The 288,358-nt window shown below is 38.5% G+C and overlaps 5 protein-coding genes and 1 long non-coding RNA gene across 12 annotated transcripts in view; 3 read left to right on the plus strand and 3 right to left on the minus strand.

The window, feature by feature from the left end:
* The first annotated feature begins 1,190 nt into the window (after window positions 1–1,190).
* On the plus strand, window positions 1,191–48,888 carry LOC127527720 (collagen alpha-1(XII) chain-like). The gene is made up of 15 exons (XM_051927370.1): window positions 1,191–2,054; window positions 5,175–5,273; window positions 8,699–8,965; window positions 9,157–9,348; window positions 9,521–9,619; window positions 9,704–9,964; window positions 11,014–11,141; window positions 12,752–12,938; window positions 20,609–20,776; window positions 24,617–24,839; window positions 34,982–35,083; window positions 35,964–36,043; window positions 38,615–38,753; window positions 40,747–40,929; window positions 48,846–48,888. The coding sequence occupies exons 2-15, from the start codon at window positions 5,207–5,209 to the stop codon at window positions 48,886–48,888; spliced, it is 2,139 nt and encodes a 712-aa protein (XP_051783330.1). The 5' UTR covers window positions 1,191–2,054; window positions 5,175–5,206.
* Window positions 48,889–53,213: 4,325 nt separating this feature from the next.
* svopl (SVOP-like) lies at window positions 53,214–107,965 on the minus strand. 6 transcript variants are annotated; one of them, XM_051931787.1, is made up of 15 exons: window positions 107,893–107,965; window positions 94,053–94,194; window positions 79,185–79,276; window positions 78,431–78,529; window positions 69,194–69,265; window positions 68,051–68,175; window positions 67,214–67,277; window positions 63,345–63,470; window positions 62,339–62,467; window positions 60,868–60,941; window positions 59,593–59,786; window positions 57,899–58,010; window positions 55,459–55,540; window positions 54,297–54,893; window positions 53,214–53,533 (listed from the first exon to the last, which is right to left on the minus strand). In XM_051931787.1, exons 2-14 carry the CDS (start codon window positions 94,141–94,143, stop codon window positions 54,789–54,791), a joined length of 1,365 nt encoding a protein of 454 aa, XP_051787747.1. In that variant the 5' UTR covers window positions 94,144–94,194; window positions 107,893–107,965; the 3' UTR covers window positions 53,214–53,533; window positions 54,297–54,788. The 6 variants fall into 6 exon arrangements, with proteins under 6 accessions (XP_051787747.1, XP_051790807.1, XP_051784655.1 ...); XM_051934847.1 differs by lacking the exon at window positions 107,893–107,965 and adding an exon at window positions 107,801–107,848; XM_051928695.1 differs by lacking the exon at window positions 107,893–107,965 and adding an exon at window positions 107,335–107,474.
* Window positions 107,966–109,230: 1,265 nt separating this feature from the next.
* On the plus strand, window positions 109,231–111,940 carry LOC127527305 (uncharacterized). Its single transcript, XR_007934649.1, has 3 exons — window positions 109,231–109,347; window positions 110,738–111,557; window positions 111,676–111,940. It is a non-coding gene; the product is annotated as an uncharacterized LOC127527305 (long non-coding RNA).
* Window positions 111,941–123,970: 12,030 nt separating this feature from the next.
* LOC114658215 (V-type proton ATPase 116 kDa subunit a 4-like) lies at window positions 123,971–186,511 on the minus strand. The gene is made up of 21 exons (XM_028810342.2): window positions 186,421–186,511; window positions 178,753–178,932; window positions 176,951–177,029; window positions 168,130–168,230; window positions 167,430–167,555; window positions 166,346–166,443; window positions 165,390–165,510; window positions 164,653–164,735; window positions 163,319–163,412; window positions 160,412–160,624; window positions 158,924–159,074; window positions 157,304–157,443; window positions 156,148–156,305; window positions 155,436–155,529; window positions 153,499–153,617; window positions 151,671–151,887; window positions 144,450–144,557; window positions 142,906–143,010; window positions 139,353–139,470; window positions 138,874–139,045; window positions 123,971–124,442 (listed from the first exon to the last, which is right to left on the minus strand). Exons 2-21 carry the CDS (start codon window positions 178,873–178,875, stop codon window positions 124,352–124,354), a joined length of 2,511 nt encoding a protein of 836 aa, XP_028666175.1. The 5' UTR covers window positions 178,876–178,932; window positions 186,421–186,511; the 3' UTR covers window positions 123,971–124,351.
* An 8,964-nt stretch (window positions 186,512–195,475) lies between these two features.
* LOC114658255 (transmembrane protein 213-like) lies at window positions 195,476–202,222 on the plus strand. Its single transcript, XM_028810412.2, has 3 exons — window positions 195,476–195,775; window positions 198,375–198,425; window positions 198,881–202,222. The coding sequence occupies exons 1-3, from the start codon at window positions 195,688–195,690 to the stop codon at window positions 199,060–199,062; spliced, it is 321 nt and encodes a 106-aa protein (XP_028666245.1). The 5' UTR covers window positions 195,476–195,687; the 3' UTR covers window positions 199,063–202,222.
* Window positions 202,223–207,072: 4,850 nt separating this feature from the next.
* The window catches only part of LOC114658262 (UPF0606 protein KIAA1549-like), a 244,856-nt gene continuing 163,570 nt past the window's right edge, over window positions 207,073–288,358 (minus strand). The window contains exons 9-20 of one of the 2 annotated variants that reach the window (XM_051935299.1): window positions 283,126–283,303; window positions 277,262–277,446; window positions 249,525–249,727; window positions 244,491–244,618; window positions 241,654–241,739; window positions 235,600–235,823; window positions 231,535–231,679; window positions 227,875–228,201; window positions 225,880–225,932; window positions 219,901–220,043; window positions 216,121–216,281; window positions 207,073–212,398 (exon numbers count right to left, since the gene is read on the minus strand). In XM_051935299.1, coding sequence (XP_051791259.1) covers window positions 212,159–212,398; window positions 216,121–216,281; window positions 219,901–220,043; window positions 225,880–225,932; window positions 227,875–228,201; window positions 231,535–231,679; window positions 235,600–235,823; window positions 241,654–241,739; window positions 244,491–244,618; window positions 249,525–249,727; window positions 277,262–277,446; window positions 283,126–283,303 — 2,073 coding nt within the window. In that variant the 3' untranslated portion in view covers window positions 207,073–212,158. Of the gene's footprint in view, window positions 212,399–216,120; window positions 216,282–219,900; window positions 220,044–225,879; window positions 225,933–227,874; window positions 228,202–231,534; window positions 231,680–235,599; window positions 235,824–241,533; window positions 241,740–244,490; window positions 244,619–249,524; window positions 249,728–277,261; window positions 277,447–283,125; window positions 283,304–288,358 lie in introns of both variants that reach the window. The other variant, XM_028810434.2, reaches the window with a different exon arrangement.

The raw sequence follows: 288,358 nt of genomic DNA on the forward strand, positions 1-288,358 counted from the left end.
TGTGATCTGATAGGTCTTTGATCTGGTGTGATGTCTGGATTGAAATTAATGGAAGGAGACACAACCAGCTGTTGACAAACCCAATATATATGCCAGCCTCATTCTTCTGTACTGTATACATTACATCAATAGGGAGTCATAGTTTAGAGGCCAACTCTTTTCTCATGCGTATTCCTCATGCCATTGAAGCAATCCTGGCTTTGTGTGACCTGTGCTCTCAAACCTTCTACCCTTTAGTGTTCTTACATGGTCCAGGGGCCAGTGCAAAACATGTCTTTCATCTTTGTAGACATAAAACCAATGATGACTAGACTTTCATGAGACCTCAAGTTCCATGTTTTGCTGGTTCTGACCTGTTAAGTAGTAAGCAAAGCAAATAAGTAAGTTCTTAATATAGATTAGCTGAAAAGTTGCAAAGAATTTTTTTTTCTCTAGTATATACTTTATCACTACAAGGATGCCAGTAAAATAACCTACAACATGAAAGCTGATACACCAATCAGTTGCTTAAAGGTTCAAACGTCCATCCTCATTACACTCAGCTCAGCTAATTAAAAAAGAACAATTAGACAAATTCCAATGTTAAAAATAGATCTCTAAAAGTGATAAGAACATTCAATAATTAAAGAAAGCTCTGATATGATGAAACCCATGCACTACAACCTGTGGCATAAGGTCTGCTCTAGGTGACTCGTAATTTGAGTAATGTACTGTCAATGACACCTGAGGGTATGAAGGCTGGTCAGGTGGACCATTAAATAAACTTCGACAGAACGCTTGAGAAATGGCAGGCTGATGAAGACAGAGGTGATCTCTATATCATGCTCAAGCAGATCTCATTGCACATGTTCATTCACATAGTTTGTGAGCCTTGCGTTTCTGAACTATTTACAGAAAATGGCATTTTTCATGCTGTTTTCAAACTAGTAATGCTTCCCATACTGGCACTGTTTTGATGATTATTTTTCTTTAATGATGTAGTTTACACCATGATTAGACCTAATGACGTGTTCTCACCTGACACTTTCTGGAGATTTAGTGAAAGCCTGCGATTTTACATAGATGGAGACAAGTCTAGTTAAACTAGCAATTTGTGTTCATGAGAAATCTTAAGGTTTTGTCTTTGAAAAGGAGTTTCATCTTGAACAGTTTAAATGAGATGGTGAGCATAAGACAATTTAATCTGTCTATAAGCTATCAGTATACCATCAAGAATGACAGACCTCTCAGACCTTCTTGATCAAATTCAGGGTCACAAGAACCTATATAACCCAAAAGGCAACAATCCCAGACGATGCTCAAATCTTCACAGAACATATACAGATACAAAGCACACCAGATCTGCCCACCTATAGCCTCCCCACTGGCCTCTGCAGTGCACAGTACATTTAAGTCAGTTAAACAACATTAATGGCAACTTCTTGTGATGTGGCCACTTCTTAATCCAACAAATTATTAACGCATTTTCCATCACCTTATTCAAATGTAAAAACACACCCTAACAAAAAAATAGAAGCTATATTTGGTCCTAACTCGCGATAGAACACCACTGAGGATCCACTGGCGATGGAGGCTGAGGCACACTGTTTTACTTACTTTATGTGATGACCTGTACAGAAGGCCTACCATTTTGCAGTTTATCTCTAGGGCTTCCAAAATTTCTTCCCATATCCCTTTACAGGTCAAGAATCACTTTTGAAAAATTAGTAAAATAGTCCTGGAAAGCCTAACATTCCCATCACCCATGCCACCTATGTCTGTTCTGAAAAGCTTCAAAGATTTTTATGATTTAAGACTGCAGTCAACATTTTGAAAAGATATTGAATGAATGGTACAATAAGAAAAAAGTTGTCAACAAATAAAAAAACTCTCATTTTAGTTTTATTTGCGTTAAGCTGTCTCCAACAGGACTGATTCCAACCTGACGGTCGAGCATAGTGTGAACGTATTGCCGTCAACTGTTGAGTCTGCAAAGAGGATTCCTGGCTATCAAGTTGTCTGTAATCCTGGAAACATCACAAAAGACTCTTCAGAATTCACCTGCGTCTGGACAGGTAAACATGAGAACATTTCAGTTGTCCCTGCTTATTGAATTTTTAAAAATAATTTCTGATATGCCAAATTATAAATAAAAAGATAACTATTTTCATACTGTGCCATTATGCAGCAGTTAGTGTTAGTGTGTCCTTTCTGTGTAGGCAAAATAATAAATGACTAAGTCCTCATTATTCCATTTTAGATTTCATACTTTCAGTGTACGTAGTCAGTTCACTTATGCATATATCCATCCATCCATTATCCAATCCACTATATCCTAACTACAAGGTCACGGGGGTCTGCTGGAACCAATCCCAGCCAACACAGGGCGCAAGGCAAGAAGCTAACCCCGGGCAGGGTGCCAGCCCACCGCAGGGCACACACATACACACACACCAAGCACACACTAGGAACAATTTAGGATTGCCAATGCACCTAACCAGCATGTCTTTGGACTGTGGGAGGAAATCAGAGCACCCGTAGGAAACCCATGCAGACACGGGGAGAACATGCAAACTCCACGCAGGGAGGACCCGGGAAGCGAAACCAGGTCTCCTTATTGCGAGACAGCAGCACTACCACTGCGCCACCGTGCCAATTCCTGAATACTATTATATTAAATAAAAACCCAAAACCCATCCATCCATCCATTATCCACCGCTTATCCGAGGTCGGGTCGTGGGGGCAGCTGCCTAAGCAGGGAAGCCCAGACCTCCCTCTCCCCGGCCACCTCCTCTGGGAGGACCCCGAGGTGTTCCAAGGCCAGCTGGGAGATATAATGCATCCAGTGTGTCCTGGGTCTGCCCTGTGGCCTTCTCCAAGTGGGACATGCCCGGAACACCCCCCCCCCAGGGAGGCGTCCAGGGGCCATCCTAACCAGATGCCCGAACCACCTCAACTGACTCCTCTCAATGCGGAGGAGTTGCGACTCTACTCCGAGTCTCTCCCAGATAACTGAACTCCTCACCCTATCTCTAAGGGAAAGTCCAGCCACTCTGCGGAGAAAACTAATTTTGGCCGCTTGTATCCACGATCTCGACTCTTTCGGTCACTACCCAAAGCTCGTGGCCATAGGTGAGGGTAGGAACGTAGATCGACTGGTAAATCGGCAGCCTCGCCTTTTGGCTCAGCTCTCTCTTCACCACAACGGACCGCTGCAGAGCCCGCATTACTGTGGATGCCTCACCGATCCGTCTGTCAACCTCCCGCTCCATTGTTCCCTCACTCGTGAACAAGACCCCGAGATACTTGAACTCCTCCACTTGAGGTAGTAATGTGTTCCCAACCCGGAAAGAGCATTCCACCCTTTTCCGGCTGAGAACCATGGCCTCGGATTTAGAGGTGCTGACTCTCATCCCCGCTGCTTCACAATCAGCTGAAAACCACTCCAGTGAGAGCTGGAGGTCACTGTCTGATGAAGCCAACAGAACCACGTCATCCGCAAATAGCAGAGATGAAAACCCAAACCCAAAACGCATTTCAATAATCTTTTGTTTGCATAAAGATTTTCTGTCTTACTCACCCATCACATATCTTTATAATTTTATTCTTAAGTTGTTCTCCTTGAAAGAATATGATGAAGGCATTCTTCTTTGCTTATTCATTCTAAAACAAATGTATATGTACACATACTTAGTATATTAAGAGGTCATAAAATTGCTGTGCTTTTAGTTTAGGGTAAGAATTTTAGGTTTACTAACTCTGACTCATGCCAATTTCACTTAACAACTAAGAGTGACCTATTACTTCATAACTACTACTAATGTAATATAATGTAATGTAATACTAATCATCACCATATTATAAATATTATTTATCAGACAGTCCTTGGCTATAATGTATGCCAGGCCTTGATCATGTTCTGTGTGACCTTAAACCATTTGTGAACATTTCCAAAAGTATTATTGGTGCCTGTTCTGTGCAACATTTTTACAGTGTTACTTTTACAGCGCATTCATTCACTCATTCAAAACTTTTTATTTCCAAACTACTCTAGTTTAAGTTTGCAGGAAGCTGGAACCTATCCTGGCATCCTTAGGCTCAAAACAGAAACCAACCATCAACCAAGTGCCAGTTCATCACAGGGGACACTCACACCAGTCCAGTTTTAAGTCTGCATCCGAGCTAACCTGCACCTCGAAACCAGTGAACCTTTGAAAAAACTCATGGGCACTGGGAGTATGCAGAAGCTCTTCACAGAGGGCGACTGGGCAGGCAATGCCACCCTTATTCCCTTGCTAAATATTACCAGTTGTAATTCTCAGATTTACACAATTTGCATATTCAAAGTATATTTCCTAAGCCAACACTGACAGATTGCAAAGTCCACACAACGCCTGAAGTGTAAAGCAAGCCCAGTGGCGTTGGTCCTAAGGATGTCAGCCTGCAAACTAGGACTGCGTATGCGGTATTGGCATCTCATCAAAGCCAGGCTCTTATAAAGATAACAAACACAACCATTTCACAGTGCTGCTTTGTATCGGAGGGCAAAGGGTGCAGCACACAAATCATTATGTCTCACTGCTGCCCACTTCTGATACACATCAGCTCAAAGTGGAGCAGCCAAAAACGTGTTTTCCCATTTTGCTTTTCCACTCCTGTTTTGTGCATTCTACTGTGTCTGCACACTGCACAGACGACCTTTGCTGAATGCAGAGTCAAGATACAACAGTCAAAAACCTTTTGTAATCTCAGCTTAACATTGCACTAGAATTTCCATGCGTTTATTTTGATTTTCCTGAATGCGGCCATTTTAATAAGAGCCTTGGCTAAAGGTTGTTATTATCTACAATACTGCCAGCACAGTGCAGTACTGGAGTTCTGGATGATTCCTTTTGTTATGTAACTAATATACTCACTCCTTCCATGCCCTTATACAGTGCTGACGATTGCAGTGTGGCGTAGTGGCTAAGGCCCCCAACTCTCAACAATATGGCAGCCAGCACAACTGCCAACTGTGTGACCCTCTGAGAAAGTCACTTAAATTGCCCATTCTCATATTGTACTGTACAAATGTATGGAAAAATGTACCAATAATATAAAGTGCATAAGAGCACTGTGAAAAGGAGCTATACAACAACAATGTTGTGTGTGTGTTGAAACGGCTTGTCAATGACTTCAGTGTTGCTTATTTTCAGGTCTGAATCAGACTACAGCTCATTTACCATCCATGTCTGGTCCTCTGTATCTGGGAACTACAGAAGTGAAGAATGAGACCCACATTATTAGGGAAAGCTGTGAGTTGCAAAAATCTTGAGTGTTGCCCCATATTTGTGATAATCAGAATTTCATTGAAAGTACTGTATGTGTGTGTTGATATACAGCAAAATAAATTTGAATTCTTCTTATGCTTTAGCTTTACTGTTGCTGCTATTTCATTCCTTGATACATTTTGTCAAATCTTCACCTAATGGTGACAACATTTCATTAATAAATGATGTTTCATCTTTTCCAGACAAAGTATGAGATTGAAGATCTTTGACAAAAAATAAATTTAATTAAAATATCCAGTCATCTATTTACAGTCCTCACAGGTGGCACAGTGGTAGTGCTGCTGCTTTGCAGTAAGGAGACTGTGGAAGATTGTGGGTTCGCTTCCCAGTTCCTCCCTGTGTGGATAGCGCTTTGAGTACTGAGAAAAGCGCTATATGAATGTAATGAATTATTATTATTAGAACCCTTTTCCTTCATTACAGGCTTTCAGGGTGTAGGAGCATATCTCAATAGCATGAGGCACAAAGAAGGAGCCAACCATGGTGGAGTACACTTACTCTGCCATCTCCACATTTATCAATTTCATGGTCAAAGAGGTCATAGTGTCTCTTTAAATTAAAGGTGCCAGAGTGGTTCTTCAGAGTGATGCCGTAGGGGAGCCATTTTTGGTTCCCTAAAGACCTATCCATGTGAAGGTTTCAGAAAGAACTTCTATTTATTTAGATCTGTAACAGACTCCATACAGTAAATGGTAACAGATTTGTGAAATACCAGTGAGTCTTGCTGCATAAGTCCAGTATCATAGGCTAAGTCCAGACCTTCTTAATCTGTTAGTGTCCTGCAGCCCACCAAAAAAAATAAAGATTTTTTTTTTTTTTTTACAACATATTAGGAAGTTTTTCGAAGCACAGAGAACCAGCTTCATATGCAAAGAACCCGTTCCAGAATGAAATAGTGCTTGGTTAAGCAATGGAGCTACGAGGAACCAAGCAGCATTGTAAAGAACCATATACTGCCACTGAAGAACCATTGTTTTTAATAGTGTAGGAACATGGCACAACCCAAACCACACTGGGTGGCCAGTCCATCTCAGGACTTACCTGCTCATGCTCATTCAGTGAAGGGTTGCCTTTAAACTGACCTGCATGTCTTTGGGATGTGGGAGGAAGCACTTTGAGAATGACCTGCATGGACACAATGGGAATCTGCAAAATATCTCACTAACAGTGAAAATAGGTAATGTTGTTGAGTACCGGTGTTAACCATTGGCCACCATGACATAAGAACATAAGAAAGTTGACAAACGAGAGGAGACCATTCAGTCCATCAAGCCCATTTGTTTAGCTAATAGCTAAGCTGCCCTTAATATCTCATCCAGATTCTTCTTAAAGGTTGTCAAGGTTTCTGCTTCAACTCCAAGTCTGTGTTGTTTGTTCCAGAATCCCACAACTCTTTGCATAAAGAAGTGCTTCCTAGCTTCAGGTTTAAATGTATTTCCCCTTAATTTCCACCAATGTCCTTGAGTATGTGATTCATCTTTAAGCTGAATGACAGACAGACAGACACACAGCGTGTTTCGGTTATGTGTAGCACAGCATCACCGCCTCACTGCACTGGTGTCACAGATTTGACTCCGGACTGGAGTGTATCCATGTGCGGACAGCCTCCTGTGATGAGGTGACTCTAAACAGTGGCCATCTTTTAGTAGATGGGCATCTTGTTGCTGATAGTTTTAAGTGTGTGTCCATTTTGGTCAGAGTAAGCACTGAACCCATCAATTTGTGTTAGCCAGGTACAGATACTGGTAGCTCTGGAACTGATAGGTTTAACACTTTTGATTTCAAAATCCACACACTTAGAGTCAAACTTTGCTTATCCTGTGTGGACTAAGCCCTGGGACACAGACAGGTGGACATGTTGTAAATCACCACCACACGTTTATTTGCAGTCTACTATTTACAAGTTAAATGCCACACAACCCCAAACTCCCCCAAAGCCCAGGCCTCACACTCTATTGCCTTGTCTCTTCAGGCCGCCTCCACTCCTCGCCTTCCAGCTTCGTCCTTCTTCCACCCGATTCAAGCCCTGAATGAAGGGAGGCGGCCCCTTTTATAATCACCCAGATGTGCTCCAGGTGATTCCCGGCAATCTTTCACCGACATGCCCCAGTGTGGCGGAAGTGCCGGCTGTATCCCCGGAAGCACTCTGGGTGTCCCTGCTCCTCTTCCCCCCAGCACTTCCAGGTGTGGTGGAAGTGCTGAGGTCCAGGGCCCCCAAGGCACTGGGGCGCCACCTGGCGGTGACCATGGGCCCCTACAGGGTTGAGCTTCAAAGCGCTGTACCTGTGGTCCCCATAGCAACCAGGGTGGTCGCCCCCACGTTGTCTGAGGTGGGCGTAAGCCCTCTTCCGGTCCTCCTGGGCATCCCAGCCGGGTCGCCCCCTCAGCCACCTGTGACACCTACTAGCACTGACATTGCACTAGCACAGACAGATCAAGTAAAGTGAGTATTGTGCTCAAAACGTGGACCTGTGTGTGTGCAGACAATTCATCATTAAAACATAAAGCACAACTCTTTGGATTTATCATTTCATTGTGAGTCTGGTAATGTTGAGGTATACTGGTTAACACTCATTGCCTCTCACTTCAAGAGTTAATCATTTTGAATCTGTTTTTCTCCAGGTATTATTCCAGTTTTGCCCTCACATCCTGAAGACATTTAAGTTGTTTGATGATGCTGCTCTAGATTCATAACTACTGTAAAGAGAGACAAGAACAAATTTTAAGGGTCTGGGGCACCCATAGGCAAACTCAGTCTGTTAAAGGTGTTAGGCGCACAGAAACTAATCCCGCTGAAATCGGACAGTCCTCCTCAAGATGATGGTACTTCAGGTTAAATTGAATTCTAGGAGGAAGAGGCGGGCACAGGTGTAACAGGTTCCGGAGGTTATGTCATAGGAGTCAGCATGCCAATCATTCTTTCTGCAGGAGGGAAAGATGGAGCGATACAGTTACTGCTTAGCGCCCTCAGCTGGCCCGGAGTAGTATTGCCTAATATCTAGGCCTTTAAGTTGTTACCCAAGCGCACATGTGTGACACTACATTCAAATGTATGCTTAGCATTATTTAGAAAGATCAACTGACATAACAGCCTCTTTTAGGACTGGGAAAGTCAAGTAACCTTACAAACTTTATGTATTTGGAAGCCTGAGAATTGGATCCCAGGACCCAGCACTCAGAGTGCACATTATGACTTGCTACAGTGCCGAGGGCTTCACAGTTCAACTGAATGTCTTCTGCTTGAACCAGCTAGCAATGCGCTGTGCTGATTTTGTATTATGCCACTCAGACTTGAAACAAGCTCACTGGAGTTCTGGTTTCTTATACTTACCTCTACATTTTTATCTTAGATACTAAGTCACAAACTGTTTCCATCCTTTGTTTTCTAGTTTCATTCACAATCGAAGCTACTGCAAGAAGTCCTACCAGCATTTTTGTGTACTGGACCAGTCTGACATCAACTTCCATGACAGTCTTTGGTTATGAAATCCAGTATATGAGAGTAGGGGACAATAGTTCTGTTGTGATAAGAACAAATAACACGCAACATTTGCTTCAAGATCTCCTACCGAGCACCACCTACAGCATCAGTGTTACGCCCTTATACAACAACGCTAGAGGAATCCCAGGATCTTTAACCATTACTACTCCAAACAGTAGGAATATTTAACATTTATATCATTTCCTTCCATGAATTGCCACCTGCAAATTTTAAAATTATTTTAAAGTAATTGGTAGAAAATTGAAATAGGTCATGGAAAGGTTAATTTTGTAATATTATTTTAACATAAAGCCTGTTGTATCTTACTTTTTCAGAATTTTTCATTTTTCCTCTTTTTACTTTAAGTTACTTCCAGCTATTTCATTAATATATTTGTGCATAACAAGACAGCAACATCTGCAGAATTAAGCTGGCAAGTGCCTGCGCAAATTGCATCAAACATCATGATGTATCGATTGTGCTATGGTCTTCTGAACAGTTCAGCCCTCATCAGAAATATGACCCTGGCGTCTTCAGTGCTCAGTTATCACTTGACAGGTAGGAAATATTATTTTGATTTAAACAAACTCCAATTTGTAAAAAGGAATCTTGTATTTCAAAGCTTAAAATACTTATTTAATTTAAGTGACTCTTTTCTTATCCAAATCCCGGATGAGAAATATTATATTTTTCATGCAGACTCCAGTTAAGTAGCCACCTCTCTTTGTAGGCTTGAAAAACAGCACCGTGTACTTCGCACTCATTTCCGCAGTATTGAGCCCCTCACTGGGTGAGATGAGCTCCATTGTCTACTTTCTCACAGGAGAGTGTGAGTCTCAACTTACAAACAATACTTTTGAGTTAATGTTAACACCTGATTTTTTTATTGATTGTTCTTCATTGATATCTCCAGCATCCCTATTGGTCAGTGCTATGACCAGCAGTCCAACCAGTGCTCATGTGAACTGGACCCGTCCAAGTTTGCAAATGGTCTCCAGTTATGAAGTCCAATACATCAGAGTGGAGGATAATGTTGGCAACATCTCCATTACCAGCAACACGTCGATCCTGCTTAGAGATCTTCTCCCCAATTCCACATATTGTATCACTGTAACCCCGCTAATCAATGGCACCAGAGGAAATCCAGGATTCACAGCGATCAGCATGCCACATGGTCAGTTCTGTATTTTGAAGATAGTTGTACCAGGAGGGGTGACTTTCATTTCAATGGAAAAGATTCTTGATGGTTTACAAATTTGTTTGAGTTCAAGCATTTCAATGTGCTGTAGCACTACATTAACATCTGTAAATGTTTTGGCTGTGAAGCCTTTATCAGAAAATAACTTTTACCTGTTTTATTAGTTATCTTTATTTATTTATGGAGTATTTCTTTTGAAGTGAAAAAATGTGCTAGCAAGTTTGGGCTATCTTCTAGGGGCCACACACAAGCAAGCACTGTAACCCTATAGTCCCAGAATCCTACATTCAAATCTCTGCCTTGTTGCTGGCTGTGTGCAGTTTGTGTGATTTCTTTCAGAGTATCCCCTTCTTCTTTCACATCTGAGATAAATACAAGTTAAGGTGATTGGCCACTCTAAACCAGTCCAGTGTGAGAAACTATGGGTGTGTATGGGAGTGCACTTTGTGCTGGACTAGCACCCCACGGGGGTTTGATTCTTGCATTAGAGTTAATGTTACACATACAGAAAGCGAAAATTTAGGTTATGCTGTTAAAGTTGTTAATTAACAATAAAGGGGGAAATTATATGCTAGGGACAGTATATTGTATGAAGTGCTGGTAGTGTGATATATTGGACTTTAAATTGCATAGCTGTTGGTTCAGTTGACACATTCGGCTCCATTTGTGACCCTGAACAAACCACTTAACCTGTTCCACTTTTATCTTTTAATGTAAAAAAATATTCATAAACATATCCTGGTCTTTCCTAAAGTTCTCCACCAAATTTTGCTGGAGTGTCCCAGAAAATCGGAAGACCTTTTACCAAGGTTTCCCTCCCAGTGTATTTGAAACCCAGTAACACACAGAGCAGACCCATCAACCTTAACATAAGCGGAGTGATCCAATGCGAACAGTCTAATGAAATTCGAAAGACACAGACTATTATATAAGTGCTGCTCCACATTATATCACTCCTTACGTTATAATATTTTACATGTGTTAATGAAAAAAAGAATCTAATTGGACCTTTTTCTGTTTTCCAGAAGTTAGTGCTAAGGCAACCCCATCACCACTGCATTTGACGGTGTCAGAAATTGGACAAGGAGTGGGCTTGTTTTTAGTGACCTGGCAGCCTCCTGAAGTACCCGTTGGGACCATCTTGCACTACAATGTAATTCTGAGGATATTCAACTTACATATTAATTGCTTTTAATTGTTGATCTTTTAGTCCACAGCCATGACTTTGATTTAACCTTGTCATCACCTACTGGATTGAGTCAAGTATGTTACAGGAAGGTTGTAAACCTAACAAGAAAAAAATAAATAAATAAAAAGTTGAGTCAACTACTGTTTAAAATTTAAAAGGTAAATGCAATAGGTGTACCGAAACTTAATTAAAAGTAGACTTTGAGAAAAGAGATCTGATAGTTAGCATTTAGTTAGCCATTATTTTATTTCAATACATGAGCAGATCATGGAGAAGGACTATGGTTGGTGCTGCCTCTTCAAATTTGAGCCTGTCAATGTCCAAGTGAGGTTTGCCATGTTTCCTGGTGCATGCCTCACATCCTAAAGATGTGCGGGTTAATTCTAAATTGACCCAGTCGTGTACTGTACATGGCACAGAATGTACATGAACGAGTATATAACAAAATGGCATTCCAGCAGAGCAGTGCTCACCACTACTGGTCCTGTGTTCAGATCCCTTGTCTGTCAGGAGTCTACACATTCTGCCTGTGTCTGTGAGAATCTTTCTTTCACATTCTAAAGACATGTATGTTGTGTTTGTCGGTGACACTAAACTGGAAACCAGGGTGTGAAGTGGTGTGTGCCATGTGGTGGTCTGGTGCCTAACAACCACTGCTGCCATCAAAGGCTGCAGCCTCCTGTGACTTGGAACTGGATCATGAAAACTGAAAATGTACTTTATGTGAGTAGATAATTATGATACTCAGTAACCAGTTACCTTTTATTAATTGGCAATTTATATCATTGAAGAAAGAATTGCTGCATTTATAACTGTAAAACATCCATTTTCGTATTCCTCTTTGTGGAAACAAAAGCTCTTTCAAGGCCGGAGTCATCCATGGATGGAACACCAGCCCATTGTAGGCACCTTCATGCACACACTTACACAGATTTATGTCAGGCCATTTTTGATTCTCCAGTCTGCTTAATATGCTTTTTTTTTTACAATTTTCACTGAAGTGTCCACTCGGCCACCTAACTAAGTACCAATATAAGTCTTTATTTCAGAAAATGTACAGAGAAACATGGCATGAAACACTTGCCAGGATAAGGACAGTGGAGAGGCTCAGAGTTCTTAGTAATGAATTGAAAATGAAGCTTCAGTACATCTAATGGCACCTCGCAATGCATTGCTCTGGTCATTCATCAACCTCTTTTTTTATGAAATTAAGATTGTGAAATGTAATTAAATTTAGCGAAATGAAGAAAGATGAATTTTTATTAAAGACTGGGTTGAAGACTTCTCTGCAGGCAGCTCCTACAGCTAAACTTAGCTGTTTATCTGAGATTTATTCTCTTTATTTGCATAAAGCCTGCAGTTGTTTCAAATCTTTCAAACTTTTTTATCTCTAGTACAGAGTGGATGATTTTGTATTTTCCTAAAATCCACAATTCAGTATCACCTCTGTACAGTGGCCCCAAAAAGCATAAACAGTTTTGATGTTCCTTGCATTACTCTTGACTACGTATTGATTAAAATGTATAAGCCTAACGCTTGTGGTATATGAAATTACAAGTGTTCACTTCCTGTAGGTGTCTGTACAGGCCAATGGCTCTTCAACTGCTTGGTACTACACGGACAATCCCTATCTCTACCTTCAAGATTTCCTACCGAACACTGTTTACAACATCAGCGTCACAGCCGTCGGAGAGAATGGCGAGAGTCTCCAAAGCGACACAGCTATGGTCCAACTTCAACCTGCAATTGCGTCCAGTTCTGGTACAAGTGCTTTTGGCATTTTTATTTCTTGATTTTTTTTCATTTGGTTATATAAATTATAGTCCAATAAATGAGTTGTGAGTTAATCAGATTTTCAGTAATGGTCTTATTGGCAACATCTCTGACATCTCCTTTGCTTCTCATTTAGAGAACAACAAATCAGAACATTTAGTGTGAGATGATCGTTCACAGATATTGAGGCATGCTAAAGGCTAGCAGAGGTTCAGCAAAGTAATAAAGGGCAACACTAAGAATAATGAAGTTTATGAACAGCTCATCTTAATGTTGTTGTTTTCAAATTTTAAGTGAAATAGCACTTAATAAAAGTGGTGTTTGGGATTATTCCAGTTCAGTAGACTAAGGCGACATTCTTGAAGCTTGGTGTAAGTAACCACAACTAGCTGTAACACAAATAGCTGTAACGTCCGATCAGATGTTACCCTAAACAGTGCTGCTCGAGGTTTAGGAATTGCAAAGCATCCAATACTATCTAGAAGATAAGCGAAAATGTTATTATAGTAAGGTCTAAGCTTGAGACATTCCTAGAAATATGACCTAGTGAGGCAGGTGATTGATGACTGAGTTTACATCTGGTTGCACATTTTGGACAATCTGAGTTAAGAGAAATGAATAGTAATGTATGCATTTATTCAGAGCAAGTTCGTGCAGATCAATGAGCTGTTCATTATATCAATAGCTGACCGGCAGCACTGGGGCTCACAGCTACAAACAGCCTGAACAGCAGGAGATGGCAGAATGGAAGATGAGACTTTATTTTACTAGACTACTGCATGCACACTCTTTACTCTTTATAAACATGCCACAATCAAACAGAAAAACAGCCCAATCACAACTGAGCATTTCTGCTAAAGAAATGGCTTCCTGACAGTCATGAAAAGTACATTTGCATGATCAGCAATATCAATTCATAATACATTTTGGTATCTGTGTCCCAACATCGCACCTTCATTATTTGAAACTCTCATTCACATTGTTTCCTCAAATTATCTAGTGGTGATTTGTTTAAAATAAATTGGTAATATCTGAGTCCTGCGGTGGGTTGGCACCCTGCCCAGGATTGGTTCCCTGCCTTGTGCCCTGTGTTGGCTGGGATTGGCTCCAGCAGACCCCCGTGACCCTGTGTTCGGATCCAGCGGGTTAGAAAATGGATGGATGGATGGATGGTAATATCTGATGTTCCGACTTATGCATTGTTTGCTGCTAGACAATATAATTTCCACTGGAGATATTAAGGAAAATATTTAAGAAAGGTTTCTTTTAGTCTCTAAATTCCATATTGTTGCAGAAATGTGTCGATGAAAAGGTTATGCATGGGGCACAGTTGTTGAAAGGATGCAAAGATATAATCAATATACAAATCTAAAACCTTCAATACCAAGCACTTTCCATGTGTTAAATACTGTATACATGTATGCAAAGCTCAACAACATTTTAAGCCTTAAACAGTCTTCTCCATTGATATCAGACACTGAGTGAGTGCTGACCCATCTGGTTACTGTTTAGGCCATGGAAAATGATGGTGACTTGTACACAAAGCTTACAGAAAAGAAATAAAGCAGGATTTCCTCTCCATGCCCAACCACAACAATTTCCTTTCTTTCTGATTTTTTTTACACAGTCTCGTTGCACATATATTCTCAACTCCACAGAAGAGTGACCAATGAAGTAACACCATGTCCTCCATGCTTTAGATCTTTGAAGAGTTGGATTTTGTTTGTCTCATTTTGATTAAAATGTGAGAAATGAGAAATGAACACTGATCCAGAAAACCTGAACCAATGCAGCAATAATGTGCACAAGGACTGTGCACACAGTAGGCTTTCATTTGTCCAGCATGTTTTAACTGGTAGCAATATGCTCACTGTAGTTAGATTTTCTTTTTAAACACTGTAAACAGAGACACCCCCTCCATCACTGTGAAATCAAAAATAAGCATGCCAGTGTTATTCATCATAATAAACAGATTGTAGTGGGGCCACATAAGTGTTGTTGTTTAGTGTGTTTGTACTCTGTCATGTTTCGTCACATCACCCTGTTTAAACTACAGTAGTATGTGTTTGTTTAAATGTTGTCCCTATAAGAACAAACGGGGAAGGCTGTTGTGGGGAGGCAGCGACCCCCTGGAAACGTCAGAACCGGAGGTTTTTCCATTACATCTGGCTCATTATTATTTAAATGGAAAGGTGGGGGAGAGAGGAGAGAGAAGGAGATTCACCTAACCGCAACTGATCATCAATTTCTACCTTCATTCACATCGCAACATTTTTCCAGTTTGTTATTTTGTGTGCAGGGACAAGAGAAGTTTTATTATTGTATACATATATATTGCCATTCACGTTGGTGGTCTGGTGGAGGGATATATATATATTATGCTGGGGTTTTGTATTATTATATTTTTCATTTTATTTCATCTAATATATTACTGCACTTGATTTACATTTGGATATTGTTTGCTTGTGTTTAACCATCGATTAGGGGAAAATATTATTTGTCAGAAGTATGGCTTAGTAGATTTAGGTTTACCTCAGTAATTTATCCAGGCCATGGGACCTGGTAGTGTGGCTGCTGGCCGGGTAAGGGGTCGGCCATTACATAAGTGGTGCCCTCTCTGAGGAACTAGATTATCGATCTGACTAAGCTGTCTGCCCTTAATATTTTCCTTGATTACCACCATGTCTTTTATGCGTGCCAAGCAGGACGACACCATTGCCCCGCCACGGTGTGAGTAAGGAGTAGCTGGGGCTTGGCACATCACGGTCAGAGCACATTCAGTGGTGCAGGAGGGAGTGAATTCTTTACAGTCGCTGTACCTTGAAGATCACCATGGACCTGAAGAGGATGGCCAGGAAGATGCTTTGCCTCTGTGGGAAGATCTGGCACAGCAACTCACGCGATTGAATGAGAGAGTCAGTGAAGTAGCCGAAAGTGCATTAGAACGCGAGGATGCTTTATGGGCCTGCATCAGCAGCTCCCAGGAGGATATGAAAGAATATATAAATGAACAACTTAAACTCCTGAGGCAAGAGATCGTGCTATGCCTCCAGAGGCGAGATTGACGCTGGCAAGAATCTCTTCAGGGGAAATTCATCAGGAGTCTATAGACATACCGTCAGTCACCTATCCACTCTATGCCTCAGGGTTCTCAAGGTGCTATATATGTTAACCAGCCCGCCACCCCTGGGGTACGCCTGGCCTTTCCCAAGTTGGGAGCTCAATATACTACCGATGATGTCCTCAATTTTGTGGAAGAAGGGGAGGCATATTTGGTTGTCACTCCTTTGACAGCTAAAGAACTTTTGGGAGTGATAGGGGCCTCCCTTTCGGGGCCAGTGAGCAGCTGGTGGCTGACCGCAAAGAAAAACATCAGGGACTGGAGATCCTTTCGACAAGCTTTCCTCGCAGCTTTTCTTCCTGAGGATTACAAGACCGAACTTGAAGACAAGCTGTGATCCATGGTACAACTTCCAGCACAATCCATCTGGGACTTTGCCTATGAATGTAAGGCTTTATGTTTAAAGTGGCAGCCAGCCATGTCCGAAGAAGAAGTGGTCCGCTGCATCCTGAATGCCTGCAACCCGGGGCTAGCTGGGTGTCTCAGGGGGGTTGTGGGATCAGTGGAAGATCTGGTTAAGGTTGGCTCACAAGTGGAACGGGATTGAGTTAACTACTCCATTTTACTATGGAGTAAAATACAGTCCAGTACGAGGGAAACCCAGTCCCTAAAATCCCAACGAGCCAAACCTGGCCAGTCGGAAGCCGATCTCACGATTATGCAGGTTAGTGTGTCCCTCCTGGTCACCCCAGTGACGCTGCGAGGGTGGCTGGTGGATGCGGTAATTGACACAGGGAGCCATCACACCCTCATACAACATAACGTTTGGAGGAAGATTTGCCCACCGTCAGACAAAATAACACCTGCCCCATCTATCTGATTTCTGTTGGCGGATGGGAGTGAACACAAGGCTTTGGGCAGAGTCCCCCTGAGGAACAGCTTAATGTCCACCACCTGGGAAATGGAGACCTATGTCCTGGATGATCAGCACCTGTCCGTCCCATTACTCCTTGGGCTGGATTCTTTAACAGCCATGAAGATGTCTATTCACCTATGTCCCAGGGGGTATACGGTGCCAGGGGAAGGGGTATGCAATTTTATACATAAGCCAAGAGCAGATCTAAGTCTGAAGCACATCAATTTTCATGCAGCAGTGAGAAGTGAAATCCAAACCTCAGCTACTGCCCCAGTGGAGGAAGAACCCAAAGAGGTCAGGCTGATGTTGAAGAAGTGGTCGGGGTTATGGACAGATCAACTAGGAGTCGCCCGTGGGGTTACCTACGTGATCCATATCTCCGACGAAGTCCCTGCTTGACACTGGGCATATTGCATTTCTCCACTGAAGAGGGACATTATTAATCGACATATTGATCAAATACTTGCCAAGGGAATAATTGAACCATCTTCCTCCTTCCGGGCGTCCCCTGTAGTCCTAGTGAAGAAAACAGATGCCACCTATCATTTCTGTGTCGACTACAGGGGCGTGAACGCGAAGACAAACCTGGACGTATATCCCATGCCCCTGGTTCATGAAATACTCGAGTCACTGCATGGAGCGGCGGTTTTTAGTACATTGGACCTTCGCAGTGGCTATTGGCAGGTACCGATGAACGAGGGGAGTAAAAAGAAGACTGCTGTAATTACCCCGAGGGCTTGTTCCAATTTAAACTAGTGCTATTTGGCTTAAAGAACGCTGGTGCCACTTTCCAATGGCTTATGGAACAAGTACAAAGGGGGTTAGTTAGAAAGACCTGCTTCGTATACATCCATCCATCCATCCATTTCCCAACCCGCTGAATCCGAACACAGGGTCACGGGGGTCTGCTGGAGCCAATCCCAGCCAACACAGGGCACAAGGCAGGAAACAATCCTGGGCAGGGTGCCAACCCACCGCAGGACACATACAAACACACCCACACCCCAAGCACACACTAGGGCCAATTTAGAATCGTCAATCCACCTAACCTGCATGTCTTTGGACTGTGGGAGGAAACCGGAGCGCCCGGAGGAAACCCACGCAGACACGAGGAGAACATGCAAACTCCACGCAGGGAGGACCCGGGAATCGAACCCAGGTCCCCAGATCTCCCAACTGCGAGGCAGCAGCGCTACCCACTGCGCCACCGTGCCGCCCCTTCGTATACATTGATGATGTTATTATTTACTCCCCTTCAATAGAACAGCATCTCCAGGACCTGGATACCATCTTTCATCATCTCCAGCAAGCACACCTCACCCTGAACACAAAAAAGTGTGCATTCATTCAACCCCAAATCCACTTCCTCTGGCATGTCGTGTCTGCAGAGGGGGTCGCTGTAGACCCAGAAAAGATCTTGGCCATCCGGGACTACCCCACGCCCACGAACTTAATATCTTTACAGCGTTTCTTGGGGTGGTACCATAAATACATCCCTCGGATGGCTGACATAGCGGTTCCCTTAAACCAATTAAGGAAGAAGGATGTCCCATGGGAGTGGACTAAAGAATGCCAGTACGCCGTTGAGCAACTGAAAGAACATCTACAGAAGCCACCCGTCCTGGCCCAGCCCGATTCACATCTCACTTTTCAAAGACAAACAGATGCCAGCTACCTGGGGCTTGGTGCCGTGCTCATCCAAAAAAAGAACATGGAAGAGCGTGTCATCACATATGCCTTGCGAGAGCTGCACGGCGCTGAGCTCAATTATTCAACGGCAGAAAAGGAGTGTTTGGCTGTAGCATGGGCCATAGAAAAATGGAAGCATTTTCTTGAGGGGGTTGAATTTGAAGTGTACATGGACTATCATGCTCTGACCTGGGTGTTCAATCACCCAAAGACATCTTTTCGTCTGACCAGGTGGGTGCTGCGCCTCCAGAATTTCACCTTCAAGGTGAAGTACTGGAAGGACTGTGGCAACATCATGCCTGATGCTCTGTCTACGGCATCAGAGCCCTCGGGGATGGTGTACTTGGCGGAAGCGAAAAAGGTAATTCCATCTCTACCCAGTAATCTCTATGACCTGGCCCAAGCACAAGCTGCCAGCCCTTTCTGCCAAAATATTCGTAATGGGCTAGTTAACCAGCGCACTGACCGGGTACACTTTGTGGACCTCCAAGGAGTTCTTTACAGATCTATTCCATCGTCCCTTGGTAGCCGACAGCAACAACTTGTAGTCCCAGAGGTGCTCATCCACGAGTTTTTGAATTATTATCACGATAGCCCTTTAGGTGGTCACCTCGGTTAGATGAAAACCCTCTTGAAGATTCTGGTGGTGGCCATCTGTCCAGAAAGATGTATGCCACCATGTGAAGAACTGCCACACCTGCCAACAGTTGAAGAACCCACTTGGTAAGCCATCAGGGATGTTACAATCGACAATTGCAGATGGTCCGGGGGAAACTTTGGGTGTCGATCTGATGGGGCCATTTCCAATGACCAGCTCACGGAAGACCATCCTGATGGTGGTAGTGGATTATTTCTCTTAAGTAAATGGAGCTATTTGCACTGACAGACTCCCGATCCAGCAATGTTAGTTCCACCCTGAAGAATGAAATATTCACCCGCTGGGGGATCCCGAAGAACATCATTTCCGACAGGGGTCCCCAGTTCACGAGTTCAGTCCTTGATGAGCTCTACACAACCTGGGGAGTGAAGAAAAATCTTACTACAGCATACCATCCCCAGGCTAACATGACTGAATGAGTGAACTGGAGCGGGGCCAGTGTAGTGTAGTATGTAGTGTGTTGGCACTCTGTCGTGTCTCTTCACATCACCCCGTTTAAACTAGTATGTGTTTGTTTAAATGCCGTCCCCATAAGAACAAACGGGGAAAGCTGTTGCGGGGAGGCAGGGACCCCCTGGAAATGTCAGAACCGGAGGTTTTTCCATTACATCCGGCTTATTATTATTTAAACGGAAAGCATGGAAAGAAGAGGGATAGAGGAGAGAGAAGGAGATTCACCTAACCACAACTGATGTCAATTTCTGCATTCATTCACATCACAACATTTTTCCAGTTTGCTTCTCACTCGGCAGAATTACTGCAAAGCATTCATTGCCAGAAACCCTGGGGATGGACATTATTTTCCACCATCGCCAAGGAATCACAGTGAGATTGTTCCGGTATTTCATTTGAGAGTATCAAACACAAACATTTTGGGACAGTTATCAGTAATTTGTACAGTAATTTACCTGGACTTATTTTCATGTTCATTATCATTTCAGTAATCATTCGTTGTCATTATTTGTATTGTGTTTTGTTATTCGTGTGCAGGAACAAGGCAGGATTTTTTTATTGTATATATATTGCCTTTCACGTTGCGCCAGGGTTTTGTATTATTGTATTTTTCATTGTATTTCATCTAATACAGTATATTACTGCACTTGATTTACATTTGCATATTGTTTGCTTGTGTTTGACTGTCGATTGGGGGAAAATATTATTTGTCAGAGGTACGGCTTGGTAGATTTAGGTTTACCTCAGTAATTTATCCAGGCCACGGAACCTGGTAGTGTGGCTGTCAGCTGAGTAAGGGGTCGGCGATTACAAGATGTCTGGCAACATATTGTCCATACAGTATGCTAAATTTGACTTCAGCTCTCTTCATCCCTTTTCAGTCTCCAGTTTTAAACCCCAGCTCCTGAGCACTGAAGAGCTGTCCATACGATCATCCAGCATACTGCTCAAACTGCCTGAATGTGGGGTGTTTGAGAAGGCGGCCAGGCAGCTACCGAGTCTTAGTGGCCAGAACTTGTCAGTGTCCTTGGTGGTGGCAGAAAGCAAAGGTACGATAAGACTGAATGTACTCTTCGTGGACTTTTATTTAACTCTTTGTTTTGTAGTAATGGGATCATGAACAAGAGAGTGCCAGACTATAGTATAAAACTGCAAGCTCTTTATTCAGAACATAAGAATGAGGAAGAAATTCATGAAAGCAATAAAATAAGCCCCTTCTTTATAGCACATGTAGACCTTCTCCTTTTTGGTAGGTGCAGTGGTGTAGTGTATCCCAAAATGCAGCCTGCCCAGAATGTCTTCGCAAGTCACTTCACCTCCATGTGCTCCAATTAAAAAAAGAAATATAAACAGTTGCATCTCAAATGTTGTAAATTGTCTTGAGTAAAGGTGTCAACCAAATTATAATAACACTAGCTGTTCTAATGGTCTAGGACTGATTGAACTCAAAGTAATCAACGTAGACCTCAGCATTAATGTTAGTTGTGCATCATGCAATGCATATATCTCTGTTTTAAGTCATTAGGTATGGAATTAATAAAAGCTGTGTTAATGTTTGTATGTGTCATCTGTGGGAATGAAAAATGCAATGCAACTTAATACTAAAAAGATTTGTGATGCACCATCTGTTTTAATGACAAGTGCAATGCATATCCCTCTGTTGTATGGTGTTTGGTATGGAATTCATAAAAGCCATGTTAATATTTGTGATGTGCCATCTATTCAAATGACAAATGCAACTAATCTTTTTAGTAAAAATGTTTGTTTTTTGTTATTTTGGACAATTTAGGTAGATAGATAGATAGATAGATAGATAGATAGATAGATAGATAGATAGATAGATAGATAGATAGATAGATAGATAGATAGATAGATAGATAGATAGATAGATAGATAGATAGATAGATAGATAGATACTTTATTAATCCCAAGGGGAAATTCACAGAATGAACAAGCTTCTTGCGGTAAAAGGCCTGTTGTCATAATTTTTCTAAAATGTTTTCTGAGTTAAGTGAGTGTTCGTGTTTCCATCCAACCCCACCTTTTCCTAAATATGCATAATCTAGTTCAGCCAGAGCTTTCCTGCCGGACTTGTTCACAAAACACAAACCACTGAACAGTCTCATATTTTATTGGCCAGTGCCACTTGGCGGCACTGCCTAACAAGTTTATTGGAGGTAACATAATGCAAATATAAAATTTTCAAATTCTCACCCTTCTAGGGATTATGACCCAGTGTGTTGCTTATGTGCCTCAAAGACCTTTAGAACTTTATTATCAGGAGAGAAGTGTTCATGACAGGGTTGCCTGTAGCAAATTGGTCAAAGGCCAAGCAAAGAAAAATCCATTGATGACCTTCATAAGTCTTGATTAAATCAGAGAGAGTTCGCTTAAAATGGGTACTGGGATTCCTGGAGCCAGAAACATGATTGGTGGTTATCAGTGTCCAGCGGCCATATAACTCACATAGCCCAGTTGACCTCAGTTTGAAAAATCGGGGGGCTCATGTCGGCATACCACTAATAACATAAACCATTAGAGTTTAGATGCAATTCCGGGTAGGCAGCAGGCAAAATAGGAAGGGATCCAAATTTACTTGACCTTGGCAATGGAAGATGGCTGTTAGGAGAGGAAAGTTACTTTTCTGGTGGGGCTGGACCTGAAGGAAAACTACCAGCTAGATGTAGTTAACCGTATTGCTTTGCACTGTCTCTGGAACCAGACTTCTTAATCTAGGGTGGTGTCTCTCACTTTCTCTTCTACCTTGAAGCTGTCCTATTGAAGAAGGGGATACTCACAAGCCCCCGAATGAGTGCCATACTGTTGGTATTTATTAAGGTGTATAAGGGGTTTGCTTCAATACGACTTTGAGTTGCAGAGTGGAAAATTTTGTCTGTTGCTTGAATGTGCTGTAAGCACAATTGCTCAGAACTGGATAATTTTCCAAGTACCTGGCACCATGACTGACTTTACATTTGTGTCAACTGCTCTGAAGCTGTATATTCTGGGTAAAGACATGTGAGCTGTCAATTGATCACCATTTGGTGGTGTGCTGCCTCAAAACAAAAGCAGACATGGAAGACCCAAATGGGCATTAAGGGTTTGCTGGGAATGACTAATGGCTGCCTCTGTTCAGGATGAGTTCAACTGTCCCTTCCTAAATAGTTTTTCCAGTACCTCAGGGAAGGCCAAGGACGTAGAATCTGAGGAGACAGTGTTCAAGACCTCAGTAATGGAGGACTGTACACCCAAGACCCATTGATGAACACTAGTAGTAAGTGTATCAATTAAGTCAAAGAAAGCATTGTGGGAGCATGCCTCTTCAACATTGAGTGAAAAGTGGGGGCAACATTTTGAGAAGGGCAAATTGAAATGGTAGTCTCCATTGTTAAAAAAGAGATGCAATAAAATGAGGGAACACGTTCCTCCCCCTGTGTGGGCATGCTGGAGTTGGAGATTCAGTCCAATAGTTGAAACTCCAATCCAGGAGAAAGAATACATATTCTGTTCTAGCCATGGAAAAATGGAACAGCTGTCTTTACTTACTTATCTTGATAGCTCTGTTTGTAAATCCGAAAAATGCTTATGATCTTGTACGTGGAAATATCTTGCAGCAGGCACTTCAAAAGTGGGGGCTGCTACTGTGGACCGTTCAATCCCTGTATTAGTGGAACAAGAATTATGCTCACATAGCATAAAGTCAAGTCTGCTCAATATGGGTGACGGACTCTGTCAAGGTTTCATCATGTTTGTTCTCCTGCTCATAATTGACAGGGTGCCAAGGTTCAGCCAAAGATAAGAGAGTATCCAGTTTGGGGTGAGAGTGTCCAGTTTGCAGAAGATGCTGTCCTCTTAACATCATTAGATTGTGATGTTAAGCTGCAGACTGTTTAAAAATGAACATGTTAAGGTTTTGATGAGAATCAGTACCTCCTGTCTTAGATAACTCTTTAAATAAGAGGTGAGCAGCTTCCCCAAGTGGAGAACATCAAAGTTCCTCAAGGTCTTGGTCTCTGGTGAGGAAAACAGACTATTGTTAGATTGACCAACGAATTGGTACAGCAGCATCAGTTTTATAGATGTCGCAATAGACTGTGGTGAAGTGAGTGCCAAATCCTTGGTTTAATTTTTTCATTTACCTGTCAGTCTACAACCTGATTATCATGTATGCTCATAAGTAGTAACTGAAAGTATAAGAATGTGAGAGATTAAGACACTAAAATAGGCTTCCTGTGCAGCGTAGCTGTGCTCATTCTCTGTGAAAGGGTGAGAAGCTCAGCAATACAATAAGAGAGTCAGAGTTGCCTTTCCACAGCAAGAGGAACACCCGTTTGTTGACTCCTCCCAACAGGATGTGTGCAGAGCATGACCCAATAAGAGAAGGTTTAGGGGTAGACCCAGGACATTCTGGAGGGACTTTAAGTCTCTCATGAGTCAAGGAATATTTGGGATCTCTCTCTAATAAGAGTTAGAAAAATCTACTAAGGATGGACTAACTCGGCCCACCCACCTCAGTGGGTTGCTACTGCAATCTTCATCAGGATAAGCAAAGAGAAAATGATGATGATGATAAATATCACCTAGCATTGTGCAGTAATAAACAGCACATCAGGAGCATCAAACAGTCATAGGTTTAAAAGTGGCCCAGGCCTGCCCTTTTTGATTGCTATGGCTTTATGCTCAAATCCATAAAAGAGACAGAATAATGTAATATGATTAACTCATGAGTTGACAGCAGGATTACATTACATCACTGCATCTTCCTCATAGCTGTTTTTAGAGTTCCTTTTTTGAAGTTGCTCACCAGATTTATTCTCCATTCTCAAACATACTGTATTTGCCTTGTAAATCTGTTCTAAAAAGGTGTTCTTGTCTTATGTCTGTTGTAGCAGTTAACGAAGACTTCAAACTGGCATCCTCTACTCTGACTAATTTAACTTACAAGGACACAAATATTGGCAGCACTGGGCCTTATGTGTCCATCCATTATCTCTCGGCGTATGACTGCTACAGCGTGACAACCAACAGCCGGATCATTCAGAGGGACACTGAAAGCCTTTGTGGTCCTTCTACTGGAGGGTGTGAGGAGAAATTCATTAGGGCCAGAAGAAGGTAAGTGTCGTTATCTGTTGGTTAGAAAAATGCATTTTAATAAGAATATTTTAAGTAAATTAAAACATGACAAAACAAGTAAATTGTGGCAATGTCTATTATTTAATCTATCCATCCAACCTGTCATGCTTCTTACGCCATGTCTGTGACAAATGGAGCTGCATGCACTTCAGAATAGATAATCCATATGAGGCTAAGCATGTTTGTGCCTGGCTAGTACTTGAATGGAAAACCATCTAAGAAGAGCCAGCGGGGCACTTACCCTTTGGCCTGTGTGTGGATCCCAATACCCTAGTGCAGTAACGGGGACACTGTGCTGTAAAAATTAGCATCATCTCTTGAATGAGATGTAAAGCCAAGGTTCTGACTCCATGTGGTCATAAAAGATCCCTTGGAATCTTTGGAAAAGAGTAGGGTGTACCCCAATATCCTGAATAAACCGCCCACCACAACTAAGTTTATTTTGGCCTCCTAATGATCCCCTGTCTTTTATTGACTCTCTCTCTCAACCCATCTATCATCCATCCATTATCCATCGCTTATCCGAGGCCGGGCAGCAGCCTAAGCAGGGTAGCCCAGGCCTCCCTCTCCCCAACCACCTCCTCCAGCTCCTCTGGGAGGACCCCGAGGCGTTCAAAGGCCAGCCAGGAGATATAATCCCTCCAGCGTGTCCTGGGTCTGCCCCGTGGCCTTCTCCCAGTGGGGCATGCCCAGAACACCCCCCCAGGGAGGCGTCCAGGGGGCATCCTAACCAGATGCCCGAACCACCTCAACTGACTGCTCTCAATGCAGAGGAGCAGCGACTCTACTCCGAGTCTCTCCCAGATAACTGAACTCCTCACCCTATCTCTAAGGGAAAGTCCAGCCACCCTGCGGCGAAAACTCATTTCGGCCGCTTGTATCCGCGATCTTGCTTTTTCGGTCACTACCCAAAGCTCGTGGCCAAAGGTGACGGTAGGAACGTAGATCAACTGGTTAATCAACAGCCTCGCCTTTTGGCTCAGCTCTCTCTTCACCACGACGGACCGTTGCAGAGCCCGCATTACTGTGGATGCTGCACCGATCCGTCTGTCAACCTCCCGCTCCATTCTTCCCTCACTCGTGAATAAGACCCCGAGATACCTTAACTCCTCCACTTGAGGCAGCACTGTGTTCCCAACCCGGAGAGAGCATTTCACCCTTTTCCGGGTGAGAACCATTGCCTCGGATTTAGAGGTGCTGACTCTCATCCCCGCTGCTTCGCACTCGGCTGCGAACCGCTCCAGTGAGAATAGGAAGTCACTGTCCGATGAAGCCAACAGAACCACGTTATCCGCAAATAGCAGAGACAAGATTCTAAGGTCACCGAACAAGACCCCCTCCACTCCTTGGCTGCGCCTAGAAATTCTGTCCATATAACTTATGAACAGAATCGGTGACAAAGGGCAGCCCTGGCAGAGTCCAACCTCAACAGGAAACGAGTCCGACTTATTACCGGCAATGTGGACCAAGCTCCTGCTCCTCCTGTACAGGGACTGGATGGCTCGTAACAACGAGCCTTGTACCCCATACTCTTGGAGCACACCCCACAGGATGCTTCGAGGGACACGGTCGAATGCCTTCTCCAAATCCACAAAACACATGTGGACTGGTTGGGCAAACTCCCATGCCCCCTCCAGGATCCTGTTCAGGGTGTAGAGCTGGTCCAGTGTTCCACGGCCAGGACGGAATCCGCATTGTTCCTCTTGAATCCGAGATTCAACCATCGACCAAACTCTCTTCTCCAGCACCCCTGAATAGACCTTACCGGGGAGGCTGAGTAGTGTGACCCCCCTATAGTTGGAGCACATCCTCCGGTCACCCTTCTTAAAAAGGGGAACCACCACCCCGGTTTGCCAATCCAGAGGGACTGCCCCCGATGTCCATGCAATGTTGCAGAGACATGTCAACCAGGACAGCCCCACAGCATTCAGAGCCTTGAGGAACCCAGGGTGAACCTCGTCCACCCCAGGGGCCCTGCCACCTCGGAGCTTTTTTACTACCTTGACGACCTCAGCCTCTGTTATGGACGTGCAACAACCCCCACCAAACTCTAATTCCCCCCTCCCCCTCCCCCCGCCCCCGGAGTCCTCCAGCTCTGCTTCCTGTAAGGAAGACATGCTGATGGGATTGAGAAGATCCTCGAAGTATTCCTTCCACCGGTCAATAACATCTGCATTGAAGTCAGCAGGGCCCCATCTCCACTGTACACAGTGTTGGTGGTGCACCGCTTTCCCCTCCTGAGGCACCTGACAGTTTGCCAGAACCTTCTAGGTGTTGACTGAAAGTCGTTTTCCATGGCTTCCCCAAACTCCACCCGTGCCCGAGTTTTTGCCTCTGCAACAGCCAATGTCGCCACATGCTTGGCCCGCCGGTACCCCTCAGCTGCCTCTGGAGTCCCACTGGTCAACCAGACCCAATAGGACTCTTTCTTCAGCTTGACAGCCTCTCGAACCTTAGGTGTCCACCACCGGGTTTGTGGATTGTCGCCACGAGAGGCACCGACAACATTACGGCCACAGCTCTGTTCTGCTGCTACAACAATGGAGGCTCCGAACATGGCCCATTCAGACTCAATGTCCTTCGCCTCCCTCGGAATGAGGTTGAAGTTCTGCCGGAGGTGGCAGTTAAAGATCTTTCTGACCGGTTCCTCCGCCAGACATTCCCAGCAGACCCTCATTATTTGTTTGGGTCTGCCTGGTCTGTCCAGCAGCCTCTCCCGCCATCTGATCCAACTTACCACCAGGTGGTGATGAGTTGACAGCTCAGCCCCTCTCTTCACCCGAGTGTCCAAGACATAAGGTTGCAGATCTGATGACACGATTACAAAGTCGATCATCGAGCTGCGATCTTGGGCATCCTGGTGCCAAGTGCACTTATGGACACCCTTATGCTCAAACATGGTGTGCGTTATGGACAATCCATGGCCAGCACAGAAGTCCAACAACTGAACACTACTCAAGTTTAGATCAGGGAGGCTGTTCCTCCCAATCACACCTCTCCAGGTTTCACTGTCGTTGTCAACGTGAGCGTTTAAGTCTCCCAGTAGGATGATAGAGTCCCCAGGAGCTGCGCCTCGCAGTGCCTCTTCCAGGGACTCCAAGAAGGCTGGGTACTCTGAACAGCTGTTCGGCGCATAAGCGCAAACAACAGTCAGAGTCGTTCCCCCAACTCGAAGGCGTAGGGAAACAACCCTCTCATCCAGCGGGGAGAACCCCAATGTACAGGCTTTGGGGAGAACCCCAACGTACAGGCTTCGAGCCGGGGGGCCATAAGCAAGCCCACCACTGCCCAACACCTCTCACCCACAGCAACTCCAGAGTGGAACAAAGTCCAGCCTCTCTCAAGAGGAATAGTTCCAGAGCCCAGGCCATGCATAAAGGTGAGCCCGACTATATCTAGCCGGTACCTCTCAACCTCTCACACCAGTTCAGGCTCCTTCCCCGCCAGAGAGGTAACATTCCATGTCCCAAAAGCCAGTTTCAGGGTCGGAACACCAGAGTTCCCGCCTTCGGCTACCACCCATATCATATTGCACCCGACCCCTATGGCCTCTCTTGCAGGCGGTGGGCCCACAGGAGAGCGGAACCATGTTGCTCCTTTGGGCAGAGCCCGGCTGGGCCCCGTAGTCAAAGGTCTAGCCACCAGGCACTCGCCAGCGAGCCCCTGCCCCGGGCCTGGCTCCAGGGTATGGCCCCAGGTACCCTTTCCCAGGCAAGGGAAACGCCGATCCTCAATTTAACTCCATATGGGGTCTCAGGATCGAGTTAGTCTGGATCTTCACCTCAGACCTCAGACCTCTCAACCCTTCACACCTAAAAGCTAAAGTGTGATGAGTGTACTGGTGCAAGAATGGACTCCATCGCATCATCCATGTGGGTGCTACACATTGCAACTGGTTGAAGTGGTTCTCCACTGTCTATGTACAGTGCTTTGAGTAGTTTAGAAAAGCTCAATACAATGTAATTGATTATTTATTATTATTAATAAACAACTATCGGTGGATCACACTCCTCAGCCTCCCTGAAAAAGCTTACGCCAGGGTAATAGAAAGGAGACTCCACCCAGTCGTGGAACCTCAGATCCAGGAGGAGCAATGTGGATTCTGTTCAGGCCGTAGAATGGTGGACCTGCTGTTTACCCTCATGAGGATTCTGGAGGGTGCTTAGGAGTAAGTCCAATCAGTCTGCATATTTTTTGAGGACTTAAAGAAAGCGTATGACTGGACTTCTTGAGAGATTCTGTGGGATGCTGGGAGAGTACAGAGTTCTGGGCCCCTAATAAGGGCTATTTGGTCTCTGTATAATCACAGTGAGAGCTGTATCTGCATGCTCAGTAAAACACCAGCACCATTTCCAGTGGGTGTGGGACTCTGCCAGGGCTGTCCAGTTTGGTGGACTTAGAATCACATCACTGCTTTTTGCAGATAACATGGTCCAATTCATGGTCCTCGGACCGTGAATTCCAAAATGCATTAGAATGGTTTGTGTGAAGTGGCAGGGATGATGATCAGCACATCCAAATCTGAGGCCATGGTCATCAGTAGGAAAAAGGTAGACTGTTTCCTCTGAGTGACTCAAGTGAAAGAGTTTGAGTACCTCAGGGTTCTTGTTCACAAGTGAGGGGAAAAGGGGTGGTGAGATCAATAGCTGGATTGAAGAGGCGTGAGCAGTTCAATGGTTGCTATACCAATCCATGCTGGTGAAGAATGAGCTGAGTCAGAAGGCAAAGCTCTCAATTTACCAGTAGATATACGTCCCTACCCACACCTTTGGTCATGACCTTTGGGTAATAACTGAAAGAAAGAGATTATGGGTACAAGTAGCTGAAATGAGCTTTTTCTGAAGGCTGCCTGGGCTCTCCCTTAAAGATAGGGTGAGAAGCACAGACATCAGGGAGAGGCTTGAAGTAGAACCGCTGACCCTCCACATTTAGAGGAGCCAATTGAGGTGGCTCAGGAATCTGATATGGATGTCTCCTGGACACCTTCCTATGGAGGTTTTACAGGCACGTCCAGTTTGGAGGAGACCCCTGCGAAGAACATGGGCTCAGAGGAACATGGCCTGGGACCACCTTCATATCCCACAAGATATAAGATGGCAAGTGCAAGTTGGGGAAAAGGATGTATGGGCCTCACTGCTAAGGCAGTTGCCCCAATGACCTGGCTTTCGGATAAGTGTTAGAAAATGAATGAATATATTAATAAATGATCTACCAACCAATTAATACAGAGGATATTGATCAAGATCAGTCCTAATGTGTCTTCGTCTCTTGTCTTTCACTCTTATGTGTCACTCATGACATCAGTCAGTTTTATTGGCTAACATCGTTGCCAGGTTTCAGGGGTCTTACCAAGTAACTTGGCTGTTTTTAAACCTTGAGAGAGATGCCACCATACATAACAGCCATTTTCATGATAACAATTTTTCAATACTAGAATGTAATATATCGTTCCAATTTCAAGTTAAATAAATTTTTTAAAGGAATGCCTCTTTTGCTGACCACATGCAGTATTATTAGCATGAAGTAATACTAATTTGTATAAGACACTGCTGATGTTTAGTGTTATATAAAGCCACTTTCTTCTTGAATGCTGAAGGGTTTGTGTGATTTTTTTTGTATTTTCTACTCTGACAGTCCTATTTGCTGATTCTGTAATCATCATATAGTTTTGAGTTTGTGTGTGTTTTGACAGAGTGTCATAAATGACTGCCCAAATGCAGCCAATCTTCTAGTAGTCCCTTGCAATGGTACATTAAAACCTGATGACAGTAACAGAACATGGATGTACCATTTCTAAAATTCTGAAGCTCTGTGAACCTAAAAGTAACTGAGTAAAACAATTAAATGTGCACATCAAGTGACTTAAAAGAATGTGTTGGCACCGCAATCCACCCGGCAGAACAGCTTCAATCCACCTTGGCATATGTTCTAGAAGGGCCTGAAATTACTGTATGCTATAGTCTATAGATTTCAGCACTGCCATTTTGGAAGACTTAGCTAAAATTAGTAGAAGTAGTAATAGTGATTTGCTACTCTTGTGCTACCTGCATGTCTATCCAACACGTGACACATCACCAGTCTAGTGACAAAACATCAGTAAAGCAGCTTGAGGTAATTAAAATAATGCTGTAAATTGTTGTTGGTGGCTATCATAATATGTGCTCATTATGTTGTTGCTATTTGGAGAAGTACGCCTAACCTCTGCTCTATAATGCACTTCAAATGTCCAGTATCTGCTTGCCATGATTTGAATTACTGCTGCAGCACACACTCCACCTCTTCATCAAACGCCTGACATAATTTGTAGTTAAATTTGTTTTGTTTTAATAGTCATTTCCTGCCTCAGAAATTCATTATCTGTTTTGAAGCAGGAATTCAGTGGTCATACTTATTTTTTGTTAGAATGCGTTTATGACAACATTGAATACGCTCTTTCCTGATGCCATCTGATTTAGATTATGGATGTTTGATGCCCAGGTTGGCCGCAGCTGGCACAGTCATCCTTGAACCTAGGACACTAATAATCATAAACTGAGACAGATTAGGAATAACAAGGATAAACACAAACTCACAGCAAGAACTGCTGCAAAACCATACACATATTGCTTTTTAATTATTACAAAAAGTGTACAAAGTGCAGTGCAAGATTCATAAATAAAGAAATATTCCAATAAAATCAGTGTACAGTGGAACCTCGATTCACGACCATAATTCGTTCCAAACCTCTGGTCGTAAACTGAATTGGTCGTGAACCGAAGCAATTTCCCCCATAGGATTGTATGTAAATACAATTAATCCGTTTCAGACCATACGAACTGTATGTAAATATATTTTTTTAAAGATTTTTAAGCACAAATATAGTTAATTACTCCATAGAATGCACAGTGTAATAGTAAACTAATGTAAAAACATTGAATAACACTGACACAAACACCCACGCTCCCTGCTCAGCTGCACGAGCACTCTCGCTCACTCTCAGCTGCATGCGCCGTCTCTCTCTCTCTCTCAGCAGCACGCGAGCCCGCTCTCTCTCTCTCTCTCTAACATTGCAGCAGTTTGCGCTATTGCCTTGCAACCGATCGCTGTATAAACACTTTCTTTTAACGAGTTTTAAGCACAGGGGGAAAAAAGGAACATTTGAACAAATCTAAACTTTATTTAAAAACCAACCACTAGCAACCAAGAAAGTAACATTTACAGGAGTTTGCGCTATAACCTTGCAACCGATCGCTGTATAAACACTTTCTTTTAATGAGTTTTAAGCACAGGGGGGAAAAAAAGGAACATTTGAAAAATTTGTAATACAAAAACTAACCATAAACCACCAAGAAAACTAACCTTGCATGAGTCGAGGTCTGGCATGAAGTGAGGAGAAAATGGGTGGACAGGAGGTTACAGTTTTGAGGGAGATGGAGGAATGTTTTCTCTCTTGTGATTTCTTGGGTTTCTGGTGTTTTTAGCTGTTTAGCTGGTGGGAGCGAAAGCCTCGTGCAGCCATTCCAAAAACAAAGTCCGTGTGACCCAACCCTTCGTTTTTGCCCTCCACATCACTGGCAGTCTGGCTTTGTTTACATTGTGCTGTTTGAAAGCACGAGGGTTCTCAAATTGGTAAATGAGTAAACTGGTAAACAGTTTTTTCACCTCTTCCAGCACTTGAGGTCTCTGCCTGGTTAACACTGTAACTCCTTTATCAACATCAGCTGCTTTAATAGATTCTTTCTGCTTTAGAATACAGTGATCCCTCGCTATATCGCGCTTCGCCTTTCGCGGCTTCACTCCATCGCGGATTTTATATGTAAGCATATTTAAATATATATTGCAGATTTTTTGCTGGTTTGTGGATTTCTGCGGACAATGGGTCTTTTAATTTCTGGTACATGCTTCCTCAGTTGGTTTGCCCAGTTGATTTCATACAAGGGACGCTATTGGCAGATGGCTGAGAAGCTAGATTGCTTACTTTTCTCTCTCTCTTGCGCTGACTTTCTCTGATCCTGACGTATGGGGATTGAGCAGGGGGGCTGTTCGCACACCTAGACGATACGGACGCTCGTCTAAAAATGCTGAAAGATTATCTTCACGTTGCTATCTTTTGTGTAGCTGCTTCCTGAAACGACATGCTGCACGGTGCTTCGCATACTTAAAAGCTCGAAGGGCACGTATTGATTTTTGACTGAAAAACAAACTCTGTCTCTCTCTCTCTCTCTCTCTTTGTCTGCTCCTGACGGAGAGGGTGTGAGCTGCCGCCTTCAACAGCTTTGTGCCGCGGTGCTTCGCATACTTAAAAGCCAAACAGCCCTATTGATTTGTTTGCTAGAGATTGTTTTCTCTATCTATGTGACATTCTGTGCTCCTGACACGCACTCCTTTGAAGAGGAAGATATGTTTGCATTCTTTTAATTGTGAGACAGAACTGTCATCTCTGTCTTGTCATGGAGCACAGTTTAAACTTTTGAAAAAGAGACAAATGTTTGTTTGCAGTGTTTTAATAACGTTCCTGTCTCTCTACATCCTCCTGTGTTTCTGCGCAAATCTGTGACCCAAGCATGACAATATAAAAATAACCATATAAACATATGGTTTCTTCTTCGCAGATTTTCTTATTTCGCGGGTGGCTCTGGAACGCAACCCCCGCGATGGAGGAGGGATTACTGTAGTCGAAATCATAGGTTTTGACTTCTTGTACTCGGCGGCAAGATCAGTAACACGAACGCCACGCTCATACTTTTCAATAATTTCTTTCTTTACTTCGATTTCAATTTTCTGCAAAACTTTCTTCTCACCACTCTTCACTTGCTTAGAAACCATGGTTAACTGCAAAAGTACACGAAATACTGTAGAGCACAAAGAGTTCACAGGTAAAGCACGCACGTCTGACTGAGAACAATGAACAGGGAGAGGCTGAACACGTGCTTAAATACAGTAATCGGCGCGTACGAACCAGAAGGGAAATGAAATAGAGCACAAAGAATTCACAGCGAAAGCACGCATGCAGGCACTTGCAAGCACGCACGTCTGACCGAGAACAATGCAACACGTGCGGAAATCATCGGCGCGCACAAACCGAAACGGAAACTGGCTTGTTCATATACCGAGTGTGTGGTCGTGAACCGAGGCAAAAGTTTGGCGAACTTTTTGGTCGTAAACCGAGTTGTACGTGTACCGAGGCGTTCGTGAACCGAGGTTCCACTGTATTTGTGAGGATAAAAACCAACAATAAATAAGGTAAAATATAAAATGGTCAAGACATTGGATTCCTAACCTCCTGGACTTTCAGCATTGTCTTCCCAGCTCAACCTTCTCAGGTATTTTAGCTGAAACACCAGCAGGCTGAGGACCCTCTCTTTGACTTGATTGTTCCGCACTCCTCTGAAAATACTCAGGTGTAACCCACCCCTAGACCACCATTCCTCTCGCTCCCTCACGGGGCCAACAAGCGCTCTGCTTCCCTTCCACTATGCTGACTCGCTCTTCCCAATTCTGTCCTCTCTTAATCTCCAGCCACATATTTTTTTTCAAGAGGAATTTGAAAGTAATTAGTACTTTTATTGACTTTCAAACAAAGGTCCTAGGGTACTAAAATTAAGCGAGATCTGAAAACAGACTTACTGAAGTGACTAACAGACTACACTTAACATTAATAAATGGCTTTCAAACATTATATACCCCATCTGTCTATCCATCCATCCATCATTTACATCTTTTGTGTTCACTTCATTCTTGTGGAGAGACGGAGCCTATCAATGGCAATACTGAGAACAAGGCAGGAGCCAATACTGAAGAAAAGACAATTCGTCACAGGGCACATGCCCACCCATTCCCAAACCATTCCAGTGTCGCACATTCATCCAACAATGCTGAGATGGGCTGTGGGAGGAAACTGGGAATCCCAGCATGAACAGTAGAAGAATTAGTCCTTCATGTCATTTTGGATCTCAGCTTGATGTTATTTTGGAGAACCTCCGTGAATTGGACAGGCGTGCTTGTGAAAGGCCTCCTCTCATCACAGTTGTCCTAAATGCTCTAATGTCTCTCATAAATAAAATAAATAAATGAAGTCCCCACCAAAATATGTTACTGTTTGAATTACATACATCATTATAAATTGTGTTTTTATGTTACAGCAGTACTTTCAGTATAAGACCTGTAATTGTGGGGGCCACTGAATACTGCAACTCATCAATTCAAGTGTGCAATGGACCTCTTCGATCAAATACAGGCTACAGGTACTTTGATTTATTATTATTAAATACTGGTAAACTTTACATCCGATTCTTTGTTTGCATTATATGGAGAGCTTGAACTTTATACTATTTTTAAACTAAGTACAGGTCTTTAATAACTCTTCTAAATAATCCATCTCACCTTAAGAATGAGTGCAGCAAAATGAAAGCCAACATCATTTATTAAATAATTGACTCTGAACTGGAATTGCCTTGTGAACAAGTAACCCCGTTATTAAAGCTCTGTATGATTTACACATGGTGGTTGGCACTCTTAGCCTCCCAGAAGGACCTTTCAGGCCTGATCAAGGTCTGCATGAAGTTTAGATGTTCTCCCCTATTTGGGTGGGTTCTCCTCCAGATACTCAAGGTTTGTGCCCATTAGGCTAATTTAAATGAACTAACTGTTTGTGTTGACAGTATACTAGGCCCCACAGCCATGTTAAACTATCTCTAGAATAAGAGCTGCGATCCTGACATGAATAAGTGGATTAGAAAAATTATGTATTAATAATTGAAATGCAGTCATATATCCTAATTGCTATAATTTTAAACAATAGAGTTTTAGAGCTGAATGCTCCTTCTCTAATTTGAAAGTTTTTTTCCACTAAAAAAGAAAATACAGGAGGCAGCTAGAAACTTATGTAGACATGAGGAGAACATATAAACTCCTCACAGATTGTGGTGACTGAGCCAAAACTAGAATCTGTGTCCCATGAGGCAGTGCTGCTACCAACACCACAGTTGATAAAAAGAAAAATATTTAAAAAAAAAAAAAACTGATGTGAGCTTCGTAGCATTCTTCAGAAACGTCTGCACATTGACAGGAGCAACACATTTAGTGGATTAACAGACAAATGGCCTTATTCTGTTTCTTTCCCAGGACAAAATATATACTAGTAGACGGATCTGGAAATGAGGTGATGAGTAGCTATTGGTCTGACACCTTCAAAACAAAGTCTGGTTAGTATTCTTTCTTTTACATGTGAAGAAAAATATTTAAAAATGGATTATGTGTTGCTTTTTTCAAGATTCTGCAATGTTTCTTCTTCTAACTGATAAAGTCAGATTAGGGAAAAAATGACCAATAAAAATTAGTCTGGCCTGGGCTCACATACTACAGAAAAAAAAGAATTTTTTAGCATTTCTTCATAATTGAAGAAAAACAGATAGATAACCCTAAATCTGATTCAAACCCTGTGGTGCTGTTGTTTTTAACACAGAAATGTAATGACTTTCATGTTTCAATCTCTGCTTTTTGTTCCATCAAACATCCTTATATTATTTCACTTGTGTACGTCCGTGCTCGATGTAAACAATGGTTGCCACAACTACTATAATCCTAAACAACAATAGCGAGTATTCTGTGTTCCTGGCAGAGTTTTCTTCTTAGGCTTATCTTCAAGTCTTCAACATCATTGACTATGGTATTTGACTGTTTATTCGGTGCATACTTTGTTACTAACTGAAACTGCATTATGACACTACCATTTTACACATCCTCTTTCCTTCACTTCAAGGTAAGCCTCCTGGTAAATGAAAAGGCACATACATGTGCTTGTAAAGGCCTATATGCCTAGCTGCGACCAACAGAAACGGTCTTGCGGGCCTAAGTACTCACACCAACGCACAGAAGCAGAAACATTTACATCATGCCAGACCAACCAGCCAAGGCAAGAACAACAAAGACAAAGTAAGACAAACCACAGAGTGACATTATCTGAAGATCAGCAGCAGCAACTCTTGCAATTAGACAGTGAACGAAAAACGAATTATACACACAACCTTTCTGAAGAGTAGTGGGAACAGACAACAGACAACAAGAAACATTACAGCGGAAAACTACAGGGATTCCATAACACTGACAACTCAAAACAAGTTATTCCCTTTATATTATGGCATAGGCAATTCCCTGTTCGTTTAGCATATTGTATGACTATCACCAAGTCACAACGACAAACGTTTAATAACGTTGGAGTTTATTTGCCAGGCCCTGCTTTTAACCATGGCCAGTTGTACACTATATTTTATAGAGTTACATCGAAACCGGGGTTAAACGTACAGGTACTTGCTAGTTACACACAGCGGAATATTTTCTCTGACAATAACATTTAACGTTTCCCTCCGTCACCCTGTATCTCTTTCCTGTGTTTGTTCTGAACTTCCTTCCTTAGTACGGCTACCAGTCTTTAAAGCCAAATCTATCGTTTCCTCCAATGAATTTCCCACAACCATATTAGCAAATTTATCTTTTATTTCAGGGGACAGCCCTTTTCCTGTGCGTGCGTGCGTGTGTGTGTGTGTGTATGCCCTTTCCAGTGCACATCAGTTGCCATACTTACTATTGTCTAAAGTCTTAAAAGTCTGGTGACTGCTATCTCAGATCTGACTGATAAATGAGACATTTTCAAAAACATCGACTGAATTGCAGTTCAGTATTTGTTATCATAAGAAGATGACGCCCATTCCATGTGCTTATCAGCCAGTAATGAAGTTATAAATGCCACCTTAGCTCTGTCTGTGGAATAAGTTTGTGGCTGAAGATCACAAAGTAAGCAACACTGCTTTAAAACCCTGTGTGCTTTCTTTTCACCTGAAAAACCAAGATGGATAAAGAATCTGAGGCTCTTTGGCTAACTTTACCCCTTGAGGCAGTCTTAGTTTGCTTTGTCATTTTCATTAATCTATTAAAATCAAAATAAGACTAATTAACAAATGTAGAAGGTTAGAAGCTTCTTAAGTGGGAAAGAAGAATGACCTTGGAAATACCTCAGCAAGCGTTCTCTTGCCATCATGGGTCTCTACCACATTTCATGGACCAAATTCCAGGGATCTTCAATTGACATTGTTTGCTGGTGGACTGATCCTCTTCAGAGTGCTGCTGAGCTGGCATAGCAGAAGTATGAACTTAAAACTTTTATGTATATATGTATATTTTGGTATATATTGCCTGATGTTTCTCTATGCATGTTTCATGTGCTTATGTTGCCTGTCTTTTGTGTAAATTGATTTATTATTAGGGCAGAGTGTGCTGGGCTCATAAGTGGAAGAAGAAATAAGAAACAGTAGAACTGATAGTACAAAGGGAGGATTGTCTGAGTGTTACATCAAAAGTAGTATTAACCCTTAACAAAATTTTTATTTCTGAAAAAAAGAACTACTGTACTGTAATAGTATACTAGACATGTATGAAAATACATAAAAAGAAATGACAGCCCTTTTTTATTATTGTCTATGACATAGATAGATAGATAGATAGCTAGATAGATCTATCTATCTATCTATCTATCTATCTATCTATCTATCTATCTATCTATCTATCTATCTATCTATCTATCTATCTATCTATCTATCTATCTATGATATAGTGCTTTTCATAGTTAACAATCCATCAAATATATTAATTTATCCATCTCCCTATCATTTAATATCCTTTCTGTCTATCTACTGTATCTTTTATTACAATATACAACAAAAACATTTGAAATGTAAACTGACGTTAAGCCTGATGATCATAATCTCTTTTCTTCCTAGGACCAATCCCATATGAAGCCATTGAGCTCCGGGACAGAGCTACCACAGCCGGAGTGGTCATTCTTGCTGTCCTCCTTCTGTTCCTCTTTCTGCTGCTGCTGCTGCTGTGCTTTCTTTGCCTGGGGGGTAGCAAACGCAGGTAGGAAATGGCAATTTTCTGTCAGAAATAAGCTCAGCCAGTGACTGTGGTGATTTTAAATAAGCTTGAAAATGCTGTCAAGCAATGAAAGACATGACAGATATAACTGCAACCAGGTTTTTAATATGAAAACAAATCCTTACAATAATATCCCAGCTACTTGATATTATTAATAAGGCCATGTCATCCTTTTGAGAGAATTGAAGTATTTAACCCAGCATATTATATTTTAAACGTTTAATAAATATATAGTTCTCTGCCCCTTAACAGTTTCATTGTATACATAATTTGCGAAAAGTACATTGCCTATGTTTATATCACCGGACCACTTGTTACTTAGTAAAAGTGTCCATACACCACTGGCATCTTGCGCTCCTCATAACACAGATTGCTAACACACCATATACAATATTAATATCCATTCATTCATCTACACTTTTAATGATCCTCCTTATTCTAGTTTCTTAGTCTCATGGAGACTAATTTATAAAAATAAAACAACATGACATTCTTGAACAAGCTCACTCTATTTCCAAACTGCCACCACTGACCTGCTGTACCCTGGGACTTCTGAATTGCTGCCCTCCATAATCTTCTAGCCTCCAAATCTCTGCACACTCTGACAGCACCAGGACAAGACAATGGCCAGGGCATCAAGATGACCTCAGCTAACAGATTAAGAGAGAGGAAGCAGGGGGAGAGCAAGTCTGCTGCATTTATCCTACTGAATTCTAAATGGAATTTTCCTGGCAGAGCCTGACATGAATTTTATGTTGAATGATTCTCCAATACAAGCTAAGAAGAACTGAACCTATTCCAGCAGCATCAAACAGAGGCCTAGACAGGCTGCTAGTCCATGACAGGGTCCACTCACTCACACACCAAGGCCAGTCTGGAATCACCAACTAACTTGACCTGCATGTTTTTGGAGGATGTGCGAGGAAAACTGGATTACGGGGAAGAATACCCACACTAACACTGGGACAAAGTGTAAACTCCACAAGGACAATGAGGAGGTGCAGGATTTGAACACGGAATGCTGGATCTTTAGGTTAGTAGTTCTACCCTGCGGGCCACCACATGTAAAAATATCCTGCCCTGATCCATCCATCCATGTATCATTTTTCTGACCACTACTTGGTTTCAAATGCAACAAACAGCCTAACCCTGCAACATCACATGTAAGGCAGAAATTACCACTGGATGGGATGCCATGTCATTAGGACACATTTTCAGCAATCCCTCTATTAAAATTTAAACATTTACCCTTTTGGTTATACAAGAGAATGACCCCTGCTAACAGTCCACGAATTGAACATGTGACCCCTGATCTAACCAGTTCGCCAAAGTGCTGCTACTGACTAGCTACAGATACTGTAATTGTACACATGACTACAAAAACCACATAGACAAGACTGACACAAAGGCTTACGAGAAAGTGGGCACAGTAGCCTAGTGGAGCAGGCGTTGACGTCTCTGTAGGTGTCCTCATCTTGATATTTATGCCCCCTGTGCTTACAATCTATGCCTCTGCTCTACTAGGGTGTCTGGACAATCTCAGTCCCCACCTTTTGTGTCACCTAACCTGTGGGAACTCCAAAGTATACAAATATAAGAACTGTGTTACTTTATTATTATTTTTTTTATTGTTACTGTTATTATTTTATCTGTTCACTGTCATTGTTACTTTATTTGTCAGTTCCACAAGTAATTACAGAAAAGTCATTTTCTTCCATAAACCTTTCATACATTTAAAATATTAATTATTAGTAAATTAAATTAATTAAATAAATATGGATTATTAATATTAATCTGTCTAAGCTGTCACACACTGTTATCTGAGAATCTACATTTTGTAAGACCCAAGCATATCCCTGAATCCATAATGTCCCACAATGCTCTGTTTGATTCTAATTAAACTGCTCTAGGAGTTCAAAATAGATATTGCTATATAAAATAATGACCACATCTTTTATTGCTTTACTGTAAACAGAAACAGGAAGATGTACAAGCAAGCCACACCATATGATACACATCACACCAAAGACATAGTGATGAAGAACAGCATGGCTTCTGAGCATGACGTCCGGGAGCCAAAGATTCTTGAACAGATGAACGGACCATTTGTAATTCAGAGCCGAGAGCAGTATGTATTTTCGGGCTGGGGAGCTTCCAGGTAAGGCCTAACATGTAAGGTAGTCACTCATACGTCAGTTAATCCCGTGGCATACTTGAGCAATATACATGCACATGCTAAAGACAGGCAGGATGGATGAATTGGTGTTGCTAAATTGGATCCTGATGTATATGTATGTGTGTGTGTTCGCCCTGAGATGGCCTTGCACCCAGTGATTGCTGGGATAGACTCCAGCTGCTCTGTGCCCTTGCCTTGGATAAACACATTTAGGAGATGGATGGATGGATGGATACTCAAGTGAGTGGCTCCGTCCACTGCCTCATTGCTTTTCTCCAACTTTGTTAAAAGCTCTTTTGACTTCTAGTAGCACAAGCAGAGTCAATTGTGTGCGCTACTGTGACTGCATATCCACCATTCAAACACACAAGGGTCTCGTCCTCTTTCTATGAAATGAATAGCAGTGAATGCCTGGCTGTTCCGCACTATCTCTGCTTGTCACTCCAAGCTAATAAAATCAGTCCTTGACTATTTAATGATCAGGTCCATCTTTACAATGTTTTCGTTAGATTATCTTCAGTTAATGCATCAATTTAGACGTGTTAAGCTTGCTTCTCACTTGTCAAAAATGGTTAGACTAGATCAGAGAAACGAGCACACTGATCCCAAAAAGGGGTGATGGAGAATTCCTGCTGAAATAGCATTAATAGAAATTTCCAACACATCGTGCCTCTCAACAGCCAGCTTTATTTACGAGTTTTCACTTTTTAAAAGCTATGAATATTCCCATTTTTTTAGACATCATTTCATGTGGGCAGGCTGTTATGGGAGTAGGGTGACACGTTGGGGCCTTCAGATAAATCCTGTGGTACCAAAGGACTTTCACAATAACGTTACTGCCTTACAAAACTTGGGCTCAGATTTTTCTCCATTCTGAAGTATCTGGCCACATTCTGTTAGGCCATCCAGTCAATTGCCTAGGTCAGCGTATTTGGGAAGGGGAGCACTGATTGTTATGGCCAGCAAACCTTCCCTGTATATTTAAGCCTCTCAGGTCAGCATGATGTAGTGGTTAGGGCAGTGGACTTGAAATGCAAAGACTGGCAGTTCAGCTGTTTCTTCAATGTTACTGCGAGACCATGAGCAAGTCACTTAACTTCTCCAGGCTCCTATTGGAGGGAAAAATACTTCCTTGCACTTGTAAAGCACCTTGAAATAGAGAAAAAAATGCTAGAAAGCATGAAGGCCATTAGATTTCATGCCAGCATGTGACCTTTTGCTGATACAGTGGTGTGAAAAACTATTTGCCCCCTTCCTGATTTCTTATTCTTTTGCATGTTTGTCACACAAAATGTTTCTGATCATCAAACACATTTAACCATTAGTCAAATATAACACAAGTAAACACAAAATGCAGTTTTTAAATGATGGTGTTTATTATTTAGGGAGAAAAAAAATCCAAACCTACATGGCCCTGTGTGAAAAAGTAATTGCCCCCTTGTTAAAAAATAACCTAACTGTGGTGTATCACACCTGAGTTCAATTTCCGTAGCCACCCCCAGGCCTGATTACTGCCACACCTGTTTCAATCAAGAAATCACATAAATAGGAGCTGCCTGACACAGAGAAGTAGACCAAAAGCACCTCAAAAGCTAGACATCATGCCAAGATCCAAAGAAATTCAGGAACAAATGAGAACAGAAGTAATTGAGATCTATCAGTCTGGTAAAGGTTATAAAGCCATTTCTAAAGCTTTGGGACTCCAGCGAACCACAGTGAGAGCCATTATCCACAAATGGCAAAAACATGGAACAGTGGTGAACCTTCCCAGGAGTGGCCGGCTGACCAAAATTACCCCAGGAGCGCAGAGACGATTCATCCGAGAGGTCAGAAAAGACCCCAGGACAACGTCTAAAGAACTGCAGGCCTCACTTGCCTCAATTAAGGTCAGTATTCACGACTCCACCATAAGAAAGAGACTGGGCAAAAACAGCCTGCATGGCAGATTTCCAAGACGCAAACCACTGTTAAGCAAAAAGAACATTAGGGCTCGTCTCAATTTTGCTAAGAAACATCTCAATGATTGCCAAGACTTTTGGGAAAATACCTTGTGGACTGATGAGACAAAAGTTGAACTTTTTGGAAGGCAAATGTCCCGTTACATCTGGCGTAAAAGGAACACAGCATTTCAGAAAAAGAACATCATACCAACAGTAAAATATGGTGGTGGTAGTGTGATGGTCTGGGGTTGTTTTGCTGCTTCAGGACCTGGAAGGCTTGCTGTGATAGATGGAACCATGAATTCTACTGTCTACCAAAAAATCCTGAAGGAGAATGTCCGGCCATCTGTTCGTCAACTCAAGCTGAAGCGATCTTGGGTGCTGCAACAGGACAATGACCCAAAACACACCAGCAAATCCACCTCTGAATGGCTGAAGAAAAACAAAATGAAGACTTTGGAGTGGCCTAGTCAAAGTCCTGACCTGAATCCAATTGAGATGCTATGGCATGACCTTAAAAAAGGCGGTTCATGCTAGAAAACCCTCAAATAAAGCTGAATTACAACAATTTTGCAAAGATGAGTGGGCCAAAATTCCTCCAGAGCGCTGTAAAAGACTCATTGCAAGTTATCGCAAACGCTTGATTGCAGTTATTGCTGCTAAGGGTGGCCCAACCAGTTATTAGGTTCAGGGGGCAATTACTTTTTCACATAGGGCCATGTAGGTTTGGATTTTTTTTTCTCCCTAAATAATAAAAACCACCATTTACAAACTGCATTTTGTGTTTACTTGTGTTATATTTGACTAATGGTTAAATGTGTTTGATGATCAGAAACATTTTGTGTGACAAACATGCAAAAGAATAAGAAATCAGGAAGGGGGCAAATAGTTTTTCACACCACTGTATATCTGCTTCTCTCTTACATAAATGGCATTACATTTAATTATGCAAATGAACTTCAACCTTAAAACCAACTTATTTTGGTACCACACATGCCAGAAAAGTTTGTTCTTTAGGGTCAATTAATGACTAGCACACATACACACACACAATAACAACTTGACTCAGATAACATAGTGGATGTTTTTTTTTTTTCATAGAGCTCACTACAGATCTGTGTACAGTATTATTACAGGAAACAACACCAGTCACAGTATTTGGTAACATTATTATGATGATTCAATGCTGATTCGTTCAATTTTGATTTATAATTGCTACAAATAATGACACTGTATTGGCATCAATAAGCCTAATACTATAAATACCTCATTACAAAATGAATTAGAACGAACATCTACTGTCAAAGATAAAGTCACGGGGCCGATTCAGGATGGTGAGAAGCCTTTATTATCATGCATGTGGATACATCTGCAGTGCAGTGAAGGTGATGACTAACTGACAGTTGTTGATTACACTTCTTACATTCACAGTTACTTTCAGGAGTACATAATTAGTGGGCATTTCTCATGTCCTTGCAAGTTCCTGATAAACGCACCCTTGGAGTCCAAATGTCTCCTATTCATGCTTGTGCCAGGTCTTCTCAATGCTGTACCAGCACAGCTTAGAGCAAGGCAGGACTGTCTCACTTACAAAATGCTTTACTAAAATGTATCCTAAGAGTACTAAGGGTAAAAGCTAACAGTAAAAAGAATATAACAATAAGTAAAAATCATTTTCCATGGTGCCAACAAGAACACCATATTCAGAAGTTAACTATTCTGAACAGGAACAACTGTATGTGCTAAAAAACATCTATCATTCTGTTTTGTTGTGTCTATTGCAGCTAGTAAGGATATGCAGGCATACAGCAGTGCTGGTGTTTCATCAGTGTAAGGCTTTGCCTTAATAAAACTGCAGTGTTGTCAATTCTGTTTAATTCAAAGTTGCTGTCACACGTACGCAGCACAATGACATTCCTGTCTGCACGCTTTGACCAACATGCACCATGCCAGCACTGTCCTTGTCCGGTACCAAAAATTTCACGCTGAAGGTTATGTAAAATATAACATCACAAGAGTGACAGGCGAAATAACCGATTTTCTTCTCACATACAGTTTGGCGAAATTGATGTTAAAATTGGTGATTTCACAATTTTGAAAATTACTAAAAAGAGTTTTTGTTTTTTTTTTCATTATTCCCTATGGTTTTGGCACCATTGTATACCATTTCCGGTCCCATTAATTTTTCAGAAATGTGTCCAGGTGAAAATAAATGGGAGAAGTGCGTCTTTTAGAAATTCAACAAGGATAAATACAACCCACGATGAGACAAAAAAATCCAGCAAGGCGAAAAAACTCTTCTTTGAATTATCTGAGAAGATAATGGTGCAGATGTGGATTTCTTTGTTACAATTTAAACTTTGAATGCACTCATTCCAAGCTCAATAAGAATTGTAGTCCACATGTCGGCACTGCCACAAGATTCTAGATGACATGAAAATGAGATGGAAATCTAATGGGTAGACACAGACGCTAAACACAGTTTCACACTTGTTGCTAGGCTTCACTGCAAATTCTGCTTCGCTCGAATCGTCACTAATAATAGACTACAAGTAGCTTGGGCCCGGGGTCCAACTAACCCCCAAGTTTCATGGTTTATGATCAGAAGTGACTTTAAAAATTGGATTTTAACTTGGTTAATTAGATGAAAACAAAGATGACAGACAAAAGACAATTCTGCTTGCAGCGAAGTTCCTCAGTGATCTGCATATAATTTACACTAATGACACAGACTCTGATACAGTCAGTACGCTTATGAAGTTAGTAGATGAGAACAAAAAGCAATAAAAAACTTGAATTACTGTCAACTGTGAAAACACACAGAAACTGCAGTTTGATGTACTATAAATAAGAAAAAAGTGTCAGGAAACAGAGCATTAATGACAAAGACAAGATGGGAAACACTGACGTACAGGAAGTGACCTCTGAAAAAGAGTTGTGGTTTATTAAACTAATAAAAAGGTTATTCAAATGGTAGGTGACATTGTAAAATTGCTGTCTGTTCTGCTCGGACTGTATAATGGGCTGGTGGGACTACATCACTCTACGGAAAAGACATGCAAGCTTTAGAAAATGTGCAGAGGGGAGCAACTGTTGGTATCCCAATGTTAAAGGGTGGAAACCCCCATCACATTGTATGACTTCTCCAGCGTTTTTCAGTTGCAGACTTCATTTGTGTGATCTTAAAGAGTCAGGGGTGCAGTTGCAGTGCGCTCCTATGATATTCAGTCATGTAGTCTGACATCCCCGGAGACTCTGTGACTCAACTCAACAGAATAAACAGGTTTGATTTTTGACTTATCTTGTAGGTGTGGGCTTGTGTGCATGACACCTGACAACCAATGAGCCCCACACAAATGTACATTGCAAATAATGCAATAACGAGAAAGAAGCAATGCTGGTGTTTTGGACCTTGAAAACCAAAAAGAAGCTTGTCTGTCCGATGTCTTGTGTTTGCTGTGCCATGAAAGAATGGAAAGAAAAAAAAAATCAGAGATTGTGGCTGAGCTCACTATGCCTGGAAAGCCCTCATATAGTACTGGTCTTGTCAGACGGCACGCAGTGAGCTCCTGATACTTTCCACATTTGAAACTAGCAGTGTTAGCAGACACTAACTAATCTCTTTGTTCAGATGTCTGATTTCTTCTGTTGTTCCTAATTAGTCCTACATCTGCAGGTAAGGGAATGACAAGTGATGTGGACGGCCTTGAGACAGACTGTGTCATCTTCGGGTCTAAATGAAGAACAGCTTCGCTGCTGTATAAGAGGCTTAGGCAACATGGAGGTCACCAAGCATGGTGCACTATTCTGAATTATTCAGAGAATGTTGTTGCCAATTGTTGCTTTTCCACCCACATAACAGATAGATAAAACTTTTATTTGTCCACGGAGGAAATTTGGCTTTTTACAGAAGCTCTTTAAATAAACATACATAAATAGGTAGATACTGTAAGTAAATACAGACGTATTGCTATTGGCATAAAGAAGCCCCAGTAGCATTTCTTGACACTTCTGCTGAATAGCTGATCGGAAAACATCTTGGACACTTTCCCTAACGCTCAGTGCAAATGATACATTTGCCATTTAAAAACTATCTGAATTAAATCTTTAAAATAAAGACTTTTTAACAAACAGACCTGTATAATTTGTCAGATAGTTAGGAATTGTATCCTCACTTCCCATCATTCATCCTTTGCTACCAAGTTGGACACATGCTGCTTGTAACCCTGAGCTGGACAACATCTGTCCCTGCAGTGCCAGGTCCTGCTTCTGCCATGCTGTCTCTTTGACTGCTCTGACTTATGGACATGTTAGCCTTTAATTGTAACATGCACAGTGGTTCAAAGCTCCTGTATTTACTATCCATCCATCCATCCATTTGCCAACCCGTTGAATCCGAACACAGGGTCACGGGGGTCTGCTGGAGCCAATCCCAGCCAACACAGGGCACAAGGCAGGAACCAATCCCGGGCAGGGTGCCAGCCCACCGCAGCCTGTATTTACTACTTACCATGAAATGTTTTATGTACAGTATAAATCATCTTTGGATGAATGGCTTTATAAAAAGTACAAGGTGACCACCTGATTGATTAAAAGACAATTCTATACAAGTGCCCCTCTTAATGGAAGGTGTATCTTCTGTTTATACCCGTTTTTCCTAAACTCGGTCCTGTGGTCCCACTGTGGCTGCAGGTTTTTGTTCCAACCAGATTCCTAATCCGTGACAACACCTGATAACACTGATCTCATTTAATTAGCTGTTATTTTTCTTCTTTTATTTTACATTCAGAAAAGCACAGCAGCATGATTTTTACATTTATAAGACATTTAAAAATATTTCTGCTTTTGCTATAGATTTAAATGCTTAATTCTCTTTTGTTGATTTCATTATATTGTGCCCTTTCTCTGTCCAGTTTTGCCCTTAGTTGTATCTTATTAATGACAATTAAAAATGAGCAGAGCAGACACGCTGGCAAACAACACTGAATAATCAAAGGCTGCAAGTACTTTAGCATCAGACCCACTAATTACTAAATAATGGATTAATTAAACAATTAGAACACCTAGAAAAGTAGAATGAAAATCAAGATGAAAATATTGTTAAAAAGAAAAAAATGCATTATTCCCATATAACTGCTTGGTACATTTTAATATTATATATATATTTACCAAACTTAGTTTTGTAATTTCTATATTGTTCTCAAAACACAGAACTTGGGAAATAACACATCACTTAATTAGCCCAGGAGTCCAATTAAAAACAGAAGCTGGTTGGAACAAAAAACTGCAGTGACAGGGGGGCCACAGGACCGAGGTTGGGAAACACTGGTTTAAACTATTTGATAAATATGAGAGTGTCTCAGGTGACAAGTAATGTTTTTCCTCTTGTGTAATTTATCAAATGCTGTATTGAATACTTGATATATATTTTAAGGTCACTAGTTGTGCTACCTGTGTAAGATGGGTTCAGATTTAAGTAATTAACATGGACCTCAGCATTAATGTTTGCAATGCAGCACCTACTTGTAATGCAATGAAAATAAAATTACTACATTCCAACAGATGGCACATCACAAACATCCATAGTAATAAACTACATTTCTACAAATGTTTGTGATGCACCATCTGTTAGAATGACACTAACATAGAAGCCGGATGGACACACAGACAGACACACAGGCATTTGTACTGTTATTAAGGTGAATGATTGTCATGAGTACAGTGAAATTCTAACATGGATATGCCAATCGACATGCAACATGTCACTGGCACCATGATTAGTGAGTAGGACTACCTTACCAGACCTGATGTGACACTTGTACCCAGACACATGCAGTGTCTTTTCTAGAACATTCTGTGTACCCATCCAATTTCTAAATCAGCCTTATCCATTTACCTGATATGCTTGGCAGTTTTTGACTAATTTACCTCCATTGTTTTCCTTATTTTAAAACGCAGCTCTGATTTCTCAGAAAAGCAACAAGAATCCCATACAAGGTGATTTTATTTTGTGCTATTCAGATATTACATGATGGCCTTATACATTTGTATTAAATGAATATTTTTATGGTTTGCCTTTCCTATAGATCGGTAACCTTAACAACAGTCATTGACACTGGCAGGTATGTGTTTTAAAAGAAAGTATTTCATTTTTCTTGTTTAAAAAAAACAATAATATGAAGTAAATATTAATTTACATGAATTTAGTTTACATTTATTTAATCAACATATGTCTCATAAAGAAAAATTAAGTTGTTCTAACTTCATACAAAACTATTCCAAATGACCTGTGCTGCGTCCTGACAGCTAACACACTGGGCAGTTAACCATGAAGCCTGATGCCATAGCCAGTCTGATCAGCTGCATGACAAAACCCTATGCAGTTTTATGTATTCTGATTGGTGGATGAGAAACATGCTAGCAATTCTCCTGCTCTATTACATTGTTGCCATTTCGTATTTCTTTGATTCTTTTGCCAAAGACAAAGAATGCAGATACATTTAAAACCAATGGAGACAGAAACAAGTGCAAAATGAAAAGTTGAAGAACTGGCAGATTGCAGGACTTAGCTGCAGGCAGTGCAAATATAAGATAGCAAGTTAGCAAGCAATATGAGCTCTGTACGTCAAAGTCAGGTGGCATTCCTGTCTGCTTTTGGACACCCAAAAGGGTAGAAGTTTAGAACATTTCGAATTCAGTTGACTTGGAGCAAAGTTTTTTAGTGTGTTTTGATGGAGGATTCACAATTAGCAGGCAAAGCAAGAACAGTGCAGTAATCTGTATAATGGAATTATGATCACAGCAGCAATGACAAACCACTAGAGACAGTAGTGCAGCTGTAAGGGACGTAGAGATGGAATGACTAAAAGTAGCAGGCAGCAGCAGAAGTCTGGTTGGGAGCGGTCAAGTAGCCATTGCAAGGCCACCCAGCCTTTAATGTGTTGCTATTGTTGCTAAGGAAAATGATGCTGGAGAAGAACTGCCAGTTCAAGCTGCATTCATCAGGGTCTGTAAGAAGTGCGTTTGCTCACAGGCCCTGGCGGACTCCCTGAAGCACACACACAATCACAACTGATACATCTGCATAGTGCACAGGCCAGGCCAAGAAATTAATGCTTTTTATTTTGTTAATATGTCTGTAAATATTCTTTGTAACATCATGAGGTATCTTTTTTTGCAAAAGTGTCAATCATGTGTAGATACTGTATTCTGCCTCAAACAGGGAAAAAATAAAATGCAAATGAAACTCATTAACAAAATCCCACAGTAGATTTTTATGTTTGGACATAAGTCACAGTAAATGCAGTATCAACCAGTTTTAAATCTAGAATTGGAAAGATCACTAGATATAGGTATTGTGATTGATTTCATTTTGTCAATAGACTAATACTAATGTTTTGATTTTATGAAATATTGAGTGTTTCATTTTTATAGCTTTTAAGTGCAATGATGTGAAACAAACTGGACAATATTGTGTTAATTGTAATGATTATTTCTTCAGGTAGCATTGTGTGATCCATTCTAAAAGAAACTTGCTGCATATGCAGATTAAACACTAAAAACCTGAGATCAGCATAACATGGGCAAAATGCCCCAATATTTCAAAACTGGCTCAGTCTTAAAATAACTGGCCGCCATGATGTTAAACATTACACTGTCCACACGACATCATCGCAACTGGCTTACAAAATGAGTCCGACTGTGATAACTGCAGTAAAATGAGCAAAAAGAACATAAATGATCAATATTTTGGAAAAATCTGAAAGTATTAAATTCTTTGAAATTATCATACTCCTAAAACAGCAGGGGTATTCACGTTAACTCTGGCAGTAAAAATAAATCTTAATTTGCTATTTTGTAACATGTCATTTGAGTATCCTGTACTATGCATGCATATATGACTGGAATTAAGTACACGTACGAAGGAAACAATTCATGTGTCTGCATTTTTAAAAGGAGGCATGAATTACATTTTTGGTGGGTACTTTTACTTTCATGGTCTTTATCCTTATTGATTACATGTTTCCCTAATTCTCTCTAGAATTTCATCTGCGCCAGTGGAGTACAACTGAGAACAAGAAGACTCATCACCTGCTCATATGGAGCTGCACACTGCTGTGTGTACAATTGATACGACATACACGCTTCAGATTCCTTCAGTTGTAGTTATGTATTTATTTTTTCCATCTGTGTGTTTACCAATAATTTTGACTCAAGGAAGATTAGTCCTCTACGGTCAATTAATGCATTTCAGTAACTGTGGGAAGAACCAGACTTGTTTATGGATGTATTTCCCCTTTCCACTTTTTAGATTTTCTAAATAAGAATCTTTTTCATATTATGCAAAACACATCAAATTAAGATGCATCTCTACACATTTTAAATATTGACTCATTTTTTTTCAATGTTATAGCAGATAGACTCATTTGAAATTGTATTGTTATTTAAGAACTTTTTGTGAATAAAAACATAACTTTGCGGCAGCATATGATGAACTATTCCCATCTTTTTCATTCTTTAGTTTTCCTGTAATAGTGTGAATAAAATGTTTGGTCATAATTTAGAATTTATGAATAAAGCAATGTCTGTAGTACTAGGGTGTTGTACCGTGTTAGCCATTATTCATACTGAATAAAGCAAAGAATCAGCTTTCAACAAATGGCTATTTCATCAAAGGAAGAGATGCATGCTACATTCAGAAGCGGCTATTTTCATATTAACTCGGTCTAATTCAGGGTCATGGAGGCCAGTGCCTATCCTGCCAGCGTCAGACACAACATGGGATTTTGGCTGGGCTCTGTCACGGGCACATATTAGCCAATTTAGAAGCAAAGTCTAGCCCTAAGTGGAGTACCAGGGGGCACACAAAAAACACATCCAGCGGTCCCAGGAACTACAATTTTTCCATCACAAAATTTCTAAATATAAAAGTACTTTCAAAGTATTAATTAATGGTGTTCTTTCACTATATACTAAAGATTTTAGTGTCATAATCTGTAAACTGTATTGGCTGTTTTACAAAGGAACATTTTATAGGATTTTACCTACACATTATTTTTATTTTGTAAAATTCCTTCTACTTTGTCATAAAAAGTACATTTTATCTTAAAATGAGCAGAAAACCGATTTTCTATTTTTAACTGACTTTAAGGAAAGGATTTTTATATCTTAAAATATATATATTCTTATAAAGAACTATTCATTGTTTATTTGAATTGGGCTAACAGTTTCAATTACATTATTTACAAATTAATGATATTTAAATACTTTTAAGATGCTATTACAGTGAAGTTTGCTTACATGTACAGTAATGTTATTGCCTTACAGACCCAGCACCTCAGGTTCAAATCCCAAGCACAGTTGTGTCCATATAGAGTGTGCTTGTTCTCCCCATGTCTGTGTGGGTGTCATTGCTCTATTTAGAGTTAGTTGTTTCCCCTTAGAGTTATACGGGTAAGCCACCCATTTGAGTGTCACTGGCAGATTTTCCTCAATCTCCTCAGTGCATAACATGGATGTTAGGTAGCCCCTCTCAACACCTTCACATTTCTATGACTGGCCCTTCTCTTTACAAAATTTTCCAAGTCGTCCCCCAATGCCCCCCCCCCCCCCCATTACTAATATGGGTAAGGCCCCCAAAATGTGTGTGTCAAGTGAATTGGCAGACCAAAGTGTAGGTGTGTGCCGTGTGATGAACTGGCACAGTGACCAGGAGGTTGTCAGGAAAGGCATCCCAAGACCCAGAACTTGACTAACTTGTTTTCAAACCTACTCTGTTTATTTAAAATGACCGTGTCTGACTACTATTATAGATTTATAAAGAATACAAGCTTCACATCACTTCAGACGTGTTCATTTTTAAAATTTGTAAGCATACTGCTCATGTATAACGTCATTTTGTCTTAACAGTACTGTAAAGAGAACTGGTTAGGGTCTGTGACCCCAGGTACTTCTGGCTTAAAGTGACCCCTTGGTCTCTCTCGTGTGGGTTGCCCTCAGTTTAAATTTTATATCAGACATATACGTGGACTTTTAGTTTTATATATTAAACTCAACATCTTTATTTAACAGAGAATATTTACACAAATTTTCTACTGAGAATGGATGGGTGGAAAAAAGTATGTCAGAGGTATGTGAAGATGCTGAAAAGGCAGTGTCAGTTCATTGATACAGCCCCACACCAATTACTCCATGTTGCGATACGGTTAAAGACTTACTGTAAAATGGACTGAAAATACTGAATTACACCCTAAAAATAATATGCATGTTTTTGTACTGCACTACTAAAACTACATAACCTAAATAAATGTGATATTCAAGTATATATACAGGCTAGCTGCCAAATAAATATTTTATTTGTATACAGAATAATATGAACAAGATTTTTCATTTTATTTGTTTAGAAGTTAACAAAAATCAACATTTACACTTTCTGTAATAAAAACACAACTAATCCAGCAGTTGTCCATATCATCTGGTTTTGAGACACTTCAAATTCAAATTTATTCAAATTCCTGAAAATTCTTTAAAATATGGTAAAATCTGCATAGTCAATAAGAATGGATACCTTCATAAAAAAACAAAAAAAAACAAACAGTATACAGTAACTCTGATTTTTATTAAAAGGCACCAGGTCAGGATGTTTGCTGGAAAAGAAAAAAAAAAAGAACAAAATTACTAAGTAAGTAAGACTGAAAATTTCTAAATGCAACTACCTTATTCACTTAATACATAGTCACTGCCTGGATTCTCGAAAGATTGAATTCTATTCCAATATATGTAAAATGGGAAAAATCTATGTTTTTTTTGGCTACACAGGAAAAATAAACAAACAAAAAGAGAAATTAAATTCTGATTTCTGCCCTGAAATAGTTTTCTACATAGTGGGCTGCAAGAAAGAGAATCAAACTACCCAGTAACTGTCATGAGCCAGCTCTGCATAAAGTGTTAGTGAGTCGATATCTGTAAACCTTTCTAAGCTGGCCACATGTTCCACACATATATACACCACACAGGGGCCATGGGAGACTATCTCAATGTATTTTTTACTCCACTCTTTGCTGTATTTCTGTAATATACAGATGAAAGCAGATGCTCTTCTGTACTTTCCATTCAATGTATTTGCTTCCTTAGCTTTCCTGTTACCCACACTTCAGCTATACGTAAGGTTTACTATTGTAGACACATTGGAGCTGTGGTGTCGTGGAGCTGTTAATGTCATCTCTGGCTATAAATAGAAAGTTACAGTTTTCAATTATGTGATGTTAAATGACAGTTGGTTTACACATAAACACTTGCAACCTGAAATTTCATAAGGTGAGAAGTGAAGTAAATGGATTCTAGCGTCATCTTGATATTGCTACGTTTCTCACAAAATTTCAGTCAGAGCTTTTTAAAGGTTCTGCATACCTGAAGAGCACGGTTTTTGGTCTCAATGGGTAAAAATAAGGCAGCAGCCACACAGGCAAGACAAGCAATGGCAAATGGACACAAAGCTGTTATTACAGACTTAGATATTAGAACCTGCAAAACATCACAGAAAATGGTGTTATTTATCAGGTAAAATTAATGGAAATTGCACCTGAATTACTCTGTTCATGAAGTAGACGTCTCATTTAACACTACTCTGTAACAGTATCGCAGAATTCATGTTATTAATAATCTGTCATAATCTGTTCTAGGATTGTGGGGAGATGTGGCCTATTAGGATGGAAACGGCATGGATGCATGTCGCTGAACCCCAGATGCACATATTTTCTTTTAACCATTGGAGTAATACATTATATAACACGACATCCAAATTACTGCTTGTTGAAAAACACTAAACACTACTTTTACTAAGAGCTGGTTACAAACGTTGCCACTTTTGATCTTAATTAGAGCTTATTTTGTCAGAAGAAGTCATACACCACTTGCCTGTGCTATAAAGGGTGCTATCATCCCTCCTAAACGACTGCATGCAGTGCAGGCCCCCATTCCTACAGAACGGATTGAAGTTGGATAGACCTGGAAAGAAGAATACAAATGTCTGCAGTTAACAGCACTACAGAGTAGTCATTACTTTGCATAATAGGAAATCTGTGATGTCAACATTACACTAAGTAGTCAGTGTCGAGATCTGATCCAAAACTCAAAGAACAAAATGTTAATATTAGCAAAAAATCTCCTGAAAAACTGTGCTGTCAATCTCCATTTATTTCTTTGCTTGCATAACTGCTGATCTAAGGAAAACCATCATGAAGGGCCATGTTTTTTATATTTGTGGAGATAAAAGTTTTTCTGCAAGCACACCTTACAGTTCTACAAATTCATGAATTTACCACTACATACCGTGATGCAGTTATCCTGAATGAATACCTACCACCTAGAGTTATTACATTAAAATGTTGTATTGAATATTAAACATGCTATGATAACCTGAAACACATCCGAAGGTTAAATTCACCACAGTTTTGACTTCTTGGTAAAAATCTAAAATATTCCATAGTTAACTATTTAGGAAAGCAATAGCAAGTAAAAGTATATAATTAACATTCAAGATAACATTACAGATGCAATATGGGGTACTCACCTCTGCAGTATATATGTAAACAGTGTTAAAATTGGCAGACACCAGGGAACGGAGAATAAAAAGCAAAGCAGTAAATCCTGCACTGAAAAACAGGAAAAGTCATCATGTATATAAATGTCATTATCTATTGTGAGGGATGGCCGGCAAAAACAGGAAAAGTCATCATATATATATATATATATAAATGTCATTATCTATTGTGAGGGATGGCCGGCAGTTTATCCTGGCCAACACCCCCAGGCCGCTAGAGGGAGTCCTCCCTACAACATGGAGGTGCCCTGAATTCCCACAGGGCATTATGGACAATGGAGTTCAGCTGCACAGCCCTGCTGGATACCGTGGGGGCCGCCAGGGGACGCTGCAGGGAGGCACGAGTGTTTCTATTATAGCCCAGAAGTACTACCTCATCACGGGGACGGAAGAAATGAAGTACTTCCAGGCTGAAGAATAAGAAGAGTTTTCATCTGACCCGGAAGTGCTATGGCATCACATGGACTGAAGAACAGAAGCACTTCCGGGTCGGCGACTACAAAAAGGATTGTGGGAAAACCAGCAGGCTGATAGGAGGGAGTGTGACAGAGCTGCTGAGTAAAGAGGAGGATTAATTATTGTTTATTGTTGATTTATTGGGTATTGTGGAGGTGCTTTGTGCACATTTTTGTTATAATAAATTCATTATTGGGAATTTTACCTGGTGTTTGGACGTATTGTCTGCGGGTTTGGAGGTGTGACAGCGCCCCCTACTGTCACACTATATAAATAAAAGCTTGTTACCACATTGTGCAAAACAGCTAGACAAAGTTTGTAAAATTTAGAAGGTATAAAGAACCCAACTCAGAACACTGGCTACTGTTGATGGCCATTCCAAGATAAAATTGTGGCTATAAATTCACAAATTCACAAAAAAAAAAAAAAAAAAAAGGTGATCACTTGAGGTGCAAGGTTGACAACAAACACAATCCATCACCTGCAGCATTTAGCTAGATGGAAAAAATAAATACCTATGAGAGGAAGAACTAAACGTGAAGCGCCAATAGTCCTATCCTTTACCTCAAGTCTTCAAAAACTGTGTAAACTAAAAGTCACTGAGGCAATTTTAAGCATTGCAATAAAGATTAACCAGTACTCATCCCCACATTCACTTAATTCCATCTCCTTACTCATTCACTTCAAAAGACTTCAGACCCCTGTCAATGTCTTCTTCACCTAAACTATTATCATCACGCAAGACCAGACTTCCAGAATAGAAGATACGAAGCCCTGCCTGATCTGCTTCTCCTGTAGCCAGCATTGCTGGACACTGCTAAGAATGAGTAGATTCAGGGATCTGTTTATTTGTACACCTAACGTCATTTAAAAAAAGCGCTGCACTACATGCATTACCAGATATTTTTAACATTTAAGACTGAAGTCAGGAAACACTTCTGTATTTTCCCCAGCAAAGTAAACACCTTCAAGCAATGATTTTCAGGGCTACAGGCTTATGTTAACATGAATGGTGTGAAAAGGAAATTAGGCCTTCATCAGGGCTGACTAAGGAGGACTGTGAAGGATTACTTCGGATGAAAAACACATCATGGCTGCTACTGTTACACTCACTCCCTACTAGTACATCTTCCTGTTACACTGACCTCCTGTCTCATTCAATAACAGCAGCATTAAGATTTTCATAACAGAACCATAGGTCTCCAAACAGCTACAATACGACTAACTGTGCTTAAAGGGGAAACTGAGAATTTTTTAAAAAGAAGGGTAAGATTGGGTAGGCTGGATGAATTGAATGACCTCCTATCAGTTGTTAAAACTTTGTATATTTTTATATTTCAGTTGCTTTGGACACTTAAATCAAAGACAAATGCATTAGGGCAAAGGTAAGACATGGACCTGTGTGTAAATCAAAATTGTAAAGCTTCCATGATTCAATGCTAAAATGTCAAACACTATTATTTCTTCTTTCAATGTTATTTCTAATTCAGTTTTAATTACAGTTTACCCATGTAAAGAACAGGTAACTTTTCATTTTAGATACAAAATGCAGATGTCCATATTACTTTCAGTTTGCAGCCTTAATTCGCTTTGTTCTTTCAGTAAATTGCCAAAATGTAAATATGTCTATCACTACAATATTTCTTTAAAATTTAATTATATCTCAAATTTTAAGTACTATGTTGGAAACCATTTAAACCGAGTAATGAACAGGTACTGTACATCAGCTAGTTTAGATATAAATGCAAATTTCTAAATAGTCAGAATTACCTAGTTCTTTTTCAATAATGTAAAGCAATCACATAATTACTTTAGAAACAGGGACTTTAATAATGTAAATATTTTAATACAACTTTAATATGAACACCTTTATTCCTGTTTTTAATTCTTTATTCCAAAGAAAAATAAAATGTAAACATATAGGTTGCTAGAATGTACTAGCAGTTTACTATACCTTGTTGTACAAATATTAAGCAGTAAGAAAAATACTCCTGTCAAAGCCATGGATAATGCCAAACAGAATCTCCTTCCGAATACATTCAGCATTAGTATATTCACAGGTACAACTATGTGTGGAAACAAAATAAAAATTAAAAATATGAATAAGGGAAGGCAGCTAGCTTAAGTATCATGCACAATTCTTTTAAACAAAAGCACCTTGTTTGACAAGAAGAGGTAATGCAACTTATCAGCTGTTTACCTAATGTTTCAAGACAAGATTAATCAGATTATTAAAACTGTAATATGAGCTCAAGCACTTCACATTCTTTATAAAAAATGAAATGGCTGTGATGGAAATTAGCATTCTTTTGGAAAGGAGTAAGTGCACACTTTCTAGTGAATAAAGGAACCTGTGGGTAGGGCTTATCGTGCAGTTAAAACTTTAAGAGTAGACAAGGAAAGTGATTGAAAATGTACTAAGAAATACAAAATCCACCATACAGCTGAAAGGTTATGAAATGAAGCTTAGCTTTAGGACTGGTAAGGATTAAGATGTACACATTTTAGTGTAGGAAAATCATCTGTATTAGGCATTTGTAGATTTGACAAACATGCAAAAGGTAGTTAAATACTAAGACACTGAGAAACTTGTGGATGAAACATTACAGTGAACTAGGTAATTACTGGCAATGATCCTATGGAGTATAAAATATACTGTAGATGCACACACACATCAAGTGTATGGATTTATTTCAGTCCTTATAGCAGTATTATTTTGTATTCTGAACAGTGTGAATTGTCAATTTTATTCAGCAGTGGCATTATTCGTATTTGCCTGTATATAATTCATGTTTGGTGTAAATAGTATTAGTACTTGGAACGCTTCATCTTTGCTACCTGCAGAATTATTTCAAATGATGCTGATGTATATAGAAGTGCAGACTTTGACCTGAATACCATCTGTGAACGGCAGATATTTCAATGAGGAAGCGGTGATATTATGAAAGTGACAGAGACTGTGATCAGAGAAGTGTGAAAGACTGCTTTGTGACCTACAGGGTACCAATAACTTTGTATCAGACACTATTGTACTCTGATGGGTGGGGATCATAAACCATACAGAACGGATATTGTAATTGTTACATTTTCTCCGAAAAAAACAAAAAAACATTCATTTAATAGCAGCAACACATGTAAAAGAAACAGACATTGAATTATGTTTCAGAAACATAATTTAACACTATTCCAGTTTTCTCACTCACTCTTTGGGATGCTATTCTCAAAATTCAAATTTAATGTCTTCAAAAATGAACTGAGGATTTTCTCCCAACCTCCCCATAACAAGAAAATACAGGGAAGATTTCAGTCCAGTTATTATTTTGAAAAGTATCTGGCAGAACAATAATTTACAGAGGATTTTTGTAAACACTGGCAGGATGGTTAACATTTTTTAATAGAGAGGGAGACATGCTGCATTTGCCAACTGCTACTCTCAACTTGCAGACAAATGTGCAAATCAAGTTTGCACAGCACATCAGCACTTAAACAGAACTTCAGTGACAATTCATTTCTTTACATGTTATACATTTTAAACTTTATCAAGTGAAACCCAATGCATTTTAATTTAGATTTTAGTTTAATGTAGGTCACTCAAGTGTAATGTAATATGTAAAACTAATAAATATGTAATAAAATAGAATTTCTCACATGCTATTTCCCCAAGGGTGCTAATTAACATTGTGTAGTATTCTGAAGTTCCAAACATATGACAATAACAAGGAGCACTGTCTGAGTTTAGCACCTTGGGGGGGTGGTCAGCGTTGGTAACACAAAGCAGCTTTCGCTCCAATAGCTCTGAGCTAGCCAATATGGCACCATAGTAAGAAAAAGAGGTCACAACCCTGAAAAAGTTAAAAAAAAAAAAATAATAATAATAATAAACATCAATGTTGTTGCAATTTGTAAATCAAAATGGAAAGACGGGAAGTTACAGTGGGTTAACCTAATCACACAGTATGATAAAATTAAATAGAAGATGCAAAATTTCAAATTGTAACATACCTTTGTTTAAAAAAATATCAGGGTGCATGTTTTAAGGAAACACAGATTAAAATGAACAAATTATATTTTTTGCACAAATATACATTACGGTAAGCAGTTCCTAACAATGTCTCATTAGTTGTACGGCAAGTGTTTTACAAGCATACTGTATAAGTGCATGCTGCGTTATTAGCTTCCAAGCAACACCACCATGTAAATAGCAGCAGCGTATTAATCTAGGGAGTGTATGATAAATTAAAAAAAAAATTTACAGACCAAATCTTTGATTGTTTCTGAATAAAGAGTAAACATTTTTCATAAAATGTTTCATTATGGTAATAGATTCTTCATAGCAAGAGAGGAAAATACACAAAATGACCACAGCCATCTGCTTAATATTGGGGAGTCTCAAACATCCTTGATCAATATTGGATGCAATTAACAATTTATAAAAGTATAATTTAACATATCTTGTAAATAGGTAGTATATCCTCAAAACTTAAACTGAATAACATTAATATCAAGGTAAAGGCAAATAATTTACTTATTTAAAGGAATGTGGAATCTTTTGGATAGAACTATTAAGTTACATGAAAGTTTGATCATGCTTATGAAGTATATTACAATAAACTGTGCTGGCATAATGACTGTTAATAATTACAGGACACACAATTGCTTCTCCTGCATGTGCTTTTGTTATGTGGTAATTACAGAAGTATTACTTCACAAAGATTACAAAATGTGCCTATGAAGTAAATGTAAGAGAAGAAACCTATTTTGTAGAATGCTGCCAAAAATTAACAGAAGAAATGGTCTTAGTATTACTTCTAAACTGTACAAATATAGAAAATTGGTACAAGATACAATTGCTTAATCACACATATCAAATAACTAAGGCATATTAAGAAAAATTACACTATTAAAATGGAATAGATTCAGTACCATGAATACCACATTATAAGCGTTGTCCTCCGGTAAGTGGAATCCATTAAGTCAAGGAAATGCCCTCGCCTTTCCTGTAAATTAAAATAATACACTATATAGGATAAAGTTATTGATTACAGCTTTGCTTAAATGCTATACATTAGCTACTTCTTAACATTTATCTTAAATGACATTCTGTAGTAGCATTCAATGCTATTGACTATCCAATATATAAAGCTGAATATGTGTTTGTCAGGGATGAAAACCCACACCATTAAGCCTATATCACTGAATTTTGCACAGATTTCTCATTTGTATAAGGAAACACTATAGGCTAGTGTTTTATTTTAAAATTTAGTTGGCACCTCCATCCAAAGCAACGCCAGTAGGTGCACCCAACCTGGGCAGCATCAATTAGTAACATCAAATGATTGAAGACACAATTTCAATGGCTCTGAAACATCAATGTAAATTGAAAAACCTATCTGAAATTATCCCCATCCATTCAGTTCATAAGCCAGAGAACACAAACATGAAACAGCTGATTTTCCTTTTTGTTTTGTTTTTTTCTGTCTTGGAATAAGCAATTACCCTATCTCTGCAATTCTTGTGTTTAATAATAAATGTCTTCAAACATAACATGACCTTCTTGAAAGAATTCAGTCCAATTGTGGGTCAAAAAGGACCAAAGGAATCCCAGCAGTACTGGGCAATAAGCAGAATACAATACTCCATAGGATGCCATTCTGTTGCAGATGCCTCTAACACACTTACACAGGGCCTATCTTTGTATTATTCTATTAAAAAAATGTTTGACTCAGTTTAAGTGTAGCAGCCAAGTCAAGCTGGGGAGCAGCCAGGTGTTACGTAGGCGACCCCTTGGCCTGGTCCAGCCACTTGGGTCCCCAACAATGAGGATCTTATGAGCCAGATCACCCTCGGGGGAAAACGCGCCACATGGCCGTAGTGCCGTAACTGACGCTCCCTTACAATGCAGGTAATGTGCCTCATTCAGGACTCCATGAACAACCACTCATTCGACACAAAGTCAAACCAACGGTACTCAAGGATTTTCCGGAAAGACACAGTACCAAAGGAGTTTAGTCTTCGTCTCCGGTCACTGGATAGCGTCAATGTCTTGCAACCATATAGCAAGACAGGAAGCACCAGGACTCTAAAGACTTGGACCTTTGTCCTTTTGCATAGATATCGGGACACACACCCACACACCCCTTTCCAGTGACCTCAAGACCCCCCCATGCTCTTCCAATCCGTCTACTGACTTCACAGGAAGAGTCACCAGAGACATGAATGTCACTGCCAAGATAAGTAAACCTCCCTATACCAAACAGCTTATATTAAATTTGCCAAAATTAAAGTAAATGTTAATTATATAAGAAACCATCACACCAAAAGCAAGAATAGGATCAACTAGAATCTTGATTCACATTAGTTGTGTATGCAGAAACTTTTAGCCTTTATTTCTTACCACAATTGGCTCTACCAGTCTTCCTTCCGGCAAAGAGGAACGATTCATTTTGGCAATGTGTTCCAGGGTTTTAACAGCTTCCTTTGTATTTCCTGCTGAAACATTGTATCTGGCAGATTCAGGAATAAACTGGGGACAAAGTGATAAGAATGATTTTATTTTAAAGGAAGCTTTACAAAATGATACAGGTCTGGTATAAAACAAGAATGCAGAAAACAAAATGACAAGAAACTGAATGTAAAAATAGCTCCTTTGTGTTGTGGCTCATTACATTGACCACATTATGAGCTCCAACACATTTTATCTTGGAGATACTAAATATAAATAAATAAGAATGGGGAAGGGAGGTTCGTCTCAAGTTAACATACAGTATGTTCTAACATGATGCATAACTGTAATCAGCCTACATTCAGCTTAATCACTTTGTAAAGTGAATTTGTACATTTATTTTTTACTTTATATGCATTTCTCCCTTGTCTGGGGTCCTGCTTTCTTCCACCAACTGAAACTATTGCAACCCTTATGCCCCTTGATTTATTCTGTGCTTTGTTTATACCTATTCTTTGTGACAGCTGCAGATGACACATCAAAAGACATGGTCTTCAGTCTCTCGTGTTGACAGAGAAAGCCCCATTCTTTAAACTTACAAAGGGTAATGAAGCCAGCTATTAATATGGCATCTTAATGTGTATTCTTGACAATAAAGTGACTTTTGAGATCTTGAGCGGCTGGATAATATAGAATACCATTGCATTACACTGTCCAAGAATTTCACTTTCAATACCAAAACAAACAGAACAAATAGAAGCAAAAAATAAATACAATGGTTTTACAAGTGTCTCCATTTACTTGAAGATTACATCCAGACAACAATTTCCCATAATTAAATACATTTCAAAGGGTCATCTGTTATTTATATACTGCATATACAGTAAATATTATGGTAATATTATTTTACCAGTTTACAAGAAATCTGAAATGCATGTGATTTTGATTATTTTATTACCTTAAACAGAACAATTAAGATTATGCTGGGAATTGTTGAAATTCTTATCAACCATCGCCATCCAAAAGAAGGAATAATTGCAAATGCCAGGACAATTACAAGCAATGAGCCAATTAGCCAAAATATCTGCAGAGGAATTAAATTAATGGTTTGTAATGTAAGTTTATTTTAAACAATTATATAATAAACATTCTAAATATGAATAACATCTGTACATTTCATCTTGTTACAAACAATCTACAGACATAACTTTATACAGCAATTACAGTGGATTCAGAAAGTATTCAGATCCCTTCACTTTCTGCACATTTGTGTATTGAAGTTTATTTTAAATTGATAAATTTGCCATTTTTGCCCATCAATCTGCACTCAATAACCCATAATAACAGAGAGAGAACATGTTTTCAGAAAGACGTGCAAATGTTTTAAAAATTAAATCAGAACCTGTTGGAAGGACACCCATCTCAGCAGCACTCTATCAATTAAATGTTTATGGTACAGCGACTTGACTGAAACTACTCTTAAGTAAAAGGAATATTGGAGTTTGAGAGAATGAGGAAAAATGTGACAAAAATGGAACTCTTTGGGCAGAACTTCAAGCACTGTGTCTGGCAAAGACCAGGCACTACTTGCCCAATTCCCAATCAGAAACACCGATAGCAGCTTTTCCAGCAGTGGTAGCGGGGCTTAATCTCTACAGCATTGGCATTTTTCGCTTACATTCCCTGCATGTGCACCGTGAATCACCAAGCCAAAATATATAGTTACACGGTATAAATTTCCCTTACTCTGCCTATCCAATTCTCTCTCTCTCTCTCTCTTTTTTTGACCTTGTTTCAGGTCTGTTGAAGCTCCTAACTGGTGAATTATGGCTCATGAAGAAAAGGTTCAGCAGTGAGGAAAAACAGTTAATTACTATACACTGAAAGTATAAAATGTTTCTGTAAATCCTTAGAAAACTTAAAATTTAACTGGAAAAATGAGATTTAGTACCCAAGGGAAAAAACTGTAGCATTCATTACGGTATCCATCAGTAGCCACATCTCTGGGAGTGTATATGTGTATTATGGCCTCTTAAAAATGAAAAAAAAAATACAAAAATAAAATAAAATAAAAATTATACCTTATCCAAAACAATATGGATAGCCATTTTTCAATATGTGATATGACACGTTGTGACTCAGTTCTCAGTAACATTCCTGGTTTTGAACTGGATGGTTTATCTTGTACCCCACTAACCACCACTGGGGAATGTGATTTAACTCTTTGAGGGCTGAATTATTTTTCCAAAAAACTCAAGTTTTCTGTAAAGCACACAAAGCAATGGTTTCACTCATAAATCAACATAAAACATCTGTTGCTATGTGCTGTGGCTGTTGCTAGCACATGTTCGGCATCACAGCTGGATGCCAGTGGTAGTGGTCTCAGTGTGACGCAATATGGTTTGTACCTCTTGTCATCATAAGTGGTGGTCCTCCCAGGTGAATGCTGCTGTAGGTGCATCAGCTACACGAAAGTGTTCAGCACCAAAATCAGCTGGGGACCAGTCAGATGATGCTGGTACCTCACTTTTGTTTTTTGATATCCATCTCCAGATCACTTGCATCAAACTCGGAGTCTGACAAGTAAGAGTCCTATTCAACGAAATTACGTACAACATCCATGGCGTATTTTGATTTGCACATTCGCTTTGGTCTCTCGCCAGATGTCGATGCCATTTTAGAGGTTTTTGCTCTTCGCTACTCAAGCATGTACAGGGAATCGAGGTTAAATCAAAAAGCTATGTAAGTTTCCTTCTAGCAAAGAGAGTCGAACTGAAATGCAAGGGTGGGTTTTGTCATAGTTTACAGCTGATTACCGTCCTCTACCCCTGAATTTTGACAAAAGTCGACATCAGCCCTAAAAGAGTTAAGAAAAAAAACAAAGTTTGCAGAGAAAATGAATGTAGGCTATGATTGTGAAAAATATCTTTGACCAAATTGTCAGGCTTGGGTCATAAGTTTGCACAGAAACACAGGAGGTTGTAGAGACAGGAACTTTATTCAAACACTACAAACAAACATATGTCTCTTTTTCAAAAGTTTAAATGTGCTCCTTGACAAGACACAGATGACAGTTCCGTCTCACAATTAAAAGAATGCAAACATATCTTCCTCTTCAAAGGAGTGCGTGACAGGTGCAGGAAATGTCAGCGAGAGAGAAAAGCAATCAAAAACTGACAGGTGCTGTTCGGACTTTTAAGTATGTGAAGTACCACGCGATAGATCGACCACAAGTAAGCCCAGCAAGCAAGGGAGCAATGTGAAGGTAGTCTTTCAGCATTTTTTTAGAGGGGCATCCGCAACCTTTAGGGGTGTGATCAGCCCCCCAGCTCACAAAATATATTATTTAAATAAACCTGGAACACATTGTGAGCATTTACTCATAACCTACAGACACATACAATGCAAAACCAAAATATACTCCGCCCAATGTCAGGACATTATTGTATTTTCAAAGCAGGTACATGTCACTCCTATATTATACAAAGTTTCTGAGCTGTTTCCTCTGGAACTTCATTCTTCTTATATGACTACACAAAAGAGCCAGCTTCCTCACTAACACCTTAAAGAACATTTTCCAACATTTTGTTGCTCTTGTCTTGCTACTGTAGCTCCTTAATTTCTCTGGCTGCTGAAAAACGTAATTCTCAATCAGACCTCAATTATCTCTGACCACATTAGTTTTCATAGGGAAACTGACAAACAAATTATGATAACCTCATAACCTTAAACTTGCTGAAGGCAATCTAATGGAAACCATGAAAATACCTTTGATAGTTGTTAATACTGTATCAATAAATATGATTTGCATTCTCATTTATTTAAGGCCTTATTTGAATTTCTTTAATACTGCTTTTACACAGTATGTTGTGTTCTGTATATACGATGGAGGTTTTTTCAATCATCTATTCTTTGAGGTATTATTTTCAATTGCCTATTAACTTTTCATAGTCTTGCCAACAATGCCAATGTTTTCTTCAAATCTTAATTTTTAACAAGCTGCCTTGGACAAAGTTATTAGATAAATAAATAATAAGTGCATTATCATGTGTTCTGCCATATACTCTAGCCATATAGACTTAAATGTTGCAGAAGGTAAGTACATGCTACAAGACTGAAGGCAGTACAAACCAAGCTCCTTTTTCAAAGTGGGCTTACAAAATCAAAATCAATTTAATTTCCATATCACAGTGTGTACAACTAATAACCACAATTAGCATCACAATGGCTCTGCTTCAAAAGGGAGTATTTTTAATACTGTATTTGACAAACAGCTTAATCCAAGTGATTTACAAGGTCAGCATATGATATACAGTACATTAACTGTTTAGTGTTCACAGATTTTTTTTTACAGCCATAACACAAACAGGTTAAATGACTTGCTCAGACACACACAGTGAAGCAAGGGAGGGGGAAAAAAGCCTACACTAGTGCTTTACCCATTACACGACACTGTCTGCTTTTAATGATTTAATACATCAATAAGACCCTGAAGACAAATCAATGTTGAATTAATCAATATTACATTGTCCAACTCTTACATACTGTATTTGCTGGATGGATGTTTTTGATTTATGTACAAAATGTTTCTTATTGCACAGATGCAAACAATAAACATGGTATGTATATTTAAACAGTACTTTTAGTAGGCTGAACTCAAGCAATGAACTAATCACCTAGTAAGAAGAAATGGGAATGAATAGGTTTATCATATACATAAAGCCTGTTTGAATCAAACAAATCATTTACTTCAAATAAATTAATGAGTATGTCCAATCTAATATATATCATCTCATTTTAGTTGTAAAATGCATAATCTTTAAATACCGTTGCCAAGGGCAGTAAGGAGCTTCTGTATTTAGCTGGCATAAATTCAGTTTTTAAAACAAACCTGAGAACACACAAAATGTCTGTTAGTGACCAAATCAAAGTTTATCTGTAAAAGATATTTTCTATACAATCCACACGTACAGCAGAATAACATGAAAACAAAATTATATGATACCAAAATTAGATTTTTCAAAATATGCTTTTTCAGCTATTTGAAACATGAATTAATCTAACATAGGAAGAAAATGAAACACAAACTTTTCCCAATATGTTTTTTATATTAAAATACATTTTTCAAATTGAAAATGATGTTGGCAATTTGTTCTGAATACAAATGTTTCAACAACTTTAAATATAGATGTTAACAACCAATAAAACCAAATGAAAATGCAATGTAAAATATATTAGTGATAAAGTAATACACCAGGTCAAGTTCAACATAATTTGGTAATACTAAACCTGAAAACTATAGACTGTATATCATAATCAACTTGCAGTTAAAAATGAAGACCAAGATTTTAGATAACGCAGTTAATCAGGAAAACAGCATTGCTTGGGAAAAAACAAGGTCAGTGTCCAACCAAACTCGAAACAAATGTACATAAAAATAAATTAGGATTAGTATTAATATTATTAAACCAAGTAATTTTAAAACTTTGTTGGTCTTGGTTGAATTTTAAAGTTGTAATTTCTTTAAACACATACTAAAGTCATGCAATCACCATACACTGAATAAAAAATAAATGATTAAAAATAAATCATCCTTATATGGCTATAAGATTTTTTTTTTTTTTTTTTTTTTTGCCAAAGTAAACCTATGATGGACATACATACCCTTGGGAATGACCAGACACACCAGTGCCCACCATAACACGCAGGAAGACAAACCATCCATATGAAGGGGAAAATGAGGTCAGCAATGAAAAATACAGTCCCCAAATGAAGCATCCAAAGACAACCTGTACAAATAAAAAACGTTTAGGGCAAATGTGAACACAAACAAGACAAGAATCCAAGAAAAGACAACCTGGTAGTTTCTCAGATCAAGACCCAATATAATCCCAGGGATTACCCCCCAAGACAGTGTATGTGTGAATAAAGCAAAAATATTGTTAAGTGAAGTACAGGTTGCAGGTACTTAGGTGCAAATTGCTGATATTTCTCTTTGTGAACTAATAAGAAGAGACCTGGGCAGCCACCTTGAATGTTTCACTGAAGTGTTTGCTTTCTAAGGCTTACTTTTTGAAAAGACTGTCTGAAAATTGGACTTATCCTATATTATGCAAACTCCTCTTCATCAATGCCAAACAAAAAATTGTTGAACCAGGTTACTACCAGCCACAGCATGCACCAACTGTTTCATTGATGCAATTTAATTGTGTGATTATTTAGCAGCAAAGGTGAGTGACAAATTTGTTTCACCAGGTACTAATAAAACTTCAGCAGCATACATGCTTAGACCCTCACTGCCTCATATTTGATACTGTTTTTTTTTTTAATTTTGTTCATTATACTGTTTGAATCTTGAATGTGTCTGTTTAGGTCATAATACTGTGTGATAAGAAATTGAATACATCACAGCATAGTTTTTTCTTAACCTTTCATGAATCCAGCCCTATTACCTAAGTTAAAAGTTTCATGTGTGAAGCCTGTCGATCATGGAGGTTGGTGGCCCACCCTGTTAGTGAGTAAATATTGTAAATTCAAGGGATAGTTCATCTATGAATTTTCTGTGTCACATGTGTGTAAGGGAGCTCTGGTAATATTCTGTCACTGGGTTTATTGGGCTTACATTTACTGCAGTATTCCCTATTAATGGCATTCTTGTTTCATGCAAAACAAGTAATTTATATGAAAGTTTATACACAATCAAAAAAGGAAACATCTCTACAATATCTCCATCATCTGAATACATATTTAAACACTCATGTACTGTATCTTTCATAAAGTATTTTGCATTTTACATTTTTTCCTCACCTTCCATCGTCCATATCTATCAGCTACAAATCCACTGATGAAACTGCACACCATAAAGCCAAGAAATACCATCTACAAAAGGTGAAAAAAAAATTACTCTTTAGCTTTTGTGTAGACCTGTTTTTCTGTTTAAAATGTATATATGTTGGATGGAGAAAGTGCTGCCTTCAGTAATATCACAAGATCAAACTGGATTTATTAAAGGCCAACATTTAGCATCCAATCTTTGACGCCTGTTTAATGTAATATACTCACCCGCAAAGTCAAATATCCCAGAGATTTTATTATCCTTGGATGCAGAAAAAGCATTTGATATGATTGTATGGAACTACCTTTTCACTACATTAGAGAAATTTGGGTTTGGCCCAAACATTTGTGCATGGATTAAACTACCGTATACCAATACAGAAGCTTCAGTTTGTATTAACACTAATTCAGACTACTTTAAACTAGAACATGGTACCAGACAAGGATGCCCCTCGTCACCACTACTTTTTGCAATCGCCATTGAGCCACTGGCAGTTCACTTTCGAAATGCTTACAAGATAAAGGGGATTATCAGAGAAGGACTTGAACAGAAAATTTCTTTGTATGCAGATGTTATGGTACTGTATATATCAGACCCACATAATACTGTGCCTACAGCACTAACAGAATTCCAAAAGATTTCTGGTCTCAGAATTAATTTGACTAAAAGTGTGCTCTTTCCAGTTAATTCTCAAGCACACAATATTAGATTGGACATCTTCCCTTTTATCATCGCAGATCAGTTCAAATATCTACGGGTAAACATCACAAGTAAACCAAGCGCTTTATTAACAAAATTTTGCTGTCTGTATGGAAAAAATCAAGTAAGACTTGCATAGATGGTCAACCCTTCATCTCACTTTAGCTGGAAAAATTACATTGCTAAGATGAATATCCTCCCTGAGCTTCTCTTTTTATTTCAAAATATTCCAATATACATCAATAAATCATTCTTTAAGAAATTAGATTCAACCATAACCACATTTATTTGGAATTCAAATCATCCACGTATCCAAAGAGCGACCCTACAAAGGCCAAAGGCAGAAGGTGGCATGGCTCTGCCTAACTTTCAATTTTACTACTGGGCAGCAAACATACAACATAAAAACCTGGACATTGACACAAATAGATGAAAATATGCAGGCTTGGTCTGCAATAGAAATAAAATCCTGCAGTTCATCTTTATATTCCTTGTTTTGCGCCCCAATAAATGCAAATTATCGCCAATATACTAATAACCCAATAGTGCTTCACTCACTCAGAATATAGAACCAATGTAGGAAACATTTTAAGATAGAGAATCTTTTATCGGTGGCACCACTACACAAGAACCACCTTTTTCAACCATCGCAAACATAAGCAGTTTTTAATGTCTGGAAAACATTTGGGATTAAACCACTTAGAGATCTGTACATAGACAACGTCTTTGCATCCTATGAACAATTACATTCTAAATTTAACTTTCCAGCAACACATTTCTTTCACTACCTTCAAATTAGAAACTTTGTTAAACAGAACCTGCCCAATTTCCCTCATCTCCCAATTCCCTCTACACTGGAAAAAATACTCATCAGTTTCAAGGACATAGACAGAATCTCTGCAATATATAAAACCATTTTACAGTCCCTCCCTTTCAAAGATCCAAGAGGACAATGGGAAAAGGATCTCTCCCTTAACATATCAGAAAAGGAGTGGAAGGTAGCAATGCAGAGAATTCACTCGAGCTCCTGTAGAAGAAGAATGTTCTCCTCAGCACCATGTATTTTGTGTGTTTAGTAAATTAGAATCTTTATAATAACTATTTTGTAACTTGCCAGTGAGAGACGCTTTGGCTTATGAACTAACAAAAATATGTTATTCCAGGGTTCAGGAGAAATAGTGTCCAGATGAATAAAATGTAAGCTATTTCTTGTTTTTCCCTTTCTCAGAGTGAATGTTTCAGGGACAAGGTCACAAGGCTGCAGAACTGTACATGTAGTTTATGCAAAGGCGTCTCTCCTGTGCTTAGCTTCCAAAACACAGATAATGCTTAGCTCAACAGACATATTGTTTAACTTTACTGTTTTGATAAGGATGTTCATTCTGTCTTATTAATCATGAGATGCTGAAGTATAAAAAACCCCTCCTGGCTTTTGATCAGGGTTCAATTGAGCTTTGCGGCAATAAGTTATACTCTTTTGAATCTCTACTTACTGCGACTCCGAATGAATAAATAAAGTGAATTGAGAAAATATTATCTGTCTGCTTTCCAGTGTGCCTTTTTCGTCCACAGTTTTTGGCGCCCAACGTGGGGCTCGAGACGGGCAGACGACTCCCTGGGCGGGTTCGTCCAAGTGGACCGATTTCCGCGGATTGAGGACCAGCTCCGGTAAAAGTTAGGACTGGCCAACCTCGGACGTTTTCCTGCGTGGGGAGTCGCTGACCTCCTCCTGACCGAAACGAAAAGCAACTGGATGGGATTTTTCCAGGCAGGCAGAAGGAGTTGCGGTGAGTAGATTCGGGGGATTCCCGTTGGTTTGACTGGTGTGCTGGAAGAAATAGAAGTATACGGGGAAAAGAAAAAAGAAAATAATAATAAAAGAGAATAAAAAATAAAAGCATGCTGAAAGAATAGAGAATCATACCGTATCGACCTAGAAGGGTTTTAGGGATTCATAGAGAGTGACGGCACAGTGTGAATGCTAGTAAGTCATCCCTTAAGAATTCGAGTAGAAAGGACCGAGTGGCACGTTCCTATATTAAGAGGAATAGGGGTGAAAGGGGCAGTTAGAGTACGTGTGAAATTTGGAAGAGGGGAGGTTGATTTCCACTTGTCGACTGGTTGATTCCGGGGACGACAAGTGGGACGAGAAATAATCGGGGATTGAGTTGCTCTCTGTTGAAGGCCTGCCGCTTACTATGGGAAATTATAATGGCACGCCAGTCAAACAGGTCCCCCAGGGTCCTCAAAAACCTAATGTTAGAAGGATTATTTTCAGAGAATCACCAGGCTCCTAGTACACCGTCGGGATTGAAAGCGGGTCCCCTAAACAGTTAATAGAGAAGCAGACTGGGTTGGATTTTAAAAGGCATGTAAGAAGTGGAATAAGCAGAGGCGTAACAACCTGCTGGCTGCTGAAGTCAAAACACAAAAAAGACAAGGAAGAATTATTGCTAGCGTTGCAGAAAATGAAGATAGAGACAGCGCCCAAGCCTGAAAGTAAAAGAAAGCAGACCGAAAAGAAAGACCCCCTATACCCCGTAATCTGTCCACCCCCTCCTTACCAAAACTCCCCCCGCTTCCACCTCCTGCACCCTCTTCTCCAACAACACCCCTGTTAACAGACGAACCGTCTGGAGCAGGTTTTTATGATGAACAATATCATTATGACCCATCCTCACATATTGACCCTAAAGAAGATAATTCAGATCATTCACAAGGTGCTACTGGATTGTAATGGCAGAAATTAAAAGAGTCATCTGTCTCCCAGCGCACGAGCAGTCGGTGGATTGCAATTTGTGGAGCCGTTACAGCAGCTGGATAACATGTATAAAACAAATGCTGCAGAGTGGACACAGGTGCTCCGTCGACAGCTGAGCACCACATGGGCAACTGTAAATCACGGTGATCATAACGGTGTCCCTTGGTGTTGGAATGAAGGTCCTTTCTTCGCCCAGTGAGAGCCTTTGAAAGGAGCCCTGGCAGAAAAATATAAAAAAAAAAAAGGCACAAACTGGTCACTAATTTCAGCCGGCTCACCGATTGCAAGATCTGATGGCTAATCACTCTGGGCTAGACAATACAAACGATAGAACTCGTGCTGCAGTGCCTCCTTTCATCTCGGGACTGAGAAGTGACATTCAAAGCAAAGTCTGCACGTCCTGCAAAAAAGCTGGAAGACCGCAACGTTCGAGGAAGACAAGCGTCATGCAGAGCATGCTGACAGACAGACTAAATTAAAAGAGTCAGAGACACAGACCAAACTTTTGGCTGCACAAATAAATTACTATACTGGAAGAACTGACCTGGCTAGGGGGAGAGGACGTGGAAAATTCTTTGGAGGTCGAGGGCGAGGGCACGGAAGAGGACGCGGGTTCCATTTATCAAACCCTAATAATCCTTTTGCTCAGATGCCTAACCCTTCGGAGCAGACGCCAGCGTCATATGCCTGCCGCTGCTGCGGTGAACTTGGACATTTCAGACGCAACTGCCCACACAAGCGCCTCCGTCACCCCCTCTCCCTGAGCCTAATGACATTCCTTGGTCCTAAGAAATATCAGGGACCCCAGCCACTTTTTCCAGTTTCCTTTGCTTACTCGTCATGCTGAAACTGATTGAATCCCTCTTAGAAGCTATAACTAAACCATCAAAGTTAGCGATCGCTAAATGTCAAGCTCACATAGGAAAACAAGATCCTGTCAGCAAAGGAAACGAATTAGCTGATCACTTTGCTAAACAGGCTGCATATAATAACACACCAATTTCTTTATTCCAACAGAGAAATAACCAGGACCCTGATAATCAACTTGTTTCTTTACAGAGTGCAGCCACGGACAGAGAAAAAAGAAAATGGTCCAAAGAAGGGTCCCTCTCTGATGGAGTCTGGACCCATAGGCAAACTAACAAACCTTTCCTCCCAAAGGCTTCTTTCCCAGGTATGGCAAAAATCGCTCATGGTCTAGACCATGCTGGAAGGGACGCCATGATTCAGGATGTTGAAAAACACTGGGAAGCTGCAGGCTTTTCTACATATGCAGAGCAGTTCTGCAGATGCTGTGCATTATGTCAAAAGTCTAATGTAGGAAAGGGCACCCAGGTAAGTCCAGGTAAGTCCCGCCGTTACACCTAATTCCAATGGGTCCGTTTGAACACCTCCAAATGGATTTCATTGAACTAACTCCGTCTAAAGGTTACCGTTATTGTCTAGTAATTGTTGATGTGTTCTCCCGATGGGTAGAACTTTTTCCTGCTAAACATGCTGATGCTAAAACTGTAGCCAAAGCTTTAAATCAAAGAAATTATTCCTAGGTGGGGCATACCACAGAAATTGCAAACTGATAATGGCACCCTAAAATCTAAATTAGCAAAAAAATCTGTGAGCAGACAAATTTATCCTGGCCAGACACTTTGCCTCTGGCCTTAATGAGATTGAGGGCAAGAACACACCGGCAATTAGGACTGTCGCCGTTTGAAATTCTGACCGGACACCCATGCCTGTGGGCATGGTTATGGGAAATGTTAACCTGCATACTGTGGACAATGATCTTCTCTCTTGTCTTACAGGTCTCCGAGCTTCTCTGAAAGAAGTCCACGAGCAGGTTAACCAGGCCTGGAGGACTAATCTTCCATCTAAAGACACGCCGATTCCCTTAGGCACTTGGATCCTCGTCCATGACACTCGGATGAAACATTGGCATCAGCCGAGGTGGAGAGGACCGTTCCAAGTTCTTCTGTCCACATCACATGCAGTGAAAATGGAAGGATTGCCCGCCTGGATTCACGCCTCACATTGCAAGAGATGGCACCCTTGATTGCTGTGCTACTATGCTTTCTTTTCCCTTGTCTACTGCCCTGGTCACCTTGACTTTCCTGTTAGGAATCACCACATCAGTGCAGGTTGATTTCTGCTCTATTATCAACTGTGGGACTGGTCGACAAGCCCAGTGGACCTGGTCTGACAAATACGTGTGTATGACTGTTACGAAGTATTATTAGGGAAGTAACTGCGACAACTGGCAATGGGTTTTTGCTAACACTGGAACTGAGAACTGGGGTTCTCAACCTTTTGAGGCCCAAAAATACGGTTTGAAAAATCGATTTTCTATCATAAAAGGACATGCTTCTCATAAATGTGTTGACAACCATTGTAACCCCTTGATCATCATTTTGAAGAACTCCTCTTTACATGACTCAGGAACCTATATATTAGGGGCATATGTATCTGGAACAGACCCTTTAGGGAGATTTCTGATTAAGATTGACAATCCTGTTACTAACACCTCATTCTCCTGCACACACACCTGTCTCCCCAACTTCTGGTTCAGACTTTTCTTCTGTTAAGATTATGAATATTTCCACCCTCTCATCCACTTTTTCAATTGAAACTGGCTATGGCGATCAGAATCGTTGGTTACAGTGGGTATTATATTCGGCTAAGCAAGTAAATCAATCTGATTGCTACGCCTGTGCTATGGCCAGGCCACATTTGGCTACCATCCCTTTCCCTCTTTCTAATATTTACCCTGTTGGTCTTCCTTGTCTCCTTGCCCTTTTACCTCTCCATCCACACCAAAAGACTCTAACTGCATTACACTTTCTCTCCTCTTCCCCCCCCACTCCTCAAATGACTCCCCCGATGTTCCAGTCTCATGAAGGCAATTATACCTGCTTCTCTAGTAATTATAGTTTCCCCTTCCGAGGTACTAATGTTGGTCATATCCCTTCTTCCTTCTGTTCCCAGACTTTCCAGGTTAACTCCACCTCATTTAATTCTACATTATCACTTTTCCTGTTGACACAGTCCACTCCGCGTGCTGATATTTGGTGGATGTGCAGTAGATTAAAATTACTTGATATTCTTCCCCCTGTTTGGACTGGCACATGCACATTAACCCAACTTGTTATGCCATTCCACCTCCTCCCTTTGAATTCTCCTCGCGTGTCGTCCAGCTCTGGCCGATGTCGTCGACCCCGCTCTGCTGACCCCTCCACATTCTCTCTTCACGGCCCTGGCGTTTACTTTGATTCCATTGGTGTCCCTTGTGGAGTCCCTGATAAATTTCAAGCGCGAGATCAAGTTGCTGCCGGATTTGAGTCTATTTTCCCCCCAAGTTACAATAAATAAAAATGTAGATTGGATTAATTACTTATATTACAACCAACAGCGTTTCCTGAATTTTACTAAAGAGGCTGTTGAAGGGATACATGAACAGCTTGATAGAACATCCCTTATGACTTGGCAAAATCGATTAGCATTAGATATGCTCCTTGCTGACAAGGGGGGTGTATGTGCTCTGTTTGGTGATGCGTGCTGCACTTACATCCCTAATCATACGGCTCCCGATGTATCAATTACCCGTGCTTTGCCAGGTTTAACTGCCCTTTCAAATAAATTAGCTACCACTTCTGGCATTTCTAGCCCCTGGGGCTGATGGCTCAGGTCAGTTTTTATTTCACTGGCCGTTGCTTTTATCATTCTGTTGCTTGTGGCCTGCTGTATAGTCCCCCTAATTAGATATATTGTGTCCCAGTATTTCACTGCCTCCGTGGCCAAGGCTTATATGTTACACGAAGAATGCATGCTTCCAATTTCTTCCTCCTTTCCTTCCACTCCTTCCCCTTCTCCTACTCTTTCCTGCGTTACTCCTGTGTCACCCATATTTTTGTTGGTTCAAAAAGGGGGGAATGTAGAAGAAGAATGTTCTCCTCAGCACCATGTATTTTGTGTGTTTAGTAAATTAGAATCTTTATAATAACTATTTTGTAACTTGCCAGTGAGAGACGCTTTGGCTTATGAACTAACAAAAATATGTTATTCCAGGGTTCAGGAGAAATAGTGTCCAGATGAATAAAATGTAAGCTGTTTCTTGTTTTTCCCTTTCTCAGAGTGAATGTTTCAGGGACAAGGTCACAAGGCTGCAGAACTGTACATGTAGTTTATGCAAAGGCGTCTCTCCTGTGCTTAGCTTCCAAAACACAGATAATGCTTAGCTCAACAGACATATTGTTTAACTTTACTGTTTTGATAAGGATGTTCTTTCTGTCTTATTAATCATGAGATGCTGAAGTATAAAAAACCCCTCCTGGCTTTTGATCAGGGTTCAATTGAGCTTTGCGGCAATAAGTTATACTCTTTTGAATCTCTACTTACTGCGACTCCGAATGAATAAATAAAGTGAATTGAGAAAATATTATCTGTCTGCTTTCCAGTGTGCCTTTTTCGTCCACACTCCATATGTGCAAAGCATACAATTATTCAATTAAAAATTATATATTGATCACATCTGTCTCGCTTAAAATTATCCAAAATGTTGCCAGGGCAAGATCCAACCTGCAAGTGCTGCAATCAAGTTCCAGCCTCACTGGGTCACATGTTCTGGGCCTGCACCAAACTAACATCATTTTGGACCAAGATTTTTAAGTGCCTTTCAGACAGCCTTGGTGTCACAATCCCTCCTAACCCACTAACAGCTGTGTTTGGTGTTCTTCCAAATGGGTTTAAAAGTGGAGAAGGACAAACAAACTGTAATTGCCTTTACTACACTATTAGCATGTAGACTTATCTTGCTCAACTGGAAGAATCCTAACTCTCCCCTTTTAAGTCAATGGGTAGTTGATGTTACTGTATATATTATTTGAAGTTGGAAAAAATAAAATTCTCACAGAAGATCTGTGCAGAAATTTTTCCAGACCTGGCAGGATAACATTTTAGAATAACCTTTTAAAGCACTGAGGAAGCAGATTCTCTCCCTTTTTTTGTCTTCTCCATTTATCTATATTCACTTATTACTCTATTTGCTTATTTTTACTTGGTTTAAATTTTATTTTGCTGGCCATACTCTCTTTCACAGGAGTGGGGGTTGATTTGTTTTCATTCTTATTCTTGTAAAATTGATGTATTTGTATGGAATGTTGTGTGATTTCAATAAAATCAATAAAAATTAAAAAAAATAATAATAATAAAATAAATACATAAAATAAAATGTATATACGTTAAGTAAGGCCAGAAACTTTTTTAGACTTGTTTCCCTTGACTACATTTATTGCACATTGTTTGGCAAAATATCTGAAAAGTTCGTAAAAACTACCACCAAAACTCTTTCTGCTGAATACCTTTTGACTCTAGAATCTCCAGAATGACATTTTTATTTCGTCAGAACGTTAAACCAGAAAATCCTTTCATACCAAAAAAAAATGTTTAAAATGTGTTGTGATACGAGTCCAGTTTTAAAAAAATGATGCCTTGTTCCCATACTTGGCAATTTTCATTTGTCTTTGCAAATGTAACAGTATAATCCAAAAGAAAATTGACAAGAGGTTGGTAGTCTTGAAACCTGATGTCCCCAGTAGGAGAGTGACTTTCTTTGAAAGAATGTGTGGGGGAAAAAAAAAGTTTAAATCATAGTACTAAAAATGTAGTGGTGACAAAACCCTGCTGTCACTTACTGTAGTGTCTGTAAAAGCCTTTACCCCCAGGAGTCAGGTAATGGTCTTATTTCCTTTAAACTTACAGTTGTAACCAGAGCAACTTGCCAGTCACTCAAGCGCCACTCGCAGCGAATGGCAGGGGACACAACAGCCAGGAGCATTATCTCAGTAGCTTCAACTATCTGAAATAAATCACAAAGTACAGTTAATTTAGTTCTTAATTCATAATAAAAATAAAGAACCTAATCTGCCCGTCTGTTGTAAGCTACGAAAGTCTAACTTTTCTATTGCTCAAGCAGCCTGGGCACTCTATATACCTTTCATAAAACAGAAATTATAATCCCCTTTTAAATGTAAAGCATGTCACAATACTACTGCTGGTATTTTGAATTTTAATGTTTAAAATAACCATTTTCAGTAAACAAATAATACATCATCAATAACGACTCTGTATACTACATTTCACACTTATTGCTTTCAAACCTTGAGTTCTGCTCTCCACATTATTACTAAATCCATAGTACCTTAGTAAAAAAAGAAATATATATCCTGGCAATAAATATCAGATATACAATTTATCAGGCCCTAGAGATTTCATATCCTTCTTAATAACTATTTATTAGTATATCCAAAATATATCTTGCCCAATGCTGAAATAGTTCAAAATCCACTAACTTCTCTATATTTTTCACACAAATCCACATTTAAATTTATTGATTTGATCACATTCAATCCTTGTTATTTCTTTTACCAAACTGACAGACAGCAATAATCAACATTTCTTTAAATCATTATTGGTTTATGCCATGTTAATCACCTACATAAGTACATACTTACACTTGTACTTCCCATAATAAGAAAAAGCAGAATGTGAAATCGACCAAATCCAATTGTTTCCACAGCTTCTTCTATGGTATAAGTTTTATCTTCTGAAAAAAGATTAAAAAAAAAAATTGAAACAAAAACAATAACAGAAAAATAAGCCATCATTTTCAGAAGGGACACCAATGTTGGCCTTCTTTAAATCAAGATTTACTATGGTATGTCACTGAATTATTACAAAAACATAAAATTACATATGTACATGTATTCAGCTTATAATAATAATTCTTTGCATTTATATAGCGCTTTTCTCACTACTCAAAGCGCTCAGCAATTGCAGGTTAAGGGCCTTGCTCAAGGGCCCAACAGAGCAGAGTCCCTTTTGGCATTTACGGGATTCAGACCGGCAAACTCTCGATTGCCAGTGCAGATCCCTAGCCTCAGCTTGGATGAGATACATTTTCAATAGATGTTCACTTTCTTTCTGGAAGTCCATGAATCTCCATCCATTGTAGCAGATGGGCTACAGAGACCACACTAGATGCCACTCATGTCATCTAAGAACAGGCAAGTGAGGCTATAGTTCACACTGGTTCACCAAAATTGGACAAGAGAAGATTTTAAAAATGTTGCCTGGTCTAAGGAGTCTTGATTTCGGCTGTGACATTCCAATGATTGGGTCAGAATTTGGCATCAACAACATGTAAGTATGGATCCATCCTTTGTATCAATGGTTCAGGCTGGTGGTGATGGTGTAGGAGCATTTTGGGCCCCTTAGTATCAACTGAGCATTGTTTAAATGCCACAGACTACTTGAGTATTGTTGTTGACCGCACCCATGCCTTTATGACCGCAGTGTACCCATCTTCTGTTGGTTACTTCAAGGAGGATAACGCACCATGTCACAAAGCTCAGATCATCTCAAACTGGTTTCTTGACAATGACAATGAGTTCATTATACTCAAATGGCTTCCACGGTCATCAATTCTCAATCCAATAGAGCACCTTTGGGATGTTACAGAATGGGAAATTCACATCATAGATGTGTAGCCGACAATTCTAAAGCAAATGCATGGTGATATCATGTCAATACGGACCAAAATCTCTGAAGAACGTTTCCAGCACCTTGTTATGTCTATGCAGATCTAAATCAAACAGGGGTGCATCCTGGTACTAGCAAAGTATGCCTAATAAAGTGGCCAGTGAGAGTGTATATACTGATATATATAGCAAATTTGATTCACTCACTCATAAACAAACACACTATTTTCCATTCAGTCAAATACAAACTGAAATGTAGTAGGATTGTAGATCTAGTGCACTAGTTATCCATAAAGAAAATACATTTCGATATTTCAATATTTAGGGATAGCCCCACCCCCCCATTAGAAAATCTAAATACCCCAAAAATCTCAAAAATGTTTTCACGGATTTCACTGAAATTTGGTGACATAATACACAAAATTAAATTAGCCAACTCATATTTTTTATTTTTTCAAACTTGGTAATAATGAGTGGAACATTAACATATCCCTTTATCACCACATGGCTGACAACAATCTTATGGAGAAATGGGGAGTGCTGGCTGAAAATGAAAAAGTGTAGCGAAAATCATTTATGTACCATTTTTAATCTATTAAGTTTAGTTATATTGCTTTTTGTTAAACTACTCTATGTAGGATAACCTCATTCTAGCATGTAGTCCCTCAAGGTTGCCCAGCTTGACATTAAGCATGATTTATCTTTCTGTGTAACCTAGTACAATATGTTCTAATGCTTCATATATGAACCAAGTTCTTTTTTTTTTTTTTTAATTTTATTAATTTTATTGTAATCATTCATACAAATCGGTCAATTTTTATAAAAAATAGGATTGAAAAACAATATATATGAACCAATTTCTATGTTATCAGCTATATATTCATACACTATAAAGGCTTTGTCTAACAAAGGATTGTTATATTGCTGAAGTGGACCAGGGATGGGATTTTCTCCTAACAAAGGCCACCTGCACAAGTGAAGTGAAAGGAATAAAGTTTGACAAAGCTCAACCTGTTTAGAAAGCACGCAATAAAGCTCAACTGATTGTCTGGTACTGATGCTATGAACATAGTCAATTTCACACAACTTGATCCAGTTAAAAAGGGTATTTAATACGGTATATGCACTAGCCCATTTCATCTTATCTACAACCTTGTGGCAAATGTTGTTGTGGGGACTGCAATTCTCTTCAGCTAGCGTGCTGCTACAGACGATTTTATCAGCACTCAGAAAGTCTAATTAAGTGCATCAACAAAAGCAGCAAGTCAAAGGTAGCTAACTGCTGCATTTTGTTTCTCAACCACCTCCATTTAATTTTCTAGCTGAATTACAGCATTAACTTTTAGTCTGTGGTTTTTGTCTCATCTTGGGTTATTTTCAGACATGTTGCATTTACTAATTCACTTTATTTTTATCTGGGCCCTTTTATGAGAAAGGTGTTGCCAAAACCTTTGTATGCAGTGCTGCCAAACACTTAAGGTGCAGTCTTCCTTTCTTTCTACAAAAAACAAAAAAAAAAAAACTTCCAAACCCAGATACCTGTTTTTAGAAAGTTTCACTACTGAAAACCTGCATGTATTCTTAAGGTGACTGCTTTTTTGCTTATCATTACCTATTGTAATGTAGTTGAAATAATAATATTTGAGTGAGACTTGTAGCAGTGCTACTTAAGAACTGCATCTCCCAGCAGTCCCTGCTGGGGCTGCTGGGGTCAAAGGTAGCCACAGGCAGTTAAAAGGAGGCCAGAGGGCAAAGAGAAAGAAAAAGTTTGGTTTGTTTTGTTTGTTGCGGTTATTTGTCGTCTCTCCTGCTGTTATTTGAATTCTGATCATTTTGTCTTGGACTGTATTCGTTTGTTGGGGTCTGGATTGTCTGTCTACCTGTGCACTGAGAGCTGTGTTGGATTATTGGGTTTTCCGGAAGAGTGGAGTGCTCCCGAATCAACCATCAACCATCAACCTCATCAGTAACTACCGGTAGGACTGTATTTTCCCCTCTCCATTTCAACATACAGATCGCTGGACTTAACTTGGTCACTATTCGTCTTTCAACCTGTTTCGTATATATGGACTTTGCTGTGTGGTGTTTGTGTTTATTTTGTTTATGTGTAATATCGCCGAAGGGGTCAGGGGTGGTATTACTGTTTTCATTACTCATTTCGTGTCATTATATTTATAATTGTTTGCCATTCCCAGTGTGCTTTATTGTCTCTGTGGTGAGTGTGTGTGGGTCGATCCAAGGCTGGGGACGTTCCTGGGATCTCTGCTATTAAAATAAATAAATCACCGTCATCTTTGGCGGTGTGAATCTTAGCGGCTCCTGACCGCTACAGATTTTGGCGAGCCGGGTAGGAGCCAGGTTAATTACGTTCCCTTCTGACCGACTTTACATACACATCCGACAGAAGCATGTCTGTTGTAAGCACAGTGCAGGGCGAGGAGCTTGAGCTGAGTGGACCGCTGGTGGACGTACGTCCGCAGCCTAGGCCACGTCACGTTACGGTCAGAGCCCCTGAGGAAGAGTTGAGCCTGCTGGATTCCCTGTGTGTCTCCAGTCCGGAGCAGCCCGAGACAGATGAGGGACGGCTTCTGCATGACCTGACGTTGCGCCTAGAACAGCTAGAGACGCGGGTGGATCACATCGCCGGCAGTTTTCTCAACCATGATGAAACCATTCATGATCTCATTGAGTTTCCAGTGAGGCGGTTGTGAGGGTGCAGCGTCTGGAGCAGTCCTTCTCGAAGTGTGTGCAGCGCCTGGAAGCCAATATGAGGGAGGAGATCAGGAGGCAGGTGCAGGATAGCTGGCGTGCTGTCACGCAGCCACTGGGGCAGTCGACTCCTTTAGCGGGAGTGGGGATCAACTGGGGACAGTCGTCCTTGTCCGTTGCGATGCCGCGGATGGAGTTCCCTAAGCTGGCCCCTCAGTGTGCACCCACAGGCATTGTCGACTTTGTGGAGGAGGTCGACTTGTTCATGGAACTGCATCCTCTGAGTGGAGCCGAGCTGCGGGGATTCCTGAACACGGCTCTCAGCGGGCCGGCGCGCTCTTGGTGGTTTGCTGAGTGGCACAAGTGAAACACCTGGGCGGAGTTTCGCGCTGCCTTCCTGAAAGCATTCCTCTCAGATGAATACCAGGTGCTGTTGGAAGAAAAGCTCCGGACCTTTGTACAAAAGCCATTGCAGAGTCTCAGGGACTTTGTCTTTGAGTTCCGTGCGTTGTGCCTTAAGTGGCGATCTGACATGCGTGAGGAAGAGATATTGCGACGTGTCCTTGACGCTTGTGTCCCTCGGGTGGCGGCTACTCTGAGGGGGGTCGTGAAGTCGGTTGATGAGTTGGTGAAGGTGGGGTCCCGAGTGGAAAAGGACTGGGCGGCTATCGGGATTAGTTGGTCTCGAAAGGGTCCCACGTCTCGGGATGTCCCCTGTCCCAAACCACGAGGAAAAGCCCCAGTGGATCCCCGTGCCGATCTCACCCTGGTGCAAGCCACCTTGCCCCTCTTAGTGCTGCCCGTACAAGTGCGAGGTGTCACTGGAGAGGCAGTCGTAGATACAGGGAGCACTTATACCCTTATGAAATACAGCTTGTGGGAAAAGCTTAAAGTGCCTCATGAGCAGTTAAGGGGAAGTGCAAAAGTAAAATTCTTTCTTGCGGATGGAAGGGCGCACGGGGCCAGGGGCAGGGTTCCTATGAGGATCTGCTTACATGAGACACACTGGGAGACAGAGGTTTACATCCTGGAAGATGACCACCTGTCAATGCCCTTATTGCTGGAAATGGACTCTCTTGTGTCGGTAGGTCTGACTATCCATCTGTCGCGGCTGGAGTATGAGTTGCCGGGGGGTGAAGTCCATCGGTTTGGGACGAAGGCTCAAAGCAATCTGGTTTGGCCTAACTTGTGTTATTATCTCGCGCAGTTGGTGGATGAGCCCAGCCCAGTAGAGAAGGCTATTCTTGAAAAGCCGGAGCTCGTTCAGCCACTGCTTAGGAGGTGGCACTCGGTGTGGACGGACAAATTGGGTCGGACTGAGGTGGTGAGTCATCACATTCACACAGTCGACCCCGTCCCTGTTCGGCACAGAGCCTACAGAGTGTCGCCTCTGAAAAGAGGAATAATCAAGGAGTGGGTTGACCAGATGTTGGCAGAGGGGGTCATCGAGCCTTCCACCTCGCCATGGGCTAGCCCCACGGTGCTCGTTCAGAAGGCCGACGGGACCTACCGATTCTGTGTGGACTATCGGGAGCTGAACAAGAAGACCTTGGATGACGCTTACCCCATGCCACTCATTCATGACATCTTGGAGTCTTTGCATGGGGCAGCAGTGTTCAGCTCCCTTGATTTGAAGTCAGGGTATTGGCAGGTGAGGATGGGGAAGAGTAGCATGGAAAAGACGGCCGTCATCACCCCGGAGGGGTTGTTCCAGTTTCGGGTGATGCCCTTTGGACTGAAAAACGCTGGGGCGTCATTCCAATGGCTAATGGAGCAGGTACTCCGGGGACTCATTGGGAAGACCTGTTTTGTTTATATTGATGACATCATTGTATTCTCCCCATCTGTCCAACAACATCTTAAGGACCTCGACCACATCTTCCAGAAACTGCATAAGGCTCATCTCACCCTCAACATCAAGAAGTCTAGATTTCAGCAAGACCATCTGAACTTCCTTGGCCATGTGGTGTCAGCAGACGGGGTCCGAGTGAACCCGAAGAAAATTAAGTCCATCTTGGACTACCCAGCGCCCCAGGAGGTAAAAAGTCTCCAGCGCTTCCTGGGGATGGCTGGGTGGTTCCACAAATTTGTGCATGGGTTTGCCGACATCGCTGCCCCTTTGTTCCAGTTGCTGAGCAAGGGATCCCCCTGGGAGTGGTCACCAACATGCCAGGACTCTTTTGAAAGACTCAAACAGGCCCTGATATCGCCACCAGTCCTGGCACAGCCTGATCCTTCATTAACCTTTCAGGTCCACACTGACGCAAGTGACCTCGGGCTCGGCGCCGTTCTATCCCAAACTTGCCAAGGAGAGGAAAGAGTGGTGGCCTATGCTTCATGGTCACTAAAGGGCGCCGAGTATAATTATTCCACCACCGAGAAGGAATGCCTCGCTGTCGTGTGGGCCGTGGAAAAGTGGCGGCACTTCCTGGAGGGAACATCGTTTGAAGTCTACACTGACCATAGGGCTCTGACCTGGGCATTCAATTGCCCGAAGACCACGTCTAGGCTAACAAGGTGGGTATTGCGCCTCCAACAGTTCACGTTCAGGGTGTGCTATCGGAAGGGTTGTGCTAACGTTGTGCCCGATGCCTTATCACGGGTTCACGAGCCCGCGCCAGTGGTATGTGCGGTATCGGTCTCTAACCCTTGGCCTGATCTTCCCCTGAACATGCAGGAAATCGTTCAATCTCAAGCAGCCACTCCTGTATGTCAGGGGTTGAGAGAGGGCTCGGGGGGGAGGCCTGACCGCATACATTATAGGGAACTTCAAGGGGCACTCTATCGCTGCGTTCCAACAAAAGATCGGGGTTACCATTATCAGTTGGTAGTGCCCGAGACATATGTGCCCCAGTTCCTACAGTATTATCATGATAGCCCGATCGGTGGTCACCTTGGACATACTAAGACACTGTTTAAAATCTTGGAGGTGGCATGGAGGCCGACTGTACGCAAAGACGTCTGGTCCCATGTCCAGACTTGTACCACCTGTCAGCAATACAAAACCCCACCTGGTCTCCCCTCGGGACAGCTTCAGCCAGTAACCGTCACTACCCCGGGGGAAAGCCTAGGCGTGGACCTAATGGGACCATTTCCTACTAGCAAGGACCAGAAGACCTACCTGATGGTGCTTGTGGACTATTTTACTCGCTGGGTGGAGCTATTCCCTTTGGCTAATGCCACCGCCAAGAAGATATGTTCCACCCTGAAGGATGAGATATTTACCCGATGGGGGGGTGCCGAAGAACATCATCACAGATCGGGGTCCGCAATTTACCGGCTCAGAGGCCGAAGAGTTGTGGAAACAATGGGGGGTGGTTCACCTGAAAACTACAGCATACCATCCCCAATCAAATCGCACTGAGCGGGTGAATCGGACCCTGAAGACCAGGATAGCATCCTTCGTCGGAGACCACCATCAGGATTGGACAAAGTGGCTGCCTGAGCTGCTGTTCGCATTGAACACGGCGGTGCACGAGGTTACAGGTGAAACCCCTGCATTGTTAGCTTTAGGCAGACAGATAAACGGTCCTCTGGAAAGGATTATTGAGCTCAACCCACCTAAACCAGACACATCACTACACAATCACTTGCAATGTATTCAACAAATCACACAACAGGTAAAGGAGAGGATGGTGAGGTCCCAGTCCAGACAATCTCAATCGTACAACCAGAGACATAAGCTTGTGCAATTCTCGGTTGGGGAGAAAGTCTGGATCAGGACTCATCCCCTCTCCAAAGCCTCTGAGAAATTTACTGCTAAACTGGCTCCTAAGTGGTTCGGCCCGGCTACGGTTGTCCAAAAGAAGGGACCAGTGATCTACGCAGTAGAGTGGGGATTGCCAGGGGCTAAGAAAATAGACACTGTAAACATCTCCAATCTCAAGCCTTGGTTCGGCCGTACACCACGGCCTGGGGGTGGGGATTGTAGCAATGCTACTTAAGAACTGCATCTCCCAGCAGTCCCTGCTGGGGCTGCTGGGGTCAAAGGTAGCCACAGGCAGTTAAAAGGAGGCCAGAGGGCAAAGAGAAAGAAAAAGTTTGGTTTGTTTTGTTTGTTGCGGTTATTTGTCGTCTCTCCTGCTGTTATTTGAACTCTGATCATTTTGTCTTGGACTGTATTCGTTTGTTGGGGTCTGGATTGTCTGTCTACCTGTGCACTGAGAGCTGTGTTGGATTATTGGGTTTTCCGGAAGAGTGGAGCGCTCCCGAATCAACCATCAACCTCATCAGTAACTACCGGTAGGACTGTATTTTCCCCTCTCCATTTCAACATACAGATCGCTGGACTTAACTTGGTCACTATTTGTCTTTCAACCTGTTTCGTATATATGGACTTTGCTGTGTGGTGTTTGTGTTTATTTTGTTTATGTGTAATATCGCCGAAGGGGTCAGTGGTGGTATTACTGTTTTCATTACTCATTTCGTGTCATTATATTTATAATTGTTTGCTATTCCCAGTGTGCTTTATTGTCTCTGTGGTGAGTGTGTGTGGGTCGATCCAAGGCTGGGGACGTTCCTGGGATCTCTGCTATTAAAATAAATAAATCACCGTCATCTTTGGCAGTGTGAATCTTAGCGGCTCCTGACCGGACAGTGGTGGCATGATGCACTGGGCATACATGCACTTCATTTTATTGTGTGCACCATATGCAAAAATAAATATGATATAAACCGATTACACTACATTTTTTGTTTTATCACTGCATAGCCTTTCGTTTTTGAAAAAGCTAACACTGCTGTTCACCTGCACATCGTCATTAAGTTCATAATACCAATAAAGTTTTAAAAAAAATAAAAAAAAACACCAATTAATCGAATTAGTCAAACCTCAGTTGAACAGCATAAAACTCAATGTTTTATATATGTTTTAATGTTTTTTTTCCAATATGATCTGATTTTTTTTTTTTTAAGAATCTGGCATTCGAATCCTGTAAATGCCAGAAGTGACTCAACTCCATTGGACCCTTGAGCAAGGCCCTTATCATGCAATTGCTTTGTCCAAGATATGACATTAATCTGTATCCAGCCCTACAAGCTGGTCATCCATTTTACAGGTTAATTTTGGGGGGTTGGCAAACCAGCTCCAGTGTGGTGCTGAGGTGTCGCCCGCTGCACTCGGATCTCAATTTTGCTGGTTTGTTGTGTGGTGGGTGTAGCAATGTGCCATCAGTACATGCTCTCAACCCCTCCTCTGGGAAAAAAAAATTATTAGTAATTTCTTTTTTGTTGGTAGATTCAAATCCACTGACGCAGAGGCAGTACTCATTTTGGGCTTTGTCACTTTTGGAGAGTGAGGAGTTTTAGGAGTTTTTAGCCTTAAATGAATTAACTTTATATAATCTCTGTAGCATTACTGAATACCACTATTGGTGATGTACTTTAATATGGAGTTCTGCTGCAATCTCTGTCATACCAACATCAACAAGGAAAAGTAGGAATTGATCAATGTCAAAAATGTTTCACTCTTGGGAAGTTGCTTGTAGCATGCTGAACAGTAAGCAGCTCAAATGAACTAACAATTTTAGCGCCATATATAAAAAATATACTATAGACAAAAAAATTACTTAGTTACACAGTACTTCAAATACAGATAACGGTCCCTAGTGTTTGCTTGGTGTGTGTGTGTGTGTGTGTGTGTGTGCGCGCGCGCCCTGTGGTGGGCAGGCGCACTGCCCGGGGTTTGTTTCCTGCCTTGCACCCTGTGTTGGCTGGGATTGGCTCCAGCAGACCCCCGTGACCCTGTAATTAGGATATAGTGAGTTGGATGATGGATGGATGAACGAAGTATTTTTATGGTCCCGACAGTTTCCCCATATGACACGAGTCTATAGAAATTTCGTTACTACGAAGTACATTCAGCAGATACTTTCATTACAATGAAGTACCCTAAAGACCTTGAAATGCTTGAATGAATCATCCACAGAGTAGTTAGTTCTGTGGTCGCAGCTCAGTTGTGCACAACGATCCCCAAACAGAAACATTGAAAAAAAAAATTTCTTTCTTCAAACTTTGTTTGTACTGTTTTTTTGCTGTTTATGTTTTCAGTGGTTTTCAGTGATATCTTTTGCTTATTGCTTGTCAACATCTGAAAAACATCCATTGGAATTTATAGTAACTCATTGTCACCCTCCTATAGAAATGGCAGACACAAAAAAACGATAACAGTTCATATTAGAAAAAAAAAAACTTTAAAGTTTTGCAGCTCTCGATTGTGGCAAAAAGAAAAAAGATGCTGCCAGTGAATTCGGAATTTTGCCATCGACACTGTCAACTTTCTTAAAAGACCGAGCCAAAAAAAAAAAAATCTCGGGTTGCAAACGAATGCGAACTGCTGCATTTGAATACGTTGAAAAAGCCGTTTTTATGTGGTTCAGTGATGCTCAATCAAGAAACATTCCTATTAATGCGGCACTCATTCAAGAAAATGTGAGGTTTCTAAACTCTCTTGGGACCTCCCCCAACTGGACAACACGCCGTAGAGCGTCCCGAAGTGCGATCACCGTGTCTGTGGAAGACTGTTTATCTGTTGCTGGGGTAACAGTGGGCTCACAGCTCTGCTGCATCTCTCCACCAAAGCAAACTCGATGGGTGATGCAAGGAACATTGTAAATACAGGGAACAGTATTACTTGGCCACTAACCTGGCCACGACCCTGCCTGACTGCTCTGTTTGTGTATAGGAGAGGGGCAGATCCCACTACAATAAATAACCGTGCTGTTCCTGTTTCAAGCTGAATAAAGCTGATTTTGATAAAGTACTGAGACTCAGCCTCGTGTTTTGGGGTGTAAGACAGGGACTTATAGCATGACCATGATCTTTTATGATTCAATTGCACCTCACCTCACTGCACCGCGGTGAGTCTGCTGTTGCCCTGCTCCAGCAACGGACAAACAATCTTACACAGATCACAATTTTACCTGTATATCCGATAAACTAATGGCACTATAACTGAGGCCCATTGACAAAGAAATTTCCCAGGCAAAGCTGGTATCAAAGCTAGTAGAGAATATAGTAATTACCAAAAGCATAAGACTTTAAAAGATCACTATACAGATACTTTGAAAAGTAATAAAAAACATTACGGAATTGTTCATACAGTACTTCCATATGAAGTTTACTTCTTGATACTACAGGAAATCATCATTTTATAGTATAATACAAATTATAGTACTGTACAAATAATATACATGAATCAAGTATATAAAAGTTAATTATGTAAACAGATAAATGTTGAGTAAAATGAACAGTTGAAATGAAACACAAACATTTCTCACATTTTCATTGTGCAACATCAGCTTTATACGTCTATAGTTTCCACAATCCTGAATATTGCCCTTCTCCTAATAAATGGGCACCATCACACTGTTCCTCCACACCTCTCGTTCACATATCTTCTGCATTATATCCCACAACACATCTACTCTTTTCCTAAACTCTTCTACACTTCTGCTGATATTTTGTCTTGAATTTCAAATGTTCATTCTTTTTAGTGCCTCCTTTACTTCCTTCCTCCTTATTCTTGGTACTATTCATTTGGGGCTCCATTTCCAAATACTACCCTTGGATTTTCTTCATTCAACAGCTTTACAAATTACCTCTTCCTTCTATTCTTGATCCTATCACACTCATTCAAGACTACACTTTGCTAGCTTTTGCTATTCTAAAAGTCCTTCTCTCTCCCTCAATTGTCTCAAGTTGTCATCTGTCTTAACTTAGCAATTTCTTTGAGATTGTGAGTGCATGTGTATGCATGCATGTGCATGCTTGCGTGTGCCTCTGTCTATGCATACATTTATATTAAAAAAATATATAAACGTATCTCAAAAAATTATTTATGCTAAAATTTTATAAATGAATGGGCCTGGTCCCAAAACTAAAAGGAGCAGTTAAATTAACACATACAATCCCTAAAGACTACAAAATTTTCATTGCCCCTGACCGTCTTAATTTTCCTAACATACACGAGGAATCTCATAGCTCCTTATCGCTGCGTCAATTACCCACCAGTAAGTGCTTTTGTTTTGCAAAAATGTCATTTGTGGCACGCAGCCTGCACTCACCCATCCCCCATTCAGCCAGCTGAAACCATCACCAGCCAATTTTCATGCATGGATGTGTGTGTGTGTGCATGTGTCATTCAAGTGGCGTCTGTTTGTTCAAAAATATACCAAGAAGAAATTAATCATCTGTGTTTGTATACTTTTACAAGTACCAATAATTTACAAAGACTGTTACAGATGCAAATCAAATATGTGTTTTTTATTATATAATAGTAACAATAATAATAATAATAATAATAATTGCTCATAACTCAGAGTGAGGACCCAGGATTTGAACCAAGGACCTCCTTACTGCGAAGCAGCAGCTCTACGTCTGCACCACCTGTGCAGATCTGTGAAACAGCAGCGTTTTCACTGTGACACCTGCATGCCTATCAGAAATAACCAGATGAAAATAAAACCTGCAAACTCACACATGCATGAAAACATTTTTATTTTGTACCGACTAATATTTGGACTTCAGTTTCTTCACATTCACAGCATGTTATCTGAACAATTTCTTTTTCTTCAGTTTTATTCTTGAATAAAAGCACACTTGCTTTGTTATACCTTTTGTGAAAGTGTTTAATTTGATATATGGACTTCAGTCTTCACACATACTCTAAACTTCATGTCAGCATAATGTTGTTAGTACTATACAATATGAAAAAGTTTTCTGCTTTTGCTATATGTTCAGCATTTCTTGCCTCACATATCTTATGTCAACCTACATTTACACAGATCATTGTAGACACGGAACACACATAAAATGTATATATTTCAAATAACGATTTATCATTACCTTTATAATTCCTTACAACTAATTGCTAGATAAAACCTTGCAGACAGACGTGAGTTGAAAGTCAAAGTTCTGGTTGGTGATGGCTTTGGCTGGCTGAATTGGAGGGGGCAGAGTGCATGCTGCATGCTTCTAATTGACACGTTTGCAAAACAAATGCACTTATCTCCAGGGCAATTGGTGAGGTGATAAGGACATACAAAATTTCTTTATGTATGTCAGGAAAACTAGGGTCTTTGGGCAACGAAATTTTAGCTGGGAAGCTAGTGGTCAAACCATTTTTGAAGTATAGGTTTAGGTTTCTTTATTTAGTCATGTTTACACAAGAAAACATGAAATTTGCCTTCTCAGTCGCATCTAATAACAGGTAACAGACAGAATGAAATAAAACAGACAAATAGAAATAAGAAAGGTTAAGGTAAGGCAGTTAGATAAAAAACATATTTACACCAAAAAAAAAAAGGTTACAGGATATATATCAAAACCTTAAACATTATCTCCGATATTTCATATTGAAAAGTCGTATGGCACTAGGAAGAAAGGAGTTTCTGGAGCTATTTGTGTGGGTTTTCAAAGCAACTATCCTTCCTGATTTACTGAAGTTTAGTTCTACATGTAATGGATGTCTGTCATCAGTTGAGATGATTTCCAGTTTCTTTAGCATTGCCCTCTGACACACACTAGTCAAATCATCTACATCAGCCCCAATAACTTTAGCTGCATACTTCGTAATCTGCTGGAGCTTTTTTGAGTTTTGGTTTGTCAGACTATTAAACGAGGCAATGAAACTGAATGTGATCACAGACTGGATCATACTGCGATAGAAGGACAACATGAGGTCCTTGTCTACTTTAAATAGTTTGAGGTTATGAAGGAGAAATAAGTGCTGGTTGCATTTAGAAAATAATTTTTTTGTATTTGTATTCCAGTTAAGATTGTTATCTAGGTAAGTTCCTAAGTATTTATATTCTTTCACTATTTCTACCTCCTCTCCCATAACAATAGGTGAACATACAGATTTCTGTCTCTTAAAATCAAATATCATTTCTTTGGTCTTTTTTACATTCAGAGTGAGAGAGTTTTTATTGCACCAGTTTACCATACAGTCCACTTGATTTAGATAGTGGACTGTATACAAGTCCACAGAAAGTATACAGAATTAAGTATTAGAACAAAATCATAAGCCTATGTCAAGCCAAACACAATGTTTGAAAAGGAAGGTAATTTTTGTCAGAAGTTATTGTTGTACACTAATTTCCACAAACATGCACACACAAACACCATGCTAAAATACACTTTTCTCAATGTTTTGAACATCAGTGAATTTTGACCCCATCACCAAAATTTCCATTTACATGGATGTCAAATAATTAGAACCTAGATGAATACTGGAGACTGCCATCTAAAAATCAAGACCCCTTTGTGGAACCCAGGATAAGCAGCAAATAACTTTTTAAACAGTACTCTAAATAAAAGCAGTAAAATGTCACTTAGTAAATGTCAGAGATGTATAAACAAATCACTGATGACTACAACATTTTAGTTCTTTGAAGTTATATCTAACTTTCATATTGGAGATCTACCTAAATATTAAAGATCAGCCTATACTGAAGGCAGAATTAAATACCTCTTTTGTGACCTCTTAAGTAATTTCTGACTCTAAACAACTGCATATTATATCGCAGTCTGAAAATAAAGAAAATTAATCTAATTCTAGCCTAAATATACACACCCACTTGAGATAAGAAATTTATAATTAACAATGTTTCTTTAAAACCCAATTTGTTCAGAGAAAAATTTGACAAACTTAAAACACTTGCATATGTGACTGTGTATTAAACCCCACTATTAAAAAAAACATCATCAACAAGCTCACTTTCTACACCTATATTTGAAATAATTTTTTTGTTTTTTGTTCAGTTGCACACTGAAATTTTCTTCTTTTAGGTATAGTTGTGAACAGGTTCCAGGTATTTCAAATATCAAGGCAGACTGTAGTCTGTACATTTACATACACACATACCAGGTACAAAGGCCCAGTTACACACTCTTAACTAGTAAAACCTACTTAATTTGTTTTAAGATTCAATGCTAGAGCAAAGTGATCCTCAACAGAAAAAGTAGGCTGAAAGTAAAATGAATTAGATGAACTGGGAGTGCAATTCTAAAAGTATTCTTCATCTAACCACCATTAAAGAAGTCATATTAGAAAAATCAGTATCATAACATTCATTCTAGCAACTAGCAGTTTCAGAAGATGCTCTTAAATGCAAACAAAAAAAAAATCCATACCCGGGCTAGGGGATTTCTTGGTTTCTTGGTCAAATTCTTCCAGATGAATGGCACTGACCAACTGCTCATCTTTATTTTGTTTTTGGAACATTGCTGTGTCCTTCCTATTGCACTCAGATATTTCATGCCAGTTTCTATAGATCTGAGAAGCATAAATTGTAATAAGAAAAACATTAGTTTCACAGTTGTCAATACCATTGCTATTCAACAAATAAAGTACACCAATGAAAATAACAAGTTATAGAAATTCTGTCAACACAGCAATTATGAGATGGGCTGGCCAAGTGCAGCAAAGCCATAAAGATTCTTGGAATTCTGATTTCTTCCTCAATGCAAAACTAGACCAGTGACATCACCGATCCACTCTTTTCTGGCAATTAATAAAAAAATGGCTATCTCATTACATCTATTTTTTTTCTAAGTGCACATATGAAAGAATACTTTCTTTGGTAATAGACCGAAAGTCCTAACTGTTTCATTGTAAAAAAAGATAGTGGCACATCTTATGGTATGCCCACCTAATAGCACTTGGACTCCAGTTTAATATGTTTATTACCAAATAACAAAGGTTTTGTGCATACACTGTTCTCCCCAGAAATTTTTTCCAGTCGGGTGGCATGAAAAAGTATCCGGGTGGGGCGGGACGGGGAAATTTGGTGGTGGGGAAAATTAAATGTGCACTATTTTTATTAATTAATCATTATTAATTAATTTCCAAAGCTCAATATGACTTCCTTTTTTAAGGTTTGACACTTGTGCCAGAATATTTTTATTAAATTTAAGAAGTATCCAATTCAGGATCCTGCCACCCTAACAAAAATTTTAACAATAACAATTGTTATGACATAAATCAAGAGGCACCAAGTATTGTTGCTGTCGGGAAGAAAAGTGAAAACAATGAAAAAAAATTATGGGAAACCTAATGAAGAAAAATTTTAAAAAATATTCCTCAAAGCCAACTTGCATATGCAGAAGTGTCTTCTGTTAAATATTTATTCTTCTTTTCTTCCTAGAGGCCCAGTTGTCTGCAGCTTTCCCATAATCAAAGTCCCCAGGATCTGGGCCCTCCAAGGAGATCAGCATGAGATTATTTATGCGATTTCTCAAACATGTCTTGATCCTTTTAAGGGCAGAAAACCTCCTTTCATTCAGCTGTGCTCACTGGTATCACTAGCCCAATATGAGCTAGTTTGGCTAAATTTGGAAACGACTCTGAGTTCTTTGAGTTCTGATGTCGTTGCCATTTTTAGTAAAATCTGTTTTGGACAGAAGTCTTTGTATGATTGACTTCTGATCATTTTTGACGCAACTGTCCATTCTTGCCTGCTACTTTCATATTTTAAAATTGGAGGGCTAACATTTTTGGAGTAATGATAGAAAAGAATTTCAGCAGACTCACTTGAATCATGAGTTTCTGCATTGAAAAATTTTGAAAAGCTAGAAATAATTGGCATGTCAGGGGATCTTGCATCTAGGTGCTTGACAACTGTCTCAAGGTATTTATCATATATTGTAGTTTTGAATGACATTACATCACTCTGTGTATAAACAATGTGGAGATCTGACCATTCTTCTGCCAGACAATAATGAAGGCTTTGAAAATATCTCCGAGGAGTGTCTTTCAACTCCATGATAGACAATTTTGTGGCGAGCAAAACTGGCTCAATTTCAGTAAGATTGACATCTTGCCTTTGCCAAGCCTTAGATAAGCTGGACAACAAAGGTAATATGACTGAAAGCATCATCAGAGAGGAAACAAAATTGTACGTTTTAATACATCTGCTTAATCCTTCAGCTGTGATGTCATTTTGTTCAGTGGCCTCTCTTTCCAGTGCAGCTATGACACTCATCATACACTGATGACAACCATCTAGTGTCACTGGCCATTTTCAGCTGAATCTGAGGAATGTTCAGAATATTTTGGATTTCCGTTAAACCAGCCATCCTAACTGAAGAATTTTGGAAGAAATAGAACAGCTGCCTTACGATGTCATTCAGTGCCTTAAGATGTCATGGCACTTGCAAGGGCCAATCGGTGGTTTACACAGTGGCAGATGACCATGGGCCTCATGCATAACGCCGTGCGTAGAATTCGCACTATATCATGACGTTCGCGTTCGCCAACTTCCATTTTCTTCCGCTACATAAATCCCGCTCAGTGTGGAAATAAATGCACGTGCCTGCTGTCCTGCCTCAACTCCTCCCAGAATTACGCCTCTTTGAATATGCAAATCAATATAAATAGCCCTTAAGCCCAGCGTTCTGTGAAAAGGCAATGGCAAAAGTACGAGGAAAAATAGAAGAATTTCATGGAATACCAAATGGAGGCAAACAAAAACGTTCTATTTGTTGGTTTAAACAGTTATATAAGCAACAAAAGGAAGTTGATCGAGTGACAGAGCGTGTCGGAGAAACTCGAAAGCTCAAGTTCACAAAGTCGCACAGTGCCCGAAATAAAAAAGTTGTCACATATCAAAGTCAGCGTGAAAAGGCAACTCGTAGCCCAACGTTTCAGTGTCATATGAAAGCTTATTAGGGTACAGTGAAAAAAAAAGGCACACAGTGTGAAAAAAGCACGAAATGTCAACTTTAATCTCAAAATTTCCACTTTAATCACGTAGTTTATTTTGTCATTAAAGTAGATCATAAACATTATCTTAAAATCGTTTAATTTACTAGTTTCTCAAATCCCATTGTAACTAAACTAGCACATTAAATGCTTTGTTCTGTATTTGATCTTCTATGTGCTCTGTGTGTGAATCACTTCCTGCTTCTTAAACGGGCTTTCTCTTTCTCTGACAGGACACATAATCCATTGCATTCGTGATATTACAGCTCTCTGAATAATTAAAATACTGAGATGTATAAGTGATATCTTGTTCATGATGATAGGAATGAAAGCATGTTATTAAACATGGGAACACAGTGCTTGTTCATGTCTCACGCAAGAGGCTTGCTGCGCCATGCGGGACCTTTGATGAAATAGTTTATTACAGAAGTACCTTCTCTTTCAAACGTACTAACCTCCAATTCATGTCCTTACTTTTCTTTCTCCAAATACCCAATCGCCACACAATCAGCTCTGTAATAGACGTGAAGCCATCTGTAAGCTTAGAACACCAATTCTTCAAAACTTTTAAGGAACATTGAAATATCTTCGTAGTACATGTTTAATTATTCTATCTGTTTATCCTTCCAGTGTCGCGTCAGCACCAGCAAGAATACAATGCAAAGCAGGAACAATCCCTGAACTAGCTAGCGCTGCGGCACCGTGTCCTCACATGTTTAATTATTAACAATACAGATTATTTAAATGAAGTTAAAGTTTTATTTGTATAATCAACATATTTTGCTGCATTTCATCTTAAAAATGATATCGTCATCATATGTAAATACGCACCTTATAAAGTGGCGCAGGTTGTGCAATATTATAACTGTAGTGCAAGTTTACTGTGAGGTAATTGTACTTATAAGTACAAACAGTTCTACAAGGAGCACTTCATGGACTGATTGAGTGCGTTTATAGTTCTTGGGATGAAACTTTTTCTAAACCACGAAGTCCGTAAAGGAAAGTCTCTGAAACGTTATGCCGTGGCACAGGCAGCGTCTGCTTCATGCTGTATACCGATAATTCTCTTTCCAATTAGCTGCTGCTGTGATGCCCTACTCAGATACAGTGATATAAATACTCCGAATGGTGCAGTGAGAGTAATATGGAAAAAGATGATCTGCTGTGGCAACCCTTAACGGAAGCAGCTGAAAGAAGAAGATGCATTGAGAGTAACAACGCTAAAGCAGTTATGGTATTTGGAATACTATGGCTATTCCCTGGACCATTATATTGCTGCAGGTTAATTACAATCAGATGCATTACACTAATAAACAATATGCAGTTAGTTTCAGTGTATTTATAAAACCGCGTCAGGAATGTGGATCTAAGAAAGAAAGGGTGACCACACAGGAACATTAGCACTGCTTTGACGCTGGGTGCCGCCAGTCTGCAAAACCGAGCGGAGAAATTGCGTGCGCCAGGGTATGAGGTACCATGGAAATGTGCGTGGCTTTACGCCAAGTTTAAGTTTTATACATCACAATTTTAGCGTGGAAACGTTCGTACACAACATTTCTGTGCATACGCACCATTTATACAAGAGGCCCCAGATGTTTTATCTTTAAGCAGTTTTGCCACTCCTTTCTGTTTCCTAATCATAACAGCCGCTCCATCTGACCCTTGTCCAACCAGATTAGCAGTTTTCAAGCCTAGAGGGTCCATAGTCTCACTCAGTGTGTTGGTTATAGTCTCCGCTTTGCTATCAATCATATTGCGGGTTGATACAAAACTAATTCTGACATCTTTAGTGACCTGGCAAACATATTTAATATAAATAATTAAGTGTTTTACAACTGAGATGTCTGTGGTTTCATCACACAGAATACTGAAAAAATTTTCAGAGTGTATACCAACATTGAGATTCTTTACAGTGTTACAACAGCTTTTCAAACAACGTTGTATGTGGCAATTAATTTTTTGCCAACCAATACATGGATCTTAAAGCTCCCACAAAGGCATCTCTCTGTAAGTTTTTTTAACAGATACATATCTTTCAATTTGACCGATTCCAGTTTGCTCTAGTACACACTTTCCTAAAAGGTCAGCAGAAGACTCAATGTGCATTTTACTTTTTCATGGTCCTGCAAGCTTTCTTTTCAAATTCTTGTGCATGGCACGTTTACCCACGGTAACTCCCTTCTTGGTGGGTGTTTGTTTGAATATTTCATGCACAATGAGCGCCACATACCATTTCCTTTGACCATTAGCCAATCAAAATCTTTAAACCATTGTTTGTTTATGCCGGATAAGTGGTGCTTAGATTTATCAATTGGCAGAGTGTGTGCTGGAAAGATTTCCCCTGATGGACCAGCCTCTGCAATGTCTGTCTGAAATTGTCACATCAGGAGTTAATGCTGCACCTTCATTAGTTTGTGGCGTCTCTTTTCTGAAATAACCGAGCAGTGTTGTTTCCTGAACACTTTTTTACTCATGTTGGTAAAACGTTTGGAAAAAATTTGAAGTACCTATGAATAAGACTTTAGAGTGGGAAAGTGAGAGCCTGTAGGATATTCAATGCACACTTGCACTACGGCAGGGCAAGATATGAACAAAAAAACGAATGGCAGATAGGTCACTTTAACAAAATCCTCAGCAATTCAGTGACACAACTTTTGCTCAGGCCACAGTGTGTGCTGCATGGGTTTCTGCACACTTTATGCAATATGGACACAGGTTCAAATATGACAAAATATAAGAACGGCAGATGGGGTCACTTTAACAGGAACCACAGTGACTGCTACAAGGATTTTTGCACACAGAATACACCTAATGCTTAAACAACTGTGTGTGTGTGTATCTATATATATATATAGATGTCATATGAAAAAGTTTGGGAACCCCTCTCAGCCTGCATAATAATTTACTCTGCTTTCAACAAAAAAAAATAACAGTGGTATGTCTTTCATTCCCTAGGAACATCCGAGTACTGGTGTGTTTTCCAAACAAAGATTTTTAGTGAAGCAGTACCGGCATTTAATTGTATGAAATTAAATCAAATGTGAAAAACTGGCTGTGCAAAAATTTGGGTCCCCTTGTAATTTTGCTGATTTGAATGCATGTAACTGCTCAGTACTGATTACTTACAACACTAAATTGGTTGGATTAGCTCATTAAGCCTCGAATTTCATAGACAGGTGTGTCCAATCATGAGAAAAGGTATTTAAGGTGGTCAATTGCAAGTTATGCTTCCCTTTGACTCTCCTCTGAAGTGTGACAGCATGGGATCCTCAAAGCAACTCTCAAAAGATCTGAAAACAAAGATTGTTCAGTATCATGGTTTAGAGGAAGGCTACAAAAAGCTGTCTCAGAGGTTTAAACTGTCAGTTTCAACTTTAAGGGATGTACAGTAATCAGGAAATGGAAGGCCATAGGCACAGTTGCTGTTAAACCTAGGTCTGGCAGGCTAAGAAAAATACAGGAGTGGCATATCCTCAGGATTGTGAGAATGGTTACAGACAACCCACAGATCACCTCCAAAGACCTGCAAGAACATCTAGCTGCAGATGGTGTATCTGTACATCGTTCTACAATTCCGCACAATTTGCACAAAGAACATCTGTATGGCAGGGTGATGAGAAAGAAGCCCTTTCTGCACTCACACCACAAACAGAGTCGCTTGTTGTATGCAAATGCTCATTTTGATAAGCCATATTCATTTTGGTACAAAGTGCTTTGGACAAAAATTGAGTTTATTTGGTCATAACAAAAAGTGCTTTGCATGGCAGAAGAACAACACCGCATTCCAAGAAAAACACGTGGGGCCTCATGTATAAACGGTGTGTACGCACAAAAATGTTGCGTAAGAACGTTTCCATGTTCAAATCGCGATGTATAAAACCTAAACTTGGTGTAAAGCCACGCACATTTCCACGGTAGCACATATCCTGTCGTACGCAAGTTCTCCGCTCAGTTTTGCAGACTGGCGGCACCCAGCGTCAAAGCAGTGCTACTGTTCCTGTGTGGTTATCCTTTCTTTTTCAGATCCACATCCCTGACGCGGCTTTATAAATACACTGAAATTAACCGCATATTGTTTATTAGTTTAATGCATCTGATTGTAACAAACTATTCCAAATACCATAACTGCTTTAGCGTTCGTACTCTCACTTCACATTCTTCATCTTCTTTCAGCTGCTCCCGTTAGGGGTTGCCATATCGGATCATTTTTTTCCATATTACTCTCACTGCACCACTCGGAGTATTTAAATCACTGTATCTGAGTGTGAATCACAGCTGTACAGCAGCTGATTGGAAAGAGAATTAATCAGTATACAGCATCAAGCACACGCTGCCTCAGCCATTCGCTTTTTGAACTGCTCTCATCTGACAAACGCTTCACAGCCTTTCCTGTACGGACCTCACAGTTCACAAACACTTTCATCCTAAGAACTCTAAACACACTCAATCAGTCCATCAAGTGCTCCTTGTAGAACTGTTTGTATTTATAAGTACAATCACCTCACTGTAAACTTGCGATACAGTTATAATATTGCACGACCTGAGCCACTTTATAAAGTACGTATTTACATATGATGACAATATCATTTTTAAGATGAAATGCAGAAAAATATGTTTATTATACAGACAAAACTTTAACTTTAACTACATGGTGCTGCAGCGCTTAGTGAGGAGCTGGAGCTTCGTTCACGGATTGTTCCTGCCTCGCGCTGTATTCTTGCTGTGGCTGGCGCAACACTGGAAGAATAGATGGATAGAATAATTAAAGTTTTGAAGAATCGGCGTTCTAAGCTTACAGATGGCTTAACGTCTATTACAGAGCTGATTGTGTGGTGATTGGGAATTTGGAGAAAGAAAAGTAAGGACAGGAATTGGAGGTTAGTATGTTTGAAAGAGACAATACTTCTGTAATTAAGTATTTCATCGAAGGTCGTGCATGGTGCAGCAAGCATCTTGTGTGAGACATGAACAATCACTGCGCCACTGTGTTCACATGTTTAATAACAAGCTTTAACTCCTATCATCATGAAAATGATATCACGTATACATCTCAGTATTTTAATTATTCAGAGAGCTGTAATATTACGAATGTGATGGATTCTGTTTCCTGTCGGAGGAAGAGAAAGCCTGGAAGCACGTAGAGTTTCACCCACACAGAAGATCAAATACAATACAAAGCATTTAACATGCTACTTTAGTTACGATGGGATTTGAGAAACTAGTAAATTAAACGATTTTAAGATGAAGTTTATGATGTTCTACTTTAATGACAAAATAAACTATGTGATTAAAGTGGAAATTTCGAGATTAAAGTTGACATTTCATGCTTTTTTCACACTGTGTGCCTTTTTTCTCTGTCCCTAATAAGCTTTCATATAACACTCAGACAGTGGGCTACGACTCACCTTTGCATGGCGACTTTGATATCGGACTTCTTTTTTTATTTCGGGCACTGTGCGAATTTGTGAACTTGAGCTTTCGAGTTTCTCCGACACGCTATGTCACTCGATCAACTTCCTTTTGTTGTTTATACCACTGTTTAAATCAACAAATAGTACGTTTTTCTTTGCCTCCACTTGGTATTCGCTGAAATTGTTCTATTTTCCCTCTTGCTTTTGCCATTGTCTTTTCACAGAAGGGCTATTTATATTGATTTGCATATTTAAAGAGGCGTAATTCTGGGAGGAGTTGAGGCGGAACAGCAGGCGCGTGCACGTGAGTTACTTTTCACGCTGACTAAGATTTATAGAGCGGAAGAACGTGGAAGTTGGTGTTCGCACAGATTTATGCATCTGGATTTTTTGTGCATAAGCACATTTCCGCTTTTGTGCTTACATCATGTTATGTACAGGTACTACGCAGGGGTTGGATATTCCAACAAGACAATGACCCAAAACACAGTTCGAAATCTACAAAGGCATTCATGCAGAGGGAGAAGTACAATGTTCTGGAATGGCCGTCACAGTCCCCTGACTTGAATGTCATCGAAGATCTATGGGATGATTTGAAGCAGGCTGTCCATGCTTGGCAGCCATCAAATTTAACGGAACAGGAGAGATTTTGTATGGAAGAATGGTCAAACATATCTCCATCCAGAATCCAGACATTCATCAAAGGCTATAGGAGGCGTCTAGAGGCGGTTATATTTGCAAAAGGAGGCTCAACTAAGTATTGATGTAATATCTTTGTTGGGGTGCCCAAATTTATGCACCTGTCTAATTTTGTCATGATGCATATTGCATATTTTCTGTTAATCCAATAAACTTAATGTCACTGCTGAAATGCTACTGTTTCCATAAGGTATGTCATATATTAAAAGGATGTTGCTACTTTGAAAGCTCAGCCAATGATAAACAAAAATCCAAAGAATTAAAAGGGGTTCACAAACTTATATATTATATATAGGTTTGCTATGTACTGAACAAGAACAGATCAGCTGTACGCTTAGCAGCACTACACAGGCTGCACTGACACTGAGAACAGAGACGTCACTTCCTGGATACCTTTTTCTGATATCTGACAGGCTGGTTCCACTAGTCATTTTTTATTTTATTATTTACACTGACTCTGCATACACTGTAATCCTGAATGCTAATAGAAGGTGTTATAGGTTTGTAACACCTTCAATTAACATATCACAGCCACCTCTCCATACTCTTTGCTTGTGAACTCCTGTGACCTCATCCCCGTTATTATTATTAGCTTGTTCAGCATCCAGTGATCGTAAACACCCTGCCGCACCTCTCCCCTAGCCACTTCTGATCCTGCTTCTAAAATATTTGCCCACCCGCCCGCTTGTCCCTTGCCATCTCTGCAGATCATTAGATCTGCGGCTGTCATCTTGCAATGTCATGTGAGATGACAGCCGGGCACTCACCTAATTAGTCAAAGACGCTAGGGAGAACACTGGTATTATATATATATATATATATATATATATATATATATATATATATATGGTGCATATATGCACTGTATGTATATAAGTAAATGAGTACATTCATACCTCTTTTAAATCTGTAAGTGTTCTGTGAATACTTCCATTATTTAACCAAACAAATTAAGAATTTAGGTTGTTGCATTTACTTTTTCAATTTTACATTTTGCATTTTAAAGTTCACCCATTCATTCATTTCTCAAAGCTTCATCACTTCAGGGTTGTAGGGCACTGGAACCCATGCCAGCAGTATTAGATAAAAAGGTAGGAACTGACTTTTGATAGGATAGCAATGCATCACATGGAGTCAAAAAATCAACACACATTTTTGGGAATGAAAAAGGAAACAGGTGTACAGTAACTGGGGAAAATCCACATGAGCGTGGAAGAACAAGGAAAATTCCCCAAAGACAGTGAATAGGAATGGATATCAAAATGCAGATTGTTTTTGACACACATTTCAAAGTATGCACAAAAACCTTAACATTTTATTTCAGCATGACATAAGCCTCTGCATTTCATTTCATCCACCAACACTTGCTGCTCTTTGTCTGCAAAATGTTTAAAACGGCCACTCCCTTCTAATTATCTCCTTATTCAAAAAAGGGAAGCATCCGAGCAAAACGAACAAGGTTTTCCACTGGTGGTGTACAGCATTAGAGCTACTCCAAGATGTACTGGACACATTTTCTGATTTACCACATGGGGAAAAAAACATGAATCATCTCTGTTTATATACATAATATGGACAGTAGGCATACATATCTATAACCATAAACATATTTTCTTCATTTCAGGGAATAATGAGGAAATTAATTGTATGCCTAATCTTTGACAAATTCCTTTCAATGTAAGCACAGAGAGAAAAAAAAAAAAAAAAAAAAAAAAAAAAAGAGTACTGTACAGCCAGTCATTACCTCACCATGCTGCACTCTGTCATGTATTATTTATTGGAAATGCATTGTCCAATAGGCTTTGTACAAAAGTCTATCAATAAAATGAGAGATGGGTTTAACCAGCTAATGCTTCTTCCTTGTAGAATTGGCCAAAATGAATCTTTCTTGCATGAAACACCAACCACCCAGACAATCTTTCTTTCAAACAATGTCCTCCCACAATTAACAGCATTTGCAGGTGCTTTACAAGCACAGATGTATAGCCCAATAGCTTATATACGATTTTTAACAACCACGGCAATGGTGGGATTAAGTGATGTGCACGGAATCAAAACGAATCAGCAGTAAAATGAAAAGTTACTGCACATTCATTGGTCAAATTCTCTGGCATATAAGCCTGCAGCAGACATACACCTTCACTTGAAGAACAAGAAAATGTCTCTTGATTTTCTGCATCAGCACTTCTAAAGGTTAAGTAAACATGTTTTGTTTAGCCGTTTTCTTTTTGACCAACCTAACCCACATCCAGAAGCATCCGTCTGCCTGCTTTAAATCTGTCTACAAAAAAATAAACCTGAATGTTTCAAGGCCAATGTGTATTTTTAAACAAACTCTCCACATAGAATAACTTCACTGTACAGCAGTTTATTTTTCTTTCCTAGAACAAGTTCTGAAACTAGATAGTGGGTTCTTGAGACCTTGGCATCCCAACCAGTGATGGTTCCAAATTTAAGTTCAATGCCACCTGAATAGGTCTGCTCCCCTATGTCTATTACACCAATGAACCACCTACTGCATATTAAAGATATTGATTTTGTCAGCATATTAGGAACCAGAGAAAGCAAAGTAGAGAAAAACTATTTTATATGGAAAGAATCTTTCTCAGAAATAAATTGTTCTTTTTGAAACAATAGTTCTACAAGGAAGCACATACCTCAAGAAGTGCCAATAAAGAAACAATATTTTAAAAAATGTACATCCAAGAATAAAATGTCAAAATATAATATTCATGTTAGTGAGACTAGATGAAATTATTTCTCTGATGTTCATAATCGATATAACTGCTATGCACAGAGTGATGACTTCTCTTAAAGGATAAGTTTGGAATTTTTCAAGTCAATGTTATTTCTTTACAAACATGGCATATATGCATTTGCCGCTCAAAATTATGCTGTAAATAAAGCGTTTTTTAAGTTTTAAAAAATACACAGCTAGTTCTATGGGGCATAAGGCATAAAATCTTGCCAAATATATCCATTTTTAAAGCCAAGGCATTCGTGGAGTAGTGATCTGAGTTTAGTGATTACACAGACATTGTAAGTGACCATATACAGTATATGAAAATTTGGGGAAAAAAAAAAAAAAAAGCAACAACTGTGTGTGCTACCTCTGCGTTTGTCTTCTTCCACAATAACCTTTGATGGTTTCCTCTCGAAAGACAAAATCACAGTAAACTGTTTGTGCCATGTGGTTGGTTTTGTTTTGATTTACTTCCGTATTTATGCGAGAACTCACATAAGAGCCAAATCCTTTAACTTAATGTTAATGGTTAATTTTTCTTAGTCTGCTAAGCTTGAACTTGAACCTAATATAGCTTAACGTAGATAATGGAAGATTCAGTTTAATCCCCTATAAGTGACAGAAAATGGAATATTCATAATTGTAACTCTGTGTCACAGTAGAATAGTCCTTAGATTGAAGTTAGATAACTAAAAAGAAACCTGAAAGGTCTGTTATGCCAGAAGCTCAACATCCTCCAATTCTCCACAAGCATTCACATATTACCTCTCTAATAATGCAGCACATTCACAAAGAAATAAGACATTGTGGGCGCAATTATAAACATTGCACAGTTACTCCAGAAATACTGGATACCTCAAGCAAACTCAGTTACCAGGAAATGTAATGTTATTGTCTGTTTTTACCTGCATTATTATCAATCTATAATTTAATATTGTTTTTTTATCAGTTTGCTGCTGCTGGAGTATGTGAATTTCCCCTTGGGATTAATAAAGTATCTATCTATCTATCTATTGCCTACGCGTTATGGGTGTTGAATCATCAGGCTGAGCTGACATTTTTTTTTCCATCCTAAAGCAAGTCATGTTCGGACGCTGTGGAACTTCTGAAATATCAACTCATACAATTTATTCTTTAATCACTGGGATACATAAAATAGCTAAATTCCTCGCAACTGCAGACCGTCTACCGGCAGAGCCAGTCCCAGACTTTCATCCATTATTGGTCCATTCACGGGACTGGCAACACCGCGTTATGCTATTAGGTTTCAGTTTGTTGGAAAATAGAAAGTGGAACAAGGACGATTTTACGTAAGCTCATTTTCATTTCCATTTAGTCATAATGAAGTTCGGTATTTTAGTGCATTCGTGTTTGTCATGGCGCCGGAGAGTGGCGAGATGTTGCCTGATGGTCGTACAAGTAAGAACGTCACTGTGACTTGAACGGATTTTTTTGCAGCGACCTGTTATGGGTTGGCTTTCTCTTGTTTTATCGGTACGCACTACCTGCGAATTCTCCGCTTACTTCCGGCCCATTTACAGTTCATTCAAATATACTTTAAAATCACCGCCAGTCCTACAGGGCTCATCAACAGTTACTTCAGCGATGAGAAAAAAAAAAGTACACGGGTAATTTTCAACTGCAAAAAAATCCTTTTGTACCCAATGTCTTTTAGCAGCAGCCACTATCATGAATGAAAGTGAATTCTTTTAAAAAGAGGAACAATGCAAATGTTGAGCTCGAAAGCTCCCCCCGAGTCTGACCTCCCGTGTCGCCCTGGAATGTTTGCCGGGCAGCTCTTCGCGAATCCAAGCAGGGTTCAGGTGCGGAATGACTGTCAGTTTTATCCGTCAGTCTTACCTGAACTCGATTAAAATTCAATCGAAAAGGTACAGCTGGGAGTCAGGCCACATTTACTTCGCAGTTTGTCGGCTCCATCCTCGGAAGGGTTGCGGGTGACGCTGCCCGCTGCTGCTTAGGATCTCGGAGAGGCGCCTGTGTGACGCGCCGGCTCCCTCTGCTAGTTACAATTTCTACATGACAACAGCGAGACATTCGATACCCCGAGACTCGTAACAACTCCAGCACCTCAACATCTAACACCTTGAATTAATCCGCGGTGGCCTCACTACGGTTTTCTTTGTAGGGTAGTTATTAATTTCCAACAGTGCTGCAAGAAGAGCGCTAAAACGTAGGCGCAAGTATTCCCAAAAGGCTCAGGGTATCAAAGCAACAGTCATGGAGAATGGAACGGAGCCAAAATCACCTGTATCCTGTTCGCTCCTCGAAAGCGGGCGACTCAGGAAACTTACTGTGTTCACTTTACCTGTACAATTTAGAAGTCCAACATACAATGCATTTCAGGAACATCACTACTTCTTAGTGTTGGTTTTTTTTTTTTTGCCGGTGGTCACTTACCTGGACAAGCGCCCCTATTGTTTGCTTCCTTATCTGATGTCACACCACCAAGGCGTGCCCTCCGTGATCTTGGTTTTACCTGCTTTCCTCCGCCCGCATATTTTTACTTTTAAAGGGCCATCGCAATGATAAAACCAGAGATCACGAACCGATAACAAGTCGCTGCGAAGTTTTCGTTCAAACCTTTTTTTCAATTAGAAGACAAATGCTTTTGTTAATGGAAGACAGTAGTTTGAGTATAAATACAAATATATATTGTACTTTAATTTCATCCTCAATCTATCCATTCCTTTTAGTTTGCAACCCATCCTTCCATGTATTGTTTATCGGATCCAATATTTTGGAGTTCGAAGATAGGATTAGATTTGGACGCAGCGCCAGTTTATCACAGGGCAATTCTCTTTATCCCTTTAAGCGACAGTTTCACAGGTCGGTAAGTAAGTACAGCATGTCAGCCACCATCGAAAAGTCGACCTTCGATAGTTCAGTTGGTAGAGCGGAGGACTGTAGTGGAACAGCTTAGACATTCTAAGGTCGTTGGTTCGAATCCGGCTCGATGGAAGGTGGTATGGTATTGGTTATTGGCGGAGTGGTGGCTCTGAGGCTAGGGATCTGCACTGGAAGAAGGTTGCCGGTTCGAATGGCTTGCGCCACCACCATCTACCCAAAGCACCATGATGTTCCAACAATGATGGATGGATTAAAAGCCAGAAGTCTGTATGACCATCACCATCAAGTGACTCCGTGAGAACCCTAACTACAAAGAGGACTATTTCAATTATGTTAGGTAGAATGCCCAGGGGGGACTGGGCGGTCTTGTGGCCTGGAACCCCTACAGATTTTATTTTTTTCTCCAGCCGTCTGGAGTTTTTTTTTTTTTTCTGTCCACCCTGGCCATCGGACCTTACTCCTTTCTATGTTAATTAATGTTGTCTTATTTTAATTTTGTATTTTGTCTTTTATTTTTCATTTCTTCATTATGTAAAGCACTTTGAGCTACTTTTTTTATGAAAATGTGCTATATACATAAATGTTATTGTTGTTGTTGTTGTTGAATCCCGTAAATGCCAAAAGAGACTCTGCTCTGTTGGACCCTTGAGCAAGGCCCTTAACCCGCGCTATATAAATGCAAAGAGAAAAGCGCTATATAAATGCAAAGAATTATCGTATCAGTCAGATACTACATACCGTCTATACGTGCCAGATAACTGCTGCTTGTCATGCATTATTCGTTGTTATGTACAAGCAAATGCATTACACGTGTGCTGTGTCGAGAAGGGTCTGGCTGCAGCCTGCAATACCTCTGACTTTAGACACAGAACGCATTCAGGAGTATGCTTGTTATTGTTGTTTTTGTCGGAGTTCGAAGGAATGGGGGATTTTGAATAAATCTTTCTGAAAGCTTTTCGAGGAAAGAAGAACAAGAAAGAGTTTGAGTTGGAAATCAAGATGGCAGTGAGCAGGGCCGGATTTATATGAAAAGAGGCCCTAGGCTATTCCACTTATGAGGCCCTTTCACCTTCCATTTTTAAGTTTGTAAATTACATGAGATAATAAAATACATCATTACTGTGATTAACCAATACATTTTTATGTTTGTTTATTAGTCATATGCGTAGAATTTGTCCTTATTTTCGGTTCAGTGTTTTAGTGTTCACTGTTTTTAGAATAGTGTAATTTTAATTTTGCTAACAATTTGAATATAGGCCCCTCTTGATCTTGAGGCCCTAGGCTGAAGCCTAGTTAGCCTATAGGAAAATCCGGCCCTGGCAGTGAGTTTGCTGCAAGTTTTACTAATATTAGATGATATTATACTTTACTGCTAGGGTACGAATTATACCATAGTGAAATAAAGATGTTGAATCAACTTTCAGGTTCTGTGCAGTACTAAGCGCTCTAAGAAAGTATTAACAGTTAAACAACAAAAAGGTCGGTTTATGTAGCTAATTGTTACAGGGCTGTTCGGCATACTCGATTCTGAATAGTAAATCGACGGATTCAGCAGTCAATAATTTTTATAACAATTGTTACGATATGTAATTGACCGTTGTTGAGTATAATTAACCATAGCTAAGTGTAACAGATTGTAATCAAATATAAGTGACCGTGATTAAGTACTTATAATTGCCAGAATTTCATTCACCATTTGTCCTGTATATCACGTATATGCTAGTTAATCAGAAGCAAAACCTATCAGTAACCTGGTATTTTAAATAGCAAAATATATTTCAGAAAGACAATACAGAGGGATTGAGCCAATATAAGGTAATGTTCCACAGAAAGCTTCTTGTTTGCATAGGTTTCTAAGATAAACATAGTTAATAGTGGATATACTGGTTTTTCAGTTATAGTAACGTTGCTAGTCAGAAGTTTGAATATACTTAGGTCACTTTAGATTATTTTTTTTCATAGTTCTGTATATATATATACATATATATATATATATATATATATATATATATATATATATATATATATATATATATATATATATTTACAGTACATAACTGAAAATTGGAATAAGTAGCTACAAACAAATGGCAAGTGTGAATGCAATATTCAATTACCTCCAGTTCAAGAAAGTTCAAATTAGATTGTAGACAATAATGGGGAAAAGAACAGCCAGGATAGAAACATGTTGTTATTATTATTATTATTTTGTAAAGTTCTTTCAATGATAGTACAGTTTGTTTGAACTGTTAAAACAATAGTAAATGTTTCATGCCCACCTCTCCTGCATTCTTCAAAAATACTGCTTTTGAAGTTTTTTTCAATTGAAATAAAGTGAAATGATTGTTCTCGTGCATGTTTGTCAGTTTTAAGAACTTTATTTTATATTCACCAGAGACACATAAGTATATTGAAGACCACAGAGGAACCTACAGTTGAGTTTGGTGCTCAGGAGTTTGCTTGTCTATTTTGCTATAAAAGATCAGATTATGCAGGCATCATCAGCCACTTACAGAGCCACAAAAGGACAGTAGTGGTTCATGGAGGGATGTGAAGCTCTCTAGAATATATCTTGTAATTTGTAAAATTTGATGAATTGACACTTTTAATACAATTTACTGCAGCTAGATATTCACCTTAACAACATGATTTTATTTGACAAAATAGTATACTGTGTACTTTTTCACCTTTTGAAAAGCTAGCTTTGAATAATTTTAGATTAATTAATTCATGACTGTGTATTAACAATTTTCTCTTTTAAAATATTTAGTAGAATATGACAACGGTCATAGTACAAATACTCTAATGTTTCAGAATGTAAGTGTGGAATTACATTACCTACAATTGACAGGCAACTACTGTATAGTATATTTTCATAAATTTTTAAAAGCATCATTGACTGAATCTTTAATTAGTTTGTTCTGTTTAAAAGAATAATAGAACAGGATTTGCATGTTTTAACTTTATTAAATATAAGGATTATCTGAATTTCTTTTGAACAGTTTTAAATGTTAAGCAAAATAATTCTGAATATTAACCTTTTTTTTTTCTTTGTACTGTTTCAGGTTTCAAAATATTCAAGTGTTCACTGAACTGCCAGGGATCAGGCCACTACCATTGCTGTTATTGCCAGAAAACAGTAGTTTGTAAAGATCAGTTCCTCAGGCACTTGTCAGAGTGTGGCAAAGGTCCTAAAGTGCTCTCTTTGACCCTCTGTGCTCATGGCACAGATGGCCTCCTAGCCTATGCCCTCCATGCCCACGGCACCGGTCGCCACCCAGCCTCTGCCTTCAGTGCCCACAGCACTGGTTGCCACCCAGCCTCTGCCTTCAGTGCCCACGGCACCGGTCGCCACCCAGTCTCTGCCCTCCGTGCCCACGGCACCGGTTGCTGCCCAGCCTCTGCCCTCTGAATTCCATAAGATGGTCCAAGCCAAGATCAGAAAGGTAAAATGTTCTCTTTGTAACCTCAGACTGAACAAAAAGAACCTTTGAGTGCACATGAAGAGAAAACACTCAAGCTGTAAGCAAGGGATTAGTACAGAACATCATCTTAAATCCATGTGCATTAACAAGGCTAGAGGAATATTTGCTGTTGCAAAAGCTTTCCATGGTGAATCAATTCCATTGCACGTTCAGAAGAAGACCTGGGGTTCTACATATAAAATTCTATGTGAAATGGATTTTGCACTAAGGAGTGGACTAATGGCCTTTGATTGTCAACACATTCAGTCCCTTTCCTATTGCCTCCCAACAGGCAACACAGATGTGGTCCTAACTGAGGAAGTGCTAAATGACATGGTTAGGGAAAAGTGAATGGGAGAACATAAAAAAGAACAATGCTTGAAAAGGCAATGTGAAGCTACCGAACATGGCATTACCTTAAGCAATGAGGTCACACTGAATGATAAAAGTTCAAAGTGGTTCATATCAGTGTATGAGCCCATAGTGTCCTATTATAGTAGACTTGCCAGGGTTTTGGCATACTATGACATCAAGTGTAATTCCTGGCACTGTCCATGTTCCAAACCACGAATGTCATGTTTGCATAAATATATAGCAAAATGGCATCTTTTTCAGACTAACAGGGAACCTTTTAAGAAAGTTAAGAGCACAGAAGACTCAGAAGAATTCAAAATAGGAAATGCAAAGGATACCAGCTGGTCAGAATCTGACAGTGTACGAAAAGAAACCCTTTGTCCACCAAAGGGAGATGGTCTTGTTAAAATGGTAACATATCTATACCACAAAAAACTAATTCCAGCAGTCCTACCTACTGAGGTATTTTTTATTCATAGAATTTATTGTAATTTCCTGATTTACATTTTTTAGGAAGACATGCCACAAATTAGAAGATGGTGGTGTCTTCTTTTATTTCGCAAAGCCAGCATTAAAAGGTGTGTAACTTTTCAAGCATTTTTTAAGGGAAGAACCGCTATAAGAATTTGTCAACTTATAGTATTTCTAAATTTTTTTTTTTATCTTCCAGCCAAGACAGCGGTCTTCAATTTCCACACGAGAAGAAGGACATTCTGTGTACCACAGGTAGTGCTTCGTAATTATCAGTTGAAAGGTGTTTCTGACACTAATTTTATATATTAGAACTTCACAAAAAGTCTTTGTCCAACAGGTCACACAGCAGGTCTCCAGTGAGGTCTTCACTGAGGTGTGTCTTTCTTCAGCCCTGTGTGGTGTCAATGGCATTATGGGGGCAGAGAATAGTGGTCTTAAAAATGAGAGTTTTGTGTGCTCTAACTGATTTATTAAATGGCAATTATTTCTGCTTCCAGCAATTCCAGACAAGATAGAAAAGAGCAAGGACTTTTCTCCCCCACCCTTTTCCATTACTGAAGCATATGAAAATGTTGACTAAATTATTTATGCCAGTACAATTAATAGTATAACATTTACTGTTCCTAAAATTTAGGCAATGAATGGCTTCATAGAGTTGCTTTTGTGGAGTGTAACTTTTTGATTGTTTTCCTTGTTCTTCAAAGATCAGTTTCATCTGTGGCATTAGATAGCATTAACTGAATTTGCAGGTCATCATATTTATGATTACATTTAGTTGTTAGCAAATTGTAATGTATTTAAATTGTTGAAATGCTGCATAATTGATTTGCAGAAATGCATAATACTTGATCTGCAGTGGGTTGGCACCCTGCCTGGGATTGGTTCCTGCCTTGTGCCCTGTGTTAGCTGGGATTGGCTCAAGCAGACCCCCGCGACCCTGTGTTCGGATTCAGCGGGTTGAAAAATGGATGGCTGGATGGATGGATAATACTTGATAATCTGTATTGCAGTGCCTAGTAGTATGGAAAGTGTGGTTCTCACAAAGGCACAGCCCTGTCAGGTATGTAGTGAAATGATTCTTACCGATACAAACACAGCAAATGCCTTAAAGGTAATGACTTTCTTTTTCCTTGTCAATATCATTCAGAAATCAACCAATCTAGAATGGAGTGATTGTTTGCTTCAGGTAAACACTTTCGATTATGTATAACTTTTTGCATGTAGCATTTCTATTGCAATATGTTTGGGTGAATGTTTCAGCAGTTTTTAAAGCATGCTTACTAAACTTGGAACAACTAAATGACCTATTATTTGAAATGATGAATTTGGCCTTCACAAGTGACAATGCTGTGGTAATTGGACTATTTTTGTCTTTCAGGGACTCACTTCAGTACAATTCCTGTAGACGTACAGATTGAATTGAAATGGGTCTTACAGCAATGTATTACTAAATAAAAATGTATGCTTTTTCACTACAGAGCACTTAGTCATTTTGAATTATTTGTGCACTTTCTGAATAGTTTCTAACTAGATAGGACATTCCCTTGAGGATGAACTGCTTTAGTTGTACACTGGAGTTTATTTTTTTCTTTTTTACTCTACCTCATTAATACAGGCAGTACATTAGAGGCAAAAAGCAAGAGAAATCAATTGAGCTAAGCATTCCTATGACATACTTTGGTCATATTGGTGTGTTTATTTCATAAGCCAATGTGACTGTACTTTGAGTAAAAGTGGAGTTAATATATTGATATTCCTAATAAAGTACTTAACAGTATTTTTTTTTCTTTTTCATAAAAAAGTCTTCATTGATCCAAAACATCTTGACTGCCTGTGACCGACTTGTTGGGACAATCATCCGGCCAAGAATTCTGGAAATTGACGAGGATGAAGTTATGTACACAGTTGAAAAATTAGAACAAAGGGGAGACGATGAAGATACTGAAGAAGTCATGTCCACCTTGTTATTTACTTTTGAATGCATGAAGGACATTAACTTTTTTCTTGATGAGATACGGGGTAAAAAAAATATTCCCATCAGTTGCTGCTGTTCGACAAATTAGATTTTTGTGTTTTATTTATTTTTTTCAGCCTTCAAAATTTCCAAGGAACTACATGTGGCAGAAAGCCTACATTGATGTCATTACTCTTTAATTTAATATTTTTGCTGCTGGAGTATGTGAATTTCCCCCTGGGATTAATAAAGTATCTATCTATCTATCTATCTATCTATCTATCTATCTATCTATCTATCTATCTATCTATCTATCTATCTATCTATCTATCTATCTATCTATCTATCTATCTATCTATCTATCTATCTATCTATTTTGTTCAGTGGATTTGATCAGTGATTCACTGTAAAGAAAAGTGGGGATGGACTGGCTCTCTGACCTGGTTCAATAGTTCCTTGTCTACTGAAATGGCCAATGTAATGGATTGAGGACACAGATGGATGTCCTAACTGGGATTGTGTGCTTTATTTCTTAAAAATAAATTCATATTTGAACCTGGATCTTTGTGTGTGTGGTTGTGTCCAGGGTTTGGGTACTAAAATGCCCCCCACAGGTTACACTCCCTATGTGGTAGTTATAACAATGAGCTTTGTGTTTTGATACATCACTTTAATTTTCAAGACTAGACTGTTGGCTTGCAAGTTCAAGAAGGGAGTCTAATTAAAAGCAAAAATTAGCTGGGACAAAAATCTACAGCCCCTGGGACTGAAATATATATATATAGTGTGTGTGTGTGTGTATGAGAGAGAGAGAGAGAATATATGTGTTTCATGATTTACTGTACATCTTTTGTAATGTTTAAAATGTGCTTATCTGTTTATTCATGCCTTTCATGTCCATAACAGTCTCTGTGTTGTATGTGATAACTCATTTTAGAACTAACTACACTCACTCAGACTTCTTACTTAATTTTAACTTAGTAGATAACTTCGCTCCACTTCACCATTTCCATGACGCATACTGGTACATCAGTTAAGTCTTATACTCCATATCATCTTGGCACATCTGGATAATGTAAAAGCTGCTTTTACAGAGTTATGTTTATATTCAATAGCTTAGCATTCAACACTGTTGTGCCAACAGAACTGGATTTTGGACTTCATAGCGAGCAGACCTCAGCTTTGCAGACTGTCAACATCATATCCTCTATGCTCACTCTCAACCCATGCACACTATGGGGTAGTGTGCTAATCCCCCGGTGTGACTTTGCGTCCGCACACCACACCAGCTCCATCATTAAAAATGCTACTGATATCACTGTCATAGGCCTGATCACCAACAGTAATGAAATGGCTTGCAGGTAACAGGTTTACCTGCTGACTAAGCAGTCCTAGGACAATCTCACCTTTCATGTCCAAAAATTAAGGAGCAAGTCATAGACTTCAGAGAACAGGGTGTGCTGTGGTTTGTCTTTTTTTTGGGTGTAGGTGCTGTGGAAATGGTGAGCTTTTTAAAATTTTGTACAGTAACAATCACTGATGAATTGAGGAGGGAACAGCACGTTTTGTTTATTGCCAAGTTCACCAATGCCTTCCTGAGATGTCTCACAGATGCTGTCTGGAGTCCATCTTCACTGGCGGCATCACATCCTGGTAGGGCACACACACTTGGGTCACTGCAGAGGGTGGTGAAAGCCACAAACTATTACTGGCACCCAGCTGCCTTCTGTCCAGGGTATCTAAAAAACATTCTGCTAAGATTATTACACACTCAGCCATCCTGCACAAGTGTTTTTCTTAATCCTTCCTTCTGGCAAATAGTAAAGAACCAGTGGCGCTAAATATGGCTTCAAAGAAAGTGTTTTAGTTGTGGAGTTACTGAACAGCCAATCATAATAAGAAACATTGTAAGAAAAAGACTAGGTATAAATATTTGAAATATAACTGGTATATATCTATACTGTAAATTGTATTCTATATATTTTTTGTGTTTTATTATATTATCACTGTTCTGGAGAGGCATGTACAGTAAGTAATAATATCATTGTACTGTATGCAGAAAACAACAAATACTGTATGTTTAATGATGAGATCACCTTGGGATAATTCCCTGCTGAAAGCACACTGTAACTGACCCACTATTTATTATTATTAGTAGTAGTAGTTGTAACAGTTTTTGATATTTATCAAAATTTTAAAAAGACGACGACTCAAAGACAGTGTAAGTCTATGTTGGTATAAATTGGGTCTTTGCAATCAACTTAAATGTTGCATGAAAAGGTTTAAGAACAATCACGATTGTCTCAAACTGAAAAGTTGTTAAAAAATGTAAAATTATGTAAAATCTACTGGGAGTCACATGCCTTTCAATTGATATGGACATGACATACAGTATTTCACACATGCAGCTTTTACTAATGAAAACGGTGATGGATCAAATCAATAAATAAATGACTGTTCCCTAAAATGTTCCCTTGTCAGTTTTAAAACCAATTTTATATGTAGCGCTGTTTTTGCAAAGCTTCTAAAAATAATTAAGCTTATTATTGTTTCACATGTGTATAATTTTCTAGTGGGAATATGAAATACATTAATAGATTGAAAATCTATAGGTATGAGTTTCATGAGGTACATTCTGTTTGAAATACTGGATAGTAATAAGATTTGTTACATTTACTATACTGTAACACTTCAGGAGAAAACGTAATGAACAACCATTCAAAATAGTAAAAAAAAACAAAACTGTACTTTATAATGGCAAAGTGTTAGAATCGTGAAAGAGCTTAGAATGATTGGATAGCATAAGTATGAGACTGGAAGTCATTTATGTTTGACCAGATAGAAAACTGTTGTAATTTGTACAACTACAGCATACTGTGCAACGAGCGCGTCAACACTGTCTCGCAGAGGGCATGATGTGAGTGACGTTGGGAAAGGACATTACGATAATCGTGTCATTACATGGGTGTGTGGTGTGGTGTGCTCTGAAGGGCGTTCCGTGAGGTATTGCAGTCTGCAGCTTCACTCTGTTGGCTGTGTCGGCACATAAAAAGTACATTTGCAATAAAATTCATGAATTAATTCACAACTTGCCCCAGGCATATTTGTTGTTTTTTGTTAGAGTTCCCCATGGGACCTAATAGTGGGGAAGTTTGTACAGGTGTGCTATACTTGTTATCTTTAAGCCAGGGTTCCTCTTCTGGTATATGTTTACATTTCTTTGTTTTTATTTTATACATTTTTAATTATATATTTATTACTTGCCTAATTTTGTTTTCAGTCCTAATTTTATTTATTGATTATTTGATTTATATGCAGGTTATCTTGTTCTCTCATGTTCCTTGTGTTTTTGGGTGGACCCCCAAGAGCCATTGCCACCATTACCTCACTGCTAACCACCCCCAGCTTATAAATGCAGGCTGGGAAAGTGAGTTCCTTGGTAGTTATGAGCGTTTGGATTCATTCACATTACTGATTTGCATCGGTATTTCTATATGTTCAAGTAAATCGGATCTTTTGATTTATTTAGAGTCTGGAATATATGGGTAGTCCAAGGGGGGTGGTGTTCCCTCTGATTGCAGAACACTAAATAAACACTTGGAGCTCTAAATTGAAAAATTCAGTGAAAACATAGCTACCTGAATTTTCTGAGTTATGATGTAATGCTGACTTTTCACTTCAGTCAATTGAATAAAATAATAAAAAAAACATCTGGTCCGCCAAAAATGCCATTTTTGCGGTCAAATTGCATTTGGAGCAAAGTGATGTACATTTAATATGTGTAGCTTGAACTTTATTTTCATATAAAATGTATAGTTTACCTTTAATTGCTTTTTTTTTTTTGCAGATTGAGTAACAAATCAGCAGCATTCTTGCAATTTTCCAAATTGTTCTGCCAGAAACTTCAGTCAAACCACTGAAACGGAAGATGAAATGTCACAAGTCAGAGCTCCAAATAGTCCAATAGACATGAATGCAGCAAGAGATTTGATTTGTGAGTTTTGCCCTTCTTTCAGTTCTTTCAGTTGCCTTGAATTTTTGCTTGTCTTTGGATTTTGTTTACTGTACTATTGTATTAGAACTTGGTCACTGTGGATTGCCTTTTTTGGCAAATTATTTTGCCTGTTTGATATTTCTTTTATTTGTTATTTTTTGTTAATATAAATCCTTCTTAATAAAGATTTTTACCTTTGCCTTTAATTGCACATGACAGGGGTTGACGGAAATCCCCTCATTTTGTGTGGGTTTTTAAAATTTATAGACCTTTGTTATTATTTTTGCAGTTTTGAAGGCCCAATTTGCCCTGTGTAGACTGAAGCCATCCAGTGGAGTAAGCACTCAGGCTAGTTTGAGTGAACCTTTTCTAAACATGCAAGTTAGGATTCTCACCTGCTCTGTGGCTATGTTTTGGAGACTTTACCCATTTGCCATTTTTCGAGGGAAAATCGTAGCATCTTTAACTCTGCCACTTCCAGCTCATCCTCCTGTCTTTTTGTCAGTGCCACCATCTCAAAACCATATATAACAAAACTGGTCTCACTACCATTTTATAGAACTTTTATAGACTCTTGTAGGTACTCTTCTATCACAAATATCTCCTGCCACTTTTCTCCACCCAGTCCACCCTGCCTGCCCTCTCTTCTACAGCTCTCTGCTGTACTCTCTGTTGCTTTGGACTATTGAACCCATATTTTTAAATTTGTCTGCCTTTACCACCTATGGTCTTTGCAGTCGCAGCCTTCTACCATCTTCACTTTCATTTATGCATTCCACTCCATCTTACTCCTACTGACTCTCATTCCCCTTCTCTCCAATGTGTACCTCCACCTCTTCAGGTTTGCCTCAACCTGCTCTCTACTCTCACTACAGATCACAGTGTCATCCATGAATATCATAGTCCATGGAGACTCCTGTCTGACCTCACCATAGCAAACAGGAGAGGCCTGAGATCTGATCCTTGATGTAATCCAACTCTCACCTTGAACCAGGCTGTCATTCCAAATGCAAACCTCACCGGAGTCACACTGTCCTCATACATAATAAAGTATCTATCTATCTATCTATCTATCTATCTATCTATCTATCTATCTATCTATCTATCTATCTATCTATCTATCTATCTATCTATCTATCTATCTATCTATCTATCTATCTATCTATCTATCTATCTATATCCTGTGCCATCCTCACATACTTTTCTGCTTCTCCTGACTTCTTCATACAGTACCATAACTCCTCTTTTGGCACCCTATCATACAGTTTCCACAAAGTCCACAAACACACAAAACAATTTCTTCTGACCTTCACTGTGCTTCTCCATCAGTCTATAGTACTGTTTCCTTGCATGAAGCCATATTGCTGCTCACAGATTGTTTCCTCTCAGCCTAGCATCCATTACTCCTGTAATTTCATGGTGTGGCTGATCAACTTTATACCCCTGTAGTTAGTGCAGCTCTGTACCTCTCCCTTATTCTTGAAAATTGGTATTAATATACTTCTTCTCCACTCCTCAGGCATCTTCACACTTTTCAAGATTTAGTTAACAATCTAGTTAGAAACTCTACTGCCATCTCACCTAAACATCTCCATACCTCCACTGGTATATCGTCTTGGCCAATTGCTTTTCCACTTTTTATCTTCTTCATAGCTTCTTTCACTTCAGCCTTGCTGATCCTTGGTACTTTATGATTTACTATCTCCACTTCATCCAACCTACAACTCTCTCATTTTCTATATTCATAAGCCCTGCATAGTATTCCTTCCACCTTTTCAACACACTCCCTGCTTGTCAGCAAATTTCCATCTGCATCCTTTATCACCCTCACCTGCAGCATGTCCTTCCCTGCTCAGTACCCTTGGCTAGCCAGTCGGTACAAGTGCTTTTCTCCTTCCTTTGTGTCCAGCTTTTCATATACTGTAGGTCGGCATATGCCTTTTCCTTAGCCTTTGCCACTTTGCTCTTCACCTTTTGGCACATCACTTTGTACACCTGTACGCTTTTGTCATCTCTCTGGTTATCCAATTCTATTTCACTAACCTCTTCCTGTTTATTCTTTTCTGTACTTCCTCATTCCACCACCAAGTCTCCTTGTCTTCATTCCTCTGTCCAGATGTCACACTGAGCACCTTCCTAGCTCTCTCCCTTAACACTTCAGCTGTGGTGTTCCAATCATCTAACATTTCTTCACCACCACCCAGCACCTGTCTCACTTCCTCTATGAATTTCACACAATAGTCTTCCTCTTTCAGCTTCAACCACCTGATCATTGGTTCCCTTCTCACTGTCTTTCACCTTTTCACCTCAAAATTCATTCTGCATACCACCAATTGATGCTGCCTAGCTACACTAACCCCTGCCTCCATCTTACAGGTGCTAATCTCTTTCACTTTGCATCTCCTACATAGAACATAGTCCACCTGTGTGCACTTTCTCCACTCTTATGTCACCCTGTGCTCCTTCTTCTTCTTAAAATATGTATTCACCTCCACCATTTCCATCCTTTTTACTAAGTCAACCACCACCTGCCCTTCAACATTTCTCTCCTTAATGCCATACCTGCACATCACCTGCACATCACCTCCTCATCACCACTGTTCCCTTCACCAACATGCTGCTCTGATCACCACTCTTTCTTCTTGGTGTATGCTTTCCACCATTTCATCTAACTTACTCCAGAAATCTTCTTTTTCTTCCATCTCATATCCTAGTCATGGAGCATATGTGCTGATGACATTTAACATTATCTCTTCAGTTTCCACATTTATGCTCATCACTCTGTCAAACATTCTCTTCACCCTCAAAGCACTCTTAAAATACTCTTCTTTTACAATTACCCCTACCCCATTTTTCTTCCCGTCCACACCATGGCAGAACAGTTTGCTCCCACCTCTGATTCTTCTAGCCTTTCCCCCATTCCACTTGGTATCCTGTAAACACAGTATATATACCTTTCTTCACTTTATCATATCAGCCAGTTCTCTCCCTTTACCACTCATAGTGCCAACATTCAAAGTTCTGAATCTGAACTCCACACTCCTTTCCCTCCTTCCCTGTAATCGTCTCTGAACCCACTTTTCCCCTCTTGTTCTCCTTTGCCTTCTGTGCCTTCTTTGCCCAGCAGTAGGATAGTTTCTGCCAATACCCTGCTAGACATCATTGGTGGCAGTTGTCAGTAACCTAGGCCTCAACTGATTCGGTATGGACAGTCTGTTTCTCATCCACATGTTGGATTTGGCACGGGTTTCATTCTGGATGCCCTTCCTGATGCAACCCACCCCAGTTTACCTGGGCTTGGGACTGGCAGTAAGACTGCACTGGCTTGTGCATGCCTTGTGGCTGGGTTGCCATTTTTCTTTTTCTGTAAATCAAAATAAAGGTATTTCAATCTGTTCTGTTCAAGTTATAATGTTAGATAGAGTGAGACGGATAGAAAGAGGGGACAGAGACAGATTACCATTTTACACTGTACAGTCATGTCCATATCGAAAGGAATCTACCTCGTTCCCATGCTGGCCAAACCTGCTTCTCCAACCTCCAATTCCACGTCACACATGCATAAAAATATAAATGCACACATTTTTAAATATTTTAATAAACCAGACCGTTACTTATCTCCTATATACTAAACCATTAATTGGTGTATTTTGAGTTGCCTTCTCTGGCTATACTTTTTGATGTTGTTGGGTTATACAGAAGGGGTCATTTCGCCAGGTTCACTCTAGTAATAAAGGATAGTCAACACAGCTTTAAAAAGAGAAGCCTGAAAACAAAATATTTTGTCTTTTTGTCATTTCTTCTTTTACTTTTTAATGGTTTGAAGTCAACCCTTGAACATTAACTGATTAAGGGCTTCATCTCTGCTTCTTCCATTAGAGGTTGCTGTCTCGTCTTCTTCTGACTGTGGTCTCTGCTGGATAACTCATAGGATTACATTTGTGACATTTCTGAGATGACGGTCAGAACCAACAAATCTGAAGTCATAATTCTTTCCTGATAAAGATTAGTTTGCTATATTAACATAAAATGGGCAGCTAGCACATGTGGAGAAGTAGTGGAATTTCTGGTACAAAGTCTTTATTCAGTAATTTGTGAGTTGTTTACTGGTTTCACAATGACCAGAAAACACTAAACTGCATGGTAGTTAGCTACTACAGTGTGCAGTTCAAGTTGTGCAGTACACATAGTCTGTAATTGCAGCTCTTGTTCCTGAGAAACCAGCTGAAGTGATTTGAGCCTTCAGGGAGGGCATCTGGCATGGGAGGTTTAACCACGATAATCTATAAAATGGGAAATCAAGTAGGAGACCCAGTACATACTGGATGAATTTTATTTCTCTGCTGACTTGGAAGTGGCTGAGAATCTCCCCAGGATGAAAATAAAGACTGTTACGAAGGACAGGATGGCATGAGCTGTTCAATTCAGGGTGATGGCACAACAACCCTGACTAGAAATGCAGATGGAGAGACACACACAAAAATGTGTAATTCATTAAAAAATGGCAAAGCAACTGTAGACAAGGATTATGAGCTATACAGTTATAGTTGATGTATTGCCAACTGTCGAGTTTTTAAATTTTTTTTTGAAAAGCATTACTTCTTGAGTGTCTTCACAATTAACACAAGCCCCCTGTAGCAGTGAATAAGGAGGACTGCACTTAAATGTGCTACCAGCAGTGCTCTCACATGTACTGCCAACATATAAATTATTGAACACATTTGGATAGCAGGCAGCACAGTGGTGCATTGGTAGATGTGCTGACTCGCAGTAACGAGACCATGGTTCATGTCCCAAGTCGTTTCTGCTGCTCCACGGCTCTGGAATGCCCTACCAGAGAGCCTAAGAACACAGCAGATTGTGGGCTGTTTTAAAAAACAGCTAAAGACTTTTCTATTTAGGAAAGCTTATTAACAAGAATGCTATAATTATTGTTGTTTTATCTCTGGTTTTATCTTGCCTTGCCTTTGTTTAAACTTTTTATGTTGCACTTTGAGATTTACTGCTAATGTAAAGTGCCCTATAAATAAAATGCATTATTATTATTTATTATTATTTCTGCGTGGAGTTTGCATGTTCTCTCTGTGCCTGTGTGGGTTTTCTCTGTGTGCTCCGGTTTCCTCCCACAATCCAAAGACATGTCTTATAGGTTGTATTCTAGATCGGCCCTAGTGTGTGCTTGGGGCATATGTGTGTGTTCGCCCTGTGATGGACTGGCATCCTGTCCAGGGTTTGTTACTGCCTTGTGCCATATGCTAGCTGGGACAGGCTTCAGCAGACTCCTGCAGCCCTGTTTAGGATTAAGCAGGTTAGACAATGACTGACTGACATTTAAATATCACTGAAAAAAAGTATAGAAATTGAGGCAATTTTTAGAATAACAAATTACTTTATTTCTTAGTTAAAATATGCAACTCATAAATACCCAATATTTTATTTAATATTCATACAAATTTACTGGTTCAGCTGTATCATGTACTTATGACAATAACTTTAAATGTAGTAATTTTTTTCACATTTACAATTTACTAGGGTGTTGTATCGTGTTAGCCATTATGGATGTAATGAGAAGTCAAGCAAAATGACACCTTTTATTGGCTAACTAAAAAGATTACAGTATGCAAGCTTTCGAGGCAACTCAGGCCCCTTCTACAGGCAAGATGTATGACACATAACACAGTTTCAATAGGTAATAAAATTGTCTTATTACTCCAGTGCAACTAAAAGATACTTTTAAATATAGTAGCACATTTTTATGGCACATATTTATTATTCAGTTTCTCCTGATAATATTGATTCAAAGCTGAAGGGAGAGAATTTGTAACCTGTGCCACTGTAGAACTTGTTTTGAAACTCCACCCTGAAAAAGACAAAATGTTTATTATAAAAATGAAAGGACACAGCAGATTTATATAGTAAAATGAAAGACTCCCACCTCTAAATATTGTATATTGTTAATTATGACCATCAAACATATATTTTCCTTTTATTAAACATTTTTTCTTTTCTTTTTTCTATAATGAAAATATCCACATACTCATTAAGAAATCAGACAACTGCAGCACAGCATGTATATATTTCAAAGCAACATCCATCCATCCATCCATCCATTATCCAACCTGCTATATCCTAACTACAGGGTCACGGGGGTCTGCTGGAGCCAATCCCAGCGCGCAAGGCAGGAACAAACCCCAGGCAGGGCGCTAGCCCACCGCACGGCACACACACACGGGACAATTTAGGATCGCCAATCCACCTAACCTGCATGTCTTTGGACTGTGGGAGGAAACCGGAGCGCGCAGAGGAAACCCACGCAGACACGAGGAGAACATGCAAACTCCACACAGGGAGGACCCAGGAAACGAACCCAGGTCTCCTAACTGTGAGGCAGCAGTGCTACCCACTGTGCCACCGTGCTGCCCTCAAAGCAACATACCCAATATAAAATAAGTGTTTAGGTCTACTTAACCTAAAGTCAGGAATACACTGGTTGTTCTTGTAACGGTGGAGAGGTGAAATGTGCAGTATGTCTGACTGATAATTACTGTAAATGGTATCCAAACATTCAGCTAATGGTAGTAGCAGCTGTATCACATAGATATGTAAGAAAGTGTCATTTCTATTAATTTTCTCATCCGCTTTATGTATTGTGTATTATTCCTAATATCAGAGAAAGAAATCAAATAATTTGAGTGCAAGGATATTTTTGTTCCAGTTTTTTATGGGTATTAAACAAAATTCTTAAGACTTCTCTTGAAACTTTTGTGTCTTTTCTGCCACCACAGAAAAGCTTTAATTACATTTACATACAATTTCAGTGGTGCTGACTATCTCTAGAGTTCCAGTTTCAAACCCTAGGCCCAGGCACTGCCTGTGTGGAATTTGCCCATTGTCCGCAGGTCTGTGTGTTTGGTTCCTTTGCAGAGTATTCCAGTTTTACCGCCACATCGTATTAGATTTTTTACTCATTCTTAATTGGCCCGATCTGAGTTAATGTTATTTGTGTTCATGAATGTATCATGTGATGGAAATTAAGTTATCAGAATATGTTCTGGCCTTCATACCCCCAGGTTGGGCGAACTGAGTACATGAAATGAATAAATGAATGATAGGTTTAGGTTTAGGTTTATTTGTCATATATAGGTTAACACAGGGTCAACATACAATGAAATGTGTATGACGAGAAAAACAAGTCACTCAGCCTAGATCCAATAAAGCTTAAAAAAAGATTACAAGTTAAAAATAGACAAGTCATATAAAATAAAATGTGTATGTTTTAAAAGAAGTTATAGAGCAATATGAGTTGAATGAGCAGCAAGTACAAATGACAGTTATTGCACAGATAATGTTTTATAAGTGCAGATGCATATTCCATAAAGTGCAGATGCATGTTCCAGTCAGTATTCAGAGTGTGTGCAGGTACAGTTTGTGTGTGAGTAGTGCAATGTAGATGTAATTTAAGTGTATGTAAGTGTTCAGGTGTTGCTGTTGAGGAGTCGAATGGCCTGGTGGTAAAAGCTGTTCTTAAGTCTTGTAGTCCGAGCAGCCAGACTCCTGTATCATCTGCCAGACGGTAACAAGGAGAATAGCTGGCGTGCTGGATGGCTGTGGTCCTTTATGATGCTGCTTGTCTTACGCAAGCACCGATGGAGGTAAATGTCTTCAATGGCAGGGAGACTCTTGCCCGTGATGTGCTCTGCTGCCTTCACCACTCTCTGTAGTGATTTCCGGCTGCTGGCAGAGCAGCTCCCATACCAGACGGTAATGCAGCCCGTCAGCAGACTCTCGACCACACTCCTGTAAAAGTTTGAGGTGATGTTGGCATTCATGCCAAACTTCCTCAGCCTCCTCAGGAAGTAGAGCCGCTGGTGAGCTTTCTTGACCACAGTGTCTATGTGAAGGGTCCACGAGAGATCCTTGGTGATGTTTACTCCGAGGAACTTGAAGCTGTTAACCCTTTCAACTTCTATGCCGCTGATGTAGATGGCCTGGTGTTCTCTGCCTTGTTGTTTTCGATAGTCCACAATCATCTCCTTGGTTTTGCTGACATTAAGAGACAAGTTGTTATCTAGGCACCAATTACTCAATGCCAGCACCTCCTCTCTGTAGGCCATCTCATCGTTGTCAGTGATAAGGCCTATGATGGTTGTGTCGTCTGCAAACTTGATGATGGTGTTTGTGCCGTGTTTTGCAACACAGTCATGGGTGAACAAGGAATACAAGAGGGGGCTAAGCACACAGTCCTGCGGCGCTCCTGTGTTTAAAATGAGTGATGAGGATGTGTGTTTGCCGACTCTCACCACCTGGGGCCTGTTTGTGAGGAAAGAGAAAATCCATCTGCAGATGGTCGTCCCCAACCCAAGGTCGTCAAGCTTCAAGACGAGTTTTGAGGGGATGATGGTGTTGAATGCCGAGCTGTAATCTATGAACAGCATTCTTACATATGTATTTCCTCTTTCCATGTGGGTGAGGGCAGTGTTTATTGTTAGCGCAACGGCATCCTCTGTAGATCTGTTTGCTCTGTAAGCAAATTGGAGAGGATCCAGCGTGTCAGGGAGGGAGGAGCAGATGTAACCTTTGACTAGTTGCTCGAAACACTTCATAATGACCGATGTCAGTGCAACCGGGCGATAGTCATTCAGACAGAGACCACCGGTTTCTTTGGGACAGGAATGATGGTGGATGCCTTGAAGGAAGTGGGGACCACTGACTGCCTCAGGGAGAGATTGAAAATGTTGGTGATGTCAAGTCTCCTAACTTTGCTGTTAAATGAACTGTTACTTGTGCTGTATGTTACTCCTGTCAAGTCATTACTACTATTTACAACACTTTGGGCTGAAGCAGGGTTTTAAAATATCATTTGGAAAGTACAATTTTTTGGAGTATTTCAGTGTTGCCAAATTTCTTTGAAATAATAAAACATACAGTATATACAGAGTTTACTGGAAATCTTGCTGATTGCACTGCACAGTACAAAACTATATAATCTGTTTTCTTCACTATCCTGTTCTTAAGAAAAAATGACGCTTTTCCTAGAAATATCCACCTAACTATTAAAAAAGTTATAATTGAAAAAGAAACTGTTTGGCTTTAGTATAATGCCCCCACAGCCTTCTTTGAAGTTGAATGTTAAAATTTAACTAGCATTTAATCTATTCTCTTTACTATCCTATTATTAAAATTCAAATTCATATTATTTGGTATTTTATAAAATGTATAACTAATCAATCCATTTGGAAACTTTTCTTACTGTAGTAGACATTGAGTCCGAATGGGCCATGTTCCGTGCCTCTATTGTTGAGGCGGCTGACCGGAGTTGTGGCCGTAAGGTGGTCGGTGCCTGTCGTGGCGGCAATCTCCGAACCCGTTGGTGGACACCGGCGGTGAGGGATTCTGTCAAGCTGAAGAAGGAGTCCTACTGGTCACTTCTGTCCTGTGGGACTCTGGAGGCAGCTAATAGGTACCGGCAGGCCTAGCGGAATGTGGCTTCGGTGGTTGCTGTGGCAAAAACTCGGGCATGGGAGGAGTTTGGGGAGCCCATGGAGAACAACTTTCGGTCAGTTTCGAGGAGATTCTGGTCCGCCGTCCGGCGTCTCAGGAGGGGGAAGCAGTGCAGTGTCAGCACTGTATATGGTGGGGATGGTGCGCTGCTGACCTCAACTCGGGACGTTGTGGGTCGGTGGGGGAAGTACTTCGAAGACCTCCTCAATCCCAATAACATGCCTTCCAATGAGGAAGCAGAGCCTGGGGACTCGGAGGTGGGCTCCCCCGTCTCTGGGACTGAGGTCACTGAGGTGGTCAAAAAACTCCTTGGTGGCAGGGCCCCGGGGGTGGATGAGATACGCCCGGAGTTCCTGAAGGCTCTGGATGTTGTAGGACTGTCTTGGCTGACACGCCTCTGCAACATCGCATGGACATCAGGGACAGTGCCTCTGGATTAGCAGACCGGGGTGGTGGTCCCCCTCTTTAAGAAGGGGGACCGGAGGGTGTGTTCCAACTACAGAGGGATCACACTCCTCAGCCTCCCTGGAAAAGTCTATTCAGGGGTCCTGGAGAGGAGGGTCCGTCGGATAGTCGAACCTCGGATTCAGGAGGAACAGTGTGGGTTTCGTCCTGGTCGCGGAACAGTGGACCAGCTCTACACCCTTAGCAGAGTCCTGGAGGGTGCATGGGAGTTCGCCCAACCAGTCTACATGTGTTTTGTGGACTTGGAAAAGGCGTTCGACTGTGTCCCTAGGGGAATCCTGTGGGGGGTACTCCGGGAGTATGGGTTACCGGACCCCCTGATAAAGGCTGTTTGGTCCCTGTACAACCGGTGTCAGAGCTTGGTCCGCATTGCTGGCAGTAAGTCGAACCCGTTTCCAGTGAGAGTTGGACTCCGCCAGGTCTGCCCTTTGTCACTGATTCTGTTCATAACTTTTATGGACAGAATTTCTAGGCGCAGCCAGGGTGTTGAGGGGGTCCGGTTTGGTGGACTCAGGATTGGGTCACTGTTTTTGGCAGATGATGTTGTCCTGTTTGCTTCATCAGGCCATGATCTTCAGCTCTCTCTGGATCGGTTCGCAGCTGAGTGTGAAGCAGCTGGGATGGGAATCAGCACCTCCAAATCCGAGACCATGGTCCTCAGCCGGAAAAGGGTGGAGTGCCCTCTCAGGGTTGGGAGCGAGATCCTGTCTCAAGTGGAGGAGTTCAAGTATCTCGGGGTCTTGTTCACGATGGAGCGGGAGGTTGACAGGCGGATCAGTGCTGCGTCCGCAGTGATGTGGGCTCTGCATCGGTCTGTCATGGTGAAAAAGGAGCTGAGCCACAAGACGAAGCTCTCAATTTACCAGTCAATCTATGTTCCTACCCTCACCTATGGTCATGAGCTATGGGTTGTGACTGAAAGAACGAGATCGCGAATACAAGCGGCTGAAATGAGTTTCCTCTGTGGGCTTTCCCTTAAAGATAGGGTGAGAAGCTCAGTCATCCGGGAGGGACTCAGAGTAGAGCCGCTGCTCCTCCGTATCGAGAGGAGTCAGATGAGGTGGCTCGGGCATCTGATCAGGATGCCTCCTGGACGCCTCCCTCGTGAGGTGTTCGGGGCACGTCCAACCGGGAGGAGGCCCCGGGGAAGACCCAGGACATGCTGGAGGGACTATGTCTCCCGGCTGGCCTGGGAACACCTCAGGATTCTCCCGGAAGAGCTAGAAGAAGTGGCCGGGGAGAGGGAAGTCTGGGTATCTCTGCTCAAGCTGCTGCCCCCGCGACTCAACCTCGGATAAGCAGAAGAGGATGGATCTTACTGTAGCACTTTAAAATACTCATTTTGATGTTTATCAATAAGACATGTTTAAAATATTTTAACTTCTTCAGATTCTCACACCATGACATCTTTGAGTAGCCAATCACCTTAACATACAGCACAAAACATTATTATCTTGAAGGAAGTAAGAACACCCAGAGAAAACTGACCTAGACAAGTTGTAAACTCCACAAAAAGAGAGACGTTTTCGTCAAAGGTCTTGGCAGATGTGATGACAATTGGCACTGACCTGACACTGCAGCATATTTTTAGAATAAAAAGTATACTATGTCATATATAAAATATGACAAACTAGACTGCATCCCTTACATTAATCTAAACAGTTATTAAGGAATTCTTGATTGCAAAGTAAAGCATCAGAAAGTCAGATTTCCTTTCAGGAAAAAGTATGTAATCTATCACATGTAATTTTTTGAAAGTCTGACATACTCAATGACAGGCATTCATTCCCAGATTACCAAAGAAGGACTGAGCCAGTGTTAGAATTGGGCCTAGGCTTTGCACCCCATACCCCCGCCCCCCATCCAAAACCCAAGAACCTATTTTGAATTTTTGTTTGCCATTTTCTTTGTTTTCAGCTGCTGAGTTTAGAGTTTAAGATTTTGGCTAGAAATGTGGATAGTTGCTGTTGTTAGGTAGGCTAAGCGCTACAGTCCTCTAGAACAGGGGTAGGCAACGTCGGTCCTGGAGTGCCACAGTATGTGCAGGTTTTTGTTCCAACCCAGTTCCTTAACGAGAACTCAATTATTGCTGATGAAGCACACATTGCTTAAGTGACATTTTAATGCTTCATTTTAGTGGTCTCGCTTGTTAAGGTTCTCCAACCTTAATTGCTTATTTCAATCTTAAACTGCTGCATTCAGTGTTTTAATTGCTCCTTATTAGCAATAAGATGTAAAAGACAAAGCAGCCAGCAGTTCTCCAGCTAGCTTTTTTCCAATTACATCTGTGTGTGTTCATCATGCACGGTTTGATTTAATAAAACACTTAATAGAAAAATGTGACAGACTGAAAATGATCTGTTTTAGGCTTCAAATCATTTGGATGATATCCTTGGAAAGGAAAAAAATCTACGATATAAAAGCCTTACATTGCACAGACTAACAAGCCATAAAATTAAATAAGGTCTGAGATTGGCAATGATTGGTTTCTAATTAAGCAATTGGGTTGAATGAAAACCTGTAGCCACTGCGGCTCACCAGGACCGACATTGCCTACCCCTGTTTTACATCTTATTGCTAATAAGGAGCAATTAAAACACTGAATGCAGCAGTTTAAGATTGAAATAAGCAATTAAGGTTGGAGAACCTTAACAAGCGAGACCACTAAAATGAAGCATTAAAATGTCACTTAAGCAATATGTGCTTCATCAGCAATAATTGAGTTCTCGTTAAGGAACTGGGTTGGAACAAAAACCTGCACATACTGTGGCACTCCAGGACCGACGTTGCCTACCCCTGCTCTAGAACATCCACAAGTAACATCATTTCAAGAGAGACTCACTGAATCAACAAGCTAATTAAAACGGCAGGCTGAGTTATGGGGCACATTACCCTCAAGGGAATATCAAAGAGAGAGTAAAGAATAAACTGAGTGCCATTATGAACAATGCTGCACATTCCCCCTCTGACACACTAACTGTTCACTGTCTGTTAACTTTGCTTTTTGTAACAAAATGAGGATTACTTATACATAACATCAGTTCCTATCTATTGGGATTGGAACTCATTCATCCTAAGCTGATCGAGGATGCTTACATACGGATTTACTACTTATGAACCCTCTGACTGCAATATTGGACTCCCAGCCAGGTAACTCACACCTGAAATGTAGAAGAGGGAAGTGCACAGGTCTCTCGTGCAGTTCAGGAGCCATGTCTAGTTTTATCCAATGTTAGATAACTGATGAACAAAATAGGTGAACTTAATCATCTTCTCAAAACAAGTATGGATTGTTTTCTCTCTTCAGGATATCACTTTGTGGAGACATGGCTTAAGGCATCAGTTCCTGACTCTGTATTAGAACTGCTAGGATTTCTGCTTTACCGAGCAAATAAGAGATACTGACCATTGTAACAAGTCAAAAGGTGGTGGAGTCTGCTTCTATAATAATAAAAATTGGTGCAGTGATGTTTCCATATTATTGAAGCATTACTCTGGCAATCTGGAACTATTCACTATTAAATGTAAGTCATTCTATTCACCTAGAGAATTTTCTTTAGTAATGCAGTAATGTGGGAAGACTTTGGATCACTGCTACTGCACTATAAAGGATGCATACCGGGCTTTACCTCACATCACACTGGGTAGTTTAGACCATGTTATGTTACTTTTGCTGCCCACTTATAAATAAAGGCTAAAATTAGCTAAACCAGTAGGAAAATCTATAAATTCATGAACTGATGAGTCAGTTAAATCATTACAAGATTGTTTGGACTAGACTGATTGGGATGTTTTTAAAAATGCTTGTGAAAACTTTCATGAGCTGGATGACACTGTTACTTCATATATCAGCTTCTGTAAAGAGGTTTGCAATCCCATCAAAATTATTGTGATTTACAATACCAGAAAGCCGTGGTTCACCGAAGAAAAAAGGAATCTATGACAGGTAAAAGTCAATGCCCATAAAGCTGGAGATAAGCACACCTACAACAGGCCAAGAATCAGCTAAACAATGCAATCAGATATGCTAAATGGAAACACAAAAATAATAGACTGGAGTATTCAGCAAATAGCTCCTCTGTATGGAGAAGCCTTCAGTCTGTTGGAAATTACAATAAGACATCTCCATTTCTTATTCAAATTCATTCCTTCCTGAGAAACTGAACAAGATTTATGGCAGAACTGAACAACAAGGTGCTGAGTATCAAAAATTCCTCTGGTCCTCCAATTCTGAAGAGGTTTTGACACCACAAATTTCTTCACAGAAGCCTCACCCCTCTTTTTCCTTTTCTACCAAGGAATACAATAATTACTATACTTCCCTCTTCACTGGCCTCCCGGCAAAATTTATACATAAGCTACAGTATATTCAGAAGCCCACAGCCAGAGTCCTCACCCACACAAAGCGTTTTGCTCCCATCTCCCCTGTTCTCTCCCAGCTTCACTGGTTACCAGATCCATCAAGGATTAAATTCAAGATTCTGCTTCTCACCTTCAAAGCCTTACATAACCTTGCCCCTCTCTACCTCACACAGCTACTAGCTCCTTACACTCCTTGTCACTCTCTCACGTCCTCGAGCAGTTACTCTCCTTACTGTCTCACACACCAGACTCTCCACCCTGGGAGGCAGGTCCTTCAGTGCTATAATCCCTCAACTCTGGAACTCTCTTCCTCAGTCTCTCCGAGATTGCTCCTCTTTCTGCAATTTTAAGTCGTAACTGAAAACTTTCCTCTTCTATGAACTTTTGTCATCTGTGTAATTTTTTTTTTACTCTGTATGTAAAGCGACCTTAGGTTTGTGAAAGGCGTTTAATAAATGTAACTTATTATTATTATTAGTATACGTTGTCTGGAAGCTGTTTGTAACACAGAACTGAAAAAAGTCAGCCAGTCCTGATTCTGTCTCATCTACAACAATCAAACACTGTGTTAGGCGTCTCACTCCTCTCTTCACAGACTTCTTTAACTAGTGTCTTGCACAGTGCAAAGTACTGGATTGCTTTTAAACTTCTGTTATTGCTGCTGTTCCCAAAATGATTAAAGTAGCTGCCTCAATGGTCACAGGCCTATTGTTCTTACATCAGTTCTAATGAAAATATTTGAACGGCTTGTTCTAATCCATCTGAAGTCTGTTTACTGCTACTGATCTCGACCCTCTTCAGTTTGCATATTGAACAAATAGATCTGTGGATGATGCCATTAACATGGGCCTTCACTTTGTGCTAGAGCATCTGGACTGCGAAGGAATTTATGCCAGAATACTGTCTGAAGACTTCAGTTCGGCTTTTAACACCATTATCCATGAACTGTTGTTATATAAACTTCGATAGACTGAACTGAATCCTTCCATTTGTAAATGGATTTACAGTTTTCTGACAAACTGGAAACAATATGCTCGTGTGGGCTCCCACCTCTCAAATTGTCTCCATATTAGCACCGGTGCCACTGAAGGCTGTGTACATCCCCCTACTTTATTCCCTCCACACCAATGACTGTAGGTCCACTGATCCTTCAGTAAAAATCATTAAGTTTGCCGATGACACCACCATTACTGGACTAATTACTAATGGTAACAAAACAGCTTACAAAAAGGAGGTGTCTTGTCTTGTGACTTGGTGTGCTACCAATAACCTGGTCCTTAGAACCACTAAGGTAGTGGAAAGGTCACGGGCTTTCACAAACAGCAGTTACAACTTCTACCACTAGCCGGGACATTAACACCACTTACATCACTAAATAAATTAAATATTATCCAAGGCAATCCTAGTACAACTTTATAAGACTGTGAAAGTTTAATCACATTCTCCATTGTTGACTGGCTTGGTTCAGCAGCAGTCCACTCCAAAATAAATTACAGCATGCTGTGAGGTCTGCTGAGAAAATATTTGGCTGTGCTCTCCCATCTGTTGCAGACCTGTATACATCTCATGTCACTAACCATGTCAAAACAATCACCACAGACTCATCTCATCCAGCTCATCAATTGTTCCAAAATCTCCCCTCTGATAAATGCTTCAGGCCAATTAAAACTAAAAATAACAGACACCTAAGCTGTTTCTTTCCCAGAGCCATAGCCCTCTCAAACCAGTAATTTAGCTTGTCTTCTTTGCATATTTATGTGTTCTGTCATATACTGAAGGTGCATGAAGGTGTGAGTATGTATAGTACAATAAATGTACATGTATGTGTGTGTGCATGTGCATACACACTAGACACTCACACTTTCACTTGCACAGTTTCATTTTCCCATCTCCTTTATAATTGCTCTATTCTGCAACTTTGTTTAATGTTTTTGTTTTTCTTTTTTAACTTATGCTATGTATGTTATTTGTATGTGACACTGTGTTATGTTATAAGCAGTTCTAAATCTACCAAGTCAAATTCCTGTACATCAGGTACTGGCAAATAAAAGTGATTGTGATTCTGACACACCGTCATTGTGTACTTTCAGCCAATGAATTATTCAGCATAAGTGTGTCACGAAACACTATATTTATACAAACGATAATATGCCTGCGTAATACTTCACTGTTACTGTAAATGCCAAATCAGAAGTTTACTTTCATTTTAATCATTCTGGTGTGTGTTTAGACCATGTTTATTTACTTGTTTATTAACTAATTAAGGGGTAGCTCTGAATGAGAGAATACATTCAAGGACTGGTTGGTTGGTGTAAGCCTGACCAAGAACACTTCATCCCACTTCATCGTGGTACATTTGGCAAGTATGATGTTCTCCTAATAAAAAGAAGTGCTTACTTTTTGTCAAGTATGATAGTATGAATTATGGCCACACACATTTCTGACTCACTTGTTCAGAGAAAATTGTTTAAGAAGTATTATGCTTTTATTTCAGTGGTCTTTTGCATCAAAAATGCTCTGGTTTAGCTATCCTTTCGTGTAAGTCATTATGCAAACTTTTTAAAATTTCTTATGATGAAAAGATAATCTCGTATATTTGTAACAGTTTTAAAGTTTTTTAAATCTGCCACAATTGTTAATACGCCATATTTTGCCACAGTTTTGATAATTATGATCTATTATCAAAATTGCAAATGCTATTTTGGCTAATCTGAGCGTAATTACTTTCTTAGTTCAAAGAAAAGGCTGCTTTTTTAACAGAAGGGAAGACTAAACAATATTCAACACATCACTGTAGTCTGGGAAACTGATTGCTTTATTCACATCTATCTATCTATCTATCTATCTATCTATCTATCTATCTATCTATCTATCTATCTATCTATCTATCTATCTATCTATCTATCTATCTATCTATCTATCTATCTATCTATCTATCTATCTATCTTTGTTGATAATATTTTTGTATGTAAACTGATGCCAAAGATGTCAGAGCTCTGCGTCACTGTTTGACAGTGTTTGAAGAAGTGTCCTCAGATCAGATGAACTGGGCCAAAAGTAGTGCCTTCTTGATGGGGGAGTGGGACACACCTCCGCCAGGAATTCCAGTGGGGGTGAGCTGGAACAGGTCAATTTTTAAATATCTAGGAGTCTATATGGGGAGTTTCAGTGCAGCTAATGAAAATTGGTCAGCAATGTTAGGTTCATAGGACGTTACTAAAATGGAGATGGTTACTCTCTAATCTCTCCTTTTGTGGAATGGTGTTAGTTGTTAATAACCTGGTTTTCCGTAATGCTATGGCACAAGTTCTGGGGTGCTGATCTACCAATTTCTCTATTAAAACAAATATAAAAGTTGCTATTAGACTGATTTTAGGATAAAATGCAATGGATGACTAAAAGAGTCTTACACCTTGGAGTTGATGATGGTTGTCAAGGGCTGGTGGATAATTTTTGCAGGAGGCTTTTAGACTTATCCTACTACAGCATCCGTTTTATGCACCAGATCTCTGGCCTTTGCTTTTTTCCCTTTGGTGGGCAGTCTGAATTTTGATCAATATCTTTTTCTTGTTGACACAAGGTAGCTTTGTCAGTAATGCCTGTTTTTTCATAACATGCTTTCAATATGACAATCAAAAATAAGGAGGATTGTGTAAACACAGATTCTTTTAATTGGTTTTTCGAGGAAACTTTAATTTGGAGTAATACCCTAAAGTGTCTGGGTGCCAGGCCTCTGTATGTAGCTTATATGTCAGAAGAACTTTGTGCACAAGAAAAAAAGATTTGTAATTTTGAAGTTTTTTTTCAACCAAATAATTGTAATTATGTGGGTCCTTCTGGAAAAGTATTACAGATTAATAATACAAAAGGGATACTGTTCAGTTGTTTTTACTGTATGACCTCACTTGTGTAAAAGTGTCACATTTTCATGTATTGAAGGGTTTACCAGACACATGTTTAAAAAATATGTATTGTAACTACCCCTGGATGGAGGTGGCTATATAAACTGCCCACAGAAAAAAGTGTTGGAGATTTGCATTCGGAGGATATTACATGGAGCAATCACCACAAATTCTTTATTAAATAAGATTTGGCCCAGTGACACAGATGTCTGTCCTTTCTGGTTTTCATTTTCTGTTTTTTGATTCAGATCATTTCCTTTATTTTTCTAGATTCTTTCTTTGGGAAACTTGAATTGGAATTTACACTAAATATGTTTGTCTTTGGTAGTATCTGGGCTGTGGGGGTGTGTTGTGTTCTGTTCATATGTGAACTGGGGACTGGACATGAATTTTTGGATTTTAGTGGCTGAGGTGAATTTTGTTTCTAACATACAACTGATGTCATCAACAGCTTTGTTAAATGCTATGCTTTTATATTTTGATTTCTTGTATATACTGTATTAAATATATATCTAACCTAGTAAATGCAAAACAGTAATGTGTGCAATATTTAGAAAATTGTTTCATTCAAGATATTTCAGTTTGTTGTATGAATGTTTGTGTGAAGTATGAAGAGAGTACTGGGGAAGTAACGGGGTGTTGTGTTAAACTTTGTGTTTGATAATATGCGTAGGGGTAAGTCGTGTGTGCAAAATTCACATCAAGAAAGAGAAATGCATATTATAAAATTTGAATTGTATATCTGGTTGATACATTGAAGTTCTGTATTCTTTTTGTTAGTTAACTGAATAAAGTTTATTTTAAAAGCAATACTACTATCTATCTATCTGTCTACTATCAATCTGTCCACTGACACCATCACATTTCTTGATTTTCAATTCCTGAACTCAAAACAATGGTATGGTGAAGATCAATAAACCCACCACTGGCTACAGTCCCCAGTCTTTGTTCATTTTGAGCTTGAAAACACCAGAGACGCTTAGCTGATGCTTGTAACAGCATTAACTCTTGTAGGAAAACGATGTACCAAGTCGACTTTAGCTCTCTCAACAACTATTATACAGAGTTCCTGGTAGTACTTAAGCCTTATTGTTTCTATTATAGCTAGAATTCAGTTGTTTCTGATAATCTTTTGCTTTATGTTAGGGTTTGCAATATCCAGGATGGGTTTTTATTTTATGCAATTTTATTTTATGCAAGTATTTTTTGTATCTTGTTTTGTTTACAGGAGTAGGTACTGACATTTTCAGAACTGGATTGTCAGGGTGTGTCTCCAGGTTGCTAGTAGTCGCATTCTCTGAAGTTGTAACTGAAGGTGTAACTGACATAACACTTTATATACCAGAGCAACTAAACCATGACCATCCGAGATTGAGATAAATAGTAAAAAAAAAATCTGTTCAGAATGTCATTAATTATTTATACATTTTTGTGTGTATCTTTAGGAATATTCTGGGTCTTAAATTGCAGCAGTTATTTTTGAATACAATTTCCATTTATCACTTTGGTTTGATGATAGATTTGATGGCTTTTTTTTAGTTATGACTTTTTTCTGGCCTTGATTTGTACTCCATCATCTGTTTTAAGATTCTCACTGCTAAGTCCTCTGGCAGTACATGTTTAACTAAAACTATACAATACATTAAGTGGGAAGCCCTTTGGAACTGAAGCTCACCTACATAACAGAGAAAATATATTACATGGCTGATATAAAAGACAAATGCCTCTTGCTCCCCGGAAAGAGATACACATGAATGACAGACACCTCACTATTGTATTTTGCTGCTCCACAGGCTTCTTTTAGTAGTGTCTATTTAAGGCACTAGTTAATCATATCGTTTTTCAGAATCATTGTTCTTTTTCTTAATATTTCCACCATGGTCACTGAAGTATGGACTTAACAGTTTTACTAGGGCAGTAATTGATATAGAACACATTTCAAAAGACTGTATACCCCCTACTGAAAAGTATATAGTTTACTTCTTTGTACCACTTTGCTGATACAGCTTTGCAATAAAATGCTGATTAACGGAATGGCAAATGTAAAACAGTATATCTTACCAGTGCAAACGCAGAGCATGGAGAAAGGCAGACAGCCCTTCCATGATTAGAAGAATAGCAATTGTTAAAACAGCAAAAGCAGCAAAGATGATGAACACTCCTATAAGACCACCCCAACTGGAAGTGTTCAAGCCTGCATCCATCACCATTGTCCACAAAACTTCAGATAATTCTGAAAGGAAAGTGCAGAATAGGTGAAATAAAAAGTGCACAATTCTGTATGAACACTAATTAAAATAATCTCTTTTGAAAGTTTTTCTGTATTATTACCACCAGTAAATTGTATGTTCTACATCAAAATGGATCATTTGATGCTTTATAGTGAGCATTAAAAGTGCGTCACAAAGAAATTTAACACTATACTGAACACAAAAAGGAACTGGACAATGCATTTAGGAGGCATCAAAAGGAATGAGCATACATTGAGCACCTAATTCTGTCAGTACAAATTTTTGTAGCAGACTGATTATGATACTCACGTGCATGTGCCAAGCTAAGGGCCCACAGTCGAAGGTAAGATGCTGTGTTGGAGATGCAGCCCAGGCAGTATTCAATTGTATGAATGCACTGGTGCACAAAAATGTCACCAAAGTCAAACTAAAATAGGGAAAAAAAAAACATTCAGACAAAGAATGTAAAGATAATAATATACTGCAAAGTTTCAGCGAACAACTTTAGTAATTCATTCAAATGCAGTAAATGTAAGACACTTCATATTAGTTTGCTAAAAATGCAGCTATCTACATTTAATTTGCATAATATTCATGAATAAATACAAAAGTGTTATGAAACTTAAACTGTATGTTTTTTTATTTATCCACTTTTGATACACTTAACCTAATTCAAAGAACTGAGAGCTGGAACATAAAAACAAACCCACACTTAATTATACCAGACCAATTTAAAGTCAAATTTTTAAGGGCTGTGGAAGGAGGATGACGCAAGCGTAAGGATCTGAGTGACTGTGACAAGGGCCAAATTGTGAATATATAAGACGATTGGGTCAGAGCATCTCCCAAACAACACATCTTGTGGGGTGCTCTCGGTATGCAAAGGTTGGTTCCTACCAAAAGTGGTCCAAGAAAAAACAAACATTGAATTGGTGACAGGGTCATGGGTGTCCAAAGTTCATTGATGCATATAGGGAGTGAAGGCTAGCCCCATCTGGTCTGGTCCCACATAAGTGCTGAAAAACTTAATGTTGACCATGAATGAAAGGTGTTATAACAAACAGTGCATCACAGCTTTCTGAATATGGGGCTCCATAGCTGCAGATTGATCAAAATGCCTATGCTAAACTCTGTCCACTGCTAAAAGTACCTTCAATGGTCACGTTAGTGTCAGAATTGCTTCATGGAGCAATGAAAAAAGGAGGCTTGGTCTGATGAATCGCATTTCTTTTTAGATTCTTTTGGTGATGACCAGGGGCCTCATGTATAACGCCGTGCGTAGAACTCACACTATAACATGGCGTAAGCACAAAAGCGGGATTGTGCGTACGCACAGAAAAATCCAGATGCAGGAATCTGTGCGCACGCATACTTTCACGTTCTTCCACTACATAAATCCCGATTTGCGTGAAAAGTAACGCACGTGCACGCGCCCTCTGTCCCGCCCCAACTCCTCCCAGAATTACGCCTCTTTGAATATGCAAATCAATATAAATAGCCTTCTGTGAAAAGACAATGGGAAAAGCACAGGGGAAAATATAAGAATTTCAGCGAATACCAAGTGGAGGCAAAGGAAAAACGTACTATTTGTTGGTTTAAACAGTGGTATAATCAACAAAAGAAAGTTGATCGAGTGACAGAGTGTCGGAGAAACTCGAAGGCTCAACTTCACAAAGTCGCACAGTGCCCGAAATAAAAAAGAAATCACATATCAAAGTCGCCATGAAAAGGCGAGTCGTAGCCCACCGTCTGAGTGTCATATGAAAGCGTATTAGGGTACAAACAAAAAACATAGGCACACAGTGGGAAAAAAGCACGAAATGTCAACTTTAATCTCGAAATTTCTTAAAATCGTTTATTTTACTAGTTTCTCAAGTAGCATGTTAAATGCTTTTTTCTGTGTTTGATCTTCTATGTGCTCTGTGTGTGTGAATCACTACGTGCTTCCGTTCTTTCTCTTTCTCCGACAGGACACAGAATGCATTACATTCGAGATATTACAGCTCTCTGAATAATTGAAATACTGAGATGTATACGTGATATCATTTTCATGATGATAGGAATGAAAGCATGTTATTAAACATGGGAACACGGTGGCGCAGTGATTGTTCATATCTCACGCAAGAGGCTTGTTGCACCATGTGTGACCTTCGATGAAATAATTTATTACAGAAGTACTGTCTCTTTCAAACGTACTAACCTCCAATTCCTGTCCATACTTTTCTTTCTCCAATCGCTACACAATCAGCTCTGTAATAGACGTGAAGCCATCTGTAAGCTTAGAATGCCGATTCTTCAAAACTTTTAAGGAACATTGAAATATCTTCGTAGTACATGTTTAATTATTCTATTCGTCTATCCTTCCAGTGTCGCGTCAGCACCAGCAAGAATACAGCGCAAGGCAGGAGCTATCCGTGAACTAGCTAGCGCTGCGGCACCGTGTCCTCACATGTTTAATTATTAGCAATACAGATTATTTAAATGAAGTTAAAGTTTTATCTGTATACTATAAGCAACATATTTTGCTGCATTTCATCTTAAAAATGATATTGTCATCATACGCGTTTTATAAAGTGGCGCAGGTTGTGCAATATTATAACTGTAGTGCAAGTTTACAGTGAGGTGATTGAGTGCGTTTATAGTTCTTGTGATGAAACTGTTTCTGAAACGCGAGGTCCGTACAGGAAAGGCTTTGACGCTTTTTGCCGTGGTTGAGGTAGTGTGTACTTGAAACTGTATACCGATAATTCTCTTTCCGATCAGCTGCTGCTGTGATTCCCCACTCAGATACAGTGATATAAATACTCCGAGTGGTGCAGTGAGAGTAATATGGAAAAAAATGATCCGCAGTGGCAACCCTTAACGGGAACAGCAAAAAGAAGAACAAGATGCAGTGAGCGTAACAACGCTAAAGCAGTTCTGGTATTTGGAATACTATGGCTATTCCCTGGCCCATTATATTGCAGCAGGTTAATTACAATCAGATGTATTACACTAATAAACAATATGCAGTTAATTTCAGTATATTTATAAAGCCGCGTCAGGAATGTGGAGCTAAGAAAGAAAGGATGAGCACACAGGAACAGTAGTTTGACCATTCTGTGGACCATTATATTGTTACAGGTTAATTACAATCAGATGCATTAAATTTATGAACGATATGCGGTTAATTTCAGTGTATTTGATAAAGCCGCCGCCGTGGATGTGGATCTAAGAAAGAGTAACCACTTAGGAACAGTAGCACTGCTTTGACGCTGGGTGCCGCCAGTCTGCAAAACCGGGCGGATAAATTGCATACGCCAAGGAATGAGTTACCGTGGAAATGTGCGTGGCTTTACGCCAAGTTTAGGTTTTATACATCGCGATTTGAGCGTGGAAAGGTTCGTACGCAACATTTCTGTGCGTACGCACCGTTTATACATGAGGCCCCAGGTGTGTTTTTAATTTTTAACAATATATCATATATTTATGGAAACATTTATTTATTACTATTAATTTTATTACTTATTTAGTTATTATTTATTAATATACTTAATAATATCCTGCTTTTGCATTTTAATTCTGCGGTACAGAGTATTCCTTGCTGTTAGAAAAAAATAATTTAAATGGTTTTAATACAAGGCTGCAACATAGCAAATTGTGAAGAGAGTGAAGGGTTCTGAATACTTTCTGAATGCAATATAAATACAAATGCAAATGCAACATTTTTAAATAGCAGTTTCAAATTTTAAACATACAATGCGAGAACATACAACAGAAAGATTGAACTTATTTATGAATAAATAAGTCATTTTTTTTCAGAAAATTTTGTAAAACTTGTTCTTTCTATATAAAAGGGTATTCTCAAAACAGAAATTAGTACCTCTCCTTCATGGTCATCTCCATGATTTGAGCTGCTAGAGTGGTTTGTATGGAGATCATCTACTTCAATTTCTTCTGTTCCGCTGGTAGCTTGTCTTCTCTGAAGCTACAAGGAGACAATTAATAACAAGGTTATTTGCATTCTGCCCACAGATACACATTTACAATGAATTAACACAATAAGAATTGATTAAAATATAACTCACAGTATGCTGTAAAAATTATTATACAAATACTGTGCAGAATTCAGTTAATATCAAAGCCCCAGCCTAAGAATTTTCCTCTTACCTATACTGTTTTTCCAGCCCACAAAGTAAATTTCAAGCCACCAGCACTGATTGTTTCTAGTTTAAGGATTAGTAAGGATGTTTTTTTAGTTATTGGTTGGTAGTTAATTGCACATACAGACTTATTCACTGTAATGCATGTAAAGAATTCACTTCTAATCAGTAAAACTTCTAAAATGATAGTATTACAATTCATAATTAATGTGCAAATATTAATTACTGTAAATAATAATGACATGGTAAAACAGTGGCTAACACTGAATCTTCATGGTGCTTGCACCCTAGTCTTTTCCGACTGGGGTGGCCCAGTGTAAATCACTGTAGATGAAATCGTGTGGGTGTTCTGTAATTTGCTGGGATCTCTCCCAAAATTAGCTCCTGCTTTGCAGTCATTGCCCCAATGGATTTTGGCTATACATAACCCTTTTTTAAAAACGTGATTCAGAAAAATGTACAGAAGATAAGAAATTTATATTGACATATTGGAATACTGCATTTATAAGTCTGTCCATTTTCATACCCTTTTAGTTGATTAAGGGGTGCATTGGAGACAAGTACTGTTCCATAATGAAGGCTCTTAAGAGGGAAACACACAAAAAGGAGCATTTTTTAAATAAGGTTATTTGCTATGATTAACGCAAAGGGCAACAGATCTGGAAGAAAGTGCAGATTTAAGTATAGCATCGAAAAAATACAGCAGTTGGGAGTCATTTTAATTTGTTTCATTAAATATGGTTAATAGATTAAAAACCTTACTACACTCAATGAATAACAAGCAAATTAGAATATCGGTTGCCAGATTATCAGATGTCCTAAGTTATTTCCTTCTCATATCAGCTCTAAAAATTCTGTATATGAAGTGTTCTCAAACAGCTCTGATAAATTCTTGAATCTCTAGACCTCTCACTGCTTATTCTTATTATGCAGACCCATTCCTAGAATCTCAATATAGAGGAGTACAAAATTTCTACCATGAATAAATCTCACCGGTTGTGTGCACAACAATATGGAAAATAAACCTGTCAATTACAATATGTATGTATAGTGAATCGATTTCTTACAATTCATAATTTGCAGAAAAATGATAGCAAAATCAAGTAAATTGATTCTCTGTAAATCTGTCAGCATCACAAGACAAAATTATGCAGAGTCTCATATAGAAAATCCAAGGTTTAGAACAATTTTCCTTTTCTACACACAAATAAAATTTTATTATCATGCATGAAAATCACATTTATAATAAAATGCATCACTTTACCATTTGTTGTGATTTTATGTGATTGTGCCGCAAGATAAATGGTTTGATGAGCAACATCCAGGGAACTGCAATCAAGGCAAAGATCACCAGGAAAGACTGGACCTGTTGCTGAAAATCCAATATTGAAGATATCTGTTACATACAGTATAATGCTACCCAGTAATTAAAAGTTTACAGAATATATATTACAATTCTTTATAAAAGTATGGAATAATTATTAGACCGTACTGTTTTTGTTTAGAACAGTTTTGACTTCTATACATATTTCTAATATAAGGAAAAAGCTTCACATGTGTTGTGGTCATCATTTCAGTCCCTCATGAATATTCACTAGAACCTTTTTCTTGTTTATATTAATGAAGTACATCCTGCTACAGTGAGTAAACTTGTGAAATATGGTATACAGATGTTGTTTTAACTGAGGTGCATTCCAAATACTACTGTACATGTAGGCAAATGGAACATAAATTGTAAGAATCAAGATGGGTAAAACAAAATATTGGGTTATATAATATTAATTATAAAGGAAAAATATCAAGCTGTGACCACATCTGGAGTATTATATTCAGTTTCATTTACCATGCCACAAAAAACACTAAGTATCACTAGAATTGTGCAGGGAGGAGCAACCAAGGGCTATCTTGGACTTCTCGATCAGAAAAAGGAAATAAACCAATTTAGTCTCAGACACTTAAGTCTAGAGTCCTAGTTATAGCATTAAAATAATTCCAAATGCGTAAATAATCTTGCATTTGTTTAAGAATGATTAACTTGATTAGAGTCATAAGAGCCGCACCTCTGCTTTTTCCATCTGATGTCATCATCTTGGCCTCATCCGACCATGATTGTGGACAATGGACAGGTCCACAGTGTTAATATTTTTGTAGTAAAGAAAGATCTTAAGTCCTTGGATAAAACTTTGGGTGACTGAATAATTGATATGATGAGTACAATTGGACAAAATAAAGTTCATAGGCTGAGTTGCAGTCTTTGCTGTCAATGATGGAAGGAACAGCTAGACTTAGGAAAATATGATCACTACAGTAAATTCACAAAGTAAGTTGTTGTGGTTTTGGGAATCTAATGTGGGTGCTCCGTGGGAGCTTGCTATGAGGTAGAACTGAAATTGTCCTGTAGTAGACTCGGAACATTATGGCATGGTACCGGTAATTCCCCAACAGGAGCTTGGTACTATTGGAGAAAGCAAAGTCTGTATTGTCCTGCCTAGCCTATTCTTCCATTTTTTTCCCTACAAGGGTCTTTTTTTGGGTCATTTTTTTCTTGTCTTCTTAATGTGTCATGGCTGGCGGGCTGTAAAAACAGCCTTGTGTGATTTTGGGCTATACAAGAAATAAATAGTTTATTGTAATTGTTATTACTGTGACTTTTACCAGGATAATGCAGCATCCAAATGAGGTAAGATCTCATGGGTCTCATAAAGAAACAAAGCATCATGTTAAACAACTGTTTAATGTTGAAAAAATTATATATTTAGTCTGATACAAAATAGTATACCGTCACATATGGAAAAATATATTTTTAACAATGTAATTTTAATTTGGTGGAATGCACTGCTGTCATATACTGTAGGTCAAAAACATGGGCCCAAATCTTTGCTTGAGTAATACTTTTGTGGAGCTGGCACAGGCTGTTGTTTTTTCCTGGCTATTTCTCAAAGAACTCTGCTTATCTTCCAAATCCCAAATATGTTAAATGGCAATTCTAATCTGGCCAAGTGTTAAGTTGTGTGTTAGAGCATGTACCCTGTAAAGACTGGCACCCCTTCCAGGGTTGGCTCATAGCTTGTACCTAAGTGACAAATTAGACTACAGCTGACATTATCCTGAATTGAGTTAAGAGAAGCTTAAAGATAATAATGATAATAATAATAATAATAATAATAATAATAATAATAATAATAATAAATGTAATTTATATTGCACTTTATATTTTAGCAATCTTAAAGTGCTACAAAGTAAAAATAAAGTAATAAAACAGGAAAATCTATAAATACTTTAACAAAATGTCTTTCTAAAAAGATGAGTTTTTAGATTTCGTTTAAAAGCATCAGTCGACAGTGGGGCTCTCAAGTAGTCAGGGAGGGTGTTCCATAGCCTCAGCGCCACAGATGAAAAAGCCCTATCACCCATACTGCAAAGCTTGGTTCTAGGGACTTGGAGAGTGTTAGTGTGTACAGAGTGGAGGGTGCGTGAGGAGGTATGAGGGGTAAGGAGTTCCTGTAAGTAAAGGGGGGCATGTCCATAAATGCACTGATGGGTGTGGAGAAAGACCTTGTACTCTGTTCTGAGTGGGACAGGGAGCCAGTGAAGGGTTTTCAGGATTGGGGTGATATGGTCATGCTTTCACACCCTCATCAGGATCCTGGCAGCACTATTCTGAATATACTGGAGTCTCTGGATACTCTTGCCAGGAATCCCGATGAGGAGCGCATTACAGTAATCCAGCCTGGAGGAGACAAAGGCATGGAGAGCTTCTCCGCATCTGCCAGGGTGAGTGTTGGGTGGAGTTTAGCGATGTTCTTGAGGTGGTAGAAAGAAGACTTACAGAGGTGTTTGATGTGGGTGTCAAAGGTGAGTTGAGGGTCCATTTTAACACCCAAATTGGTGACAGATGTGGAAAGGGGGATGTTTTGGCCAGAGAAAGTGATACTGGTGATGGTAGAAGAGCGGAGATGGTGTGATGTGCCAACTAAGATAGCTTCTGTTTTGGATCTGTTCAGCTGAAGGAAGTTGAGCCTCATCCATGCCTCTATCTCTCCAGGCAGGTAGTCAATGTGGATATTGGCAGAGGAGCAGTAGAGGAGGTGGGGGTAGTCCTGAGGTAAAGCTGAGTGTCATCGGCATAGCAATGGAAAGATAAACCATGTCTGCTAATGACATTTCCAAGAGGGAGCATCTAGATGGTGAAAAGGATGGGGCCTAGCACAGAGCCCTGTGGGACACCACAGGCGACGTTGTGGGTGTGAGATTTTGCACTGCCCAGGGCGACATGCTCAGTTCTGTTGGTCAGGTAAGATGTGAACCAATTGTGAACATTTCCTGAGAGTCCAATGGTGTATTGCAGGCGGTGAAGGAGGATGTTGTGGTCAATTGTGTCAAAAGTAGCTGTCAGGTCAAGGAGGATGAGTAAAGAAGGGGAACCAGTATCTGCTGTTATCAGAAGGTCATTGGTGACCCTGACCAGGGCTGTTTCGGTGCTATGGCCAGGGCGGAAATCAGACTGAAACTTTTCAAACAGGTTATTCAGTTTGAGGTGATCATGAAGTTGTGCTGCAACTGTTTTTTCCAGAACTTTAGAGAGAAATGGAAGATTGGAGATGGGCCTATAGTTAGAGAGAACTTCAGGATCCAGGGTGGGTTTTTTCAGTAGAGGTCTGATGACAGCAGTTTTTAGTGAAGAAGGAATATGGCCAGCCAGGAGGGACTGGTTTATGATCCTGGTGATAAGTGAAGAGACGGCAGAGACGTTGGCCCTCAGCAAGGCAGGATATCCGTGGTGGAGAGGTGTAAGCGGATGTTATCAACTTTTTGTTTGAAGAAATTGATGTGCATGTTGCACCTCTCATTGGTGGCCTCGGAGTGGGCAGGTGAAGGAGGTTTGAGAAGGTGAAAAAAGTTTTTCTGGGTTCCTGGAGCTGTTGCTGATGATAGTAGAATAGAACCTGGACCGTGCAACCTTCAGAGCTTCTACATATGCCCTCTTGTGTATGCCTTTTTGTGGACAGTCAGCCCAGAGGCCTTGATGGGTGGATAGTCATTTTATTATCCTTTAAGTAATTTCCTAAACCCTTTGTACAGTTCATGGTTGCTGGGGTTGGATCCTACTTTTGTTATCATGACATTTTTATTTTAAATGAAGCATTTTTCAATAACTTCTTCCTCTTTTGGCTGCTCCCGTTAGGGGTTGCCACAGTGGATCATCTTGTTCCATATCTTCCTGGCCTCTACGTCTTGTTCTGTCACACCCATCACCTACATGTCTTCTCTCGCCATATCCATAAACCTTCTCTTGGGCCTTCCTCTTTTCCTCTTCCCTGGCAGCTCTATTCTTAGCATCCTTTTCCCAATATACCCAGCATCTCTCCTCTGCACATGTCCAAACCAACGCAGTCTCGCCTCCTTGACTTTGTCTTCGAACCGTCCAACCTGAGCCGACCCTCTAATGTACTTGTTTCTAATACTGTCTATCCTCGTCACACCCAATGCAAATCTTAGCATCTTTAACTCTGTCACCTCTAGCTCTGTCTCCTGCTTTCTGTTCAGTGCCACCGTCTCCAACAAATATAACAAAGGTGGTCTCACAACCATCCTATAGACCTTCCCTTTCACTCTTGCTGATAACTGTCTGTCAAAAAATCACTCCTGACACTCTTCTCCACTCATTCCACCCTGTCTGCACTCTCTTTTTCACCTCTCTTCCACAATCCCTGTTACTCTGTACTGTTGATCCCAAGTATTTAAACTCATCCACTTTCACCATCTCTATTCCATGCATCCTCATCATTCCACTGACCTTCCTCTCATTCACACACATGTATTCTGTCTTGTTCCTACTGACCTTCATTTCTCTCCTCTCTATAGCATATCTCCACTTCTCCAGAGTCTTCTCAACCTGCTCCCTACTCTCGCTACAGATCACAATGTCATCAGCAAACATCATAGTCCAAGGGGACTCCTGCCTAATCTCATCTGTCAACCTGTCCATCACCATTGCAAATAATAAAGGGCTCAGAGACGATCCCTGATGTAATCCCACCTCCACGTTGAATGCATCCGTCACTCCTACCACAGACCTCACCACTGTCACACTTCCCTCATACATATCCTGTGCAACTCTTACATACTTCTCTGTCACTCCCGACTTCTTCATACAATACCACAACTCCTCTCGAGGCACCCTGTCATATGCTTTTTCCAGGTCCACAAAGACACAATGCAACTCCTTCTGGTCTTCCCTATACTTCTCCATCAAAACCCTCAGAGCAAGGCATCCTCTCACTTTCCAAGATTCCATTAAACAATCTGGTTAAAAACTCCTCTGTCATTTCTCCTAAACACCTCCGTGCTTCCACAGGTATGCCATCTGGACCAAAGGCCTTTTCATTCTTCATCCTCTTCAAAGCAGTCCTTACTTCCTCCTTGCTAATCTGTTGCACTTCCTGATTCACTATCTCCATATCATCCAACCTTCTCTCTCTCTCATTCTCTTCATTCATCAGCCTCTCAAAGTACTCTTTCCATCTTCTCAACACACCCTCCTCGCTTGTGAGTATGTTTCCATCTTTATCCTTTATGACCCTAACCAGCTGCACATCTTTCCCAGCTCGGTCCCTCTGTCTAGCCAATTGGTACAGGTCCTTTTCTCCCTCCTTAGTGTCCAACCTCTCATACAACTCATCATACACCTTTTCTTAGCCTTTGTCACCTCTCTCTTTACCTTGTGCCTTATCTCCTCATACTCTTGTCTACTTTCTGCATCTCTCTGACTATCCCACTTCTTCTTTGCCATCCTCTGCCTCTGTATTCTCTCCTGTACTTCCCCATTCCACCACCAGGTTTCCTTTTCCTCCTTCCTCTGTCCAGATGTCATGCCAAGCACTCTTCTATCTGTCACCCTTACTACTTCTGCTGTAGTTGCCCAGCTGTCTGGTAACTCTTCACTGCCACCCAGTGCCTGTCTTACCTTCTCCCAAAACTCAGCCTTGCAGTCTTCCTTTTTCAACTTCCACCATTTGATCCTTGGCTCTGCCCTCACTTTCCTCCTCTTCTTGATCTCCAGCGTCATCCTACAGACCACCATCCTATGCTGTCTAACTACACTTTCCCCTGCCACCACTTTGCAGTCTTTAATCTCCTTCAGATTGACTCTTCTGCATAGGATATAATCTACCTGTGTGCATCTTCCTCCACTCTTGTATGTCACCATATGTTCCTCTCTCTTCTTAAAATACATATTCACCACAGCCATGCCCATCCTTTTCACAAAATCCATTATCATTTGACCTTCTTCAGTCCTCTCCTTGACACCATACCTACCCATCACCTCCTTGCCTCCTCTGTTCCCTTCACCAACATGTCCATTGAAATCCACTCCAATCATCATTTTCTGTCCCTTGGGTACAATGTCCATCACTTTATGCAACTCACTCCAGAAATCTTCTTTGTCATTCATCGCACACCCAACTTGCGGTGCATATGCACTAACATTCATCATCACACCTCCAATTTCCAGCTTATTATAATTATTACTCTGTCTGACACTCTTTTCACTTCCAAAACACTCTTGACATACTTTTACTTCAGAATAACTCCTACCCCATTTCTTATCCCATCCATACCATGATAGAACAATTTGAATCCACCTCTGATCCACTTGGCCTTACTGCCCTTCCATTTAGTCTCTTGAACACACAATTTATCAGCTTTTCTCCTGGAATCATATCGGCTAACTCTCTCCCCTTACCAATCATACTGCCAACATTCAAAGTTCCTGCCCTCAGTTCCACTAACCCGGGACTCGACCATTCTGGTATGGAAATCTGTTTTGGTGTCCGCATGTTGATCTGTTTATCATGTTGATCTTAATAAGCATTTTTCAATAACTAATTCCCTATATTTATTGAAAAATACTTACAGTTGCACTATTTTATATGTCAGAGTTAATGAAAATGAAGTACACGAATGCAGCGGATACCTAGGAAATATGAGTTGAATTTCTCACCTGTTGTTGCCTATGTAGAATTTACAGAATTCTACTATATATGGAATTTTCCCATGTCTGTGTGGATTTTTCACTACTTATGCAAGTTTTCCTCAGATATCGCAAAGCCTTGCATGTTAGAGATTAATTCACAACTATATGTTTGATTGACCCTGCATGAGTGTGTGTAAGAGTGTGCCCTGTGAATGACTGGCACTGGGTCCAGTGTGGAAAGAATAGCTTGTAGTTTCACCAAAGATCACAAAATGCATGAATGGGTGATTGGTCAAGTGGAAGGAGTAAAATATTAAAACAATTTAACAAAAATATAGTTACAACCTAAATCATACAATAAGTATACCTGAATATAGTATCATTCCTTCTAATTCAAGTGTAACAATTTTCTGTGCAAATGAGCAACACTGCATCAGACTTGTTTAAAAACCTTTGAAAAATATACTGAGCAGTTTGGTCATTGTTAGTCTACAAGGAGAGCCTTACCTGATGTATGTACAAAGGGGCATTGGTGGTGTCACTGTAGTTGAAGAGGAACATGTTAATGAAGTGAATTAGGATACTAGGGGCACCCTGGGAAGTCAGAACATTATATTGACACCACTTGTAGATGATCATGAAAACCAGGTATCCAAACAAACAGCAAATGAAAATCATCTCCGGAATGAATTGCAAAATTATGTTGAGAGGCCTTCTAAAATATCTGTGGGATGAAAGACATCTATTAATGCACAAAGCCATTAAAGATTAATTTTTTAAAGTACTGTAACACTTATAGCCGCATCAACTGAAACACATAGCAGAGAGAAAGTTATGGGAATGTGTGTGTTTTAAGGCAATTTACAACAGACACAGAGGACACACTGGGAAATTATGGGATAGGAGGTGTCAATGTAAACAAACGTCCTGTCTTCTGTTACCCTTGATGGACTTTGAATTTTCTTGATAACAGTAACCCAGTATTTGAATGACACATAACGGCATCACATTGTATTTAATGTTACAAATAAGACAGTCAGTTGTACATTTAACTTGTAGTCATGTAGGGCATCATTCCAGTGAATGTCCAGATTTTATTACGAATTGCAACTGCATCTCACCTTACATGCTTTATCACTGAGGAACTGCATTTAATATTGCTGGCAAATGGTTTAGCCATTTACATTACTATTACTCATTGTTCAACTGCACTTCTTAAATTATAATACAGTAACTTACCTACACTACACGTTGTGTTTTTTTTAATATGTACAATGCCAATACCAATCTATTTCTAATAACTATTATTTTAATTTGTCATTATTAGCAGTATCCCGTGACCCTGTGTTTGGATTCAGCGGGTTGGAAAATGGATGGATGGAGTATTAGCAGTATTATTTTTTAAAACTACAAACTGAAAACATCATTTATGGTTTGTCAGGCAAAATATATTTAGCAGGGATAAAGAATTGTAGAATACATTGCATGCTCATTAATCATAATATTGCAATTTAATTTTAGAAAAATCTTTACTTCTAAGTAGTTGATGTTCTATCATTTACTGGCATACTTTGAGAGGTACTTTATATTGAAGTTTGTACATTACACACATTCAATAAAAATAATTAGCTTACCTTGACCAGTTTTTAGTGCTTTCCTTAAATGCCAGCTACATTTTTATTTACCCACTAAAAATGAACAACGTAAGGTCAAGATGGACCTGTAGTGCAGATGTGGATAAAACCTATTTTCATTTTGTTTTATTCTGTTATAATGTAAGTAATTACCACGTAAATAAAACTGAACTGGAATGAAACCACACAAGATAAATAAAAACCTATAATATAATGTATGCTTGTGTAAAATCTAAACAAAACTGATTTTACAAAATAAATGGTTAAACAGGGTAGAAAGTAAAATGATGAAAAAGTGGATGAACTGATGAGTAAATGAATGGATATTCACATTACAAATATGTCACAAGTAGTATACAAATGTTGAAAATTGAATGTCTGATTAAAAGAAATAAACAATGATAAATGAGCAGCTATAAAAACATTTTAAATAGATTGGCTTCTAAAGAGTTTTGTGTAATATAAAAACATTATTTTCATTCACATTCACATTTCTATTAATTTTGAACATGTCAAATTATATATGGGGAACTAAGTCACTGTTATAATGCAACAATTTGGGATATTTGTTTTGAGAAACATCAATGACCACTCAATTTAAATAAATAAATATTTAATATGGTTTCTAGTTTAGTCACACTTTATCAATTTCTAAATTAAAAATGTTATACAGTATAGTTTTCCATACTTCAGTTACTTACACATGGTTGCAAAGGCCTACTATAACACCAAACACCATCTGGATAATTCCAAGAATAACTGACATTTTCATTTTGTAGGAGTTGAGGAATGTCAGCTTATTAGAGGCAATGTTCCATATCTTAATAACAATAAAACAAAAATAAATAAATAAGTATATTTTGAAACTATTTCCATGTAGTGTACACCATAGTAGTGTATGGCAGCCTGTAATTTCCTTTCTGACATTTTCAATTTCAGATATTCAGTATGTAAAATGTAAAATTACTGCCATAAATTTCAAAGTTTTATACAATATGCCACTGTAAAAAAAGATACCACTTTGTCAGATGTAGAAGTGTGGATAAACCCATTCCATAGGTGTTATTGACACACAGTCTAAGGGACTTGACCAATGCTAATCAGAATTAATGTTATTCTGTGATTTCAAAAACCATGGACACAATGGAGAAAGAAACATACTTTGTAAAAAAGGAACAGAATTTGTCAAGATGTTTCATCACAGGCTCCAAGTAGCAAATGATTCTTAGAATGCTGCAAATTAAACATTCAGAACCACTGGAGTGTTCCAAGAATGCATTTGTCCTATCCTGGTGTAGTTCCATAAAACATTTTTTTTCTTCATACTAACTATATGTGGCTGTAAGTATTAATCTTGATGAAATATCCATTCAAACACCAAGGGACAGAAAGAAAAGATTGAACTGGAAAGTAGTTGTGCATCCTTCAATTACAAACAGGCAATAGCACATCTTACACAAAATGAAGTTAAGAAGTCATTCTAGGTTGTGTTGTGGTGTCCAGATATATATACAAGAAATAATAATTTCCCCAGAAAGCTAACTATAATCTTGTTTCACTCTCAAAACATTAAAAAGGAATTACATGAATATTGACAAAAAGTTTACTGATTTATTTGCATATTTATATTTCAAAAATGTGTATGGCATAAATCATGGATGTTATGGCAACATATTTTTTTAAATGTGGTAAATTAGATCATTAGATGTGAAAAACCCAGTGCAGTAAATATTTCATTTTCATTCTTCCATGTTTTCTCTCTGGCTTATTTGTTTTTGCATCAGCAACCTATAAAATATTTCTGTTTTATTTATTTTAATTGTTGCATAAAGTTCTATTGTGTTTCAGGGAGAAACAAAATCCAGATAATGATCTGTAGAAACTGAAATCTCTATGGCAAATAATTTAACCGAGAAAGAAATGACTGTGTAAAGATATACTAAATGTATGGAAGCACAGAAAGCTTTCTGTTTCATCTCATGCATTTCCTCTTTAATAGATTTACTTGAATGAGAACTACAAGCAATTCAAAAAAAAAAAAAAAAAAAAACAAACAAAAAGAAAATTGGAATCTTCTTAGTGTTCTTTTTCTTGAATATAGAGTATTGGTGTGACTATACATTTTATTTGACAAATATATATTTTCTGTATATTGAATGCAATATCACAAAATTGGAAATGCTGTCCTATCTAACTAACCCATATCACCTTTTGATATTCAGGGACAACTGTAGAAGTAAAGGTGAGAATTAAAATGTTCAGACATTTGAAATGTGTTCAAAAGGTTTGCTTGAACAGTACATTTGGCAGAAAACATTTGGTAAATTTAATTTGAATTTCATGTTTTCTTTATGAGATATTTATATCTCAATTTTAAACTGAATACATCTGTGGGATGGTGCAGTATTTATTTTTCGCCATATACTATTTCTTGCATTAAGATTTTGTTATGTTTCACATACCCCAACTTACTCTCCAGAGAGAGAGAGAGAAGCTTAGGGTCAGAACGCAGGGTCACAATTCAGGTTTTACCCTATATGCTCTATACTTAATTCCTTCTGTTTCTTGTTTTATGAGACACAGGTGCATTTTGATAGCTCAACAATATTAAGGAAATTTAAAATCTGATATGCCTTACTGGGTCTATTCCAAATGGATAAGGGTTTCCAGAAAATACTCCTGGGACTGCAGGATCAAGCTGCAGAAGGGCATTGTTTTCTACTGCATAAAAACTGAAAATAAATAAAATAAAAATTAATAAAGTCATTTCCATTATTAAATTACATGTACAATTTACATACTAAACTGACATCAAATTACAGTCCAATGCAGCACTCACAAAAAGCACAATATAACAAACAGTGAAACCTGAACAGAAACCTTTTCCTTATTTAAAAGCATTAAACAGTGTCCTGTCACTTCTAAATTCTGGTAAAGGAAAGTGATTAAAGATTTTTACTTTCTTCTCTAAAATTGATTTTCTTATTTTTCATGTTACAGCGTGCTTATATCCTGTGTTATAAATGGATGCCATACTACATTTATGTTGAGTTATAAGCAACACAGATAACTGTGAATCTATAAAGCTATAAATCTTTTCCAGGAATAATTATGAAGAAAGGCAGAAAATGATGGGGGATGAGTAGTTCCACTTTTTGATGTGCAAGTTTATGAGATGATACAATCACTGGCAATACATCAAAATATTAATTCTCAATATCAGCGATTCTCCTTACAAGAGCTGTTACACAAATATTTTTAATTAGGCAAAATTGTCAGTAAAAAGAGATCATAACAATCATCTTAAAGTACTATAAAGATGTGAAGTATACAAAAATAAGTTATCTTACTTCCAGGTACCATTCAAAAACATTGGTTTGACATGCCATGAGGAACCAAAGATGTTTAAGGCCTTCGAGAAACAATCATTATAGATAAAGCCTGTATATATGGAGAAAATACTCATTGAAAGAATTATATAGCGTCCTCCAAAGAAGGTATCCCATATCTGAAAAGGAAAATGAAAAACATGCATATAATTTTAAAGCTGCTTGACTGCTCTTTTATTTACAATAGCTTAATATAAGATAGCAAATTATAAAGGAAAGCACATAAAGTCTTTAACTGTAAAAGGATACAGTCACTTAAGCAGACACAAATTCTGATCATTAATTGTTATGATCAGGTAAGACAGTGATGTGAACGTAAAAATAGATCAGTACATGAAAACAGAAAATTTAAGCTTCTTCAAGACATAGATGAAGTCAAAATACAGGCAAGTGTCGAAAGTCAAGAGAACTGTGGATTACAGAACAAACTTAAGGTACTGGATCAAACACATAGTTTAATTAATCAGTGCAAAATCGCAGCCAAACTGTTTAGCAATTCCTTACCAAAAACAAACATAAATACAAATGAAGTTCTTTGTTGTCTGTGTACCCCAGAGCTAGGATACAAGAGTGAACGCATTGCCATCTTTTACAGTCAATACCAATAAACCATTAATACCAAAAATATTAGCAACAAACAACTCAAAGAGAGAAAAATGCTAACTAAATGGTGGCATGCTGATATCGCCAGATAATGATAAAAATATTTCATTATTGTAAAACAAAAATACAGTATTTGCAAAAAATATACATGAAACATGCCCAGGAAATCAAAATAATATGATTCACAACATTAATAACATAGGCAATATGAAATTATGGTTATAAGTATAATGTTGGGGCATTATTTTTATTTTTGGTACCTGTCTCCAACATTTTTTGAAAACAAAGCAAGTAATTATTGTATATTTCCTACATAGTAGAAAATAAAAGAAGACATACCCTTAATGTTTCTTTCGTTGAAATTTTATCTTTGCTATAAAGTTTTTTTAATGTTGTTCCAGCCTTGTTCTATTCTGGATTCGTTGCTTGTTTTCTATGTTTTCATACCATTTTATATCTTGGTTGTTGACCCTGCTTCACCTATCAAGAAGCTTTAAAGCTTATAAATGCTCACCTCATTGCTTCCCTTGTTCTTCATAAGAGATTTTTCATTGATAACCATCCACAGAGCAAAGCCAAGCATGACAAATCCATGTCCACAATCTCCAAACATCACAGCAAACAGAAATGGGAAGGTAATAATAGTATATGGTGCTATAGAAAATAGAAAATAAAATATTAATACATGTGAAGGGTAAATTGTTATATGGAACACAATAGTCTTATGAAAAAATAAAAATATCAATATTTATCCACAAATGCAGTTGAAACATTACAGCTTTATAACAGATAACAGCTACAGTAGAACCTACATGAAGTTGTCTCCATTGATGGTAACTGATTATTTTACAAAGATTCTAAGAAAAAGCCAAAAAGCATAAGTGGTTTATAGATAGCAGTGAGTAAACTGCAAATTAATATCTTAAAAAAGAAATATAAACCAAAATATCACTTAATGCTAATAGAATGTTGGATTACACAGCATGTTATGTGAAGTACAAATTATTCTTAAACTATACAATCTACTAATGAAACCTAATCTGAAATGTTATATGCAGTTTTAGTCTCCAAATTACGTTGCACAAGAAAAGGATATAGCCGCAATAGAAAAAGTACAGAAAGAGAAACTAGGTAGATTCAGGACTGGGAGAGAAAAATTAAAAGAGTTTTCAGTTTAACTAAATAGAATTTTAGTTAAAATTCACGTCCAGAGTTTTGGAACGAATTACGGTCATGACCAAAGGTACCACTGTATATATATATGTATATATATATATATATATATATATATATATATATATATATATATATTGTGATGGATGGCTGTGGTCCTTGCCTGGCCAGGAGGCTGATATAACGGAAGGACCGGGGGAGCAGCTGTGCATAGGACACTGCTTCCACTGCATTGCTAGAGGTTGCTGTTGCTCCATGGATTCCTGTAAGCCTTCATGGGAGTTGGAGTTCAGGACAGCCCTGTTGGGTTCCATGGAAACCGCCAGGGGGAGCTGCACAGCTCTACATTCGGCTTTCACCACACCTGGGAGTGATTCCTGATCTGCCTAACAAGCCACCTGCAACTCTCCCAGGAGCATCATAAAAGGAGATGCCTCACTTCACTCAAGGAGCCAGAGATGGGTGGAAGAGGATGAAGCTTGCTAGGAGGAGTGGAGACAGAGAAAGAGAAAGAGAGAAGAAGGAAAAGAAGAAGAGAACTGCAATTGGTGTGCTTGTGACTGTGCTGTACAGGTGGGAAATTGGGAAAGGTGTTTCCCACAGAAAAAAAAAACAATAAATAAAAACGTGTGTTTGCACTTGTGTCCCACGTCTGTCTGTATCGCATTTGGGGCAGCTGGTGTGCCCCCTGGTGGTCCTCAATATATATCCTCATTTCAGCAAAAACTACTGTAGTGAATTTTTGGAATGAGCAAACTGTTATAAAATATGTTCCTATCTTTACCAGATACGTCAAGACTCTGACAAATTTTACAATTTTGTTTTACTTTTAATATTCTGCAGATTAATGCAACAGATGAGTCCTCACAAGATGATAAACTTTAACGATAAATAAGTACATTACAAAGAAAAAAAAAACATAAAAAAGAATACGTATGTGACAGTGATCAAATATACATACTTGGATTCATTTCTCTATATGTTCCAACACCATATGCATCAACAATATTCTGAAACCCAACTGTAAATTTATTAGTTCTGTTAAAGGTAGGGGGAGACATCTTTGTGTTCACAATAGTCACAATTGGGGCAACAGGGGAACCTGCACGTTCCTATGAAATATGTAACAGAAGACATATAAAAGCACAAAACATAACAAACATCAGTATTAAATTAGAAAGTCTCACTTTGAGTTTTGCAGAATATTGTAAAACACAATAAAACAATTTAACTTACAAATGACCTTTTCTGTGTAATATTAGGATATGAACTAAGAATCTGCATACTTTAAGCAAATGTACAAGACTGAAGGGCGGTACGGTGGCACAGTGGTAGTGCTGCTGCCTTGCAGTTAGGAGACCCCGGTTCACTTCCCGGGTCCTCCCTGTGTGGAGTTTGCATGTTCTCCCTGTGTCTGCGTGGGTTTCCTCCCACAGTCCAAAGACATGCAGGTTAGGTGGATTGGCGATTCTAAATTGGCCTTGGTGTGTGTGTGGGTGTGTTTGTGTGTGTCCTGCGGTGGGTTGGCACCCTGACCGGGATTGGTTCCTGCCTTGTGCCCTGTGTTGGCTGCAATTGGCTCCAGCAGACCCCCTTGACCCTGTGTTCGGATTCAGCAAGTTGGAAAATGGATGGATGGACAAGACTGAAGGTGCTTTAAGATGAATGAACATCAGAAACAACAAATGACATTGGGCACATCCCAATTGGCATTCCATGTCCTCAAAATATGTAAATAAAGTACGAAGTATAGATTTTCTTAGATATGATTCTTTAAGCTGTCATTTGCTGACTAATCCAGACCAGCCTAATTTCTATTAGATGCTGGCAATTTCCATTAATGTCTTTCTCATTAAGATCCATTAAATCCATGAATCAATTTATCTAGCAACTGATTTAACAACTTGTGCACGCCAACCATGGGAAAGCATGAACCTGCTGGTGAATTTTACAGCAAAGCATATTCACACACATAAACAAACAGGAAAAAAACAGAAAACCAACAGTTTAACATTATTTTTGTGGTGTTACCACATATTATATAAAATAATGAAATGTGATTTTAAATAATTAGATCAAAATGTTAATATTGTTGTCATCCTTTTACATATAGGAAAACAATACAATAAAAGGCAACATTAGGCCACAAATTGTACCATCTTTTAAGGAGACATAGAGGAGAATGAAAAAATCCTTCATACATTTTTTTCTGCCAAGAAGAATCTAATAATGGGTGACATTCTTATCATGTACAAGTGACCAGATAATAATTTTTACTATTTACAATAGTCTCAATTCTCAGTACACAACAGAGGACGTTATGGACCTTGACAATATACAGTGCACACAATAATACAAGATGAAAAAAATCTTCTAAAATGACAAAATCAGTTTTTGATATTACAGGAAGTATTGGCCTTAGTGACAGGTAAATGTAATTAAAACTTACTGTGCCTTGACTAAGAGCCTTTTTGATTTGGTCCATATTTGACACAGGGCACCAGGTCTCAGCAATCAGGCATTGCTGAGTCACATCGATATTGCACATATTAAGGGTATGATAGACTGCCTTCATTTTCTGTACTTTAATCGACCATTTGCTCAGGCTGCCTGCAACATCTTGGAGCATCCTTTTCCGATGAGAATCAGTTTGGTTCAAAACCTGCATGAAAGGTGATGAAATTAATACAATTAAATATCATGTCATTAACTTGATTTTTCTTGATAAATATTTGTTAAATTTAATGAATACTGTATAAAAAAGTGTGCATGTCAGCTTCTTTCTATGGAAGTTGTGCTATTGCTTGTTTCTTATGGTATATAACCAACAACAGCCTACAAAGAGAACAAGTTTAAAACATCATAGCAAACAGACCAGCAGGTTTTCTATTAGGACAGTGCTGTGAAATGTTTTGATTATTTCTTACATTAAATTCATTGTTTTGGAGAGGTATTTCCACAATGATTTTCCACTGTTTCATAGCCTACATTTCCCTAGTAGTTTAATTGAATATTTAAAGGTATTCACTGTTACTATTTAATAGTCAAAAAAGTATGCTTGTTATATAGCAACTACTGATTACTAAGGCTTGTATAACTTTCACTAAACTCATACTAGCCAAGTTTATAAAAAAGCACATTAATGGAAATGTTAAATATTAGGAAAAGAACATAAAATCCAGCACAATTCCAACTGATGCTTTATATTATATGAAATTGGAAAAAATCTAATTCTCACTTAGAGGATCTGTGCAGAACTTTTTCAAAACCTGGCAGGATCTAATCAATAATATTTTAGAATAAGCTCTTAAAGCACTGAGGAAGTAGATTCTTTTCCCATTTCTTTTTCTTCTCCATTTATCTTTATTCGCCTATTAAACTCATCCATTTATTTATTTTTATTAGCTTTAAGTTTTACTCCATTGGCCATGCTCTCTTTCTCAGGGGTGGGGGTTGATTTGTTTTCAATCCTATTTTTTGTAACAATTGATCTATTTGTATGGAATGATTACAATAAAATCAATAAAATTTATAAATAAAAAAAAATATATACTTTCAAATAGCTCTGTGGCAAAAATAAGCTCCAAAGTGCACAAAAGCATAGAAGGCAATGCCTTTGAAAGGCCCATTCCGAAATCCAAGAGGCAAAAACTGGAGCAGAGATTAAAAAACCCAGTAATTCACAATAAGCACTATACTAATAATCATAAGAAAGAACTTGCCACCACTACTGCCTCATTCGGAATGAACAGCAGGGGTCTGTGGGTTGTCCCTGCCTTTACAGGGCTGAGGGCAGTCCCCTGATGGTAATGGGCAGGTGGCCTCATCTCTTGGGGACCACCCACAAAACACGGAACAAAAGGAAAATACACTGATACATAGAAGCTAAATAACTAACAATATTTATATGACTGCGGTGGGTTGGCACCCTGCCCGGGATTGGTTTCCTGCCTTGTGCCCTGTGTTGGCTGGGATTGGCTCCAGCAGACCCCCGTGACCCTGTGTTCGGATTCAGCGGGTTGGAAAATGGATGGATGGATGGATATTTATATGAGCAAAGGAATCAAAACCCAACAAAACAGACATTAGGATGGCATTTGAACCCCAGCACAGCTGAAATATAACAGTTGGGAAGCACTTCCTAAAGAGAAGTTGATTCTAAAGACAATGAAAACATCATCTGCTAATTAAATTGAATGAAACATTTCTAAACAAAAAAGTAGGTACCAGTGGATGTTCTCATAAAGTATATAAAGAAATGCATGAGTGTTTATGTTAAATAAATACAAATGTGTCACCACCCTTTCCCTTATGATGATATATAATGCCCAAATATTTTACTTGATGAAACAGCACTGCTCAATGTGTTATACAACTAATGAATTTATTAGTGATTGCTCAGTAAGTGCCTGGTGAAATTCATTATCGCCTAGACTTATAAAAATATTTAAAAAGCAAGTTAATGGAGAAAGTCCTTGCAAATACTTATCTCCAGTAATATTACAAAAAGTATTTAAATACTACTGATCATGTCCTTTGAAGATTCAATATATGGACGGTGATCTTAATATACTAAGCCTCCTGACAAAAGGTCTAAAAGTCTATAAGCTTTAGTTGTTGTTTAGAACAGGTCCTTGTAAAGAGGGACTTGATAAACCCATTTTAAATTTAGAAATGGGATAATCATACAGTTTTCTGACCGTTTTGAAATGGTTCAGAAATTATAAGTGACTAGTAACGATTTAAGATGTAACAAGATTAAGCTTAGAACTACATTTTTTCTTATTATAATTTTTCCTTTTTTGCTATTTTTAATTTTCTTTTTTGTGTGAACTAATTTACTTTCAAACTTAACTAAACTTTTAAAAACGAAGATATTTTGTCTGTGGAATCATTTCTGCACGTCAGGCTTTTGTTGAATCCCATTTTTTAAGTTGGAGCTGCTGAATTTTGGACTCTTTGGGAAAACGCAGCTACACTGTGTGTCTATTTATTTATATACTGTACATTCTTTTATACTGTAACTGGTCTTGTTTTTACTTTTTTTCCTGGTAGAGAGTTCTGTTATTGTGATTAATTAAACATTTTAGACAAAACACAGAATAGACTTTAGTTGAATACATTCAGTGACATGAGGGTTAACTATGAAGATGATTTTTTGTCTATACAATTGCAGTGTCAAAAATATCACCAACCTGGTTCTTTTGAGATTCCTTCATGTTATTCAAATTCAGTTTTACTGAAATGTTTTTTTCAAACCAAAATAAATTTAAACATTATCTATATTATAATACACTATTTTGGTATGTGTCCTATAGTATACATAAAGACAATTGACATAACATATAATATTTACCAGGTTCAAATCTTCTATACGTGTATTTAGTCCACTGAGCATCTCACGCCTTTCATTTGCATTCTCTGGACAAGGATAAACTGAAGCATGAAATCTACAAAATGTAAAAGCATTACAGTTGCTATTAAACCATTTTATCAAACAATTAAAATATGTGTACTGTTAAGACATTCCTTGATTTTTACAGTCTTTATTAAGTCTAGGATTGCAGGGAAGCCAAAGCATATCAGTGGAGCAGTAGCCACAAGGCTGAATCTCACCTTTCATCAAATGCTTGAATATACTGTGATATACATTATACAATATACAGTGAAAGATAGTGATTGAGTGAAGGAGTGACAGAGAGAGAATATCAATAATTCATTAGCTCTAAGGTGGAGCTAATTGCTTAAGTATATACTGTATATGTATGCCATCAACCATACCAGATGCATTTTAAAACAGGTTTTGCACCTGAAGCCAAGCATGTTCGGGCCTGTCCAGTACTTGGATAGGAAACCAACTAGGAAAAGCATGAGTTGCTGCTGTAAAAGGTGTTTGCAAAGCCGGCAGGGGGCATCTACCCTGTAGTCTGAATGTGGATCCAAATGCCCCAGTACAGTGACAGGGACACCGTGTATTAAAAATGGTGCCATCCTTTGGATAAGATGTAAAATCAAGGTCCTGACTCTCTGGTCATAAAAGATCCCTAGGCATCCTTTGTAAAGAGTAGTGTGTATCCTGATGTTCTAGCTAAATTTACCCCTGTTGCTGGCTATCCCTCACCACTTTTCCACCTAAGAGCTAATGTGTGGTGAGCATATTGCTGCAAAATGGCTGCTGCATCTACATATAACTCTGTCAGACTGAAAAGAACACAGTATCCCTTAATGTGATCAGTGGTGTAATAGTTTCAAAGAAAACCCTGTAAAGCTATTCCTGGATACCAGTCAGTCAGTCAGTCATTTTCCAACCCGCTATTTCCTAACACAGAGTCACTGGGGTCTGCTGGAGCCAATCCCAGCCAACACAAGGTGCAAGGCAGGAAACAAACCCCAGGCAGGGAACCAGCCCACTGCAGGGCACACACACACATACTAGGGACAATTTAGGATTGCCAATGCACCTAACCTGCATGTCTTTGGACTGTGGGAGGAAACCCATGCAGACATGGAGAGAACATGCAAACTCCACGCAGGGAGGACCCGGGAAGCAAACCCAGGTCCCCTTACTGCGAGGCAGCAATGCTACCACTGCGCTACCATGCCAATTCCTGAATACCATTATATTAAATATAAACCCAAAGTGCATTTCAATAATCTTTTGTTTGCATAAAGATTTTCTGTCTTACTCACCCATCACATATCTTTAGAATTTTATTCTTAAGTTGTTCTCCTTGAAAGAATATGATGAAGGCATTCTTCTTCGCTCCTTGATTCTAAAACAAATGTATATGTACACTTACTTAGTATATTAAGAGGTCATAAAATTGTTATGCTTTTAGTTTAGGGTAAGAATTTTAGGCTTACTAACTCTGACTCATGCCAATTTCACTTAACAACTAAGAGTGACCTATTACTGCATAACTACTACTAATGTAATGTAATGTAATACTAATCATCACCATATTATAAATATCATTTATCTGTTACAGAGATGAGGTGAGCTGGAGACTATCCCAGCAGTATAGGGCAGGAACCTAAAAGATGCAAGTACATCAAAGGGTACACCCAGACTGGACCAAATCAGAGCTGCCAATTCAATGAGCAGTTTTCTGGCTGAAGGAGGAAAAACAGGAGGTCCAAGATAAAAGATTGAGATAAATAAAATGAAAACTCCACACAGGCAATGACCCATCTCAGAAAATGGATCTGTGATGCAGTGGCACAAACTACTGTACCACCATGACATCTTAATTCCATAATAATGTTAATCAAAAGATAAATGAATTTCTTCCAATATGTTATTTGAAAGCAAATAATTCACTTCAATGGCTCTCTGTAAGTGACATATTCAGATAACAGATGTAAAATTGAGAAAGATTAGTTTACCAGATTGTTTTATATTGAAAATATGAAAATGTTCAACTTACAGAAACAGGGTCCTCAGCATCCAAGTCACTCTGCTTTATGTACACATTTCCTCTACATGCTCTCCATAACAAACGCTCAAAAGTGACCATCCTTTCTCTGTTTATTACTCCTGCCACAAAACTTAAGAAAAAATATTTTGGTATATTTGAAGAGAAAGCAATAATGTTAAATGTAAGAAGTCTTCTTGTCTTTCTTTCATTTTTAATCCAGCTAAAAGCTATGGATAGTTTCCCATTCCAGCAGCATTAACCACAAGGCAAAACCTAACTCTGCAGTATAAGAGAGCCACTCCATCATATGACACTCTCACAAACCACCCATATAGCCTTTTAACCTAAAACACATACAGACTCCTTTGTGATCTGGTGTAAAACTGGATGACCCAGAGAAAAACCCACACAGACAGTCAGGGAGTGTGCATCATCCACAGAGATTGTGCCTGGGCCTGTATTTGAATCCAGAATTCTGGACATGTGATGCAGTAGCAGTATAATTGTATCACCATACAGCCCCACATCGTGTAATGTTGGCAGTCTTTTACAATTAGTAAACCATAAAAAAAATTAATAAAAAACAGAGGAAGATGCATTTTTCTCTAGCAATTATGATCTGTAGCTTGCTTATGCAAAGCTATTAAGCTGTTTAGGCTGTGCATGTATCTTCCCTTACACCTAACCAAAAAAACTATTATTCTGATAAATGTCAATCCCCTCTACCAAAGAACATAGGAGAATGTTAGTCCTAATTGCAAATAACCTTTTGATGATAACATAATATGTACACTGTATTTTTAGAGAGTCAGTAATATTTCAGTTTTTTTTAGTAGAACAGAAATATAAAAATGATTAAAGCAAAACTTTGCATTTGAGATACTGTAGCAGTAAAGTTTAACACAAACACATATATTTTCAGAACCTATAGCATGGCATAAATAGTCAGCAAGCTCAACACACACCCAAGTTTGCCAGCAGCTACAGCTGCAGGAGTACTGCGTAGTTCAAGCAAAGCAGTGGTGTCTTCATTAAACATGTCTTCTGGGACACTTACTTCTTTCTGTGGAAAACAATACAAAAAAGCATAAATGTCAAACTCTGAAAAATGTCCTTCTTGTGTAGAATGTGAAAATGATAATAAATGCCACTGACTACACTAATATATGGTAGTGCCTCCTAGACACTGTAAATCTATCCAATTATTCAATGAATTTAAATCTTGGTTGAAGGTCATGTGCAGAAGTCTTGCCTTGCAATACTGGGTATAAGGCAGAAACCAACAATGGATGAGGTAACAGTAGCAGGTTACATTCATGTGCATGCACACAAGGTTACACTCATTTATAATGGACAAACCAAAACATCTTTGTGGTGTGGAAATCTAATATAGAAAAAAAGAAAATCTGAAAATATCTATGTATCTAAAAATCTGCCAAACTAATCCTACAAATGCACATCAATTGTACTTCATTCACAATTTGTCTAACAGAACGAAAGCAAGGCTCACAGAAAGAGAGTGCTGAAATTGTACATGGTAGTATATTATATATTTTCATGTTTTTAAAAATGACTTGACATGGAACCATCTAAGTTTCACTTTGGGATATCTTTAGCTCATAAATTACATGACAGACGGCAATTGGATTAGTGTTTAAAAAAAAAAAAAAGCTAACATATAATACTGAATTTCAGCACAAGACATTTTCATACTTTAGCTTTCATGGAATTTGATCTGACGTGATGGAGCACCCCAAGATTGCTGGGATAAGCTCCAGCTTCCCTGTGACCCTACTCAGGATAAAGCAGGTTTGGAAAATGGATGGATGAATCTGATCTTTTTATACATTTTTTATGATGAACACTATACATAATAATGAATGTAGGCAGTAGATAAGGTTTGTGATGTGACCCAGTGCTACTACTGACATTGACCACTTCAGAATTGCTATCCAAAATAAATAAAATATTAAACATTGTGTAAAACAAACAAAATAATCTTTTCATACTTCAGGAACATTGCTATACGATTCTATACAAATATGATACCTCAAAAAACTCCTGTGTTTTCTTGAGTAAATGCTTCAGTTCATTAAGTTCCACAAAGTTTGTTTTCAGGGTCTGCTGGTTTTGATTGACCTCAACTAATTCATTTTCCAGTTTCTCAAGAGCAGACTATAAAATATAAAAATATCTACAATTTACTATTACATTTACAAAACAGAAAAAAGAAGCACATAAATCCATGTATGCATTATGTATTTATATGATTTCTATTTTATCAGGTTACAGTCTGGTTGTAATCTGCATACATAAACAGCTTTACCATATATTTTGTTTCTTGTTCCTCAATAAAAATATATGTTGTTTGAATGCCACTGTACAAACTGTGTGCTTGTACTGAATTTTGACAGTCTGAATGGCACCCCAGAAATTGAGTGTTTGATATAAATTCATCTGGGAAAATAAAAAGCAATAATGATCACTAAATGTATCTTTATTAAGGACTGTAAGAAATAATATTCCAGTATTAGGTAAATCTGGATTAACTATAAATAAAACAGATAAACAGATGGGTATGGGAATCACTTTATATACTGAAAAAGAAAAGTTGCAGCTCTTCATATAGCTTAAACATTAACCAAAGATAATAACTATACGTAGGTAAAATTTCATTTCTAAAATATTTTTTCCAGCGGTGTAACAATACCTATATTTATTAATTTAAAAAATAAAATAGTCAATTTACCTCAATGTCAATAATTTCCCTTGGAAGAGGTGCCTGGGGTACATTTTGCTCACAGTCTGCCATAAATATCTGGTCCCCTTGTATTTCCCTTTCCAAGAAATCTGTTCATAGATACAGGTCATTTCAAGTCATAATTTCACCTTATATAAAAATGTCATGAAATTTCAGGTTTAAGTACAAATTCAAGGATAGTGAACTTTGTCCTTTGCCTCTAGTCATTACACATATTTAATTATAAGTAATTAAATGTACTGAGGAGTTAAAGGATCCAATAGATGCTTAACTCAATACAATACAAACAACAACTCAACACAATACACATTTTATCAGCAAAATATACATTTGTACATAGAATGTACATTTTATCCATTATTTTTTTTATTCAGAACTGTTTAAGTTATAACCTTGTCAAAACGCTAATGTCTTCAATTGGTCAGAAAAAAATGAGTATTCACCTATAATTTGTGCTTTGTTTAAATTTGTATTTCAGCATGACAGGTTTTCACTTCCACTGAAGACTAGTAAATAGATACTTCTTTATAAATAGATAAAATGCTGAATTCTTACTGAACACATAACTATAACTGATTAATAAGTAATATATAAGGTGAGAATTGAATGTAATATATTCATTTCCTGTTAAATTATATGAGATAACTGAAGGTTTCTCTGGTAGTTTTCTCACCACTTTATATTAAATCTTCAGCCTTTTTCAAATGACAAATACAAAAGTAAATTAAACAAGATATATGTGTTTTATGTAAAGTAGGGAAGCATTGATACTTGTTTTTTAGTTTTTGCCAATACTGTGTCACACACATGCGAGTAGGAGACAGCTAAAGGGTCTGAGTAAATGAAATAAAACATCTGACCGGGGGGTGGTGGAGTGCGCTGACTGTCTTTTTTAGTTCCCTACAGACCTTTCTTGGGAAATCCTGCAAGGTTCCAGCGCCTCAGAAGACATCACTTCCGAAGCCGGCCCCTTTGCTGACGTCACTTCCGAAGCCGGCCCCTTTGCTGACATCACTTCTGGTTCCGGCCATTTTGATGACATTATTTCTTTTCCAGACCTTTAAAGCCTCCATCTTGGGCTACTATAGACAGTCCTGTCTTGGACTCTGTGAGATGCACATCGTACTTGTGATTCTAAAAACCCTTTTGCAGCTGGGAAAAACAATATACGGGTGGCTGCCCCAAACCTTTATAATGTCTTGGACTCATAATTATTGCAACTGATACCAATACCATTGTAGTAAGGCTAGAAGATAGTATTTGTTAATGTCCATCAACTGTCATCCTCACTGTTAACATCAAATATAAGACTCATAATTTGGAATAAAATAATTCAAAAATGAAAAAATAAGTCAAAGTAGGGTAAATTACATAGATTGGATTACAACACCTTTTTAAAAATGGCTCATATTTCACAGAAAAAAAATTAAAAATAAACATTCAAGTAATGTACAGTATGTAAAACAAACCAACGTTGTTTCACGTCTTTTAACATGAGATGTAATAGTACAACACAGTGTTCATGGGAAATTGGCTAAACATAACAAGAACATTTCTCATATGGGTATGCCATTTTTAAGATAGCTAGCTCAGTGGTGTAAAGGTATATAGGTCAAAAGTCATAGGGGAACACCTGCCACTGGATAGTTCTGCGACTCTTTTGGGAAAGTAAGTGGCAGATTCTTTTTGAGGAACAGAAGCATCTCTGCATGTTCAGCTTTAGCTTGTTTCTGGTTTCATTAACAATATGTGCACTAAATAATATCTCATTCTCTACACTACTGCATGGGACTGAAAGGTATTTCCTTGATATCTGAAACAAAGTGAGGAACCAGTATTGTACAGGACGTAAGCAGTTTGTCTGAATGAGAAACAATGGTCTCTCCCAGGTATGTTTCCAGCTGTATGACAACAGCTACTGGAGCATGGTGCATTAGTGCTGCTACATGTTAATCTACAATCTCATTAAATATACTCTTCAAACTACTACTCGTCTGGTCATTCCAGGGACTTTTGGCAGGCAGTGCCACATAATCCTGTTCAGCTGCCTCAAGCTCCAGCAATGCCATCTCTTGAAAAGAACTTGAAAAGAACCGATCAGTATATCTTTTCACACACATGCGCATGGGAGTCTGTTGAAGGGCTTAAGTGATTGTACTTCTACGTCGGGCCAGGAGTGACAATGTGTACTAACTAACCCTCACTCTCTTTCTCTCTCTCTCTCTGCCTCTCTTCTCTCGTTTCCAGACCCTCCAAAGAGGATTCAGCATGACATCATTTCCGGTTCTGGTCCTACAAGCACACCCCTTCCTGTCTACTTCTATAAAAGACAACCTGCTAAAAACATTGTCAGTTCTGTTTGGATTTGGTCCTTAGTGATTACTCTTTGCTTCATTTATAGCATGTTTCATGCCACATATACTGGGTGGCTACCCCAAAACCTTTTTTCTGCCTTTTGTCCCTCTTTTACAATTTATAACAGGAAATGTTTTGTTTCTGATGATATGCATGCCAATGTTATGTATATTCATTCAACACTTTTTGATACTTAAAAACATTTTATGTAAGTAATTAAAGAGATTATTAAAAATGCTACATATTTCTTTTAAGAAATTTAGGCAATTAAGGATTTTTTAAGGAGGCTCCTACAGAACTGCAGGGTCTACAGAAGTGCCCAGTTTGTGAATTCTGACCACAGATTTGTTGTTGATACTCTGAAGATCTAACTTAGGTCCAGTAGGTTACAACCTACTAGGAAAATGAGTCTGGACCTGGCCAGACTCCAAGATCAGGCTGTTTCTAATGAGGTTTCACTCAAATTGTGTGAGGAACTTGCAGACTTAGGTGCGACTGCTGATTCTAATGTGATGTGGGAGAAGACCCTGAAAGTTGCTGAGAGTTGTGTTGGTGTTGCTGGTGTTTCCAGAAGGAAGTGTTTCATCTCGCAGGACACCTTGGATATCATGATATCATCGAAGAGTCACAGCGCACAGCTTGATAGCAACTCCTGTCTGTATTGGGAACTGAGAGGGATAAGGGATAAGATAATGGTAAAGGATAAGGGATAAAGATAAGGGGTAAGATAAGATAAGGGATAACTAAGAGGGATAAGGGCTCTGAGGGTGGATAAAAAAGCATTTGTTAGACAAATCTGTGAGACACCATCTATGGTCTAGTGACTCACATCCTGCTTACAGAGGAATCAAAGCATTGTGCACATCTGAATCTGTTCCACGGAGAGTCACATTCTTACGGATGATGCTGCAATTGTAACCTGCTGGGCTGGCTACTTTGAGCAGCCATTTAGAGCTGATCCTCTGGCTAGAATGTTGGCCATCTCTGTTTACACAGTTCTTGAAGCTGATCCTCCAATTAGCTGTGAACCACCTAATCTCACTGAGATTGCAAAGGTGGTGAACCAGCTGAGGATAGGGAAGGCTGCAGAGATCTGTGGTATCTGGGTTGAACTTCTCTAGGCTGGTGGTAAGGCTGTCCTCCTGGCATTGCAAGCAATTTTTCTTCCATTTGGGAGATGGGCATCATCCCAACTGACTGGAAAATGGGATATGCCATTCTTATTTGGAAAGGGATGGGTGAATGCTTAAATTGTGACAATTACAGGGGGGTAACACTGCTTTTGGGGCCGGGTAAGGTTCTTGCTAGGGTCATCTTCAATAGGATTCATGATCACTTGCTCACCTGGCAGTGACTGCAGCAATCTGATTTTATGCCTAAGACGTCTACCATCAAACACATCTTGACACTGAGGGTTCTCATCAAGTGTAAACACAAATATCAACAGAGTTTATTTACAGTCTTTGTTGATTTTCATAAAGCATTTTACTCAGTTGATTGAGTTGCCTTATAGGACATCCTGAGACTTTGTGGGATCCCTCTGAAGTTGCTGGGTATCTTGCCCAGCCTTTAAACTGGTTCTGTGTGTGCTGTGCAGAGTAGAGGCAGAACCTTTGCATTTTTCCCAGTTGATTCTGGGGTTCATCAGGGGTGTGTTCTTGCTCTTATTCTGTTCAATGCTTGCATGGACTGGGTGTTGGGCAGGGTCGTGGTGTCCAGTGGCTGTGGTGCATCTGTTGGTGAAGCATGATTCACTGATCTTGACTTTGCCGACAATGCTGTGATCTTTGTGGACTCAATGGAGGCTCTGATCTGGGCTCTCCAGAGACTGAGCGAGGAGTCTGAGTGTCTGGACTTGTGAGTGTCCTGGATAAAACCAAGATCCAGACCTTTAATGATCTCTTGGGCATAGCCATCAGCAGTATGTCTGTCTGTGGAAAGGATGTCGACTTCTTTGAGAAGTTTACTTACCTCGGCAGCAACATTTATTTCTGTGGTGACTCTTCCTGTGAAGTCAGTATATGGATTGGGAGAGCATGGAGGCCCATGAGGTTGCAGAAAAGGAGTTTGTGACACTCCCCATATTTCTGCAAAAGGATGAAGGTCCAAGTCCTGGTGCTTCCTGTTTTGCTATATGGTTGTAAGACATGGATGCTATCCAATGACCTGGGATGAAGACTGGACTCCTTGGGTGCTATGTTTCTTCAAAGAATCCTTGGGAACCACTGGTTTGACTTTGTGTCGAACAAGGAGTTGCTAATGGGAGTCCTAAATGAGGTACATTATCTGCATTGTGTAGGAGCGTCAGTTATAGCACTACAGCCATGTGGTGCAATTCCCTGAGGGTGATCTATCTTGCAGGATCCGTTTGTTCAGGATGTGAATGGCTGGACCAGACCAAGGGGATGCCCATGTAACACCTGGCTGTGGCAGATAGATGGTCATTTCTGGAGGGTGGGATTGGACCCCGTGTCTGCCTGGGTGTTGCCAACTGGAATCCCAAGCTGTTTCGTTGTGTGGTGGGTGCGGCATCATGCTGTACCTGTGCATGCTCCCCAACCTGACCTGATCTGACCTGACCTGACCTAGAGAAGTAATTAATAACAAATTCTTTAAATTTATTTACATAGTCATGTTCAGGATACAAATTTGTGAAAATATAATGCTAAGGCATGCAGATTCAAAATAATATATTCCATTGAATGAAGTTTTAATAGTGATTATATAAAACATTAAAATAATGAATTGAGATACAAATATGTGATCTTTCTTAGACAAAGCAAAAACAGCATTGCTCCTGTAAAATAATCAATTTGAAAGTAGAGTCATTGATATTGATGCAGACGCACATACCAATAAAACCAATATGTAAGTTTTATATTCAGTGCTTGATTGCACTGTTAAAGCAAATAACAAAACTCTAAATCAGTAATGCTTCACATTATGAAAGAATGATTAAGCACAACATGAACTTCTATTCTATCACTTTATACCAGAAAATAGATCCATCAGATACCATGTTTTGCAAAGAAACACATTCATCATTTCTTTAAAAAAACACACTTACTTTTAATATGATCATTAGATCATTATGAAAATTAGTATGCATATTAAGTGACCCTTGAGTGATTCATTTAATTGATTAAAATAGAAAGAGACAACTGGGTGTTTATCGTGTCTGAAACTTTTCAATTACAAAAAGGTTAGAAGGTAACGAAACATTTCCAAGTTAATAAAATATGTGAAAATACATATTGTAATTTAAATAGTGAAGTTCATTACTTTTCTAATTTTAAGTAAGTTAAATTAGCATTTACCGTTTAGTTTCCCCATTAACAACAGAATATGTAACCTAGAAAAAGCAAACAGTGGCACGTCCTCACTAATGTTCCCTCTAAGGAGTAGCATATAGTGAGCAAAAAACATTGTTTATGAGCGACATTTTGTTTAAGCCAAAAATTTATGAGCACCAACTCTGACGGTTGGAGTGAGCGATCATGCAATAAGTACGAGCGACACCGTTGGAATGAGCGATCGTGCGGGAAGTATGAGCGACGCTCTGAATTTGTGTGAGCGATCGCTCACGTGCTCAGCTTAGAGGGAACATTGGTCCTCACCTGCTTCTTCTAACACTAGAATTACCAGAGCCAACGAAAACTTGTAAATACAAGCCCACCTTAAATCCCTTCACACCTCTCTATCAGCCTCTTTTGTCTTGTAAATGTGTTGATAAGCCCAAGCAGCAAGTAGCCTGCAATACCATCCCCCCACTGCCCCAGAACAGGCAAGGAGTTCTCCCAGTTCCTGCCTTGATTGATTATCTAGGAGTGAGCTACCTAGAATTGTGAGGGGAAATAATTTCATGTGTGTTTTGTGTCTATAACAATCTATGTAAACACATTGTTAAACGTTTCTGCTTGCTGCTTGGGCTTATCGACACATTTATAAGACAAAAGGGGCTGATGGAGAGGTGCGAAGGGATTTAAGGTGGGCCGGATTTATGAGTTTTTTTCGTTTGCTCTGGTAATTCTAGTGTTAACTAAGGGCATCACATTGCCTAAAAAAATTGGCATACCCTGGATCAAGTAGAGTGGCGATGCTGAATGTCCTCTAAGTGGCTCAACTATTTCATGCCCATCTGTCAGAGCATCTGCAACACTTCACTATGCAAAAACATTCTTTGCTACTGCCAGCTGGAGTGTATGAGCAACACAGGAAAGCTTGGGACTCCAGTGTAATCAATGACTTTTATCATATTCTTGGCATTGTGGAGGACCACAACGTGCAATGGGCAAAATTACAAAGCATTTCTTGAAATGCATCTGCAATTGTGTTGCTTGTATGGTAGCATCAAAACTGCTTTGCATGCAGCATAACCCACTGGAGAGTGACATTCTCATCTATCCACTGTGCAGTTAAACTGATGATAGACATTGGACAAACACTGCAGCTCCAAATTTCAGTGGTGAAGCTGATAGCTGTTATGTCATACAATAAGTTGCAGACATACTTTTTTACAAACTTGTGCATCCTTGGTAAGATAACCTCTGTGACGTTGGTATGACTTGGAATGATGTACTTGGGTCCTAACACATTCAGGAGGTGCTGAAATCCCACGTTATTAACAACCTACAGTGGTTAATCATCAAGAACAATATACTGGACAAACATTTATATTATTTTCACTGTCCGCAGGTTATTGTTTAGACACTTTTTCTTTCCTTGCTAGAGCAAAATTGGCTAATGCTGTGTCGAATTTTAAGGAAAGCTGAGGGTAGAACTTTTATTTTAATAGTCTTGTATATTCAACTCAATTCAATTTATTATTATTAAGTGCACTTCAACCTATGGACGCAGTGCAATATAGAATAATATCAGATACAATAATAAAAATGAAACTTCTTGCAATGTATGAAAAATATACATGCAATACTGTATATATAGGTTGGTTCCAAGTCAAAATTCCAACTATTCTATGTCATTGTGAAAATTCTATTGGGAAATTTCTTGCCTGTGGTGCAATGTCACTGGATAGGCTACACATGTTTAAATAAAATACACTATCAAAAAGTTCCAAAAATCTCCATAACTCACATCAAATCACTGTTTCTTCTTCTTAAGTGTTTTCTTCATGTACATACCTTTTTATTTTTGCTATTGATGATGGTGGTCATATCCATAACCTATGTAATGACTTATGTAATTGTAAAACATACACACATGAATATGACCAACTGGAGTTAATCTGAATGTAATAGTTTAAAGGCAACCTATTAGGAATAATATACAAATATCTATGCAGTTTTCATAATTGAAGTAGAATGTTCTACACTGGGCAAAAAAAAAAATTTTATGCATACAAAATATTAAATGTATATATTTATTTATTTAAAGAGCTTCTGTAAAAGTCTAGTTTCTCCTTGAGGACAAATACATTACTATCTATCTATCTATCTATCTATCTATCTATCTATCTATCTATCTATCTATCTATCTATCTATCTATCTATCTATCTATCTATCTATCTATCTATCTATCTATCTATCTATCTATCTATCTATCAAAATGACCTCATATGAAGTAAAGTATAAATTTCTCTTCAATTCTTTATTAATCACAGGCTCAGAGTTCTACTTTGATAATTAATAATTATCAAATTGTTTGTTTCTAATGTACATTGTTAAAAGCAACAATAACAAAAATTTGCCTGTGATAGTCTCTCCCAAAACTATAACAAACGTTCTGAAACTTGCTACTCTGGCTCTCCTACTTCTCCAACTTCTGCTGCAGAAATATGGGAACAATAAGCTATATTTGTAAGTCACTTTGGATAAAGACATCAGCTAGGGAAATAAATAGGTCTAATTACCTTATATTTTGCAAAGCTATTCTTTCATCTTGGCCTAGGAGCTGTAACTGGCAAAAAATGAAATTTTAGCTCCACAGCTTTGAAATAAAATATATTAGAGACAAAAGACTTGTAATTCAGTAAAATTATAGAATTGGTCTGAATATTTTTGCCAGCCATTGCAATAAAATATGCAGTGCCTTGCAAAAATATTTAGACCAATTCTATAATTTTATAGTTGGGTTTCTGGTGTTCCTGGAAGAACAAGCTGTCGCACCAGGGCTGCTAATGCTGGCCTTTGATATCATAAAGCATTGGCTATATGCATAAAGGCGTGCAATTCCTCATTCAGTTTAAAATTGTATACTAACCTTAGGAACTCAAATAATGAAAGATTTTTTCTTGAAACTTCAAAGATTTTGCACATCTTATTCTGAATGAGAAAGGAATGCTCTTTTTAAACTCCAACAAGGAACTTTCTGTGCCTTTTAGTGTAATTACTGCTTTATGAAGTCAGAAGCTGATTTTAAAGTGGACTGCTTGAAAGTCAATGATTGTACTGGAATAGCAACTTTGATTTACTCTTAGCTTTAGATAATACTTACTGATAATTCTTTCCATTGTTTCACATCTTCTTACTTCATTCACATATTTTCTTTGGAAGGCATTCACATTTTCATTAAGCTAAAATATGCAGAAATAACAACATATTTCAGTTCTCCATCTAGCCCAAACATTCCTATAGTTCATTGTTTTCCACAAGTGACATTACACCTGCAATTTGCTGTAATACATGTATAACAAAAAAGTATGAATTATCATAAGCTGCCCTAATTTGCGGTGTTCATGAGAAATGTAATGATTTATTTCATGAGGTACATAATAAACAGGAATAGGAATAGTTGTGTCAAACATTTCAATTTTAATGAAATAATATCATTTTACACCTTCTGATAGGAGTCCATAGAGACCAAGAGCCCTAGTAAAAGATCAAAAATCAAAAATAACATCTCGTAATCACTGATCTTGAAATATTCTAAAACAATAACCCACATACTTATGTTGGAAATTTGTCATTTTTAACTTTCTGGGAGTTGCTCTTAGAGGGTGAGGGCCATTGGTAAAGAATCAAATATCAAAAATATTATCATATTCGTAATCAGCAACCTAGAAGCAGCTTAAAACAACATTCTACATGCCTATATTACTGATAACATTTTTTTCACAGATTTGTGAAAAGGACTAAGTTTGAATTCTTGTATACGGTCATCCCTCACCTATTGCGGGGGTTACGTTCCAGAGCCCCCCGCGATAGGTGAAAATCCGCGAAGTAGCGACCTTATAGTTATTTTATCATTTATATATATTTTAAGGCTTTATAAATCCTTCCCACACTCTTATAAACCTTACCGCCTTATTAGGTTCACTTACAACTTGTTTTGCGAGTGGGATTATTAGCCCAGTGGCCCTGTGAAGAAATATAATTTCTGCTGCTTGCAATCTCATTGTTTTTATTACTCATTATCCACAGCTCATAAATTTAGCCTCTGCCTCTAAAACAAGTCGTAACCTATTTTTGTTGAGGATGGTAGAATGACTGATCTTGTGGTATATTGCATGGCACATTAAAACCACAAAAAGAAAATAAATCTATCAGAGCAGAACTTACCTATTATTGTAGGTTATTTATAGCTACTATACCATCATATTAGAGCAAGAATGCAAAATTAAACTGAATGCTATTTTCTGTCAAAGCAAGAGCCAGACTTGTAAGATCTCAAAGAATAGCCCAAGGATTACATCAACAGCAAACGGAACAGAAATGAGACTTGTACAGCCACATGCTAAGAAGATAAATTCCTAACAGTTGCAATAATCATTTTGATGCATGAACCATTAAAGATGCCTTAATAGACTGTCATTATGCCATCAAATGTGAGGTAAATGGTGTCCTACACATGTGATCTAGCACCTTGCCAAAAACTCATTATATTCTACAAATAATAAAAAATTTTAATAAACCTTGATCAAGAATGCTGAAAAAACAATAACACTGTTTTGAAATATATGAACTGGTGAAGTTTATGTTGTCATGAATTTTAATTAATATACTATGAATATCTGTCGAATTACTGTCTACATGTTTTTGGATTAAATACATCTTGAAACACAATTTACACTATGCTGTATTCAACACATTTTTAGGACTTTTGGTGGAGAACAGAGGTAATAAATATTATTTGTAATACATAATTCAATGTCTGTAATTTTAATTAATGATGATAATATATTAGTCAAACATTGTACAAAGAAAAATGAGACAAACGTCAAAACTAAAGGGCAGGTTCAAATTATCTTGAATTGACTGGTGCACATTAAAGTTATTAAATCAATTCTCAATACTCACATCTCTAAACTGGACAAGGCCCAGTTCTCCTAATTCTGCTATGCAGCTGTAAGCTGTCTCTACTTGGAGGAAGATTTGAGCTAAACACATCTCCTCACTTCGAAATAAGGATCCTGATGTCATCCTGAAGTCTGAGACAAGTAGTTTACAAATGAGGAGTATTTACTTTCAGTATAAAATCTGTAAAAATCACAAAAGAAATATATAATAAATAAAGCTGTAAATATTCAAAATTAATTAGAAGTACAAATAAGGTAAAATCCACCTTAATAAAAGGACAAGTGTCTGTGTGTCTGCCCAAATGTCCAAGACATAGCAACCGGATAGACACACATGCACTGTAAATGTTAAGGCTGAGGTCTATGTTGATTACATAGATTTTAACATGTCTTCGATGGGTAGCACAGCTAGTATGAATAAAAATCATCAATGCTGGACTGGAAAATAATGATTATTTTATATAGCATTTTCCATGGTGAGCATCATCTTAGAACAGTATGTATGAGAATATGCTGTACAACAACTTTCACAGAAATAAGTTATTTTTTATAAAAGTACTTTTATAATGCAGCACAGTCAGGCAAAGTGATTTGCTAACAGTAACGAAGTGATACAGAAGTAGGATTTCAATATTTGAGCCTGAGGCTTTTCATCCAACGGATGCCACTGCCAGAATCAGAGATTTATCACTAACCATTGAGTCTTTGTCCACCATTCTTCTGGTTTACCTTGCCCTCAGTTCCTCTATTTCTATTTCCCGTTGAAAGCAATGTCTCCTACCTTCCCTTCCAGTTTTTTTCTTCCCTTAAAATTACACTCCATATTTGTAAGCTGTGGGACAGAATGAAATTATCCATTTTTTTCTATGGATAGAGCACGAGTCCTGGTTTAAAAATACCAACTAAAAATGTCTCAATTTCAACGAAGAGGCTTATTGTCAGAATGCAACCTTTGTATCTTATCTGATAAGATAATCCATCACAGACCAAGTAACACTCAGAGACAGCTCTTAGAGGTACTGGATGGACACCCAGTTTGAACAAAGGATCATAACTCAAGGATAAGTTGATGAACAGAAGTTTGCACCCATTGTCAACCAAAAGGATGTTCATCCAACAAACCAATGGCAAGACCTCTATTCCTTCCCTTTAAAACTCTTTTCAAAATCCAGATCCCCACTTCCTCCATCAAACTCTCTGCTTAGCCTGCCTGTAGTTTCTGCTTGGTAGCAGAGATCCAGTGCTTATTGGTTGTGGTAAAAACAAAGGCTAAAGCAATCCCTTCCATTCCAAACGGTATCTGGGGCTGTACTAAAAAAATGCAACACCGTCTGTAACAGGATGAGGGTAAGGGGTGCCATTAGTTCAAACATTTCTAAAGATGGCAAGTGTCTGAGCAAAGGAAAACCGTATACATAAAACACACGTGTTCATCTTGATGAAAATGGTAACTGACTGATCACTGGTTACCCAGAAGACTGGAAGAGAGTGTTTGTACTTTAAAAGAAACTGCAGTACTGCCCACAACCAGAAAGTGCAACCAAGGTGATGAAGGAGACAAGCTTCTAAAACAAAGAAATAAAGTGTGGTGAAGATTCTTCCACGTATCAGGAGAAAGCCAACCGGGGAGGGAATAAAGCATCACATACACCAGAACTATAAGTACACCTACTTTGACTGTGAGAACAATTAATGGTAAGTTAGTATATAAGACATAGCCAGATAATGTATTGTAGTATTGGTGTAACTGTAACTAAAACATAATAACCTTGTGAAAGGTAATGTCTTATTATTATTAAGTTTCTTCCTAAATAAGCAAGAATCTCATTCATAAATTAAACAAATGTCATATATCTGATATTCCTGCTGGAAAGGCAAATAGAGTTTCCTCACTCAACCTACAATAATTTGGCATCTCCCTTTGTAGGCAGGTTAGTTACTGCTTTAATAAAATGACAGCACTGCAATTAAATTGATTATTAATTAACTAAGTGATTTATTGTCCTACAAAGTATATCCTTCTAATGTCCTGTGCTCTCTGGACCTGGTATGATGTTGAGAGGCGCTTATGTTTCTGCCTAGCTTGGTACTCCCAAACTTCATTTTTCTATAATGAGACCTTTAGAAATGGTGATTACAGTATTTTTCCCCTCACATCTGGGTCTAAAGACTCTAGGTGACATTTTTGATGATTATTACACTCATTATATTTAAATTTTTCTACTTTTCTATCTCTTTCTTTTTCTGTGTTTAACTCTGATCAGTCCTAAGGACATGTGGTATACTGTTGTCTTTCCCGCTCCCTTTTCACCCATTTTGTATGTTTCACTCATTAATCCCTGCTAAGAAACCAGTCTTCAAACATTATGCTATTAAATCTTTCTACCACCCCCTCTGAGTCTGCTCTGTCTGGCACCTAGACCTTAATCTGTACTGTTCTGCTGTCCTGGAATAAAACCTTTAAAAATATCTCTTTGGCATACTAAAATCCTAACCATCAACATATTCAGTTTGCATTTAGACACCATCTACTATATATAATATCCCACACTGAAGATTTGCCATGTGTAACCTGTGCCTCTTAAAAACCTTTTATATATTTTTCCTCAGACTCTCAGAAACAAGACCTTGCAGACAGACTTCATCTAGTAAAGAATAAGAATACATGGCACTGTAGAACTTACTACTTATTAAAAAATATAAAATACATAATAGCATAAAATTCCTTAATCCATTTCAGAGTCGTCCAAAGCCTAACCCAGGGGAACAGGAACCAACCCCTGAATGGCGCATCAGTCCATCACCACAGCTACTCACACACCATTTAACCAAGCATATGCGTCTTTGAAGGTGTGGGTGAAAAACCAGAACATACTGTATGAAAATAATCATGAAAATGTAGGAACACAGACATAAACAGTGAGAAATTAGTCTTGGGTTTCAAAGCCAAGATGTTTTATCATTAAAGAAACAGTGCTAAAAACTGCACCACTGTGCTATCAAATATATTTGACAACATAAGAAATTTCATGTTATATAACATTCTCAAACCCACTTAATCTATACATGGTTGATGGATGATGGGGCCTATCTCAGCAGCACTGGATGGCAGTCAAAAACACAACCTTGCACAGGGCAGCACTAACAGGACCCATTTACACGCACACCTAAACAAGGAACAATGTGCATTAACCTTACCTATACATCTTAGAGGACAATAAAATCAAATACAAACATTGGAGCAATATGCAAACTCCAAATAGATACTGCTCAGGTGTGAAGTTTGAAGTCAAGACACTGGATCCAGGAGGTAGCAGTGCCACCCTCTGCAACACCATTCGGTATATTTATAGGCCTATGTGTATAATTTTGGTATAGGATATTTTGCCATTACAGAAATGCATATATTCTTGCCTGACAGATATGTGATATCTGTAATGGCATTCAATGGAAATTTCTCCTTTTACTAGACTATTAAGATATATTTATTCAGACACACAATTTAAGGTTCAGAATTTCAATCAATAAATTTGACAACATGGCTTGTTTTAATAATTAATTTCTAAATAAACAAAAAGAAAAATAGACAAAGAAAGGGAGTCAGAAGCAGCTGACCATATGACTGGTGTAATATTTAATTGTCAGGTTCTATTCTTAGGCAGTTCACATTCTAAATTTGGAATGCTGTTCAATATCTGTTGCAATCTCATAACTATATTGACTTATTTTCTAATACAGTAGCATAATGTTCTTTTTAAGTAAAATTTTTTCTTTGTATACATTGCCATTAGGTGATGTTAAAAATGTAAATAGAGTGCATACACCTGGGTTTTGTAACTTTAAAAAAATACTAGCAAACACTCTTAAGATCAGTCTTTATTACTGGTCTATCGATTTCAGCCTCAGGCAACAAATTTGTTTTCCTGTGTAATTAATTTTTTGTAGCTTCCAAGTAAGTGGAATAAGTATTTTTTCCTTAATATCATATAATATGAAAGTGCTACAAATTCATGTTTATAATTCAAGAAAATGAATTTTCTGTATAAGAGTTAATTAACTATATTTGAATATTTTTGGTTTCATCTGTAATTGGATGTCAGTAGTTCCCATACATTCTGGTGAGAGTATAGCAGCTAGCTAGCTAGCTAGCTAGCTAGCTAGATAGATAGATAGATAGATAGATAGATAGATAGATAGATAGATAGATAGATAGATAGATAGATAGATAGATAGATAGATAGATAGATAGATAGATAGATAGATAGATAGATAGATAGATAGATAGATAGATAGATAGATAGATAGATAGATAGTTGGTGAAGGTAGATGAGTTTAAATGCTTGGAGTCAACAATACAGAGTAGTGGGGATTGTGGAAAGAGAGGTGAAAAAGAGAGTGCAGGAAGGGTGGAATGGGTGGAGAAGAGTGTCAGGAGTGATTTATGACAGACGGGTATCAGCAAGAGTGAAAGGGAAGGTCTACAGGACCGTAGTGAGACCAGCTATGTTATATGGATTGGAGACGGTGGCATTGACCAGAAAGCAGGAGACAGAGCTGGTGGTAGCAGAGGTAAAGATGCTAAGATTTGTATTGGGTGTGACGAGGATGGATAGGATTAGAAATGAGGACATTAGAGGGTCATCTCATGTTGGACGTTTGGGAGACAAAGTCAGAGAGGCGAGATTGTGTTGGTTTGGACATGTGCAGAGGAGAGATGCTGGGTATATTGGGAGAAGGATGCTAAGGATAGAGCTGCCAGGAAAGAGGAAGAGGAAGGCCTAAGCAAAGGCTTATGGATGTGGTGAGAGAGGACATGCAGGTGATGTGTGTAACAGAACAAGATGCAGAGGACAGAAAGATATGGAAGAATCCGCTGTGGCAACCCCTAACGGGAGCAGCCGAAAGAAGATAGATAGATAGATAGATAGATAGATAGATAGATAGATAGATAGATAGATAGATAGATAGATAGATAGATAGATAGATAGATAGATAGATAGATAGATAGATAGATAGATAGATAGATAGATAGATAGATAGATAGATAGATAGATAGACTTTATTAAATAAGTAAAATTGGGTACAATCTAAATGTTCTATTTAGTTGCATTAATGTGCCATAGTTCTGCAATCAGCTTTTCAGTATTTTCAGTTAGAAACCCTCATGATTTAAACTGATACTTTTATTTTAATCAATACAGTTTCATAATACAGCTTTTCATCATAAATTCTTGGTATCAAAAGATTATATATTGCTTAGCCATTATTGACTTGCACACACCTACTATAATAACCTGACATGAGATACACTTTTACCATACAGCAGTTTTGTAAGGATATTCAGAAAACAATGGAAACTACTGTCTTCATTTAAATAATAAAAATAAAGTGAATACAACTAATTCATGGTTAACATATACACCATACTGCGGTTGGCTGGCGCCCTGCCCAGGGTTTGTTTCCTGCCTAGTGCCCTGTGTTGTCTGGGATTGGCTCCAGCAGACCCCCGTGACCCTGTAGTTAGGATATAGCAGGTTGGATAATGGATGGATGGATGTTTCTGCTTTTGGTGTTTACTTGATGTTAATGTTGATATATTTTAATACTGTTCTTTGGTAGTTGTACTGCCTGACAAAATATGTTGATAGATAATTATCTTAATGTAATTTAGTTTTATGTCATTATTTTGCTGTTTTCCCAGTAGCCCAATTCATTGTGAAATGCAGTGTCTCTCTCTTACTCACTCACACAAGATTTAATGGAGGGCATCTTCTTCCTAGCCAGCCCTCCACTGCCACTCTGATCTTCCAATGTTCCTTCAATGCAGCTCCACAGATCTTTCTCTGCCATGGCTAACATCTGCTCATTTATGCCGTTGGCTCCATGTCACACCACTCATTGGTTGGAGACAATACTATCTGCACTCTCTTTCCCCAAGAACCTTCCTAAGACTCACCAGCAGATGTCTACCGACACCAATGGAACAGAGGATCGGTGGAGTGTGTTGCAAGTTTGATCACACACACACATACACACACAGATCCTCTGTACAGCTTCTTATTATGGCTTTACCCCTTCTGATAGGTTAGGTCTATGTGGCTCAACCAGAATTTTAATTCTAGAAATATCATTGATAACATGAATAAATAAAATCTTGCAAATTAAAATTATTTTTTATTCATCCTTCCATAGGGTGGAGTGATGCTCTGAGGCTAGGGATATGCACTGGCAATCGGCAGGTTGCTGGTTCAGCTCCTGTAAATGCCAGAAGTGGGCACTTGAGCAAGGCCCTAAACCTGCAATTGCGTCAACCTGGGTATGATGTTATTTTGCATCGAGCCCTGCAAGCAGATCCTACAATTTAAAGGGAAAACTTGGAGGATGATGGCAGGATTGGCACTCCAGCCACCATAAAAAAACTCAACACTGTTCCAGTGTGGTGCTGAGGTGTCACCCACTGTACTCAGTCCCAATCCAGGTGGTTTGGCATGTGGAGGGTGCGGCAATGTGCTATCAGTGCATGCTCCCAATCTCTCTCTCTCTCTCTTCCATTATCTGAACCCGCATGACTGCAGGAAGCTGGGGTCTATACTGACTGCATCTGGCACCAGGTAGGACTCATTTCAGAATGAGAGACCATTCAACTGCGGGGTCTTTTGACACACCCACGCTTACTCAGACCTGGTTAATTTGGAGTAGCTAATTAATCTCACAAAGAGTATATTTCAGATGTGGAGGGAAACCAAAGCACCCTGGGAAAAATACATACACCTGACCAGCTTTCGAATCAATCCCATGACTCTGGAGCAGTGACACAGCCATACATAAATGACATTATAGAAAGGTATCTGATTCATTTTCACAAAATGCAAGACAGAAATAAGAAACAACTGTTTAGTATTCTTATATAAGATAGAACAAAAAAGTTCTTTGTTTGCAACCATTGTGCACTTCTGCCCACCCCAAAAGCTAAAAACTGCTGTCAGATTTCTTAATGAAAGCTTTTATACTCTGTTAAAGCACATGTGTTTAAATCTGGTGAGGCTGAGATTTCAGTTTTAAATGAAATACTATTTGCATCATCATTTTTGAGGTTTATAAACTTCAAATTCTACAGTACCTTTTGAAACAGAAACATGCTAATTACCTAATGCTTAATTTATTTTTCCCATCATGTCTTGCTTTCAAGCATTGCTGTGAAAATCATTAGGACAAACATCCCAGAAGATTCACGTGTTGACATTTTTTTAACAAGAAAAAGAAAATCGAACACAATATACAGTATAAGCCAAAACAAATTAATTACTTATATTAGTAAGTAATCATTTAAACTAAACGTTCTGACTAACTAAATAACTTGGGAAATTTTTACAAAAATATTTACATAATTACATAGTTACATAATATGAAATAACATTTCCAAATATTCTTAATCTTGACTCTATTCTGGCAGCTCTGGCCACAAGGCAATACCAGTCGTAGACAGGGTACCAGTCCATTGCAAACTTAAAAAATCTACTTTAAAATAGATTTTACGGTATTTCAGAAAATCTTAAATGAAATCTATATGATGTAAGCAGTTGTTTCTTTTTAAAATCCTCTCTGTCATCATACTTTCAAACTAATTTCTATAATTTTAATTTTAAAGGAAATCCACAAAGATACTTACCTTACTGCTCTGTAGACTACACAGTAGTGTAATTCAAGCAAAGAATGAAATCAGACACCGTAAAGGCCTCCTTTCTTTCTTAGTTTTTTTTTTTTTTTAACAGATTACCATATTAATTTATGCAAACGTTTAAAGATATCCAGATTCCTGATCTTATCTAGAGCTGCCTGGATTCAGTTTACTTAGTTATGGTAGAAGAAACTGACGTCATTAATTGGCATACCAGTAATGTTTATAGCTTAAGTAAGAACAACCTCTCTGTAGAGCTGGAGTACATTTTATTGTGTTTTGTCTTGGTTAGATGGCTTGGATGAGTCTAAACATTTTGAATCTTTATTTTTTGATGTTTGAAGCATCTAATTTTAATTACCGGAATGTGATTTAAAAAATACATTTTAGATTTTGATCATTAATTACACCATGCAATGAGTTAAACAGTCTAAAATGGAATATATTGTATTTAAAACTATTCAAATACAAAGCAAAGCAGGTACTGCATGGATGACATTATGTAAAATGTGTAGACTAGCACCTTTAACATTTCAACAGGAAAAAATAACAATCTGTACTGTATATAGATAAAAACACAACTGAATCATAATTTAATTAATTTCATTAATATAGCACTTTTCTCAGTACTCAAAGCACTATCCACACAGGGAGGAACCAGGAAGTGAACCCACAATCTTCTTACTGCAAAGCAGCAGCACTACCACTGCGCCACATGTGAGGACATCATAAGCATTGAGGAATTGTTCAGGTAAACAAACTGTCTGTTCTAAATAGACTTTATGAGGCATAAGTTGCATGTTTGGCAAATTTTCATGTAAAACAAGACTTTTCTTCTTCATAGTGACAAATAATAGCCTGTTAACTCCAAGAACAACTTGTAATAATGTTATGCTCAATTTACAAGCTAGTTAAAATGTTAATGATGTGCGGGGTGACTTTTCTGCAAAAAAAATCATGCTGGCTGTAGGGGTTTTTCCCATGCTTAATCTTTAATATTATACTGAAGAAAATAATTAGGATTCTAAATATATGTTGAGTCACTTTAAAATTATTATTTAAAGATATGGAAATGTGCATTGCTTTCCAGCTAATCCCATATAGTTTATTTAGGGAACTTGGGTTGGGGGTGGTGTTTTTTAAAGCCCAAGTCATACCTAACTGTTTTCATTATAAACAATGAGTTTTTTTTTTCAAACATCTTTCCACACTGTGACCTTCACTTCTATTTACTAAACTTCTAATCAGCCTTGTTATTATGTTGCCTAGTTTATATATATACAGCACTGCAAGCCATCTCTTTCTTGTCTGCACTTGCTTTAAAGAGAGCTTGTTTATGGCATAGCAGGTTTGAACTGGTGCTGACTTCCTTTAGTTCTTTTCTGAATATATGGTAGAATCACTTTGGTCATTATTATACTGTCATTAACTCATTTTATAGTGACTTTAAGCAGAATTCAAATATGGGCAGCACAGTGGTTAAAGCTTTTAGATAGCCTCTCCATGTCTTTATTAAGTTTATGTAACTGGACACAGTGATTGGAGCTGTAGTTCCAAAGTCTTAGAATTTAGGGTTTGACCCATTTACTCTGTGCCTGGATTACACACTGTACATTTTCTTGTATTTTCTCCCAGAGCCCAAGCCTGCTTATGTTAAGTTAATTGGTAACTCTAAATTGTTTCTGTAAGGATTTGTGTGCATCATTCCAGAAACTATGATGGACTGGCATACTGTAACATCAAGAGCTAGTTCCTGCTTTGCATATAATACTGCTAGAATATCCTCAGTTTGCCTGCTTCTCTATAACAGAGAGGCAAAGTATTTCAATTAATGGATACATTTTATGCACTCTGATAAAAAATGAAAACCAAATATTTCTTTTATTTTAGATCTTGCATATCACAGCTTCATTTTGAACAATTTTGACTGTATTTTGTTTAATTATAGAAGACACGGTTTCAGAATATTATTAAAGATATTAACAGCTATGAAAAGATGTGTGTGTCATTAATCACAGTTGAGTCAAAAAATGATGTGTGAGTAATATACATGGCTGCGGTGGACTGGCGCATGGATAATGGATCAATGGATGGATAATATACATGGGGAGCAATTTCCTTTTTTATTTGTATTAATTTTAATTAAAAGCAAATAACAATCCATACAATGAAATCAAACTTAACAAAACCAAAATTCAACCCCCACCCAAAAGAAAGAAAGAGGGGAGAGCCAGTCAACAAAGCAAATCTTTGAAGCAGCAAGGAAAGATGAGTATCCTTATCCTTGATATAGAAGATTATTCTAAAATGTTATTGATTAGATCCTGCCATATTTTTAAAAAGTTTTGAACAGATCATCTGAGTGAGAATGTGATTTTTTTTTCAAGCACCAGACCCAGTACTGATCCCTGAGGAACACCACTTTTAACATGCATTTTATAATATACAAAATATGGATCATAAAGTATGGTTCATAATAAAATTTAAGTTTCAAAGATAATTCACTTTAAAATTGAGTCTCAACAAAAAAGCACTACTCAGAATTAGCAAGAAATACAGTATATTTCATTAACAGTGCAACATTAGATAGATAGATAGATAGATAGATAGATAGATAGATAGATAGATAGATAGATAGATAGATAGATAGATAGATAGATAGATAGATAGATAGATAGATAGATAGATACTTTATTAATCCCAAGGGGAAATTCACATACTCCAGCAGCACCTTACTGATACAAAAAACAATATTAAATTAAAGATTGATAATAATGCAGGTAAAAAACAATAACTTTATATAATGTTAACGTTTACCACCCCTGGGTGGAATTGAAGAATCACATAGTTTGGGGGAGGAACGATTTTCTCAGTCTGTCAGTGGAGCAGGACAGTGACAGCAGTCTGTCGCTGAAGCTGCTCTTCTGTCTAGAGATGTCACTGTTTAGTGGATGCTGTGGATTTTCCATAATTGATAGGAGCCTGCTGAGCGCCCGTCGCTCTGCCGCAGATGTCAAACTGTCTAGCTCCATGCCAACAATAGAGCCTGCCTTCTTCACCAGTTTGTCCAGGCATGAGGCATTTAGAGTGCTAGCATTCAAAAATGACCAGTAGTACAGTTGGTGACATACCCCAAGATGCCGCTCACATTTTCATGTTAAACATTTACACAACATTCTTTGAAGCAGATAATCACAGTGAATTTTAATATGGAGAATTTCACCAAGATTCTGTTTGTTGAATTTTCTGCATTTATGTTACTGAAGGATGTAGTAATCTAAAAGTGAAAAGCTGAATGAAATGACATGATACTGAAATGTAAAACTGGTATGGAAAGGTAAGGTCTGAAGGTGAATACAGGAAAGCTCAAGGTGCTGGTTAAAGACAAAGGGAATAGAGGGAATGGAAAAAGTAGAAGAGGTTGGGTACACAACAATGCAACAAAAGTTTTAGGTAGCACTTCTTGTTTGAGCATGGAGTGCATACATACCGATTAGCCTCAACATTCAAAGCACTGACAGGTGAAGTGAATAACGTTGATTATCTTGTTAAAATGGCACTTGTCAAGGAGTGCGACATACTAGGCAGCAAGTGAAAAGCCAATTTTTGAAGCGGTTTTGTTGGAAGCATGAAAATGTGCAAGTTTAAGGGTCTTAGCGTCTTTGACAAAGACCAAATTGTGATGGCTAGATGACTGGATCAGGGCATCTCCCAAATGGCAGGTCTTGTGAGGTGTTCCTGATATGCAGTTCTAAGTGCCTACCAAAAGTGGGCCAAAGAAGGACAATCTGTGAACTAGCAACAGGGTCATGGTAGGTCTAAGGCACAATGATGCACATGGGGAGTGAAGGCTAGACTAGACTGTCTGGTTTGATTCCACAGATCGCTGAAAAACTTAATGCTGCCCACGAGAGAAAGCTGTCAGAACACATAGTTCATCACACCTTGATGCATTTGGGACTGCATAGCCACAAACTGCTCAGAGTGCCCATGCTGAACCCTGTCCACAGCTTACAATGACCATGTTAGTGTCAGAAATGAACTATGTAGCAATGGAAGAAGGGGGTCTGGTCTGATGAATCACATTTTCTTTTTAGGTCATGTGGATGGGTGGGTGCATGTGTGTTGTTTACCCAGGGAAGAGATGGCAGCAGGATGAACTATGTTCCCAAGGCAAGCCAGCAGAAGCAGTGTAATCCTCAGAGCAATGTTCTGCTGGGAAACCTTGCTATGTGGCATTATGTGGAAATTACTTTGACACATACCACCTACCTAAACATTTTTGCAGACCATGCATACCCCTTAATGGCAAAAATATTCCCTGCTAATGTGCCCTGCTACACAATTCTTCAGGAACTGTTTGTGGAACACGACAAAGAATTCAAGGTGTTGACTTGGCCTCCAAATTCCCCAGATATCAATGCGATTGAGCATCTGTGGGATGTGCCTGAAAAGCAAGTCTGCTTCATGGAGACCCCATCTCACAACTTACAAGACTTATCTACTGCTAACAGCTTACCACAAGACATCTTCAGAGGGGTTGACGGGTCAGAGTTGTTTTGGCAGCAGAAGGGTGACTTACACAGTATTAGGCAGGTGGTTTTAATGTTGTGGCTGATTAATGTATATAATTATAGTGGCATTAGCTGCTGTGTGAAGGCAGTGAACTTGATATTTTTAGTAGCGTTGACTAATAAAGTATCTATCTATCTATCTATCTATCTATCTATCTATCTATCTATCTATCTATCTATCTATCTGTCTATCTGTCTGTCTGTCTGTCTGTCTGTCTGTCTGTCTGTCTGTCTGTCTGTCTGTCTGTCTAATGTAATTGGGAATGGAGTGGTTTTGCTCATTACAGTAGGTGAAATGTTGAATGTAAACTGAGGGCAATCTTACACTAAAAAATCCCAGGAGAAAGTATAAAGATCATTTGAATATGTAAAGACGTCTGCTCAATACTGAAGGGAAAAGCTCATACAGGCTTTGTCAGGGACTGATTAGGGTAAGGTAGTAGATAGTAGCCAAAAGAAGTTGTCACATAAAGTGATGCATTGGTAAGAAGTTTATATAACTGTGATCAGGTGGATACTTTGAATTTTCCACAAGAAGAAAAGGACAGAAATGGAGTAGAGAGAAAGGATTAGTAGCATAGAAAAAAGCCATATCAAGATCAGGGACAACGTAAATTTATCATCTCATGGAAATGGAATCAATCTGGTCATATACTGCACATTACAAAAACAACAACAAAATGATCAGACAATAGAAAAGAGAAAGACAGAAAAGTGTTAATTCTCACTTGCTGCCTGCAATCCTTAAGAAAGTTGTATAATGACTGAGTAGGTTTGGAATTAATTCTGAACCCACTCAAATTCTCAGCAAATGCAGCTGAAGAGTGTTGTATACACTGCTAGAATCAATGTATAAAATACTGACTAGATTTAAACTTTCTTCAGATGTTAAAAAATGTTTAACATGACATGAAGAGATACTGTTAGGACCATTGCTTGGGAGATAACATAGACTGTCACAGAAATGGATGAGATGATATGGAAGTTGTGCGGCTTGACATAACTAGAATGGGTCTTACAAATTCAAATTTGTAAGACTTGTAAAATGAAATGGAAGCAATCTGCCAACCTCAGTTTACCCTGATAATGATTATTAAATGGGCTAGTCCTTGGGTCTCTGTCTGGCTTCAATGAGCAATAAGTGAACTCCAGGACTGTGACAACATCTGACTTTGTTTTTAACTTTCTCTGTTATAATTAACCGTGAACCAACTAACTAACTGGAGTTTTGGTGTTCCTCTCCTCTGTTATCAAGTGCGCATAGTTCAACAATTATTTAATAGACAGATAGTCCATCCATCCATCCATTTTCCAACCCGCTGAATCCGAACACAGGGCCACGGGGGTCTGCTGGAGCCAATCCCAGCCAACACAGGGCACAAGGCAGGGAACCAATCCAGGGCAGATAGTGCTGGGCTCTATTCATGTTAATCAGTTCCAAACTAATTTGCATCTTTATGTGCTTGGATTGTTAATAAAATTTGGATTTGCATTTTACCTAAGTGAGAACTCGTCACAGCACACTTACAACAATAAACTTAATTGAAAAAAATAAAAATAAATTAATGATTCTGCACATGAGTCCCTACCTCCATGCACCAAGACATTTTTGTTTAAACCACCACATCCTCTATTTGAGACTGCATGGCTTTTTCATGAGATATTTTGGTTTTCTTCCCACATCCCAAACTCATATGGTTATTTTGTGAAGGTATAATTTAGTATAGATGTGTACAAGAGTGTGTCTTACCAGGGGCATAGCCAGAAATAGATTTTAGGGTGGGCCTGTGTAAAAATGGGTGATTTAGTTTTTTATACTGTATAAGGGCACATTTCCAAAAAATAAATCTATTCATACTGTGTAGTGCATTCACATAACTGAATTATTAGGACCATTCAAAAGCTGAGCAAAAATTATCAAGGCAATCAGGTCCCTACCTGTCCTGTAAAAGTTTAGGTCAGACACACACGTCGGGGTTTTAGATTGAACTGGTTGATGATTTCATCACGATCTAGATTTTCAGCAAGATTGTGTTCAAATAATAAGTTAATCAAGTGGCTGATACAAACTGATGACAATGATGATCTCAAACACGTCTGGATCCGATTAATGGATGAAAAAACTCTCTCAGCTCTCTTAAGTTGTACTTGGAAGTGTGACCATTACTCACAACAAAGCATTAACATTAAGGGAAAATGTCCGCAGGGCAGTTGTCAAGCACCTCCAAAAGAGATGACAGCTTTTGTTGTCTTGTTTCCACTTTTCTGTTAATTTGTTGGACAAACACTGTGTATTCTGCATCCTAGATATTTATTCTATATAGCTAAACGAAACTTTTTGAAAAACCTTGATATTTCCGTTTATTTTGCCATGTCAAAAATGGTCCCTCAAAATATTTCTTGGTGTTTGTCGAAAATACTCAGTTAAGCTTAAGGTTCTGTTAACTGTCTAATAGGGATGGGAAGATCGATACCACAGTAATCGATACTTCGATACTCAAAGTGTACTCATTTGGTATCGAGTACCATTCAAAAATATTGATTACTTCTATTTTTCTGTAAGATAGGGCAGCGAGGTTCTTGCAAAAGGCATAGAATGTATTAACACACTTTCCACGACCACGTATTGAAACGGGCAGACGAGCTGTGACGCAACAGCGCCATAAACCGAAGCCCCTTGCACAAGTGCAGACTGTACACCAATCGCACACAGAGAGCTTAGATGTACAGTATGCTGCTTTTTTTATAGATGGAAAATAATACAGCCGCCCAATGCAATATTTGTGAGAAGAATCAGCTGTACAGTATAGTGGCAAAACAATCAAGCTATTTAAACATTTAAAAAGCACACATGCTGTTCAATAGAAAGACGTTTGTAAAACATTAAAGCGATGCAAGTCTGAAGCCTGGTGATTTAGTGCAATCAGTGCCAGATAAGGGATGTTGTAGGAGAGTTTTCAAAGATGCACGAGACGTTATTCTGGTAACTCTGCCGCTAGCAGGATTATGTAGAAGGGGGTTTACTGAAGACTTTTTAGTTGAGTAAAATATTTTACCGTTTATCACTCATTAATACTTATGAAACTTAAAGCCCGTTGTTAGCATAATGGAGGACAGAATAGTGAAGCACAGCTCTCAGGGCATTTTGTCACGGGCTCTGTCCATTTTGTTTGATTGTTCCTGCCTTGCACCTGCAGAGGCAAAATATGATTAAGAATAAAAATGTCAGCATTATTTTGTCTAATACAAATTTGAAACTTAACTAAATGTAAACCTAATGTGACAAAATCTTTCTCAATAAAACAGAAGGGCAGAATATAATAGAAAATGCAAATGTGGGAATATCATTTTTTTGTAAATGTTAGTGTTCTAAAGGGATCAGTTTAAGTACATTTGTGAACTGATTGCCTGTTTTACATGTATTAATCAAATAACCAAATCTTTATGAAAACGTAAAAGTTAATATTATCTTTATTAGATTTGTATGTTCATTCTTTGCTACCCGGATCTTTCCTGCATTGAGTTTACATGATGTCCCTGTGGCTGTGTAAATTTACTCCGACAGTCCAAAGGATGCACAGTTTAGGTGAACTGACAAAGCTAACTTGGCTATACTGTAGTGTGTTTAATGTGCTTGCCCTGGGATGGATGGGTGCCTTGTCCAGGGTTTGCTCCTACCTTGTACCCAATGCCAGCTGGGATAGGCTCTGGCACCCTCTCACAGCGCTGGTCTGGAGTAAACAGGTTAGAAAATGACATGCCATGCTCATTCTATTAACATTTATTTTGTAATAAATGTGTTATGGTGACCTTTACGCTGTGTTGTGACATTAGTTAATTTAAATACAGACTGGCCCATTAATATTTGCCATTTTAAACACTATCATCAATTGAAAACAAATTCCTATGCCTTTTAAAAAATCTGACGTATAAAATACTTGTATAGTTATCGATTTCAAAAACAGTGGTATCGGCCATCCCTACTGTCTAATGACTACTACCAATCAGGTTACACCTACACTGTAACACTACCCCATTTACTGATTGACTCATTGATTGAAAATTCAGTAAAGCATTGGGATTTGACATACTACTTCGAAACCGAAGAAAAGATAAAATAACAAATACCCAGTCAATTACAAAATTTAATGGAAATTTTCATATACAATGAACTGATTGGCTGGTCCTGTGGCCAATCAGGGCTTGCCCTATGCCACTGTGTCTTGCAGTAAGCACCCTGTGCAAGTTGGATTCACTTTGATGCGACTCGGACGGATTCAGGTTGTCTCAACTTTGTACCTCTACATTGTATTAGGCGGGTTACAGAATGTTTGAAAAACGTTTTTAAAAAACATTTTCAAATGACATGTTTGGAATTTCTGATTTTTTTTTTTTTGCGACTGTGATATATTTTCTAAGACGTATAAAAAACCGCACCACTCCTAAAACGGTATCTTTCTTCACCAGTGTTTTCTAACTAGCTCAGTTTGGCAGAAAGCAGCTGTCAACTGGCGTGTGGCGCCCTTCTGTTTTTACTTACATTACTCCTTCACATTTCTTGCTCGAACTCGAAGTTTGTGACGTCCTTGTGCCGGTGTGAGGCGGAGTCCACCCGCCCCATCAGCATCTTTCTGCGTTCTTCTCTGCGCCCGTCCAGCGCCCGCCGTGCAGCCTCGTGACCGACATGGGCGCCTTTTGGTGGAGTAGCTTCGCTGTCCCCGTTCTGCTGCTGCCGCTGCTGCTTCTGCACGCGCTCGTCGTGCCGGCTGGAGGTAAGCGCTTTTAATACTTGACTTTCATCCCCACCGAGTTCACAATAATGCGTTACTCTGTTCAGTACTTCATCTTTTTATGGAAAAAATAGTAAAGGAGCTGCGAACGTAGAATTCTAGAGTGTCGTTCACTGATACTGCTATCTGCTCTTTGGGGAAATTGTCTTTCTTTCTTTCTTAACAGCATGGAATCAGCTGTTCGGCACAATTCTTTGTCGGTGGCCAGACTCAACAGGTCTGTACAAACTGCTAGGCTTTGAAATTCAATTCTTAATGCCAACTCTCCTTTATTACTCTACTAATGCTAGTCTTCACGTTTTTCTTTCACACAACAATAAGACCAGGGCTCAGGTCCTGGCTGTATGGATTTTGCATGTTCTCCTCGTATATTTGTGGGTTTCTTCAGGGTGCACCAGTTTCCTCCCACATGTAAGTTCGATGAATTGGCATTGCTGAAGTAGTTACCTGGTGCTGGGTTGGATTCCCGTCCAGGGCTTGTTCCTGCTGCTCCACACCCCTTCCATGGATAAACAGGTTTAGAAAACAGATGAATGGCAGGGTTGTGGAATGACAAGGTCACTAACACCAAATGGAAAAGACTTAAGCCATATGTTTGTCATAATGTTTTTGCTAGTTTTAAAATGTATTTGGCATGCAAACATTCCCCCAGCTATTACAAAAAAGTGATTACTTATAATATTTGTTCATCTTTTTTCCCGTGTTTGCTCTTGTGTTTTTATTATTTGTGATGCATTCCTATTGTTATAAATGTAATCTTTTCAGTACTGGGGGAAAAAAGCAGTGGGTAAGTGGCATCTTTTGAAAAATATATTTGATGTTTTAAAAAGAGATAATTGGGTTTGAGAATATTATGAAATATTAGGGACACACTGGTTAGTGCTGCTGTGTTATACCTCAAGGACTTGGGTATACAGTACAATTATGTGAATGGTGTTTAACCTTTCAGTCCATTAAATTTTTTCTCATGCACCGAGGTTAGGTTAACTGGAAATTAGACCGATATGAGTGTCTGGCATCCCTTCCATGACTTTTTGTTTCCTGTCTAGCATTATTTGTCGCATTCACTGCATATTAGTGAACTGATATCCCAGAGAAATGACCAAAATATCTGTACTAGTAGAGTTGCAGAGAGTGGAGCTATGGGAAGCAGAAAATGTTATTGCTGTTATATTATACTGTGTATTTGTTTAACACCTTTATAGGGCCGTTATTGTCATGTGTAAAGAGAACAGTGAACATTAGTGGGACAGCTCAAGTTGGACGGTTGGGAGACAAAGTCAGAGAGGCGAGATTGCGTTGGTTTGGACATGTGCAGAGGAGAGATGCTGGGTATATTGGGAGAAGGATGCTAAGGATAGAGCTGCCAGGGGAGAGGAAAAGAGGAAGGCCTAAGAGAAGGTTTATGGATGTGGTGAGAGAGGACATGCAGGTGATGGGTGTAACAGAGCAAGATGTAGAGTACAGAGAAATATGGAAGAAGATGATCCGCTGTGGCAACCCCTAACGGGAGCAGCCGAAAGAAGAAGAAGTAAAGAGAACAGTGAAATTCTAACTTGCATGTCCTAATCAAAATGCAACAGGTTTTGGTGCCATGATTAGTAAGAAGAACTATCTCAACTCAAAAGTTCTGTTTTCTTAACAGAAGAATCTCAGAACAAATTTGTCAGAATACTCCTACAACGAAACTTATGCGTCTCAACAAAGCTACATTTACTTAACATAGCAACTTATTATAGTGAACATTGTAAAAAGGTATTAATGTACACATGTCACAACTAAGGCAAAGTTTGTCAGGTTGCTCCTTGAATTAGGGGAGCTGACTGAGTGGTCAGGTTTGTGCTTTACAGTTTAATGCTTTAATAAGGCCTCACTGCCTACTGTATATATTTTTTTACAACCACAGCAAAGGTGGTGTAAGTGACTTGCTTGCTGTCACATAGTGAGTTGGGGGCAAAGAGTGGCCTGTCATTATTGAATTGGCTTTGATAGCAGCTGTATTGTTTGACCAGAGTAAAATGTGTTAGCAACAAAAGACATAGGTACACCAAGAAAGTAGTCTGACTGTGGATTATGTTGCTCAGATTTCCTGTCATTTTATTCATGGATGAACAATAAAGATGTATCAATTATTAGCTATACAAAACTAGCCCCAGCAGACTTATCATTTTCTAAGCATTATTGTGTTATTGCAAGACATAAAAGATTTAAAACACGGTGTAAATGTAAATAAACTTTATTTAAAGTAAATAGGTAGATTTTCACTCAATTTTTCAAGACAAGCTAATCACATTTCAGAAAGTTATGATATAACAAATAAAAGGATCAAACTAAGAAAATGGATGAATGGTTACAAGCTATCTCTGTAAAGTTTCAGTATTTGTATTTATGATGTTTCAGATGACAGAGAGCCAAGCCAGTAATTCATTTAATCATTTGGTTTTGATTTTTGTCTTCTATTTAGTGCGAGCTGGTGCAGTAGTACTCCATTTAGGAAATGAGCATAGTGTAGCTAACAGGGTTTTACTGAACTCACACTGACAAAATGTTTATTTTGCATATCATTTCTGTTGTTTTGCAGGATCCAGTCTTACATCAGGAACATCCAGCAGTTATTCAGACCCATGCCTGGGTAAATGTTTTTTTTTCCCCTGATCGGTTATTCATATTTAAATAGGTTTAATTAATGGTATATTTTTCGAATTAGTTCTAGGTTCTTCTCTGCTTTTTCAAGAACATCATTTATAATCAAACATGCATGATGATAAAATAATAGCTGAACGAAGACAAGAAAAAAATCTTAATTTGAGCGTAAAGGCTCAAAGAGCTCATTAGCTCTTTGTTTTATGAGTTAATAGCTAGAACAGCATAGTCTGCAAACTAAAATCAAAAACCCTTGAGATGTAAGGTTGCTGTTGTGATAAAGGTACTGTGTATTTTTATACTCAGGACTTGATTGCCTGGGTGAAAATGTTCATGAAAACTCATTAAATATTATCTAGATACAGCATTGGAGAAGAAAAGCAGAGGTGACTTATTAATTCCCACTTGTTAAGAATATTTATATTCTTCCTTTTTTGTCATTAGATCCAAACATGCTCCAAACCTGCAGCATAGCTGCACAGTGCTGCCAGACGGCTGTGGATGACTATGGCTGGATTGCTGCAGCTGTAGGATGGAGTTTATGGTTTCTAACAATGATCCTGTTCTGTGTGAGCAAGCTTCTGACACTGGGAACTGCTTCATCATCTAAATATACTAAAGCCTGATGACATTTTGGCTTTGGTTTTTGTGACCAAAAAAAGTGGCATTTCAGTTTGGAGTAAGATTTTAGATGTACTGTAAACCTTTTATATTTCTGATTAAATATATCCTTAAACAGACTAGTAGTTATTAGTTAGACTGTCTGTTATTAGGAAATATGAGGTGTTCATGTAGTCTTCATGTGTGTACACAGCTAATTTAGTAGCTTAATATAACTGTAAAAGGCACATTACCCTGGATCTACAGAAAAGCAGGTGAGAAAATGGATGGATATATTACTGGATGAAAGAGGTTGGACTCCAGAAAGGGCCAGACATGTTAATGGTCAGTTTGTTAGTTTTGCAAATAAATAAGACTGTTTTAAAACAGGAGAATGTTAAATAATACATTTGAATTGATTAAGACAATTTGAAAATAGTGTGGCCTACAGGTGGAGCAGGACACAAGTTCAGCACACACATTTTTATTAGTTTTTTCTTTTTCCTGGTAGGAAAAAATGCCTTCTCCCGTTTCCCACCTGTACAGCACAGTTAAAGCACTAAACACACAGCACAAGATACTTTCTTTTCATTCTTCTTTCTCTTCCTCTCAATCCAGCTTCACTCCTCCTAGCAAACGTTTTCCTCCATCTCTTGACTCTGTCTCCTCGAGTAGTGGCAGTTGGCTCCTTTTATAGGGCACTAGGGAGTGCTACAGGTGTCCGGTGATCTTCTTCCGGCAGCACTTAAGGGTGTGGCGGACATGCTGCACCCAAGGGCTCAGGTATTCCTACAACACTCCCTGGTGGCGCCCATGGAACCCAGCAGAGCTGTTCTAAACTCCAACTCCCAAGGAGCCCTGTGGGAGTCCGAAGCACCGCTGCAATCCGGGGGTGGGGGGGGCTGCCCTTTAGTGTTCTGGGGGGAGGTAGTGCCCTGAATATGCTCTCTCTCCAAGATTTCCTTCCACTATAGAGGCGTCCCAGGTGGGCAAGTGTTCCAGCTGTACGCCACAATGGATTCATGGAAGAATCTTATAGGAAAGCAGTGATTTCCTGTAAGGAGTGCATTGATCGGCTATTGTGACAGACAGTCCTTTATTGTATCATTTATGATCTTCTGTTAATGCCTGAAAAGGTGCTGCTCTGTTCAAGACCAATTTAATTTTCACATGTACAGAGTAGAGAGAAATTCTTTCTTGCATGTCTATTTGACATACTTTTTGTATCTACCACCTGTTGGATTATGTAGATTCAAAAAGCTATTACATGGTGCTAGGGCATATCAATAGGTCTTCAAAAAACAAAATTATTTTGAGGTCACAAATCTTCATTTACTCTACCTAGTTTTATCCATATGTATTTGTCATAAGCCTTTTAACTTTTAATGAAAGTACAGGACATTAGTGAATGGCAGGCAATAGCAGATGTTTTAGCATTTCCACAGTAAACAAGAAATTCACTTCTTTGATACAGATGATTGAGCAAGATGTTACCAGCCACAAACTGAACAGAACGAATAGCTGCAAGTGCTTGTTAGAATGTGTGTATATATATATATATATATATATATATACATACAGTATATAAAACACAAAAAGGAGTTCAATTTATTCATTTGCACATGTTGTTTTGGTTTTGATCAACACCTTGGCTAAAAAGTAAAGCTGCAGTCACTGTGGTTCCACAAGCCTGTAAAGTACACTATTAAAACTGAAAAAATACCTCCAGTTTTAATATCCTCCTAAGTAAATGACTGTTGAATAAAAGTTATATTCCATGAACCATAATTCAGTGAGAAGGAATGTCTAATGATGATCTTCCTTTTCTTATAGTTTTGCTGGAGTTGCCTGGCTAACCTAAAATCTCTTATTTCTTGTATGAACTCCATCCCATCTGTCTGTGTGAATTTTTCCATTGTTGTAATAATATAGAGACTTAAATGTATGTTTTTGGACCTATGATTGTAAAAACAAACAAGTGCCTACTTTGTAATTCTGTATAATACAAAATAGATATCAGTGCCTGATTAATCTTATACAGAAATGTTTAACTGAAATAATTAGTAATGTGTTGTCACGTATAAAGATTTTACCTAGCAGGACTCTATGCTATTTGTTCATTTCCTTTAAGAATTTTCTTTCTAATACCACAGTTTCCTTCCAGTTAATGACTACTAATTATTTTCTTTTACAAATTAAATTTGAATAGGAACAATTGAAATCTTTCATCCACTTTCTGAATCTGCTGTTTTTTTATAAGCTTACATGAGTTTTTTTTATCTTATTTCCAATAGTAACAGGTGTAATGCAGGAGCCAGGCCAGGATGGATCTGCAGAGGGTACTTTCACATGTAGAGACATATTAGACCCATGTAGGGTCACCAGTCATCCTTGCTACCTTTTTATTTGAAATGTGTGAATAAAATTGTGACTTCCTGGAGAAATTCACATGAACATTAAGAACACATGCAAAGTCCACACAGAAGGTACCCCAGCTAGGAATTGAACGTGGGGGTTAAACAGCAACCACATCTAATACACATCAATGCCATAGTAAATAGTGTTCATTTTACATCCATCCTTTTAACTTTTTTTTAATTTTAAAAGGTTAAAATACACAGTAAACACAGTAAGTTCGACAAACAACAGGAAATCATTAAGCATGTTTGGTTATCTAAGAGCTAGGTTGCCTCCAGCAACCTATCAGGATAGTTATTCTTAATTTTCTAGGTTTTAATTTCAACTACACTATTCAATAAATCATTCCAGACTCTCAATTGCATGATGAAGTGCAAATTGAACAGGTGTTGCTGGATCAACTTCATTGATGCTTTTGAGAAGCATTTGTGAACACCTGGATTAGATCCATACACAGCCTCCTCTCCACAAGACTAAAGAGGATTCATTTTCTGTCTGATGGAAGATAAAGCCTACCAAAGCAGCATTGGGTACAAGACAGGGATTGACTATGGTTAAAGCATCAGATTACTGCAGCACTCACCCATCAGTACACATTAATTCAAATTTAGAGTAACCAGTCACAATATTATTACCATGTTTTTGATGTGTGAGAATCTGAAGAAACTAAACAGGAAGTGGTGCATCCCTGCCACTGTGAGGCTGCAGTACTATTTCAACTATACCACCTGATTCATTGTACAATTAAAATTCAAGTTTTTACCATGATACCTTTGTCTTTTCTGCATATGTAAATTATTAATAGACTTGCTTTGCCCTTGCTGTGGTAAAGAACACAATCTGCCAGAAATCATTCAACCTTGCCTCACTTCACAATAACAGGTCTTTGTGAAGAGGTAGCTTAAGCGCCATTCAGACCAGAAAAGCCTTGGCTGGTCTGGTTTTTGCCAGTGAGAGTGGTTATGCTAATAAACAATGTTTATGTGTGGCATCTAAGGTTGTGAAACTCGAGTGATAACATATTCAAGTCATGCTGTCCCAGCAGTATGCTTGGTTAGCTTTGCTGTTTTATGTACTATAAACACACTCTTCTGAGTTTGGTCAACAATCTGCTCTTTTCTTTTCCTCTGACCTTCTTTGTATGGAGTAAGGACATTTCTCATTTTTTGAGTACACATTCCTCAAGGGAACTCTTTTAGTGACACAGCATATTGTTCTATTTAATGTCACTATTGACTATAAATCTTTGCATTTTGGGGATATAGGAAGAAATCAGAGCACCCAAACACAAACCCATGCAGACACAGATAGAAAGGACAGCATTTGAACATCTTTTACATACAGTAGATAGTAACTGGACAGTGCTCAACAACGTGCCACTCTTCAGTGTAATGTGATCATTTTAATTGCTAGGATAGAATTCAGATTGTCACACACACATAATGAAAAAAAAGGTTTAGGAAACAGATGGAAGCATACATCGTTATATTCTTACATTCTTTTCTTCCATTTTTTTTTTCTACGAGGGTATTTTTTGGGAGCTTTTTCTTGTCTTCTTAGGGAGTCAAGACTGGGGGGCTGTCAAAAAACAGGGAATGTTAAGGCCCATTGTGGCACTCCTTGTGTGATTTTGGCCTATGCAAGAAATAAATTGTTATATTTTTTGAGCAAAATTCATCATAGGACTGATCCTGGAGTCATTACAGACACTGACAGAAACGGCAACAATAGAAGCCAATTGTGGCTAATACTACCCATCTTCTCTGTGATGTGTTTACTTGCAACACCTTGAACCAATGGCTTATTCCACCATGTTGTACTTAGAGGTGCTGCTGGAGCTCTATTTTGAATATGGTCATCACACTGTATAATGTCATGTCATGAGCAATGACAACTACAGTATATTAGTCAAACTGGCATAGGGATAATATTTCTTTATGCTGTATTACAGTATTGTGTGTACAGTTCTGGGTCTTGCGCTTATGTATGAGTTTGCTGTACGTTTTTGTTATTTTGCTCTATATGTTCTACAAGAACTAGTTATTTTTCACAATGATTATCTATCTATCATATTGTGAATGCCCTTTTCAAAAGTCACAGGTTTCAGACTCCAGGTTATTAATAATCTCTTTGTTTCTAACCTTCTCACCCACCTTTCTTAAAGAACTTGGCTGTAAGTTTTTTTTTTTCTCAGGGTTAGAACATTCTGGTTTGACAAGCACCTTCTAGAGAAGGATATTTCCAAAATCAGTCTTTGTACTACCAAAACTGTATAGTGTTGTTTAGTTAACTTCCCATTTTATTTTCAAAAGACAATTTAGTGCATTAGGCTGAGTGCTTGCTAAACCTCTGATTTTTAATTCTTTGTTCTTGTGCCTTGTTTTAAAGTGATAGTTTTGTGAAGTTACTAATTAAAAACAAAATATTCTCCCTTTCACATATTTATGATGAAAGAACAAAATCTTTTATAGAGTCGGCCCTGTTAGCATCCGTCCTAGACATGCTTCTTATGTTGGATGGCTAAAGATTACTTTAGGGTCAGTGACTCCATTTCTTATTGCAGGTCTTCCCCAGATATAACAGGGCTGGACATGAAGGTGCCCTCTGCTGTCCATCTTTCTTTGATCCCCAATTATGTCATGATTAGATTTAAAAAGGGGACTGTTGTAAATGTGATTTTCTTCTTTAAATAATGTGTGGGATACAACTTAAAGAGAAAAAGTTGGTGATGAAAATATGGTGTCTGCGTGAAGACAAATTTATAAAAACCTCCAAATAATAAAAGAATAGGAGGTTTAAAGTAGAGGATATTACACTGGGTTATTGCTACCAATTCTTAACTAAAAATAATACAAAAACTAATGATGCCAAGTCTGTTTTTTGGGTTGAAAAAGAAACAGTATTTCTCTTTTTTATATTACTTTAGACTGAAAGTTTTTTCACCATTTTTGTGAGTTATGTACAAAATTGGCAATACAATTTAACAATATTATGTTTATTGTTGGAGTTAAATACAACAGGAAAATATGCATAATGTTCAATTACTAAGTTATCTGTCAGATGAAGTCAAACTAACAGTGATGAAACAATAGGCAATGTGGGCAGCAACCAACATCTTTGATTTTTGAAATTTGCTTTTACAAGCATTTGAAAAAGTGTGGGAGGTAAACAGTGTATGGTGCTCTGTTGAAGATAGGTATTGAAAATCTATTTACAATAATGCTTAAATATTATTTTTAGAAGTGTTAGAGATGAGGATTTATCATATATGAAATAAAAGGAGTTGAGTCACAGTGCAGGAGGTGAAGAAAAAGGGGGTTAGAAGGATCATTTTATATTTCTGTTTGATAAAGTTGGAGGAGGAAGACTGAATATATTCTTAGAACATTTGTTTGGAAGGAAATTGAAATAATGATGAAATTGTGAAGGTAGGGATTTTAAACAGTGCAAATATTTGACAATGTGTGAGGCGGAAGGGAGTTTTGTTTTAAAATGGTATAATTTCATGAAAATATGATTCGTTTTAAAAGTGCCCATCTCTGTTATATAGCATCTTTTATATTTGTCTATCTGCATGTATAGTGTTTTTTCAATCTGTCATGTAGTTTTTACAGTTTGGAGCACAGGCAGATAAGTGACTTGCTCAGGATGATGCAGTGAGTTGGTGACAGATCATAAGTTTGTTATTAATGTATTTTCTAATAATCAATAACATTTCTGAATGCCTTGTAGAAGCTTATAATTTATTATGGAAGCCCCCATATCAAACCTGGTGATTTAGCAGCTGAGGTAACATCATGGCAGATAACTGTATGTCATTTGGAATGGTTCTAGTTTAAAAGAATAAAGCTAAAACATTCTTAGTTCCGTGTTAACGTTCGGATGCAGCACAGTGGTGTAGTTCTCTCTAAAGGATTCAGGTTCTGGGTTAAAACCCCTGTGCCTGATTACTGCCTATCTGGCACTTTTATTTTCATTCTCTCCATCTCTGTAAGGGCTTTTTCTGAAGTGTGCTTGTAAGATTTTTGGAAGACTATAAATTGGCATATGACGGACTGGCACCTGACCCAGGGTTGGTTCCTGCTTTCTGCCCAATGCTGCCAGGATAAGTACATGTCTACCAAAGCCCTGAAATGGGTTAATTGAGGTCATTTTACTTTTTCAAAGTACATTTGGTCAGAATTATCTGCTGAAAAGTAATTAACTTGTACTCAATTTGACAATTGTTTGGGACACACCGAGATATGTTTGTTGGGCAAGACTTTGTAACTTATTTTTTATTTTTTGTCTAAATGTTGTTTTCATTGGAACATCATACTTTACACTTGTGGCAACAGAATCTTTTTCTTTTTAGTCTGAACTTAACTAAAACACATATTTACACTGCAGGCATGGTCTTTGAGTGCAGTATTAACCAAGGCATAAAGTATACTTATCTGGGCATATACACTATTGAGCCACTCCTATATGAAGCGAATGGCATTGACTCTCGTAACAATGATGCATGTCAAAGCCAGGGTACATTACACAGTAAACGAACATTAGGCAATGTTGTAAGTTGATCTCTTGAATGCGGAAGATAAGGACCTGAGGAACTTTGGTAAGAGGCAAATTGTTATGGCCAGACAGCTGGATCAGAACCACTGACAGGATGTTGGGTGACTAAGACTCATCACTGTGAGAATTCAACAAAAGCTATCCTGTCTGGTATAAACCAACTGAAGGGCTACTGTGGCACAAATTGCAGATAATTTTAATGTTGGTTATGGGAGTAATGTGTCATGACACACAGTACATCGAATCCTGCTGCATATGGGACTTTGTAGCTGCAGCCAAGTCAGAGTACCCATGCTAACCCCTATCCACCACTGAAAGTGCCTACAATGGGCACACAAGCATCAGCACTGGATCTTCTGGTCTGATGAATCCCATTATTTGTTGCATCATGTGGATGGCTGGGTAGTGTGTATTGTTTACCTGCTGAAGATGTGGCTCCTGGATTCACTGTGGGATGAAGACAAGGCAGTGAAGGGATTGTGATACTTTGGGTAATGTTCTGCTGTGAATCATTGGGTCAGGGCATTCATATTGATATTACACCCCTTTATGGCAACAGTATTCCCTAAAGGAAATGTCATCTTTCAGCAGGATAATGCACTCGGCCAAACTGCATAAATTGTTTGGGAATGGTTTGAGGAATATAACAACAAGATCATGGTTTTGCACTAGCCTTCAAATCACCCAGATCTCAATCCAAGTGTATCTATGTCTATGTCATGCTTTGAATAACAAGTTTGATCTGCAGTGGCTCCAACTCGTACCTTAGAGGAATTAGAGGATATGCTGCTAACGTTCTGGTGCTAGATACCACTGGATACCTTCAGACACACCTCAGTCTGTCTTAATGGCACACAAAGAAGCAACAGCATATTAGGCAGGTGGTCAGAATGTTACGGTCCATCAGTGTATATAATATGTTACACCACAACATGTAATTTGCTGTTTCTTCCAAGTTTAAAAATCCAAGTTTATGATTATCCACAGTTAAAATTTAAAAGACTTTACAAATGGTGGTTATTTGGCATGACTGGAACAATTACAAAGAAGGCTGCGCTGAGTGTTTCTCATCAAACAATTTTATTTCATACTGAACTGATTAGCCTCTCCATGTCATCTTCTTGGCTTATACAGCTTAATGGTTTTGCGTCTATTACAGTAGTTAGCTGAAGAGTAAATAAACAGTTGGATTAAGGACAATTTTGTTTCAAAACCACGGTGAAATTAAAAGTAATGATCCCATGAAATCATCTAATGGCAGTTATACACTAAAAATGTATTTTTACTTGCTTATTACATGAACCTCTGCTGGACTGTGTTTTGTATCTCCTTTGTTTTTCTCAATGACATGCACATCAATACAGACTGTAAATAATTAAATCCTAATAGTTATAAAACATGCAACTCATTTATAGAAGATTTTGTTGGACCTGCCAACTCCCCGACCCACCACAAAACATGAAACGTACAAACAGTTCTATTTACAAACATAAATGAAAAAGGCAAAAAAAATAAAATAAAACAAATCATTGTGTAATGAGTACAACAACAGGGGTGACAACAACATTTTTAGATCTCACAATAGTTGGACTGTTTCCACTTAGTCCAATGATTTGATTTTGTGCAGAACTGGATGCACACAGTAAAAGAAGTGTCCTTGAATGTGTACTTGGTTAATTTCTAACAAATGAAAAATAAATAAATAAATACAAAGCATGGTAAAATTATAAGGCACATTTTGGACTAACGGCTCACACAAAATGATAAAAGAAAAAACATATAAGGACTTATGAAACGTGTTTAAAGCTTGTGCAATTTAACTTCTTACATTACAAGGATAAAGTCATGACTAATACTGTACTTACCAATAAAGAATTCAAGACAAAGTGGTCTGGGTCCAGCCATGTATACAGCAAAACAAACACTTCAAATTTTATATAAGGAAACAGTGTTCCTGTATATATGCTTTTAAAGGTTAAATGACCACACTAACAATTAACACTGGAGATTTTGCTGTGTACTTTTAAATGTATTTCACCCAGAAGGTAACACTGACAGATCAACGGCATTCATTAATTCTAGTTTGTCGAAACAAACGTCGTTACATGATTTAATCTGCACACATTCACACACTGTCTGAGCACCTGAAAACACCCATGCAGATCTTAGCCACTCGGGTAAGAAAATGCTGTAGACTACACATGGAAAGGAAATCAGCTACCCACAAACCAGTATACCTGGTAAACTGACATTTGTCTCCAGAGTTTATTCACTTGAATATTTTACTTCTCCACTCTGACTTCATAAACAAGCTTTCTGGAATGTGATGTTTGTGATCATTTTCAAAGCAGAACTATGGAAAAATAGCAAAAACAGTATGTAATTTAGAGACAACTTGCCTAAACTGAACTTAACATGTTTATGGTGAGATCTTTTTCATATGTATTCTCTTTAAAAGTTCTCATCTGGCCTGATGGATAGTAAAATGCTCTTTAACCTTGTCCTTTGTCTCTTTATATTTAGGTGTAGAGTGTTATACGATTTCATTTATGCACCACTATTTCCAAACTTCACAGTTCCTGAGTTTGGAGGCTGAGATTAGGATCTGAGGTACAGTACAGTTTCCTGAGAGTAGCATGGGCACTGTCTTTTATTCCTGATTTATTAAATGACAAATGGTATAAAATAGTTTGAATTGCATACTGTGAGGGTCACATCAAAAGTACACAGCATATTAAAACTGCTGAGATTCAATCTACAATAATGACATGCACCATATTGTAACTAATGGTCCCATCTATCATCTTAAATCTGAATGAAAATAATTACACCCTCTTGCCTTAGTTATGTGCTCAAATGTCAAACAATGGAAAGGGTTGCTGATGATGGATTCATCACTTTAAATGTTAGAGCACAAACAGTATCAGACCTGTAAGGGACATTCATGAGAGACACAAAAAGGAAAAAAAAAATCAATGCGACTCTTAGAGGGAGTCGAGACTCTCAACTGGTGAAATGACAGTGGAGGCTGGAATGGCACATCATGGGGTCTAGGAGATGATCACTGTTCATAGAACAAATTTCCATTGCAAAAGGATAGTAAAACATGTAAAATGGTTATAAAAATGGACTAACTGGTATTGGGATTTTGTAGAGAAGCAAACAAAGGTACATTGATTTGATTGACCTGTGATTTGGTTCCTATTCATATCTTGTGTTGTAAAATGAAGCACTAATAACTTTTGATAAGCCCTTGTAGTCCCTTATAGGGGGAGACCTAATGTTAACCGAGCTTTATAATTCAGCACAGGCTCTGTATAATCCTTAGCTACTATGGAAGTGCCTCTTCTTTTACACTGATGCCAATCTTAAGCTTCCCAAAAGAATGGAGCATATATGAGGATGCATCTTTTAAAAAATATTTTACAGCATTTATTTTAAAAATAATTTTACAGCATTTAGCCTTTGGACTTTTTATTTTTTAAATCATTAGTTTTGTTTATGCAACGCCATTTTGTACTTCATTGCCCTGCATATCCTGAATTAATTTCTGCTGTGCAGAACAAGAATGAGATCTGTGAACCATTTATTTTTTTCCAGTCTATCCATTCATTTACATCATTTAGCAGACGCTCTTATCCAGAGCGACTTACAACAGTGTTTGTTAGTTTTTCGCATACCCCTTGGTTCAGAGCGCAGGGTCAGCCATTGTACAGCGCCCCTGGAGCAATTACAGGTTAAGGGCCTTGCTCAAGGGCCCAGCAGAGTAGGATCTCTTTTGGCAGTGACGGGGATTCGAACCGGCAACCTTCCGGATACCAGCGCAGATCCTTAGCCTCAGAGCCACCACGCCGCCCCTGCTTATTCAAATTTTAAGATTATGAGCGTTCAATACAAAACAAAATGCAACTATATAATCTATCCCTCTGTTTTCAGAACACACTTCATTCATCTAGGATAGGGTTGTGGGGAGCTGAATGTTATTCTGTCGCCAATGCGTGTAAGATAAGTACAAAGTGCACCAGTCTGTCAAGCTGCACCTCAGCTCCCACACTTTCTCATTAGGGGGACAAGTTGTCATTATGAACCTACCTAAAAGCACGTCCTTGGAACATATGAGTAAACCCAAACCTGATGGCAGCTCGGCTAAGATGACTACACTGCACCACTGCTACCAAGAAATAAGATTAAGCCACATTTCTTTGAATTATGGTTCCTGATCTGTACAGTACATGTGACGGTTTTTCTATGATGTCGTGATCCTTTGGGATGTATTGCAATTGTGTTTGTCTTTATTGACAAACAAATATTCTGCGTTTATTTTTAAAGATAACAGCTTTTGACTTTTACATCTTGAAGGAATATGCTCAATAATAATAATTTAACCTCAGTGTAATTAAAAAGGAGTGAACTGTGCTATGTTTTATAATCAAACTTATGATACCTACAACAATAATTTTGGTCCTTGTGACCTACAGCTTCCTAATGAAACAGCGTGTAAAGAATTATGTTTATACAGGTAATTAATTCTTCATTGTGTAATCAAATCAAAACACTCCAAATCTAATGTACTGTAAAATGTACAGATCATAAAATGAGATGTTGTGTATGCCTGCATGAAAAATGTGCGCACGTTCAATGCAGGAGGACAGATCAGGCAGTGACGTACACTAACAGTCTCCACAATGCAAAGAAAGCAAGAATTACTGCCACATACTGGACAGGCTCAAGCTTTATTAAAGATAGAACTTTCTCAGGATTATAAAGCTTGAGTCCAGGATGCAGTGAGATCTAACAGTCAGCACACAAGAACAGTATATTATTTAGACAGACCCATGTTTCTCAATTTACAGCTATCTGGTTTGTGCACTTATAGGCAGACTATTTACAAAATCACCTCGATCAACATGAATGACAGCTACGGGGCTTCCTATTTTAACAGGATACAGAAACAGAGAGATAATGGAAAATAAGTGAACTACCTGTTAAATCTAATCACAAAGTACTACAGCATTTTGAAGTGTTAAAAATCATTGTAAAAATATTGCTTAAGACATCAGAATGGACTAATGCCATGTACAAAATTGAAAAGTGATCCTCTCTTAAACTGCCATCTTCTTTCTTTGATATGGCTAATGGCAGAATTAGTTAACTGTACATTTTTTTTATAGTTCACTTGAAAATTTACTTTGAATAACATACCAGCACAGAATGAGCGGAGATGTCTACTTTCACATTTTTTTTGTTTCAGACAGAGCTTTGGCTTTACAGATATATAATCAAACAATGCCTGACAAGAACTTCAACCACTGGCTTATAACGCTGGAACACAGCCATTTCCGCAGTCAGGCCTATCATACCCCACAATTTGTAACAATTACTGACGCAGAAAACGATATTTAAGACACTTCAGAAAAACATTTTCTTTTTTCTACATTTACTTTTCAGCTTGTTTTCAAATTACTTCATGATCACGGTTACTTAATCAGTCAATGGTTAGAATAAAGAAAAGAAATGGAGTGGTGTACTTCATGATAGGCCACTTGAGACTTGATTTTAGCACCAGCAATATAAAACAAGCTGTGTTAATAGGAAGCACTGATATACATACTGTACATATCCCCAGCAATGGTGGTGGTGGTGGGGGGGTTCAGTTGGAAGGAAGGGGCAGATTAAATAACAACTCATTTTTAAATAGTCAGAAGGGAGCAATTAAAAAAAAATACACATTTCTTCCAACAGATTTTGTCTGTAAGAAAAGTATTCAAAAAACAGAGACGGAATGAATATAGAACATGTAAAGAGAAATAAATCTGCAGACAGACCGGTTGCATCTGAAAAGAATGTGCCATAATGTAACAGAAAACATCTAAGCTTATGATGTTGATCACATAAGAAGGTATAGAAAATGTTAAAACAATAGCTTTAACATGACCTGGGATTTCATTCATTTTTTTAAAAAAAGGTACTTCTCTATCAAGTGGATCTTAAACTAGGAAGAACCTTCCATGCTAATGTGCTATCCCATATGTCTATTTGTGGTCTGCTGCTGCTGTAAGTGGAAACTTCCATGGGAAGTATCTCCTTCACTGGATACTGGAGTCTAGAGTGGTGTGTGGTGGAGCAAGTCAGTGGACAGAAATGAAATCAACTGTGAAAGCTCTGCACAGCAGACTGTTTCTGGGAAAGCCGCAGAAGTTCCTCGCGAATCGCTTTGATAAGGGAGGCTGAAGAGTGGCCTGTGTTGGATTCATCAGCAGTTACTGAGGGAAATCCAGGTCCCACCGGCTCGAGGATATGACCAGCAGGCGCAGAAGGCTCCCTTAAGGAGGTCTTAGGCATCTGAAAGACTGACGATGAGTATTCTGGAAATCCAACAATCTGTGCCTGAAAGACAAAATAGCATTGCAAATTACTTTACTGTTGTTGAATATTTGTTAGCATTCATAAGCAAAAACATTCATATTGTAGATTCAAAAATGCACAATGGTACTCATACTACACTGTGAATGCAGGTTCTTTTAAAGGGGACTGGAATGCAGTTTTATTGACGACTGATGAACAATGAAGACATCTGGCCTAGCGATTGTACCTGCACTCTAGGCCCATGGTTTTTGTGTTCAGTCCTGGGGGAGCACTGTGGCTGCAGGTTTTTACTCCCATCAGGTTCACAGGTCGATGAGTCACATTTAGGCCTAACTGATTTAATGGTTTAATTAGCTGGCCTTTCTTTCACATATCTTGCATTTACAAAACTGTTCTAGTATGATATTAACATTTTGAAGAAATTCAAAAATGTTGATTTTTTTCATAGCGTTACTTTTGTGAAGTTTGCTCCCTTGCTTGTACCCAGATACCGACTCTGACTGAGGAGCAATGCAGACATACAGTAGTTGCAAATGGCACTGAAAGCTAAAGACAGACGCTTCTGCGGTGTCCTGTTCATTTGTGTGCTGATTAGTAAGAAAAGACGTCAGTCTGGGGGTCTCAAGTTCACTCCTGCAGTCATCCCAAGCAATTTCTATTTTAAACTGTGTGGCCTACCACAGTTTCAATTCCATCACTACATTGGCTGATGACACCACCATCATAGGTTTAATCACTAAAAATTATGGTATGGCTTACAGAAGAAAGGTCTTCCTGCTGACTCAGTGATGCCAGGACATTAATATCAGCAAAACTAAGGAGCTGCTAATAGACGTCAGGAAGCAGAAGGCAGATTACACCCCCTGTTTGCTTCGAAAGGCAAACTGTATTATTAAAGACCTCAGCCCTCCTGCACAGCTGCTTCTCTCACTCGTCCCTTTTAACAAGTGGTACCGGACCAATAGGCCTTGCACCAGTAGATTCAGGGTCAGTTTCTATATACAGGTTATAAGAGTGCTGAACAGACAACCAAAAAATCAAATATTGTAACATAAAAAACTGTGTGTATATATATTATATATTTACTGTTTATACAGATAAATATAATGCAAAGTTGATTCAAGCAGTCATCAAAAAAAGCACTATTTCCCATTAAGTTAGAAAGCCTAAATTTAGCAGGATGGTACATCTAGTGCTCTTGGTATCTACTAAAAAAAGGACATCCTGATATATCAAAATTAAGAGGTAGCCCCCCTCCATCTTACAACAGAAAAACTAAACACCATATATCTCAAAAACACTTTGACCGATTTAACTGAAATTTGATCACGACATGCTTGGTAAGTAGCCTGACTCCCAATTCTGTCGGCTTCTTCTTACTACTAAAATTCATACAAATTTAAGGGGATGGGGATCTGTCCCCATTGGGTTGTTCCCTGTGATGTGTTGAACACACTTATATACATATACTTAAACAAATGGGTGGCGAATGGGCCGTTGGTGCAGATATACATGCAGTATTGCGGACAGCTAGGGTGTCCCCTTGTAAGTCAGAACGCCGTGATGTGCTGCTACACTCCGGTTCACAAAGCAGAAGCAGGTAAGTGCCAGTAAAGTACAACACAAGCCAGGACTGACAGCATGCCTTAGTCAGTTTAAATGTTTGTGCAGTTCATTAAAGGGGTTCCCCACGGACAAAACAAACTGGAATGGACATTGTACATAGTTCACCATATTATTTCGTTTCCCCCATTCTTTGCTCTATAGTGCTTATAACATTCAATTCAGGTGCCACGTAAATGTGCAGGCTGTAAACATCAATGTTGTATCTAATAAATGAAAGTAAATCACAATTCATTATATATTGCTTTTGATCCAAAGGCCCCCAAACTTATCGGTACAAGATTACAGATCAAAGCATTACATTTAAATCTGTTTGAAGCTACCATTTTTACAGAACACGTTGCAGGATGAAATTACATTTATACCCAAAAATTCCATTATTCTTACTAATTACCTGTTTCAATTCAACATAATACAGTTTTCGCTAAAGTTGTGCTTTCCAATGACTACCAACAAAAGCCAAAGTCAGTCAATCAGAAAAGCAGGAATTGATCTCCAGCAGGAATTTTTTACTCCTCCTAGCATGTTCAAGAGTGAGGAGCTCCAGTGAATTAATAATAAAAAAATAACAAATATGTATACAGAAAAATACTCAGTCAGTTACACAGTACTACTGATACATCCAATTAAGTGACGTCTTTATAACCAGGCCCATTCTTTTAGTAAGTTTCCTAGGTGAAACCGAGTAGCATAGCTAGTCTAATATATCATAATACAACATACATATGTATCCATCCATCCATTATCCAACCCGCTATATCCTAACACAGGGTCACGGGGGTCTGCTGGAGCCAATCCCAGCCAACACAGGGTGCAAGGCAGGAAAAAACACTGGGCAGGATGCCAGCCCACCACAGACAACACACATATGATATCTAATATTATTATATATCATAGAATATTATAAGATAAACAGTAAATATATTTTAAATATAATAGTATATTTCCGTATGTGTCTTTCTTGTTACTGTGTTACTGTTCTGAGGAGATATGCAAGTAAGAATTTCATTCTATTGTTTACAATGGATAATAAACTTGAACTTGGCCTTTTAAGCATTTTCGGACTAATCAGCACTGATATAAACATCACATTTAGCTTCTCTTGCTCCAGTGTTCACTGCTCATCCCTTATTATCAGTATTTGGATACAATTAAGAAAGCAAACGTCACAGAAAAGGGTGAATTAAATCAAATATGGCAGAAGAAAGTTACGCATGCAAAGCTATGGCAACACATTTCTGATGTCTTTTACATGAAAGTATCATACTAGCAATTTTTTCTGAATACAAAATAAGATTAGGAAAAAGGCCAGCTAATTCAAGAATGAGATCAAGTAAATATAAACTGACTCACTGACTGGTAAAACTGGTTAAAATGAAAACCTGCAGCGAAAGTGCTACCCACTAGGCTTCAGGCAATCTACAGTTCAACAATGCAAATTCAAAAATCACTCAAGCAATCAGCAAAGGCAACTTCATTTGCTGCTTATGAATATCAGATGGCAAAGTTAAATTGGGCAAGTTTAACAAATTGCAAAGTTAATTTTCTTAAAAGCTGTTTGGTGATTTGTACTCCACACAGGCACTGCCATTTTCTGGTTGATTTTTATGGCTGCAGCCACATTGTTTAGAGCAAAGGCATCCATTACCAGTCATGTGACACATGATGTCACCACGTCCTGTCCAGGTAGTGGAAACTATGCTTTCAGGATATAAAAAAGACTTAGTTTTTATGATTGGTACATTGAATTTTGACAAATGCATTTCCCATGTTTATTTTGGTTACTGACCCTGTCTGAATTCTGACTTTTTCTCAAGGCTTTGATTATAAACGTTATCTTGTTGTTTACTGTAGTTAATCCTCCTTTTAAGTCCTTGGACTTACCATTTTCAAACCTGACCTTAATGAAAACAGGTGTGCATGCAGGATTTATTACAACTTCCTGCTAGTTACTTTCACCAAGTGCTGTAAATTCATGGAAAATAAACTTTGATAATACTATAAATTTACATTTTGAATTAGAACATTCTAATGCAAACATGTCAAACCTTACAGTACATGGTACTAATTGATTTTATTTTAAAATTCAAACCAATAATCTTCACAAGTCCAGTACTTACAGGGTCCCTGTGGTGATTGCTTCTCGTATATTCTTCTTCAGGCCTATAGGAAGTCCACCCAGAGCCCCCTGACTGGCTTTGGCCTGTTCTCCCAGGCTGTCCTTGATTTGAATTCATTCTGCTTGATAGGCCAACTTGTGCTAGATGATGAAGCTGTGCACCTATAAATGTTTTTTTTTCAAAATCTTATTAGAACAACAATGAAACAACAGTTTACTAACTAAAAACAACTCTTTTCCAATACACACTTCTAAGAACAGTCCTCTATGTTAGAATGTTAAGTAAAACTGCTAGAAATGTAATGTTACCAACATAACAGTTTGCATTTAAGGAAAGAATTCTTCATGATGATTATAATTACCAAAATGTTTTATGTTACTCTAACATACAGTAAGGCTTTATGATGGCATCTTGATGTTTGATATTTTGCCATTTTACTTTCAAATGTGGAGATACAATGGGAACATCAATAATATTTTGACTAACTTGCTATAGAGTGTTACCTTTTAACTAGTCTCATGGAGCCAGATGTGATTCTCAAACCTAAATAAATCCTGCAATGCAAAGGCTACACCCCCAGGGCTATTGCTATTGAATCAGTATACGATATGAAAACAGCAAATAATTTAGATAAGCATTGTGGTCTATGGATATACAAGGGACGTTCAAAAATTTTCTGCACTTGTATATTTTCACTAGGGGGTTACCCCCTGCTCACTTTGCTCACCAACCCCCATGGTCTGCGCTGACATAATGGGAAACAAATACAGTTTTTTATACCTCCTCTTTGCTCGATCAGCTGTTGGATTGCTTGTGCTGCCATGCCGCATGATCTGCATCGAACATTTAAAAGTCATCTACTCTTTATCTTTTATTTCCGGCCCTGGGCATGGTTACATTTCTTGGCACAAATTCTCGTCTCGCGGGACACGAGTTCTTTATATTTTTTTAGTTCATAATTTAAAAATGGAATAAGAATCTGAAAATCTAACAACATCGCATTAAAGTTCAATAAATCCTGAAAAGAATGATACCAAACATATATACAGTACGTAGGTTTTAAAATAAGCCGATTTAAAGCGTGACAAAAAAACATGACATAAAATCGTTGCACTTTTAGGCTTAGGATTTTATATATAGAGTAGATTGGAAACAGTGAAGGTGGGAGGAGTAGTAATTGGACATTAAAAAGTTGGTACAACGCTGGGAAAATTGCATCGCAAACGAAGGTGACTATGTAGAAAAGTGATGTAATTTGTTTTTGAAATTGTCAATAGAGTTAAAAAAAGTGTGGAAACTTTTTGAACGTCCCTCATACAATGTGTTAAAACACTGCAGCTATTTTGTTGTGGCATGTTTACATTTCCAATCAGACAGTAATGTTACATTTCTTTAGTTATTCATTTAGAAATGCAGTTACAAGGTGGATGATGTGCAGCCTTCTCACAGATTTTACTAGTTTTGTTAGCCAGATTTGTTGATTTGAGTTCTGAAATCTGCATCTCCCATGGCTCTTCATTATGAGCAGTCTTAAAGATAGTCCTTTTGATGGAGTCTGATGCTCCATTTACTTCAAATGCTTATTTTGCAGTTCATATTTTCATGAATATAGCTTCCAAAAATTTTAAGTTTTTCATCGAGTCCTAGGCTGTCTTTGAAACACTGAATAAAAGAGAGCACACACAGCACCCGTGGCAAAGTATCATTCATGCTGACCATTTGTCCATTGATGTTGTTGAATGCCAATGTATAAGATGCTACAGAACGGTTTTCCCCTTGCATCTTGTTTATTTTTAAAATGTGCACTGTGATCTCTGCACACATGACACGTATTTGCTGTATACAGTATGTCTAATAAGGATTTTAGGAGACTTTTTACTATAAACAATTCATCGTAAACAGAAGCTTGCTGTCTGTCAGACCTGATATTTGCAGTTCAGAATCACTGCCCCTACTTTGAGCGCCACCTTCATGAGGTGTGGGATTGGTTTAGAAATGTGACATTCAGTGAGCCGTCTAATTGTTTCCACCTATATATTATACATCTACCTTCAGCAAGACTACCTTTTAACTGACAGAGCTGTGCATTATTTGTGCATAGTAAGACTATCATTTTATACTAATATGAATCCTGCAAGAGTTTCTCGCCACGATAACTTTCTCAGTATCACAATACCTACAGTCGAGTTTTGCCCAACGATGTCAGAAATATGGTCATTGAAGATGAATCAAAATTTAATGCAGGAAAGTATTTGGCATTAAATTTGGTAATTCATTCAATTGAGAGAATAAACTTAGAAAAGAATATGCAACAAATATTGAAAAAAGCAAATGATATCACCTTACACACGTTTGATCGATACAACACGCGGTTGGCTTGTTACAGTGCAGAATGAGGCTGCATTTGCTAATCTGTTGTTCTGAATGTAACGTGACCTTTATCTGGATTGTAATCATGTACCACCCACACGTGATAAGACAAACCTGTCCTGCAGCTGGCCTTCGTTGTCCAGCAATTTACATATTGCAATTTTCACAGTTACCACCAGATGGCGCACAAATGTCAAGAGTCCTGTTTGCATCTTATTTTTCTTTTACTGTATTCATTAAATTAATAATATTAATGCAATTCACATTTTGATACTCTTCAGCACAGTTTCAGATAATAAGCTTTTAAAATAGCAATATCATCAACTGTGATTAAGTGTCAGTAGACAAACTCAGCGTTGAGATGCCACCTCTTAGCATTTTAGTATACAGATGGAGGAGTCAAATAAGGAAATAAAAGTCCGTGCAGGTTGACCCATTTGCAATCTAAGGATGTACTTACTGTGTAGCACTGTCACTCTGGTAACATTTTAGACAATTACTAGGTGTGATCAAACAGTTCAGAAACGTATATTTGTGTGCCAACATAATACGTTGCACCTTGGTCCATTTTCTTTGGCTAATCTAGACATAACAAACAATAACCACTGAGTCACACGCTTTCTGAATTCAAGGTACAGTACACTGAACAGAATGCACTTAACATGTTATGTTACACATTAAAATCAGTGGGCACCATGGATTCTAATCACCACTCTTTCATTGTGCAGAGTTAATAGGTTCTGATTTCTTCCTAGATTATAAAAATGTACATGTTAAGTTAAAATGCTTCAGTACGTTGATCCAGGGTAAGCTCTGTGCTCTTTTATGCATAAGAAACCAATAAGACGGACAAATGTCTAATTTTACTGAACATCATAAAAGTGGCACTAGCAGAGCCAGGACAATATTTTTGCAGTGTGGTTCTCAATTTGATATTCTCGCTAGATTTTTTGTGAGCAATTATTGAATGAGGATAGCAACCTAATTTGCTCCAAATGTCCACATATATATTTTCTAATCTTTCCATTATTGTCTCAGTGCACATTGTGCTGTCAGTATACTGGCAGATAAGTTTTGAGCATCGCTTGAAGATGCACATAGGAACACAAAAAGCATACGAAAACAAAAGGAAACCACTGTGCACGTGTGTGTCTTTGCTAATTTGGCAACTGCAAGATGACTAGAACCTGAATTTGCAAACAAAGACATTAAGTCACAGGCAACAGCTTTTATCCTGTCATTTAACTCAAGTATGCAGTGATACTGCTCTTTCTCATTTCAAAAGTAATGTGTATGATTAAAGATGGGAGTTTAACAGAAACTGGGACATTGCTCCTTTCACTCCGAAAAAAGCTTTTGCAAGCTAAGAACCAGAGCAACAATGTACAGTACTGAAAAATTGAAAAACACCTGTAGTTCCACCAACTGGTCGTGGCCTTGCAGACGAGGGCATCTCCTCACCATAAACTCCTCTGGTAGCATACACTTCTTCTTGCTGATCTTGCTGTCTTCCTGACTCCCCCGACTGTGAAAATCCCTGACCGTGCACTTGCCTGGTTTTGTGAAAACAATACAACAGACATGTTAGGTAGTGGTGATATCTTCCAAAATCATGGAAACAAAGAAATAGAACTTAAAATGCAAATATATTGTACTAACATGGTCAACTGGCCCTAACATAATTAGAACAACTAGGGTGAGCAGCTAACTCTTACAGAGAGAGCACTTGAGGCAAACTGACTTATGCTTTAATACATTTACAGTATATAACCAGCTCAGATTTTAGTGCTGTACTATAGTGTGTCTTTAAGAGGAAGGGGAGGAGGAGGAAGGTTGCCTTGATTAATATCCAGTGGATTATTCCCCTTAAAGCAGTGTGTCTTGCCAAAGACAACATTCAGATATGAAGAATTAAACCTCAAATAAGCAAGGAACCCTAGCTTAAAATTTTATAGCTGATTAAAAGTTCATGGAAGAGACTGTTTAAGGGCTATCCATAAAATATTATATTTGAAAAGTAAAACTCAACAGCTGGAGAATCTGTCTGACTTTGTTAAGATTGTTAGAAGAAGACATTGGCTTTAGTATCATTACAGGATGTCTTGCAATACTACAAGACAGAAATTATAAAATTGCGTCCCTTACTTTCACCCATGCAAGAGGGTCTCATTTGCGATGACATACTTGATTCATGCATTTAAGTGCACAGTTATGGAAATATGCTCTCAAATGTTACAACGTTTCAAAAAATGTTTCAACTGTATTGATACCTTCAGTCAAAATCAACAGGAAGTGTCTTTAACTTATTTTGGGTAATCTGAAATGCTGTTCTTTGTACTTTAGCACTGCGGAACAATTAGCTTTACAGTGCATTTTTTTTTTGTTTGTTTGTTTTTTTTTGTTTGTTCTTTATTTCGCCTTATACAATTTCTTGTATTAGGAATTTGGTAGTTTTCACATACCCCTTGGGGTCAGAGCACAGGGTCAGCCATTGTACAGCGCCCCTGGAGCCACCTGGAGCAATTACAGGTTAAGGGCCTTGCTCAAGGGCCCAGCAGAGCAGTGGCCTTTTTTTGGCAGTGACAGGGATTCGAACCAGCAACCTTCGGGATACCAGCGCAGCTCCTTAGCCTCAGAGCCACCACTCCGCCCTCAAAATGGTGCTGTGTGGTTACCCATATTCTCCATGTTGTAATGCTGACCTTTCACTATGCTCTATATATTCAGGGAATAATTAAAAAAAACCAAAACAAACAGGTCAGAGAGTGGCATTTTTGTGGTCAGATTGTATTTGGAGGGATGGAGCTTCTGTAAAGTTTTAAATTCCTCTTGGGGAGACATAAAATCTATCTATCTATCTATCTATCTATCTATCTATCTATCTATCTATCTATCTATCTATCTATCTATCTATCTGTCTGTCTGTCTGTCTGTCTGTCTGTCTGTCTGTCTGTCTGTCTGTCTGTCTGTCTGTCTGTCTGTCTGTCTGTCTATCTATCAGTCCATTTTGAGAGTCAGTGTTATTTCTCTAGAATTATAAATAACAATGCTAGTAATCCCAGAGTCTTATTCTCTACAATTGATCGTCTGCTAAACCCATATCACTCAATGAAATGCCTCCAAAAAACTTCCAGTGAAACTTGTGAGGCTTTTGCTGTATTTTTTAATCTAAAAATTTATGATATTAAAAATAATATAGTACATCTCTCCAATACTGAACCTCTTAAACTCCGATACATCGGGTTACGACCAAAAAGTTCACCAAACTTTTGCATCTGTTCATGACCACACACTCGGGTGACGAACAAGCCAGTTTCCCTTCCGTTTCGTACGCACCAGTGATTTACGCACGTGTTCATTCTCTTCCTGTACCTGTACAGTACTTTGTTCTAGTCAGATGTGCATTGCACAGAGGGACTTTACCTCAAAACTGTAATCTCCTCTCCACCCAGTTCCTCCTCACTTCCTTCATGCAAGAACTCGACTCATGCAAGGTTTGTTTTCTTGGTTGTATAAGGTTAGTTTTTTGTATAAATTATGGATTTTTCAAATGTTCATTTTTTCCCTTTGCTTAAAACTCATTAAAAAAAAGTGTTTACAGTGATCAGTTCGTAAGGCTATAGTGTGAACTCTTGCAATGTTAGTTTTCTCTGTTCAAGGTTTTCTCAGTGTTAATGTTTTTACATTTAGTTTACTATTACACTGTGCATTCTATGGTATAATTAACTATTTTTGTGCTTAAAAACCTTTAAAAAAATATATTTACATACAGCTCGTATGGTCTGGAACGGATTAATTATATTTACATACAACCCTAGAGGGAAATTACTTCGGGTCATGACCAAATCGGGTTGCGACCAGAGTTTTGGAACAAATTATGGTTGTGACCCGAGGTTCCACTGTACTCCATTTGAAACAAATTTAATTCTTTCACCAGGATAGATTTACCTGATTTATATAAAATAATTTCTCAACTGAGACCCTCCACCTGCATCCTTGACCCAATACCAACAAGTTTTTTCAAAGAAGTATCAGGCGTGCTAATTGACAGTATTCTTGACATATTAAATGGTTTATTAATCAGGTCACAGAACAGCATTTTAACGGTATCTCTAATTGCCTACTGTGTATGTTGTGGTTTTGTGTCATTTTCCATTTTATTCTATATACAAAGCACAATCAGCTGCATTTCATGTAAGAAAGGCCATAGTCCTGAACAGGGTCACGGGGGTCTGCTAGAGCCTGTCCCAGCTAGCATTAGGCGCAAGGCAGGAACAAACCTTGACAGGGTGTCAGTCCATCACAGGACATGCAAGAAAGGTGCTATATAACGTTTGATTGACTTCTTATCCTTCAAGATCAAGCAAGTTAAAATGATTGCAACTCACAGCTAATTGATCACATCATTTGCTCATAAAGCACAAGAAAATTACATATTTTTATTTTGAAACCAAGTATATAATGAGCAGAGATTTCAGTAGTCCAAGACTAAAAGGAAACACTAAAAACAAGCAAATGAATGAAAGTTAAAAAAAAAACCATGTTGTAAGCAAGTCCTCTGGTTCTTGCACCTGAAGCCCAGGCTAGCAAACAGTAAGTTAAACACAAATGAGTTACATCAACTTAAACCAAGTTCTGCAAGTGGCATCCTTTGGTCCCTGTACATAATTAACATTGTATTTATACCCTTTATAGTTGTTTCATTCTACTCTTTTTTTTCCGTTTTAGTATTTTTTCTTTTGCATTTAATTATATACTGTATGGGTGGCACAGTGGGTAGCGCTGCTGCCTCGCAGTTAGGAGATCCGGGTTCGCTTCCTGAGTCCTCCCTGCATGGAGTTTGCATGTTCTCCCCGTGTCTACATGGATTTCCTCCAGGTGCTCTGGTTTCCTCTCACAGTCCAAAGACATGCAGGTTAGGTGCATTGGCGATCCTAAATTGCCCCTAGTGTGTGTGGGTGTTTGTCTGCCCTGCAGTGGGCTGGCCCCCTTCCCGGGGGTTTGTTTCCTGCCTTGCGCCCTGTGTTGGCTGGGATTGGCTCCAGCGGACCCCCGTGACCCTGTAGTTAGGATATAGCGGGTTGGATAATGGATGGATTTAATTATATGTATTTTTTTTCATTCAGTCCCTTTCTACCACATTTCCCCTAGTACCTCTTCTGTCTTGTTTCTGTTCCACATTTTCATTATTTAACATTTAGGAAATATTTATGAATGATATTAAACTAAGTACTGCTCACATTCCTAGTACAAAGCAATGGTGTTCCTGAACTAGAAAATTGAGATAGCAAAGTAAAAAAAAAAAAAGCCTATCAAATATTTTTTAACAAACTGCCCACACAGCACTTGAATAAAACCTTTAAAATAGGACAAGCCAAACTATACTTATTAGAATTTTGATCATGGAAGTTTCAGATGACTCAGAGAAAGAAAAAAAAAAAGAAAAAGCCATCCAATTATGAATAACGACTGAGATGCATCCAGCCATGCAGTATGTGAATATAAATTATGAAATAAAATCCTAAAATAAATCCGCACAACTTATACAGAGTAGGCTTAAAAAGACTCATAACAAATTGTGGTGTGGACCACCTGATAAAGGACATGTGGTGAAACTTTTTTATCACATAACAACAACAAAAAAAACCTTAAAAACACAAACCTCTGTATACTATTTTTATATAAATATTAAAACATATCAAAACTGGGAAGTTCATTTTAAATTCATTAGAACTTATTCCAGTCCACTGCAGGGTCCACACATGTACACACATACAGCCACACTCTTTATATTTATATATATATATCTACTTCTTCTTTAATAAAAGGACAAGTGTCTGAATGTGTGTCTGTGTATCCGTCCAGTTGCTTTGTTCAATATGCCATTTGGAATAGGACTTGTAAAAGCAGTGGTAATATTTGTGATGCACCATCTGTTGGAATGACAAGTGCAATGAATTTTATTACTACAACTGTTTGTGATGTGCCATCTGTTAGAATGATAAACACAACGCATTTTATTGTTACATGCATTACAAATATAATAGATGGTAAACTGCAAACATTAACGCTGAGGTCTATGTTAATTACTTGCATTTCAACCAATCTTAGATGGATTATATTATTTATTTATTTTTTCCTAACATTGTCTAAATTGGAGACTAAATTAAACCGACCTTTCTGAGTTAGCACTCAAGGCCATATTTATTGTCATTATCATTCTTTTTACTGTTAATACTAATTGCTAGCTACATATTGAAGTTTTTAACTTTTGTAAAGATTCTTTATTTCTTGTTAGTCTAAAATGAATGTAGGAATATTTTAAAATGTATTCATTTTTGGTATCCATCCTCATTGTGCTCTGACCAATCTGCTCTCTAAGAATTTAACAACACTGTAACCATTTCAGACATGTAAACAGTTTACTAGATTTATTAATGAGCAGATCAATTATAATTCAGTTTGACACAATAAATAAACCTACACAAACACACAGCCACTAAACCCTGACTTCTTAAACTACTGATGTAAGAATTGTCTAGACTTTACTTCTAAATCCCTGAGGAGATAAATGTAGTTGAAGGCTACATAATTCATTACACTTCTGATATGACCTAAAGCAGTCATCATTAAGTGCTGCATCTATATATTTATTTTTTCATAAGACAGTATAAAATGTAAGCAATCAGCTGTCATTACTTTCAGAAAAATGCCAAGGCACACAATCAATGGGTGTGTTTATTTTAACATGTAAATTACATAAGGGAGGGATTAATGCAGGGAGAATATAAAAAATAGGCAAAATATAATTAGTGTGTTCATAGGATAAAAACCCTGGACTCAAAACAGAAAATCATCCTTTTCATCCTAAACAAACAAAGCTACTAGCTGGCCAATGATAGACAGATAGATGGTGCAGAAAAATATCAGAGTTTGAATTGCATTAAGATATAATTGCCACTGTAAAAACATACAACAACATACTGCGAGGCAACTAGACAAACAGACATAGATAGATAGATAGATAGATAGATAGATAGATAGATAGATAGATAGATAGATAGATAGATAGATAGATAGATAGATACTTTATTAATCCCCAAGGGGAAATTCCCATACTCCAGTAGCAGCATACTGATAAAAACAATATTAATTAAACAGTGATAAAAACACAGTGCAAGTTAAAAAATGCAATGTGAAGAGTACAAGGCAGGTATAACAGTCAATAACATTGTATAATGTTACCGTTTACCCCCCCAGGGTGGAATTGAATTGAAAATTGAATGCACTCCTTTTGTATTGTCAAACGTCTTATGCTCTTATTTAAAAAATGTGTCATAAAAGCTGGAACATCCCAATGTAAATTTAAATGAGGATCTTTTATATTACCTTTGAACCAAGGCTGGGGCTGCTGTAGGGGACACTCCGAGGTCAGCATATCTCTATGAAAGAGAAGAGACAGCACAAATTAATAATTCAAATTTGTGTCTTAGAAATGTTATAGCAGAGGTGAATAATCGTAACCCAGCGTGCTGAGTTGTTACTCAATATCTTCTGCTCATTTCTCATAATTTAGATCTATTCTGTTCAATACAAGAATTACAATGTCAAGGATGACTATGACAATTTTTATGATTCTGAACTATAAAAAAGTGAAAACACTTTGTATTTCTGTGATCGCCTCATTTTCTTAAAAATTCAGGTACTAATCAGGAACATTTTATTTTTTTAGTGAGGGGTATATTTCTGTGGAGTTAAGCAATTGTGAAATATAAATGGAAATAGAAAAGGAGGTGAACTGACGCCCTTGCCCATGGAAGAATAATATGTAGGCTTAATTTTAATGTGCATATTTACATATTTTATTGTATCAAGAACAGTCTTTTGAATTGGCTTTGCACCTCCTATTCCTACACTGCACTGTCTGTTAATGAAGCTCCTTCTAAAACCTATTCTACTTTTATGCTTTTGTATTTTAGGTTTTGCTTGAGTTACAAATAGATGAGTAAAGTAAATAAAGGAAACTATTATTTAAATGATTTAATGAACTAATATTATTAGCTATTTTTTAAAACTTATATCTGACTGCTTTAACTTTTATATACAACATGATGGCAGACCTTAACCTGTGCATAACTCTGATATATCACAAATGGCCTCAGTGAAGTTTCATAACATTCTCAAACTCACTTACTCCAATTCAGAATCACAGGGGCCACAGCCTATCCCAGCGGCACTGGACACCCTAAATGTCCAAAATTTAGTGTCCGTAACCTCACATCTGGATTGCTTTCTCACAGTCTCAACCTGTCTGTAAATACTTCGATACATGTTTCCTACATCAACACTTTACTTAGCCTCCTTTTAATTACACAACTCACCTCCTACTAATGTGTGGTTATGTGTGGTTCCAACTGAGTAGTTTTTACATACTCAAACAAATTGCGTTAATTTTTTGTCACATGCTATAAACTATTTTTAATTATATTCTTATAACATCAATATATCTGATGTTATATACATGTAGTATATAGTATAGTACATGAGTATAACTACATGCCAGTTTAGTCCCAAGTTTAGTCCCAGAGAGCAGCAATGGCTGTAGATTTTTGTTCCAGTCCAATTTCTTAATAAGAGGCTAATTATGGCTGTTGAATCAGTTATGGTTAAAGCAACATTTGTTGCTGCATTTTCATTATCTTATGTGTTAAGATTCCTAACCCTTAATTGTTTCTTTTAGTCTTTCTTTATAACTGTTTATTAACCCTGAGATTCAAAGACAAATAATCTGGCAGTTAGCCTTCTGACCTGGTCCCTGTGTGCATTTGTCATGAAGTATCTGAATAAAATATCTAGAAATGGAAGAGGAAAAGATATGAGTAGAAATTATTGAGCTCTCTGAGCCACAAATTATACAGATTGTATATTGGGAAAGGAAAAATCTACAAGATAAGAATGGCCTGATGTGGGAGAAGGAAGACACGGACAAGCCAAAAATATAGGCAAGTAACAACTTCTAATTAAGCCATTAGACTGGACCAAAAACCTGCCACCTTCGTGACTCTCCAGATGTGAACTTGGGAACCCCTGATTTATAGCATGCTACATTCCTATTATCTGTGTAATCTTTCTGTATTTCCAAGAAATAAGGAATTTCATATTCCTCTACTAATGTTGGTAGACCTACATAAGTAAAGTTGAACAAATAACTGTTATAAGCTTACATGAAAGTTGCAGTTCACTAAACAGTAAATATTCAATAAATTATACTTTCAGTAGTGTAAAGGTTCCTGCTAAAATAGCAAAGACTATGTCTGTATACCAAGTGAAACAGAGATAGAGACAGACAGACAGGAAAAGAGGACTGTATTCTATGCCACTTACATTTGACAGAAGAGCTGGAACATATGGCGGCCCCCACTGGCCTGTGCCTGCTCCTCTGCTGCCTCTTGTTGGTGGACTGGTGCCAGGCTGACCTGACGTAATACCTGGAATTGTGATTCCAACATTGCCTCCTTGAGTACTGGGTGCAACTAAGGCAAAGGCGTCATCTAGGAGAGAGTGCATTTGCTGTCTGGCCTCTTCAATTGATGGCTGCGGTGGCAAATAGGCAGGAGGAGGCAGAGAGTGGGTGTGTGGTGGGGAATTTGAGAAAACTTCATTCTCTTGTGGAGAAGGACTTCTTGGTTCAACAGGCTGATCAGGATCTGACTGCATGGAACAAAATAAGGAATGTGACAGAAAATAACATTTTCATTAAGTATGTTTAATAATGTATTTATCTGTAATGTGTTTTATCTATTCCACTGATCCACACAATGATGGGAGTGCTAGAGATTGCATCTATAATAACAATATTTGGTCAGAGCTCCCTGATCAGGATGTGTGCCAAACCTGAGGAACCATCTCACAAACAAATGAAGAAACTGAATCCTCACTAATCAAATTAGACACAATAACTAGTAAAATAAAAAAATAAGGAAACCCCTAAAGTTTGGACACTTGAGAATATTTATTTATTAAGAACTCTAAGAAGCACAATTGTTACACCCAAAAGCAGAGATAGTTTCATAAAAACCAGCTTACAGAAAGGGTGAAAATTAAATAGGAAATTAATCCAAAACCAAACCGTAGAATGACGTATTACTCTAGGACTGGGCTAAATGCAGTGTATTCACCTCATGTAACTTTGATAACACAGGTTGCGAGTGTCTTAGGACATAATGAAACAAAGAAAGAACATCTGGTCCTTGAAAAATATCCACCAAGGATGAGGAGCAAAGTGTTGTTGGGAGCTACCCAGCTTCCCACATGGCCTTCCTAAAAAAGGCAACGGTGCTACAATACTGTAAGCATTCCAAACAGATGACAGCCAAGTGTGGCTGGGCATAATTCTACTGTACAAAGACACCAGGGTAGCCTTTTCCTGAAAGGTCACATAACATGTAAATAGATCTTCTTCAGCCATCTCTGGGTACATTTGGTGCCATTTCAGTTAGGAAGTGCCAGTTTTCACATGAAAGTCATCTTAAATACTCTTATACTTTAATTTATCTTCATGACTATGAAAACATCTTTTAGACCTGTTTGTATTTGCAAGCAGTTGTACTCTTAAACTACAAGAGAATTAGTAGGCTATTTACTGTATCTCTGGATATTTTTCAGTGGAAATGGGGGGACTCTGCAGGATAAAAGTGGGTAAAACTCAATCTGGAGTATGTTTCCTCAAAGTGCTATAACGCTAAGAACATTGTAAATTCCATCTTAAAACAAATTTGTTAATTTACAAGTGTTTAACAAAATCCAACCTAACTAAAGTAGCACATTAAATCCCTTGTAATCTGCATGCTCCTTGAGCCACTCATCAATTGCTAAGAGTGTCTTAATACCGTATATGCTTATTGCGATGATAGACCCAGTTTATGTTAGTTTTGTGTCATGACAGTTCTCTGAATATTAAGAATTTTATTATTTACTCTTCATTTTCATAATGAACGCATTAGTAGAATTATATTTTATGGGTAAATTGTTAGCTTAAATAATTTAAACAGAAAATTATAAATTTATAAGTCGATAATATTTCAATATTCTTTAATAGTTTTGAAGAGTGTGTTCTAAGGTTGAAGCTAGATTTACTTTGACAGTTGGTTCATTTGGAGTGACAGGGGTTATTATGGCTGCAAGAACGAAAAGCTACCAGGGACTCTGCGTCTTATTTAAGTTAAATCAATGGTTTGTAGTTTATATTACTCGGGGTTCCTGCCACCTGGAGCCTAGTCATATCTGCCTAAAAAATTGAACATATTTCCAGCTACAGTTATAGAGAAACATTATTATCAAAAGTTAAATTTAATGAGTACAAACTGTGATTGTTTTCAGCGCAGACTCTACAGAAGAAGAAGACTAACTGCAACAGACATGCCACTTTTTGATGATGTTTGAAACTACCTATGGCTTAGGATTTTGAATGATGAATCCTAATCAAAAAATGAGAGGTGCAACATACTCAGTGAGGAACATCTCAACCAGTGAATGCACCTTGCCCTAACCCCTCACAAGCCTGCCTTTAGCAAAATCGTCATGGACCTACAATGGCACCCATCCCAGTAACAGGTAGACTTGTAACATTCATTGAATTTAGGACCACAATTGCTGGTAATTGTTTAACCTCTCTAACAATACATATAAAAAAAACAAATTGTAAATTTAAATATGATGGACAATAAGAAGCAGACAAAAACAAAAATAAATTACTGTTGCTACAAAATAATTACAAGTAGCATTTATGCCCACCCCCTTCTGGCCTACCAATATTTTCAAAAAGTGACCCTCAGGTACAGGGCTTTAGGGATCAGTACTGTGGAGCATAAGGAGATTCTGGTCATGCTGTTTGAGCGTGAACCACTTCATAAAGGATATTGGTTTGAGAAAAACTGAAAACACTTGGCCTTCTGGTTTTAACTTATTCAGCAACTGCTTAGTTTACCCTAAATATCTTTATTGATGAGATGATGCACAATTGCATCTGGTCCCAGAGAAGTCTTTGATAAGATTGATTCAGTCGCTTTGCTAATGCTCTCCAACATGGTGAATCTGCACGATTTGGTACATATGTATCTATTCTTTTGAAATCTTAAGCCCCCTCACTCCATATGTTCTTAACTGATTAGTGTTTGCGTGCTGTTCATGTATACAAATCTTGATTCTGGCCTAAATGCTCACTATGCCAAATATCCATCCTTATGTTTTGACCCAGTGTTGTACATTACAGCTCATGGAGAACTGACTGCTGTCATTAGGTGCAAGACAAACAACACACTTCAGCATGGTGCTGGGCACACATAAGCACCCACCCAGGCCCCAGGGGAAGAAAGGCAACACTATGGTCATCGTGAAATAGTTACGTAAAAGTATTTTTGTGCTCATTTTATTGTTTGTAAATGGGGAGACCTTGAAGAAAAAAATCATCTTAACTAGAGAATAAACAAACTTAAGTATAGCTCTGAATCAAAGTGGGCCCATGTTCTGTGAGGCAGCCATGCTGTGCTGCAAAGTTGTCTGTAAACAAAACATTTCTGCAACACTACAAGAAGGGGAGACATGCTCTTGTTTCTTTTTGATATAGGACTGTTGAAGTTGATGGATGTTATGGAAGAAAATGAGAAGGTTACCAAATATATCTAGTTCATCTATATGCATGTTCAGGCCATTCTAAAATAAATCATAAGCAATAAAAATGGTGTTGCAAAACATCCTGGGAAGCTACAAAGAGATTTACAATATTTCTGAACCTTTGTTAATGTTCCAAATAAAGTTTTTTTCCCCAAAAAGAACCATTGTATATACTGTAAAGAAAGACACAACTGTCTGATCATTGGCCCAGCAGCTTTCCAATAATACATAAATCTAAGAATGCAAAAAAGAACTTGCAGAGGAATACAAAGACTTACATTTTGTTTATTCTGACAAAAGGACGACCACAGGAAGATGAAACTGTAGCCCAGTTTCTGGTCATCTGGTAACGCATTACAAACTTCAGCTTACCACATATGCCACATTGTTGACTCCTGGAGGTTTCTTGTATGTGCCATCGCTGTCCGTTGTGATTAACCTGTCTTTGTCAGCATCTGTCAGACTGCCATTGGGTTGGTGTTTTTTCTTCTGTTTTGGTGAGCGTTTTCCTCTTGAACTAAATCAAAAAGACAAACAAAAACTACTCTATTGCTACAGCCACACTAACAGCAGCCAAAACAATTAAAGGGGAAGAACTGATAGACAACTTTAATGTCTAAAGTAGGGGAATATTATAATAAAGTGGTTATAGTGAACGAGCACAAAACTAACAGTAATAATCAAACCCAGGCTTTTTAAATAATACAAGGAACACAATCTTACATAACCTAACACATATAATTCAACATTAATTAAAAAAAGCCAATTCACCTGAGTGTTTTTTATCAAAATATTCAACTCTTAAATTTGACAAGCACACTTATTCCAGTACCACTGGCCACAAAGCAGGAGCCAACCCTGGATGGGACGCCAGGCCATTGTAGGACACACTAAAGCACCTACACTCATTTATACCAGACTAATCAACAGCTGTTAATCAAATTAAATGTATATATTTCAGATATGGGTGGAAACCAAGAGTACTCTGGGAGAAAATGCTGACTCTATGTTCATCCCAAACTGTTAAGTTCAATTCTCTGGATTTGTGAGGCAGCAATGGTATCCACAATACCAAAATGCTACGCCTACCAAAAAGTGTATAGCAATATAATATAACATTCAGAAACATACCTAATCCTGCTTAAGATCAGCAGGGTAGAAACCTGTCCGCATTGGGCCTGGACAGGGTGCTAGTCCATCACAGGGCTTACTTACACGTACTCACACTGGCAATTTAGAGTTTTTAATCAACATTAAGATGGATATGGGATGAAAACTGGAGACACAGGGAGAATGTGCAAACTCCCAAAGACAACAACCGCGTGCAGGGTTCAAACCTAGAATGGCAGATCATTGAGGCAGCCATGTTAACCACTGCTACTGAGATTGTGGGAACGATGAATTCAAGTAATGACACTGACAAGGTACTGTCTACGTGCATCTGTTGGTCTCAAACAGAGCTGTAGTTCACACAGTTAAAATGATTGGCAGATTTTTATTGTTAACTTTAGTTTACATTTAAAAGTGCCCGTTGTTGTATTTTACTTGGCTAACCATAATAGCAGGATGAATGAATAACCTCATGGAATGCCACTCCTCTTTGTCATTTGCTATTCAGTGCTTTGGTGCATTATGTTTAATATGCCTCTGAGGCAATAGTACAGTTTATCATGGCCAAGTATCCAAATGTTTAGGTTTGTATGCCCAAAACACTCACAGGTGCCACTAGAGGGCCACATGCTGTGATCTGGAGGTCTGCACTTCTCAATGTAATTGCGGGACTGATTTTAAATATTGCGGGTGGTCAACATCCATGTGTGGGGGGAGCTGGAGTCTGGGAAACTGAAATTAAATTTAAAACAGAACGTACATTCATTCAATATATCAGTTGGGACGCATGGATATCTGCATGCCAGGGTATCAGTTACATCCACAGTGGTGGAAAGCACATTAAAAAGTAGAGTACAAGACTACAAAACTCAGTAAAGGGAAGTCTGACATTTGGCAGTCATTTTCAATTGTTATCGATGGTGATGGCAATCAAGTGCTGTCCGTTTGCTGCGATAAATATGCTTAGGTACAGTAGGTATTTATGATGTTATCATTTATGGCACAAAATAAAAATTCTTAAAATGTAATGTCCTAAACACTGTCATCAATATTTTTTATGTGAACAAATCTTTTATTAACAAAATCCACAAATCTGGAACAATTTCTTGAGACATGAAATTGCTGATTTGTTTTGTCAGAAATTACTGAGTACAAAAAAGACATCATAAATTTAACTCAGCATGTCCACTTGTTTTACTTTATTTAAAGCACAGGAGCATAGGTTTAGTCGGATGTAATGACTCTACAACAAAGGCAACAGGAAGGTCATCCAGCCTTAAACACTTTGCACCAATATGTTAAAATTTGAGGCACCAGTAAACCTAGATAAACCCAGATATCTCATGCTTAAACAAGAATAAGACGGAAAATGTAAAGCACATACTAACTTTGTCCTATACATCAACTTTACGTTCAACTCTCTTTAAAATGTGGCAATCAACTCTACTTGAGGATTCTTGAAATGATGCAAAATTTAATTTCAATTTAATTGTATAAAGTGTAATGCCACTTATAAGCCCAGAAACAAAAAACAAAAAAAGAAATCATCTTAAAGAAAATCTAAAATGAAGTACTGCAGCAGAAATTGTACTTGAAACTGCCTGCCTGCTGAACGAGGATATCCTGAAAGTTGTACTAGCACATTTAAAATAAGATGGCTTATAACATGTAGCTTTACATTTTGATCTCTGATAATAGTTTATATATTAAAAATTCTAAGTTCTATGAATCAAGGAATTACGTAAGACTTTTAATATGCTTAATTAATTTCGGACTTTACATAATACTTGGTAGCATGAGGTATGTACCATTTATCTGTGAGCTGACTGGAGTGAATTAAAATACAGTGGAACCTCGGTTTGCGAGGATAATTCGTTCCGGAAACGTGCTCGCAGTCCAAAGCACTCGTATATCGAAGTGAATTTCCCCATAAGAAATAATGGAAACTCAGATGATTTCTTCCACAACCCAAAACTATTCATATAAAAATGATTATTACAAAATATAAAGTAAAAATACATAAAACAAGTTAACCTGCACTTTACCTTTTAAAAGAATCATGGCTGGTGTGAGTGAGTTTCTAAACTCTTGTGGGATTCCACCCAACAGGACGACACGCAGAAGAGCATCCCAAAGCAATCACAGTCTCCCAGCGCTGTAGCAGTTCTCCGTAAAAGCGAATCCGAAAAGATCGCGGATATGCTATAAGCGCCTGCTGTCGATGGGTGATACAAGGAACAAGGAACATTACAAATGTGCAGGGCACAGTATTACTTGGCCACGACCCTGCCTGACTGTTGTGTCTGTGTATAGGAGAGTGGCAGATCCCGCAACAATAAATAACCACGCTGTTGCTGTTTCAAGCTGAATAAAGCTGGTGTCGCTAAAGTACTGACTCGCAAGTCACAGCACACAAACACACACACACACAGAGTCACAATGCTGTAGTAAACAGTATACACTCATACAAATGTTGACTATATGAGAGAGGCACACTGACTCAGACGGAGAATAGGAGACGATTGCCCACAATCCCACAGCGAGAGAGAGAGAGAAAAACCATCAACTCAGTTGTGATCACATGATGCTCAGCAGACAAAGTGTATACATACTACTCGTATTGCAAGACCTCACTCGTTTATCAAATCAAAATGTATTAAAAATTTTAGTTCGTCTTGCAAAACACTCGTAAACCAAGTTACTCGCAAACCAAGGTTCCACTGTACATGAAAATGTGTTATGTAAATGAACCTAAATGATAAGTCCTCACAGGTGGCGCAGTGGTAGTGCTGCTGCTTTGCAGTAAGGAGACTGTGGAAGATTGTGGGTTCGCTTCCCGGTTCCTCCCTGTATGGATAGCGCTTTGAGTACTGAGAAAAGCGCTATATAAATGTAATGAATTATTATTATTAAGACACTGCTCTGTTACTTTTAGTCAGCCTTGCTACTCACATGGCAAGGCTCCACTGGCCAGCCATTACAAAAAATGTAACAATTTATAACAACGACTCAAGACTCTTCTTTGTCAACCATGTATTATCTTGCAGCAAATACAAACAAAAAAATTAAATATATTGCACTGAATGTGTATGTATAAAGGTTTACGAAAGAGATACAATATTTTTAGTCCCACGTTCCATTTTCCTAAGTAAGCCACACAGTGAAAGCAAATCTTTAATATCCTGAAGTTTCTCTAGATATTTTATTATTGACGACACCTCAACTCCATGATAAAATACATTACAAAATACACCAAAGTTTGCACCACATTTGATATTCCAAAATAATAAAAGCAAGCTCTCATTATCTTTTATTTACTTAACTCACCTTTTCCTGGATTCCATCAACATGGGTGAAGCATTTAATTCTGGACCCAGAATTCTGTCAATCTGCATCTGCGCTTTTTGGTAGATCCGCTTACGTTCCTTAGAGTCTGTAACCCCGATGTCATCCATAATCGGAAACTCATAGTGTCCTTTTCTCTTGGCTCTCAGGCGAATCTTATTGCGATGGTGTTCTATCTCTGATTTATGCCTCAGTGCTGTCTGGATCTTAAAGAAACGGAACAAATTGTGCAGTTTGTAAAGCAGGTCATGTTTATCGCAAGACAATAAAAGAGGCAAGCCCATTCACTTCTTGTCGGTTTTCCTAAGAGAACCAGGAGTATAGATAAACTGGTTTCAGAAATGCTGCCTTGATATAACCAGGCATGTATAGAGTGATAACTGGGGTCGTTTGAAATGTCATTATTTATTTTCCAAGTTATAAAGTCAAAGAGACGAGCTTGCGTTGGTTTGGACAGAGGAGAGGAGAGGAGTGCAGAGGAGAGATGCTGAGCATATTGGGAAAAGGATACTAAGAATGGATCTGCCAGGCAACAGGAAAAGAGGAAGGCCTAAGAGAAGGTTTATAGATGTGCTGAGAGAGGACATGCAGGTGATGGGTGTAACAGAGCAAGATGCAGAGGACAGAAAGATATGGAAGAAGATGATCCGCTGTGGCAACCCCTAATGGGAGCAGCCGAAAGAAGAAGATCTTTTTAGTCATTGTACTCTCAGCAATTGTATTATTTTTCCATGAAGCTTTTTCTACTCAAATATGCAATATTTTCAAATTCATGCTAATGACATGACTCATCTCTACCATACTTTAAAACTGACTTCTATCATGGTCTATTATTTACCTGACTTTGTTGTAAAATGTTTATGTGCTGCAAGGGCAGTAGGAGGTAATCCAAAGATTGGAACTGAATACGCCCTGATCACTGTCAATGTTGTACATTGTTTTAAATCTTGTTTAGGTTTTCTTTCTGCAAACCATTAGATATGTATGGCATATTAACCAGCCACTCTAACTTGACCTCACATACAGTAATTGTGCAAATGCCCTCTGAAGGACTGGCACCCTCATCCAATGTATTCTTGCTTTTTGCGCAAGATTTCAAAATTGCATGGGTGGATGCTTGACATTACCCGTGTCTATTGGACTTAGTTTTTTGTTCTTCCTTTATTTTTTAACTTCTGTTATTGACGATGTACACTGCTACACTTTAGATCATTTCACATAATCAGGTCATACCGGGAGCCAACCAGCAAATACCAGCATGTACAATATGAACAAGATTACCTTACACATTTAACTTGTCTTATATCAACGTATAACAGAATATTTAAAATTTACCAAGTTTGTTTATATGTTGAACCAGTTATAAAATTAATAGTCTGTACTAATAAGGAAACTACTGCTCATTGAAGCAAAGGTAGAAGCCGTTAAGTCTGTTTACAACTGCACTGGCCATTTCATTGAGCTTTGTGTAACATTCATTAACAGTTAAAGCTAGTCTGAACCCAGCAAGAGCTTCCCACTCCAACAATCTTTTCAGTATAACAAAACCCACTGGTGCCACCTTACAGGTGCTGATCGATACAACCTGCCCCTGACATGTTACAGTGCGATCCTGTAGCATTGCGTTGTGCAGCATGAAGTTCTGATTGCTGCTGTCTGCTGCTTACTCACTTTCAGGCATATTTATTACAAATCAAAAATAATGTTGGATTTACCCATATTGTAATCCCACACCAGCACCGTGTGAAAATCATTCATCTCCCTGCTAAGTTTGTCCTTGTGCCGACCTTGCTTTGGAGTCAGATTAAACCACTGGTATTCATTTTCAGTTAGATATTGCTGCCTGACGCATTGGCTGGCAGGCCGGCAGCAGGGTCATTGACTGGGAGCAACTGATGTTTCATCCTTTTATTCGTGGAACATCTCAGGATGATGAGACAACAGTAGTGACATATCCCTACTACTCTATACAGCCAGCCCCAAGATCCTTGCTCTCTACATTTTGCATCATTTCTTCTAAACCAAAGCCATAAACTGACTTACTCTGTCTCCTCTGCCAGTTCTTTCATCACATTCTTTTGCCTGATGCAAAATCAGCCTTCAGAAATCTTTGGGTGGAGACCCCTGCATCAATCGTCTACAGGCTAGACTGCTATCTCCCACCCTGCTTCCATGTACACCTCTGCTAAATCCTTATGCTTCTCCCTCTTTCTCTCATAGGCAGCCTCCATTCCTTCCTCCCATAGGACGATTATTTATGCATTGTAATTTTCACAGCCACAGGTAGATGGAGTAAAATTAGTAGACTGTGGAATACACTTGAAGAGGCTGCATACTGTAAACCACTGTCTTCTACTCACTGCTCCTATATTAGTATACTATATTAATATTCTATTTTTACTATTATTTATTAGGTTATTCTACTATATTATTACTGTTTATATTATTGTATTACCATTTTTATATTTATTCATAATTATTATCATGCCTCACCGTGACTGAGACTGACAAGTCAGCAGTTTTCTTTCTTTGTAATTATCAGTCATTCCAGTGTATGTTCAGACCATAGAGTGTGTGCATATTTATTTATCTATTTATTTATTTAAACAGTTTGTGAGGGGAGGTTGTTGTTTATTACAATATGTCTATATTTCTTGAGCTTTCCTTAAAGCTAAATGTTCCATTGGTACAAATAAAGTACTGCCTGCCTGCCTACCTGTGCAGTATGTTGTTGTATATTTTTACAGTGGCAATTATGTCTTAATGCAGTTCAAACTCTGATATTTTTTTGCACCATAAGGGTTTCAAATATTACGATTATCTTGAACTCTAAGTCAATGTAATCAGGCAAACTCAGTGTTGAAATGACACCTCTTAGCATTTTAGTATATGGAAGCAGCTGTATGAGTCTTATGTTTCCTCCTTGAGTTTGGCTCAAACACATTTCGGATTTCCATCAACGATATCATGTATGTTAGGCAAAAACAGGTAGAAATTAAACAAACATACGTCTTGCCTGCTGCGGCTCCATAAATCCATTTTGTTTTTTTTGTTTTTTTCCCAAAACAATTCATTTGGGATGTTCACCGTTTTGGACCTTTTCTCACCTTTCATGATTCCTGCAGCTTTAGCCAAGATCGTCATGTGTGAGCAACATCATTTCATGGAAGTTACAAGTTCATTTTGAAATATAGTAACATGTAAATTCCACTAAACTACTCAGAATGTTAACTAGGGAATTTTCTAGATTCTTCGTATGAAAGAGACTATTGACGTGCATTATGGTATGGAGGAATCTAATTAGGGAATTAAATATCAAGCACGAACTTTGTAAAAGACCATTGACTCATGTCATACCATAGATTAACTTGTTCAGCAAGTAAAATGTAAGATGCAAATCTCAAGAAACTTCTTGTGTCTGCTTGAATCTGTAGGATGTTTATATCCACATCTGTAGCATATCTCCAGGGTGAATGCTGTATAGCATGTTAGAACAATTAAGGATAAAGAAGTCAGCAATCCAGATCTAACTGGGATCAGAATTAGTGTTCAGAACTGGGCCAGAGTGGTCCCAGAATAGCTGAATTGTACACTGAGCTCCTCCTATTGATTATCCAGTACATCAAGCATTAATGGAAGGTATACTGTTGATGTTAGTCAGAGGGGGACATTTTTTTGTACACTAGGTGGTTCCATTTTGCTCTTAGGCAAAGGAACATGTAAATATTACACTTAAAACACGGCCGATGAAGAGGCAATAGGCACCCATTGTTGGGACTGGGGGTGAGAAGTTCGAAGGCAAATTTCCTGGGTAATCCCATTACTGATTGTTGGCTGTCTGCAGGATATAGGTATTTGCTGTCTTGCAAAGGAGTCATCGCTTTGAAGTTTTGCCTGGTTGAGTATAGAAAACAATACAAAGTTGTAATAACAGAACTGCTCCTTCCTTGGAGGATGTTTGTATTTACCTGACTTGGAAATTAACATGTCTGACAATACTGGTTTCTAATCAGCATATCTGTACTCATTAATGGTTGGTAAGAATACATTTTGTTAACTTGTGTTTTCATTAATTGTTAAATCCAGGAAATTTAGATGTGCCATTGTTTAAAACGATTGTCCAGGACTGACAACAGCAGGAACTGAAGGAGATTTAAACTTCTGGGCAGGAGAAGGCACAAGAGGGACGGTCCACTGAGAATGCTGCCAAGATACTCGCAGAGAGTACAGGGGCTCTCTGGCAGACTGGGGTACATGGCCGGTGCGACGTGAGGCACACGGACGGCAACACTTACCCCGAGGGAGGAAAAGACAGCTCCACAAGAAGACGGTTGTGGGTCCAGTGAGAGAGGATAGCTGCATGAAAGGACCGAGCAAAGCTGGTGGACGAGAAGTGAGGCGTGCCTAGGTCACAGCAAAACAAGGAGCCCAGAGTGGGAAAAAAGAACGACGAGGAGACACTGACAGCTTTGACAAAACTTCTGTTGGGAAACGAGTGTCCGGTGAACAGATTGCATCGGTGGACAGTTGAACGATGAATTATTGGGGTAACACAGTGTGCAAACTGGACTCTGCACCACTAAAGGTTGTATCCTCCAATTCTTGTTTTTAATGGACTTGTAGAGTGTGGACTGTGTATTTTCCTTTCAAAAAAGGAAATTCGTTTCCTGATATTTTTAGATTTTGTTATGTTCGTTTATCTTTTTAATGTACTTTTTAATTGTCTTGTGTAATAGAAGTTTGTGTTGCTTTTCCTGAAATTACTGTTGTGTCTTTCATTGTGTGTTTACTCACCGCTCAATTTAAACAAACCTGTGTGCTATTCTCTGTAAATTTCAAGAGTTTCCAGTCTCTTAATAAAACTGGGTAGCATAGTCGGATATTTTAATGGTGTCTAGGTTAGATTACCTGTAAGTGTGACCAGACACCTGTCACATTACTATAGAAGAAAATTTAAATATGTGGTTTCCCAAAGAAGAAACATCTTACATGTTTGGTTTATATGTTTGTTTGCTGACCTTTGGCCCCCACTCTTGATAAGTTAACTGGTTTTCACTGTAATGTAATTGATTGTACTGAGGGACCAGCCTTCATCCGTAGTATTAAAGATGCATTGCCTGAAATCTTGATCACTTTGTCATCTCTTACGTTAGTAATAATAATATCAATGTCCAGCAATGTGCCTGAAACACTCAAAGACTAAGTTCAAAATGACCAAGTGACATCTTTAGAGAGGTTACATCCTGATATGAGCAAGGACATGAAAATTGGATGAGCTTGCTATAAAAAATGGCTAATTATTTTTAGCCAAAAAATTTCAAATCAGTGTTATTCTCTAGTTCTTGTAAGTGAACACCTTGGCTAACTTGTTGTTGTAACTATTTTTCATTGTAAAGCTGATACAAACATGCTGTATTATTATTATGCAGAGACAATTACCTGATCAATGTTTTCATTAATCATTTGCTGAACTGCTCGGTCAAATACACAGTAGTCATGAATGGCTGACAACTATGCTAGCAGCACGTGGTGCAAGGCAAAAATCAACAAAGAATGAAATGCCAGACCGTCTGTCAGTTGATGTGTGCATTTAGGTTTGTATTATTGTGCTGCAGTTCATTTATGTTCTATAGTAAATTCAAAAATTGTATGGAAAACAAACAAAAAATTGGCATCTGTTATAAATGATACTTTGCAGAAAAAGAGAATTTCCCTGGTTTATTGGTTTACTGCTGTTTGCCCCATAGTGAATTTAACCAGCGACTAGTTGGTGTTAAATAACTAGAGTATAAAGCAGGCAGCACTCTTTTGTTCTCCTTACTAAGATGACGGGATCCTTTGTTATTGTATGGTTTTTGAATGTAACAATAAAAAAATCTCCTAATCTCTTTCAAGCAATATGATTAACCCATTCACCTCCTTGTTGATTTTCATTGTCTCTACTACTCGCTCTGTTACAACTGGATTGTGTAATGGAGGAGCAGGCATTGGCTGCATGGCAATCAACTGGATTTTATTTGGGATTCGTCTACTAGCCTCAGAGGAGCGGGAAATCCTGTCCACATGCTCAAAAATCGAAGCCGAGGAGAGCTGCTCTTCGGTGCCACTGTTTTGGGGTGGTTCTGAAAAAAAAAACATATAATGGTGACATTTAAAACATTACGCACAACTTAGTCAAAATGTTCAAATAAAACTGTAGGCGGATTTTACAAAAGTCATCAGTATTACACATACAGTACATGTCTTAAATGCATCAAAGCTATATTAAATGTTACTTTTCTTTATATTTTAACATGAATGAAGATGGTACCCACCAAATTAAAATATGGACTATAAATGGCAATTGGATTTAAACACATACCCCTACTCATTACATCCATGGTAAAGAGTCTACACACTGCCAAGGCTAGGAATTGTAGAGAACAGAGAGTGTAGACCCTGAGAGAAGGTCAGTTTTTTACAGGCTCCTTATCTGAGAAGGATGGAACCACACTGATGGGCAGAATAAGATACTTTGATAATCTAATAAAGAAAGATTGGTCGGAGCTCAGGGATGCAGGTTTCTTTACAACTACTAAAATCACTTGAAATCTTTTGGATTCTGCTTAAGGTAATTATTTTAATGTTTACTATATATATTTTATTACCTTGAATATCCTTAATATAGTATTATGACAGTATTTAAACCAGTTTAAAATCAAACTAAAACATTTTTTAGGAATAATGGAAAGGGGAATAGTCTACAATTTCCTGCAGCCATGGTTTTCTCAGTCCTTAGGCCCAGTGTAGATGCTAGTTTTCATCCCAACCAACATCTTTCAGTTTTAAACTGGATTTTTGCCTAAACTGAGCAAGCTGTTATTTCCCCATGTCTACTTGTTGGTGTCGATCCAGAAATTGCAAAACTAGGTTTGGCACATTTTCACTGGAAATGTAGTGATTTACGTTATATCACATGAGTATGAGGGGCAGCACAGTGGCCCAGTGGTAGCATGGTGGCCAGCGTCCTCCCTGCATGGAGTCTGCATGGGTTTCCTCTGGGTGCTCCGGTTTATTCCTGCTGTCCAAAGACATGCAAGCTAAGAGAACAGATGACACTAAATTAGCCCTAGTGTATGCATGGCGTGTATGTGTGATGCGTGTGTGTGTGTGTGTGTGTGTATGTTTGTCGTTGCCCTGCAATGGACTGGTGCCCTGTCCATGGTTTGTTCCTGCCTTGCGCCCCCATGCTTGATGGGATAGGCTCCAGCACCCCCTGCAACCCTGGTTTGGATTAAACAGGTTAGAAAATGACATGACATGGTATAAGTCAGTATTTTCATATTGTTTTTTAAGATGTTCTTTGACATTATCATCATGATTTTCATTCTGCTCTTTCAGGTCCTCTCACTATCTAAACTATTTATTTACTAATGTGAACAACTATGGTTGTGTCTTCCCCTAAAAGAAAGTAAGGAAAAGACAGACTGGCTAATTAAACAATGAGATCAGTTAGACATAAAATGACCTCCTGACTGTAACACTGGTTGTAGCACAAAAACTACAAATACTGGGACCTTCCAGTAGTGAAGTGAGAACCACTCTTCTACACTATTGGGCATAATAACCATTGTATCTTTTTGAAGTGCTATGATTTTATATATTTTACTACCACTAGAGGACACAATTGCAACAAAAAAAAGAAGTCCCTACTGTATACAGCACATAGTATGTGCAGTATATTTAAATGAGTATTGTTTCATTACAAAGTAAATTAATACTGTACATAACATATGAAACTGATATACATGTTTGATTATAATATCCTTATACAAAATAAGGAATTAATTTTGCATAATTTTGCCAATAATAGCTTAAATTCCTTTCACTTATTCATTTAAAAGCAACACAAATACAACATACAGTACAATGAAAACAAAAAAGAATAAATGTAGTCTCTTGTGCAGACATCAATACATTTTGAAATGTTCTACACTCTGAAATTGATCAAATACATCTGAAATTACTGTTTTAGATGGCAGTGAGTTTAGTAGCACAAAAAACATCTTACCAATTTTGTTTTTTCCTGACAGCCAAAAGGGAAAAGAGAAGATAGATAGTTAAGATAAAAAATGGTGAATAGCTATGAATGATCTATTTATTATTTGCAAATCAATGATATGGCTCAGACTTTAACTGTTAAAGTCAATTCTGAATTCTTCTAAATCTCCTGCCTGCAGACTAAACAACGGCAATAAAACAAATCGTGAGGGTAAAGTGTAGAGTAGCAGGCAGAAGGACCCCATGACTGAACCTTGCTACTGACTTCACTGAGTTTTGCAGTAACACTACAGCTGCATAAGAAGCAAACACATACAGTATAAGCAATGCCTTTTGCCTTCATCACTGACCCATTCTGATTATTAATGTTTACCTATTAAAATAAACTGAAAGAAATGGGAATCTACAGAGATTACAAAAATGTCACACTCTCCGAGACACATCTGCCATAATAAATGCTATTAAAGGAACACATTTGTTGTTAACATCACACAATTCCATTCACAAACTATGGCAGTAATGACTTTTTCTATTGAGGCTGACACCTCACAGGTGGCGCAGTGGTAGTGCTGCTGCTTTGCAGTAAGGAGACTGTGGAAGATTGTGGGTTCGCTTCCTGGTTCCTCCCTGTGTGGATAGCGCTTTGAGTACTGAGAAAAGCGCTATATAAATGTAATGAATTATTATTAATTATGTATTGAAATCTGGGCAAACTACGAATACTCTTTATTGTTTAGTAAAAATGTGTACAATTAATATTCATATTAAAGCAGTTTACCTGAGAAGAGGCATTTTAATTTCATTACAGAAATATGAATCTTTGAAGCACTTACCATTTTTTGCTACTTTTCGATGCTCTTTGTCTTCACAGAGAGTGGCTGTGGGCTTCATCGTCTCTTCTGCAGACTCCTTTCCACTGGAAGGCTCACTTACAGTTGATTCGGCATCTGATGGGGAAATTCTGATACATAACACCAAAAAAAAAAAAAAAAAAGTATTATAATTAACTAATTACAACTAAGTGGAATCAAAAGTGAGAGAATGATACACATTCTTGCAAAATATATTTTAACTTCAAGGAAATAACATTAAAAGCCCATTTACAGATGATTCGGCATCTGAATAGGAAATCCTGCTCCTTGACACCAAAAAAGTATTTCAATTAAATAAAATTATTCAATTAACAATATGCCATTTTGCAATAAACATTTTAACTTTAAACCATGCAGTAAGAGATGTACTGAAACTACACTACCAATGATTTCCTTTCCATATTTACTCCACCTAGACAAACATCTAAAACAGACAGTGTTTTCCTTTATACATACAAAAGCACAGACTGTATGTATTCATTGCAACCACAAAACATGCCATAATGTATGCCAGCGTTCCTTAAGCTTGCATACCACAAAATCCAAACACATCGGGTGAATCTGTCAAGTCCTGTTACAAACATAAAAGATCTGGTAAAGATACACATATATTTAGAGACAGCAGTTAGCTTTCTGGGTTCCGATACCTCACCTGGCCATTGTTTGTGGGGAGTTTGTATCTTATCTGTGTGGGTTTTCCTCTCGCAATACCAAACGTGTGAGCACTAAGTGAATTCATCCTCATCTATTTCACTCTTCTTATGAAATATGAAGCCTCGTTTTGGCTGCTTATCTCTCTATTATAAAAAGAAATCCTGTCCCATGTCCTGATAGTCTACGATACGTGATCTTCTCAGAAGATAATTTAAAGACCCGCGAAACGAAAGAGACCTGCCACAGTGCGTCTCACGGGAACACAGAACAAGAGTCGTGCAAGACACACCCTACTTACAAGCAATATCAAAAAAAAAAACAAATCAGTAGTGTAAAGGCAGTCATGCAGCACACACAGCTCCAGGGCTCTCAGTGCATATAAAGTGTATAAGGTCAATATAAGGTAGAAATGAATAGAGTAGAAATGAAATGAATAGGGTAGAAATGAAACGTTGACGATTAAACGAAGAAGAAGAAATAGGGCGGAGAAAAGAGACCCAAAAGTGATGGAGAGAAATGCTAAAAAGAAAAACAATAATCTAGATGCAAATTTAGAAAATAAGGAAAGTGATGATCAGCCCAGAAAAAAAAGCATGTCCAATCGGGCACGGAGAAAAGAGACTCAAATGCGTTGGACAGAAAAAAGAGCAAAAAAGAATAATCGAGGTGCAAATTCAGAAAATAAGGAAAGTAATTATCAGCCCGGAACAAGTGGAATTGAAAAAAAAGCACGTCCAATCCAGCTCAGAATTAAAAGACAATGAGTAAAAGAAAGTAGAACTTCATAAAGACGTTTACAAACGTTGACGCTAAACACATGCAGGGCAGGTTAGAGACTATGAAACAAGTGAAATTAGAAAGGCTAAAAAAAAAAACCAAAAAAAAAAAAATGACACTATACACATGTGGAGAAAGTTAAAGGATATGAAAGTAGGAAAATTAGAAGATATAAAAAAGAAAGTAAAGATCACAGTAGCGCAAACAAACAAACTGCCTCATTTAACTACGCACCAGTTTAACTTTGGTTTTGCACAATAATTACTACACTATTGCACCTTAACACTTAATTCTACTTTATTCACATAATTTTACTTATTTATTATGTTCTACTATACTGTTACCTTTCAATCTATGACTTTTTGTTAATCTAACTGATATTCTTCTAACTTTGCACAGTTTTTGATAAGTGGATCAGTGCGTGTTGCCCTGTATAATTATGCATGTGACAAATAAAGAATCTTGAGAATTTCAAAAACAGAGTTTACCGCACATGCGTTTATTAGTTACTTTGTTAATGTATATATATTTATCTGTCTGCTTATTTAAAAAGCTAAATTTACCCCAGGAGTCAAAAACGTTCTGTCTAGCCCTTGTACAAAAACCTAGACAAAAGCTGGGGTATCACTTTGGTAACCCCATGTACCTTTGGAACTGTGAGAGGAAAATAGCACGACTTTACAGACAGGAGTCCAATGCAGAACTCTACTTACTTTTTTACTTTGTAAAAAAAATTATTAACTGCTGATGATGTAGATTGTTTTGTCTGTGCTGAAATTCCAAACAGAGAAACCTGTCCTGACCTCATTAAAAAGATTCAGCATATTGGGACTCGCAGGATTACAAATATTGTTTTTACAGAAGTTCTGAAATAAAAGTGAAACTAATGAAATAGCAACAATTTAAAGAAAAAAAAATCTTAAAAAGTGTGTATCCAGAAAACCAAGCGAGCGAAGTGAGCAGGGGGCAAAGCCCCCTAGTATTCTTCAAAATCATAACGTTAACCGGCAATGCCAAATTGGGCCTGTGTCTCTTATCATCAAGGGAGCAATGGACGCAGGAATTCCCCTCATGAAACCAGCCTTCTTTATTTGCCTTTTTACAACACCCAAGAGGTATAGCCTTATTCCAGCTTCAAGTCACATTGGAGTGTGGATCATACTGAGCGATCAAGCTTATGGAACAAGTAAGGCAGATGGCTGAGAAAGCTCTAGAGAAAACAATCAGGGATTGGGTGAAAGTTAGCAAAATGCAGTTTGGTTTCATGCCTGGGAAGGATACGATGCATGCAGTCGTAATTGTCAGGGAAAAAATGCAGATGGAAGCTCTGAGCGACACTCACTCTACCACATGAGTTGTCAGAAGTGGATGCGCCAAAGATACAGTGATGTGAAGGATTGTCTACAAGCAATGAGTGTGATCTTTGCTTGCAGAAAGTGTGTGACAGGGTGCAGAATGCAGTGTGTGCAGATTTAGATGTCAGCAATGGACTTGATTTGGAGAAAGTAGGGAGGTTCTACCACTTAGGTGACATGATGAGTGCAGACAGAGGTACAGGCACAGCAGTGTTAGCAAAACTGAGAGGTGTGTGGAACAAGTTCAGAGATTTGTACCCCATTCTGACTTTTGAAAGAGACTTTCTGGCATCAAGGAGATCGTTTATGAAAGCTTTATGAGGATGAGGAGTATGCTCTATGGGTGTGATATTCGGTTGGTGAAGGTGAAACCTGAAGAAATGCTAGGAGGGCAAATGATGTTAATGGCCAGATGGCAATATGGAATGTCATAGAATGATGGGAAGACAAATGGCAAGTTGAAAAAAAACTATTTATGTGGAAGTGATAGGTGTTGCATCGAGGAGAAACAGGCTAAAGTAGCCTAGCCATGTGGAGCAACAAGTAGGGAATGACTCGGTGAAGAAATGCACCAAAATGGAGGTGGAGGGGATGAAGCCTGAAGGAAGGCCAAAGAAAATGTGGTTGGAGGTAGTGTCAGATGACATGAAAAGAATGGATCTCACCTCAGAAGATGCCCAGAAACATAGAGTGTTGAGAAAAAATATTTGGGGGCAACCGACCTACTTGGGTATACCCAGAAAATGGCCATTAAATAGGTGATGGGTATCACCATCATCATCATGAAATTGGCAGTTTCCACCTTCCTGGCTTGCAGCCAGTGCTGCCTGAATAGGCTCTGGGCCCCCACAACCATGTGTTTGATTAAGCAGTGTGGCGGACATTAAATTTGCAATAATATTAAGTTTTACAAAAGTTGTACTTTCTTGTTGGTAAACAGCTAAATAAAATATAAAATAATTAAGCACTAAGGACGTCTGGCCAGAGAAGAATGCTTCAAGGAACAGACCATTTGGAGATTTACTGGCATTATCAAGGTTTGCAGCACATCATTTCACTTTCTCCTTTACTTTCTTAGCTTACACTTCAAATATATTTATTTATGCTATAACATCTATGTGCAAAATAGATACATTTCTTGGGCTGTGGTGTTCAGGACATGATTTCAGCTTGGCTGTGACAGTCTGATGCTAGGTCCTGTGTCACTGTGCACCAATATTTCATTAGCTAAGAACCTCCATTTGTTATGGGGTTTGAATGGCTGGGCTTAGTGACTATGTATATACCACAGAAACACATGCTTCCCTAAAGAAAGGTTCTAAAAGTATCTTTTCAGAAATGATGGTGGGCTGCAAAATGAGTTTTTTTTCACTCTCCATTGAAGACATCTTGAATGTCTGGGATGTGAAATTAAAAACTAATAAAGTTAAACAAGCTTCAAGAAAATAATATACAAACCAGCACTGTGTAAAAATCTACACTTTATTATAATATGGAACTAATGAAGAAAACACTATATCTACAATTCCTCAATTGTAATCTCAAAAAGCTTTCTTCCAAAAAAAAAAATACTCAAGCTACAAGCATGAACATAAAAACATAAACATCACCTATGAATCACTTCAGACGCAAAAGACACAGCCGGGGTGGTCAACAATAGACACATGATGGCTGGTGTCAGAGCATAACAACTGGAGAGGCTTATATAAATTGTAAATAGTTTTAAATAAACCAGCTCAATCTACGAGGCAGATAACTTCATTTGTAATTGTCTTTCTCCTGTTGCAATCCTGAATTTCCTGCAAATTCTCTGGTACAATGCTTAGTAATAACTGATGCACTGAATGCCTGAATGTAACGTTAAAAACCTTTCAACTGGTGAATGTACACCTCACCACAGTGGACTTGGATGGCTAAATTGCACCCTACATAACCAGGACATATGGGGCACTGAGTTATAGTTGAACGTAACTTGAATTCACAATAGCGCATTTCAAGAGTTGAAAAATAAGAAGCGTTACGGCTGGTTAATCTAGTAGAAACTGATCTACACAGTAAAATTCTGTTAGGATCCTACATTTCACATGTGATACAAGTGGTTTCCACACATAGAAGTTAAGGAACATTGCTTCAGACATACAGTGTAGATGTAAAATAGGATAACAAAATTTCAGATATTGTACATTTTTTGTCCTGTCATCCTACTAACCTGCCTCTTCTCCGACCACCCCGAGAAGGTTTAGAAGAAGTCTTAGACTTGGGTGTGGGAACATCACCATTTTCAGAAGGAGTCATTTCCTTTACTGGTAATGGAAGTGGAGCAGGCTCTTGAATAACCAGAATGTCATCTTTATTGTGCTGTCCAAGGTGGAGCTTAGCAAAGTCAAATCCTTTCACACTTGGAGCCTGCAGCTTTAAACAAGGAAGAAGAAGACAAAGAAGAAGAAGAAGAAGCATTGTGAATGGGTTAACGGTGCACTTCTTATGCAAAATGTGAATAAACCAGCATATTTATAAACATAACCTTGCTAGAATAGGTTTATGTTTGCATTCTTAAATTTACACAAAATGTGAGATGAGTAAAAATAATGCCAAGGTAACGATAAAGAAAGACAATTTCACAGATACTTGTCGGTTCACACAATTATCTTCCTGGAAGATCTCAGCCATGAAAAATAATGTCAAATAAAAGATTTGTAAAGTAATTTCAGAGCATTCAGTTTCTTACTGAGAAAATCATACTGGAGAAGTGATATTCAACCTTTTCACTGATTCTTTTTTGTGTGTGTGTTGTACGATTGCTGTAGTTTTCCTTTGTACTCAACAGTGTTTCTATTTATTGAAATGTAATAAAAATTAGATCACACAAAAATTCTATCACTAAAAACAAAATTCTATCTATCAGGTACTATTGTAGCAAGTTAATCGACCTCATTCACTTCACCTGTTAAGGATTTTAATACTGTGGCTGATCAGTGCATTTATTTATTGAGCTTCTGCAAAAGGTCAAAATTCCCCCTGGGGACAGATAATCCATATCTATCTATCTATCTATCTATCTATCTATCTATCTATCTATCTATCTATCTATCTATCTATCTATCTATCTATCTATCTATCTATCTATCTATCTATCTATCTATCTATCTATCTATCTATCTATCTATCTATCTATCGGCATATTTTATATCTACTCTCTCATTCCTATCTATCTGCCACTGATACATTCATTGATAAAGTAGATCCAGCAGGGTGCTTTCAGCAGAATTGAAGTACTGTATTACTGGTTCAAACTAAGGGGAAGTGCATTTAGAACTGAAGCCAGGAAGCATTTTTTTACTTGAAGAGTTGAGGGAATCTGAAAAAAACTACCAAGCCATGCAGTTAAATCAGAAACCTTAACAACCTTTGAGAAGTATCTGCATGAGATATTGGTATAGCTTAGCTATTAGCTAAACAAACAAACCTGATGAACTAAATGGTGCCTCAGTTGTCAAATTTCTTTTGTTCTATCTTTCTTTCTGCTCAGATTTTCACACTTCAGTGATTTGTTTAAAAACAAAAGCTAGTATGTATCGCCTATATAGCAAAGCATAGGCAATGCTGAGGAAATGTTAGTGGCTAACAACATTCCTCCAGTTTGGACACACCTGGTTGTGTATATTTATTCAATGACTCTCCTGTTTCTACTAACTTGTATACAGAGATGGTGAACCCCCATGATCAGTACTATTGTTATGTGAGTGTTATGTCAGAAAAATACAGATACATACATATCAAGAAACAAAGACATTGGCCAAAAATATACATAACTGACTGATATGTTCCACTTCTTTTACAAGGAACTGTATATTAAGTCACTGAAAGATCTGGAGAAGGCCATCACAAGTAAAAAGGCACGCAAAGGAAACAATTCATTAGGGCAACAGGTTCATTTTGTATGATGACAGGAATCTTACATTATTTAGTCTTTTGTTACATCTATATTTAACATTGGCTTTAATTGCCTTCCACTGTAAGGCTTTTATAAAAAAAGCAATGTAATATAATCAGTTTTGTATTGTTATGTGTACAAAGTGCAAGGAAATTCTCATGTGCATGTTTCATCAACACCCACTGCACTGTTCACTTGGGGTGAGTCTCATTCACTAGGCTATGTAAAATAACAAACAAGAATGTAATAGATGAAAAGTAGGCTTGGTTTCGGAAAAAAAATCATATGATTTGAGTGTACTTCTGTTAGTAAACCATTGTGTCTGTATGTGATTCACTATGTGTGCCAATGTTTATATTTAAAAAAAAATTGCATATTTAAAAAAATATATGACATGGCATAAAAAATAATATGATCTGTGTATGCATAATCTCAAATCAGATGATTTCAGGGCATACTGACAGATATGTCACTATATCAGATACTCAGCACACTATTGTGCAAAGCATCATTTGTTACAAGCCATGGAGCAGTACAACCATTGAAGAAACAGAACTGGAGAGACAAATGTCAAATAAAATGCAGCCTGAAGCTGTGGACATTTGGAATATTGAGGTTACGCCTGTATAAAATGTCAAATCAAAACAGCAGACAAGTGAACAGGAAATGTATCCTCAGCTGAAGAATAAAGTGCCAAGTATCTGTGGTATTACGTACTACCGCTGACATTTGCTATCACAGGCATGGCTCCCAAAAGAGAAGGCACATTTTCTTAAATCAAAACCTTTGATGCTTCAAAGTGGATGTACTCGGTAGGGTTTAGTTCATGTTATTTTCACATGTGGAGCCTGGTCTGTTCTCCTCCATTTTAACACACAGGTGTATGCCATGACTATGAAGAAATAAGTTTGACTTGTATGTAAAATCAGCACTCTTCTCAACTGGCCACACTTTAACATTATGAACACTGCTGAGAGATACTTACGGCACTGTTTAATAACATAACTGGCTTGAAGGAAGCCTCATCTACTGAATCAGTAAGATGTTTGTTTACTCTTCATATTTCTGTAATATTGCAGATTGTGATAAAATTTGCATTTGATGTTTGCATGAAACACTAACTTTTTTAGTATGTTTAAATGCTGTTAATGTCTTCTTGGACTGGTGAATACTAACATCTCTAGCATCAACTGCATTCAAGGCGGATTAATGGCTGACGGACTACATAAATATGAAAAAGTATGGACTCCAACTGCTCAATGCAAAAATGAACTAGTATTTTGCTTACATTGAGTGTGGTATTTAAAAAAGACTTTTATAATAAATTATTCCAAGTGTCTGACCAACAAACAACAAATACATGCTGTAATCCTCAGTCTTTGGTGGAATGACACCTATTTTCTGTTGCAGATTTAACAAGTGAACAATGATCATTCTTATTCTTGTATAAGAATACTCAAGCAAGAATCCTAAATATGTAACGTGTTTACGATTTTGAAGTGAAAAGGGGAAATCCAGATACTGGGTATTTTACAAACAAGACAATCAGGCAGGCTTAGTATCAGCAGAAACTAGTAGGGTAACTGCTAACAATACTAGAAGCACTACTTAATTGAATCCTTTCTAAATATATAAAATGTGTGATGTTTTAGAATTCCCCTGCTTTGACTCTTCTGTAGCTCTGCCAGTCAGGTACTCACTTAGGTTTCTCACCTTGTCACAGCTGCTACTCCCCTGCCAAAAAGACACCTCTGCATTCATAGAAGCCTCCAGGCTGAAAGATCGTTTTAATTTTAAATGTACTTCTAACTAAGGTATGCGGCATATTTCATCTCAAATAACAAGGCAATGTGCAAAACAGGCTCATTAAGCAACTGCTCAGCAGAAAAGCAATTTATATTAATGGACACTTGCCTTTATTCAGATGACACTATGCTACTTTGTCAATAGATCTTTCAGTGAAGGCTGCACTGATCTCAGCCTTCAGGGCAATCCTCTACGAAGTTATTTGCAACACGTCATTTTTATGGGGCCAGCACCATTACTCAAAATTAACAAATCTTCCTAATATTGGGAAGTGGTGCCAGCCCTGTACTAGTGAAATGTTGATGATATGACTGCTAACACAGTGCTGTGAGATTACAGCCTTTAAAGATGTATTTGGACTTTAAGTATACTACACATGAAGCATTAATTTTTTTGATTCTGCTAAATAACTGTGCCTTATTGCCTATTTCCAACAGCAAAGAATGATCAGAAATGTGTGGATTGTTCTCCCTTTTGGATGAACATTTATATTATACTGAAAAAATACACTTTTGTTGTAGTGCTTTACATTACTTTTGTATTTTAGTATTTGCACGCTTTTTCCAGTGTTTACCCCTTATACCAGTATTTGTCATCTTGCAGCTTTGAAATGCATTGCGGAGTGTCTTTTAAAATGCTTCATAAAGCCTATATGGTAGTGTTTGTCTCGAGATGGCTAGGCAATCGCTCTCAAGGCACATCCACGCACATAATGGCACCAGGCCAACTTAGCAATGGTTGGCATCTCATCCAGAGTGGCTACCTGTCTTATGGCCGTTGCTGGAAAAACAAAATGTCCTAAAACATTCATTGTGTGACTCCCTATGATGACTCAAGTGTCATGAAAAGTGGCTGTATAACCACAGAGGCCGAAGGAATGCACAAGAACGCTTTCAACAAAATTAAGAAAGCCTGCAGTGCTACAGATGTTTCCTGTTTTGGCCATGCATGTCTTTTAAAGAAATATTAGTCCCTTGAAAAACAAATGAATAAATAAATGTGAGGCAGCACACAAGAAAGCACCCTCGGTCCATTCTGACTTCTCCAGCCACCAAGCATTATTGTTAACAACAGGTTCTCATCCTTCACTTTATTTGAGAGCCATGGCCATTTGATTTCAGCAGTCAGAAAGAATCATTGTATGCATCCAAATAGCTTTTATTTATTAGTCATTGCTTAAATTATGGCATTGTGCCATGTCTCTAGTCGTCCTCAACTTATCACTGAACACTACGGCAGCTGAAGTGGTATAGCTGAGATGGCAGACGGAAGGTCAGTTTTGTTTAAACTTGTGGATTCTGTGGTCTGAAGTGGCGCCATAAATAAATTAGTTTAATGAACTTCTGACAAAAAGAATGTAACTGTAAGGTCTGAAGGGCAGCTAAGCTTGTAAAGTAAACATTACTATTAAATATAAACTAACTAAAACATTCAGTTTTAATATGATAACAACAGATATAAGTATCCAGAGACTACAATTTTAATTTCAAAAGGTACTAAATAAACCAATCATCAGTTGATCACTAAGTAAAACTTTGAATTACATGATTCAGATGCCATATAGAAAAACATGTCAGGCTAAGTATGCTAATAGTGTTTTATATTTAACTTAATTTTCTTCTAGAGAAGTTATTCATCCATGTCAGTGCCTATCCCAGTAGCACTGGGCGCAACCAACCTAGGGTGCAGTGCCTGATCGTCATATGCCATACTAATGCCCATGTATTCAAACATAGAGGAAACAAGCTCTCTGGAGGAGTCATGCCATAAAAATATATACGCAGACTACGCAGACAGCACCTAATATAGTAAAACATAAAATACCCTGGGTGGCATGGTGGCACAGTGGTAGGGTGCTGCCTCATAGTAAGGAGACCAGGGTCCTCCCCGTGTGGATGATTGCATGTTCTCCCTGTGCCTGTGTGAGTTTCCACCAGGTGCTCCAGTGTCCTCCCACTGTTCAATGACATGCAGGTTAGGTGAATTTGCAATGCTACCTTGGCTCTAGCACGCATTTGGTGTGTGTGTGTGCTGGTGCCCCCTACAATGGACTGGCTCCCTGTCCAGGGTTTGTTCCTGCCTTCTGCCCTATGCTAGCTGGGGCAGACTTCAGCTCCTAGGTGACCCTGGAATGGATTAAATAAGTTAGAAAATGACATGACATGAAACACCATGTAGTTTAAAAACTGCAATAATATAACAGTCTACATAGTGTGGCACAAAACATTTTAATATTTGTATCATTGTGGCAGCATGGTTGCAGAGTAGATAGTGCTGCTGCCTCACAATTCCTGGGTCTGAATTCCAGTCTCGGCACTGCATATGCAAAGACTGCATGTTCTTTATGTGTGTGAGTTGGCTGAACTCTGCAGACTCTGTTTTCCCTCCCACAACCCACAACGTGCATACCATCTTAGGTGGTCTCCCTAGATTGGCTCAGAGTAAAGCTTCAGTACAAGTGTTTGTGTGGCCTCCTGCACTTCTGTTGTAGACTGCCAAGTTTCAATCCATGCTGCTAGAATAGGCACCCACTCCCCTTGACACTGAACTGGATAAACAGGATTGAGTATGGCCATAAGAAGATTGTTTAAAACACCTACCCCCAATATTCACACTTTCCAGTCATGTGACATAAATCACACACATCGGCACCACACTTGCCATACCTGCTTCAGTAATATTTTTCCAAACTGAACGTTACCTGCATGGGTGTGGGCATCTCACATCTACGAGCAGGCCGAAAGCATCACCACACCCAAGTAAAACTGTAGTCTACTGCCTTCTCACACTGACATGCAGAGGGGTCCTCTTATTACTTATGGGATACTCTCTTTCCTCATGAAGTTGTTGTGACAGATTTGTACTATCCTGACAGCACTCTTGTTCTGGTGACCTCTTGCCAAATGGACACCCTATCATAAAAAGGTGCTGTAGATTTTTTGTACTTACAAAGAAAAGAGAAATTTCTCATTAAATCACATAACTCTTCAATTGTTGGCAACAGTCAATGTTAGATCTGTTTACCTAATTAACCGTAGACTGATAGAATGAATAAAAAATATATATTAATCTGCCTATAGAGTAATGAAAAATCATTATGGACCACTTTCCTGGCTCTGATGAGGTAAGTGATACCACTCTAGGACAATAGGGAGCACTGGCGCTATGTTTTCTCTTTCCACTGCAGTTCCAAGAAGTCACCCAAGGAGGATGCCTAGCCACGCCCTCAGTGCCCAGAGATGGCCCCGCCCCTTCCACCTTGGACAGCATAAAAACAGGCGGTGTTCTTTTGGACCCGGCCCTCAACAAGGACATAGCTTTGGCCAAAGAACATTTATTTGAACTAGTTAGGCTGCTAAGAGCTGACGATATTTACATGCCAAGATCACCATGTTTTGTTGATTGTGCCGTTTAAACGGGGCTGCCCAGATGGTGCCCCAACATTCTTTCCGGCATTCGCTAGTCTGTTCATCTGGTCATAACATATACATAAAGCTTGCTCTTTAACATGTTTCAGATGAATAGCTGAAATGAATGCAGAAATAGTATGTTTTATTCACTTTACTGAAATCGTAATTCTTGTCTGATGGAAACTCAGAAACATTCAGCTCAGCTGGAAATGGGCAAACATGTTTTTACACTATCACTCCACAATACTCTTGCAAAAAGCTCTTCAAATGTATGTGTGGTTTTCATCATTTATGTCTCTTAAAAGATTACCTTTCATTTATTGATGAAATGGGATGATTGACAGGACAATTCACTAATTCCCTTGCTCTCAGATGAGGCTTCTGATTTTTATAGTGCATGTGCAGAGGCTGAAAGGGCTGAGCTGAGAAACTGTCATCAGTACTTAATCTTTTTCCTTTTAAATTTAAGAAAAATAATGAATCAATGTCCTGGCAGTACCAGCTTTGCACCAGCTGCCAAATGCTGAAACAAGCTATGTAAAAAATTGTTTCAGCTTTGGTTAGTAAGGCACTCTTTATGCAGCATATATCCATACTCAATTCAATTCAATTTATGTTTGTATAGCACTCTACACTAAGTATAGACTATGAGTGCCTGTACAAATTTACAACTCTAAAGTAATAGTTTTATAGTATATTGTTAAAGATGTGGCTATCTGAACGAGTCCAGGACTACTGTAAAGGGATCAGAGATGAGGGTTTCAGAAGAAGTAAAAACAGACGTCACATGTCTGTCAGATTCAATTTTGTTTCTGAAGCTACTGACAGTGACCACCAGTCGACAGTCCCTAACTCTCCACTTACTACCATATCATTCTCTGGACTCATATCATCACAGCAGTTACGTCCTGTCTATTATGACTTATGAGAAGGTTAAACTTTGAACCTCAATCATGATGCTTGAAAGCATCACTGTCAGTGTTTTTCCACATCGTGCTAACCCTGCATTTAACAAGGTTTTTCCATCTGAGACAACCAAACCTTTTCAGTTCTCTGGTCTGTGAAAATTCATCAAAATGCAGGAGTGCTCTAGAAAACAAATACTACTACAAGAATGTATATGCTTTCCCATATTAGGTCACTTCTGTTAGGACATGTTTTATGATGTGAACTCCCAGATTGCCATTGGGTGAGAGCAGTACAACTTCCTTAATTCTAAACTAGGTCTGTGTGAGTGTGAGTGTGGGTATGTGTGTAAGCAGGCGTTAATGTATAATGGACCAGTGTTCCATTGAGGATGGAGTCAGACGCTGCTGTGACCCCGAATTGGATAAGAAGGTTTATGTTACGTTATGTACTGTTAGATGTGAGTTATTCTGATTAATTTAATTGAAGGTAACTGTGTGATTTTCTTTTAAATAGTAATTTTAGTTTCATGATGAGAGCTTATACAGTATTTGATAATGGGGCGTGTCCCACTTTCAGTGTTCATCTTAAAACCGCATATCAAATTGGGTTCAAAATAATTACAATATGTGACAGTTATATTTGACTCAGTGCTCTGCTTTGTATGATGAATTAAGCAAAGGGTAAATTAGACAAATGCACGACAATATATAAAACTTTATTCAGGTCAAATCTAAGTGACTTTTAACATCAGCTATTGGTGATGTTCATCAACATAAAAAGAATATGTACACCAGAAAAACTGTAGTGTTAAAAACTAAAATTAAAATGCAGAACAAAGTTGTAATGATAATGTAACACTGCAAGTGCTAATGTAACATGTACAGTGTGAGAAGTAATCCTCTGCTAATGTAATGTACCACTTGGTGCTATTTGCAGCAGAGTTCTTTTCACACATCTACAATTTTTACTACGGTCTTACTGAATACAGAGCATGTGGCATCTTGAGTGAGGCAGATTATTATGTTTGAGCTGTGCACCCAGAATTGAAAAAATAACTATTTCATAATTGTGATGTGTGAGTCCAAGTATGTTAGCATACATACAACTGAAATAAAGGCAGTTCTTTCAGCCAGGCTTAAGTGCTTAGGGCAAGTGCACTTTTAACAGATAGTCAAAATAATGCTGTGTTTGAGTCTTGAAGAGCACAGTCCATACATAACACATTCAAATAGGTCAGATGGCTGTTACAAATACCTGGTAATTTTCACAAACAGCTTATTGAATATGCAAACTGGTCAAGGACTTTCTGGTGAAACAGAAGTACAATCGTCAACTGAAGAACTGATTGTAATGCTCCAATGGCTTATCTTTAGCCTGGATTTGTATGTAGAAATGATTTTACTTCAATGTATTTTGGGAGTAAAAGCAGCATTTTAAAACAAATGAAATTTTATATATATATATATATATATATATATATATATATAGTACTGTGTAAAAGTTTTAGGCAGGTGTGAAAAAATTCTGTAAACAAAGAATGCTTTCAAAAATGGAAGTGTTAATCATTTATTTTCATCAATCAACAAAATGCAGTGAATGAACAAAAGAGAAATCTAAAATCAACATTTGGTGTGACCACCCTTTGCCTTCAAAACAGCACCAATTCTTCTAGGTACACTTGCACACGGTTTTTGAAGGAACTCGGCTGGTAGGTTGTTCCAAACATCTTGGGAGAACTAACCACAGATCTTCTGTGGATGGAGGCTTCCTCACATCCTTCTGTCTCTTCATGTAATCCCAGACACACTCGAAGATGTTGAGATCAGGGCTCTGTGGGGGCCATACCATCACTTCCAGGAAAACTTGTTCTTCTTTACGCTGAAGATAGTTCTTAATGACTTTGGCTGCAGGTAGTTCTTAATGACTTTGGCTGTATGTTTGGGGTCGTTGTCCTGCTGCAGAATAAATTTGGGGCCAATCATACGCCTCTCTGATGGTACTGCATGATGGATAAGTATCTGCCTGTATTTCTCAGCATTGAGAACACCATTAATCCTGCCCAAATCTCCAACTCCATTTGCAGAAATGAAGCTCCAAACGTTCAAGGAACCTCCACCATGCTTCACTGTTACCTGCAGACACTCATGATTGTACCGCTCTCCAGCCCTTCGACGAACAAACTGCCTTCTGCTACAGCCAAATAGTTCAAATTTTGACTCATTAGTCCAGAGCACCTGCTGCCGTTTTTCTGCACCCCAGTTCCTATGTTTTCGTGCATACTTGAGTCGCTTGGCCTTGTTTCCATGTTGGAGGTATGGCTTTTTGGCTGCAACTCTTCCATGAAGACCACTTCTGGCCAGACTTCTCCGGACAGTAGATGGGTGTACCTGGGTCCCACTGGTTTCTGCCAGTTCTAAGCTGATGACACTGCTGGACATCTTCTGATGTCGAAGGGTAATAAGCTTGATGTGTCTTTCATCTGCTGCACTAAGTTTCCTTGGCCGACCACTGCATCTACGATCCTCAACGTTACCCGTTTTTTTGTGCTTCTTCAAAAGAGCTTGAATAGCACATCTTGAAACCCCATTCTGCTTTGAAATCTTTGTCTGGGAGAGACCTTGCTGATGCAGTAGAACTACCTTGTGTCTTGTTGCTGTGCTCAATCTTGCCATGACATGAAACTGTCTTCCACAACCTCACCTTGGTAGCAGAGTTTGGCTGTTCCTCGCCCAGTTTTAAGCCTCCTACACAGCTGTTTCTGTTTCAGTTAATGACTGTGTTTCAACCTACGTGTGACATTGATGATCATTAGCACCTGTTTGGTATAATTGGTTGATCATACACCTGACTATAATCCTACAAAATCCCTGACTTTGTGCAAGTGTACCTATAAAAATTGATGCTGGTTTGAAGGCAAAAGGTAGTAACACCAAATATTGATTTGATTTGGATTTTTCTTTTGTTTGCTCACTTTGCATTTTGTAAACTGATAACAATAAACAATCATTATTTATATTTCTGAAAGCATTCTTTGTTTACAGCATTTTTTCATACCTGCCTAAAACTTTTGCACAGTACTGTATATATATATATATATATATATATATATATATATATATATATATATATATATATATATATATATATATATATATATATGTACACAGTGCATCCGGAAAGTATTCACAGCGCATCACTTTTTCCACATTTTGTTATGTTACAGCCTTATTCCAAAATGGATTAAATTCATTTTTTTCCTCAGGATTCTACACACAACACTCCATAATGACAACGTGAAAAAAGTTTACTTGAGGTTTTTACAAATTTATTAAAAATAAAAAAACTGAGAAATCACATGTACATAAGTATTCACAGCCTTTGCTCAATACTTTGTTGATGCACCTTTGGCAGCAATTACAGCCTCAAGTCTTTTTGAATATGATGCCACAAGCTTGGCACAGTTTCGCCCATTCCTCTTTGCAGCACCTCTCAAGCTCCATCAGGTTGGATGGGAAGTGTTGGTGCACAGCCATTTTAAGATCTCTCCAGAGATGTTCAATCGGATTCAAGTCTGGGCTCTGGCTGGGCCACTCAAGGACATTCACAGAGTTGTCCTGACGCCACTCCTTTGATATCTTGGCTGTGTGCTAAGGGTCGTTGTCCTACTGAAAGATGAACCGTCGCCCCAGTCTGAGGTCAAGAGCGCTCTGTAGCAGGTTTTCAACCAGGATGTCTCTGTAAATTGCTGCAGTCATCTTTCCATTTATCCTGACTAGTCTCCCAGTCCCTGCTGCTGAAAAACATCCCCACAGCATCCTCCAAACGTGACGCCTGGCATTCACACCAAAGAGTTCAATCTTTGTCTCATCAGACCAGAGAATTTTCTTTCTCATGGTCTGAGAGTCCTTCAGGTGCCTTTTGGCAAACTCCAGGCGGGCTGCCATGTGCCTTTTACTAAGGAATGGCTTCCGTCTGGCCACTCTACCATACAGGCCTGACTGGTGGATTGCTTCAGAGATGGGTGTCCTTCTGGAAGTTTCTCCTCTCTCCACAGAGGACCTCTGGAGCTCTGACAGAGTGACCATTGGGTTCTTGGTCACCTCCCTGACTAAGGTCCTTCTCCCCCGATCGCTCAGTTTAGATGGCCGGCCAGCTCTAGGAAGAGTCCTGGTGGTTTCGAACTTCTTCCACTTACGGATGATGGAGGCCACTGTGCTCATTGGGACCTTCAAAGCTGCAGAAATTTTTCTGTAACCTTCCCCAGATTTGTGCCTCGAGACAATCCTGTCTCGGAGGTCTACAGACAATTCCTTTGACTTCATGCTTGGTTTGTGCTCTGACATGAACTGTCAACTGTGGGACCTTATATAGACAGGTGTGTGCCTTTCCAAATCATGTCCAATCAACTGAATTTACCACAGGTGGACTCCAATTAAGCTGCAGAAACATCTCAAGGATGATCAGGAGAAACAGGATGCATCTGAGCTCAATTTTGAGCTTCATGGCAAAGGCTGTGAATACTTATGTACATGTGCTTTCTCAATTTTTTTATTTTTAATAAATTTGCAAAAATCTCAAGTAAACTTTTTTCACGTTGTCATTATGGGGTGTTGTGTGTAGAATTCTGAGGAAAAAAATGAATTTAATCCATTTTGGAATAAGGCTGTAACATAACAAAATGTGGAAAAAGTGATGCGCTGTGAATACTTTTCCGGATGCACTGTATATATATATACTACCCACGGGCGCTAGAACAGTAGTGCATAAACATTAGTATGAACAGTCTATATCAAATGGCAAGGGACTCTGACCTCATTCTTTTTGTTGGTCGTATTTTTCTTTCTTTCAGCCTTTCTTTTGTTGATGTTTACTTGCTGAGCTGACCATTCTTCGTGGGCTGCCACCGTGTATTGTGTGTCTTTAATTTTCTGTGACAGTAATACTGTCTTGTACGTCCGCTGGCTTGTACATCCATAATATACCTTTAATTTTCTCTGGCGGTAATACAGGCGTGCGCGTCGGTAATATGCCTTTAATCTTCTCTGCCAGTAATACTGGCTTGTATGTGGCTGTAATATGAGTCACTGTATTGTGTACCTTTAATTTCCTCTCGCAGTAATACTGGTTTGTATTTCCGTAAAACGCCTCTAACTTTCTCTGATAGCAATATCGCGCATCGCACCATGCCCCGCGCATGCGCACTTCACCAGAAGTCCCGCACATGGGCACTTCACCAGAAGCACACACACACACGGACACCTGGACGCACAAAGGGATTTTATTAAAGAGGATAGTAGAAGGTCAGCCTGGCTACAGACACAATGTCCACAAAAATGCTCATTTATTACTTTTTGGCACAACACAATGCACAAACCCCAGTAAACTCAGTCCTTTCTTCTGCCACCTCCACTCCTCACTCGCAAGCTCCGTCTTACTCCTCCTGACTCCAGTTTCCCAAGTGGAGTGAGGCAGCCTCTTTTATACCCCATCCAGAAGTGCTCCAGGTGTTCCTCGATCAATTTCCGGCACCACTTCCAGGTGTGGCAGAAGCACTGCAGACCCAGGATCCGGAACTGTCCAGGCGCCACAGCCACGGGCCCCAGCAGGGTTGGGCTTCTAAGCTCCAAACCTGTGACCCTGATACAAACCAGGGTGTCTGCCTTCTCGTGTCCCGGGGGAGGTACTGTTGCTGACATGTCCATTCCCTGGTCTTCTCCCCAAAAGGGCGTCTGGTCCGGGCAAAATCAAAATCCATCACTATATATATATGTATATGTATATATATATATATATATATATATATATATATATATATATATATATATATATATTGTGATAGAATGAGGTCTCCGTGACCCCTTGAACCCTCAGACTAGACGTCAGACACCACGTAAAAGTCCAAATATGAATATTTATTTTAATAATAAAGTGCACAAAGCACCCTCCTCTCCACAATACTCAATAATAATAATAATAACAACAATAACAATAATCCTCCACACTCCCAGACGCGTTGCCACCCTTCCACCCAGCTCAGCTCGACATCTGGGATTTCCCATAGTCCTTTTATAGTCCTGATCCGGAAGTGTTTCGTCCTCTCTGTCCACGTGACTAGGAACACTTCCGGGTCATATAAAAACTCTTCTTCACCCCGGAGGCACGTCGTTTCTTCCTGTCATGTGATCATGACGCACCTCCGGGTTATAGGGCACATAAGAGTCCGACAACCTCCCTACAGCGACTCCTGGAGGCCCCCATGGTATCCAGCAGGGCTGTGCATATAAACTACAGAGTCCATGATGCCCTGCTGGAATTCGGGGCACGTTCATGCTGTCGGGAGAGCTCCTCCTGGCGGCCTGGGGGTGAGGGCTGGAGTAGAAAGCCGGCAATCCTTCACAATATATATATATATACAAGTTCAAGTATGCCTTGCATTTCTAAAAAAAGAACAAACAGAGAGCAAGAACCACCTCTTGTCAGAAGATTTGACACAAAGGCAGTGGTATCTTCACTGGTATGAAAACTAGTATGAAGTAGGATTTTTATTGTGAAATTTTACATACTGTCTAAACCTAAATAATTTTGTACTCTTTTCTTTTCTAACATTGACAATCAATTTACAGTCTATGAACAACTGAAGGGCATGGAAATACATTTTTCTTTGACTAACAACAAATGGCCCGTACATTAAATGCTCTTACTATATTTTTGAAAATTGAAATATTCACTATAAAACCAAGTTTGGTAGTGTTTACAGCTTTTCGTGCTTACGAGAATGTGTCCATAAAATTTGAAAATGTTATAGGTGGTATGTAGATGCAGAGGTTAGCTCCAGTACCTCACAGAACTTGGAAACTGAGTTAAAAGTCTGGCCTGGTCACAGACTGTGCAGAGTTTACATGTTCTCTTTGTGTTTGCATCAGTTTTCACATCACAAAGACATGCATGTTAGGTCAACTGACAACTCTAAATAAGCCTGAGAAGGATGGTTGTCTCACCCAAAGTTGGTTCAATCCCCAATCCCAATTTGAATTCTTACAAAACGCTATTCTACATACTGTATGTATGTACTTTTTTAATGCATGTGTCTTACATAATAAAAATGAACTGAATAAAAATGCATGTTTGGCACAACATGTAAAATGGGACTGTTTTCCTGGACAGCAATGCACTGCAATTATGATCACCGGACTGTTGCAGCAATTCCCTTCCCAGACTTGTGAAATTCAACTCTTCTAATGGTAATTTCAGATGTTTAACATCTGCCTTTGTATTTGTTTGACTTAGCCAATCAATATTATGCATTAGCTTTTGTACAGTTTTAAATGATCTACAGTGAACTGTTTCGATAGTTAAATATTATGCCAGCTGTGCAATAGCATTATAATAGCGGCTTCATTAGCTGCAAACAGTAGTAACCTAAGATCCAAGAGACTTTAAGTGTCACGTGTGCTTACTGTAATAGTTTGCCCTCTACTGTGTATTATTTTTAGCAAATCCAACACTGAATTGAATCTTGGATATCTCATTCACAGCTTCAAATAACATACAGTGAGATAAGAATGGAAAAAAAATATTTTTATGAAAAAAATAACTGAGCCAAAACATACAGTTCTCTCTCAAGCCAACCTGTTTCCTAGGTTTGGCTTATTACCTAATTGTACCCCTAAAAAGTCTGAGACCACAAGTTCACTGAAAAAGTGTAAATAGTCACTCATTTAGATGCCATTTGAGACTCACAAATACTCATTCCTCAATATAAGCAATCTTTTCATTTTTGAGTAAAACTGGCAATTTAGTAGAGACATAATCATTCCAAGTAATACATTCAAAGTGTATCTAACATACTATTTTTCAGAATCTATATATATAATTCACTAAGTCCATGGCAAGCAAGACACACGCAAGACATGGCAAGCAAGACGCATGCAAGACAGAGCCCCGCCCGCCAACTCACAGAGCCCCGCCCACCAACAATTCACTAAGCAGCCGACCATGGCACGCACGACAAAGCCCCGCCCACCAACTCTAACACTCCTCCCATGTCCATTACCTTCACATTGTTTTCCTTTTATTTCTGATACTGTTCAACAACTATATGGCGACATCAACTTCTCAACTGTGACTCCGGAACAACTCAGTATGCAAGCTATATTAAGCGTCACCAACGAAGACTCGCTACACTGTAATGAACAAGTACTGAAACTTACCCCTACCGACGAAGTAACTTTCACCAGCATTGCCTCCATCGTCACAGACGATCCCGCAGATCAAGTTTCATTCCCAGAAGAATTTCTTAACAGTCTTACTCCCACTGGCATGCCTCCGCATGAACTCAAAATTAAAATAGGCTCAGTTGTCATGCTTCTCAGAAACCATCCATGGCAAGCAAGATGCACGCAAGACAGCATCACGCCCGCCAACTCACAGAGCCCGGCCCACCAACAATAATTCACTAAGCAGCCGTGCGTGCCGATGATTTCCGCACGTGTTCAGTCTCTCCCTGTGCATTCCATGTGCAGCGAGCGAGCGAGCCAGAGAGAGAGAGAGAGAGAGAGAGAGAGGACACACACAGGCGCGCGAGAGAGACACACACATACAGGTGTGTGAGAGAGACACACACACACAGGCGTGCAAGAGAGAGACACACACAGGCGCGCGAGAGAGAGACACAAGCGCGAGAGAGAGGGGGCTGGACACATAAGGCAGAGAAGGCAGTTAAAGAATGCACCGGGCTTGATTTTGTTTTCACTTCTGTTTACAGCGATTGGTTCGTAGCATGCATTGTTGCAATGTTACTTTTCTTGGTGGTTTATTACATTACGGATGTTTCAAATGTTCATTTTTTCCATGTGCTTAAAACTCATTAAAAAAGTGTTTCTCAACTGTGACTCCGGAACAACTTAGTACGCGAACTATATTAAGCGTCACCAACGAAGACTCGCTACACCTTAATGAACAAGTACTGAAACTTATCCCTACCGATGAAGTAACTTTCACCAGCATTGCCTCCATCGTCACAGACGATCCCGCAGATCAAGTTTCATTCCCCGAAGAATTTCTTAACAGTCTTACTCCCACTGGCATGCCTCCACATAAACTTAAAATTAAAATAGGTTCAGTCGTCATGCTTCTCAGAAACCTCTTGCCAGCAAGAAGTCTCTGTGATGGCACTAGACGGACTGTTACCAGCATTCACCGCAATGTACTGGAGTGTAAAACTATCGCAGCTCCTACCTCAAAAACTGTCCTTATTCCCCGGATATCCCTGACCCCATCAGATTCAAATTTGCCTTTTACTTTTACACGCAGACAATTTCCTGTTAGATTGGCATTTGCAATGACAATTGATAAGGCATAGGGACAAACTTTCAAAACGATACGCCTGTATCTGACAAAACCCAGTTTTCAGTCACGGACAATTGTATTTTGCTCTCTCCAGAGTTCCATCTTTTCATTCACTCACAGTCGTATCCTCAAACCCACCCCATTTGGATAACTGTGTCGTTCAGGAAGTGTTCAACCATCAATAAATAATTATGCGGCGTATGCTACACCGCGGGTTGGCTAGTAATTATTATGACAATGTGTTTTACTAAGCAATAAAAACAAACAACATCAGAAAACCAATCGCATAAAGCATGGATGTATATTAAGAAAGAGGAAAAAGGACAGAACAGGAACTTACAAAAAAAGTTACAGGTTTTAAAGGCGGGAGAAAACAAGTAGAGTATACAGAAATCCAATTTTAGGCTGTGATTCTTATAGGTTTTTTTGCAAGCTCAACATAAGGAAGCTTCTTTTTTTTATTTATCTCAGATTTTCCGTATATCACAGGACAACAAAGAACGTTCTGTCTGTTCAGCTAGAAACAGGCGCTAGGAACTCAGTCTGAGTACGACATCGATCAACTATTCTTTCATTTTCAAGTATAATTAACCAGATTCTAGGTCTGGTCTGGATCCAACATCTTGGTAGCACAAAGCCAGAATGAACTATGGGCAGGGCACAGCAAGACTGCATAGCACACTCACTCAACATTAGCCCAAATTTAGGTTCACCAATTGGTCAAATGTAATCAGTTTGTATTTTATATAGTTTTGTCCCCTCAACATATTTAGCAATAGTGAAATATGTGCACAAATGCCAATCATGATTATCCAGCAAGCCAGAGAGCACATCCTGAAATAAAATGGAATCTCTAAAGTGCATTCACATGAACATGTAAAGATCATGCAAACTCCCTACAGATTTAACATAGCACAGACTCAAACTTTGGATTCAGGAGATTTGAGATGTCACATCTACATGCTGTGAAATGTTGTCTTCTGTTATTTATTACTTTAAACAAATATCTGATACTGGACTGAATCCTGGATGCTTCACTGGCAGCTCCATATAGTCACATAAGAATGGAAAACAAATTTTCTGTTCACAGAAAAGCTTAACTAATCCAAAACAGCTCTGTTTGAAGCTAACCTAGATCTTTTGCAATCTGAATAAAGAAGAATCCCTGTTTTCTTATATCAACAGAGGTCAAATTACATGACTTTAACCTTATCTAAAAGTGAAAGATTGATAAAAAAAAACAAAACTTGCAGCTAGCTGTATAATCTGTACAGTAGGGCTGCAACGATTAGTCAACGTAATCGACAACGTCGACTACAAAAAATCGTCGACATGGATTTTTTATTGTCGACGCGTCATAAACAGAACCTTCAACAGGGGCTCCAGTCACAAAGAACCACATTGATTTTTGTAACTGCAATGCATTACATGAACGTCTTGGGGGCAGTATCGTTTGTTATTGTTTGTCAAGACTGCACACAGTACAGTATACCAACGCAAGCATCCTGGAGCTGTGATGCCGCCGCCGTCTCTCGAGAGGTAAGTTTTAGCGAGTAAAGTTAGTGTCCCGTGTTAACGTTGATGTTTGTACTATAATGTGTATATCAAGGTTTCAACAATGATAGTTGACCCTTAAACCGACACATACTTGGGGTTTAATGCACCCCTGGACGCCAAATACTTTTTAGCTGCACTTTTTAAGTAAACGTCACCACTTACAAAGAAAATTTGACATTTTTATGGAACACATATTTTATTTTCATGCAAAGAGCATCACAATTACTGCAACACTGATCATTTTACACACTGCAAATAAAATGTAAAAACTATAAAAAAAAAATTACAATCTATTATTATACAGTATGTTCAAGTTGCAACTGACGCCATTGAAATTTCAGTAAATCATCGAGCCAACTGCACTTGAACTGTCTGAATGCGAACACACAGAGGTACATGCTGATGATTGCAGGCTCATCTAGTGCAGCGGCTGAATCCCAGAGACAGTGGTGCTGCAGTTCTGCCGGGGCCGGCAATGGTCATGAACGGCACTGACTGATCAGCTCCGGCATGCTGGCAAATTGCACTGAGAAACAACTTTAGCCGGTTGCAGAGTTCAATTAATGTACGTCGCCGAATGTATGTCGCCGCATATACTCGGCTTCGGCGTGCTTCCAAATTGCATTGGAAACCGACTCTAGCTGGTTGCGGCGTTCAACAAATGTACTTTTCCGAATATACTCGGCTCCGGCGTGCTGGCAGTAATTAGCTTGTTACATATGGACAACGACACAGTTGTCCAAATGGGGTGGGTTTGAGGATACGACTGTGAGTGAATGAAAAGATGGAACTCTGGAGAGAGCAAAATATTTTAGTCCGTTATTTTTTTATTTTGGCATAATATATATAACATGATGTGATAAACTGCAACACTTTTCCTTCAGAGTGTGATGATTAAAACATCTTTCTCTGTCTGAAAAATCATTCTTGTGTATTCCTTCTTCTCAGCAGCTGGGAACATTGTCTCAAAGAAGAGAGCCAGCCTCGCACCAGAGCATGTCGAAATGCTCACGTTCCTGCACTGCAATCAGGAATATATGAACTGAATCTTTTATAAACTGCACATTATTGTTGTATTTTATTTGGATTAAAGCTTTATTTAAACTTTTGAACTTTAAGACACACCAGTGGCCATTTTTGGTTAAGTTAAATGCACTTTTTTGTTTAAAGACTACGTTCACTTTAGTTTGTATTGTTTAATTTATTTCTTTCTTATAGTGATGGTCACACTAATATAAAACATCTGATTATTTTCAAATTCATATGTTTCACTGGTTGTTATTTTTTTAAATAATTTTAATCGTGTTAATGCAGAGACATCAGGGTGACTTTCACAGGTGGACAAATGTGAGCAGATGAGGCAAGACATGCACTGGAGCTCAGAACAGGATGTGCAATAGTCAGGCATGAAATAATCGTGACTAATCGAAAACAAAATTGAACGATTAGTCGACTACCAAAATAATCATTAGTTGCAGCCCTACTGTACAGTGACATTAACAAAATGTAGGACAGTTCTTAGTCCATCTAACTCAAAGCTCCAGTTATCTAGGTTAGATGCCAAGCCCGGTCTGTGTGATGTCTGCATAATCCACACGTATGAGTGGCCCCAGATTATTATGCATATGTAACATTAGCATGCCACAAGCAGCAGAACAGCAAGCCAAACATTAGGAGTATGACATGAATTGTGAAGCAGACCTATTTTTACCCTGGGATCATTTAAGTTTTCAATAGAGCTTTTTTCAAAGTGACTGCTATTTAAAATTCATAGAATGCTGATTGTGTTAGAAAGGGAAAACAAAAATGTATTAATACAATAAAAAGAGTATGTGATTAGATTAAATAAAGGAGTGCTATCAATACATGAGAAATCATATGTGATGATAGACTGATCCTTAACCATACTGAACAAGTGCTTTTCCATGTATGGCAGCAATCAATTCCTTTAATGAGAGTCTCCAAGCCACTTTGATCTTTTCCCTTGAAACATATCACCTAACAGACATGAACAATGATCAATATCCTTTTGGGATGTATATTGATCAAGTAAGCTGAGACTGAAAGTTACCCCATAGCCATAATAAATTAAGAGGGAGACACCAATAAAGCAACATGCATGTGTAATAAGGTCAAACATATAACACAATCCACAGAATAATGAATTGTGCTGTTTTTTCTTTTAGTTAAAGGGTCTCAAAGTCTGTAACCTGTTACATGTTACGTGTTCTTTTAGAATTTGGACAACCATGTAGAAATAAGAATGTTAAACTTAGAGTGAAGATAACTTGTTCACTGTAAATTGCTACGGCAGTAGAAAAGAACGAATATCTTAACCTGGAAATGTGCTCTCAAGGTCTGCAACAGTAGAAATAACATGTCCACTACTACTATTATACACTCTGATAGCCCAGAGACACAGTGGTTAGTGCTACTGCTTCGTAGAGATCTGTTGTCAGATTTAAAATGTGTGTCAGTTTTACACATTCTCTTCATATCTGCATGAGACTTCTCTGGGTACCGACTATATTGAATGTTAACTCTGAATGAATCCTAAGTAAACTGATTGTGGATGCATCTATGAATGGACCCCATGATGGGCTGCTATCACATCCACTGCTAAAATAGACACTTTCACCCCATATCCCTGGATGATAGGTGAGACTTCTCAACAAACTCATCTAATTTGTGATTGAATATCGGTGGCGATCTCATAAACATTTGCCATGTTTGACCTGTTAGTAAATGTAGTAATTGGTAATTCAGAAAAACAATATTAACTGTATTGGCTTAAATCAGCAGATGAATGTCAATTATTATGTTCAAAATCAGAGAAAATAGTTCTTATAGTATTGTTTACTCTGTGTATGGTAAGACAACACTGAATACTGCTGAATCAAAGGATTTAATTTTATGTATCCAATTTAAACCTATTATCCTTGTCGAGCATTTCACATTCAGTCATCATATTCTGTGTTTTTTAAAAAATATGCTTTCTCTAATTTTAGAAATATTGCAAAGGTTTCTAGCTGATTTCACTCAAGTGGAATTGTCAATTATATAATATTTTATGGTCAGGCTGTTTGAATCATTCACTTTCTACTATGAATTAAAATACAAGTGTAAGAATCACAAGTAAAATGAAGAGGTACAGACACATAAAACCACATTCACAAACCCATGTGATGATGCGGGTCAGCTCCACGCTACCAGTTGCATCCTGGGAGCCTCTTGAACCCGCTACCACCCATAAGGTACCCGAGGGATTAGCCAGCGGATGAGGATACAACACAGATACATAGCAAGGGGCAGATGCAAAAGTGCCTTGGTGCTTTTATTAAAACAGTCAAAACAAAACAGTGTTCAAAACAAACTGCAGTGCTCAAAAATGTCCAATAAACAAGTAAACCTTTAAAATGGTGACTGCCCGAGAGTTAAAGATAAAGATTAAAACCAACAGCCATTGGGTCCTTCATATTTTGTCAGACAAGACCGGCACTTCTCCAATTCACCCATTGCTCCTCCCCACCTGACCCCCGTCTTTGCTGCCTCCAAACAGTGCCAGCCAGAACGCTCAGGGTCAGTTGTCTTCAAGTCTTCCTTCTCGCACCACTAGTGTACCTTGGATCCCTGGGGTAGCACACCACCTCAACCATTCCCATTCCTCAACAATTAATCACTGGGGGACAATCCAACCCTAGAGTGCCAACCGCTCCGACCACGCTGCCTTGCACCCACTCTGCCTGGTGCGTCCCGCCTCTCTCTGTGATGCTGTCCTCACGGCTTTCACTCTGTCTCATTTTTTTTCCTTCTATCCCTTACAGGCTCCTCTTGTATAAATACTCCTCACATGGCACAGGTGTGAACACGCCACACCCTCCAGGGAACTGATTAGGCACCTGCCTAACACACTCACTTGCATGTGTCGTCACAATCAGGCTGGCACCCCCTGCCATCCTCTGAGTGAAGCGTGCTCACACCCTATTAGAGGCTAAACTCTTGCAGTGCACAATTATTTATTTAAAGTCAGCACAGCACAACAGACCACTTATCACAATCTACTAAATCCAGTTCAGTGTCGACCACATAACTCCATGTTCCCTTCCAGTCAGTAGTTCATACAGAAATATGTATGCAAGTATGCCTATTGGGAAAATTATGTACCTGAACTAAAGCAAAATATGACGTGAAGGACAATCGTTCAAATTTAACACAAGACTTGTCACACACATGCACATGGGAGGCAGCTAAAGGGCTTGAGTAACGGCAATTTCAAATTAGACTGTGATGTGGCAGAGTTTACTGAATCTTTTTCTCCCTTTCCTGCAGACCATTCACGGGAGATTACACCTAGCCCTCTTGACGTCACTTCTGGGTCTAAGTCTATGGAAGAAGACCTTGCTGCCACTATGATGTCATGTCCAGGCTCAAGCCTATGACTGAAGACCCTTATGAGCCCGACCCCTTTGACCTCACTTCCTGTCTTCCCCTTTAAGAGCCTCCACCTTTTCCCTAATCCCTCAGTTCTGTTTTGGACTTGGTTCTGTGCACATCAGTGCTGTGTAACCTATTCACGACTTTGCTGCCAGGATACCAATTATACGGGTGGCTAACCCAAACCTTGCTATGACTTGTGGTCAAGTTTGTGACAGACTATGTATTCTACAACATGAAGGTTTATGTACTGCAGAAAGATCCATAGCAGTTGCAATTTCATGTTGAAGATTCAATAGTTGCAACTAGAGGAATGTGTATTGGCCAAGAAGGTGAAGAAGTGCGCTTGGTTTCTGAGTCAATGGTTATCCCACCTAGACAGGTCTGTTTTGCCTTCTCCAAGCTGCTCAATTACCACAAACTATAGCCTCTTTAAAAACTGAACCAGCAAACTTTGCATTGACATCTTTGTGTCCCATGTGATCCGTGATCCTGGAAAGTCATTTAAGTACTACTCTGGCTAAAGCACTCGTGCTCGGTCAGGTGGTAACTACCAAGCTTATTGCACAAGCGTATTATGCTTGAACTTTACTTGATTAGCTTTTGCTGCCATGTTACTGGAATATGTCGTGGTAAATTGCTATTATTAACCTAATTATGCCAAAACTAACTTCATTTCTTTTTTCCTGATTAACTTATTGATCATATGATCCTAATTGGGTGTGCCAGCTGCAGATTTAGATGGTGCAGGCACTACCTAGCATAACTGTGGCTATACCATAACTTCAAATTAGATTTACAGCCATTCTCACATATACAGTCAGAAATAGTTAAGCTCCCCCTAAACTTACAAAATGTATTAATAGCTGTACTGCAGGGTGTACACTGCAGTCGCTTGCAAGTATCCTTGGAATTACAAGTCTAAATAAAAATATTGATGAAGATATGGCCCTCAGGTATGGGCCACTCATACTTGGAATGATATAAATACCAATGTTAAAGAAGCCCCGATAGTCTAACATTTAAATCAAAGCCGAAGACTTGCTATTTTAGACAAGAATACTGCTGTTAGAATTACTGCTGAGGTTGTGTCATATTGCTCTCTTATACTACTTCTGAATGAACTGTAGTACATTTTGTCAATAATAAGACAAGATGAGTTCTGACATATGATGGACAATTTCAGATGCTTTATATGTACAATTAATAAAATTGTTGGAGCTTTCCTCTATAACGATCCTTTTCATAATATAGATAAAATCACCTATATGTACATACAAGGTTGGTGGTTTTCTATATGTTTGTTCATATATTCTGCATTTTACAGAAGTATTAAGACTTGATTCTCTAATTTTTATGAAAAATAAACATGTTTGCTTCTTTTTAAGATTTATGTTTCTAACATTTCAGTGCTTTGAAATCACAGACAATACAATTTCACTGTAAGATTTGCTGTTCAATAAAATTACATAATTGGTCCAGGGACTGTATATACCATAGATACTATACAGTATATACATATATATTTGAGCAACAGATAATTAAAACTATTTCTGGCATCACAGTTTGAAACCACAGTAGCCTCAACAAGTACTGAAAAACTGGCCACAAATATTTCATATTTTTTACCAATAATGTTAAATTATTGTCCATTATAAAAATATGAAGGCCTAAAGAAGAATATTGAACTGTGGATACAAAGAATCTACTGTATAAAAAACACTGAGGTCTGTGTGTCCAGTCCTTTGGAGCAATCTGATTGGTCAGTTTGGCTTTGGTGACTCGATCAAAAGAGGAGATGCGAGTGTGAGACACACGAGGAGGAGGAGTAAAGACGTATAGGCATGCTGAGAGAGTTGCCTTTAAAGATGGTATAAAACTGGACATGAGATGAGAAAGGCACCTTGAAAATAATGAGAATCTGAGAAGCTGACGTTATGGAAACATGCTCATGAGAGGAAGTGTCTGTGAAAAGACATTCACACACACTCAAATACAGAGGAAAGGCACTAAAGGTACACGTAGAACAAGAGATAGCAAACATTTTTTTAAAATTATTCTATTACTTGTCTTTGACAGGTATGTCGTTTAATAAAAAAAATAACTTCCATGATAACTTCAAAACTTATCTGGAGTCTTTCTGGAGGCAATAGATTAAGCACTATAAGTACTAACAGGTGCAGAGTTAAAAGAGAGCCCTCCACTTAGCTCAGGGAGTTGGAGACAGGAGAGGAGTTTGGAAAACACTCCACTGGGAGAAGTGGAGAAAAGTGGAGTGACGAATAGTATTATCGGGCTGCACTGTGTTGTGTGAGAACTGCTACAATACTGGGGGAGGGAAGTCTGTAATAGGTACACGTTTATTGTAAATAAAAGAATTGAACCTGGGACTCTGTGTGTGTTTAGCTGTGTCTGAGGGTTGGGAAGCTGGTACACCCCCTAGTGGCCAAACAATGTATATTGGATTATTTCTGGAACACACAAATAATAATAATATACTACATAATAATTTTTAACCATCTTTATTAATTGTGTTATTTTGGGAATACATAGAAACTACTTTTTCTGCTTTTAAATGACTCCTATAATGCTGGTATTGTTCTGCGATATTTCAGGTGAGGAAGACAGAGTTTACGGGGTAAGGTAGTCTGATTTACTAATCATTGTGGCCGACAGTGGCAACACCTTGCATGTTGCTCAGTATGTACATATAAGAATTTTGCAGCATTTTAGCTGTGACAATAACAACCCTATACATCTGTAAAGAAATGCACATGATACCTAAGTATATTCCTGCAAAACAACAGAACTGTTTATATAGAAGTCACAATGTCAACAATTTTCTTTCTTTAACCAAAACCACCTTCTTGATATTAATCACTACTGTATTTGCCTAACTGTGATATATTTCCACTCATAATCACTACCATAAAAAACCTTAATATTAACTTTGAAAAACATTTGTGTGATTTTTCTACACAAATGCAACTGGTATACATAACACATAAAATATTTTTATATTTTTACTCTTAATATTTTTGCAGATCACAGTTTCTTAAAGTATGTTAATGATGTTATGTTATCTTAACCTGCATGTAGTTCTCTCTTCAGCAAGAAAATATAATATTTTTACTCTATAATCAGCTCATTTATTTCAGTTTTGAAATCAGCAGTATACCTGTAAATGTTACATTTTTGTGTTTCTTACTTTTAATGAGCTTTTGGAGATTTACAATAATGTTATAGATAAAAAAGCATTAGTTTATCATTCATTTTTCATTTCAATTATCACTGATGTTTTTCCGTGACATGGTAACACATTTCTCTATAACACCAGGCAGCTTGATTGCTTCAGAAGACGTCCAGTAACAAATGCTGTCCAAACAAAGTACTCAATATAGGTTTTCTCATTTTATTATACTGTAGTTTATTTTGCAAAACATACTTGTAAAACACTGAATATTGAATGTCTGGCCGATCCTTAAACATGCTGGAGAGTGAATACATTTATATCTAAGTACTTCTTTGTTTCTTCATTCTTTATAATTGATTTTCTCTACAAAAGTATTGAGCTGACCTGGTAGACTTTTCTTAAGCCAGATATTCTATGGAAGGATCACAGCCTATTTTCATATCAAACTGTGTTATACGACTGCTTTGATCAGGTGCCTCATTCTTTTCCACTGCCACAATGGCTACAAATAAACAAAAGTCACATATTGTACACAGGATGTAGAAAGCAATAACAAATGCTTGATTTTCCTGTAAAACCATATTTTACATTATAACTGTGCAGAGGTGCTCAAAGGAATTTTGCACTGTGTTACTTTCATTTAGCAGTGTGTGAAGACGATGCAGACATTGGTAACTGAACTAATGAGTAACAGCTCACTGCAGTGGATGGTCAGTGGATGTTTAGCAGTTCTTTATATACTGATGACTTAAAATTCATCTCTTAAATCTTCTGGGCTGCTAAGCAGAGAACAGCAATGTGGAAACAAGTAAATAAGAGGCTATTAAGGGTTTTATTATTGAAAGATATACAAATCTGTATTAGTGTGATAATCACAATACAACAAGAATATGAAATACCAACCTCAACCTGTACCAGATACATTTTGGGGAGCATTTGATTATTATTTACATATTGTATACATACCCTTTCTAAATGCAGAGCTGGAGTCAACTTGGTAGTATAAGGTAAGGGTGAGTACTATTGAGGGCACCAGTCTATGACAGGGGGCATTACTTGTACATGCACAGACCCATATCCTTTCATTCACTCATATCAGGTCAGTTTAGAGTTATCGATTAGTCTACCATGTACATCATTGGAATATGGGAAGGAAAATCGGAGTATGTGATGAAAATATAAGGTGAGAAGATGAGAACAAACATAAGCCACATGGTTGTAACATTTTATGGTTTTACAAACTAAGGTTTTTCAGTAGGAGTTTTCTATTTTGAACATAATGTGTTATTCAGATTATTAAAATGATGGATACAATAAAAGATTAATTAGCATACACCAGTTAGCACATTTCTTACCTTTTGCCTCTGCTGAACATTGCTCATTGTATCTGGTTGAAATTCAAGTTTGTCTGTCCGACACAACTTCCAGTACAGAATTATGATAATGATGACAACCACAATCACTGGTACTACTACACCAACAATAATCCACAGGTTGTTGTTTTGCGTTTCAGTTGAGGGAACTTCAGTTTTTTCCACAGCTGTCAAAGCAACAAAACATATGTGAACATATATTTTAAAATAGCTTTACTGAACATATTCATTTTAGTTGTCTTTTATTCTTAACCTTAAATTCAAAATATATTGAATAAGAAGGAATAAGAAATTACAGATAGATAGACAGATAGAGAGACAGACAGACAGACAGATAGACACTTAACAGGTGGAGTGAATGAGGTTGATTAACTTGCTATAATAGTACCTGTCAAAGCATCAGATATATTAGGCAGCAAGTCAGTTCTTGAAGGTATTGTGTTGAAAGCGGGAAAAATGGGCAAGTGTTGGGATCTGAGCAACACTGACAAGGGACAAATTGTGAGAGCATCTCCGAAATGGCAGGTCTTGTGTGGTGTCCTCAATATGCAATCATTAGTACCTACCAAAAGTGGTCAAAGGAAGAACAACTGGTGAACCAGCGACAGGGTCATGGGAGCCCAAAGGTCACTGATACGCATGGGGAGGAAAGGCTAGCCTATTTGGTCCGATCCCACAGAATAGCAACTGTAGCACAAATTGTTAAAAGATGTAATGCTGGCCATTACAGAAAGGTGTCCGAACACACAGTGCATCGTAGCTTGCTGCGTAGCCCCAGACCAGTCAGAGTGCCTATGCTGACTTCTGTCCATCACAGAATGCACCTACAATGGGCATGTGGGCATCAGACCTGGACCATGGAGCAACTGAAAAAGGTGGCCTGGTCTGATGAATGATGTATTCTTTTTAATAATATGGACAGCCTAGTGCATGTGGGTCATTCACCTGGGGAAGAGATGTCAGCAGAATGCACTATGGGAAGAAAGCAGACCAGTGGAAGCAGAGTCATGCTCAGAGCAATGTTCCACGGGGAAACCATGGGTCCTACCATTCATGTGGATGTTACTTTGACACATACCACCTACCTAAAGATTGTTACAGACCACATACACCCCTTCATGGCAACGGTATTCCCAAATGGCAGTGGCCTCTTTCAACAAAATAATGTGTGTTGCCACACGATAAAAATTGTTAGGAATAGTTTAAAGAACATGACAAAGAGCTTTAAGTGTTTTCTTGGCCCCCAAGTTTCCCAGATCTCAATCTGATCAAGCAATTGTGGGATGTGCTGAAAAAACAAGTCCAATCCATGGAGGCCCCACCTCATAAATTACAAGACACGAAGGATCTGCTTCTAAAATCTTGGTGCCAGATACCACAGGACACCAACAGAGAGCTGTTTTGGCAACACAAAGGGGACCAACACAATATTAGGCAGGTAGTTTTAATGTTGTGGCTGTTTGGTGTTAAATATTTTATTATAACAAACAACAACCACCCTCTCAAACACACACCAGTATAATTAAAAACTTGTGACATGGATAAAGATAAAACAAGCAGTAACAGTCACAGCAAGGCATTATGCAGGCCTATTGCATTCAAAGCCCAGCCTAGGCACTGTCCTTAGGTTGGCAGCATGTTCTCCCTGACTCTATATGGGTTCTGCTTGGGTAATTTGGTTTCCAACAGGTTACTCATTGATTCTAAGTTATTCCATTATAAGTGTGAGTCAGTTGGGCAGCTGAAAGAGCAGGGGCTGGTTCCTGTTGTGAGTAATACCGTAACTGATTTTCAATAAGATGATCAGAAAACTAAATGAAATTAACTGAATTATTTAAATTAACAACAGGTGCCTGTGTTCTGCATGGAGAAATTGCTACAAAATATGAAAATCCCTAAACATAAGATGAGGTAAATTCACCCATTCATTTGTCCATCTGCAATTAGATTGATACAGTACCCACATTAGCCAAATTCTAAACATAAAGGGAATTAACTAAACAGAGTATCTATGTAATTTATTCAAAGCCAATTCATTTGTTTGGTAAAAATCAATCTATAGAATTCAAAACCAAAACATAAGGTCAATCCTGTAGCTGTCTGTGCTGTGGAAGAAAATGTTATGTGTAAATAAAGTAACATTTTGTTCTTGAATTTCATTTAAAACACGAAAACCAAAAAAGCTGTTAAAATTGATCAGGATTAAATATATTTTTCAACTCATTATAAAAGTGACATTTAAAACTCACAAATGGATGAGACCAGTACTTTACATGTTCTGCTTTTGAGAAAAAACATTTCTTTTTCTTATTCTTTCCACACATAGATGTTATTTCTTGATTAAGTTTAAAAAACTGACTCCAAATATTCTTATAGGTCAAAACCTGATGACTTGAACTACTATAATTGTGATTATGTGGCTTTTACTGTTCAATCAATGTATTCCTAATTATTTGAAATGATAAATGGGAAGAGCCTCATGCTCGAGGATTGTGACTCCAAAGTCATGCATACAACAGTAAATTATGTTCAATGTTGGCTCTGAGGCTAGAGATCTGCACTGGCAATCGGAAGGTTGCCGGTTCGAATCCCGTCAATGCCAATAGGGACTCTGCTCTGTTGGGCCCTTAAGCAAGGCCCTTAACCTGCAATTGCTGAGCGCTTTGAGTAGTGAGAAAAGCGCTATATAAATGCAAAAAAAAAAAAAATTATTTATACATTTCTGCCGGAAAAAAAATGAAGTTCATTCACTTCAAATACCAGATGAGGAATGTTCCCTGCTTGTTTGGACTTGATCACATACCTCTTAACGCAGACAAGTACACAAAGCAAGGTTAACACACAAATATTCCTATTACAGAATTATTTTGACTTCTATATTTGATCACAAAAATCTGGATTGGAAGATAATCTTGCACTGTCGATACTTCAGTGTTACCAAGGTAAATCATTTAAAATAATTTTACAAAAAGAATGCAGTTTCCAAAGTGTAGAATATGAGTGAATACATGATGGAACTCAAATCTGAAAAATAATGCAGCCAGAGATTTCAGATATTTCAATACTGTACATTATGTTTGAGATTAGACAGCAGCGTGATCTTAAAATAAATTTAATTTGAAAAATAAAAATGAATTTTGTTTCAACTATCACAACTTCTTTATAACTAGAACACCAGTTGTTAAAAGAAACTTCAAATCATTAGTATGTATTACCAAAAGTTTCTTATAATGAAAGAGGATTAATCAAGTTGACTCTCCTGACAGCTGATTGCCTGTTTGAAGGTTACAATCGATCAAAACCCAAGCTACAAGAGTTGAAACTCCTTAAGGCATCAGTCAAATTAAACCTCTCTTTTATTTCTGCAAATTCCCAATACAAAGGGAGGATAACAAATTGTATACACTCACTGGTCACTTTAGGTACTCCTTTCAACTGCTTGTTAACACAAATATTCAATCAGCCAATCACATGGCAGCAACTCAATTCATTTAGGCATATAGACATTGTCAAGACGACCTGCTGAAGTTCAAACTGAGCATCAGAAAGGGGAAGAAAGGCGATTAAAAGATTTGGAATGTGGTGTGGTTGTTGGTGCTAGAAGGGCTGGTCTGAGTATTTCAGAAACTGCTGATCTACAAGAATGTTCACACACACCATCTCTAGCATTTACAGAGAATGTTCCGAAAAAGGGAAAGTGGTAGTTGTCTGGGTGAAAATACCTTGTTGATGCCAGAGGTCAAAGGAGAATGGCTAGACTGGTTCAAGCTGATAGAAAGGCAACAGTAACTCAAATAACCACTCTTTACAACTGACGTATGCAGTAGAGCCACTCATGTTAGCAAAGGACAGGCAACTGAAGCTACAATTCACATGGACTCACCAAAATTGGACAACAGACGATTTCTGCTGCGACATTCAGAAGGTATGGTCAGAATTTGGAGTCAACAACATGAAAGCATGGATCCATCCTTCCTTGTATCAACAGTTAAGGCTGGTGGTGGTGGTGTAATGGTGTGAAGGATATTTACTTGGCACACTTTGGGCCCCTTAGTACCTACTTAGTCTTGTCATCTACATTTTAATGTCATTCCATTGCTCAGTTTTTTAAATAGTAGACAAAGCATTGCTAGTAAATATATTCCACCAAATACAGCTTTCTGTTGTGTTTCCAGTTCTCCATGCATCCATTCCTCATTCATACATACACCTATACATTTTTGAAGCATTTCCTTTACATCATTGTGAGAGTAAAGTGTAGAAGTAAATTAAATTCTAAGACATTCATTTAATAAAATATTGTGACAGGTTTGCAAGAACAATTTGGTAAATATATTAACATGTCAAATCTTACAACAGTATATAAAGTGGAAAATGTGTTTTAGTTCCACCAATTTAGCTGTTAGGCAATGGTGAAAGGTCATTCAATTCTTTTCATTTTGTGGCCCTTGCCTGCCTGGGACGCCTCTACGCTGGAAGGACGGGGAGGAAGGGAAGGAGCGTATCCAGAGCATTAACTCCTCTAAAGCACTAGGTGGCAGCCCCCCTGGGTTGCAGTGGTGCCTTGGACTCCCACAGGGCTTCATGTGAGCTGGAGTTTGGTGCAGCCCTGTTGGGTTCCGTGGGCGCCGCCAGGGGGTGCTGTAACTGCTGTTGAGCCACACCCGGAAGTGCTGCTGGAAATACGTCAACGAACACCTGGAACACTTCTGGGTGCCTTATAAAAGGAGCCAGCAGCCACTACTCTGGGAGCCAGAGTCGGGAGGAAGAGGATGAAGCTTGCTGGAGGAGGAGTGGAGGCAAAGAAAGAAAGAGAAAGGACGAAGAAGAAGTAAAGTGTCTTTTGTCTATGTGACTGTGCTGTACACATGGAAAACAGGGGAAAGCGTTTCCCACGGGAAAAAGAGAAATATAAAAAACGTGTGTGCTGAACTTGTGTCCTGCATCTGTCTTTGTCGGGGTCGGAGTGGCTGGTGCACCCCCTGCTGGTCCACAATTTGTATACTTAAAATGGGAAGATGCTGTGTAGGCTGGGCATTAACTTATAACACACACAATGAATGCACAGATAGCCACTATTAAAAATGGCTTATGAGATGTTTCCTTCAGACTGGTACATATCTTTAGACGGTCACACCCCCATGGGTCCGGCACAATTTTAAAATAAGGGCATAAATATCTGGCCTACAGTAGCCTTTATCAGACATAGTATTATTGGACTTACATCACACAGTATCAACAGGACACAATTGTCCTCTTTAACAAAAGTCTGAAGACAGTCACATTGCCTGTAAGTAGCCCAATTATTCAGTACTTTTTGATCATATCTGTTTATTATTGACCAAAAAAGGTAAATGAATACTCAAAAGGGAATACCACAACAAATGTCTGCTTAAAACCTCAAAATACAAAAGTAATGTAATGTTCTGTGTTGCAAACTGATATCTAAATCCTACAGCTAGTTCATATATGAGACTTGCATTCCTTCTTCAGCTCACCATGAGATACTTGTACTACAAAAATACAGTGACCATCCAACAGCAAACCATAACCAGCCCAAATCTAGACTGATTGTTTTAAACTGAAAGGGATTACTACCTTAATCAACAAGTACTAAAAAGTGAGAATGCTGGTATTTTCATAATGCATGAAATGCTCAAATTATATATATGATAAGATTCGATAACATCTAAGTCTATTAAAATGCATTCCTTAAACAGTATTATTTCACAATATCAGATTCTTATCAAATACTTCCCATCATTACCATCTTCTGGGATCTTGGCAAAAAAGCAAGCTTGTACTCATCTAAACTGTAATCTACCACATGGTCTGTAGGCACTTACGCTGAGCAAGCGTTCCTTGAACACGATAGCCAAGGACTATGGCGGCTTTCTGAAGGTCAATCCTGTTAATAAGACTGGAAGCTGTAGTAGCATGAAGTCTATGTCCATTTTGACCTTCCACAAAGTAAATCATCTCCAGGGGGTTGTCAGCTCCTTCAATCCTTGAAGTTCTCACAATCTAAATGAAGGAGATAAAATGATAATAGTTCTTAAAGAGATGTTAATGCAGTGGTATCAATTCCCATGAGTAAAGAATTATTAGAGTTAATTAAATGACAATAAAAAATGATCTGAAGCTCAATTAAGTGCTGTCATTTTCTAGTCATAGTTTGAGTCAGGGTGAGATATGAAACCGGTACATGGAAAACTGAAACTTGACATTAGGACAATTGCAGCTAAGAACAAACTACATTTGCAGCAGAGTAGAATCCATGTTTACTATTCTTATTTTAAAGCTAGACATTCTTAATACCTCTAAAAGTACAGAAATAATTGTCATGCTTACTCAAGCTTGATTCTGGCTATATCACTAGTAATAACTCAAATGTTGAGCTGCTTACAGTGGGCTTTTGACCTTATTATATGCCGAGAGAGTTTTCACATACGATTGTGCAGGCAATTTACATCCCATACAGACCAAACATACTTGGTAATAAGCAAACTCTCTACTGCCCATCCCAGCACTTTCATCACAGTTTCTAGGGACTTTAACCATATTTCACTTTCCTCCACCCTCACCAATTTTTACCAATTTGTGGACTGCACAACAAGAGAAAACACAACCCTGGGCTTGTTATATGCCAGCAATAAAGAGGCATATAACTCTGTTGCTTTGCCACCTTTAGGCCAATCAGACCATAATTTGGTACAGCTCATATCTGCATATAAACTCATTGTCCTTAGTTTGCCAAACACTACCAGGACCATGAAGAAATGGATGATGGAGGTTAAGGAGGCTCTGAAGGATGCCTTTGAAAACACTGATTGGGATATGCTTTGTGAATCATACGGCCAGGACATTGTGGTACTGAGCTACTATCACAGACTGCATCAATTTTTGTGTGGATAACACAGTCCCCACAGACAGTGTGATGTTTTCCCAGCAACAAGCCATGGATCAGGAAACACCTGAAAGCCCTACTGAATATGAAGAAGAGATGTGAAGATATATAAAGAAGAGAGTCTTCAGGTCTGGAGATAACAATGAAATGAAGAGGCACTACAGAAACAAACTTAAGCACAAGTTAAAACATCACAATATGAAGGAAGTGTGGAACTGGATGAGGACAATCACTGGCTTAAAATGCATGAACAAACGTATCACGAAAGGCCTGCCCCACAGGGCAAACCCTGGACACACTGGAAGCTGTTTTGAAAAAGAGGATGGTGGCAAAATTGCATGCCATCTTGAAAACTGCTCTCCACCCCCTCCAGGAGGCGCTCTCTCGGAATACTTTTAGCCAAAGGCTGGTTCTACCACATTGTGATAAGAAGCGTCTCTGGGGGTCTTATCTGCCCACTGCTATCAAAGAAAATCCTGGGATGAGACTTTTCTCTGAGATAATGTCAACTCCTGTGAGAGATAATTTTAGGTCCCGTGAGACGAGACTTTTTGCCAAGACATTTTGACAAGTCCCGCACTCCTCTCAAATATTTACAATCATGCCCATGGTCCAATCACTTCTCATTCGTGTGAATGCTATTGTCAGACACAGATCCTGTACTCTCAACTCCAAGCAGGGTGAAAAATAAAGAACAATAAGTAGAAGACAAAGTAGAACGTTGTAAAGAGGTTCAAAAATGTTGGCACGATACACAAACAGAGTAGGTTAGAGATTATGAAAGTACTCGAAAAAAATTCGAAAGTCTCAAAAACTTATAGAAAAGATTGCATTAGCGCTACCAAATGGAAATTATTACTCGGTGAAATAACGGAACAGTGAAAAGAGATAGAATACTGTATATGGACTTAGGTGATATGACAGAAGTATGTAGTTATTGTTCAGCTTTAAACTTTAAGTCGGAGACTTGTAGATCGTCTAATTCGTGTTGCCATCAGGGAAAAGTAGTGTTTCTTCCCAATGAAGAGGCGTATCCACAAGAATTAAAAGATTTGTTGTTTGGTGAAAGTGAAATCCACATACGCGAGCAGCAAAGATGCGAAGTGGCTGGTGTGTCCATGGTCCACTCACTTCTCATTCGTTTGAATGCTATTGTCAGACACAGTTCCTGCACTCTCAGCTCCAAGCGAGGTCAGAAATAAAAGACAAAGAGTAGAAGACAAAGAAGAATGTTATAAAGAGGTTCTAAAACGTGGGCACGATACACATGCAGAGCAGGTTAGAGATTATGAAAGTACTAAAACTTTAAAGTCCCAAAAAGCTTATAGTAAAGATAGCATTAGCACAAACAAACAGAAATTATTACTCGATGAAATAACGGAACAGTGAAAAAAGATCAAATATATGGACATAGGTGATAAGAGAGAAGTATGTAGATATTGTTTGGCTTTAAACTTTAAGTTGGAAAGTTGTAGATCGTCTAATTCGTGTTGCCATCAGGGAAAAGTACTGTTTCTTTCCAATGAAGAGGCCTATCCGCGAGAATCAAAAGATTTGTTGTTTGGTGAAAGTGAAATCCACATACGTGAGCAGCAGAGACGCGAAGTGGCTGCCGCGTAGCGTCGGCTGGGGGGTTGGCAAGCGAAGCAAGCAGATAAAAAACTGTAAAGTCAATGTTCAAGTTCAGTAACTCTAATGGGTGGCTTATACATGTATCTGTTATGGATGGGCATGATAAATATTCAGTTCACTTGGTATTCTAAATACAAAGTCAAAAAATCACATACAGTAGTATGTTTTGCAATACATGGCTCTAACTTCTATGCAATTAGTGTCTTTTGAAAGGTGCTACCTATATGTATGCTCTGCCTTCCACACAATTTTTCAGCGCAAAGTACTGAAGGCAGATTCTCCATACTTTTCTCTTGCACGTCCATCTGCACATTGTATTGCTGAACTTATGTTCCTTTGTTGTTAGCACTCAAGAATTCTGAGTGTTTAATACAAATTATTGACAGTAGAGTCTTGATAAACAATATAAAAATTTACAGGAAGAACCGAGATTGTATTTTCTACTTTACTGCATATGCACCTGGTCTGTCATGAGGAGAACACATTGAAAATACACAGAGAGTGCTCAGGAATTGTTTCAGAACTTTTCACTGAGTTATTATTGATTTACACTGTATGTTTTAGGTCATGTATTCTCCTAAGATAAGAATTTTGCATATATCCATATTATAGGGATGTTGTTGATGGAAGGGTGTCTGCTGATCCATGTAAATTAGGTGTTGCTACAAATATAATCAACTTGAGTGTTATATATTTATCTAAATCAATTATATAAATTAAATGGAGCATTCAGTCAATGACTGAACTTCACAGGACCATGTTTTTCATATTAACTGCCTAAGGAAATTTTGTACCTAACTGAAAAATGCACCATGAGTTAGTTGCTTGTAGTTCGATGATAAGGCTCTCATGGGGTACCACATCAAAAGTTTTCAAGGTAAATCATAAGTTCTACACCTATCAAAATTGTCCTGTTATTTTCTTTGAAATGAGAAGAAATTGGTAAGACAAACAGAATACAAGAGTGTCAGTAATAGTTCAATAGTGGGAGATAACTGATCATAACTGTCTGATGGAGTTGTATTATTGCATTACTGTAATGTTCTGTAATATATGCATCGTAACAATATTTTGAAAGTGATGAATAAATGGGAAAAATGATCTGCAAGGTTTTACTTTTGAGCACATAAGAAACATACCTGCAATGTGAACGGTCCAATCATCTGCTATAAGTAAGGTATACCAGACTAAAGTAGTGAATCTTTGGGCTGGATTTAAAGGTGAAGGTGCTAATTACAGTTCACAGTTAAATTGTACAAGCTCTGCTCCCTATAGTCTTCTTCTAATCTAGCTGTCTACAGAACAGAGACTGCAATCCATGTCTGGGCATCAGCATTCAATAATATCAATAATGGTACTTGGCGATTGCTGTTCAAGGTGAATCCGCGCCCCTCAGACTGAAAGGTCACCATGGAGGAGGACAAAGTAAACTAAAGTGAACTGCACAGCTGGTAACACAACAAGTATCAAAGAAATGTTTGTTTTTTTCTTTTTTCTTCCTTAAAATGACAAGGATACACTGTTTTGCAATACATATGTTATCTCAAGACACAGCTCTATACTCAATAACATTTTAGGCTTGAAAAATTGACATATTCGGTAGGTTTTAAGACTTTTTCTATCACCTATGGACCTATGTACCCTTCAGCTCCATTGCAAGTTGCAAGAACAGACAAGGAATATTTTTAAATTTACAAAAAATTATTCCTTTTGTACACAATTTTATGTGGCAGGTTCATACATACCATGACTATAAACATATCCTTTAATGTCTTTCTTATAAAAGGTTATGCCGTAGACTGGAAACAATAAAGATATTACTTACATTAAAGAAAAGACTTATATAAACACATCAGAAATCAAAAGAGTAATTACAAAACATTGCATTTGCAATTTGTATAAAATGTACAGTGTGTATCACAAAATTTAAGGCTATATGGCAGAAATGCTGTAATGTTCCTGTGTACTGCCAATGACAGTACTATTTCTGCCTCCTTCTAATGCCAAATATACTGCAATTGCAGTGAAGTACTGAAAAATCCAAATTGTATTTAAGATCAGATATTAAGCCACATTACACTGTGAGACCTGTTTTAGAAAAAAATAGGTGAACCTATGACCATCTTGATGCTCTTACATTTATCATTTGAACATACATAGCCTGTATTTTTCAAATGTCTGATTAGAAAAATGTAAATTCAACAAATCCTTCAGTGGTGAAGTTGACTTCACATCTACAGAGGGTCCACCTAATTCAAAAATGCCCACAGCACACATGATTATCAGGAATCGCCTAATTAAGTAACCAGAGCTGTTACTATGGTGAGGAAAACAAACCAACTGAGAAAAGCAATACTCCCCATGGACAGAATCCCAGTTCTTGCCAAGATTCAGACACTTTTTTAATTGTTTAGCATAGTATATTTTTGTTTTCCTTATGGTTTACTTATTACATTTTCTGATAAATTATCAAAGCACCCAGGAATTTTGTGGAAAAGTTGTCTGATTCAAATAGTATTATATTTCACCATTATAAAATT

This window comes from Erpetoichthys calabaricus, chromosome 1 (genome assembly GCF_900747795.2).
Source record: "Erpetoichthys calabaricus chromosome 1, fErpCal1.3, whole genome shotgun sequence".
NCBI lineage: Eukaryota > Metazoa > Chordata > Cladistia > Polypteriformes > Polypteridae > Erpetoichthys > Erpetoichthys calabaricus.

Excerpts from the sequence above, each read along its gene's own strand:
- LOC114658255 (XM_028810412.2), top strand. The coding sequence starts at position 195,688 with ATGGGCGCCTTTTGGTGGAGTAGCTTCGCTGTCCCCGTTCTGCTGCTG. Across the intron at positions 195,776-198,374 it reads GCTCGTCGTGCCGGCTGGAG|GATCCAGTCTTACATCAGGA; the intron begins GTAAGCGCTTTT and ends GTTGTTTTGCAG. Across the intron at positions 198,426-198,880 it reads TTATTCAGACCCATGCCTGG|ATCCAAACATGCTCCAAACC; the intron begins GTAAATGTTTTT and ends TTTTGTCATTAG.
- LOC127527720 (XM_051927370.1), top strand. The coding sequence starts at position 5,207 with ATGTCTGGTCCTCTGTATCTGGGAACTACAGAAGTGAAGAATGAGACC. Across the intron at positions 38,754-40,746 it reads CTGGGGGGTAGCAAACGCAG|AAACAGGAAGATGTACAAGC; the intron begins GTAGGAAATGGC and ends TACTGTAAACAG. Across the intron at positions 40,930-48,845 it reads TCGGGCTGGGGAGCTTCCAG|CTCTGATTTCTCAGAAAAGC; the intron begins GTAAGGCCTAAC and ends TTTAAAACGCAG.
- svopl (XM_051931787.1), bottom strand. The coding sequence starts at position 94,143 with ATGTTCCAAAAACAAAATAAAGATGAGCAGTTGGTCAGTGCCATTCAT. Across the intron at positions 55,541-57,898 it reads CTTAATATTTGTACAACAAG|TGCAGGATTTACTGCTTTGC; the intron begins GTATAGTAAACT and ends CCTGTTTTTCAG. Across the intron at positions 54,894-55,458 it reads TTTACATATATACTGCAGAG|GTCTATCCAACTTCAATCCG; the intron begins GTGAGTACCCCA and ends TCTTCTTTCCAG.
- LOC114658215 (XM_028810342.2), bottom strand. The coding sequence starts at position 178,875 with ATGACATCAGGATCCTTATTTCGAAGTGAGGAGATGTGTTTAGCTCAA. Across the intron at positions 163,413-164,652 it reads ATTCTAAAGATATGTGATGG|ATTTCATGCTTCAGTTTATC; the intron begins GTGAGTAAGACA and ends TACATTTTGTAG. Across the intron at positions 151,888-153,498 it reads GTAGGCCTTTGCAACCATGT|ATATTTTAGAAGGCCTCTCA; the intron begins GTAAGTAACTGA and ends TTCATCCCACAG.